The following is a 271,214-nucleotide window of genomic DNA, read 5'->3' on the forward strand; positions in this document are numbered from 1 at the left end:
TTGATCATCCCCTTTTAGATAACATGAATGCATGTGTTATTCAAAGCCTATACCTGCATTACCATTTACTGAATGTACTTATAAACCATTTACAGATGATATCAAATTATCATATCAAACCAAAGTCATTTTGATTTTGATTATAAAGTACCAGTTACGTTTGGACACACCTACTCGTTCAAGGGTTTTTCTTTATTTTTACAATTTTCTACATTGTAGAATAATAGTGAATACATCAAAACTATGAAATGACAGATATGGAATCATGTAGTAACCAAAAAAAGTGTTAAACAAATCAAAATATATTTTATATTTTGAATTCTTCAAAGTAGCCACCCTTTGCCTTGATGACAGCTTTGCACACTCTTGGCATTGTCTCAACCAGCTTAGCTTCATGAGGTAGTCATCTGGAATGCATTTCAATTAACAGGTGTGTCTTGTTAAAAGTTAATTTGTGGAATTTCTTTCCTTTTTAATGTGTTTGAGCCAATCAGTTGTGTCGTGACAAGGTAGGGGTGGTATGCAGAAGATAGCTCTATTTGGTAAAAGACCGAGTCCATATTATGGCAAGAATTAGCTCAAATAAGCAAAAAGAAACAACAGTTAATCATTACTTTAAGACATGAAGGTCAGTGAATCCAGAAAATGTCAAGAACTTTTAAAGTTTCTTCAAGTGCAGTCACAAAAACCATCAAGCGCTATGATGAAACTGGCTCTCATGAGGACCGCCACAGGAAAGGAAGACCCAGAGTTACCTCTGCTGCAGAGGATACGTTCATTAGAGTTACCATCCTCAGAAATAAATGCTTCACATAATTCAAATAACAGACACATCTCAACATCAACTGTTCAGAGGAGACTGCGTGAATCAGGCCTTCATGGTCGAATTGCTGCAAAGAAACCACTACTAAAGGACACCAATAAGAAGAAGAGACTTTCTTGGGCCAAGAACCACGAGCAATGGACATTAGACCGGTGGAAATCTGTCCTTTGGTCTATTGAGTCCAAATTTGAGATTGTTGGTTCCACCCACCGTGTCTTTGTGATAAGCAGAGTAGGTGAACGGATGATCTCCGCATGTGTGGTTCCCACCGTGAAGCATGGAGGAGGAGGTGTGATGGTGTGGGGGTGCTTTGCTGGTGACGCTGTCAGTGATTTATTTTGAATTCAAGGCACTCTTAACCAGCATGGCTACCACAGCATTCTGCAGCAATACGCCATCTCATCTGGTCTGCGCTTAGTGGGGCTATCATTTGTTTTTCAACAGGACAATGACCCAAAACACATCTCCAGACTGTGTAAGGGCTAAGAAGGAGAGTGATGGAGTGCTGCAGCAGATGACCTGACCTCGAAATCACCCGACTTCAAACCAATTGGGATGGTTTGGGATGAGTTGGACCGCAGAGTAAAGGAAAAGCAGCCAACAAGTGCTCAGCATATGTGGGAACTCCTTTAACCTCTTACATCTAAACGTTCCGCTAGCGGAACACCTGCTCCAATATCCAATGATAGGCGTGGCGCGAATTACAAATTCCTCAAAAATACAAAAACTTCAATTTTTCAAACATATGACTATTTCACAGCATTTTAAAGACAAGACTCTCCTTTATCTAACCACACTGTCCGATTTCAAAAAGGCTTTACAGCGAAAGCAAAACATTAGATTATGTCAGCAGAGTACCAAGCCAGAAATAATCAGACACCCATTTTTCAAGCTAGCATATAATGTCACAAAAAACAAAACCACAGCTAAATGCAGCACTAACCTTTGATGATCTTCATCAGATGACAACCCTAGGACATTATGTTATACAATGCATGCATGTTTTGTTCAATCAAGTTCATATTTATATCAAAAAACAGCTTTTTACATTAGCATGTGACGTTCAGAACTAGCATACCCCCCGCAAACATCCGGTGAATTTACTAAATTACTCACGATAAACGTTCACAAAAAACATAACAATTATTTTAGGAATTATAGATACAGAACTCCTCTATGCACTCGATATGTCCGATTTTAAAATAGCTTTTCGGTGAAAGCACATTTTGCAATATTCTCAGTAGATAGCCCAGCCATCACGGCTAGCCATTTAGACACCGACCAAGTTTAGCCCTGATCAAACTCCGATTTACTATTACAAAAGTTTCATTACCTTTGTTGTCTTCGTCAGAATGCACTCCCAGGACTGCTACTTCAATAACAAATGTTGGTTTGGTCCAAAATAATCCATCGTTATATCCGAATAGCGGCGTTTTGTTCGTGCGTTCCAGACACTATCCGAAATCGTAAAGAAGGGTCGTGCGCATGGCGCAATTCGTGACAAAAAAATTCTAAATATTCCATTACCGTACTTCGAAGCATGTCAACCGCTGTTTAAAATCAATTTTTATGCCATTTTTCTCGTAGAAAAGCGATAATATTCCGACCGGGAATCTCCTTTTCGGCAAACAGAGGAAAAAAAATCACAAAGACGGGGGCGGGCAGGTCACGCGCCTAAGCCCAGAGTCCCTTGATCGGCCACTTGAGAAAGGCGATAATGTGTTTCAGCCTGGGGCTGGGATGACGACATTCAGGTTTTTCCCGGGCTCTGAGCGCCTATGGACGACGTAGGAAGTGTCACGTTAGAGCAGAGATCCTTAGTAAAAGATAGAGATGGCAAAGAAGTTCCAGAAATGGTCAGACAGGCCACTTCCTGTAAAGGAATCTCTCAGGTTTTGACCTGCCATTTGAGTTCTGTTATACTCACAGACACCATTCAAACAGTTTTAGAAACTTTAGGGTGTTTTCTATCCATATATAATAAGTATATGCATATTCTAGGTACTGGGTAGGATTAGTAACCAGATTAAATCGGTACGTTTTTTATCCAGCCGTGAAAATACTGCCCCCTAGCCATAAGAGGTTAAGACTGTTGGAAAAGCATTCCTCATGAAGCTGGTTGAGAGAATGCCAAGAGTGTGCAAAGCTTTCATCAAGGCAAAGGGTGGCTACTTTGAAGAATCTAAAATATATTTTGATTTGTTTAACACTTTTTTGGTTACTACATGATTCCATATGTGTTATTTCATCGTTTTTGATGTCTTCACTATTATGTAGAAAATAGTACAACATTAAGAGAAACCCTTGAATGAGTAGGTGTGTCTGAACTTTTGACTGGTACTGTATGTACTGTCGATCCCCTACAGTAAGAATCCACAATCTAGATTTAAACAATTTTATTGAAACAGATACACACACTGTAGGTACAAAGGTCTTCCAAGATTCCCTCTATAAAAACATACAGTATGTTTGTACAATAAAATGCAAAGCAATATAACGTATCGACATTAATGTTGATACCTCGAGGATAAAACAGTGCAATCAAGGCCCCTTAATGGATACAAGTCAGACATGCTTAGTCACTGGCTGATCAGTTCTCACAAAGCTCTTTGGTGTTTCAAAATAATCACATCCTTCATTTCAAATGTAACCTCATAACTCGCGGTGAGGCTCAGAACAAACAATGATAGATCAATCCTGCTGACGTCATTGTTTCATAACTGCATAGAGAGAGGATAGTCTTTTGGAGTGTATGTTTGGGTACTGGCTCAAACAACTTCATTTATCAAAAAATAGGACAACTTTCAATTACATCATTTAGTAGACTTCTTATGCAGCGCTACTAACATGAGCAATTATGAGTTAGGGTGCCTTGCTCAAGGGCACATCGACAGATTTTTCACCTAGTCGGCTCGGGGATTCAAACCAGTGACCTTTTGGTCACTGGCCAAACGGTCTTAACCGCTAGGCTACCTGCTGTCCGAGTGAATTACAAATGAATTTGGGGCAGTTTGGTTATCGTTCGGCAAGCTTCAGGTTGGGCATCATTCATTCAAATGGCATCAGGCGAAGCAACTCTGGAGGAAGTGACTCATGTGGGTATAGACATGCTGATTGGCTGAACCATCAAGACCATGGTCCTTGTCCGTGTACCACTGTAGTAAAGTGATAGAAAGAAGGAATAAGCACAGACCATGTGTTTATTGGAGAAGTGTTTTCATGGAGCAGGTTCATGGAGGTATAAAGCTCTACAACCACTGATTGTGCAGATAACTCATCTATCTAAAATCTAAATATTTACCATAGCCTCAAAGTCCACTTGTTCCTCAACCAGAGCTGCAGAGATCTGAGCAGCTTGCTGAAAATGGACGTTGTCTGAAACAAATAGAGAGATATAAATAACAATTTAACAGTATCCGATGTGCAGTGTTTTCCTATTCTCATATGATATGGGAAAGCCTCAGGAAAAGTATGCACACTGATTAGTTAACACTTTTAGCTTCATCAACTAATGGGTTTACAGAGTCAAATGAATAGTCGAGACTCTAAACATTGTATGGTTGTTAATTGCACAAGTGGTGTGTTTTTAAAGAACATTCCAGAAATACTAGAGGAGGCTTCACCATCTGCTGTCCCATGGACCAGAAGGTATTGCACTGATTTGAAGTTCTTAGCTCTGGCTGTCACTGTGGAGTTCTGTAAAACACATTTACATGTTGTTGTTTCCGTGGAGAGTAACACCAGTTTGGATAATACAGGCCATAGTATAAAATCGTATGTATAAATGGCCATTTAAAATGTTGGCGTTGGTAAACTTACGTTGTAGAATTCAAGATTTTCTGAAGGTTGATTCATGTAACGCTCTGTGTAGATTGTATCTGAAATATTGAACGTAGGGAAAATGTATGGATCATTTCCAATGATTTACAATTATATATTTAACTAACGTGTGTATTATTGTAAACATATTAATAACATATCAATAACAGAATGGCATACCATAATACTCCCACTTGGAAACTGGGGCAACTGCCATTCCACATTTGAAAACTCCACTCCCAGCTCCCAGAACCATTGACGTGACATAACCTCCATAGGACTATAAAACACAATGACAGCTGATCATTTTGGCCTTGAATTCAGATAAGATTAGATTACTCAAGGCACAAAGACAAGATGATTGTACACGTGCTGCATTTCATTATGCTGCACTTGATGGTTCCAACGGATCATATTTTCAAACCCTATGCTTTAACTTACCCAACCCCAAATGGCTATTCTGCCTTTGTCGACAAAGCCCATATTGGTGAATTCCCTGAAAGAGAAAAGTGACTTGCTGTGATTGGGAACCACCAGTACAAACACAAATTCATTTAAACGTGAGGGTCAATTGAAAGGGGTTCTAGTGGACCATGCCCACTGATGGTCTAACTCTAATCTCTACTGTCCTCAGTCTCTCTGACGTGAAATAAGGGAGAGGTAAGTAATGTTGCATTCCAGATGACCCCATGTGACATCTGATCAGTCACATCATTAGCCTGGTGGTCAGATCTGTATGTATTTTAACCAACACCTCTGTCACGTCCGTTGTGCTACCAGACAGGATATATTTAGCATGAAAGTGGAGATGAAGAGGAGTTGGATAAAGATCTGTCAACCAGGCTATTGCATCATAAAACTCAAACCAAAAAAGCCTTGGAATCTCTAAATATCCATGTAGAAATATATTGTGTTATATAATGTTTATTTATTATTTATTTTTTTACCCCTTTTTCTCCCCAATTTTGTGGTATCCAAGTCTTGTCTCCACTGCAACTCCCGTTCCGAAACACAACCCGACCAAGCCGCACTGCTTCTTGACACAACGCCCACTTAACCCGGAAGCCAGCCGCACCAATGTGTCGGAGGAAACACCGTACACCTGGCAACCGTGTCAGCATGCACTACACCCGGCCCACCACAGGAGTCGCTAGTGCGCGATGGGACAAGGACATCCCTGCCGGCCAAACCCTCCCCTAACCTGAACGACGCTGGGCCAATTGTGCACCGTCCCATGGGTTTCCCGGTCGCGGCCGGCTGCGACAGAGCCTAGACTCGAACCCAGTATCTCTATATATCATGTTATCTTAATGTCACTTTTGCAGTGTGACACAGTATAATACAAAGCAACCTGTTTGAGTCAGTTGGGCATAGCTATCGACTTGGCTACTGTTCAACCACAGTTCAACCTTACTTTGCGGCCATTATCTGATCTTCCACCTCATAGGTTCCCAGACGTCGGTAGATGGAGTGCATTAGTTTGTCGCCTTGGTAACCACTTCCCCTACCATCGAAGCTGGCAACGATGACCTTCTCCGTGCTGGCCAGGTATGCGGCCCAGCCTAACCTATAGCGGAAGTCAGCTTTCTGACTGCAAGGCCCTGCATACCTGGAACACAAAAGAGAAAGACAAACGTTATTGTTAGTGCCCAGAGTTTTCCCTGACCACTTGAGTTTACCAGAAAACACTGCAGACTTATAAATTTAACTAGGGCCCAGAGCTTTCCCTGACCACTTGAGCTCACCAGAAAACACTGCAGACTTGTCACGTCCTGGCCTGTATAAGGGTTAGTTGTTATTGTAGTTTGGTCAGGACGTGGCAGAGGGTATTCGTTTTATGTGATTTGGGGTGGTGTGTTTGTTGTAGGGGATTTGATTTGTGCATTCCGGGGTTTTTGGGCACTGTTCCTTGTTATGTATGTCTATGATTGATCTAGCTGTTGTATGTCTATGTGTGGTCAATTGGGGTTGGGACTCTCAATTGAAGGCAGGTGTTGTCCATTTGCCTTTGATTGAGAGTCCCATATATTAGGGTGTGTTTGTATGTGTCTTTTGTGGGAGATTGTTTGTGTGCACTGCGTTTGTTTGAGCCTGCCACACTGTTGCCGGTGTAAGTACTGTTTATTGTTTTTTTTGTTCAAGTGGATGCTTTACATGTTTTCTTTAATAAACATGAGTGTCCACAATCCCGCTGTGCCTTGGTCCTCTTCTCTACCTGACAACTTTTGTGACAAGACTTCTGAATTTAACTAGGGCCCAGAGTTTTCCCTGACCACTTGAGCTCACCAGAAAACACTACAGACTTCTGAATTTAACTAGGGCCCAGAGTTTTCCCTGACCACTTGAGCTCACCAGAAAACACTGCAGATTTCTGAATTTAACTAGGGCCAAGAGTATTTCCTGCTTCAAGTCATGTGGTCAGGATTAAATCCAGGCCCTCCTTATTGCTACAACGATTCATCATAAGACAAAGCAGATCATGTATTCACAGAGGTTAATTAATTCGTACACATCAATAAGTAAGGGGTATTTCTTGGATTTGTCAAATCCAGGAGGCAAGGTCATCTGGTACCAAAGATCTGTCGGGAAAAACAGAAGCATCCATCAATGGATATCAAGTTAGAGATGTCCCATGGTTTTAATATCAGATGAAAGATTCAATTAAAGTCTTTAATAGTTGAAAGCCTTACTAAATTCTCCTTGCTTGATAAAGTCGCGTCGCATGGTGGGCATGTGGATCTCAGACAGAAGGCCTTCCAAAGCCGTGTTGTCCTCAAGAACCTGAATCTCTAAACGATGAGAACTTTGCTTGGCTTATATCATTTATTTCCGTCACACACTAGTAAATGTGACTGGCCTACCTGAACCAGCATCCCTGTTGTCCCTGAGAGTATACAGAGGTAGTCCAGGACCTGTGGAGACAAACACATATTTAGTGTGTGTGTGTCCTCCCAAATGATCTAGAAGCACTACTACTACAGAAACTATTATTTCAAAGTAAATTACCGGCTGGGATTTTGTTTAAGGATGTCACAGCTACAGTATTGTGAATAGTTGACTGCACAAACACTGTTGGAGTAGTGGGTTGTGTGTGTGTGTGTGTGTGTGTGTGTGTGTGTGTGTGTGTGTGTGTGTGTGTGTGTGTGTGTGTGTGTGTGTGTGTGTGTGTGTGTGGCTGACGGACCTGAGCAGTCCATGCGGAAGAAAGAGGCATCATGGCTGAAGTAAGCTGAGTTGTATTGACACCTGACCTCATTCAGGGTACAGGTCAGGCACTGGGTGGTGGAGGGGGTGGCTCCGAGAGTGATCCTGACACACACAAACAACTTACATGACTCTATTGGCTACAACTATAGAGCAATAGTAAGTCATAGGTACTGCATGTTAGAAATGAGTACTGCATGAGCATGACAGAACGAAGGCATGAAAATGAAAGAGTGGTTTTCTTACTTGTAAATGTTTCTCCCTCCTGGCTTGTGACCATATTGGTTGCTTGAATAGTATATGGCATTATTAGTCACTTTTAAAATGTCAATGACCTCCCAAGTCCCCGAGGTGAGAGCTGTTGCTGTGCCCTGCAAAGACCACATACAAATATTACAAATCAAGTGTGTATCATAACCAAGTCTGGGTTACTGAGAAGGTGTATGAAGAGAAGTGTACTACTTAGTACTTACACCTGTTACGTGATGAATATGTTTATAGCCGTTATTGTCACTCATCACAATGTAAAAACTGGCTTTGTCCGCCGATAAAGTAGGATTAGAAGGTGAAAACTAGAAGAAACAAAGATAATGTGTTTATTTACAGGAATAAGCAATGCTTGTTACTTGGTAAAATATGTTTTTATGGCCCAGGGATAATGTAAACATGTTCATATTGTTATGTTTGTATAAAGTACATACCCGTCCAATCCAACCTGTCTTGCTTGTCAAGTCAAGTTTCTGAAAACACAACAAAAAAGTATAGAATTTCATAGTTTATTGTGACATACAGCTGAAGTCGGAAGTTTACATACACTTAGGTTGGAGTCATTAAAACTCGTTTTTCAATCACTCCACAAATTTCTTGTTAACAAACTATAGTTTTGGCAAGTCGGTAAGGGCATCTACTTTGACACAAGTAATTTTTCCAACAGTAGTTACAGACAGATTATTTCACTTATAATTCATTGTATCACAATTCCAGTGGGTCAGAAGTTTTCATACACTAAGTTCACTGTGCCTTTAAAAAGCTTGGAAAATTCCAGAAAATGATGTCATTGCTTTAGAAGCTTCTGATAGGCTAATTGACATCATTTGAGTCAATTGGAGGTGTACCTGTGGATGGCCTACCTTCAAACTCAGCTCCTCTTCGCTTGAAATTATGGGAAAATCAAAAGAAATCAGCCAAGACCTCAGAAAAAAAATTGTAGACCTCCACAAGTCTGGTTCATTCTTGGGAGTAATTTCCAAATGCCTGAAGGTACCACGTTCATCTGTACAAACAATATTACGCAAGTATAAACACCATGGTTGTCACGCCCTGACCATAGAGAGCCCTTGTTTCTCTATGGTGTAGTAGGTCAGGGCGTGACTAGGGGGTAGTCTAGTTTAATATTTCTATGTTGTGTTCTAGTTTATATTTTCTAGGTTGGTGTTTTGTATGATTCCCAATTAGAGGCAGCTGGTAATCGTTGTCTCTAATTGGGGATCATATTTAAGTAGCTATTCTTCCCACCTGTGTTTGTGGGATATTGTTTTGTGTTTTTGCCTGTGCACCATCTAGTCACGTTTAGTTGTTCGTTTATTTGATTTATTTTGCTTGAAGTTTCACTTTGGAATAAAGATGTGGAACTCTACACACGCTGCGCCTTGGTCCCGTTCTTACGACAACCGTGACAATGGGACCACGCAGCCGTCATACCGCTCAGGAAGGAGATGAGTTCTGTCTCCTAGACATGAGCGTACTTTGGTGCGAAAAGTGCAAATCAATCCCAGAACAACAGCAAAGGACCTTGTGAATATGCTGGAGGAAACAGGTACAAGAGTATCTTTATCCAGAGTAAAACGAGTCCTATATCGACATAATCTGTAAGGCAACTCAGCAAGGAAGAAGCCACTGCTTCAAAACTGCCATATAAAAGCCAGACTACGGTTTGCAACAGCACATGGGGAGAAAGATTGTACTTTTTTGTGGAAATGTCCTCTTGTCTGATGAAAGAAAAATAGAACTGTTTGGCCATAATGACCATCGCTATGTTTGGAGGAAAAAGGGGGAGGCTTGCAAGCCGAAGACACCATCCCAACCGTGAAGCACGGGGGTGGCAGCATCATGTTGTGGGGGTGCATTGCTGCGGGAGGGACTGGTGCACTTCACAAAATAGATGGCATCATGAGGCAGGAAAATTATGTGGATATATTGAAGCAACATCTCAAGACATCAGTCAGGACGTTAAAGCTTGGTCGCAAATGGGTCGCAAGATGGCTTAGGGACAACAAATTCAAGGTATTAGAGTGGCCATCACAAAGCCCTGACCACAATCCCATAGAAAATTTGTGGGCAGAACTGTGTGCGAGCAAGGAGGCCTACAAACCTGATTCAGTTACACCAGCTCTGTCAGGAGGAATGGGACAAAATTCACCCAACTCATTGTGGGAAGCTTGTGGAAGGCTACCCGATACGTTTGACCCAAGTTAAACAATTTAAAGTCAATGCTACCAAATACTAATTGAGTGTATGTAAACTTCTGACCCACTGGGAATGTGATGAAAGAAATAAAAGCTGAAATAAATAATTCTCTCTACTATTATTCTGACATTTCACATTCTTAAAATAAAGTGGTGATCCTAACTGATCTAAAACATGGAATTTTTACTAGGATTAAATGTCAAGAATTGTGAAAAACTGAGTTTAGGTGTTTGTAAGCTTCTGACTTCAACTATATTAGGACTCCAACAAGTTGTCTGAGGAGAGGTGTGGAGGGGAGAGGTGTGGAGAGGAGGGGAGGGCGGTGGGAAAGCGGGTGGTGGGGGGGTCGTTGTGACGTACCTCTAACGCATTCTCGATCCAGGTGTTTTCGACTGTGTTGAAGTCGTAGACCTGAAAGCGGAGCTCATTCTGTTTCCTCTTCTGCCACTGGACAGCGATGCGTTCATCAGTTACCCAGGTGACTGTGGCCAAATAGTGATCACTGTAAAAAACACGGAAACAACACCACTTGTCTCACAGCTTACGCCTAAAATTGATTTTAAAATTCCAATGCAATGCGTTTCTCTCCTACTGAATACATTGTATAATGTATTGTGTGCTACAGAGTTTCATTACCCTGCTCCAACTGAAGCTGGCACAACAACTTCTGTGATGTTTGATATGTTTGTAGTATCATACACAAACAGCTTCACCACTGGATTGGGAGTACCAGGCTAGAAGATGAAGAAAAAAATACATTTATGCAAAACAATTACGAATAAATAAAAACAGACTTTGGGTCTTATAGGTTTCTTTCTTACAAGCAACCACGTCTTTAAAATGTATTTTTTTTTACGTCTTGTTTTATAATGACTATAGACACATTATCAATGCATTAATATGTGACAATACAGAGTATATGACTGTATTCAAATACATAGTCGTCAAGAGAGGTTTCCGAATTGGGAAATCATGGACCAATATAATTTTATTGGGACAGCTTAGACCTGAATGTACCCTGAGTTGTGATAAAACAACATGCTTTTAACCCAGAGGCCTTATCGTCCAGAGTCCAGTTCCCTTATCAACTGCCTCAGAACCTCATGCCAGTAAAGACCTACTCCAGCACACTTTTTAGATACACATCAAACATACGTAAAGTGTTATCTTACCTTAGGATAGGGGAAAATGACAGTGTCGGGATACTGTTCCTTCCCATACCATGAATACTCTATGTTTTGGACCAAAGTGTCGTTAAACTCCGCATAGGCCAGATACTTCCCTCCAGGTGACCACCACATTGCCTCGTAAGAAGAGAACATTTCCTCTAACAAAACAACAAACAATCAAAAAACACCGTTAGGCCTACATCAGGATGGCACATCTATTTTGTGTGTTGTGGCTTAAGCTGTTCACAGACTTCTGTGTTATCGAAAGAGAAACTTGTTCATGTATAATCACATGTGACACAATTCACATCACAGTGCTGACTAATATGTACTAGTTATAGTAAGAGGTATGTAAGATTCACAGCTGCCTTCTTGTATGTATTGCTTACCCTCATACACCCAATCTGGGATGCCATTTAAGATTTTGTTGTGTTTTCCGTTGGAGGTCACCTATACGGCCTTAGCAGTAGGGCTGGTCTTCACATAGACATCATTTTCCCACACAAAGGCCTGTATGTGAGAGGAACAGAGATATTGAGATAAATCTTAAAACCTCTCTGGGACCTGCGGGACACACTATTCAAAAGCCAGTGAAATAGCAGGGCGCGAAATACAAAACAGCAAAAATCTCATAATTTCATTTTCTCAAACAATCAACTATTTTACACCATTTTAAAGATAAACTTCTTGTTAATCGAACCACATTGTCCGATTTCAAAAAGGCTTTACAGCGAAAGCATAAAATTAGATTATGTTAGGACATAAACTTCACAAGAAAAACCACACAGCCATTTTCCAAGCAAGGAGATGCATCACAAAAACCAGAAATACAGCTAAAATATCTTCATCAGATGGCACTCATAGGACTTCATGTTACACAATACATGTATGTTTTAATCGATAAAGTTCATATTTATATCCAAAACCCCCATTTTACATTGGCACGTGATGTTCAGAAAATGTTTGCCTCCAAAAACTTCCGGTGAATGAGCACATCAATTTACAAAAATACTCATCATAAACATTGATAAACTTTACAACAGTTATTGAAAGAATTATAGATACACTTCTCCTTAATGCAACCGCTGTGTTAGATTTCAAAGTAGCTTTACAGCGAAAGCACATTTTTCAATATTCTGAGTACAGAGCTCAACCATCAAAGCAAGCTATACAGATACCAGCCAAGTTCTGGAGTCAACTAAACTCAGAATTAGTATTATAAATATTCGCTTACCTTTGCTGATCTTCGTCAGAATGCACTCCCAGGACTCCTCCTTCCACAAGAAAATGTTTGTTTTGTTCGAAATACTCCATATTTATGTCCAAATACCTCCTTTTGTTCGCGCGTTCAGATCACTATTCAAAGGCAAAATGCGCAAGCGTAAATCCAGACACGAAAAGTCAAAATGTTCCATTACCGTTCGTAGAAACATGTCAAACGTTGTTACCAATCAATCCTTAGGGTCTTTTTAACATAAAACGTCGATAATATTCCAACTGGACAATAGCGTATTCATTCCAGAAGAAAAAGAAGGCGCGGCAAGCTCGCGTGCACGCGCAGTAAACAACTGACTGTTTCCAGGCAGTCCACTGATTGACTGAGCTCCTATTCTCTGCCCAGTAATAGGAGAAGGATGAAACAAGTTTCTAAAGGCTGTTGACAACCAATGGAAGCCTTAGGAAGTGCAACGTGACCCCACAGACACTGTAGTTTTGATAGGGATTCAAAAGAAGAACTACAATTTCCCACTTCCTGGTTGGATTTTTCTCAGGTTTTTGCCTGCCATATGAGTTCTGTTATACTCACAGACATCATTCAAACAGTTTTAGAAACTTCAGAGTGTTTTCTATCCAAATATACTAATAATATGCATATCCTACGTTCTGAGCCCGAGTAGTAGGCAGTTTAATTTGGGCACGTCATTCATCCGAATTTCCGAATAGTGCCCCGTCACTAAAAAGTTAATGACTCGAGTTCCTCTTTAAGCATGGTATAACACTGCAATATGCACAATAGTGTGCAATGTCTTTTGGTTGTCCTAGTAACCTGAAATATTATGGTTAGAGTAAGTGTAACCTATTACATATTGTCAATAAGTTATTTATTTGGAGCGTGATGAAAATGCGATCTTTGAGCATTCCAGCTTTGAACTGAAGACAAACAAAAGTGCATGTTGTGTTGTTGGGTCAGTCCTATTGATGATGAGTGTTTGGAAGACATGTAATGGGTCAGCCACCAGAAAAGCATAGTACAGTATATAAACGAATCCAATGGTTTCTCTCAAGTGTCCTTTTAACCTACCATTTTGTTCCCTGTTGGCGCCCATGCAAACAAATGGACTTGGTGAGGAATGTCTGGTGTACTGAGAAATGTCCTAAAATGAGAATAAATAAAAACGAACAGTATTCATGTCTTTGAGTTTGACAAAACACCATATACAGTTAATTCAGAAATTATTCAGACCCCTTGACTTTTTCCACATTTTGTTACGTTACAGCCTTATTCTAAAATGTATGTGCCTGAGCTCAATTCCGAGTCTCAGTTAAGGCTCTGAATACTTATGTAAATAAGATATTTCTGTTTTTTATTTGTAATAAATTTGCTAAGATTTCTAAACCAGTTTTCATTTTGTCATTATGGGATATTGTGTGTAGTTTGATGAGGATTTTTTTTTTTAATCCATTTTGAAATAAGGCTGTATTGTAACATAATGTGGAAAAAGGGAAGGGGTCTGAATACTTTCCGAATGCACTGTAAATGCGTCCCTATAAATAACTTGCAGTAAACATGACAGTATATGGCCCTCTTCAGTTCTTCTATTTGTTGAGTATTGTTGACCATTTCCTGCACTAGTCCCATTAATAAAATAAAATGTCCTATATTCTCTACACTGCATATGTAATTCTCAAAGTCAAAGGGACATTGAAGATGTGTGTATAGTACACATTTGCAGATAAGAAAAATTGAAACAGACTTACGAGCCTGCCAAATCATAGAGAGAATAGGAAGCTGTGAAGGAGTGTCTCCATATCTGTTGAAACAAATTAAGCAAATTATAATTAGGAATTTGATTAGTAGCACAGATCAATTACTTATATTAATTCATTAATGAATACATTAATTCAATTAAATGTATACTTTTTTTTTACTTTAATTATCCCTGCAGGGCAATTATTTTGGGCACATAATTCTGATTCTGCAACAACAACAACCACCAAACCACAATGACATACCACACATAGCTACTTCACAGCAGGATAGTACAACAGCAACAAATCATAAATATCACAAGACATTACCTTAGTCCAATTGCTCTTGAAAGCAACATATTTTTGATCAGCAGACACTACATAGTCATAGGCAGCCACTTTATCCTGGTTTTCAACAAAAAAAGGAGCTGTGTTATACATGACGCAAACACTCCTTCCTTCACCATACTTGCTTCCAAATATGTGTAGACAGACAGACAGACAGACAGACAGACAGACAGACAGACAGACAGACAGACAGACAGACAGACAGACAGACAGACAGACAGACAGACAGACAGACAGACAGACAGACAGACAGACAGACAGACAGACAGACAGATAGTGAGGCGGATGAATCAGAATTAGTTGGGTAACATAGATAATTAAGATGTTTTATTTGCATAATATGCTTATGTGAGATACTTGTCATATGTGAATGTATCTGTTAAACCATGTGAAGGGATGACGTGATTAATGGGGAACCAATTACTTGTCTCCACAATGTCTGTGCGCAAGTCACTTCCTCATTTTGCATTGGGGGAAGGTGTATGGCAGTGTCTGGACCATTGTATGTCCCCTCTGATCTTGCACTTATCTTGGGATAGTGTATGACCTAGAGGCTCACTCCCCTCAGTGAGCTTGTCCAGGAGTGGAGTCAAGAGGGGGTTTACTTGAGATGGGAGTGTCTAGAGTTGTCAATTGATTTATGCAATTGGATGAGATGGTGTTTCTGTTCTATACCGTACCAGGGAGAGACGGTTCCAGTTTGGAGTAGGAGGACCAGACACTGGTCTATACAATGAAAACTGTTGACATAGCAGTTGCTGTCTGCTATGTTTTATAGATATCTTTCATACAAAACTTAACCTTGTGACCCATTCTATGTATCTGTGGTTCGTCATGTACTTTGAGAGGGGTGTATCTTGGCTATAAAAGATCTTTGTACTTTTGTGTAATCCCTTTTCAATGGTTCATTAGAGATAGCGCATCATTGAAAATCAAAGTGCTTTTGCAAAAGCTCTTAATTATTAAAGATGTAGTTTAAGTATAACTCTGACTGGTGTGTAAAGTTTGTAACTCTCCTCATTTGGTAATGCTGAAAGACAGACAGACAGACAGACAGACAGACAGACAGACAGACAGACAGACAGACAGACAGACAGACAGACAGACAGACAGACAGACAGACAGACAGACAGACAGACAGACAGACAGACAGACAGACAGACAGACAGACAGACAGACAGACAGACAGACAGACAGACAGACAGACCCATGAAGGGTATCTTACAAATGTGATGCTGCTCAGGAATTCTGAGTTGTTTCCTGTAATCAGGTTGTGAAGGAAGATGGAGCCGTCTTTATTATGCAGATACTCATGGTTTATCGGGGAGGGGAAAGAAGAGAGGAGTTTAATAATAACGAACTAACTGACGTTTAAGTTGAAATATCAGCACTGTTGCTACTCAGGTCTCTGCCTAGCACTGATGATTTAACAAAAAGCCAAAGTGTGCCATTTAAATAGAGACAGTATATAGGCCTAGTATTGTTTTTGGATTGTTTCTTATCATTTTGTAAAGGGAACATTGTGTTGTTGGCTTACATCTAAACGTGCATCCTTCCAGGGTTAGAGCGTTGTGTAATACATTCCAGGCACACAATTCCTGACTGGATTAAACATAACAGCCATCCACTCATTTAGGCTTCTAGTGTGTTTTACCTGAGATCCAGCGCATGTTGTAGGATCTGTCCCTGATGGAACTATTGAAGACGTCACTGAGCGTGAACGTCCTCTGAGCCGTCACTTTTTCCGCTGAAACATGCAGCTCAAAGTTAGCGTTCACTGATTTCTTTTGCTGTCTATACTAGGAGGAATGTACCAGTGAAAACGACAAGTCATAGGCTACTGTAATGACTCATAAGACTACAATGCATTTACACATGATTAAACAGGTCTTGATAAAAATAGATATGGCTCACAGGAGGACTAGAAGATTGTAACAGATAACAATGTAAGATCAATATACATTTGACTGGGTTTGTAGAGCTGCGATAACTGAGGTAAATGTGCTAGTAGGCTACACAAATATGGTACCTGCATAGAAGATGTGATATTGCAACAATGTGCTGCATTTCTAAAGCATTAAAGCACTAGGCCTACATATTTGTATGTCTCATGGATTATGTAAAAGTGTTTATTTTATGCAGTGTTCTTTTACAATAAAACAATATTATTATCCAGTGTATGCAGTGTTCTATTGTAGTAATAAAATACTTATTCTGAACAGAGTTATTTTTTTTACAGTTATGTTAGGCTACAATTTAATGGGTCATTGAAAGCAACTGAAAGTGGTACCACTCACCGTTCAGATATATTGCTGTGGGCACTGCTATCAAGATGATGACGACAGCAAGCCCCAAAAGTCCCAACACCACCTTACCTATGGAATTCTGTCAAAGGTGAATAGAATGACGGGAAAAAAAAGTTATGAAATAAGTAGTTGTTTGAGGTATCTAGATTTGCGACACTTATTCATCAAAGATTTGCTACGTTGTATTATAAACAAATTCCTATCGTTGAGTTTTGAAGTTTACCATCCTGCCGACTTGAAGGTGGTGAATCCGTTTACATTAAAAAAAATCACGTTGAGCGTAAACACGTTACCTTCTAAACTGTTGAAGTGTAAATGGTGCAAAATAAGGTTCCGCGCAAGATAATTTCTGTTAAATATAACTAGATCAACGTCGGTTATAAAGGTGGGGCAATACAATTCCGAAGTCCAAAGTAAAGCTCGTAAAGTTTGAACGAGTCTTATTTTCCCCGGAGCCTGTTTTAGTGGAGAAGTTTATGCTTACTTACTGTCTAATCTATTGACGGATTGCATCCATACACAACTTTCATACACAATGAAACCATCCACTTTGTAGTTGAACCGTTGTCAGAACAAGAATAGCCTTCACCACGCAAATTCAATAGGCATCCAATTCTTTACTTGGAAATCCAGACACTGCATTTACAGTATTTAATTTATTTTATAATTCCATTCAATCTGAATTAGGCCTAAATGTTTTCTCTCCCTTTTTGAAGGGAATTGTTTGGGCATTTTGTAAGGCATATATATGTCCTTGTGAGGGCAGGGTAGTCACATATGACTCTTGAGTGAATATCAACAATAAGCTGTTTCATGTCTCACTGCTAATGGTAGAAAAACAATGTAGCCTAATTCACAGCTGCATTAGATGACACTGACGTCACAGTTGGGCTCCATCTAATGCACCAGCATCTCCCTGCACATTGGGTCAAAGGTTATCACTACTCTACACTACTCATGGCCATAAATTATATTTACAGACTTCATTAATGAACTTCCTACTTGGGTTTCAGGTCAGGTTCCTCTCTTTAAGCCGTGTGAGATCTCAACAGACGTGTGAAAACAAATACCGGCCTATATTCAGATACAGTATATGTAAGAACCATATGAGTGTACATATTAAGTGTAATGTAGTGACTTTTCTATTGGTTGCTTTCCTATTAGCATTTTTCTTTAGATGAAGTGAATTGTCACAGTAAGCGGTAACTCAACTAAAGGTGGCGGAATGATTCTCAAAGCTCAATTCCAATTTCTGTGGTGATATAATGCCTTTACTTCAAGGTCAACAACAAAGCCCCCTCTATTTTATTCTCAAGGGTTTTATGACATTGTCATCACATCTGCTTTTTTACATGACTCACAATTATCATCATGATGTCAGAGGCCCAAGCTTGTGAACTTATGCTTCTGGTTAACGGTGGATTCTCTGCATAGGACTTACTCCATCTCATGGACTTTGTATAAAAGGCTACAAAAATAGATAGGGAATACATGAACTTTTACAACATGTCAACAGACAAACGATCAATTTGACAAGAAAAATAAAGCAAAAAAAGATTTTGTTTTTCACACTGCAAAAGCTCTTTATTGAGAGAGAGAGAGAGAGAGAGAGACAGGAGAGAGAGAGAGAGAGAGAGAGAGAGAGAGAGAGAGAGAGAGAGAGAGAGAGAGAGGTGTACTTATATAGCTGTCTTGATGAGTAAGGATACAGTAACATGGGCTGAAAAAGTTTCATAACTAGTGGAAGAGGGTCACTGATGAATCCATAAGTGATGCGCATCGGAAGATAAAGACTAAAAGCCAGTTAAAAGCTTAACAAATATCAGTTTCTTTTTTTTTTATTGACCTGAGCACTAGCAGCCTATGCTGCTCTCGTTCTCTCAGACCGGACTTCCTATGCAAACAAATAGATCACTCTCTTTTCGCCTGACGCAGTATAGTTTGAGGAGCATTACACCGTGGATCTTTCTGTTTATCTACTCTCAGATTCACGGTTAAGGCTAATGAAATTGTTTCCAGGTGTCACTTTGAACACGTTTTAGGTTTTATTGGCGTTCCTGGAATGAGAGAGGGGGAGGAGGGGTTATATAGTGGAGTACAGTGAGCAGCACTATGGCGCAACATCATACCATAAAGCCATGGTTGATACTGGTGCTTTTTCCCCTCTCTGGCTGTTCTGTCCTTGGTTTTTACAACACATAGTCCCTGTTTCCTATAGCATTCGAAGGTACACCTTGATCACAGGAGGTTGGTGGCACCTTAATTGGGGAGGACGGGCTCATGGTAATGGCTGGAGCAGTATAAGTGGAAAGGTATGAAATACATCAAACATATGGTTTCCATGTGTTTGATGCCATTCCATTTGTGCCGTTTCAGCCATTATTATGAGTCGTCCTCCCCTCAGCAGCCTTCACTGACTGTGATAGTTTATCAGTAAGCTAGGATTGAAAGAATGAAAAAGTATAGTACGTACTGACAGACAGTTGGAAAATGTCTACTGGTAGTGTCTACTGTCTAATCAATGTCTAATGGTGGTGTCTACTGTCTAATAAATGTTTACTGGTGGTGTCTACTGTCTAATCAATGTCTAATGGTGGTGTCTACTGTCTAATCAATGTCTAATGGTGGTGTCTACTGTCTAATCAATGTCTACTGGTGGTGTCTACTGTCTAATCAATGTCTAATGGTGGTGTCTACTGTCTAATCAATGTCTAATGGTGGTGTCTACTGTCTAATCAATGTTTACTGGTGGTGTCTACTGTCTAATCAATGTCTAATGGTGGTGTCTACTGTCTAATCAATGTCTACTGGTGGTGTCTACTGTCTAATCAATGTCTAATGGTGGTGTCTACTGTCTAATCAATGTCTAATGGTGGTGTCTACTGTCTAATCAATGTCTAATGGTGGTGTCTACTGTCTAATCAATGTTTACTGGTGGTGTCTACTGTCTAATCAATGTCTAATGGTGGTGTCTACTGTCTAATAAATGTTTACTGGTGGTGTCTACTGTCTAATAAATGTTTACTGGTGGTGTCTACTGTCTAATAAATGTTTACTGGTGGTGTCTACTGTCTAATCAATGTCTAATGGTGGTGTCTACTGTTTAATAAATGTTTACTGGTGGTGTCTACTGTCTAATCAATGTCTACTGGTGGTGTCTACTGTCTAATAAATGTCTAATGGTGGTGTCTACTGTCTAATCAATGTCACCTGGTGGTGTCTACTGTCTAATCAATGTCACCTGGTGGTGTCTACTGTCTAATCAATGTCTACTGGTGGTGTCTACTGTCTAATCAATGTCTAATGGTGGTGTCTACTGTCTAATCAATGTCTAATGGTGGTGTCTACTGTCTAATCAATGTCTAATGGTGGTGTCTACTGTCTAATCAATGTCTACTGGTGGTGTCTACTGTCTAATCAATGTCTAATGGTGGTGTCTACTGTCTAATCAATGTCTAATGGTGGTGTCTACTGTCTAATCAATGTTTACTGGTGGTGTCTACTGTCTAATCAATGTCTAATGGTGGTGTCTACTGTCTAATCAATGTCTACTGGTGGTGTCTACTGTCTAATCAATGTCTACTGGTGGTGTCTACTGTCTAATCAATGTCTAATGGTGGTGTCTACTGTCTAATCAATGTCTAATGGTGGTGTCTACTGTCTAATCAATGTTTACTGGTGGTGTCTACTGTCTAATCAATGTCTAATGGTGGTGTCTACTGTCTAATAAATGTTTACTGGTGGTGTCTACTGTCTAATAAATGTTTACTGGTGGTGTCTACTGTCTAATAAATGTTTACTGGTGGTGTCTACTGTCTAATCAATGTCTAATGGTGGTGTCTACTGTCTAATAAATGTTTACTGGTGGTGTCTACTGTCTAATCAATGTCTACTGGTGGTGTCTACTGTCTAATCAATGTCTACTGGTGGTGTCTACTGTCTAATCAATGTCTAATGGTGGTGTCTACTGCCTAATAAATGTATACTGGTAGTGTCTACTGTCTAATCAATGTCTACTGGTGGTGTCTACTGCCTAATAAATGTATACTGGTAGTGTCTACTGTCTAATCAATGTCTACTGGTGGTGTCTACTGTCTAATCAATGTCACCTGGTGGTGTCTACTGTCTAATCAATGTCACCTGGTGGTGTCTATTGTCTAATCAATGTCTACTGGTGGTGTCTACTGTCTAATAAATGTCACCTGGTGGTGTCTACTGTCTAATCAATGTCTTCTGGTGGTGTCTGCTGTCTAGTGCATTCGGAAAGTATTCAGACCCCTTGACTTTTTTCACATCTTGTTATATTACAGCTTTATTTTAAAATTGATTAAATGTTTTTTCCCCTCATCAATCTACACACAATCCCCCTCAATGACAGAGCAAAAACAGGTTTCTATCACATTTACATAAGTATTCAGACCCTTTACTCAGTACTTTGTTAAAGCCCCTTTGGCAGCGATTACAGACTAGTAGTCTTCTTGGGTATGACTTGGCACACCTGTATTTGAGGAGTTTCTCCCATTCTTCTCTGCAGATCCTCTCAAGTTCTGTCAGGCTGGATGGGAAGCGTCGCTACACAGCTATTTTCAGGTCACTCCAGAGATGTTCAAGTCCGGGCTCTGGCTGGGCCACTCAAGGACATTCAGAGACTTGTCCCTTAGCCACTTCTGCGTTGTCTTGGCTGTGTGTTAAGGGTTGTTGTCCTGTTGGAAGGTAAACCTTTGTCCCAGTCTGAGGTCTTGAACGCTCTGGAGCAGGTTTTCATCAAGGATCTCTCTGTACTTTGCTCCATTCATCTTTGCCTCAATCCTGACTAGTCTCCCATTCCCTGCCACTGAAAAATATCTCCACAGCATGATGCTGCCACCACCATGCTTCACCGTAGGGATGGGGCCAGGTTTCCTCCAGACGTGACGCTTGGCATTCAGGCCAAAGAGTTGAATCTTGGTTTCATCAGCCCAGAGAATCTTGTTTCTCATGGTCTGAGAGTCCTTTAGGTGCCTTTTGGCATACTCCAAGCAGGCATTCGTGTGCCTTTTACTGAGGAGTGGCTTCCGTCTGGCCACTCTACCATAAAGGCCTGATTGGTGGAGTGCTGCAGAGATGGTTGTCCTTCTGGAAGGTTCTCCCATCTCCACCAAGGAACTCCGGAGCTCTGTCAGTGACTGTTGGGTTCTTGGTCACCTCCCTGACTAAGGCCCTTCACCCCCGATTGCTCAGTTTGGCCGGGCGGCCAGCTCTAGGAAGAGTCTTGGTGGTTCCAAACTTCTTCCATTTAAGAATGATGGAGGCCACTGTGTTCTTGGGGAACTTCAATGCTATAGAAATGTTTTGGTACCCTTCCCCAGATCTCTGCCTCGACACAATCCTGTCTCGGAGCTCTACGGACAATTCCTTCAACCTCATGGCTTGGTTTTTACTCTGACATGCACTGTCAACTGTGGGACCTTATAGACAGGTGTGTGCCTTTCCAATCATGTGCAATCAATTGAATTTAGCACAGGTAAATTGTAAATCAAGTTGTAGAAACATCTCAAGGATGATCAATGGAAACATGATGCACCTGAGCTCAATTTCTAGTCTCATAGCAAAAGGTTTTTATTTTATTTTTAAAAAGGCTGAAATGTAACAAAAGGTGGAAAAGGTCAATGGGTCTGAATACTTTCTGAATGGACTGTATGGACTGTATATATTCCGAATGGACTGTAGCACGCGCTCCAGCAGGTATATCTCTCTGGTCACCCCCAAAGCCAATTCCTCCGTTGGCCGTCTCTCCTTCCAGTTCTCTGCTGCCAATGACTGGAACGAACTACAAAAATCTCTGAAACTGGAAACACTTATCTCCCTCACTAGCTTTAAGCACAGCTGTCAGAGCAGCTCACAGATCACTGCACCTGTACATAGCCCATCTATAATTTAGCCCTCTTCCCCTACTGTATTTATTTATTTATTTATTTTGCTCCTTTGCACCCCATTATTTCTATATCTACTTTGCAGTTTCTTCCACTACAAATCTACCATACCAGTGATTGTCACGTCCTGACCAGTAGAGGGTGTAGTTGGGTCAGGACGTGGCAGAAGGGAGTTAGTGTTTTATTGTTTCATTTAATTTTGGCCGTGTGACTTCCAATCAAGCACAGCTGTAGAGGGTTGTGGTTGATTGGGAGTCACACATAAGTTGCCTACGTTTCCGTTGTGTGGTGTGGGTAATTGTTCTTGTCACTGTTGTTGCACCTGTCAGGACTGTGTTGGCTGTCAGTTTTGTTGTTTTGTGTATTGCATAGTGTTCGTAACATTAAAAATGACGAACCCTAACTCCGCCGCATTTTGGTCCACTTCTTCCGTAGACAGCTGTTACAGTGATTAACTTGCTATATTGTTTTTACTTCGCCACCATGGCCTTTTTTGCCTTTACCTCCCTTATCTCACCTCATTTGCTCACATTGTATATAGACTTATTTTCTACTGTATTATTGACTGTATGTTTGTTTTACTCCATGTGTAATTCTGTATTGTTGTATGTGTCGAACTGCTTTGCTTTATCTTGGCCAGGTCGCAATTGTAAATGAGAACTTGTTCTCACCTGGCCTACATGGTTAAATAAAGGTGGAAAAAAAAATAAACATTCTTCTCATCATTTGGTCAACTTTTGGTTTTGAAGGAATGCTTATCTTAGTCTAATTGTACACTCATCGTATGTATTGTGTTCTTGCTCATCTGAGACATTGGGATGTTGGATCACTAGGATAAAGACATATTTGGCTAGAGATTTATCTGAGGGTAAATAGAGCTGAATATATTGATGAAAGTCCCCTTGTCGTAGAGAGATTTACACAGTTATAAAAAAGTCACACCAGGTAAGCCTCCATGAAATGGCCATAAAAGATGCATCTTGGGTACCCTCTTGTGGTGACTACTGACTATTGTGTGAAGAAGATAGTGGTATTTTTGAGTCTGTAGTTCTTATAGGGGAATGTAAATGCTTATTCAGTCAGCCCTTGTAAATTGTAGATCAGATTATTGTGCAGGAAAAAAACAAGCATCTGATAGCTTCTCCTATTTTTGCTTGCTGTATTCAAGAACCTCACAATCCACACAATCTTAATTTCACTCATTGGATGTTGAAATAATACAGCATTATTGGCTTCAATAAGAATATGTTTAACTCTATCAAGGTCTATTTCTGAGTGATGGTTGGTTGGAGCAGGTGAACAAGAACATTCCTCTTTGGATGACTTTTATTCTATTCTATTCTATTCTATCAGATTATATTTGAATGGCCAGCAGGCCTATCTTCTGGTCAGCCGAGTGCCAAGAATGCTGTTGAAGCTAATTGAATGCTGTGAGCTTCCTCATTGGCTATCTTCACTATCACTCGATTAGCCAATTCGAACTTCCGCCTTCTCGCAACACTTTCTCGGAAATGATGGTTTCCACTAGATAGCACAGCCACAAAGTCTAAATTGACTATATCGTAACAATGTATAAAAATACAAATTACATTTTTGGTCTTAATTTAAGGTTAGGGTTATGCATAAGGTTATCAATGTTTTTACGATTAGGTTTAAGATAAAGTTTAGGTTTAAAATCACATTTCAAGAAGATCAATTGTAGAAATGGGCGGGGTTTATGACATTGGGGCTGTAGTAACTAGTGACGACACGAAATTATCTACACATACCGTTGTCGCAGTGTATTTCAATTTTGCTTTGCGTTTACTGACTTTTGACATCGAAACATTTATGTACATCGAATCGTTTTGTGGAAATTCTTTATAGTGTACCTATGGCTTATCCAGGATATGGCGGGGTGAGTAAACGCTTGGTGTGTATTTTTGACTGTGATTTTACAGTAGTCTACATAAGTCAGGAGTTTGGCCTATTTCATTTCAGATAAGGGGAGTGCTCAGATAAGACTCCTAAAATGTATCTTTGTTATGATGAAACATTGTAACACGGTCAGTTGTAAGCACAATCGTTTCAAAGTATCGACATTGAAAGGTTTCGCATCTGTCTAGGCAAGAAACTGTTAGGCTATATCTTGGTTATGAAAAAAGTTGATATTGCCCTCAGTTCTAGCTACTTAGTTTAGTCACTAGTTTAAGTTTAAATATAAATAGTTATTGTCCCCTTCGATGAATTCGGAGGGGACTGTGGATCTGTCTCCCCGTACGTTCGTACATTAGTCACACACACGATATGTCAGACAGCATTTGGCCGATTTCGATGATACTTGGTTGAATGAATCGTCTTGTCATTGTGAACCGGAATGTACAAAATTACACTGATTGGCCCAAGGTGGGAGCTAAAGTAATTCACTGAAATGTGTTAGTCACTCGCGATATCTCAGTTGGCCCAAGGGTTGCACTGCATCATTCCTGGTGGACGACATGTTTACTGTTGTCTTGTTTATTTTGGAGTAATGTTAACAATTGAATTTGGCCAGCTGGTATTTTGTCAGTCTTCAAAAGCACTTAATGCTGTAGTTTAAAATCACCCTATGTAAATACACTATGTAGGTGTCTATTTAGGCTGGCTAAGATGGTAACCTAAATGTAGTTAATAGCCTAGTTACATACACTGTTTCAACCCCTCTAGTATGGCCCACAGCACAACCTCTCCCATTTGGGGAAATGGAATGCTTGTTATTCTTCTGCCATGGTCACTGCATTACCCTAGGATATGTCCACACCTAGCTCTCGAGAGCCCAAGTGGGGGTAGGCTTACACCCAGACCTTGAATTCTCAATTGAACATATGGACCTGAGCTTTATCAATTAACTACAATCCCAATGCTCTGTTTTAACAGTTAGAAACATGAATAAACCTTGCTTGCAATATGGTTTTGGAAACCTTTGGAACTTAACTTTCACATCGGGAGAAATAATCTTTAAAATCCAAAATATACACTTAATGTATGCAGTTTAGCAAAGCTTTACCTGGCAGAATTTTCAAAAACACAGCCCTCAGCTGAGGTACAAAACTTCCTCCCCAGTTATGCGCCATTGCAGATGTTTGAAGTGGAAATTGGAGGTGAGGAAGTGTAGTCTTGGTTGGAGGCGGTGTTCTTGAAAATACAGCTGGGTGAAACGTTCCTAAACGGACTACCGTAACTGTATATTTAGTGTTTGAAATTATTTCTCACGTATATGAAAGTGAAGTTCCAAATGTTTACAGAACTCTCACGTGTGAGGCATATTTGCATTTAGATAGAACATTTGGGGAGCGTCTGTCATTTTCCCACAAGGTTAAAGGATGTCCAGTGGCTCAATGTAATGCAATGGAATTGGAGTCATAGGCTAGTCCACACCCTGTTTATATTGTCAGTGAAAATATCCTCACTACATCTAGAAATAGGTCCAAAACCTGCTAATTTTGCTTATATTGGCAGTGAAAATATTTAGAAATAGTAAACTGGAAAGAATGTTTATAATTGAGTCATGTGCAATCACCTGACTACATCATATACGTATGAGTACTCTGAGGAAGACGTGATGTCCAAACGTCAGTAATAGTATACCTGTTTGCTTCCCATCAAGGCATCAAGCCTTAGTGTAAGAACATCTACAGTGCCTTTAGAAAGTATTCATGCCCCTTGACGTATTCCTTATGTTGGTGTTACAGCCTGAATTCAAAATGGGTGAAAAAAAGTATAATTTAATCCATCTACACACAATAACGACTAACTAAAGACCTGTCTATGGACTTATTAGCACATTTATTCAAAATGAAATACAGAAATATCTCATTTGCGTAAGTATTCCCACCCGAGTCAATACTTTGTAGAAGCACATTTGGCAACGACTACAGCTGTGAGTCTTTTTGGGCAAGTCTCTAAGAGCTTTGCACATCTGGATTGTACAATATTTGCCCATTATTCTTGAAAATAATTATTCAAGCTCTGTCAAGTTGATTGTTGATCATTGCTAGACAGCCATTTTCAAGTCTTGCCATAGATTTTCAAAGCAATTTTATGTCTAAACTGTAAGTAGGCCACTCAGGAATATTCAATGTCATCTTGGTAAGAAACTTCAGTGTAGATTTGGCCTTGTGTTTTAGGTTATTGTCCTGCTGAAAGGTGAATTTGCCTGTTGGAAAGCAGATTGATCTAGGTTTTCCTCTAAGATTTACCTGTGCTTATAGATGTTTATTTTTATCCTAAAAAACACCCTTGTCGATGACAAGCATACCCATAACCTGATGCAGCCACCACCATGCTTGAAAATATGAAGAGTGGTACCCGGTGATGTGTTGTGGTTAATTTGCCCTATAACACTTTGTATTCAGGACAAAAGTTAATTGCTTTGCCAATTTTTTTATTTATTTTAAATTTTTTACAGTATTACTTTAGTGTCTTTTTGCAGACAGGATGCATGTTTTAGAATATTTGTATTATGTACAGTCTTCCTTCCTTTCACTCTGTCATTTAGGTTAATATTGTGGAGTAACTACAATGTTGATCCATCCTCAAGTGTTCTCATATCACAACCATTAAACTCTGTAACTGTTTTAAAATCACCATTGTCCTCATGGTGAAATCTGTGATCAGTTTCCTTCATCTCTGGCAATTGAGTTAGGATGGACTAGAGGTCGACCGATTATGATTTTTCAACACCGATACCGATTATTGGTGGGCCAAAAAAAGCCGCTACCGATTAATCGGCCGATTTTTATTATTTGAAGGAAAAAAATCGTATTTATTTATTTTTTCATAAATGTTTTTTTTTTGTAATAATGACAATTACAACAATACTGAATGAACACTTATTTTAACTTAATATAATACATAAATACTATCAATTTAGCCTCAAATAAATAATGAAACATGTTCAATTTGGTTTAAATAATGCAAAAACAAAGTGTTGGAGAAGAAAGTAAAAGTGCAATATGTGCCATGTAAAAAAGCTAACGTTTAAGTTCCTTGCTCAGAACATGAGAACATATGAAAGCTGGTGGTTCCTTTTAACATAAGTCTTCAATATTCCCAGGTAAGAAGTTTTAGGTTGTAGTTATTATAGGACTATTTCTCTCTATACGATTTGTATTTCATATACCTTTGACTATTGGATGTTCTTATAGGCACTTTAATATTGCCAGTGTAACAGTATAGCTTCCATCCCTCTCCTCGCTCCTACCTGGGCTCGAACCAGAAACACATCGACAACAGCCACCCTCGAAGCAGCGTTACCCATGTAGAGCAAGGGGAACAACCACTCCCAAGTCTCAGAGTGAGTGACGTTTGAAACGCTATTAGCACGCACCCCGCTAACTAGATAGCCATTTTACATCGGTTACACCAGCCTAATCTCGGGGGTTGAAGTCATAAACAGTGCAATGCTTGAAGAATTGCGAAGGGCTGTTGGCACAACGCACGAAAGTGCTGTTTGAATGAACGCTTACGAGCCTGCTGGTGCCTACCACCTCTCAGTCAGACTGCTCTATCAAATATCACATCATAGACTTAATTATAATATAATATACACACAGAAATATAATATACAAACAGAAATACGAGCCTTAGGTCATTAATATGGTCGAATCCGGAAACTATCATCTAAAAAAAAATAAACGTTTTGTTTAAGTGAAATACGGAACCGTTCTGTATTTTATCTAACGGGTGGCATCCCTAAGTCTAAATATTCCTGTTACATTGCACAACCTTCAATGTTATGTCATAATTACGTAAAATTCTGGCAAATTAGTTCGCAACAAGTCAGGCGGCCCAAACTGTTGCATATACCCTGACTCGGCGTGCAATGAACGCAAGAGAACTGACACAATTTCACCTGGTTAATATTGCCTGCTAACCTGGATTTCTTTTAGCTATATATGCAGGTTTAAAAATATACTCCTGTGTATTGATTTTAAGAAAGGCATTAATGTTTATGGTTAGGTACAGTCGTGCAACGATTGTGCTTTTTTCGCAAATGCACTTTTGTTAAATCATCCCCCGTTTGGCGAAGTTGGCTGTCTTTGTTAGGAAGAAATAGTCTTCACACAGTTCGCAACGAGCCAGGCGGCCCAAACTGCTGCATATACCCTGACTCTGTTGCAGAGGTGACACATTTTTCGTAGTTAAAAGAAATTCATGTTAGCAGGCAATATTAACTAAATATGCAGGTTTAAAAATATATACTTGTGTATTGATTTTTAAGAAAGAAATTGATGTTTATGGTTAGGTACACGTTGGAGCAACGACAGTCCTTTTTCGCAAATGCGCACCGCATCGAGTATATGCAACGCAGGACAGGCCAGATAAACTAGTAATATCATCAACCATGTGTAGTTATGATTGGTTGATTGTTTTTTTATAACATAAGTTTAATGCTAGCTAGCAACTTACCTTGGCTTTTTACTGCATTCGCGTAACAGGCAGGCTCCTGGTGGAGTGCAATGTAAAGCAGGTGGTTAGAGCGTTGGACTAGTTAACCGTAAGGTTGCAAGATTGAATCCCTAAGCTGACAAGGTAAAAATCTGTTGTTCTGCCCCTGAACAAGGCAGTTAACCCACCGTTCCTAGGCCGTCATTGAAAATAAGAATGTGTTCTTAACTGACTTGCCTTGTTAAAATAATTTTCTTCCAAATCGGCAAATCGGTGGCCAAAAATACCGATTACCGATTGTTATGAAAACTTGAAATCGGCCCTAATTAATCGGCCATTCTGATTAATCGGTCGACCTCTAGGACAGACACCTGTATATTTGTAGCGACTGGGTGTATTGATACACCATCAAAAGCCTAATTAATTACGTCACCATGCTCAAAGGTATATTCAGCGTCTGCTTTGTTTATTTTTACACATCTACCGATCGGTGCCCTTTGTGAGTCATTGAAAAGCCTCCCTGGTCTTTGTTGTTGAATATGTGCTTGAAATTCATTACTTGATTTTGAGGGACCTTACAGATACTTGTATGTGTGGGATACAGATATGGGGTAGTTATTCAGAAATCAAGTTAACCACTATTATTGAACACGGAATGAGTCCATGCAACTTATGTGATTTTTAAGCACGTTTTTACATTTGAACTTATTTAGGCTTGCCATAACAAAGGTGTTGAATACCTATTGACTCAAGACATTTCAGCTTTACATTTTTAATTTCAAACATTTTCAGCAAACAAAATTCCACTGTCATTATGGGGTATTGTGTGTTGTATCAGTGACACAAAATCTCTATTTAATCGATGTTAAATTCAGACTGTAACACATTTGTTGGAAAAAGTCAAGGGGTGTGAATACTTTCTGAAAGCACTGTATATAGCTGCTTGTTTTTTTGAGTGCTCCAATCTGTTTTATATTGAATTAGTCATTTTGGGAAGTTTTCCTTAAGCCCAGTTACTTGATGACTGTACTCTCCTTTTCTTGTCAGTATGGAGGACCAATGCAAGGCATGCAACTCCAGGGTATGCCCATGCAGGGTGGACCCATGGGAGGCCCACCCCAGGCAGGCTACCCCCAGAATGGTGGAGGCTACCCTGGGACCTTTGCTGCTCCTCCTCAGCAGCCTGTTAATGACCCCATGTGGGGGTACTTTACTACCATAGCAGGACAGGTGAGTGATCAATGCTTTTCATTTAAATTCATGATCATGGGTACAGTAAATGTTCCTCTTTGGATAGAATGCAACATTACTGGCTTCCCGAGTGGTGCAGTGGTCTAAGGCACTGCATCCCAGTGCTTGAGGTGTCACTACAGACCCGGGTTCGTTCCCAGGCGGTGTCACAACCGGCTGTGACCGGGAGTCTCATAGGGCGGTGCACAATTTGGCCCTGCATCGTCCGGGTTAGGCCGGGGGGGCTCATCACGCTCTAGCGACTCCTTTTGGCGGGCTGGGCGCCTGCAGGCTGACTTCGATCGTCAGTTGAACGGTGTTTCCTCCAACACATTGGTGCAGCTGGCGTCCAGGTTAAGTGGACGAGTGTTAAGAAGCGCGGTTTGGCGGGTCATGTTTTGGAAGACGCATGACTCAACCTTTGCAACTCCTCTACGGGCTTAGGAGAGGCAGCGACGAGACAAGATCCCAATTGGATATCATGAAATTGGGAAGAAAAAGGGGGTTAAAATACAACAACAAAAAATAATGCTACAGTACTGGTACATGCATGATGTGATGTGTCATGGTTACCCCACAAAGTGATCTCAAGACATTCAAGTCCCTTTTTTAATTTTTTTTAACTAAAAATATTACATTCACTGCACAGTAATAAGTTGTTGTTGGAGAGTAATCTTACAGGGATATTCCTCTGCAGGATGGGGAGATTGATGCAGAGGAGCTTCAGAGGTGTCTTACACAGACTGGTATCAGTGGCACCTATACTCGTAAGTTCACTCCCATGATCCAAGGTTCACTTTGTGGTCATAAATGATCCAATTATATTATGTGTGTTTTATGATTTGAGTATCCCGCATTAATATAGTCTGCAAAGATTTGTCACAGGTTTTCTGATTGGTATTGTTTTTCATTGTGTGATCGTGGTTTCTCTTCTCCAACAGCCTTCAGTTTGGAGACATGTAGAATCATGATTGCAATGCTGGATGTATCCTTTCTATACCAATGAATCTCTTGGACTGGGCCTCTGTCCAGTGTCATTGAAGTTTGTTTGGTATTGCACTTTGCTACTTTGACTTGCTGGTGAAAATGAATAGAAGTCATACATGTTAATTAATTAATAAACCTACTGTGTCAGTGCTGAGTTCATCCTTCTCTTTTAACAGTTGTAGAGGTGGGAAAGCGTTGAGCAGTAGGTGGCCGGCTGCAGTATATTTCACTCTTATACAAGGCCTACTGGGTCTCATTCAGTATGTATTTGCCAATGAATTTGCAAGATGGAACTTCGCTCATGCTCCATTTGCATCATGCCTGTAGCTCCATTTTCAGAGGTAGAGGCGCATTCTAGTCCTGTTTCTCTCTGAACATGTTCAACCTTCTTATGTACAGTAATAGACTTTACGACAAGGATGTTCAACAGTCAGCATTTGCAGTTTGGGATGTTCTATAAAATGTATTTTCTTCAGATTAGTGGGCCATATTGAGATAGATGATTACTTATGGAATTGATTCAGTCGCAGAAAGGTCTGGTTCTCCCACAACATTTACCACAACTCATCATATCCTGTGTGAGACCAGTTCACATGGCCGTTTTTAGTTTCTCTTTATCTAACGAACAGAGTTAACCCTTAACTAACCGCCCACCAGAGAGACATGACCGGAAAGCTGGGCTTCAATGAGTTCAAGGAGCTGTTTGCTGCCTTGAGTGGCTGGAAGCAGAACTTCATGATGTTTGACCAGGACCGGAGTGGCACGGTGGAACCCCATGAGATGACCCAGTCCATCTCTGCTATGGGTGAGTCAGTGCTCTGCCAGGCTAATGATATGGGATAGTCCATTTTGATAGGATGATGACATGGGATAGTCCATTCTGCCATCCAAAGAGGGGCAGCGTTCCAGAGCCTGTTTCAGATGCAGCATCCGAAAGGGGTTGGGATGCTTGACTTCTTTAAATGATTTAAACCATTGATGATAGACTCCTAAAATAATCATAATTTTGGTGTAGCTGAAGATAACTTCAAGGTATTGGTCCGAGAGACCCTTCTTGATACAAAGTAGATGGACAATTAGGCAAAGGCTGGTGTTTATGATCATCGTCAACTAAATGCAGTGGTGTGAATCCTAATACTATGTTGGCTTATGAATAATTTAATACATGTTGTGATGTCTTACTACAGGCTACAGGATCAGCCCGCAAGCTCTGAACGCTGTCATCAAACGCTACAGCAAGGCTGGCCGGATATACTTTGACGACTATGTGGCATGTGCAGTGAAGCTTCGCGCCCTCACAGGTAAGATGCTGACTTGGAGGCTGCACGTGACGATGTTTAACTTCAGTTTTTTTATTTTTTATTCAACAGCATTTCACATTTCCTCACAATCCAGAGCTATGGGTTTCGTTATTATAAAATAACATAAATTCTGTCATTCACTAACATTTTACTCATTCCAATCCATTATCTGTTGTGGTGTAATCTGTCTTGTTTTGTCCTGGTCTCTTTTGTGTATGTACATTAACAGTGTCTCGCTGGGTATTGTAGTCCAATGAATGGCATTCAAATTTCACCTCCGTACACCGCCATCTTTACTATGTGTCTCCACAGAGAGCTTCAGGAGGAGAGACCAGATGCAGCAGGGGGCTGTCAACTTCCAATACGATGATGTAAGTGTGCAATTCAGGGCTGTGTTTAGTAGGCACACAACGGAATAAAACACTGAAAAGGTGGAGGTACTATCTGAACATGCATTTTTTTTTTTCGGTTTCATTTTTAAACAGTGTGTCCTGATGAACACAACCCAGTTTTCCTCTCTCATTCCCCAGCCTGTAATGGGATTCCCAATACCCTGTCCTGACATGCAAGTTATAGTAATTACATCAAAATGAGTTAATTTTCTCTTGATTTTGCTCCTGCAGTTTATCCTGTGTACAATGGCTATCTGAGTGGTGTGGCCTGGCCCGGACCATCCCGTGCTGGAGTCAGAGAGGGGCACTTCAACTGGCAGTCTGGGGCTCGCTGACCACTTTCCCTAAATAATGGGAAGGCACCAATCAATATTAGCCAATAATTCTTAGGTTGATTCCCATGACCAACTTAAAATGGGGAAGGAGGTTACAACAAACTGCTTGTTTGCCATAATGTCTGCCTGCCTTGTACACTATGCAGGAATGTGCAGATTTGGCAGATATCATATAGCGTGTTTCTAAATGTATCTGCTTGTTGTAAATTCTGTTGCTAACTGACAGTGGTAGATTTGAACAAAGAAAGGGATAGCAAAGATGTTAACTGATCTTTAGGAAGGTTACTTTTGTGCCATTACAATCTCGGATCATACGGTTTCCATATTCTTCCCCATCACTGTATATGTTCTGTTTTTATAACCACTATATTGTTTTATAACCACTATATAGGAAGGAATTACTTTTACATTAAACACTCCATACATTTCGAAGTATAGATATATAATAATATTTTTATTACAAATATACAGTTATGCTGGCTTTGCCTTTTTTAAGGTAACTATATGCATCTCTTGATTTGAATGATACACAAATTAAACATTAGGGCATCCACAAATATATGAATAACCTGCACTGTGTTGTAAACATGCACTGTTGTTCCTTTGCAAAGAAAAGCATGCATTAACTACCACTAACAATTACGTCTACAACTTTTTGTTGTTGTTGTGATAACTTGCATTTTCATAGTTCAGGGGGAAATATTTATCAGATGACATGTAGTTAAGTGCTTCGTGACCATTGGGGCATTCATCAGTGATATTGGTGTTATTCACAACACAATAAACTCAGTTTGTACTCAGTATGCATTCTGTTTTATTCATTTATACAATTACACAAATGGTTTTCATCAATATATGTACACAATATATTACATTTCTTTAAATACAGTATATTCAAGGACAAACATTCATATCAGCTGTTAAGTGTTGCATTGTATAAAATACAGTGGCAAACATTTAAAAAAATGCATAAAAACAAATGTGAACAGCACTAGATTTAAAAAGTGAAATTTCTCTAGTAAAGCACACTTTTTTTTGTTTAATTTCTGTGCGAAAGTGTGACCTCTATGAAAAGTTCAGTGGGGCACTCTTCAGGTATTGGACATGTCATGTTTCAGCTACGTTGTATAGCATCTGTGCTCTGGAAAGATTATACTAGAAACACCTTAGCTTGTTTCAGCCCATCTGTGGTGGGTTTTAAAACTGAGATCGAGTAGTCGTGGCCACTCAACTGGCATTACAATGACATGGAGTGAAGGACCTGTGCCCTCCGAAAAGGCTTATAGCTGTGTATGGGCACAACTCATGGGATAGGGCCGGTACGATCTGAAATTAAAGGTAGACTCAGCAATATGTCATATTGCTGAGTCTGCCTTTAATTCAAACCCAACTAAGTACTGCTACAAAACATGCATAGCTATAGTATTCCTAATGAATATGACTTCCCTAGATTCCATTTGCCCTGACTACAAAGTGATTAGTATATCTGTTAATTGCTACATATGGGAGCATGATATGTGTTCTTCATAATGTATCTCACTCACTTCTTGGGCTGATACACAATTGAACCAAAACACATACAACAATTATGGAAAATGAAGTGTTCTCTTATAGAAAACAAATGGGTGTATTTATTACCGTTTATCATTTTATAACACCAACTTTCCCCTTCATGATAAATCACAAACACGTTTTGAAATCTGTTAAAACAAATTGCCAGCTGATGTTGATCCATGCAATAGCACACATCTGACTATGTGTTTGTGTGAAATAAGTCATAAAACTAAAATGACTTCATTTGCGACATGCAGAATCCGTCCATATTCATACATTTACATTGCTGACTGTTGAATGCATATTATTCAGCTGAATAAATGTGTTTAGGACATTTGTGAAGGCTAATGTAGGTTAGAAAAAGCTAAGGCTAACGAGGGCTAAGCTGCTAGCTCGGCCTGAATCTCTACGTTGTCGGTTTCTGACACCGTCTCAGCATTGATTTTGTCACTTGGTTAGAAACAGTAATAAAATCTGTATTCTTGGAATATAAATGGAAGCCCCTAAACATGCATGGAAAGAAGAGTTGAAGCTTATAAAGATTCTGGGGTACAGTACTTATGAAAGGTATTAATTAAAGGTAGACTCAGCGGGTTGACTTCCTGCTTATAGACAACAACAACCGAATCAAACTGCTACTATTGGCTCGTCCTTTGAATAGACAATAGTGGCAGATTACAATGTTGTAGTTGATTTCTGAAACTAGGATGTTTGTATGATGATATACTGCTATGTCTACTGTACCTTTAAATAATTGGTTACATGTAACTACTCAATAACTAGTAAGGAAAATGAAATAGAATTTGGCCTGATTCCTCTTATTACAATTCCAAAAAGATACATCTGAGCAATTCAGCTTTAGAGAGTTGCTATTCATTGTAGTTTTCTACATCTGAACATATAATGTTGCGTTACAACTCCTTTGATACAGTGATATGCATTTCGTTAAGTGCAGGCCCTTTCAAGAGAGAAGTGATCCTGCACATCGATTACATATATGAAAAATAATCGTTAGTCCACCCTGTTCATGCCGCTGTGTGTGTGTAGTTACAGTAATAAATAGTTTTTAATACAATACCAAAAAACATACTTTTGTATAGCTCATCAAAATGCATACACTTCCCATTAAATTATTTTTGGACAATATTTTCAATAGTAAAACATATTCAGTGATTCAGGGAGGAAAGTAGCTATATTAAGTGGATAAGCATCCCTTATGTAAATTCAAATATACAGTAGAGTCCATTTGCATCTATTTATTTTTGTACAAGAATACAGAACTTTTAGTTTCTGTTTTAGTTCATGCCGTACAAGTTTTAAAGACCATTTTGACTTTTGGGCATGTACCCGTGCTAATTTCTAGTCATTAATCAAATATGTATATTATTCATGTGTGTAAATGAACGTTTTAATGTTATCGTTATTGCTTTCATGGCCCCATGAAAGAGACTTGTGGTGCAAAGTGATTACAAATAATCTCTCTCAGGAATACTTCAGCAGTGTAAGGGATACTTTGTAGAAGAGCTTTCCCAACCATTTAAATCATATTCATTTGCATATCTGTGTATTTATAATCTGATAGAAGATGCATTTTACATAGTGGTTCTTTGTCTCATATGATCAAATGACTTTTTGAAAGACAAGTTGACGGTTGGTACTTAGGCACAATATATGATGAAATATTTGTATATATAATGTCAGACGTGGAGATTGTTAATTAGCCAAATACCTTACATGGTGTCTGTCATTAATGCGATGAGTTTAAAACTGCACACTTATTTTCAGATTGAAAATGCCTTTGAAAGAGAGTTTCAAGTGGCTTTGTCCCCATCGATTGGGAATAATTATATAACAGATATTCATTACTCTGAAAGCATGCTGACCTCACACCATGACTGTGCAGTGCATGAAATGTGTTGTGTTTTGAACATGCAACAGAAAACACTTCCAAAACATGCATTTTTCTCTCTTGGAAGAACAAACATGTTAGGTGCCTTTGTGTTGCTGGCAGTATGACATCTGAAATATGTACATGGTAGATAATTACAGATATTAGTAATATACAGTATAAATACCTATGTATAAATGTACTTTATAATACATCTAAATCAGAGATCGGCAGAAAATATTGGAAAAGGAATGGAAGGAAGTCGACAGTATTCCTTGCATATACAGTCTCCTTCTAAGACCCTGAGTCAAACTTTTAGAGAAGCCCTAGTTTTCCGTAGTGAGAAAGAGGGGCGCAGGCAGGCGAAAGGGCCTACTTTCCCAGAAGCCCAGGGTCGGATACCGGCCTGTGGAGTCCTGACATTTCTGAATTTTCAGGTGATGCGTCGGGGAGCGAGGCTTGTCTGGCAGAGGGATAGAGGGCTCTAGGTTGTTGTTTCTCCGGAGAGTCAATTTTGTTTTGTATGTGTCTGGGCTCTGTGTCCTTCTCTAGCAGTCCTGCCCCGAGGTCTTCTTCTAGGGCCATTTCCGTGGGAACCAGGCCTGACATGGATTCTTTGGATTTGTTCAGGGGCTTCTCCATGTCAGGATTCTGTGAAGCAGTAAGCACAACCTGGTCTCAGAGCAAAATGTATTATATATATATATATATTTAAACTGTGCCACTCCATTTAGTATGATATGTTACTTTACGTTACATTACATTGACCGACCAATGTAATATTGGTCGTACAATATAATAAGAATTGTATGACGTCTTGATCGCATTTAACCCGTTTAGTATGATATATTATGTTTAACTGCTTTAGGGTTAGTGAACATGCTAATTAGTGACAAAGTCGCTAAAAAGTAGTAAGTAGTTGCAAAGTTGCTAAAATACTAAAGTTGTCTGTGATGAGATTTGAATACACAATATTTAGGTTGTTAGACGTTCCTATGTGCCCAGCCATCCACCCCGACCAACCACCCTCCTTTCGTTTTTGTCAGTTACTGTCCGTACCAAACGTAACATATCATACTCATTTTAGTGTCCCGGATTTACGTTTACTATGTTATGTCTAGTCAATGTAATGTACCTTGACATAAAGTAACATACCACACTAAATGGAGTTGCACAGATTTTAGTCAAATATAATACGTTTTGCTCTGAGACCAGGCTGGTCAGCAAACTGGGGAACAAACAACTTCAGGCAGGGATATTGACTTCTGTAGTATCCATCACTCACACAGGGAGGATGTAACCATCCGTCAGTATACAGAACAGACAGTGATGATGCACCTATAGACCAGTATATAGACAGGGGAGTGTAATGTGCCTAGCCAGTATATACAGAGCCATTATGTATAACACAGTATATAGCTCTGAGGGCTAGTGTAGACCGTATTCGTTCACCTGGGCTGGTTCAGTATACCTGGGCCAGTGGTGAAGCAGGGTTGAGGCTGTGTTGAGGCTCTGTGATCCTGATGGCAGAAACAGGCTGCACCCTGATGGCAGGCCTCTGGTACTTTGGGCTGGAGGTGACGATGCTGTAGGCCGGGGGAACCACGGTGGTCTGCCTCTGCAGCAGCTGGAGGATGGCCTTGATGTCTGACGTCATCTGGGACTCCAGCCTGGTTGGTGGGTGGGGAGAGCCAGGGAGACAGCGTCAGTGGTGGGTCCTAGCTTGCGATCCACATGCGTCACTCACATTTTTGAAATAAATCCGCCACTGTCGTCAATGCAGGATTTATGTAAAAGTCTGAGCACCTTAAAATAGGTCCTCAGTGTATTAGCTATGTATTAGCTTTAGCTACTGTAGGTTTTGTTTTATGCATGTGTCTTAGGTTGTACTGGAAGAGCGCAGTCAGTAATACTCAATGCAAACACTAGAGGAAGCCCCAACCCATACAATTCAGAGAAGACACTAAGGCGACATACCTGTCCTGTAGCACATCTTTTTATCTGTTTCAGACCTTTCCACCCCAAACAAAATGTAATCACAATTTATTTTTATGTGTGCTTCTCTATTTTGTGAATGATAATTTCTTGATTTTTCTCCAGTTTTGCATACAACACCTTCAAGGTATCGAAAAGCAAATATTGAAAAATATCACTTTAATTGATGTATTTCCAATGACAAACACACAGACCTGTGTACTGTATCTAGACACGACACACCCGTACTGCCTTCAGAGTACTGCGGACAGAGAACAAGCCAGTGTTTGTCACAGTTGCTGTTGAGCTGTAAGACAATCTGAGCCAATCAACACCCCTGGCAGGTGTGCTCCAGCTAGACGAGGCAGGGTAGTGTGGCCAGGCGTCTGCCCATTACCTCCCTAAAGCAGGAGAAATGAGAGCGACGTACGCCTGCAAAGGGCCTGAGGTGGCCAGTCTGTAACCGCCACTTCCAGTGGAAGAAGGGATATGGAGGGAAGATACAGTAGAGAGAGAGAAAAAGCGAAAGAGAGCATAGTCTATATATAGACGGAACACACACACACACACACACACACACACACACACACACACACACACACACACACACACACACACACACACACACACACACACACACACACACACACACACACACACACACACACATATATATATAGAGAGAGAGAGCGAGAGAGAGAGAGAGAGAGAGAGAGAGAGAGAGAGAGAGAAATAAAAAGAGAGGCCTCCTCCCACTTTTTGTCTGAAGTGACCCCTCCCTCAGTCTGCTGTTTCTCTGCACCACCTCCCAACCCTCCCCTCCAAACTTTGCCGTGGCTTCTGCTGTCTTTGTGTTGCGATAGCGTCTCACGGGCGTCAGCTAAAAATAGGCGATGCTGTCTGCTGTCTGTAGCAGCTGGTTCCCTTCCATGCAGAACGTATGCAGAAGTCAACTCTCTGTGTTATATAGTGAGCCTTACTTTACAAAATTCTGATGGATGTTGTACTGGAAAAACCTTGCTGTGTATCTAGTCTATAGTGCAGTGGGATGTAGTGATAGTTGGGCTGGGGTTATTTGAAGATGGTGTAGTCCAGTGGTCACCAACCGGTCGATCGCCACATTTCTGTAAAAGAAAACAACGATAAAGCTTTGTGTTCCAATTTTCTTTTATTAGTCTCTGGCTGTTGGTGGTAGGTGCAGCCAATTCAGCTGCCCTGCGCGTTGGGAAGGCAAACTGTTGCCATTTCATGTGTCTGAAGATATAAACTCTGCCTTCCCGGTGGGCCTGGAGAGGAAATCAAGTGCACTATAGGCATACCGCTGGCCAATCAGATTGCTCTGATGACCGAGTCTGCAGTAATTTAGCAGGCATGAAAGAAAGATACGGAAAAATTGATACAGTGAGATTTCAAAACGTTTAAAACCATGACTAGAGAGAGACTGTCAACGAATATAGCAAAGGGCTGCTGCTTTTATGAGTGAGTTCATGTTTAAGTTCTTACTCCTCACTGTCAACACTTTGTACTGAAGACTTTTATAAGCCATAAAATGCGCGTTCTTCCTATTTCCACTCAGCGCTACAACAAGCAGTGCAGCAGCAATGAATGAGTAGGAAAGTGGATCTATAGGCTTGCGAAGTTGTTATTATTAGCGGCTTGGGTCTTTTTTAATATCGAGGAATATTTCACTTTCTCTGTTCATAGGAGTAACAACATGAATTTGTGCATGAGGCAGAAATAATGCGGTGTGACTCGAGTTTCGCCATCAGCTGGAAGACGGTGTCCCTTTTTGGTCAGTGTCAGTGGAGGAAAGGGAGAGACTGACCATCAGGCACCATCAGCCCAGTAAAATAAAAAGCGAATTATTTACATGTATGCTCACTCAGCTGTGCCTCACAAGTAATACAACAATGGATCTGTTACCGGTGTGATCATATAGCCTACCTCAAATTTGGAAATATTAGTTTTTTAAATGTCCCGAACAACAATGCATTGGCAGGTAAATTCAAGCAAAGCCAATATGCGGTGATAATGTATTGGTCCTATAGCTTACTGCACAGCCTCATTGCTACAGTACTGTTTTTAATTGGTTATTGTTGCATAGGCTTACGTTTTTTAAGTCATGTTAATAAAAAAATCAGAGTGGTAGATCTCAGCATGCATTTTGACTCAGAAAGTGATCTTGACTCAGAAAAGGTTGGTGACCACTGGTGTAGCCAGTTTACCACCAGAACGGCTTGGTTAAAGTTGTGCTTTTTTTATGGCGAATTACGATCAGAATTTCCCCTCGCCCCTTCTACTCACCTGTTTAGGTGCTCTTGCAGCAGGTCCAGACGTTGCTCCACCTCTCCGTAGGTGATGTCCGGCTCACTGTCCTCCTCTACGACCCCACTTCGGGAGTCCTGGGCCTGGGCCGACTCCTCCAGGACCTCTCTGGGCCGCACGCACCCCCACTCCTCCCCACGCAGGTCTAGACACACACATGCAAAAACACATTCATGTACCATTATCAACCTATGAAACAACTAAATCACAGCACCAATCATTTCCCACAGAACATTGAATCCTTTTTAGTTAAGTATGATTCACAGGCTTTTGCCAACAATATTGTCTGCTAACCGTAGTGTTTTGAGAAGGTACAGAGCACTATCCATCCACTAACACTGACTAGATAGCGGTCCCTCATCCACACCGGTCCTGTCAGAGGCTACCATTTTATTGATCAATGGCCACATTTGACCCCACTATATAACCAGCAGTTATAGCATCAGTCAGTCTCTCACTCATATTGTTCCCTGGCTGTTAGAAACTGTAATAGCAGCACTGTGTCCAGAATCATTTCTCCCTCAGGCACAAAAAAGTTGGTCTAGTCTTTTACTGCTACTGAGTGGGTGTCGATAGGAATAGAACACACCTGACAGATGCCTGCCACAGTGTTATATCGCTATAATGCCAACAATGTTCTTCAGTCCTAGTACTGTGGACCCACAGGGGTGTACCGTTTTGTTCTAGCCCAGCACTAGCCAGCCTGATATAGAAATTAAATACCGCATTCATCCAGCCCTTGATTCTTAAATCAGGTGTGTTAGTGCAGGGCTAGAAGTAAAACCTGCACCTTTGTTGGTTCAAATTCCAGTCCTCAGTACCCCAAAAGGTTGCACATGTTTGTTGTAGCCCAGCAGTAAAACAACCAATTCAACTAACCAACGGCTAGATATGTAGATGTGTTACTGCTGGCCTAGAACAAATATGTACTTTAACCTTAACCCAGTGCAAGGCTAGAGAAACACTGGGTTGCCACTAGAAACCTCAGCCACAATGTCAACATTGGCTATGTCGTAACAATTAATGAAAACCAAAATATGCTTTTTGGTCTTAATTTAAGGTTAGGGTTAGGCATTCGGTTTAGCAGTGTGGTTAAGGTTAGATTTAAAATCAGATTTTAAGTAGAGAAATTGTAGAAATAGGTGGGGGTTTATGAATTTGTGGCTGTGGTAACTAGTGACGACCGAAACACTGCACTAGACTCAGTGATTGAGTTGATCATGCTTGGAAGATAGCTTTTGCAGTAATGAAAGACGTCAAGAACAGAAGCCACCATTTATATTGCCTCCATGCTGGGGTGATTACAGGAATCAATATCCAGAGGGCAACACTGCCTGCCTCCTACTCAAACCAGGAATCATCGTCATCCACTTAAGAACTGAATTACAGCATATTACTCTCAAATCACCACATGCCGACAGGAATGTTCATCGCGGAGGGCAATACTCTGGAGACGCGAATAGAAACGTGTAATTTAATTTAGCCTATTGTTACAGTGGCTAAGTGCATATCGAGGCAGTTTTAATAATTTTTACCACATCATTGATGTTAACATGTTAAAAAAGTATTTGAGGATTTTACAATGAAAGTAGTTATGTTAGGGATAATTATTTGTGAAAGTCGTGTTTGGGCAAGTAGAGAAAGAAGCTCTGTGTGTGTGTGTGTGTGTGTGTGTGTGTGTGTGTGTGTGTGTGTGTGTGTGTGTGTGTGTGTGTCGTAGGTGCGTGTGTATCTGTGTGTGTGTGTGTGTGTGTGTGTGTGTGTGTGTGTGTGTGTGTGTGTGTGTGTGTGTGTGTGTGTCGTAGGTGCGTGTGTATCTCTGTGTGTGTGTGTGTATCTGTGTGTGTGTATCTGTGTGTGTGTGTGTGTATCTGTGTGTGTATCGTAGGTGTGTAGGGCTGATCAACAAAGCATAAACAAACATGCTAAGCTCATGATCTCTTTCACAAGCTGGTCACCATAGGCCATGCCATCTCTAATGCCAACCAGGCATCAACAAGATAATGAGCTGGCATCTGCTGGCATATTGGCAAGGGATAAAACAGGATTTTCCAACAAACCTGTAAGAGCGCCAGGTCTTAAATTAACCTATGGCCTGTAAGAAGCCAGCCTCACCAGTCCTTCTGTCTTCTTCTTACTCACTGGAAAAAAATGGTCTGGGATCAGTGCTAGGATTTACCATGTAGGGCCTGAGGTTTTCCTGACCATGTTTCCTAACCAGGTAAAACTCCTGGCCCCAGGCACTTTATTCTATTTTCATAGCTCGTTTACCTCCTGTTTTGCTTGGTTTTAGATGATGCCTTAACACTGTGCTAGAACAGTACAACAATAGCTACTGTGTCAGTCGAGGCACTCTGCCTTAATATTAGCATTGATGCATTTTCTACCATTGAATAACAGCATATACACAGTAAATGAAAACATCTAACAGAGTTTGTTCGAAACCCTGCATTTCCAGACCAATGACCCTGGTTGGTTGTCGGATATAAATAATCCTCTTATAATGGTAGTTGCCGTGGCGATGAGCCCTAATCCTTGTTTGGATTTTTAATATGTGTGACATCCTGCTCCAGTGGCCCAGGGTAATTTCCTTTTTCCAAATTAATTACAGTACAGTTACTCAATATTCTGTAGAAAATGGCTTGAAAGGACATGTCTTGTCGTGTGACCATTGGTTGTTTTGTGCCCTCTAGCTTCCGTGCTGTGCTACCCATACATTGCTATTTTGATATTTGAATGCGTATGGAGCTCATTTGAATTGGTGTGTCAGCTTTGGGTCTAGCCAAAATGGCCTAGTCATTAAAAGCATTGTTGTAGGGATCTTTAGAGGCTTCTAACTGTACCTTTATAAGACTGGTTCCTCTCCACATTGTCTCCTCCTCCCGACGCGTCTGGAACAACATCCCCCAGCCCAAATCCCAAGGTGTGGTCCCTCACCAAGGGGTAACCCTGCCCCCCCGAGCACAGAGGCCTCTGCTCCTCCCCCTCCCCTCCTTCCTCCTCTTCTTCCTCTTCCCTCTCCTCCGCAGAGTCTCTCCTCTCCTCCACCACGGTGGCTACAGCCTGGGAGGAGGGGTATAGCTGCCTCTCCCGCTCACCACCATCGCAGAACACCGACGTCTCTTTGATCTGGGTCCCTGTGGGGAAGGAGGAGGGCAATCAGGGTGGATGTGTCTGTGCGTGCGTGTGGGTATGCATGCATGTGTGTGTAGGATCTTATGTGTGTGTGTGCGTGCGTGGGGGCATCCATGCGTGTCTGTGTGTGTGTGCGTGCATGAGCGTGTGTTGGAGGAACACTGGGTTCTTTGTTACAGACAGCTCCTCTGGGAGGCAGCAGCTCGGCAGATCAAACAATAGGAAGGTGTCGCGCTCTAAATGGTCCCCACCAGATCTGCTGCTGCCTCAGAGCCTTGCTGCCATAAAAATACTTCATACATTTCATTGTGTGCTTGCAACTTTGCCTTTATAGAAGCAGAGGGAAGGTGAGCAGAGAGGGAAACTGTCAGTAAATGTGAAGGAAAATAGTAAGTACAGGTGAGATAACATCCAATGGCAAACTTTGAAGGATATGATATGGCTTAAAATGTATAACATCAATTGCCATACTTTTAATGTGGTACAATCTGTCTGAATTAGACAAAAACACATTTGGACAATCTACAGTACAGGTCAACATGACATGGTGGGAGAGAGGTTTATTTTAGGAGATGGAACTGTATTCTGGAAAACCGTAACCATGGTGACCAATTTAATTAGTTTGAATGGATACCAAACTGTTGAGTGGTGTATTACAACAATCCCTCCCAACTTACAGAGCTCTTAGAAGCCAAATGAAAACTATTCCCTGTGTAGGAATACAGTCTTCTCAACCTTGGAGACACTTCCATGAAGGCAGGTATCCTAGCGGTTAAAAGTATTGGGCCAGTAACTGAAAGGTTGCAGAGCCAACAAGGTTTATTTTTTTATTGATGTGCCCTTGAGCAAGGCACTTACCCTTAACCCTATTCAACCCTAATTGCTCCTGAAAGTCACTCTGGATAAGAGTGTCTCCTAAATAACTAAAATGCATGACATTGTATAAAACATGCTGGCTCCGTTGAAATGAACTGTTTTGAAAAAGAGTAGCCGTAAAAACCACCTCAACTCACCTGCGGAAGATTTCCTCTTGTTAGTGAGCCTTCTTCTGCATTTGATGTCATCCCCATCAGAATCACTGGGGTAGGGGTAGACTGACTCTGCATTCTGAGGCTGCATAGAAGAAAATACACCCCTTACAATTGTATCTGTACTCCCTACCGATCGCATGGTCCATCCATCCATCCGTCCATCCATCCGTCCATCCGTCCATCCGTCCGTCCGTCCGTCCATCCGTCCGTCCGTCCATCCATCCATCCATTCATCCATCCATCTTTCCATATGTGTCTGTCTGTCCGTCTGTCTGTATTTACCTTGCTGCTCTCATCTCGGAGGTTAAAGGTCAGCTCCAAATTGCTGAGGAAGTAGTCGGCGAACTCAGGGTACATGTCAAGCACCTCCAGGATCTCCTCCCTGTGGATGGTGTGCAGGTCACAGTAGCTGAGCGCCCGCACGTCCGCGTTGGCCTTCCCCGGCTTGGCGTACAGGTGGATCATCTCCCCAAAGATGTCATTCTTCCCTGGAAGAGAGAGAGAAGGAGGAGAGAGAGAGAGGGGAGAATGTGGGAGGAAGATAGAGGGAGAAAGGAGGGAGGTAGAGAGATGAAAGGGAGAGGGAGGTAGGGAAGAGATAGGGGGAGTGGGTAGATAGATAAAGGGGGAGAGGGAGATGGAAGGGAGAGAAAGAAAGATAAAGGTTTGATAAACATGCAGAAATATAGCATGCACATAATGACACTCTATGCAATGACACACATATGCCTTGACCCACAAACAGCTAAATCACCTGGTGTATTTCCCCATAATGCAGCTCAGCTGTCTTTTGAGGTCAACTAACAGCGCATTTAGAAAGCATTTAGACACCACTTTTTTTCACATTTTCTTATGTTACAGCCTTATTCTAAAATATATATTTTTTAAATCACATTAATCTACACACAATAGTCCATAATGACAAAGCAAAAACAGTTTTTAAAAATTTTAGCAAATGTATTAAAAATAAAAAACAGATACCTTATTTACATAAATATTCAGACCCTTTGCTATTAGAGTTGAAATTGAGCTCAGTTGCATCCTGTTTCCATTGATCATCCTTGAGATATTTCTACATCTTGATTGGTGGTAAATTAATTTGATTGGACATGATTTGGAAAGGCACACACCTGTCTATACAAGGTCCCACAGTTGACAGTGCATGTCAGAGCAAAAACCAAGCCATGAGGTTGAAGGAATTGTCTGTAGAGCTCCGAGACAGGATTGTGTCCAGGCACAGATCTGGGGAAGGGTACCAAAACATTTCTGCAGCATTGAAGGTGCCCAAGAACACAGTGGCCTCCATCATTCTTAAATGGAAGAAGTTTGGAACCACCAAGACTCTTCCTAGAGCTGGCTGCCCGGCTGAACTGAGCAATCGGGGGAGAAGGGCCTTGGTCAGGGAGGTGATCAAGAACCCGATGGTCACTCTGACACAGCTCCAGAGTTCCTCTGTGGAGATGGGAGAACCTTCCAGAAGGACAACCATCTCTGCAGAACTCCACCAATAAGGGCTTTATGGTAGAGTGGCCAGATGGAAGCCACTCAGTAAAAAGCACATGACAGCCCACTTTGCCAAAAGGCATCTAAAGGACTCTGACAATGAGAAACAAGATTCTCGGGCCTGATGAAATCAAGATTGAACTCTTTGGCCTGAATGCCATGCGTCGCGTCTGGAGGAAACCAGGCACCGCTCATCACCTGGCCAATACCATCCCTATGGTGAGGCATGGTGGTGGCAATATCATATTTTGGGGATGTTTTTCAGCAGCAGGGACTGGGAGACTAGTCAGGATCGAGGGAAATATTAATGGAGCAAAGTACAGAGAGATCCTTGACAAAACCTGCTCCAGAGCATTCAGGACCTCAGACTGGGGCGTAGGTTCACCTTCCAACAGGACAACAAATCTAAGCACACAGCCAAGACAATGCAGGAGTGGCTTCGGGACAAGGCTTTGAATGTCCTTGAGTTACCCGGACTTGCACCCGATCAAACATTTCTGTAAAGACACGAAAATAGCTGTGCAGTAATGCTCCCCATCCAACCTGACAGAGCTTGAGAGGATCTGCAGAGAAGAATGGGAGAAACTCCCCAAATACAGGTGTGCCAAGCGTGTAGCGTCATACACAAGACGACTCGAGGCTGTAATCGCTGCCAAAGGTGCTTCAACAAAGTACTGAGTAAAGGGTCTGAACACTTATGTAAATGTGATGTTTTGTAACTTGTGCGCTGGGAGTCGGGAAGCAAGTTGAGGGAGTTAATCATTTAATCAATAAATGAAACATAATACAAAACAAGAAACACAAACAACGCACAGAAACAAGGAACAACAACACCTGGGGAAGGAACCAAAGGAAGTGACATAAATAGGGCAGGTAATCAAGGAGGTGATGAAGCTCAGGTGATTGTCATTAGGAGCTGATGCGCGTGACAGGTGTACGCAATAGTAAGCAGCCGGGTGACCTAGAGGCCAGAGAGGGAGAACACGGACCTGTTTCAGTTTTTTATTTTAAATACATTAGCAAACATGTCATTATGGGGTATTTTGTAGATTGATGACGTAAAAAACTATTTAATCCATTTTAGACTAAGGTTGTAATGTAACAAAATGCAGAAAAAGTGAAGGCGTCTGAATATTTTCCAAATGCACTGTTAAGGTTATACCTGTCTTTCTGCCACTTCCTTATAGGACAACAGGGAGGTAGTGTGAATGTCTATATGGCTGACTATAGGACAACAGGGAGGTAGTGTGAATGTCTATAGGGCTGACTATAGGACAACAGGGAGGTAGTGTGAATGTCTATAGGGCTGACTATAGGACAACAGGGAGGCAGTGTGAATGTCTATAGGGCTGACTATAGGACAACAGGGAGGTAGTGTGAATGTCTATAGGGCTGACTATAGGACAACAGGGAGGTAGTGTGAATGTCTATAGGGCTGACTATAGGACAACAGGGAGGTAGTGTGAATGTCTATAGGGCTGACTATAGGACAACAGGGAGGTAGTGTGAATGTCTATAGGGCTGACTATAAGACAACAGGGAGGTAGTGTGAATGTCTATAGGGCTGACTATAGGACAACAGGGAGGTAGTGTGAATGTCTATAGGGCTGACTATAGGACAACAGGGAGGTAGTGTGAATGTCTATAGGGCTGACTATAAGACAACAGGGAGGTAGTGTGAATGTCTATAGGGCTGACTATAGGACAACAGGGAGGTAGTGTGAATGTCTATAGGGATGACTATATGACAACAGGGAGGTAGTGTGAATGTCTATAGGGCTGACTATAGGACAACAGGAGGTAGTGTGAATGTCTACAGGGCTGACTATAGGACAACAGGGAGGTAGTGTGAATGTCTATAGGGATGACTATATGACAACAGGGAGGTAGTGTGAATGTCTATAGGGCTGACTATAGGACAACAGGGAGGTAGTGTGAATGTCTACAGGGCTGACTATAGGACAACAGGGAGGTAGTGTGAATGTCTATAGGGCTGACAATATGACAACAGGGAGGTAGTGTGAATGTCTATAGGGCTGACTATAGGACAACAGGGAGGTAGTGTGAATGTTTATAGGGCTGACTATAGGACAACAGGGAGGTAGTGTGAATGTTTATAGGGCTGACTATATGACAACATGGAGGTAGTGTGAATGTCTATAGGGCTGACTATATGACAACAGGGAGGTAGTGTGAATGTCTATAGGGCTGACTATAGGACAACAGGGAGGTAGTGTGAATGTTTATAGGGCTGACTAGGACAACAGGGAGGTAGTGTGAATGTTTATAGGGATGACTATAGGACAACATGGAGGTAGTGTGAATGTTTATAGGGCTGACTATAGGACAACAGGGAGGCAGTGTGAATGTCTATATGGCTGACTATAGGACAACATGGAGGTAGTGTGAATGTCTATAGGGCTGACTATAGGACAACAGGGAGGCAGTGTGAATGTCTATATGGCTGACTATAGGACAACAGGGAGGTAGTGTGAATGTTTATAGGGCTGACTATAGGACAACAGGGAGGTAGTGTGAATGTTTATAGGGCTGACTATAGGACAACAGGGAGGTAGTGTGAATGTCTATAGGGCTGACTATATGACAACAGGGAGGTAGTGTGAATGTCTATAGGGCTGACTATAGGACAACAGGGAGGTAGTGTGAATGTTTATAGGGCTGACTATAGGACAACAGGGAGGTAGTGTGAATGTTTATAGGGATGACTATATGACAACATGGAGGTAGTGTGAATGTTTATAGGGCTGACTATAGGACAACAGGGAGGCAGTGTGAATGTCTATATGGCTGACTATAGGACAACAGGGAGGTAGTGTGAATGTCTATAGGGCTGACTATAGGACAACAGGGAGGCAGTGTGAATGTCTATATGGCTGACTATAGGACAACAGGGAGGTAGTGTGAATGTTTATAGGGCTGACTATAGGACAACAGGGAGGTAGTGTGAATGTTTATAGGGCTGACTATAGGACAACAGGGAGGTAGTGTGAATGTCTATAGGGCTGACTATATGACAAAAGGGAGGTAGTGTGAATGTCTACAGGGCTGACTATATGACAACAGGGAGGTAGTGTGAATGTTTATAGGGCTGACTATAGGACAACAGGGAGGTAGTGTGAATGTTTATAGGGCTGACTATAGGACAACAGGGAGGTAGTGTGAATGTCTATAGGGCTGACTATATGACAACAGGGAGGTAGTGTGAATGTCTATAGGGCTGACTATAGGACAACAGGGAGGTAGTGTGAATGTTTATAGGGCTGACTATATGACAACAGGGAGGTAGTGTGAATGTCTATAGGGCTGACTATAGGACAACAGGGAGGTAGTGTGAATGTCTATAGGGCTGACTATATGACAACAGGGAGGTAGTGTGAATGTCTATAGGGCTGACTATATGACAACAGGGAGGTAGTGTGAATGTCTATAGGGCTGACTATAGGACAACAGGGAGGTAGTGTGAATGTCTATAGGGCTGACTATAGGACAACAGGGAGGTAGTGTGAATGTCTATAGGGCTGACTATAGGACAACAGGGAGGTAGTGTGAATGTCTATAGGGCTGACTATAGGACAACAGGGAGGTAGTGTGAATGTCTATAGGGCTGACTATAGGACAACAGGGAGGTAGTGTGAATGTCTATAGGGCTGACTATATGACAACAGGGAGGTAGTGTGAATGTCTACAGGGCTGACTATAGGACAACAGGGAGGTAGTGTGAATGTTTATAGGGCTGACTATATGACAACATGGAGGTAGTGTGAATGTCTATAGGGCTGACTATATGACAACAGGGAGGTAGTGTGAATGTCTATAGGGCTGACTATAGGACAACAGGGAGGTAGTGTGAATGTTTATAGGGCTGACTAGGACAACAGGGAGGTAGTGTGAATGTTTATAGGGATGACTATAGGACAACATGGAGGTAGTGTGAATGTTTATAGGGCTGACTATAGGACAACAGGGAGGCAGTGTGAATGTCTATATGGCTGACTATAGGACAACATGGAGGTAGTGTGAATGTCTATAGGGCTGACTATAGGACAACAGGGAGGCAGTGTGAATGTCTATATGGCTGACTATAGGACAACAGGGAGGTAGTGTGAATGTTTATAGGGCTGACTATAGGACAACAGGGAGGTAGTGTGAATGTTTATAGGGCTGACTATATGACAACAGGGAGGTAGTGTGAATGTCTATAGGGCTGACTATATGACAAAAGGGAGGTAGTGTGAATGTCTACAGGGCTGACTATATGACAACAGGGAGGTAGTGTGAATGTCTATAGGGCTGACTATATGACAACAGGGAGGTAGTGTGAATGTCTATAGGGCTGACTATAGGACAACAGGGAGGTAGTGTGAATGTCTATAGGGCTGACTATAGGACAACAGGGAGGTAGTGTGAATGTCTATAGGGCTGACTATAGGACAACAGGGAGGTAGTGTGAATGTTTATAGGGCTGACTATAGGACAACAGGGAGGTAGTGTGAATGTTTATAGGGCTGACTATAGGACAACATGGAGGTAGTGTGAATGTCTATAGGGCTGACTATAGGACAACAGGGAGGTAGTGTGAATGTCTATAGGGCTGACTATATGACAACAGGGAGGTAGTGTGTATTTTTACAGGGCTGACTATAGGACAACAGGGAGGTAGTGTGAATGTCTATAGGGCTGACTATAGGACAACAGGGAGGTAGTGTGAATGTCTATAGGGCTGACTATAGGACAACAGGGAGGTAGTGTGAATGTCTATAGGGCTGACTATAGGACAACAGGGAGGTAGTGTGAATGTCTATAGGGCTGACTATATGACAACAGGGAGGTAGTGTGAATGTCTATAGGGCTGACTATAGGACAACAGGGAGGTAGTGTGAATGTCTATAGGGCTGACTATAGGACAACAGGGAGGTAGTGTGAATGTCTATAGGGCAGACTATATGACAACAGGGAGGTAGTGTGAATGTTTATAGGGCTGACTATATGACAACAGGGAGGTAGTGTGAATGTCTATAGGGCTGACTATAGGACAACAGGGAGGTAGTGTGAATGTTTATAGGGCTGACTATAGGACAACAGGGAGGTAGTGTGAATGTTTATAGGGCTGACTATATGACAACAGGGAGGTAGTGTGAATGTCTATATGGCTGACTAGGACAACAGGGAGGTAGTGTGAATGTCTATAGGGCTGACTATAGGACAACAGGGAGGTAGTGTGAATGTCTATAGGGCTGACTATATGACAACAGGGAGGTAGTGTGAATGTTTATAGGGCTGACTATAGGACAACAGGGAGGTAGTGTGAATGTTTATAGGGCTGACTATAGGACAACAGGGAGGTAGTGTGAATGTCTATAGGGCTGACTATATGACAACAGGGAGGTAGTGTGAATGTCTATAGGGCTGACTATAGGACAACAGGGAGGTAGTGTGAATGTCTATAGGGCTGACTATAGGACAACAGGGAGGTAGTGTGAATGTCTATAGGGCTGACTATAGGACAACAGGGAGGTAGTGTGAATGTCTATAGGGATGACTAGGACAACAGGGAGGTAGTGTGAATGTCTATAGGGCTGACTATAGGACAACAGGGAGGTAGTGTGAATGTCTATAGGGCTGACTATAGGACAACAGGGAGGTAGTGTGAATGTTTATAGGGCTGACTATATGACAACAGGGAGGTAGTGTGAATGTCTATAGGGCTGACTATAGGACAACAGGGAGGTAGTGTGAATGTTTATAGGGCTGACTATAGGACAACAGGGAGGTAGTGTGAATGTTTATAGGGCTGACTATAGGACAACAGGGAGGTAGTGTGAATGTCTATAGGGATGACTAGGACAACAGGGAGGTAGTGTGAATGTCTATATGGCTGACTATAGGACAACAGGGAGGTAGTGTGAATGTCTATAGGGCTGACTATAGGACAACAGGGAGGTAGTGTGAATGTTTATAGGGCTGACTAGGACAACAGGGAGGTAGTGTGAATGTTTATAGGGCTGACTATAGGACAACATGGAGGTAGTGTGAATGTTTATAGGGCTGACTATAGGACAACAGGGAGGCAGTGTGAATGTCTATATGGCTGACTATAGGACAACATGGAGGTAGTGTGAATGTCTATAGGGCTGACTATAGGACAACAGGGAGGCAGTGTGAATGTCTATATGGCTGACTATAGGACAACAGGGAGGTAGTGTGAATGTCTATAGGGCTGACTATATGACAACAGGGAGGTAGTGTGAATGTTTATAGGGCTGACTATAGGACAACAGGGAGGTAGTGTGAATGTCTATATGGCTGACTAGGACAACAGGGAGGTAGTGTGAATGTTTATAGGGCTGACTATATGACAACAGGGAGGTAGTGTGAATGTCTACAGGGCTGACTATATGACAACAGGGAGGTAGTGTGAATGTTTATAGGGCTGACTATATGACAACAGGGAGGTAGTGTGAATGTTTATAGGGCTGACTATATGACAACAGGGAGGTAGTGTGAATGTTTATAGGGCTGACTATAGGACAACAGGGAGGTAGTGTGAATGCCTATAGGGCTGACTATAGGACAACAGGGAGGTAGTGTGAATGTCTACAGGGCTGACTATAGGACAACAGGGAGGTAGTGTGAATGTCTATAGGGCTGACTATATGACAACAGGGAGGTAGTGTGAATGTCTATAGGGCTGACTATAGGACAACAGGGAGGTAGTGTGAATGTCTATAGGGCTGACTATAGGACAACAGGGAGGTAGTGTGAATGTCTATAGGGCTGACTATAGGACAACAGGGAGGTAGTGTGAATGTCTATAGGGCTGACTATATGACAACAGGGAGGTAGTGTGAATGTTTATAGGGCTGACTATAGGACAACAGGGAGGTAGTGTGAATGTTTATAGGGCTGACTATAGGACAACAGGGAGGTAGTGTGAATGTCTATAGGGCTGACTATATGACAACAGGGAGGTAGTGTGAATGTTTATAGGGCTGACTATATGACAACAGGGAGGTAGTGTGAATGTTTATAGGGCTGACTATATGACAACAGGGAGGTAGTGTGAATGTCTATAGGGCTGACTATAGGACAACAGGGAGGTAGTGTGAATGTCTATAGGGCTGACTATAGGACAACAGGGAGGTAGTGTGAATGTTTATAGGGCTGACTATAGGACAACAGGGAGGTAGTGTGAATGTCTCTAGGGCTGACTATATGACAACAGGAGGTAGTGTGAATGTCTATAGGGCTGACTATAGGACAACAGGGAGGTAGTGTGAATGTCTACAGGGCTGACTATAGGACAACAGGGAGGTAGTGTGAATGTCTATAGGGCTGACTATATGACAACAGGAGGTAGTGTGAATGTCTATAGGGCTGACTATAGGACAACAGGGAGGTAGTGTGAATGTCTACAGGGCTGACTATAGGACAACAGGGAGGTAGTGTGAATGTCTATAGGGCTGACTATATGACAACAGGGAGGTAGTGTGAATGTCTATAGGGCTGACTATAGGACAACAGGGAGGTAGTGTGAATGTTTATAGGGCTGACTATAGGACAACAGGGAGGTAGTGTGAATGTCTATAGGGCTGACTATATGACAACAGGGAGGTAGTGTGAATGTCTATAGGGCTGACGATATGACAACAGGGAGGTAGTGTGAATGTTTATAGGGCTGACTATAGGACAACAGGGAGGTAGTGTGAATGTTTCTAGGGCTGACTATAGGACAACAGGGAGGTAGTGTGAATGTCTATAGGGCTGACTATAGGACAACAGGGAGGTAGTGTGAATGTTTATAGGGCTGACTATAGGACAACAGGAGGTAGTGTGAATGTCTATAGGGCTGACTATAGGACAACAGGAGGTAGTGTGAATGTCTATAGGGCTGACTATATGACAACAGGGAGGTAGTGTGAATGTTTATAGGGCTGACTATATGACAACAGGGAGGTAGTGTGAATGTGTATATGGCTGACTAGGACAACAGGGAGGTAGTGTGAATGTTTATAGGGCTGACTATATGACAACAGGGAGGTAGTGTGAATGTCTATAGGGCTGACTATAGGACAACAGGGAGGTAGTGTGAATGTTTATAGGGCTGACTAGGACAACAGGGAGGTAGTGTGAATGTTTATAGGGATGACTATAGGACAACATGGAGGTAGTGTGAATGTTTATAGGGCTGACTATAGGACAACAGGGAGGCAGTGTGAATGTCTATATGGCTGACTAGGACAACAGGGAGGTAGTGTGAATGTCTATAGGGCTGACTAAAGGACAACATGGAGGTAGTGTGAATGTCTATAGGGCTGACTATAGGACAACAGGGAGGCAGTGTGAATGTCTATATGGCTGACTATAGGACAACAGGGAGGTAGTGTGAATGTTTATAGGGCTGACTATACGACAACAGGGAGGTAGTGTGAATGTTTATAGGGCTGACTATATGACAACAGGGAGGTAGTGTGAATGTTTATAGGGCTGACTATATGACAACAGGGAGGTAGTGTGAATGTCTATAGGGCTGACTATAGGACAACAGGGAGGTAGTGTGAATGTCTATAGGGCTGACTATATGACAACAGGGAGGTAGTGTGAATGTCTATAGGGCTGACTATAGGACAACAGGGAGGTAGTGTGAATGTCTATAGGGCTGACTATAGGACAACAGGGAGGTAGTGTGAATGTCTATAGGGCTGACTATAGGACAACAGGGAGGTAGTGTGAATGTCTACAGGGCTGACTATAGGACAACAGGGAGGTAGTGTGAATGTCTATAGGGCTGACTATAGGACAACAGGGAGGTAGTGTGAATGTTTATAGGGCTGACTATAGGACAACAGGGAGGTAGTGTGAATGTCTATAGGGCTGACTATAGGACAACAGGGAGGTAGTGTGAATGTCTATAGGGCTGACTATATGACAACAGGGAGGTAGTGTGAATGTCTATAGGGCTGACTATATGACAACAGGGAGGTAGTGTGAATGTCTATAGGGCTGACTATAGGACAACAGGGAGGTAGTGTGAATGTCTATAGGGCTGACTATAGGACAACAGGGAGGTAGTGTGAATGTCTATAGGGCTGACTATATGACAACAGGGAGGTAGTGTGAATGTCTATAGGGCTGACTATAGGACAACAGGGAGGTAGTGTGAATGTTTCTAGGGCTGACTATAGGACAACAGGGAGGTAGTGTGAATGTCTATAGGGCTGACTATAGGACAACAGGGAGGTAGTGTGAATGTTTATAGGGCTGACTATAGGACAACAGGGAGGTAGTGTGAATGTCTATAGGGCTGACTATAGGACAACAGGGAGGTAGTGTGAATGTCTATAGGGCTGACTATAGGACAACAGGAGGTAGTGTGAATGTCTATAGGGCTGACTATATGACAACAGGGAGGTAGTGTGAATGTGTATATGGCTGACTAGGACAACAGGGAGGTAGTGTGAATGTTTATAGGGCTGACTATATGACAACAGGGAGGTAGTGTGAATGTCTATAGGGCTGACTATAGGACAACAGGGAGGTAGTGTGAATGTTTATAGGGCTGACTAGGACAACAGGGAGGTAGTGTGAATGTTTATAGGGATGACTATAGGACAACATGGAGGTAGTGTGAATGTTTATAGGGCTGACTATAGGACAACAGGGAGGCAGTGTGAATGTCTATATGGCTGACTAGGACAACAGGGAGGTAGTGTGAATGTCTATAGGGCTGACTAAAGGACAACATGGAGGTAGTGTGAATGTCTATAGGGCTGACTATAGGACAACAGGGAGGCAGTGTGAATGTCTATATGGCTGACTATAGGACAACAGAGAGGTAGTGTGAATGTTTATAGGGCTGACTATACGACAACAGGGAGGTAGTGTGAATGTTTATAGGGCTGACTATAGGACAACAGGGAGGTAGTGTGAATGTCTATAGGGCTGACTATATGACAAAAGGGAGGTAGTGTGAATGTCTACAGGGCTGACTACATGACAACAGGGAGGTAGTGTGAATGTTTATAGGGCTGACTATATGACAACATGGAGGTAGTGTGAATGTCTATAGGGCTGACTATAGGACAACAGGGAGGTAGTGTGAATGTCTATAGGGCTGACTATAGGACAACAGGGAGGTAGTGTGAATGTCTATAGGGCTGACTATAGGACAACAGGGAGGTAGTGTGAATGTCTATAGGGCTGACTATAGGACAACAGGGAGGTAGTGTGAATGTCTATAGGGCTGACTATAGGACAACAGGGAGGTAGTGTGAATGTCTATAGGGCTGACTATATGACAACAGGGAGGTAGTGTGAATGTCTATAGGGCTGACTATAGGACAACAGGGAGGTAGTGTGAATGTCTATAGGGCTGACTATATGACAACAGGGAGGTAGTGTGAATGTTTATAGGGCTGACTATAGGACAACAGGGAGGTAGTGTGAATGTCTATAGGGCTGACTATAGGACAACAGGGAGGTAGTGTGAATGTCTATAGGGCTGACTATATGACAACAGGGAGGTAGTGTGAATGTCTATAGGGCTGACTATATGACAACAGGGAGGTAGTGTGAATGTCTATAGGGCTGACTATAGGACAACAGGGAGGTAGTGTGAATGTCTATAGGGCTGACTATAGGACAACAGGGAGGTAGTGTGAATGTCTATAGGGCTGACTATATGACAACAGGGAGGTAGTGTGAATGTCTATAGGGCTGACGATATGACAACAGGGAGGTAGTGTGAATGTTTATAGGGCTGACTATAGGACAACAGGGAGGTAGTGTGAATGTTTCTAGGGCTGACTATAGGACAACAGGGAGGTAGTGTGAATGTCTATAGGGCTGACTATAGGACAACAGGGAGGTAGTGTGAATGTCTATAGGGCTGACTATAGGACAACAGGGAGGTAGTGTGAATGTTTATAGGGCTGACTATAGGACAACAGGGAGGTAGTGTGAATGTCTATAGGGCTGACTATATGACAACAGGGAGGTAGTGTGAATGTCTATAGGGCTGACTATAGGACAACAGGGAGGTAGTGTGAATGTGTATAGGGCTGACATAGGACAACAGGGAGGTAGTGTGAATGTTTATAGGGCTGACTATAGGACAACAGGGAGGTAGTGTGAATGTCTATAGGGCTGACTATAGGACAACAGGGAGGTAGTGTGAATGTTTATAGGGCTGACTATAGGACAACAGGGAGGTAGTGTGAATGTTTATAGGGCTGACTATAGGACAACAGGGAGGCAGTGTGAATGTCTATATGGCTGACTAGGACAACAGGGAGGTAGTGTGAATGTCTATAGGGCTGACTATAGGACAACATGGAGGTAGTGTGAATGTCTATAGGGCTGACTATAGGACAACAGGGAGGCAGTGTGAATGTCTATATGGCTGACTATAGGACAACAGGGAGGTAGTGTGAATGTTTATAGGGCTGACTATACGACAACAGGGAGGTAGTGTGAATGTTTATAGGGCTGACTATAGGACAACAGGGAGGTAGTGTGAATGTCTATAGGGCTGACTATATGACAAAAGGGAGGTAGTGTGAATGTCTACAGGGCTGACTACATGACAACAGGGAGGTAGTGTGAATGTTTATAGGGCTGACTATATGACAACATGGAGGTAGTGTGAATGTCTATAGGGCTGACTATAGGACAACAGGGAGGTAGTGTGAATGTCTATAGGGCTGACTATAGGACAACAGGGAGGTAGTGTGAATGTCTATAGGGCTGACTATATGACAACAGGGAGGTAGTGTGAATGTTTATAGGGCTGACTATAGGACAACAGGGAGGTAGTGTGAATGTCTATAGGGCTGACTATAGGACAACAGGGAGGTAGTGTGAATGTCTATAGGGCTGACTATAGGACAACAGGGAGGTAGTGTGAATGTCTATAGGGCTGACTATAGGACAACAGGGAGGTAGTGTGAATGTTTATAGGGCTGACTATACGACAACAGGGAGGTAGTGTGAATGTTTATAGGGCTGACTATAGGACAACAGGGAGGTAGTGTGAATGTCTATAGGGCTGACTATATGACAAAAGGGAGGTAGTGTGAATGTCTACAGGGCTGACTACATGACAACAGGGAGGTAGTGTGAATGTTTATAGGGCTGACTATATGACAACATGGAGGTAGTGTGAATGTCTATAGGGCTGACTATAGGACAACAGGGAGGTAGTGTGAATGTCTATAGGGCTGACTATAGGACAACAGGGAGGTAGTGTGAATGTTTACAGGGCTGACTATATGACAACAGGGAGGTAGTGTGAATGTTTATAGGGCTGACTATAGGACAACAGGGAGGTAGTGTGAATGTCTATAGGGCTGACTATAGGACAACAGGGAGGTAGTGTGAATGTCTATAGGGCTGACTATATGACAACAGGAGGTAGTGTGAATGTCTATAGGGCTGACTATAGGACAACAGGGAGGTAGTGTGAATGTCTACAGGGCTGACTATAGGACAACAGGGAGGTAGTGTGAATGTCTATAGGGCTGACTATATGACAACAGGGAGGTAGTGTGAATGTCTATAGGGCTGACTATAGGACAACAGGGAGGTAGTGTGAATGTTTATAGGGCTGACTATAGGACAACAGGGAGGTAGTGTGAATGTTTCTAGGGCTGACTATAGGACAACAGGGAGGTAGTGTGAATGTCTATAGGGCTGACTATAGGACAACAGGGAGGTAGTGTGAATGTTTATAGGGCTGACTATAGGACAACAGGGAGGTAGTGTGAATGTCTATAGGGCTGACTATAGGACAACAGGGAGGTAGTGTGAATGTCTATAGGGCTGACTATATGACAACAGGGAGGTAGTGTGAATGTTTATAGGGCTGACTATATGACAACAGGGAGGTAGTGTGAATGTGTATAGGGCTGACATAGGACAACAGGGAGGTAGTGTGAATGTCTATAGGGCTGACTATAGGACAACAGGGAGGTAGTGTGAATGTCTATAGGGCTGACTATAGGACAACAGGGAGGTAGTGTGAATGTTTATAGGGCTGACATAGGACAACAGGGAGGTAGTGTGAATGTTTATAGGGATGACTATAGGACAACAGGGAGGTAGTGTGAATGTTTATAGGGCTGACTATAGGACAACAGGGAGGTAGTGTGAATGTCTATAGGGCTGACTATAGGACAACAGGGAGGTAGTGTGAATGTCTATAGGGCTGACTATAGGACAACAGGGAGGTAGTGTGAATGTCTATAGGGCTGACTATAGGACAACAGGGAGGTAGTGTGAATGTTTATAGGGCTGACTATACGACAACAGGGAGGTAGTGTGAATGTCTATAGGGCTGACTATAGGACAACAGGGAGGTAGTGTGAATGTCTATAGGGCTGACTATATGACAACAGGGAGGTAGTGTGAATGTCTATAGGGCTGACTATAGGACAACAGGGAGGTAGTGTGAATGTCTATAGGGCTGACTATAGGACAACAGGGAGGTAGTGTGAATGTCTATAGGGCTGACTATATGACAACAGGGAGGTAGTGTGAATGTCTATAGGGCTGACTATAGGACAACAGGGAGGTAGTGTGAATGTCTATAGGGCTGACTATAGGACAACAGGGAGGTAGTGTGAATGTCTATAGGGCTGACTATAGGACAACAGGGAGGTAGTGTGAATGTCTATAGGGCTGACTATAGGACAACAGGGAGGTAGTGTGAATGTCTACAGGGCTGACTATAGGACAACAGGGAGGTAGTGTGAATGTCTATAGGGCTGACTATAGGACAACAGGGAGGTAGTGTGAATGTCTATAGGGCTGACTATATGACAACAGGGAGGTAGTGTGAATGTTTATAGGGCTGACTATAGGACAACAGGGAGGTAGTGTGAATGTTTCTAGGGCTGACTATAGGACAACAGGGAGGTAGTGTGAATGTCTATAGGGCTGACTATAGGACAACAGGGAGGTAGTGTGAATGTCTATAGGGCTGACTATAGGACAACAGGAGGTAGTGTGAATGTCTATAGGGCTGACTATAGGACAACAGGAGGTAGTGTGAATGTCTATAGGGCTGACTATATGACAACAGGGAGGTAGTGTGAATGTTTATAGGGCTGACTATAGGACAACAGGGAGGTAGTGTGAATGTGTATAGGGCTGACTATAGGACAACAGGGAGGTAGTGTGAATGTCTATAGGGCTGACTATAGGACAACAGGGAGGTAGTGTGAATGTCTATAGGGCTGACTATAGGACAACAGGGAGGTAGTGTGAATGTTTATAGGGCTGACTAGGACAACAGGGAGGTAGTGTGAATGTTTATAGGGATGACTATAGGACAACATGGAGGTAGTGTGAATGTTTATAGGGCTGACTATAGGACAACAGGGAGGCAGTGTGAATGTCTATATGGCTGACTATAGGACAACAGGGAGGTAGTGTGAATGTCTATAGGGCTGACTATAGGACAACAGGGAGGTAGTGTGAATGTCTATAGGGCTGACTATAGGACAACAGGGAGGTAGTGTGAATGTTTATAGGGCAACAGGGAGGTAGTGTGAATGTCTATAGGGCTGACTATAGGACAACAGGGAGGTAGTGTGAATGTCTATAGGGCTGACAATAGGACAACAGGGAGGTAGTGTGAATGTCTATAGGGCTGACTATAGGACAACAGGGAGGTAGTGTGAATGTCTATAGGGCTGACTATAGGACAACAGGGAGGTAGTGTGAATGTCTATAGGGCTGACTAGGACAACAGGGAGGTAGTGTGAATGTCTATAGGGCTGACTATAGGACAACAGGGAGGTAGTGTGAATGTTTATAGGGCTGACTATAGGACAACAGGGAGGTAGTGTGAATGTTTATAGGGCTGACTATAGGACAACAGGGAGGTAGTGTGAATGTTTATAGGGCTGACTATAGGACAACAGGGAGGTAGTGTGAATGTCTATAGGGCTGACTATATGACAACAGGGAGGTAGTGTGAATGTCTATAGGGCTGACTATAGGACAACAGGGAGGTAGTGTGAATGTTTATAGGGCTGACTATAGGACAACAGGGAGGGAGTGTGAATGTCTATATGGCTGACTAGGACAACAGGGAGGTAGTGTGAATGTCTATATGGCTGACTATAGGACAACAGGGAGGTAGTGTGAATGTCTATAGGGCTGACTATAGGACAACAGGGAGGTAGTGTGAATGTCTATATGGCTGACTATAGGACAACAGTGAGGTAGTGTGAATGTTTATAGGGCTGACTAGGACAACAGGGAGGTAGTGTGAATGTTTATAGGGCTGACTATAGGACAACAGGGAGGTAGTGTGAATGTCTATATGGCTGACTAGGACAATTGGGAGGTAGTGTGAATGTTTATAGGGCTGACGATATGACAACAGGGAGGTAGTGTGAATGTCTACATGGCTGACTATATGACAACAGGGAGGTAGTGTGAATGTTTATAGGGCTGACTATATGACAACAGGGAGGTAGTGTGAATGTTTATAGGGATGACTATATGACAACAGGGAGGTAGTGTGAATGTTTATAGGGCTGACTATAGGACAACAGGGAGGTAGTGTGAATGTTTATAGGGCTGACTATAGGACAACAGGGAGGTAGTGTGAATGTCTATAGGGCTGACTATAGGACAACAGGGAGGTAGTGTGAATGTCTATAGGGCTGACTATAGGACAACAGGGAGGTAGTGTGAATGTCTATAGGGCTGACTATAGGACAACAGGGAGGTAGTGTGAATGTCTATAGGGCTGACTATAGGACAACAGGGAGGTAGTGTGAATGTCTATAGGGCTGACTATAGGACAACAGGGAGGTAGTGTGAATGTCTATAGGGCTGACTATAGGACAACAGGGAGGTAGTGTGAATGTCTATAGGGCTGACTATAGGACAACAGGGAGGTAGTGTGAATGTCTATAGGGCTGACTATATGACAACAGGGAGGTAGTGTGAATGTCTATAGGGCTGACTATAGGACAACAGGGAGGTAGTGTGAATGTCTATAGGGCTGACTATAGGACAACAGGGAGGTAGTGTGAATGTCTATAGGGCTGACTATATGACAACAGGGAGGTAGTGTGAATGTTTATAGGGCTGACTATATGACAACAGGGAGGTAGTGTGAATGTCTATAGGGCTGACTATATGACAACAGGGAGGTAGTGTGAATGTCTATAGGGCTGACTATATGACAACAGGGAGGTAGTGTGAATGTCTATAGGGCTGACTATATGACAACAGGGAGGTAGTGTGAATGTTTATAGGGCTGACTATAGGACAACAGGGAGGTAGTGTGAATGTCTATAGGGCTGACTATATGACAACAGGGAGGTAGTGTGAATGTCTATAGGGCTGACTTTAGGACAACAGGGAGGTAGTGTGAATGTCTATAGGGCTGACTAGGACAACAGGGAGGTAGTGTGAATGTTTATAGGGCTGACTATAGGACAACAGGGAGGTAGTGTGAATGTCTATAGGGCTGACTATAGGACAACAGGGAGGTAGTGTGAATGTTTATAGGGCTGACTATAGGACAACAGGGAGGTAGTGTGAATGTCTATAGGGCTGACTATAGGACAACAGGGAGGTAGTGTGAATGTCTATAGGGCTGACTATAGGACAACAGGAGGTAGTGTGAATGTCTATAGGGCTGACTATAGGACAACAGGGAGGTAGTGTGAATGTCTACAGGGCTGACTATAGGACAACAGGGAGGTAGTGTGAATGTCTATAGGGCTGACTATAGGACAACAGGGAGGTAGTGTGAATGTCTATAGGGCTGACTATAGGACAACAGGGAGGTAGTGTGAATGTCTATAGGGCTGACTATAGGACAACAGGGAGGTAGTGTGAATGTCTATAGGGCTGACTATAGGACAACAGGGAGGTAGTGTGAATGTCTTTAGGGCTGACTATAGGACAACAGGGAGGTAGTGTGAATGTTTATAGGGCTGACTATAGGACAACAGGGAGGTAGTGTGAATGTTTATAGGGCTGACTATAGGACAACAGGGAGGTAGTGTGAATGTTTATAGGGCTGACTATAGGACAACAGGGAGGTAGTGTGAATGTCTATAGGGCTGACTATAGGACAACAGGGAGGTAGTGTGAATGTCTATAGGGCTGACTATAGGACAACAGGGAGGTAGTGTGAATGTCTATAGGGCTGACTATAGGACAACAGGGAGGTAGTGTGAATGTCTATAGGGCTGACTATATGACAACAGGGAGGTAGTGTGAATGTCTATAGGGCTGACTATAGGACAACAGGGAGGTAGTGTGAATGTTTATAGGGCTGACTATAGGACAACAGGGAGGTAGTGTGAATGTCTATAGGGCTGACTAGGACAACAGGGAGGTAGTGTGAATTTCTATAGGGCTGACTATAGGACGACAGGGAGGTAGTGTGAATGTTTATAGGGCTGACTATATGACAACAGGGAGGTAGTGTGAATGTCTATAGGGCTGACTATAGGACAACAGGGAGGTAGTGTGAATGTTTATAGGGCTGACTATAGGACAACAGGGAGGTAGTGTGAATGTCTATAGGGCTGACTATAGGACAACAGGGAGGTAGTGTGAATGTCTATAGGGCTGACTATAGGACAACAGGGAGGTAGTGTGAATGTCTATAGGGCTGACTAGGACAACAGGGAGGTAGTGTGAATTTCTATAGGGCTGACTATAGGACAACAGGGAGGTAGTGTGAATGTTTATAGGGCTGACTATATGACAACAGGGAGGTAGTGTGAATGTTTATAGGGCTGACTATAGGACAACAGGGAGGTAGTGTGAATGTCTATAGGGCTGACTATAGGACAACAGGGAGGTAGTGTGAATGTCTATAGGGCTGACTATAGGACAACAGGGAGGTAGTGTGAATGTCTATAGGGCTGACTATAGGACAACAGGGAGGTAGTGTGAATGTCTATAGGGCTGACTATAGGACAACAGGGAGGTAGTGTGAATGTTTATAGGGCTGACTATAGGACAACAGGGAGGTAGTGTGAATGTCTATAGGGCTGACTATAGGACAACAGGGAGGTAGTGTGAATGTCTATAGGGCTGACTATAGGACAACAGGGAGGTAGTGTGAATGTTTATAGGGCTGACTATAGGACAACAGGGAGGTAGTGTGAATGTCTATAGGGCTGACTATATGACAACAGGGAGGTAGTGTGAATGTCTATAGGGCTGACTATAGGACAACAGGGAGGTAGTGTGAATGTTTATAGGGCTGACTATAGGACAACAGGGAGGTAGTGTGAATGTCTATAGGGCTGAATATAGGACAACAGGGAGGTAGTGTGAATGTCTATAGGGCTGACTATAGGACAACAGGGAGGTAGTGTGAATGTCTATAGGGCTGACTATAGGACAACAGGGAGGTAGTGTGAATGTCTATAGGGCTGACTATAGGACAACAGGGAGGTAGTGTGAATGTCTATAGGGCTGACTATAGGACAACAGGGAGGTAGTGTGAATGTCTATAGGGCTGACTATAGGACAACAGGGAGGTAGTGTGAATGTCTATAGGGCTGACTATAGGACAACAGGGAGGTAGTGTGAATGTTTATAGGGCTGACTATAGGACAACAGGGAGGTAGTGTGAATGTCTATAGGGCTGACTAGGACAACAGGGAGGTAGTGTGAATGTCTATAGGGCTGACTATAGGACAACAGGGAGGTAGTGTGAATGTCTATAGGGCTGACTATAGGACAACAGGGAGGTAGTGTGAATGTTTATAGGGCTGACTATAGGACAACAGGGAGGTAGTGTGAATGTTTATAGGGCTGACTATAGGACAACAGGGAGGTAGTGTGAATGTCTATAGGGCTGACTATATGACAACAGGAGGTAGTGTGAATGTCTATAGGGCTGACTAGGACAACAGGGAGGTAGTGTGAATTTCTATAGGGCTGACTATAGGACAACAGGGAGGTAGTGTGAATGTCTATAGGGCTGACTATATGACAACAGGGAGGTAGTGTGAATGTCTATAGGGCTGACTATAGGACAACAGGGAGGTAGTGTGAATGTCTATAGGGCTGACTATATGACAACAGGGAGGTAGTGTGAATGTCTATAGGGCTGACTATATGACAACATGGGAGGTAGTGTGAATGTCTATAGGGCTGACTATAGGACAACAGGGAGGTAGTGTGAATGTCTATAGGGCTGACTATAGGACAACAGGGAGGTAGTGTGAATGTCTATAGGGCTGACTATAGGACAACAGGGAGGTAGTGTGAATGTCTATAGGGCTGACTATAGGACAACAGGGAGGTAGTGTGAATGTTTATAGGGCTGACTATATGACAACAGGGAGGTAGTGTGAATGTCTATAGGGCTGACTATATGACAACAGGGAGGTAGTGTGAATGTCTATAGGGCTGACTATAGGACAACAGGGAGGTAGTGTGAATGTTTATAGGGCTGACTATAGGACAACAGGGAGGTAGTGTGAATGTCTATAGGGCTGACTATAGGACAACAGGGAGGTAGTGTGAATGTTTATAGGGCTGACTATAGGACAACAGGGAGGTAGTGTGAATGTCTATAGGGCTGACTAGGACAACAGGGAGGTAGTGTGAATGTCTATAGGGCTGACTATAGGACAACAGGGAGGTAGTGTGAATGTTTATAGGGCTGACTATATGACAACAGGGAGGTAGTGTGAATGTGTATAGGGCTGACTATAGGACAACAGGGAGGTAGTGTGAATGTCTATAGGGCTGACTATAGGACAACAGGGAGGTAGTGTGAATGTCTATAGGGCTGACTATAGGACAACAGGGAGGTAGTGTGAATGTTTATAGGGCTGACTATAGGACAACAGGGAGGTAGTGTGAATGTTTATAGGGCTGACTATAGGACAACAGGGAGGTAGTGTGAATGTCTATAGGGCTGACTATAGGACAACAGGGAGGTAGTGTGAATGTCTATAGGGCTGACTATAGGACAACATGGAGGTAGTGTGAATGTCTATAGGGCTGACTATAGGACAACAGGGAGGCAGTGTGAATGTCTATATGGCTGACTATAGGACAACAGGGAGGTAGTGTGAATGTTTATAGGGCTGACTATACGACAACAGGGAGGTAGTGTGAATGTTTATAGGGCTGACTATAGGACAACAGGGAGGTAGTGTGAATGTCTATAGGGCTGACTATATGACAAAAGGGAGGTAGTGTGAATGTCTACAGGGCTGACTACATGACAACAGGGAGGTAGTGTGAATGTTTATAGGGCTGACTATATGACAACATGGAGGTAGTGTGAATGTCTATAGGGCTGACTATAGGACAACAGGGAGGTAGTGTGAATGTCTATAGGGCTGACTATAGGACAACAGGGAGGTAGTGTGAATGTCTATAGGGCTGACTATATGACAACAGGGAGGTAGTGTGAATGTTTATAGGGCTGACTATAGGACAACATGGAGGTAGTGTGAATGTCTATAGGGCTGACTATAGGACAACAGGGAGGTAGTGTGAATGTCTATAGGGCTGACTATATGACAACAGGAGGTAGTGTGAATGTCTATAGGGCTGACTATAGGACAACAGGGAGGTAGTGTGAATGTTTATAGGGCTGACTATACGACAACAGGGAGGTAGTGTGAATGTTTATAGGGCTGACTATAGGACAACAGGGAGGTAGTGTGAATGTCTATAGGGCTGACTATATGACAAAAGGGAGGTAGTGTGAATGTCTACAGGGCTGACTACATGACAACAGGGAGGTAGTGTGAATGTTTATAGGGCTGACTATAGGACAACATGGAGGTAGTGTGAATGTCTATAGGGCTGACTATAGGACAACAGGGAGGTAGTGTGAATGTCTATAGGGCTGACTATAGGACAACAGGGAGGTAGTGTGAATGTTTATAGGGCTGACTATATGACAACAGGGAGGTAGTGTGAATGTCTATAGGGCTGACTATAGGACAACAGGGAGGTAGTGTGAATGTCTATAGGGCTGACTATAGGACAACAGGGAGGTAGTGTGAATGTCTATAGGGCTGACTATATGACAACAGGAGGTAGTGTGAATGTCTATAGGGCTGACTATAGGACAACAGGGAGGTAGTGTGAATGTCTACAGGGCTGACTATAGGACAACAGGAGGTAGTGTGAATGTCTATAGGGCTGACTATAGGACAACAGGGAGGTAGTGTGAATGTCTATAGGGCTGACTATATGACAACAGGGAGGTAGTGTGAATGTTTATAGGGCTGACAATAGGACAACAGGGAGGTAGTGTGAATGTTTATAGGGCTGACTATAGGACAACAGGGAGGTAGTGTGAATGTCTATAGGGCTGACTATAGGACAACAGGGAGGTAGTGTGAATGTCTATAGGGCTGACTATAGGACAACAGGGAGGTAGTGTGAATGTCTATAGGGCTGACTATAGGACAACAGGGAGGTAGTGTGAATGTCTATAGGGCTGACTATAGGACAACAGGGAGGTAGTGTGAATGTCTATAGGGCTGACTATATGACAACAGGGAGGTAGTGTGAATGTCTATATGGCTGACTTAGGACAACAGGGAGGTAGTGTGAATGTTTATAGGGCTGACTATAGGACAACAGGGAGGTAGTGTGAATGTCTATAGGGCTGACTATAGGACAACAGGGAGGTAGTGTGAATGTTTATAGGGCTGACTATAGGACAACAGGGAGGTAGTGTGAATGTTTATAGGGATGACTATAGGACAACAGGGAGGTAGTGTGAATGTCTATAGGGCTGACTATAGGACAACAGGGAGGCAGTGTGAATGTCTATAGGGCTGACTATAGGACAACAGGGAGGTAGTGTGAATGTCTATAGGGCTGACTATAGGACAACAGGGAGGTAGTGTGAATGTCTATAGGGCTGACTAGGACAACAGGGAGGTAGTGTGAATGTCTATAGGGCTGACTATAGGACAACAGGGAGGTAGTGTGAATGTTTATAGGGCTGACTATAGGACAACAGGGAGGTAGTGTGAATGTTTATAGGGCTGACTATAGGACAACAGGGAGGTAGTGTGAATGTCTATAGGGCTGACTATAGGACAACAGGGAGGTAGTGTGAATGTCTATAGGGCTGACTATAGGACAACAGGGAGGTAGTGTGAATGTCTATAGGGCTGACTATATGACAACAGGGAGGTAGTGTGAATGTCTATAGGGCTGACTATAGGACAACAGGGAGGTAGTGTGAATGTTTATAGGGCTGACTATAGGACAACAGGGAGGTAGTGTGAATGTCTATAGGGCTGACTATATGACAACAGGAGGTAGTGTGAATGTCTATAGGGCTGACTATAGGACAACAGGGAGGTAGTGTGAATGTCTACAGGGCTGACTATAGGACAACAGGGAGGTAGTGTGAATGTCTATAGGGCTGACTATATGACAACAGGGAGGTAGTGTGAATGTCTATAGGGCTGACTATATGACAACAGGGAGGTAGTGTGAATGTCTATAGGGCTGACAATAGGACAACAGGGAGGTAGTGTGAATGTTTCTAGGGCTGACTATAGGACAACAGGGAGGTAGTGTGAATGTCTATAGGGCTGACTATAGGACAACAGGGAGGTAGTGTGAATGTTTATAGGGCTGACTATAGGACAACAGGGAGGTAGTGTGAATGTCTATAGGGCTGACTATAGGACAACAGGGAGGTAGTGTGAATGTCTATAGGGCTGACTATATGACAACAGGGAGGTAGTGTGAATGTCTATAGGGCTGACTATATGACAACAGGGAGGTAGTGTGAATGTGTATAGGGCTGACATAGGACAACAGGGAGGTAGTGTGAATGTTTATAGGGCTGACTATAGGACAACAGGGAGGTAGTGTGAATGTCTATAGGGCTGACTATAGGACAACAGGGAGGTAGTGTGAATGTTTATAGGGCTGACTAGGACAACAGGGAGGTAGTGTGAATGTTTATAGGGATGACTATAGGACAACATGGAGGTAGTGTGAATGTTTATAGGGCTGACTATAGGACAACAGGGAGGCAGTGTGAATGTCTATATGGCTGACTATAGGACAACATGGAGGTAGTGTGAATGTCTATAGGGCTGACTATAGGACAACAGGGAGGTAGTGTGAATGTTTATAGGGCTGACTATAGGACAACAGGGAGGTAGTGTGAATGTTTATAGGGCAACAGGGAGGTAGTGTGAATGTCTATAGGGCTGACTATATGACAACAGGGAGGTAGTGTGAATGTCTATAGGGCTGACAATATGACAACAGGGAGGTAGTGTGAATGTTTATAGGGCTGACTATAGGACAACAGGGAGGTAGTGTGAATGTTTATAGGGCTGACTATATGACAACAGGGAGGTAGTGTGAATGTCTATAGGGCTGACTATAGGACAACAGGGAGGTAGTGTGAATGTCTATAGGGCTGACTATATGACAACAGGGAGGTAGTGTGAATGTTTATAGGGCTGACTATATGACAACAGGGAGGTAGTGTGAATGTTTATAGGGCTGACTATAGGACAACAGGGAGGTAGTGTGAATGTCTATAGGGCTGACTATAGGACAACAGGGAGGTAGTGTGAATGTCTATAGGGCTGACTATAGGACAACAGGGAGGTAGTGTGAATGTCTATAGGGCTGACTATAGGACAACAGGGAGGTAGTGTGAATGTCTATAGGGCTGACTATATGACAACAGGGAGGTAGTGTGAATGTCTATAGGGCTGACTATAGGACAACAGGGAGGTAGTGTGAATGTTTATAGGGCTGACTATAGGACAACAGGGAGGTAGTGTGAATGTCTATAGGGCTGACTATAGGACAACAGGGAGGTAGTGTGAATGTCTATAGGGCTGACTATAGGACAACAGGGAGGTAGTGTGAATGTCTATATGGCTGACTATAGGACAACAGGGAGGTAGTGTGAATGTCTATATGGCTGACTATAGGACAACAGGGAGGTAGTGTGAATGTCTATAGGGCTGACTATAGGACAACAGGGAGGTAGTGTGAATGTTTATAGGGCTGACTATAGGACAACAGGGAGGTAGTGTGAATGTTTATAGGGCTGACTATAGGACAACAGGGAGGTAGTGTGAATGTCTATAGGGCTGACTATAGGACAACAGGGAGGTAGTGTGAATGTCTATAGGGCTGACTATATGACAACAGGGAGGTAGTGTGAATGTCTATAGGGCTGACTATATGACAACAGGGAGGTAGTGTGAATGTTTATAGGGCTGACTATAGGACAACAGGGAGGTAGTGTGAATGTCTATAGGGCTGACTATAGGACAACAGGGAGGTAGTGTGAATGTCTATAGGGCTGACTATAGGACAACAGGGAGGTAGTGTGAATGTCTATAGGGCTGACTATAGGACAACAGGGAGGTAGTGTGAATGTCTATAGGGCTGACTATAGGACAACAGGGAGGTAGTGTGAATGTTTATAGGGCTGACTATAGGACAACAGGGAGGTAGTGTGAATGTCTATAGGGCTGACTAGGACAACAGGGAGGTAGTGTGAATGTCTATAGGGCTGACTATAGGACAACAGGGAGGTAGTGTGAATGTTTATAGGGCTGACTATAGGACAACAGGGAGGTAGTGTGAATGTCTATAGGGCTGACTATAGGACAACAGGGAGGTAGTGTGAATGTCTATAGGGCTGACTATAGGACAACAGGGAGGTAGTGTGAATGTTTATAGGGCTGACTATATGACAACAGGGAGGTAGTGTGAATGTTTATAGGGCTGACTATAGGACAACATGGAGGTAGTGTGAATGTCTATAGGGCTGACTATAGGACAACAGGGAGGTAGTGTGAATGTCTATAGGGCTGACTATATGACAACAGGAGGTAGTGTGAATGTCTATAGGGCTGACTATAGGACAACAGGGAGGTAGTGTGAATGTCTACAGGGCTGACTATAGGACAACAGGGAGGTAGTGTGAATGTCTATAGGGCTGACTATATGACAACAGGGAGGTAGTGTGAATGTCTATAGGGCTGACGATATGACAACAGGGAGGTAGTGTGAATGTTTATAGGGCTGACAATAGGACAACAGGGAGGTAGTGTGAATGTCTCATAGGGCTGACTATAGGACAACAGGGAGGTAGTGTGAATGTCTATAGGGCTGACTATAGGACAACAGGGAGGTAGTGTGAATGTTTATAGGGCTGACTATAGGACAACAGGGAGGTAGTGTGAATGTCTATAGGGCTGACTATAGGACAACAGGGAGGTAGTGTGAATGTCTATAGGGCTGACTATATGACAACAGGGAGGTAGTGTGAATGTTTATAGGGCTGACTATAGGACAACAGGGAGGTAGTGTGAATGTGTATAGGGCTGACTATAGGACAACAGGGAGGTAGTGTGAATGTCTATAGGGCTGACTATAGGACAACAGGGAGGTAGTGTGAATGTCTATAGGGCTGACTATAGGACAACAGGGAGGTAGTGTGAATGTTTATAGGGCTGACATAGGACAACAGGGAGGTAGTGTGAATGTCTATAGGGCTGACTATAGGACAACAGGGAGGTAGTGTGAATGTTTATAGGGCTGACTATAGGACAACAGGGAGGCAGTGTGAATGTCTATATGGCTGACTATAGGACAACAGGGAGGTAGTGTGAATGTCTATAGGGCTGACTATAGGACAACAGGGAGGTAGTGTGAATGTCTATAGGGCTGACTATAGGACAACAGGGAGGTAGTGTGAATGTTTAGGGCTGACTATAGGACAACAGGGAGGTAGTGTGAATGTTTATAGGGCTGACTATAGGACAACAGGGAGGTAGTGTGAATGTCTATAGGGCTGACTATATGACAACAGGGAGGTAGTGTGAATGTCTATAGGGCTGACTATAGGACAACAGGGAGGTAGTGTGAATGTCTATAGGGCTGACTATAGGACAACAGGGAGGTAGTGTGAATGTCTATAGGGCTGACTATAGGACAACAGGGAGGTAGTGTGAATGTCTATAGGGCTGACTATAGGACAACAGGGAGGTAGTGTGAATGTCTATAGGGCTGACTATATGACAACAGGGAGGTAGTGTGAATGTTTATAGGGCTGACTATAGGACAACAGGGAGGTAGTGTGAATGTTTATAGGGCTGACTATAGGACAACAGGGAGGTAGTGTGAATGTCTATAGGGCTGACTATAGGACAACAGGGAGGTAGTGTGAATGTCTATAGGGCTGACTATAGGACAACAGGGAGGTAGTGTGAATGTCTATAGGGCTGACTATAGGACAACAGGGAGGTAGTGTGAATGTTTATAGGGCTGACTATAGGACAACAGGGAGGTAGTGTGAATGTCTATAGGGCTGACTATAGGACAACAGGGAGGTAGTGTGAATGTCTATAGGGCTGACTATAGGACAACAGGGAGGTAGTGTGAATGTCTATAGGGCTGACTATAGGACAACAGGGAGGTAGTGTGAATGTCTATAGGGCTGACTATAGGACAACAGGGAGGTAGTGTGAATGTTTATAGGGCTGACTATAGGACAACAGGGAGGTAGTGTGAATGTCTATAGGGCTGACTATAGGACAACAGGGAGGTAGTGTGAATGTCTATAGGGCTGACTATATGACAACAGGGAGGTAGTGTGAATGTCTATAGGGCTGACTATATGACAACAGGGAGGTAGTGTGAATGTCTATAGGGCTGACTATAGGACAACAGGGAGGTAGTGTGAATGTCTATAGGGCTGACTAGGACAACAGGGAGGTAGTGTGAATGTCTATAGGGCTGACTATAGGACAACAGGGAGGTAGTGTGAATGTTTATAGGGCTGACTATAGGACAACAGGGAGGTAGTGTGAATGTTTATAGGGCTGACTATAGGACAACAGGGAGGTAGTGTGAATGTCTATAGGGCTGACTATAGGACAACAGGGAGGTAGTGTGAATGTCTATAGGGCTGACTATAGGACAACAGGGAGGTAGTGTGAATGTCTATAGGGCTGACTATAGGACAACAGGGAGGTAGTGTGAATGTCTATAGGGCTGACTATAGGACAACAGGGAGGTAGTGTGAATGTTTATAGGGCTGACTATATGACAACAGGGAGGTAGTGTGAATGTCTATAGGGCTGACTATAGGACAACAGGGAGGTAGTGTGAATGTCTATAGGGCTGACTATAGGACAACAGGGAGGTAGTGTGAATGTCTATAGGGCTGACTATAGGACAACAGGGAGGTAGTGTGAATGTTTATAGGGCTGACTATAGGACAACAGGGAGGTAGTGTGAATGTCTATAGGGCTGACTATATGACAACAGGGAGGTAGTGTGAATGTTTATAGGGCTGACTATAGGACAACAGGGAGGTAGTGTGAATGTCTATAGGGCTGACTATAGGACAACAGGGAGGTAGTGTGAATGTCTATAGGGCTGACTATAGGACAACAGGGAGGTAGTGTGAATGTCTATAGGGCTGACTATAGGACAACAGGGAGGTAGTGTGAATGTCTATAGGGCTGACTATATGACAACAGGGAGGTAGTGTGAATGTCTATAGGGCTGACTATAGGACAACAGGGAGGTAGTGTGAATGTCTATAGGGCTGACTATAGGACAACAGGGAGGTAGTGTGAATGTCTATAGGGCTGACTATATGACAACAGGGAGGTAGTGTGAATGTTTATAGGGCTGACTATAGGACAACAGGGAGGTAGTGTGAATGTCTATAGGGCTGACTATATGACAACAGGGAGGTAGTGTGAATGTCTATAGGGCTGACTATAGGACAACAGGGAGGTAGTGTGAATGTCTATAGGGCTGACTATATGACAACAGGGAGGTAGTGTGAATGTCTATAGGGCTGACTATAGGACAACAGGGAGGTAGTGTGAATGTCTATAGGGCTGACTATAGGACAACAGGGAGGTAGTGTGAATGTCTATAGGGCTGACTATAGGACAACAGGGAGGTAGTGTGAATGTCTATAGGGCTGACTATAGGACAACAGGGAGGTAGTGTGAATGTCTATAGGGCTGACTATAGGACAACAGGGAGGTAGTGTGAATGTCTATAGGGCTGACTATAGGACAACAGGGAGGTAGTGTGAATGTCTATAGGGCTGACTATAGGACAACAGGGAGGTAGTGTGAATGTCTATAGGGCTGACTATAGGACAACAGGGAGGTAGTGTGAATGTCTATAGGGCTGACTATATGACAACAGGGAGGTAGTGTGAATGTCTATAGGGCTGACTATAGGACAACAGGGAGGTAGTGTGAATGTTTATAGGGCTGACTATAGGACAACAGGGAGGTAGTGTGAATGTCTATAGGGCTGACTATAGGACAACAGGGAGGTAGTGTGAATGTCTATAGGGCTGACTATAGGACAACAGGGAGGTAGTGTGAATGTCTATAGGGCTGACTATAGGACAACAGGGAGGTAGTGTGAATGTTTATAGGGCTGACTATAGGACAACAGGGAGGTAGTGTGAATGTCTATAGGGCTGACTATAGGACAACAGGGAGGTAGTGTGAATGTCTATAGGGCTGACTATAGGACAACAGGGAGGTAGTGTGAATGTCTATAGGGCTGACTATAGGACAACAGGGAGGTAGTGTGAATGTTTATAGGGCTGACTATAGGACAACAGGGAGGTAGTGTGAATGTCTATAGGGCTGACTATAGGACAACAGGGAGGTAGTGTGAATGTCTATAGGGCTGACTATAGGACAACAGGGAGGTAGTGTGAATGTCTATAGGGCTGACTATAGGACAACAGGGAGGTAGTGTGAATGTTTATAGGGCTGACTATAGGACAACAGGGAGGTAGTGTGAATGTCTATAGGGCTGACTATATGACAACAGGGAGGTAGTGTGAATGTCTATAGGGCTGACTATAGGACAACAGGGAGGTAGTGTGAATGTCTATAGGGCTGACTATATGACAACAGGGAGGTAGTGTGAATGTCTATAGGGCTGACTATAGGACAACAGGGAGGTAGTGTGAATGTCTATAGGGCTGACTATAGGACAACAGGGAGGTAGTGTGAATGTTTATAGGGCTGACTATAGGACAACAGGGAGGTAGTGTGAATGTCTATAGGGCTGACTATAGGACAACAGGGAGGTAGTGTGAATGTCTATAGGGCTGACTATAGGACAACAGGGAGGTAGTGTGAATGTCTATAGGGCTGACTATAGGACAACAGGGAGGTAGTGTGAATGTCTATAGGGCTGACTATAGGACAACAGGGAGGTAGTGTGAATGTCTATAGGGCTGACTATAGGACAACAGGGAGGTAGTGTGAATGTCTATAGGGCTGACTATAGGACAACAGGGAGGTAGTGTGAATGTCTATAGGGCTGACTATAGGACAACAGGGAGGTAGTGTGAATGTCTATAGGGCTGACTATAGGACAACAGGGAGGTAGTGTGAATGTCTATAGGGCTGACTATAGGACAACAGGGAGGTAGTGTGAATGTCTATAGGGCTGACTATAGGACAACAGGGAGGTAGTGTGAATGTCTATAGGGCTGACTATATGACAACAGGGAGGTAGTGTGAATGTTTATAGGGCTGACTATAGGACAACAGGGAGGTAGTGTGAATGTCTATAGGGCTGACTATAGGACAACAGGGAGGTAGTGTGAATGTCTATAGGGCTGACTATAGGACAACAGGGAGGTAGTGTGAATGTCTATAGGGCTGACTATAGGACAACAGGGAGGTAGTGTGAATGTCTATAGGGCTGACTATAGGACAACAGGGAGGTAGTGTGAATGTCTATAGGGCTGACTATATGACAACAGGGAGGTAGTGTGAATGTCTATAGGGCTGACTATAGGACAACAGGGAGGTAGTGTGAATGTTTATAGGGCTGACTATAGGACAACAGGGAGGTAGTGTGAATGTCTATAGGGCTGACTATAGGACAACAGGGAGGTAGTGTGAATGTCTATAGGGCTGACTATAGGACAACAGGGAGGTAGTGTGAATGTCTATAGGGCTGACTATAGGACAACAGGGAGGTAGTGTGAATGTCTATAGGGCTGACTATAGGACAACAGGGAGGTAGTGTGAATGTCTATAGGGCTGACTATATGACAACAGGGAGGTAGTGTGAATGTCTATAGGGCTGACTATATGACAACAGGGAGGTAGTGTGAATGTCTATAGGGCTGACTATAGGACAACAGGGAGGTAGTGTGAATGTCTATAGGGCTGACTATAGGACAACAGGGAGGTAGTGTGAATGTCTATAGGGCTGACTATAGGACAACAGGGAGGTAGTGTGAATGTCTATAGGGCTGACTATAGGACAACAGGGAGGTAGTGTGAATGTCTATAGGGCTGACTATAGGACAACAGGGAGGTAGTGTGAATGTCTATAGGGCTGACTATAGGACAACAGGGAGGTAGTGTGAATGTCTATAGGGCTGACTATAGGACAACAGGGAGGTAGTGTGAATGTCTATAGGGCTGACTATAGGACAACAGGGAGGTAGTGTGAATGTCTATAGGGCTGACTATAGGACAACAGGGAGGTAGTGTGAATGTCTATAGGGCTGACTATAGGACAACAGGGAGGTAGTGTGAATGTCTATAGGGCTGACTATAGGACAACAGGGAGGTAGTGTGAATGTCTATAGGGCTGACTATAGGACAACAGGGAGGTAGTGTGAATGTTTATAGGGCTGACTATATGACAACAGGGAGGTAGTGTGAATGTCTATAGGGCTGACTATAGGACAACAGGGAGGTAGTGTGAATGTCTATAGGGCTGACTATAGGACAACAGGGAGGTAGTGTGAATGTCTATAGGGCTGACTATAGGACAACAGGGAGGTAGTGTGAATGTCTATAGGGCTGACTATAGGACAACAGGGAGGTAGTGTGAATGTCTATAGGGCTGACTATATGACAACAGGGAGGTAGTGTGAATGTCTATAGGGCTGACTATATGACAACAGGGAGGTAGTGTGAATGTCTATAGGGCTGACTATATGACAACAGGGAGGTAGTGTGAATGTCTATAGGGCTGACTATAGGACAACAGGGAGGTAGTGTGAATGTCTATAGGGCTGACTATAGGACAACAGGGAGGTAGTGTGAATGTCTATAGGGCTGACTATAGGACAACAGGGAGGTAGTGTGAATGTTTATAGGGCTGACTATAGGACAACAGGGAGGTAGTGTGAATGTCTATAGGGCTGACTATAGGACAACAGGGAGGTAGTGTGAATGTCTATAGGGCTGACTATAGGACAACAGGGAGGTAGTGTGAATGTCTATAGGGCTGACTATAGGACAACAGGGAGGTAGTGTGAATGTCTATAGGGCTGACTATAGGACAACAGGGAGGTAGTGTGAATGTTTATAGGGCTGACTATAGGACAACAGGGAGGTAGTGTGAATGTCTATAGGGCTGACTATAGGACAACAGGGAGGTAGTGTGAATGTCTATAGGGCTGACTATAGGACAACAGGGAGGTAGTGTGAATGTCTATAGGGCTGACTATAGGACAACAGGGAGGTAGTGTGAATGTCTATAGGGCTGACTATAGGACAACAGGGAGGTAGTGTGAATGTCTATAGGGCTGACTATAGGACAACAGGGAGGTAGTGTGAATGTCTATAGGGCTGACTATAGGACAACAGGGAGGTAGTGTGAATGTCTATAGGGCTGACTATAGGACAACAGGGAGGTAGTGTGAATGTCTATAGGGCTGACTATAGGACAACAGGGAGGTAGTGTGAATGTCTATAGGGCTGACTATAGGACAACAGGGAGGTAGTGTGAATGTTTATAGGGCTGACTATAGGACAACAGGGAGGTAGTGTGAATGTCTATAGGGCTGACTATAGGACAACAGGGAGGTAGTGTGAATGTCTATAGGGCTGACTATAGGACAACAGGGAGGTAGTGTGAATGTTTATAGGGCTGACTATAGGACAACAGGGAGGTAGTGTGAATGTTTATAGGGCTGACTATAGGACAACAGGGAGGTAGTGTGAATGTCTATAGGGCTGACTATAGGACAACAGGGAGGTAGTGTGAATGTCTATAGGGCTGACTATAGGACAACAGGGAGGTAGTGTGAATGTCTATAGGGCTGACTATAGGACAACAGGGAGGTAGTGTGAATGTTTATAGGGCTGACTATAGGACAACAGGGAGGTAGTGTGAATGTCTATAGGGCTGACTATAGGACAACAGGGAGGTAGTGTGAATGTTTATAGGGCTGACTATAGGACAACAGGGAGGTAGTGTGAATGTCTATAGGGCTGACTATAGGACAACAGGGAGGTAGTGTGAATGTCTATAGGGCTGACTATAGGACAACAGGGAGGTAGTGTGAATGTCTATAGGGCTGACTATAGGACAACAGGGAGGTAGTGTGAATGTCTATAGGGCTGACTATAGGACAACAGGGAGGTAGTGTGAATGTCTATAGGGCTGACTATAGGACAACAGGGAGGTAGTGTGAATGTCTATAGGGCTGACTATAGGACAACAGGGAGGTAGTGTGAATGTCTATAGGGCTGACTATAGGACAACAGGGAGGTAGTGTGAATGTCTATAGGGCTGACTATAGGACAACAGGGAGGTAGTGTGAATGTCTATAGGGCTGACTATAGGACAACAGGGAGGTAGTGTGAATGTCTATAGGGCTGACTATAGGACAACAGGGAGGTAGTGTGAATGTCTATAGGGCTGACTATAGGACAACAGGGAGGTAGTGTGAATGTCTATAGGGCTGACTATAGGACAACAGGGAGGTAGTGTGAATGTCTATAGGGCTGACTATATGACAACAGGGAGGTAGTGTGAATGTCTATAGGGCTGACTATAGGACAACAGGGAGGTAGTGTGAATGTCTATAGGGCTGACTATAGGACAACAGGGAGGTAGTGTGAATGTCTATAGGGCTGACTATAGGACAACAGGGAGGTAGTGTGAATGTCTATAGGGCTGACTATAGGACAACAGGGAGGTAGTGTGAATGTCTATAGGGCTGACTATAGGACAACAGGGAGGTAGTGTGAATGTTTATAGGGCTGACTATAGGACAACAGGGAGGTAGTGTGAATGTCTATAGGGCTGACTATAGGACAACAGGGAGGTAGTGTGAATGTCTATAGGGCTGACTATAGGACAACAGGGAGGTAGTGTGAATGTCTATAGGGCTGACTATAGGACAACAGGGAGGTAGTGTGAATGTCTATAGGGCTGACTATAGGACAACAGGGAGGTAGTGTGAATGTCTATAGGGCTGACTATAGGACAACAGGGAGGTAGTGTGAATGTTTATAGGGCTGACTATAGGACAACAGGGAGGTAGTGTGAATGTCTATAGGGCTGACTAGGACAACAGGGAGGTAGTGTGAATGTCTATAGGGCTGACTATAGGACAACAGGGAGGTAGTGTGAATGTTTATAGGGCTGACTATAGGACAACAGGGAGGTAGTGTGAATGTCTATAGGGCTGACTAGGACAACAGGGAGGTAGTGTGAATGTCTATAGGGCTGACTATAGGACAACAGGGAGGTAGTGTGAATGTTTATAGGGCTGACTATAGGACAACAGGGAGGTAGTGTGAATGTTTATAGGGCTGACTATAGGACAACAGGGAGGTAGTGTGAATGTCTATAGGGCTGACTATAGGACAACAGGGAGGTAGTGTGAATGTTTATAGGGCTGACTATAGGACAACAGGGAGGTAGTGTGAATGTTTATAGGGCTGACTATAGGACAACAGGGAGGTAGTGTGAATGTCTATAGGGCTGACTAGGACAACAGGGAGGTAGTGTGAATGTCTATAGGGCTGACTATAGGACAACAGGGAGGTAGTGTGAATGTTTATAGGGCTGACTATAGGACAACAGGGAGGTAGTGTGAATGTTTATAGGGCTGACTATAGGACAACAGGGAGGTAGTGTGAATGTCTATAGGGCTGACTAGGACAACAGGGAGGTAGTGTGAATGTCTATAGGGCTGACTATAGGACAACAGGGAGGTAGTGTGAATGTCTATAGGGCTGACTATAGGACAACAGGGAGGTAGTGTGAATGTCTATATGGCTGACTATAGGACAACAGGGAGGTAGTGTGAATGTCTATAGGGCTGACTATAGGACAACAGGGAGGTAGTGTGAATGTTTATAGGGCTGACTATAGGACAACAGGGAGGTAGTGTGAATGTCTATAGGGCTGACTATAGGACAACAGGGAGGTAGTGTGAATGTCTATAGGGCTGACTATATGACAACAGGGAGGTAGTGTGAATGTCTATAGGGCTGACTATAGGACAACAGGGAGGTAGTGTGAATGTTTATAGGGCTGACTATAGGACAACAGGGAGGTAGTGTGAATGTCTATAGGGCTGACTATATGACAACAGGGAGGTAGTGTGAATGTCTATAGGGCTGACTATAGGACAACAGGGAGGTAGTGTGAATGTCTATAGGGCTGACTATAGGACAACAGGGAGGTAGTGTGAATGTCTATAGGGCTGACTATAGGACAACAGGGAGGTAGTGTGAATGTTTATAGGGCTGACTATAGGACAACAGGGAGGTAGTGTGAATGTCTATAGGGCTGACTATAGGACAACAGGGAGGTAGTGTGAATGTCTATAGGGCTGACTATAGGACAACAGGGAGGTAGTGTGAATGTTTATAGGGCTGACTATAGGACAACAGGGAGGTAGTGTGAATGTCTATAGGGCTGACTATAGGACAACAGGGAGGTAGTGTGAATGTCTATAGGGCTGACTATAGGACAACAGGGAGGTAGTGTGAATGTCTATAGGGCTGACTATAGGACAACAGGGAGGTAGTGTGAATGTTTATAGGGCTGACTATAGGACAACAGGGAGGTAGTGTGAATGTTTATAGGGCTGACTATATGACAACAGGGAGGTAGTGTGAATGTCTATAGGGCTGACTATATGACAACAGGGAGGTAGTGTGAATGTCTATAGGGCTGACTATAGGACAACAGGGAGGTAGTGTGAATGTCTATAGGGCTGACTATAGGACAACAGGGAGGTAGTGTGAATGTTTATAGGGCTGACTATAGGACAACAGGGAGGTAGTGTGAATGTCTATAGGGCTGACTATAGGACAACAGGGAGGTAGTGTGAATGTTTATAGGGCTGACTATATGACAACAGGGAGGTAGTGTGAATGTCTATAGGGCTGACTATAGGACAACAGGGAGGTAGTGTGAATGTTTATAGGGCTGACTATAGGACAACAGGGAGGTAGTGTGAATGTTTATAGGGCTGACTATATGACAACAGGGAGGTAGTGTGAATGTCTATAGGGCTGACTATAGGACAACAGGGAGGTAGTGTGAATGTCTATAGGGCTGACTATAGGACAACAGGGAGGTAGTGTGAATGTCTATAGGGCTGACTATAGGACAACAGGGAGGTAGTGTGAATGTCTATAGGGCTGACTATAGGACAACAGGGAGGTAGTGTGAATGTCTATAGGGCTGACTATAGGACAACAGGGAGGTAGTGTGAATGTCTATAGGGCTGACTATATGACAACAGGGAGGTAGTGTGAATGTTTATAGGGCTGACTATATGACAACAGGGAGGTAGTGTGAATGTTTATAGGGCTGACTATAGGACAACAGGGAGGTAGTGTGAATGTCTATAGGGCTGACTATAGGACAACAGGGAGGTAGTGTGAATGTCTATAGGGCTGACTATAGGACAACAGGGAGGTAGTGTGAATGTCTATAGGGCTGACTATAGGACAACAGGGAGGTAGTGTGAATGTCTATAGGGCTGACTAGGACAACAGGGAGGTAGTGTGAATGTCTATAGGGCTGACTATAGGACAACAGGGAGGTAGTGTGAATGTTTATAGGGCTGACTATAGGACAACAGGGAGGTAGTGTGAATGTTTATAGGGCTGACTATAGGACAACAGGGAGGTAGTGTGAATGTTTATAGGGCTGACTATAGGACAACAGGGAGGTAGTGTGAATGTCTATAGGGCTGACTATAGGACAACAGGGAGGTAGTGTGAATGTCTATAGGGCTGACTATAGGACAACAGGGAGGTAGTGTGAATGTTTATAGGGCTGACTATAGGACAACAGGGAGGTAGTGTGAATGTTTATAGGGCTGACTATATGACAACAGGGAGGTAGTGTGAATGTCTATAGGGCTGACTATAGGACAACAGGGAGGTAGTGTGAATGTCTATAGGGCTGACTATAGGACAACAGGGAGGTAGTGTGAATGTCTATAGGGCTGACTATAGGACAACAGGGAGGTAGTGTGAATGTCTATAGGGCTGACTATAGGACAACAGGGAGGTAGTGTGAATGTCTATAGGGCTGACTATAGGACAACAGGGAGGTAGTGTGAATGTTTATAGGGCTGACTATAGGACAACAGGGAGGTAGTGTGAATGTCTATAGGGCTGACTATATGACAACAGGGAGGTAGTGTGAATGTCTATAGGGCTGACTATAGGACAACAGGGAGGTAGTGTGAATGTTTATAGGGCTGACTATAGGACAACAGGGAGGTAGTGTGAATGTCTATAGGGCTGACTATATGACAACAGGGAGGTAGTGTGAATGTCTATAGGGCTGACTATAGGACAACAGGGAGGTAGTGTGAATGTCTATAGGGCTGACTATAGGACAACAGGGAGGTAGTGTGAATGTTTATAGGGCTGACTATAGGACAACAGGGAGGTAGTGTGAATGTCTATAGGGCTGACTATAGGACAACAGGGAGGTAGTGTGAATGTCTATAGGGCTGACTATAGGACAACAGGGAGGTAGTGTGAATGTTTATAGGGCTGACTATAGGACAACAGGGAGGTAGTGTGAATGTTTATAGGGCTGACTATAGGACAACAGGGAGGTAGTGTGAATGTCTATAGGGCTGACTATAGGACAACAGGGAGGTAGTGTGAATGTCTATAGGGCTGACTATATGACAACAGGGAGGTAGTGTGAATGTCTATAGGGCTGACTATAGGACAACAGGGAGGTAGTGTGAATGTCTATAGGGCTGACTATAGGACAACAGGGAGGTAGTGTGAATGTCTATAGGGCTGACTATAGGACAACAGGGAGGTAGTGTGAATGTTTATAGGGCTGACTATAGGACAACAGGGAGGTAGTGTGAATGTCTATAGGGCTGACTATAGGACAACAGGGAGGTAGTGTGAATGTTTATAGGGCTGACTATAGGACAACAGGGAGGTAGTGTGAATGTTTATAGGGCTGACTATAGGACAACAGGGAGGTAGTGTGAATGTCTATAGGGCTGACTATAGGACAACAGGGAGGTAGTGTGAATGTCTATAGGGCTGACTATAGGACAACAGGGAGGTAGTGTGAATGTTTATAGGGCTGACTATAGGACAACAGGGAGGTAGTGTGAATGTCTATAGGGCTGACTATATGACAACAGGGAGGTAGTGTGAATGTCTATAGGGCTGACTATATGACAACAGGGAGGTAGTGTGAATGTCTATAGGGCTGACTATAGGACAACAGGGAGGTAGTGTGAATGTCTATAGGGCTGACTATAGGACAACAGGGAGGTAGTGTGAATGTTTATAGGGCTGACTATAGGACAACAGGGAGGTAGTGTGAATGTTTATAGGGCTGACTATAGGACAACAGGGAGGTAGTGTGAATGTCTATAGGGCTGACTAGGACAACAGGGAGGTAGTGTGAATGTCTATAGGGCTGACTATAGGACAACAGGGAGGTAGTGTGAATGTTTATAGGGCTGACTATAGGACAACAGGGAGGTAGTGTGAATGTTTATAGGGCTGACTATAGGACAACAGGGAGGTAGTGTGAATGTTTATAGGGCTGACTATAGGACAACAGGGAGGTAGTGTGAATGTTTATAGGGCTGACTATATGACAACAGGGAGGTAGTGTGAATGTTTATAGGGCTGACTATAGGACAACAGGGAGGTAGTGTGAATGTCTATAGGGCTGACTATAGGACAACAGGGAGGTAGTGTGAATGTCTATAGGGCTGACTATAGGACAACAGGGAGGTAGTGTGAATGTCTATAGGGCTGACTATAGGACAACAGGGAGGTAGTGTGAATGTTTATAGGGCTGACTATAGGACAACAGGGAGGTAGTGTGAATGTCTATAGGGCTGACTATAGGACAACAGGGAGGTAGTGTGAATGTTTATAGGGCTGACTATAGGACAACAGGGAGGTAGTGTGAATGTCTATAGGGCTGACTATATGACAACAGGGAGGTAGTGTGAATGTTTATAGGGCTGACTATAGGACAACAGGGAGGTAGTGTGAATGTTTATAGGGCTGACTATATGACAACAGGGAGGTAGTGTGAATGTTTATAGGGCTGACTATAGGACAACAGGGAGGTAGTGTGAATGTCTATAGGGCTGACTATAGGACAACAGGGAGGTAGTGTGAATGTCTATAGGGCTGACTATAGGACAACAGGGAGGTAGTGTGAATGTCTATAGGGCTGACTATATGACAACAGGGAGGTAGTGTGAATGTCTATAGGGCTGACTATAGGACAACAGGGAGGTAGTGTGAATGTTTATAGGGCTGACTATAGGACAACAGGGAGGTAGTGTGAATGTTTATAGGGCTGACTATAGGACAACAGGGAGGTAGTGTGAATGTTTATAGGGCTGACTATAGGACAACAGGGAGGTAGTGTGAATGTCTATAGGGCTGACTAGGACAACAGGGAGGTAGTGTGAATGTCTATAGGGCTGACTATAGGACAACAGGGAGGTAGTGTGAATGTCTATAGGGCTGACTAGGACAACAGGGAGGTAGTGTGAATGTCTATAGGGCTGACTATAGGACAACAGGGAGGTAGTGTGAATGTTTATAGGGCTGACTATAGGACAACAGGGAGGTAGTGTGAATGTTTATAGGGCTGACTATAGGACAACAGGGAGGTAGTGTGAATGTTTATAGGGCTGACTATAGGACAACAGGGAGGTAGTGTGAATGTCTATAGGGCTGACTAGGACAACAGGGAGGTAGTGTGAATGTCTATAGGGCTGACTATAGGACAACAGGGAGGTAGTGTGAATGTTTATAGGGCTGACTATAGGACAACAGGGAGGTAGTGTGAATGTCTATAGGGCTGACTATAGGACAACAGGGAGGTAGTGTGAATGTCTATAGGGCTGACTATAGGACAACAGGGAGGTAGTGTGAATGTTTATAGGGCTGACTATAGGACAACAGGGAGGTAGTGTGAATGTTTATAGGGCTGACTATAGGACAACAGGGAGGTAGTGTGAATGTCTATAGGGCTGACTATAGGACAACAGGGAGGTAGTGTGAATGTCTATAGGGCTGACTATAGGACAACAGGGAGGTAGTGTGAATGTCTATAGGGCTGACTATAGGACAACAGGGAGGTAGTGTGAATGTCTATAGGGCTGACTATAGGACAACAGGGAGGTAGTGTGAATGTCTATAGGGCTGACTATAGGACAACAGGGAGGTAGTGTGAATGTCTATAGGGCTGACTATAGGACAACAGGGAGGTAGTGTGAATGTCTATAGGGCTGACTATAGGACAACAGGGAGGTAGTGTGAATGTTTATAGGGCTGACTATAGGACAACAGGGAGGTAGTGTGAATGTTTATAGGGCTGACTATAGGACAACAGGGAGGTAGTGTGAATGTCTATAGGGCTGACTATAGGACAACAGGGAGGTAGTGTGAATGTTTATAGGGCTGACTATATGACAACAGGGAGGTAGTGTGAATGTCTATAGGGCTGACTATAGGACAACAGGGAGGTAGTGTGAATGTCTATAGGGCTGACTATAGGACAACAGGGAGGTAGTGTGAATGTCTATAGGGCTGACTATAGGACAACAGGGAGGTAGTGTGAATGTTTATAGGGCTGACTATAGGACAACAGGGAGGTAGTGTGAATGTCTATAGGGCTGACTATAGGACAACAGGGAGGTAGTGTGAATGTTTATAGGGCTGACTATAGGACAACAGGGAGGTAGTGTGAATGTCTATAGGGCTGACTATAGGACAACAGGGAGGTAGTGTGAATGTTTATAGGGCTGACTATAGGACAACAGGGAGGTAGTGTGAATGTTTATAGGGCTGACTATAGGACAACAGGGAGGTAGTGTGAATGTCTATAGGGCTGACTATAGGACAACAGGGAGGTAGTGTGAATGTCTATAGGGCTGACTATAGGACAACAGGGAGGTAGTGTGAATGTCTATAGGGCTGACTATAGGACAACATGGAGGTAGTGTGAATGTCTATAGGGCTGACTATAGGACAACAGGGAGGTAGTGTGAATGTCTATAGGGCTGACTATAGGACAACAGGGAGGTAGTGTGAATGTCTATAGGGCTGACTATATGACAACAGGGAGGTAGTGTGAATGTCTATAGGGCTGACTATAGGACAACAGGGAGGTAGTGTGAATGTTTATAGGGCTGACTATAGGACAACAGGGAGGTAGTGTGAATGTTTATAGGGCTGACTATAGGACAACAGGGAGGTAGTGTGAATGTTTATAGGGCTGACTATAGGACAACAGGGAGGTAGTGTGAATGTCTATAGGGCTGACTATATGACAACAGGGAGGTAGTGTGAATGTCTATAGGGCTGACTATAGGACAACAGGGAGGTAGTGTGAATGTCTATAGGGCTGACTATAGGACAACAGGGAGGTAGTGTGAATGTCTATAGGGCTGACTATAGGACAACAGGGAGGTAGTGTGAATGTCTATAGGGCTGACTATAGGACAACAGGGAGGTAGTGTGAATGTTTATAGGGCTGACTATAGGACAACAGGGAGGTAGTGTGAATGTTTATAGGGCTGACTATAGGACAACAGGGAGGTAGTGTGAATGTCTATAGGGCTGACTATAGGACAACAGGGAGGTAGTGTGAATGTTTATAGGGCTGACTATAGGACAACAGGGAGGTAGTGTGAATGTTTATAGGGCTGACTATATGACAACAGGGAGGTAGTGTGAATGTTTATAGGGCTGACTATAGGACAACAGGGAGGTAGTGTGAATGTCTATAGGGCTGACTATAGGACAACAGGGAGGTAGTGTGAATGTTTATAGGGCTGACTATAGGACAACAGGGAGGTAGTGTGAATGTCTATAGGGCTGACTATAGGACAACAGGGAGGTAGTGTGAATGTTTATAGGGCTGACTATAGGACAACAGGGAGGTAGTGTGAATGTTTATAGGGCTGACTATAGGACAACAGGGAGGTAGTGTGAATGTTTATAGGGCTGACTATAGGACAACAGGGAGGTAGTGTGAATGTCTATAGGGCTGACTATAGGACAACAGGGAGGTAGTGTGAATGTTTATAGGGCTGACTATAGGACAACAGGGAGGTAGTGTGAATGTTTATAGGGCTGACTATAGGACAACAGGGAGGTAGTGTGAATGTCTATAGGGCTGACTAGGACAACAGGGAGGTAGTGTGAATGTCTATAGGGCTGACTATAGGACAACAGGGAGGTAGTGTGAATGTTTATAGGGCTGACTATAGGACAACAGGGAGGTAGTGTGAATGTTTATAGGGCTGACTATAGGACAACAGGGAGGTAGTGTGAATGTTTATAGGGCTGACTATAGGACAACAGGGAGGTAGTGTGAATGTTTATAGGGCTGACTATAGGACAACAGGGAGGTAGTGTGAATGTCTATAGGGCTGACTATAGGACAACAGGGAGGTAGTGTGAATGTCTATAGGGCTGACTATAGGACAACAGGGAGGTAGTGTGAATGTCTATAGGGCTGACTATATGACAACAGGGAGGTAGTGTGAATGTTTATAGGGCTGACTATAGGACAACAGGGAGGTAGTGTGAATGTTTATAGGGCTGACTATATGACAACAGGGAGGTAGTGTGAATGTTTATAGGGCTGACTATAGGACAACAGGGAGGTAGTGTGAATGTTTATAGGGCTGACTATAGGACAACAGGGAGGTAGTGTGAATGTTTATAGGGCTGACTATAGGACAACAGGGAGGTAGTGTGAATGTTTATAGGGCTGACTATAGGACAACAGGGAGGTAGTGTGAATGTCTATAGGGCTGACTATATGACAACAGGGAGGTAGTGTGAATGTTTATAGGGCTGACTATAGGACAACAGGGAGGTAGTGTGAATGTTTATAGGGCTGACTATAGGACAACAGGGAGGTAGTGTGAATGTTTATAGGGCTGACTATAGGACAACAGGGAGGTAGTGTGAATGTCTATAGGGCTGACTATAGGACAACAGGGAGGTAGTGTGAATGTTTATAGGGCTGACTATAGGACAACAGGGAGGTAGTGTGAATGTCTATAGGGCTGACTATAGGACAACAGGGAGGTAGTGTGAATGTTTATAGGGCTGACTATAGGACAACAGGGAGGTAGTGTGAATGTCTATAGGGCTGACTATAGGACAACAGGGAGGTAGTGTGAATGTTTATAGGGCTGACTATAGGACAACAGGGAGGTAGTGTGAATGTCTATAGGGCTGACTAGGACAACAGGGAGGTAGTGTGAATGTCTATAGGGCTGACTATAGGACAACAGGGAGGTAGTGTGAATGTTTATAGGGCTGACTATAGGACAACAGGGAGGTAGTGTGAATGTCTATAGGGCTGACTATAGGACAACAGGGAGGTAGTGTGAATGTTTATAGGGCTGACTATATGACAACAGGGAGGTAGTGTGAATGTTTATAGGGCTGACTATATGACAACAGGGAGGTAGTGTGAATGTCTATAGGGCTGACTATAGGACAACAGGGAGGTAGTGTGAATGTCTATAGGGCTGACTATAGGACAACAGGGAGGTAGTGTGAATGTTTATAGGGCTGACTATATGACAACAGGGAGGTAGTGTGAATGTTTATAGGGCTGACTATAGGACAACAGGGAGGTAGTGTGAATGTTTATAGGGCTGACTATAGGACAACAGGGAGGTAGTGTGAATGTTTATAGGGCTGACTATAGGACAACAGGGAGGTAGTGTGAATGTCTATAGGGCTGACTAGGACAACAGGGAGGTAGTGTGAATGTCTATAGGGCTGACTATAGGACAACAGGGAGGTAGTGTGAATTTCTATAGGGCTGACTATAGGACAACAGGGAGGTAGTGTGAATGTTTATAGGGCTGACTATATGACAACAGGGAGGTAGTGTGAATGTCTATAGGGCTGACTATAGGACAACAGGGAGGTAGTGTGAATGTTTATAGGGCTGACTATAGGACAACAGGGAGGTAGTGTGAATGTTTATAGGGCTGACTATAGGACAACAGGGAGGTAGTGTGAATGTTTATAGGGCTGACTATAGGACAACAGGGAGGTAGTGTGAATGTCTATAGGGCTGACTATAGGACAACAGGGAGGTAGTGTGAATGTTTATAGGGCTGACTATAGGACAACAGGGAGGTAGTGTGAATGTTTATAGGGCTGACTATAGGACAACAGGGAGGTAGTGTGAATGTCTATAGGGCTGACTATAGGACAACAGGGAGGTAGTGTGAATGTTTATAGGGCTGACTATAGGACAACAGGGAGGTAGTGTGAATGTTTATAGGGCTGACTATAGGACAACAGGGAGGTAGTGTGAATGTTTATAGGGCTGACTATATGACAACAGGGAGGTAGTGTGAATGTCTATAGGGCTGACTATAGGACAACAGGGAGGTAGTGTGAATGTTTATAGGGCTGACTATAGGACAACAGGGAGGTAGTGTGAATGTTTATAGGGCTGACTATAGGACAACAGGGAGGTAGTGTGAATGTCTATAGGGCTGACTATAGGACAACAGGGAGGTAGTGTGAATGTTTATAGGGCTGACTATAGGACAACAGGGAGGTAGTGTGAATGTTTATAGGGCTGACTATAGGACAACAGGGAGGTAGTGTGAATGTTTATAGGGCTGACTATAGGACAACAGGGAGGTAGTGTGAATGTTTATAGGGCTGACTATATGACAACAGGGAGGTAGTGTGAATGTTTATAGGGCTGACTATAGGACAACAGGGAGGTAGTGTGAATGTTTATAGGGCTGACTATAGGACAACAGGGAGGTAGTGTGAATGTCTATAGGGCTGACTAGGACAACAGGGAGGTAGTGTGAATGTCTATAGGGCTGACTAGGACAACAGGGAGGTAGTGTGAATGTCTATAGGGCTGACTATAGGACAACAGGGAGGTAGTGTGAATGTTTATAGGGCTGACTATATGACAACAGGGAGGTAGTGTGAATGTTTATAGGGCTGACTATAGGACAACAGGGAGGTAGTGTGAATGTCTATAGGGCTGACTATAGGACAACAGGGAGGTAGTGTGAATGTTTATAGGGCTGACTATAGGACAACAGGGAGGTAGTGTGAATGTCTATAGGGCTGACTATAGGACAACAGGGAGGTAGTGTGAATGTTTATAGGGCTGACTATATGACAACAGGGAGGTAGTGTGAATGTCTATAGGGCTGACTATAGGACAACAGGGAGGTAGTGTGAATGTCTATAGGGCTGACTATAGGACAACAGGGAGGTAGTGTGAATGTTTATAGGGCTGACTATAGGACAACAGGGAGGTAGTGTGAATGTTTATAGGGCTGACTATAGGACAACAGGGAGGTAGTGTGAATGTCTATAGGGCTGACTATAGGACAACAGGGAGGTAGTGTGAATGTCTATAGGGCTGACTATAGGACAACAGGGAGGTAGTGTGAATGTCTATAGGGCTGACTATAGGACAACAGGGAGGTAGTGTGAATGTTTATAGGGCTGACTATAGGACAACAGGGAGGTAGTGTGAATGTTTATAGGGCTGACTATATGACAACAGGGAGGTAGTGTGAATGTCTATAGGGCTGACTATAGGACAACAGGGAGGTAGTGTGAATGTCTATAGGGCTGACTATAGGACAACAGGGAGGTAGTGTGAATGTTTATAGGGCTGACTATAGGACAACAGGGAGGTAGTGTGAATGTCTATAGGGCTGACTAGGACAACAGGGAGGTAGTGTGAATGTCTATAGGGCTGACTATAGGACAACAGGGAGGTAGTGTGAATGTTTATAGGGCTGACTATATGACAACAGGGAGGTAGTGTGAATGTCTATAGGGCTGACTATAGGACAACAGGGAGGTAGTGTGAATGTCTATAGGGCTGACTATAGGACAACAGGGAGGTAGTGTGAATGTTTATAGGGCTGACTATAGGACAACAGGGAGGTAGTGTGAATGTTTATAGGGCTGACTATAGGACAACAGGGAGGTAGTGTGAATGTTTATAGGGCTGACTATAGGACAACAGGGAGGTAGTGTGAATGTTTATAGGGCTGACTATAGGACAACAGGGAGGTAGTGTGAATGTTTATAGGGCTGACTATATGACAACAGGGAGGTAGTGTGAATGTTTATAGGGCTGACTATATGACAACAGGGAGGTAGTGTGAATGTCTATAGGGCTGACTATAGGACAACAGGGAGGTAGTGTGAATGTTTATAGGGCTGACTATAGGACAACAGGGAGGTAGTGTGAATGTTTATAGGGCTGACTATAGGACAACAGGGAGGTAGTGTGAATGTCTATAGGGCTGACTAGGACAACAGGGAGGTAGTGTGAATGTCTATAGGGCTGACTATAGGACAACAGGGAGGTAGTGTGAATGTCTATAGGGCTGACTATAGGACAACAGGGAGGTAGTGTGAATGTTTATAGGGCTGACTATAGGACAACAGGGAGGTAGTGTGAATGTTTATAGGGCTGACTATAGGACAACAGGGAGGTAGTGTGAATGTTTATAGGGCTGACTATAGGACAACAGGGAGGTAGTGTGAATGTCTATAGGGCTGACTATAGGACAACAGGGAGGTAGTGTGAATGTTTATAGGGCTGACTATATGACAACAGGGAGGTAGTGTGAATGTCTATAGGGCTGACTATAGGACAACAGGGAGGTAGTGTGAATGTCTATAGGGCTGACTATAGGACAACAGGGAGGTAGTGTGAATGTTTATAGGGCTGACTATATGACAACAGGGAGGTAGTGTGAATGTTTATAGGGCTGACTATAGGACAACAGGGAGGTAGTGTGAATGTCTATAGGGCTGACTATAGGACAACAGGGAGGTAGTGTGAATGTCTATAGGGCTGACTATAGGACAACAGGGAGGTAGTGTGAATGTCTATAGGGCTGACTATAGGACAACAGGGAGGTAGTGTGAATGTCTATAGGGCTGACTATAGGACAACAGGGAGGTAGTGTGAATGTTTATAGGGCTGACTATATGACAACAGGGAGGTAGTGTGAATGTCTATAGGGCTGACTATAGGACAACAGGGAGGTAGTGTGAATTTCTATAGGGCTGACTATAGGACAACAGGGAGGTAGTGTGAATGTCTATAGGGCTGACTATAGGACAACAGGGAGGTAGTGTGAATGTCTATAGGGCTGACTAGGACAACAGGGAGGTAGTGTGAATGTCTATAGGGCTGACTATAGGACAACAGGGAGGTAGTGTGAATGTTTATAGGGCTGACTATAGGACAACAGGGAGGTAGTGTGAATGTTTATAGGGCTGACTATAGGACAACAGGGAGGTAGTGTGAATGTCTATAGGGCTGACTAGGACAACAGGGAGGTAGTGTGAATGTCTATAGGGCTGACTATAGGACAACAGGGAGGTAGTGTGAATGTCTATAGGGCTGACTATAGGACAACAGGGAGGTAGTGTGAATGTTTATAGGGCTGACTATAGGACAACAGGGAGGTAGTGTGAATGTTTATAGGGCTGACTATAGGACAACAGGGAGGTAGTGTGAATGTTTATAGGGCTGACTATATGACAACAGGGAGGTAGTGTGAATGTTTATAGGGCTGACTATATGACAACAGGGAGGTAGTGTGAATGTCTATAGGGCTGACTAGGACAACAGGGAGGTAGTGTGAATTTCTATAGGGCTGACTATAGGACAACAGGGAGGTAGTGTGAATGTTTATAGGGCTGACTATAGGACAACAGGGAGGTAGTGTGAATGTCTATAGGGCTGACTATAGGACAACAGGGAGGTAGTGTGAATGTCTATAGGGCTGACTATATGACAACAGGGAGGTAGTGTGAATGTTTATAGGGCTGACTATAGGACAACAGGGAGGTAGTGTGAATGTTTATAGGGCTGACTATAGGACAACAGGGAGGTAGTGTGAATGTCTATAGGGCTGACTATAGGACAACAGGGAGGTAGTGTGAATGTTTATAGGGCTGACTATAGGACAACAGGGAGGTAGTGTGAATGTTTATAGGGCTGACTATAGGACAACAGGGAGGTAGTGTGAATGTTTATAGGGCTGACTATAGGACAACAGGGAGGTAGTGTGAATGTCTATAGGGCTGACTATAGGACAACAGGGAGGTAGTGTGAATGTTTATAGGGCTGACTATAGGACAACAGGGAGGTAGTGTGAATGTCTATAGGGCTGACTAGGACAACAGGGAGGTAGTGTGAATGTCTATAGGGCTGACTATAGGACAACAGGGAGGTAGTGTGAATGTTTATAGGGCTGACTATAGGACAACAGGGAGGTAGTGTGAATGTTTATAGGGCTGACTATAGGACAACAGGGAGGTAGTGTGAATGTCTATAGGGCTGACTAGGACAACAGGGAGGTAGTGTGAATGTCTATAGGGCTGACTATAGGACAACAGGGAGGTAGTGTGAATGTCTATAGGGCTGACTATAGGACAACAGGGAGGTAGTGTGAATGTTTATAGGGCTGACTATAGGACAACAGGGAGGTAGTGTGAATGTCTATAGGGCTGACTAGGACAACAGGGAGGTAGTGTGAATGTCTATAGGGCTGACTATAGGACAACAGGGAGGTAGTGTGAATGTTTATAGGGCTGACTATAGGACAACAGGGAGGTAGTGTGAATGTTTATAGGGCTGACTATAGGACAACAGGGAGGTAGTGTGAATGTCTATAGGGCTGACTATAGGACAACAGGGAGGTAGTGTGAATGTCTATAGGGCTGACTATAGGACAACAGGGAGGTAGTGTGAATGTCTATAGGGCTGACTATAGGACAACAGGGAGGTAGTGTGAATGTCTATAGGGCTGACTATATGACAACAGGGAGGTAGTGTGAATGTCTATAGGGCTGACTATATGACAACAGGGAGGTAGTGTGAATGTCTATAGGGCTGACTATATGACAACAGGGAGGTAGTGTGAATGTCTATAGGGCTGACTATAGGACAACAGGGAGGTAGTGTGAATGTTTATAGGGCTGACTATAGGACAACAGGGAGGTAGTGTGAATGTCTATAGGGCTGACTATAGGACAACAGGGAGGTAGTGTGAATGTCTATAGGGCTGACTATAGGACAACAGGGAGGTAGTGTGAATGTCTATAGGGCTGACTATATGACAACAGGGAGGTAGTGTGAATGTCTATAGGGCTGACTATAGGACAACAGGGAGGTAGTGTGAATGTTTATAGGGCTGACTATAGGACAACAGGGAGGTAGTGTGAATGTTTATAGGGCTGACTATATGACAACAGGGAGGTAGTGTGAATGTCTATAGGGCTGACTAGGACAACAGGGAGGTAGTGTGAATGTCTATAGGGCTGACTATAGGACAACAGGGAGGTAGTGTGAATGTCTATAGGGCTGACTATAGGACAACAGGGAGGTAGTGTGAATGTCTATAGGGCTGACTATAGGACAACAGGGAGGTAGTGTGAATGTCTATAGGGCTGACTATAGGACAACAGGGAGGTAGTGTGAATGTTTATAGGGCTGACTATAGGACAACAGGGAGGTAGTGTGAATGTTTATAGGGCTGACTATAGGACAACAGGGAGGTAGTGTGAATGTCTATAGGGCTGACTATAGGACAACAGGGAGGTAGTGTGAATGTTTATAGGGCTGACTATAGGACAACAGGGAGGTAGTGTGAATGTTTATAGGGCTGACTATAGGACAACAGGGAGGTAGTGTGAATGTTTATAGGGCTGACTATAGGACAACAGGGAGGTAGTGTGAATGTCTATAGGGCTGACTATAGGACAACAGGGAGGTAGTGTGAATGTTTATAGGGCTGACTATAGGACAACAGGGAGGTAGTGTGAATGTTTATAGGGCTGACTATAGGACAACAGGGAGGTAGTGTGAATGTCTATAGGGCTGACTATAGGACAACAGGGAGGTAGTGTGAATGTCTATAGGGCTGACTATAGGACAACAGGGAGGTAGTGTGAATGTTTATAGGGCTGACTATAGGACAACAGGGAGGTAGTGTGAATGTTTATAGGGCTGACTATAGGACAACAGGGAGGTAGTGTGAATGTCTATAGGGCTGACTATAGGACAACAGGGAGGTAGTGTGAATGTCTATAGGGCTGACTATAGGACAACAGGGAGGTAGTGTGAATGTCTATAGGGCTGACTATAGGACAACAGGGAGGTAGTGTGAATGTCTATAGGGCTGACTATAGGACAACAGGGAGGTAGTGTGAATGTCTATAGGGCTGACTATAGGACAACAGGGAGGTAGTGTGAATGTTTATAGGGCTGACTATAGGACAACAGGGAGGTAGTGTGAATGTCTATAGGGCTGACTATAGGACAACAGGGAGGTAGTGTGAATGTCTATAGGGCTGACTATAGGACAACAGGGAGGTAGTGTGAATGTCTATAGGGCTGACTATAGGACAACAGGGAGGTAGTGTGAATGTCTATAGGGCTGACTATAGGACAACAGGGAGGTAGTGTGAATGTCTATAGGGCTGACTATAGGACAACAGGGAGGTAGTGTGAATGTCTATAGGGCTGACTATAGGACAACAGGGAGGTAGTGTGAATGTTTATAGGGCTGACTATAGGACAACAGGGAGGTAGTGTGAATGTCTATAGGGCTGACTATATGACAACAGGGAGGTAGTGTGAATGTCTATAGGGCTGACTATAGGACAACAGGGAGGTAGTGTGAATGTCTATAGGGCTGACTATAGGACAACAGGGAGGTAGTGTGAATGTCTATAGGGCTGACTATAGGACAACAGGGAGGTAGTGTGAATGTCTATAGGGCTGACTATAGGACAACAGGGAGGTAGTGTGAATGTCTATAGGGCTGACTATAGGACAACAGGGAGGTAGTGTGAATGTCTATAGGGCTGACTATAGGACAACAGGGAGGTAGTGTGAATGTCTATAGGGCTGACTATAGGACAACAGGGAGGTAGTGTGAATGTCTATAGGGCTGACTATAGGACAACAGGGAGGTAGTGTGAATGTCTATAGGGCTGACTATAGGACAACAGGGAGGTAGTGTGAATGTCTATAGGGCTGACTATATGACAACAGGGAGGTAGTGTGAATGTCTATAGGGCTGACTATAGGACAACAGGGAGGTAGTGTGAATGTTTATAGGGCTGACTATAGGACAACAGGGAGGTAGTGTGAATGTCTATAGGGCTGACTATAGGACAACAGGGAGGTAGTGTGAATGTCTATAGGGCTGACTATAGGACAACAGGGAGGTAGTGTGAATGTTTATAGGGCTGACTATAGGACAACAGGGAGGTAGTGTGAATGTCTATAGGGCTGACTATAGGACAACAGGGAGGTAGTGTGAATGTCTATAGGGCTGACTATAGGACAACAGGGAGGTAGTGTGAATGTCTATAGGGCTGACTATAGGACAACAGGGAGGTAGTGTGAATGTCTATAGGGCTGACTATAGGACAACAGGGAGGTAGTGTGAATGTCTATAGGGCTGACTATAGGACAACAGGGAGGTAGTGTGAATGTCTATAGGGCTGACTATAGGACAACAGGGAGGTAGTGTGAATGTCTATAGGGCTGACTATAGGACAACAGGGAGGTAGTGTGAATGTTTATAGGGCTGACTATATGACAACAGGGAGGTAGTGTGAATGTCTATAGGGCTGACTATAGGACAACAGGGAGGTAGTGTGAATGTCTATAGGGCTGACTATAGGACAACAGGGAGGTAGTGTGAATGTCTATAGGGCTGACTATAGGACAACAGGGAGGTAGTGTGAATGTCTATAGGGCTGACTATAGGACAACAGGGAGGTAGTGTGAATGTCTATAGGGCTGACTATAGGACAACAGGGAGGTAGTGTGAATGTCTATAGGGCTGACTATAGGACAACAGGGAGGTAGTGTGAATGTTTATAGGGCTGACTATAGGACAACAGGGAGGTAGTGTGAATGTCTATAGGGCTGACTATAGGACAACAGGGAGGTAGTGTGAATGTCTATAGGGCTGACTATAGGACAACAGGGAGGTAGTGTGAATGTCTATAGGGCTGACTATAGGACAACAGGGAGGTAGTGTGAATGTTTATAGGGCTGACTATAGGACAACAGGGAGGTAGTGTGAATGTCTATAGGGCTGACTATAGGACAACAGGGAGGTAGTGTGAATGTCTATAGGGCTGACTATAGGACAACAGGGAGGTAGTGTGAATGTTTATAGGGCTGACTATAGGACAACAGGGAGGTAGTGTGAATGTCTATAGGGCTGACTATAGGACAACAGGGAGGTAGTGTGAATGTCTATAGGGCTGACTATAGGACAACAGGGAGGTAGTGTGAATGTCTATAGGGCTGACTATAGGACAACAGGGAGGTAGTGTGAATGTCTATAGGGCTGACTATAGGACAACAGGGAGGTAGTGTGAATGTCTATAGGGCTGACTATAGGACAACAGGGAGGTAGTGTGAATGTCTATAGGGCTGACTATAGGACAACAGGGAGGTAGTGTGAATGTCTATAGGGCTGACTATAGGACAACAGGGAGGTAGTGTGAATGTCTATAGGGCTGACTATAGGACAACAGGGAGGTAGTGTGAATGTCTATAGGGCTGACTATAGGACAACAGGGAGGTAGTGTGAATGTCTATAGGGCTGACTATAGGACAACAGGGAGGTAGTGTGAATGTCTATAGGGCTGACTATAGGACAACAGGGAGGTAGTGTGAATGTCTATAGGGCTGACTATAGGACAACAGGGAGGTAGTGTGAATGTCTATAGGGCTGACTATATGACAACAGGGAGGTAGTGTGAATGTCTATAGGGCTGACTATAGGACAACAGGGAGGTAGTGTGAATGTCTATAGGGCTGACTATAGGACAACAGGGAGGTAGTGTGAATGTCTATAGGGCTGACTATAGGACAACAGGGAGGTAGTGTGAATGTCTATAGGGCTGACTATAGGACAACAGGGAGGTAGTGTGAATGTCTATAGGGCTGACTATAGGACAACAGGGAGGTAGTGTGAATGTCTATAGGGCTGACTATAGGACAACAGGGAGGTAGTGTGAATGTCTATAGGGCTGACTATAGGACAACAGGGAGGTAGTGTGAATGTCTATAGGGCTGACTATAGGACAACAGGGAGGTAGTGTGAATGTCTATAGGGCTGACTATATGACAACAGGGAGGTAGTGTGAATGTCTATAGGGCTGACTATAGGACAACAGGGAGGTAGTGTGAATGTCTATAGGGCTGACTATATGACAACAGGGAGGTAGTGTGAATGTCTATAGGGCTGACTATATGACAACAGGGAGGTAGTGTGAATGTCTATAGGGCTGACTATAGGACAACAGGGAGGTAGTGTGAATGTCTATAGGGCTGACTATAGGACAACAGGGAGGTAGTGTGAATGTCTATAGGGCTGACTATAGGACAACAGGGAGGTAGTGTGAATGTCTATAGGGCTGACTATATGACAACAGGGAGGTAGTGTGAATGTCTATAGGGCTGACTATAGGACAACAGGGAGGTAGTGTGAATGTCTATAGGGCTGACTATATGACAACAGGGAGGTAGTGTGAATGTCTATAGGGCTGACTATAGGACAACAGGGAGGTAGTGTGAATGTCTATAGGGCTGACTATAGGACAACAGGGAGGTAGTGTGAATGTCTATAGGGCTGACTATAGGACAACAGGGAGGTAGTGTGAATGTCTATAGGGCTGACTATAGGACAACAGGGAGGTAGTGTGAATGTCTATAGGGCTGACTATAGGACAACAGGGAGGTAGTGTGAATGTCTATAGGGCTGACTATAGGACAACAGGGAGGTAGTGTGAATGTCTATAGGGCTGACTATAGGACAACAGGGAGGTAGTGTGAATGTCTATAGGGCTGACTATAGGACAACAGGGAGGTAGTGTGAATGTCTATAGGGCTGACTATAGGACAACAGGGAGGTAGTGTGAATGTCTATAGGGCTGACTATATGACAACAGGGAGGTAGTGTGAATGTCTATAGGGCTGACTATAGGACAACAGGGAGGTAGTGTGAATGTCTATAGGGCTGACTATAGGACAACAGGGAGGTAGTGTGAATGTTTATAGGGCTGACTATATGACAACAGGGAGGTAGTGTGAATGTCTATAGGGCTGACTATAGGACAACAGGGAGGTAGTGTGAATTTCTATAGGGCTGACTATAGGACAACAGGGAGGTAGTGTGAATGTCTATAGGGCTGACTATAGGACAACAGGGAGGTAGTGTGAATGTCTATAGGGCTGACTATAGGACAACAGGGAGGTAGTGTGAATGTCTATAGGGCTGACTATAGGACAACAGGGAGGTAGTGTGAATGTCTATAGGGCTGACTATATGACAACAGGGAGGTAGTGTGAATGTCTATAGGGCTGACTATAGGACAACAGGGAGGTAGTGTGAATGTCTATAGGGCTGACTATATGACAACAGGGAGGTAGTGTGAATGTCTATAGGGCTGACTATAGGACAACAGGGAGGTAGTGTGAATGTCTATAGGGCTGACTATAGGACAACAGGGAGGTAGTGTGAATGTCTATAGGGCTGACTATAGGACAACAGGGAGGTAGTGTGAATGTTTATAGGGCTGACTATAGGACAACAGGGAGGTAGTGTGAATGTCTATAGGGCTGACTATATGACAACAGGAGGTAGTGTGAATGTCTATAGGGCTGACTATAGGACAACAGGGAGGTAGTGTGAATGTCTATAGGGCTGACTATAGGACAACAGGGAGGTAGTGTGAATGTCTATAGGGCTGACTATATGACAACAGGGAGGTAGTGTGAATGTCTATAGGGCTGACTATATGACAACAGGGAGGTAGTGTGAATGTCTATAGGGCTGACTATAGGACAACAGGGAGGTAGTGTGAATGTCTATAGGGCTGACTATAGGACAACAGGGAGGTAGTGTGAATGTCTATAGGGCTGACTATATGACAACAGGGAGGTAGTGTGAATGTCTATAGGGCTGACTATATGACAACAGGGAGGTAGTGTGAATGTCTATAGGGCTGACTATATGACAACAGGGAGGTAGTGTGAATGTCTATAGGGCTGACTATAGGACAACAGGGAGGTAGTGTGAATGTCTATAGGGCTGACTATAGGACAACAGGGAGGTAGTGTGAATGTCTATAGGGCTGACTATAGGACAACAGGGAGGTAGTGTGAATGTCTATAGGGCTGACTATAGGACAACAGGGAGGTAGTGTGAATGTCTATAGGGCTGACTATAGGACAACAGGGAGGTAGTGTGAATGTCTATAGGGCTGACTATAGGACAACAGGGAGGTAGTGTGAATGTCTATAGGGCTGACTATAGGACAACAGGGAGGTAGTGTGAATGTCTATAGGGCTGACTATAGGACAACAGGGAGGTAGTGTGAATGTCTATAGGGCTGACTATATGACAACAGGGAGGTAGTGTGAATGTCTATAGGGCTGACTATAGGACAACAGGGAGGTAGTGTGAATGTCTATAGGGCTGACTATAGGACAACAGGGAGGTAGTGTGAATGTCTATAGGGCTGACTATAGGACAACAGGGAGGTAGTGTGAATGTCTATAGGGCTGACTATAGGACAACAGGGAGGTAGTGTGAATGTCTATAGGGCTGACTATAGGACAACAGGGAGGTAGTGTGAATGTCTATAGGGCTGACTATATGACAACAGGGAGGTAGTGTGAATGTTTATAGGGCTGACTATATGACAACAGGGAGGTAGTGTGAATGTCTATAGGGCTGACTATATGACAACAGGGAGGTAGTGTGAATGTCTATAGGGCTGACTATATGACAACAGGGAGGTAGTGTGAATGTCTATAGGGCTGACTATAGGACAACAGGGAGGTAGTGTGAATGTCTATAGGGCTGACTATAGGACAACAGGGAGGTAGTGTGAATGTCTATAGGGCTGACTATAGGACAACAGGGAGGTAGTGTGAATGTCTATAGGGCTGACTATATGACAACAGGGAGGTAGTGTGAATGTCTATAGGGCTGACTATATGACAACAGGGAGGTAGTGTGAATGTCTATAGGGCTGACTATAGGACAACAGGGAGGTAGTGTGAATGTCTATAGGGCTGACTATAGGACAACAGGGAGGTAGTGTGAATGTCTATAGGGCTGACTATAGGACAACAGGGAGGTAGTGTGAATGTCTATAGGGCTGACTATAGGACAACAGGGAGGTAGTGTGAATGTCTATAGGGCTGACTATAGGACAACAGGGAGGTAGTGTGAATGTCTATAGGGCTGACTATAGGACAACAGGGAGGTAGTGTGAATGTCTATAGGGCTGACTATAGGACAACAGGGAGGTAGTGTGAATGTCTATAGGGCTGACTATAGGACAACAGGGAGGTAGTGTGAATGTCTATAGGGCTGACTATATGACAACAGGGAGGTAGTGTGAATGTCTATAGGGCTGACTATATGACAACAGGGAGGTAGTGTGAATGTCTATAGGGCTGACTATAGGACAACAGGGAGGTAGTGTGAATGTCTATAGGGCTGACTATAGGACAACAGGGAGGTAGTGTGAATGTCTATAGGGCTGACTATATGACAACAGGGAGGTAGTGTGAATGTCTATAGGGCTGACTATATGACAACAGGGAGGTAGTGTGAATGTCTATAGGGCTGACTATAGGACAACAGGGAGGTAGTGTGAATGTCTATAGGGCTGACTATAGGACAACAGGGAGGTAGTGTGAATGTCTATAGGGCTGACTATATGACAACAGGGAGGTAGTGTGAATGTCTATAGGGCTGACTATATGACAACAGGGAGGTAGTGTGAATGTCTATAGGGCTGACTATAGGACAACAGGGAGGTAGTGTGAATGTCTATAGGGCTGACTATAGGACAACAGGGAGGTAGTGTGAATGTCTATAGGGCTGACTATATGACAACAGGGAGGTAGTGTGAATGTCTATAGGGCTGACTATAGGACAACAGGGAGGTAGTGTGAATGTCTATAGGGCTGACTATAGGACAACAGGGAGGTAGTGTGAATGTCTATAGGGCTGACTATAGGACAACAGGGAGGTAGTGTGAATGTCTATAGGGCTGACTATAGGACAACAGGGAGGTAGTGTGAATGTCTATAGGGCTGACTATATGACAACAGGGAGGTAGTGTGAATGTCTATAGGGCTGACTATAGGACAACAGGGAGGTAGTGTGAATGTCTATAGGGCTGACTATATGACAACAGGGAGGTAGTGTGAATGTCTATAGGGCTGACTATAGGACAACAGGGAGGTAGTGTGAATGTTTATAGGGCTGACTATAGGACAACAGGGAGGTAGTGTGAATGTCTATAGGGCTGACTATAGGACAACAGGGAGGTAGTGTGAATGTCTATAGGGCTGACTATAGGACAACAGGGAGGTAGTGTGAATGTCTATAGGGCTGACTATAGGACAACAGGGAGGTAGTGTGAATGTCTATAGGGCTGACTATAGGACAACAGGGAGGTAGTGTGAATGTTTATAGGGCTGACTATATGACAACAGGGAGGTAGTGTGAATGTCTATAGGGCTGACTATAGGACAACAGGGAGGTAGTGTGAATGTCTATAGGGCTGACTATAGGACAACAGGGAGGTAGTGTGAATGTCTATAGGGCTGACTATAGGACAACAGGGAGGTAGTGTGAATGTCTATAGGGCTGACTATAGGACAACAGGGAGGTAGTGTGAATGTCTATAGGGCTGACTATATGACAACAGGGAGGTAGTGTGAATGTCTATAGGGCTGACTATAGGACAACAGGGAGGTAGTGTGAATGTCTATAGGGCTGACTATATGACAACAGGGAGGTAGTGTGAATGTCTATAGGGCTGACTATAGGACAACAGGGAGGTAGTGTGAATGTCTATAGGGCTGACTATAGGACAACAGGGAGGTAGTGTGAATGTCTATAGGGCTGACTATATGACAACAGGGAGGTAGTGTGAATGTCTATAGGGCTGACTATAGGACAACAGGGAGGTAGTGTGAATGTCTATAGGGCTGACTATAGGACAACAGGGAGGTAGTGTGAATGTCTATAGGGCTGACTATAGGACAACAGGGAGGTAGTGTGAATGTCTATAGGGCTGACTATAGGACAACAGGGAGGTAGTGTGAATGTCTATAGGGCTGACTATATGACAACAGGGAGGTAGTGTGAATGTCTATAGGGCTGACTATAGGACAACAGGGAGGTAGTGTGAATGTCTATAGGGCTGACTATAGGACAACAGGGAGGTAGTGTGAATGTCTATAGGGCTGACTATAGGACAACAGGGAGGTAGTGTGAATGTCTATAGGGCTGACTATAGGACAACAGGGAGGTAGTGTGAATGTCTATAGGGCTGACTATATGACAACAGGGAGGTAGTGTGAATGTTTATAGGGCTGACTATAGGACAACAGGGAGGTAGTGTGAATGTCTATAGGGCTGACTATAGGACAACAGGGAGGTAGTGTGAATGTCTATAGGGCTGACTATAGGACAACAGGGAGGTAGTGTGAATGTCTATAGGGCTGACTATAGGACAACAGGGAGGTAGTGTGAATGTCTATAGGGCTGACTATATGACAACAGGGAGGTAGTGTGAATGTCTATAGGGCTGACTATATGACAACAGGGAGGTAGTGTGAATGTCTATAGGGCTGACTATAGGACAACAGGGAGGTAGTGTGAATGTCTATAGGGCTGACTATATGACAACAGGGAGGTAGTGTGAATGTCTATAGGGCTGACTATAGGACAACAGGGAGGTAGTGTGAATGTCTATAGGGCTGACTATAGGACAACAGGGAGGTAGTGTGAATGTCTATAGGGCTGACTATAGGACAACAGGGAGGTAGTGTGAATGTCTATAGGGCTGACTATAGGACAACAGGGAGGTAGTGTGAATGTCTATAGGGCTGACTATATGACAACAGGGAGGTAGTGTGAATGTCTATAGGGCTGACTATATGACAACAGGGAGGTAGTGTGAATGTCTATAGGGCTGACTATAGGACAACAGGGAGGTAGTGTGAATGTCTATAGGGCTGACTATAGGACAACAGGGAGGTAGTGTGAATGTCTATAGGGCTGACTATAGGACAACAGGGAGGTAGTGTGAATGTCTATAGGGCTGACTATAGGACAACAGGGAGGTAGTGTGAATGTCTATAGGGCTGACTATAGGACAACAGGGAGGTAGTGTGAATGTCTATAGGGCTGACTATAGGACAACAGGGAGGTAGTGTGAATGTCTATAGGGCTGACTATAGGACAACAGGGAGGTAGTGTGAATGTCTATAGGGCTGACTATAGGACAACAGGGAGGTAGTGTGAATGTCTATAGGGCTGACTATAGGACAACAGGGAGGTAGTGTGAATGTCTATAGGGCTGACTATAGGACAACAGGGAGGTAGTGTGAATGTCTATAGGGCTGACTATATGACAACAGGGAGGTAGTGTGAATGTCTATAGGGCTGACTATAGGACAACAGGGAGGTAGTGTGAATGTCTATAGGGCTGACTATATGACAACAGGGAGGTAGTGTGAATGTCTATAGGGCTGACTATAGGACAACAGGGAGGTAGTGTGAATGTCTATAGGGCTGACTATATGACAACAGGGAGGTAGTGTGAATGTCTATAGGGCTGACTATAGGACAACAGGGAGGTAGTGTGAATGTCTATAGGGCTGACTATAGGACAACAGGGAGGTAGTGTGAATGTCTATAGGGCTGACTATAGGACAACAGGGAGGTAGTGTGAATGTCTATAGGGCTGACTATAGGACAACAGGGAGGTAGTGTGAATGTCTATAGGGCTGACTATATGACAACAGGGAGGTAGTGTGAATGTCTATAGGGCTGACTATAGGACAACAGGGAGGTAGTGTGAATGTTTATAGGGCTGACTATATGACAACAGGGAGGTAGTGTGAATGTCTATAGGGCTGACTATATGACAACAGGGAGGTAGTGTGAATGTCTATAGGGCTGACTATAGGACAACAGGGAGGTAGTGTGAATGTCTATAGGGCTGACTATAGGACAACAGGGAGGTAGTGTGAATGTCTATAGGGCTGACTATAGGACAACAGGGAGGTAGTGTGAATGTCTATAGGGCTGACTATAGGACAACAGGGAGGTAGTGTGAATGTCTATAGGGCTGACTATATGACAACAGGGAGGTAGTGTGAATGTCTATAGGGCTGACTATAGGACAACAGGGAGGTAGTGTGAATGTCTATAGGGCTGACTATAGGACAACAGGGAGGTAGTGTGAATGTCTATAGGGCTGACTATAGGACAACAGGGAGGTAGTGTGAATGTCTATAGGGCTGACTATAGGACAACAGGGAGGTAGTGTGAATGTCTATAGGGCTGACTATAGGACAACAGGGAGGTAGTGTGAATGTCTATAGGGCTGACTATAGGACAACAGGGAGGTAGTGTGAATGTCTATAGGGCTGACTATAGGACAACAGGGAGGTAGTGTGAATGTCTATAGGGCTGACTATAGGACAACAGGGAGGTAGTGTGAATGTCTATAGGGCTGACTATAGGACAACAGGGAGGTAGTGTGAATGTCTATAGGGCTGACTATAGGACAACAGGGAGGTAGTGTGAATGTCTATAGGGCTGACTATAGGACAACAGGGAGGTAGTGTGAATGTCTATAGGGCTGACTATAGGACAACAGGGAGGTAGTGTGAATGTCTATAGGGCTGACTATATGACAACAGGGAGGTAGTGTGAATGTCTATAGGGCTGACTATAGGACAACAGGGAGGTAGTGTGAATGTCTATAGGGCTGACTATAGGACAACAGGGAGGTAGTGTGAATGTCTATAGGGCTGACTATATGACAACAGGGAGGTAGTGTGAATGTCTATAGGGCTGACTATAGGACAACAGGGAGGTAGTGTGAATGTTTATAGGGCTGACTATATGACAACAGGGAGGTAGTGTGAATGTCTATAGGGCTGACTATAGGACAACAGGGAGGTAGTGTGAATGTCTATAGGGCTGACTATAGGACAACAGGGAGGTAGTGTGAATGTCTATAGGGCTGACTATATGACAACAGGGAGGTAGTGTGAATGTCTATAGGGCTGACTATAGGACAACAGGGAGGTAGTGTGAATGTCTATATGGCTGACTATAGGACAACAGGGAGGTAGTGTGAATGTCTATAGGGCTGACTATATGACAACAGGGAGGTAGTGTGAATGTCTATAGGGCTGACTATATGACAACAGGGAGGTAGTGTGAATGTCTATAGGGCTGACTATATGACAACAGGGAGGTAGTGTGAATGTCTATAGGGCTGACTATAGGACAACAGGGAGGTAGTGTGAATGTCTATAGGGCTGACTATAGGACAACAGGGAGGTAGTGTGAATGTCTATAGGGCTGACTATAGGACAACAGGGAGGTAGTGTGAATGTCTATAGGGCTGACTATAGGACAACAGGGAGGTAGTGTGAATGTCTATAGGGCTGACTATAGGACAACAGGGAGGTAGTGTGAATGTCTATAGGGCTGACTATAGGACAACAGGGAGGTAGTGTGAATGTCTATAGGGCTGACTATAGGACAACAGGGAGGTAGTGTGAATGTCTATAGGGCTGACTATAGGACAACAGGGAGGTAGTGTGAATGTCTATAGGGCTGACTATAGGACAACAGGGAGGTAGTGTGAATGTCTATAGGGCTGACTATAGGACAACAGGGAGGTAGTGTGAATGTCTATAGGGCTGACTATAGGACAACAGGGAGGTAGTGTGAATGTCTATAGGGCTGACTATAGGACAACAGGGAGGTAGTGTGAATGTCTATAGGGCTGACTATAGGACAACAGGGAGGTAGTGTGAATGTCTATAGGGCTGACTATAGGACAACAGGGAGGTAGTGTGAATGTCTATAGGGCTGACTATAGGACAACAGGGAGGTAGTGTGAATGTCTATAGGGCTGACTATAGGACAACAGGGAGGTAGTGTGAATGTCTATAGGGCTGACTATAGGACAACAGGGAGGTAGTGTGAATGTCTATAGGGCTGACTATAGGACAACAGGGAGGTAGTGTGAATGTCTATAGGGCTGACTATAGGACAACAGGGAGGTAGTGTGAATGTCTATAGGGCTGACTATAGGACAACAGGGAGGTAGTGTGAATGTCTATAGGGCTGACTATAGGACAACAGGGAGGTAGTGTGAATGTCTATAGGGCTGACTATAGGACAACAGGGAGGTAGTGTGAATGTCTATAGGGCTGACTATATGACAACAGGGAGGTAGTGTGAATGTCTATAGGGCTGACTATAGGACAACAGGGAGGTAGTGTGAATGTCTATAGGGCTGACTATATGACAACAGGGAGGTAGTGTGAATGTCTATAGGGCTGACTATATGACAACAGGGAGGTAGTGTGAATGTCTACAGGGCTGACTATATGACAACAGGGAGGTAGTGTGAATGTCTATAGGGCTGACTATATGACAACAGGGAGGTAGTGTGAATGTCTATAGGGCTGACTATATGACAACAGGGAGGTAGTGTGAATGTCTATAGGGCTGACTATATGACAACAGGGAGGTAGTGTGAATGTCTATAGGGCTGACTATAGGACAACAGGGAGGTAGTGTGAATGTTTATAGGGCTGACTATAGGACAACAGGGAGGTAGTGTGAATGTCTATAGGGCTGACTATAGGACAACAGGGAGGTAGTGTGAATGTCTATAGGGCTGACTATATGACAACAGGGAGGTAGTGTGAATGTCTACAGGGCTGACTATATGACAACAGGGAGGTAGTGTGAATGTCTATAGGGCTGACTATAGGACAACAGGGAGGTAGTGTGAATGTCTATAGGGCTGACTATAGGACAACAGGGAGGTAGTGTGAATGTCTATAGGGCTGACTATAGGACAACAGGGAGGTAGTGTGAATGTCTATAGGGCTGACTATATGACAACAGGGAGGTAGTGTGAATGTCTATAGGGCTGACTATATGACAACAGGGAGGTAGTGTGAATGTCTATAGGGCTGACTATAGGACAACAGGGAGGTAGTGTGAATGTCTATAGGGCTGACTATAGGACAACAGGGAGGTAGTGTGAATGTCTATAGGGCTGACTATAGGACAACAGGGAGGTAGTGTGAATGTCTATAGGGCTGACTATAGGACAACAGGGAGGTAGTGTGAATGTCTATAGGGCTGACTATATGACAACAGGGAGGTAGTGTGAATGTCTATAGGGCTGACTATAGGACAACAGGGAGGTAGTGTGAATGTCTATAGGGCTGACTATAGGACAACAGGGAGGTAGTGTGAATGTCTATAGGGCTGACTATAGGACAACAGGGAGGTAGTGTGAATGTCTATAGGGCTGACTATAGGACAACAGGGAGGTAGTGTGAATGTCTATAGGGCTGACTATAGGACAACAGGGAGGTAGTGTGAATGTCTATAGGGCTGACTATATGACAACAGGGAGGTAGTGTGAATGTTTATAGGGCTGACTATAGGACAACAGGGAGGTAGTGTGAATGTCTATAGGGCTGACTATAGGACAACAGGGAGGTAGTGTGAATGTCTATAGGGCTGACTATAGGACAACAGGGAGGTAGTGTGAATGTTTATAGGGCTGACTATAGGACAACAGGGAGGTAGTGTGAATGTTTATAGGGCTGACTATAGGACAACAGGGAGGTAGTGTGAATGTCTATAGGGCTGACTATAGGACAACATGGAGGTAGTCTGAATGTCTATAGGGCTGACTATAGGACAACAGGGAGGCAGTGTGAATGTCTATATGGCTGACTATAGGACAACATTGAGGTAGTGTGAATGTCTATAGGGCTGACTATATGACAACAGGGAGGTAGTGTGAATGTCTATAGGGCTGACTATAGGACAACAGGGAGGTAGTGTGAATGTCTATAGGGCTGACTATAGGACAACAGGGAGGTAGTGTGAATGTCTACAGGGCTGACTATATGACAACAGGGAGGTAGTGTGAATGTCTATAGGGCTGACTATAGGACAACAGGGAGGTAGTGTGAATGTCTATAGGGCTGACTATAGGACAACAGGGAGGTAGTGTGAATGTCTATAGGGCTGACTATAGGACAACAGGGAGGTAGTGTGAATGTCTATAGGGCTGACTATAGGACAACAGGGAGGTAGTGTGAATGTCTATAGGGCTGACTATAGGACAACAGGGAGGTAGTGTGAATGTCTATAGGGCTGACTATAGGACAACATGGAGGTAGTGTGAATGTCTATAGGGCTGACTATAGGACAACAGGTAGGTAGTGTGAATGTCTATAGGGCTGACTATATGACAACAGGGAGGTAGTGTGAATGTTTATAGGGCTGACTATAGGACAACAGGGAGGTAGTGTGAATGTTTATAGGGCTGACTAGGACAACAGGGAGGTAGTGTGAATGTCTATATGGCTGACTATAGGACAACAGGGAGGTAGTGTGAATGTCTATAGGGCTGACTATAGGACAACAGGGAGGAAGTGTGAATGTTTATAGGGCTGACTATAGGACAACAGGGAGGAAGTGTGAATGTCTATAGGGCTGACTATATGACAACAGGAGGTAGTGTGAATGTCTATATGGCTGACTAGGACAACAGGGAGGTAGTGTGAATGTCTACAGGGCTGACTATAGGACAACAGGGAGGTAGTGTGAATGTCTATAGGGCTGACTATATGACAACAGGGAGGTAGTGTGAATGTCTATAGGGCTGACTATAGGACAAAAGGGAGGCAGTGTGAATGTTTATAGGGCTGACTATAGGACAACAGGGAGGTAGTGTGAATGTCTATAGGGCTGACTATATGACAACAGGGAGGTAGTGTGAATGTCTATAGGGCTGACTATATGACAACAGGGAGGTAGTGTGAATGTCTATAGGGCTGACTATAGGACAACAGGAGGTAGTGTGAATGTCTATAGGGCTGACTATAGGACAACAGGGAGGTAGTGTGAATGTTTATAGGGCTGACCTGGAACGACCAAGAGGCTCAGTCATATCATTATTTTACGCCTGACTTCCCTATGCGCAGACCTGTCAGTTTACGATGTTGGTATGGCAGTGATAGCCTGTCCTGTCACTTCCAGAGATACCAACGTGTGTGTGTGTGTGTGTGTGTGTGTGTGTGTGTGTGTGTGTGTGTGTGTGTGTGTGTGTGTGTGTGTGTGTGTGTGTGTGTGTGTGTGTGTGTGTGTGTGTGTGTACACACGTGCCCCACAGCATGCCCTGTCTCTTGGCCTAGATCTCTATGGTCACATGATGTAAATACGGCTTTGTCCAAACCTGGGCAGGACAAGCGCTTTGTCTTTCCTCTTTCCTTTTCTTGATGCAACATTTTATTTTACAGATATTACAGATATGCAGATATTCCTTGTTCATTGCTCTCTGTTGATTGCACACTAATTGCAATTACTAATTCACAATAGAATTTGCATAGAAATACGTGACTGCGATAAGTAGAGGAATAAGTGTTTGTGTAACTTTACCGTTGGTGAACGTGCTGAGTCTTTATTAACCCATCTCTTTCAACACACCTGTGCTTTTCCCTTGCTCAGGCGTTGCATGCATCAACCAATGGTTGCCTGCCATGTCATCAACTGTAACGTCCGGCATCAGATTGCTATAACATACTGTATGATGTGGCTAGCTGATGCGCAAAATACTTATCCAGGCGTTGTAAGATCTGGCATGCATCAGCAATGTCTGAGCAGGGGAACACGACCGCCGTCTTCCCATGACCCTATTGTGTCGCTGCGTTTTGCTGAAGCTCATTGGCTGAGTGAAAAATGAGCAGTTTATACAATGCTTAGCCTGTAACAATTGCTTGGCGCTGGGCTGACGCCGAGAGAGAGAGAGAGAGAGAGAGAGAGAGAGAGAGAGAGAGAGAGAGAGAGAGAGAGAGAGAGAGAGAGAGAGAGAGAGAGAGAGAGAGAGAGAGAGAGAGAGAGTTTTACTCTGATTACATCCCAGGGACGTCAATATCTCCTGCGAGCAGCGACTGCTAACACCACAAACACTCCATCACCCTCAGCTGGCAATTAGATACCATAATAAATGATCCAATAAACCACCCTCCGTTCCCCTCTCTCCATCTCTCCCTCCACCCACTCTCTACTCTCTCTCTCTCCTCATCTCTCCCCCCACTCTTTATCTTCCCCTCTATCACTCTCTCCTTCATCCTCTACCTCTCTCTCTCTCTCTTCTCCCAGCCATAAAACCTTCCACTGCGCTACTGTCTATCACAGTGTGTTCTTGGAGGGAGCCATGAAAATCTGTGCTCATTAGAGATGTCAGCTTCCCACCCAGGCATTGCAGAATAGCAAGACCAGCCTCTTATAAACAGTACACAGAGGATATACAGACACACACAGAGAGGCAAGAGACACACACACACACACACACACACACACACACACACACACTTTGATGAGAAATGCAGCACTGGGACACCTGAACTGTACTGTGTTACTATTCATTTCCAGTACCGCTTGAACTGTTTAGAGACAAAAACAGTCTTTGAACGTGTGCCTGCAGTGCTGCTGTTCTAAGATGATGTTTCTCTTCCAAACAGCCTGATTAAGCTGACCTTCAGGCAGAGGGAAATCATTAAAGGTGTTTGAGTAGTGTGAACATCCTGTAATGAAGTATTCACACAGCCGTAGGTAACCAATTCTTCAGGATGCCAATTTACTGGAGAACAGCACACCTTCCACAGCCCGACATGAATAAAAAGACGAGTCATTGTTGCAATGACTACTGTCTAGCGTATATTTTTGTTCGGGACTTTTTTCGCAAAGCACAAAATACCTCTGAAGTGTCAAATGAAGTTTACAATGAAACTCGGTTTTAATTGCAACCTTTCACCAGGTTGTTATTGTAAAATAGTGTATTAAATAACCTACTAGGTTAAATAAGGATAATATTAATAGACAATGTGAAACAATAAACCACATCAACATTTGAGTAGCGCATACCCAAAATGGCCACCACGATGTCATCCTTGAGGATTTCGATGGACCCTCGTGACAAGAAGTAGAGGGCAGTAAGCACGTCTCCACAGTGGACCAGTGTGTCGCCCGGTGGGGAGTGCGTGGTCTTGAACCTCATGGCCAGGGCCCTCAGGCAGCCCTTAGTAGCCCCTTGGAATGCCTTGCAGCCCTGGAGCAGACTCGCGTTGAGGTGGAGGCAGATATCAGCCTGGAGACACTCTGGGAAACCCTTTAGGACCTGGGGGCGTGAAAAGACAGGCCACAGCAATAGGAGAATGGTCAGATAGGACCGGGATGGATTTGTCTGTGGTGTTATCAGAGATGTGCTGTCAAACTAAGTCGAGACGTCTTTGGGTGTGGGTCTGGTTTGAGTTTGCGAGTCAGATATGGTTTGGAATCCAGAGTGGGTTGATACAATTGCCAATTGTGTTTTGGTCTTCTTCTCAAAATCGAAATACTGCATTGTCATATGTGACTGTTTGAGGGGGGTATTTTTATGGCATCTTTCCATAGCCTTTAATCAGAGTACTAGCAGGTGGGGGTAAACAGATGGATATCCAACACTACTATACAAGACACAACAAACTAGGAAAACATGGAAACAAACATGGAAACACATCTTCCCTTTGATTAAAAAATAATTAGCACAAGTGTGCTCATGAGGGAGCTTTCTATCTTAGTGGGGTATCATTAGTGTCTGTGATTCAGATTTATTATAAAAATGAATAAATAAAAGACTTACCTCAACTGAATTAACCTGTCATGTCATTTAGAGTTTAAGGATCAGAGTAACAGAAGTATTTCAACTACTTAAACTACCACATGCTTAAATGCAAATAGTTTCAATGGAAAAAAATGTCACCTAAATTATTCAGTATCATGACATTAATGCCCACAATTGGAAAACAAGTAATTTGCCTGGGACTGAGCACCACACTTGGTTACAGGTCAAAGGTCATGAGATGACTGCAAATCGAGGAGAAAATCTTGAACTGTGACATCACAGGGGACCAAAAGGGCAAGGGAAGGCTTCAAACACACAAAAGGGGAAAATGAAACAATGAAACATTCTTACTCTATATCACATACAAAATCTACATTTCTTGAAAAAGAGAGGCTATTTTTCATTAGTTGGGGAAAAAATCATAGCAGAAGATTTTGGAAAGGAGAGTTTGAACAACATTTGGCAAGTGCAGGTGCAATATCGTTGGACATGTGTGTCAAGCCTCCCACAATGAGGGAAACCTGGCAGTGCCAAGCTGTCTATGCCTCTCCCATTGGCAGTATTCACAGCTTGGTAACTACCATATAAAATTGTGTGATTGTGTTCGAATACACAGATTTCATGCAAACGGCGACCTTGTGGCAAGCCACATGCAAGTCAGTCTGTGATGGACAATATGGGCTGCTAGAAGCACTAAGGATTATACTACTGGCTGGCATGCAATGGGGAAGTCAGTATATACACTGAGTGTACAAAACATTAAGAACATCGGTTCTTTCCATGACACCTACTCTTTCCAGGTGAAAGCTATGATCCCTTATTGATGTCACTTGTTAAATCCACTTCAGTCAGTGTAGATGAAGGGGAGGAGACAGATTAAAGAAGGATTTTTAAGCCTTGAGACAATTGAGACATGGATTGTGTATGTGTGCCATTCAGAGGGTGAATGGGCAAGACAAAACATTTAAGTGCCTTTGAACAGGGTATGGTAGTAGGTGCCAGGCACACCGGTTTGAGTGTGACAAGAACTGCAACACTGCTGGGTTTTTCACGCTCAACAGTTTCTCATGTGAACCAAGAAAAGTCCACCACGCAAAGGACATCCAGCCAACTTGACACAACTATGGGAAGCACTGGAATCAACATGGGCCAGCATCCCTGTGGAAAGCTTTCGACACCTTATAGTCCATGTCCCAATGAATTGAGGCTGTTCTGAGGGCCAAAGGGGGTTGCAACTCAATATTAGGAAGGTGTTCTTAATGTTTTCTATACTCAGTGTACATGACATGATCTAGAGAGGGCTACAGTATTTAAAAGTAACTGGGGAGCATGCCTTCAAATGAACATGCTTTTTTCCCTAGACTATAAAGACGAAGTTATGGATTTTAATAAATGTATTCTTTGATTTACATCTTGGTCTACGATTTACTACACTCTGCCATTTTTGAAAACAACACGTTTCAGAGGGAAATAAGTGAACACTATTATCTATGAACATAGTACCTCCTGCTCTTACCAGAGTGGTGAAGTCATTCCATTTGACATGATGCAGAAATGGAAAAGACACATTTCTATAAGTACAGTTAACATCACCAGGGGAAACGCCGGTTTACATACAGTATCCATGGCTTTCATTCTAGAGTTCAGAATCCTAATCAAGATCATAATAATGTCATATAACCATGTCGCTAAGGGAACACACTAGGCTTTATGTTAATGGTAAGAACCGTCTTGGAGACAAAGTTGTTTAAGGTCAGAAAAAAACATTGAACAGCTTCACAGAGAAGCTAAGTACTGTAGGAGAAACTAAGCAACGCCGTAACATAACCACGTCGTCAAACTGTGGGGCTGAACATTTAAAAACCTATTGAAGGACAACAGCAATCTGAATCATCAATCTGAGACTTAACCATTATGCATACCCTTATCCCACCATAAGAATAACGCTATGTCCCAATATAAGCATTTTTTGTTTGTTAAAGTCTCACTTGGAAGACTTATTAGCCCCAAACACACACACTCACAGACACAAACGCGCACACTCACAGCTTCCCAACCAATTACACCCACACCCACCCGCACCCTCCTACCCACACAACCCCCACACACTCCCCCTATTCGCACCATATTCATGTCGATGCCGTTGGTGTAGTTCCAGGCGTGTTGGAAGTACTCCTCCAGGCGTTGCCTCAGTGGGTTGGGGATCTGGTGGAAGCGGATGAATTCTTTGACCCGGAGCATCTGCAGGTGGTACCGCGCCGTACCGGAGTACAACCGTTGGATGATGGCCGACACATTACCAAAGATACTGGCGTACATCAGGGCTGCGAGAGGGAGAATCACACCAGACAGGAGATCATCATGTCGTCATCACTGTTAGCAATATTCTAATTTCCCTTAATTAATCAGTAGCTAGGAATATAGTAGTACAATAACTTATAGAGTAGTACTACTTGGCTTTACAGTAATAGTGATTCATTGTAGAAATATGAATAATGTATTCATTTGTTTGTTCGTTCATTCATTCCATCTGTTTTCAGTCCTAGCACAGTCTACACACTCACAGCCAATCAGCATGACACAGATGGAGAAGATCTTCTCGGAGTTGGTGTTGGGGGAGACGTTGCCAAAGCCCACGCTGGTCAGACTACTGAAGGTAAAATAGAGGGCCGTGACGTATTTGTCCTTGATGGACGGGCCAGAGCTGGGGTCACTGTAGTTGTACCTAGGTGGTGAGACGGTACACTCAGTTCCTGGTTCCATACATTTCATGGTATTTTTCCTACAGTATTATCTCAACATAATTTTGGGGAAAGTATCATTTTTTCATTTAACCTTTATTTAACTAGGCAAGTCAGATTAAGAACAAATTCTTATTTACAAGGATGGCCTACAACGGCCAAACCCAGACGACACTGGGCCAATTGTGCGCCGCCCTATGGGACTCCCTATCATGGCCGGTTGTGATACAGCCTGGAATTGAACCAAGGTGTCTGTAGTGACTCCTCAAGCACTGAGATGCAGTGCCTTAGACTGCTGCGCCATTTGGTTTTACCAATATTTCTTAGTTGAATTAACAAATCATGACGTTCTTTCCTATCGTTCAACTGCATCGTTATTAAAGAGTCACGTGATACAGTAAATAGTATTGGGGTACATTGAGGCACAAGTCCCTGGTATATATTGTTACGATATTCAGTAATTCAGTATATTTTATCTTGCCTAGTACCTCTTTCCAATGGACACGCCCAGGTTATCCAGCCAGCCAATCTTGTGCTCCAGATAGGGCTTCTCCACATTGCCGATGGCGTACCAGATGCAGGCCAGCCAATGGGCAATGAGGGCGAAGATGCACATGAGGAGCATAAGGACGGCGGCGCCGTACTCTGAATATCGGTCCAGCTTACGGGCCACGCGAACTAGTCGGAGCAACCGGGCGGTCTTCAGCAGGCCAATCAGAGTGGTGGTCTGAGGGGACATAGAAGTAAACAGAGCTGTGATTGTCTGGGGGTTTGAGTGTTGCAGTATAGTGCAGACACGTTATTTGTTAATTGGATGCACCACAACAGGAAGCAATTTGTTGTTATTAGGGGTACCAGATCAAAGGTTAGGAGTTAGGGTTAAGATAGTACTGTTACAATCAAGCTTGGCTGAATAACCACAATCCAGTTTCTTATTCCAGTTTCTAAATCACTGAACATGACAGTGTCAATGGAAGTGACCTCTGCAAAAAATAGACTGCTGTCTACACCAGCAGAGAGCAGTGGCAATGATATAAATGATAATATAACATATTTCCGTCATTCTAAAATGTTGTTATAAGGAGTGAGGAGGATTTATCAAGGCTACATACTGACACTAAGATGACTGCAGAAAAAAAACTTTTTTTTTTAAAGAACAATAAAGAAAATGACAGAGAACGTCCAAGTCTTCCAGCCAGGCAGCATGAAGCAAACACCACGCCTCTCCTGCCCTCCTGTTCAGTTTCATTTAAACAGCCTTAATCCTGGCATCTCTCCATCTCTGTTCCTGCCCAGCTAAATTAACACGGTGACCCCAAAAAAATAACCGACCACAGCCTGCCATGAGATAAGAGCTGATTTATTAGCGTCGCACAGTCTGCAAACAGCATAAGTGAGTCTTAGGGAAACGCTAATAGTTTGTTCCCCGTCTCATCAGGACCGACGATTATAGTAATATCCTGAGGGAAGTCATTACTACTACTGTTTCTCGTCCTCCACAGTCACCCAGCTCTCTGCGCCTGTATACATTTATTTACAGGGGGCTTCTCCCGTTTACACACGAGACTCAATTTGACAGTGACTATGGTTCCTTGTTTCATAGAAAGGGGTCTGATTTATGGCGCAACACTGACTTGACTCTGTCACAGGTGAAGGTCCTCTGCTGAGGGACACAGATGTTGAGGCTCTGAAAGCTCCATTACAAACTGCCCGGTCCATCCACCCAAATCTTCCCCCTAAATCGCTGCAATCATTTACAGCAGCTTTTGTCTCCTATACTCTTAGAAAAAAAGGTGTTACCTAGAACATAAAAGGGTTTTTTGGTTGTCCCCTAAGGAGAACGCTTTGAAGAACCCTTTTGGTTCCAGGTAGAACCCTTTTGGGTTCCATGTAGAACCCTGGAACCAAAAAGGTTTCTCTTATGGGGACAGCCAAAGAACCCTTTTTTTCTAAGAGTGTACTTCTCAACCGGGAAGAGAAATCAGACTCAGACAGACAGGGCATATCCTAAATCAATCAGAAATTCTTTCTATGTTTTTAGAATTTATCGTAACTGTTGATCTTGACTGGAATGTCGGATGTGCAGAGTGACTGAGGGGTTTGTGTGCAAAAAGGGGTGCTTTAGTAGGGTATATCAGTTGATGGTTGATTAAACTACTTGCTCAAGTCTGCAGTGCTTGTCAGTTGAAGAGTCGAGAGCTAAAGCTTCTCCCTAACAACCCTGGTGGTAAATGAAATGTGTCCGGGATGGGGTTGGCTAGTCATCTGTGTTGGCCTGTCCACTCTACACAACCCTTGATAGGCAGACAGCACATGATGGTTTATGTTCAACCACTGTCTGAAATAGAAGACATAGTCCCATAGGCTACTGGCTACAACAGGGTTTTCTAACTACGCTCATGGTCCCCGATCCCGATTTAGGAATTAATGCCTTTCCTACGCACGCCTTTCCTATGCACACATCAGTATTTGGTATACAGACTTACCTTATTTAGTTGCCTAACACACCCTGCAGGTGTGGCTACCGTGCAAGGTAGCCACACTCCTTATACATGTAATTCAACCGCTGAAAACCCTCCCACTTGCTGGCAAACAGGTTTTCTCATGGAGTTTTCATTCTATGGGGTTTTCAGTACATATTATCTTTACATAAGTTTTTAATTACAATTTTGTCGACAGACTCAACAGAAAACATTAAGAGAACGAGTTCAGAATATGGGGATCAATGAAAGAAAGCCATCTATGCATATGGTTCTCCGTTTCAGTACCAACTAGATTTAAAAATACTATTGTAGATTATTTAGGCAAATTTTAGGGTTAGGAAAGTATGTATGAATCACAAAAAAATGTTTGGAGAGTCTTCACGCTCTAAATACTGTATATTGATGAATGGAAATACAGTGGTTTGATTCATCCTGAAAGCTGTCATACTCAAGTTCAATCCATGAGATATTGGAAGAAATATCACCTAGAAGTATAACCTGTATAAATATAACCTAATTCTCACTAATCATGGAAGTGTATGACAACGGTCCAGTCGCCGTGAACCATGCGCCAGGCTCCAGGTTTAACCTGCTACGTGTGTTCTGAGTTACATAATGATTCAAATAGGTAACATGTCCCAAATTATTGCACAACGTTAGCCAGATATGATCCACTAATGCTAGCAACCCTCAAGAAAATGAATGATGCAAAAATAAATGCATGTGGGTATTTACTGACTGTGGCTCCTGATAGTGGCTAATATTTAACATGATACCAATTGTAAAATAAATCAGAGAAAAGCCTGGGCATATAATCAAAACATTATAAAGCGCATGCATCAACTCGGCAGGTCCAGCCCTACAGAAGCCTATGGCTTGGGTCTCCACACTTCATCCATGCAAATTATGAAGGCACACAATAAAAAAATCTGAATAACGCCACAGCTATTTATATCCTATTTCACTGTGAACAATAAAATACATTCCATGTTGATATGATTCAGTTTGCTTCCATATGGCTGGTTTCACATTCGCCTCCAGGGACCATAAGGAAAAATCATCTAAAACAATTGCTGTGTATTTACAATCTCCTTCTCCAAATGGATTACTCATTTACCTACCTAGCTCTTATCGATAGATCCTATGAAGTTGTAAATTACAGTGCACGGAAATTGCATTATTTCTATCAGAAAAAACAAAGTAGATGTCACAAGGTGGGTGTAGCTGGTGCATGAAGTCAGACGCAGGAGAGCAGAATGCTTGAGCAATGTACTTTACTCAAAATAATGGCACAAGGTAAACATACACTTGACCAACAATAAACGGTAATCAATTACGCACGGGTGAAAACAGCACCCGTCGAAAACAGGCCATAACGTACCGAATGAACATAGAAACAATCATGCACAAAAACATGGGGGAAACAGAGGGTTAAATACATGAACATGTAATTGGGGAATGAAACCAGGGGTGTAGAAAACAAAGACAAAACAAATGGAAAATGAAAGGTGGATCGGCGATGGCTAGAAGACCGGTGACGTCGACTGTTTCCGGTCACAACTTGCAGACTTGTTTACGTGCTGCTGTGCGTTTTGTTGCCGATCTTACTTTGCTACCTGACTACCTCACGGTTTTTACTTTTTCATTACCGTATATTTTTTGTTTTTCCCTCACTCAACTTTTTTCATTCAACTTTTTCACCCCGGAGGTTTTATCTGGACATGGTTCGTCAGGACTTCAAACAGCCGAAGCTATGTAACATTAACATGATGCCTTCTAATTGCAGTCGTTGTACTTATAATATACAGGAGAACGATCGCCTTACGGCAAGGATAGCTGTGCTGCAAGCCCAGCTTCAGACGCGATCGTTAGGCAAGGGTAATTTCAGTGTAGGAAAGGATGAAACAGCATCTGTGCCACCAGTAAGTACAGATAGTAACGCTAGTATAAACCCCCTCGCACGGTCCCCGCGGCCGGACAACTTTCTCATGGCTTTTGGAGGGAAATGCTGTAGGAATGCTCAACCGGTGTCGCTTATTCAGCCGACAGAAGCTTTCAACCGGTTCTCCCCATTAAGCGAGTCGGAATCGGAGGCCGAAACTTCTCTGGTCTCTACTCCTCCCGTTGTGGGGTCTGAGACGCCGAAGGCACCCACCATTAGCTCTGACAAATTGAAAACCCTAGTCATTGGCGACTCCATTACCCGCAGTATTAGACTAAAAACGAATCATCCAGCGATCATACACTGTTTACCAGGGGGCAGGGCTACCGACGTTAAGGCTAATCTAAAGACGGTGCTGGCTAAAGCTAAAACTGGCGAGTGTAGAGAGTATAGAGATATTGTTATCCACATCGGCACCAACGATGTTTGGATGAAACAGTCAGAGGTCACCAAGCGCAACATAGCTTCAGCGTGTAAATCAGCTAGAAAGATGTGTCGGCATCGATTAATTGTCTCTGGCCCCCTCCCAGTTAGGGGGAGTGATGAGCTCTACAGCAGAGTCTCACAACTCAATCGCTGGTTGAAAACTGTGTTCTGCCACTCCCAAAAGATAGAATTTGTAGAAAATTGGCCCTCTTTCTGGGACTCACCCACAAACAGGACCAAGCCTGGCCTGTTGAGGAGTGACGGACTCCATCCTAGCTGGAGGGGTGCTCTCATCTTATCTACGAACATAGACAGGGCTCTAACTCCCCTAGCTTCACAATGAAATAGGGTGCAGGCCAGGCAGCAGGCTGTTAGCCAGTCTGCTAGTTTAGTGGAGTCTGCCACTAGCACAGTCAGCGTAGTCAGCTCAGCTTTCCCCATTGAGACCGTGTCTGTGCCTCGATTTAGGTTGGGCAAAATTAAAGATGGCGGTGTTCGCTTTAGCAATCTCACTAGTATAAAGACCTCCTCCATTCCTGCCATTATTGAAAGAGATTGTGATACCTCACATCTCAAAATTGGGTTACTTAATGTTAGATCCCTCACTTCCAAGGCAGTTATAGTCAATGAACTAATCACTGATCATAATCTTGATGTGATTGGCCTGACTGAAACATGGCTTAAGCCTGATGAATTTACTGTGTTAAATGAGGCCTCACCCCCTGGTTACACTAGTGGCCATACCCACCATGCATCCGACAAAGGCGGAGGTGTTGCTAACATTTACCATAGCAAATTTCAATTTCCCCCCCCAAAAAACAATGACGTTTTCGTCTTTTGAGCTTCTAGTCATGAAATCTATGCAGCCTACTCACTCACTTTTTATAGCTACTGTTTACAGGCCTCCTGGGCCATATGCAGTGTTCCTCACTGAGTTCCCTGAATTCCTATCGGATCTTGTAGTCATAGCAGATAATATTCAAATTTTTGGTGACTTTAACATTCACATGGAAAAGTCCACAGACCCACTCCAAAAGGCTTTCGGAGCCATCATCGACTCAGTGGGTTTTGTCCAACATGTCTCTGGACCTACTCACTGCCACAGTCATACTCTGGACCTAGTTTTGTCCCATGGAATAAATGTTGTGGATCTTAATGTTTTTCCTCATAATCCTGGATTATCGGACCACCATTTTATTGCGTTTGCAATTGCAACAAATAATCTGCTCAGACCCCAACCAAGGAGCATTAAAAGTCGTGCTATAAATTCTCAGACAACCCAAAGATTCCTTGATGCCCTTCCAGACTCCCTCTGCCTACCCAAGGACGTCAGAGGACAAAAATCAGTTAACCACCTAACCGAGGAACTCAATTTAACCTTGCGCAATACCCTAGATGCAGTTGCACCCCTAAAAACTAAAAACATCTGTCATAAGAAACTAGCTCCCTGGTATACAGAAAATACACGAGCTCTGAAGCAAGCTTCCAGAAAATTGGAACGGAAATGGAGCCACACCAAACTGGAAGTCTTCCGACTAGCTTGGAAAGACAGTACCGTGCAGTATCGAAGAGCCCTCACTGCTGCTCGAGCACCTATTTTTCCAACTTAATTGAGGAAAATAAGAACAATCCAAAATTTATTTTTGATACTGTCGCAAAGCTAACTAAAAAGCAGCATTCGCAAATGGAGGATGGCTTTCACTTCAGCAGTAATACATCTATGAACTTCTTTGAGGAAAAGATCATGATCATTAGAAAGCAAATTACGGACTCCTCTTTAAATCTGCGTATTCCTCCAAAGCTCCATTGTCCTGAGTCTGCACAACTCTGCCAGGACCTAGGATCAAGGGAGATACTAAAGTGTTTTAGTACTATATCTCTTGACACAATGATGAAAATAATCATGGCCTCTAAAGCCTCAAGCTGCATACTGGACCCTATTCCAACTAAACTACTGAAAGAGCTGCTTCCTGTGCTTGGCCCTCCTATGTTGAACATAATAAACGGCTCTCTATCCACCGGATGTGTACCAAGCTCACTAAAAGTGGCAGTAATAAAGCCTCTCTTGAAAAAGCCGAATCTTGACCCAGAAATTATAAAAAACTATCGGCCTATATCCAATCTTCCATTCCTCTCAAACATTTTAGAAAAAGCTGTTGCGCAGCAACTCACTGCCTTCCTGAAGACACACAATGTATACGAAACGCTTCAGTCTGGTTTTAGACCCCATCATAGCACTGAGACTGCACTTGTGAAGATGGTAAATGACCTTTTAATGACGTCAGACCGAGGCTCTGCATCTGACCTCGTGCTCCTAGATCTTAGTGCCGCTTTTGATACCATCGATCACCACATTATTTTGGAGAGATTGGAAACCCAAATTGGTCTACATGGACAAGTTCTGGCCTGGTTTAGATCTTATCTGTCGGAAAGATATCAGTTTATCTCTGTGAATGGTTTGTCCTCTGACAAATCAATTGTAAATTTCGGTGTTCCTCAAGGTTCCGTTTTAGGACCACTATTGTTTTCACTATATATTTTACCTCTTGGGGATGTCATTCGAAAACATAATGTTAAATTTCACTGCTATGCGGACGACACACAGCTGTACATTTCAATGAAACATGGTGAAGCCCAAAAATTGCCCTCGATAGAAGCCTGTGTTTCAGATATAAAGAAGTGGATGGCTGCAAACTTTCTACTTTTAAACTCGGACAAAACAGAGATGCTTGTTCTAGGTCCCAAGAAACAAAGAGAACTTCTGTTGAATCTGACAATTAATCTGGATGGTTGTACAGTCGTCTCAAATAAAACTGTGAAGGACCTCGGCGTTACTCTGGACCCTGATCTCTCTTTTGAAGAACATATCAAGACTGTTTCAAGGACAGCTTTTTTCCATCTACGTAACATTGCAAAAATCAGAAACTTTCTGTCCAAAAATGATGCAGAAAAATTAATCCATGCTTTTGTTACTTCTAGGCTGGACTACTGCAATGCTCTACTTTCCGGCTACCCGGATAAAGCACTAAACAAACTTCAGTTAGTGCTAAATACGGCTGCTAGAATCCTGACTAGAACCAAACAATTTGATCATATTACTCCAGTGCTGGCCTCCCTACACTGGCTTCCTGTTAAGGCAAGGGCTGATTTCAAGGTTTTACTGCTAACCAACAAAGCATTACATGGGCTTGCTCCTACCTATCTTTCCGATTTGGTCCTGCCGTACGTACCTACACGTACGCTACGGTCACAAGACGCAGGCCTCCCAATTGTCCCTAGAATTTCTAAGCAAACGACTGGAGGTAGGGCTTTCTCCTATAGAGCTCAATTTTTATGGAATGGTCTGCCTACCCATGTGAGAGACGCAGACTCAGTCTCAACCTTTAAGTCTTTACTGAAGACTTATCTCTTCAGTAGGTCCTATGATTAAGTATAGTCTGGCCCAGGAGTGTGAAGGTGAACGGAAAGGCTGGAGCAACGAACCGCCCTTGCTGTCTCTGCCTTGCCGGTTCCCCTCTCTCCACTGGGATTCTCTGCCTCTAACCCTATTACAGGGGCTGAGTCACTGGCTTACTGGTGTTCTTCCATGCCGTCCATGGGAGGGGTGCGTCACTTGAGTGGGTTGAGTCACTGACGTGGTCTTCCTGTCTGGGTTGGCGCCCCCCCTTGGGTTGTGCCGTGGCGGAGATCTTTGTGGGCTATACTCGGCCTTGTCTTAGGACGGTAAGTTGGTGGTTGGAGACATCCCTCTAGTGGTGTGGGGGCTGTGCTTTGGCAAAGTGGGCAGGGTTATATCCTGCCTGTTTGGCCCTGTCCGGGGGTATCATCGGATGGGGCCACAGTGTCTTCTGATCCCTCCTGTCTCAGCCTCCAGTATTTATGCTGCAGTAGTTTATGTGTCGGGGGGCTAGGGTCAGTCTGTTACATCTGGAGTATTTCTCTTGTCTTATCCGGTGTCCTGTGTGAATTTAAATATGCTCTCTCTAATTCTCTCTTTCTCTCTTTCTGTCTTTCTCTCGGAGGACCTGAGCCCTAGGACCATGCCTCAGGACTACCTGGCATGATGACTCCTTGCTGTCCCCAGTCTACCTGGCCGTGCTGCTGCTCCAGTTTCAACTGTTCTGCCTGCGGCTATGGAACCCTGACCTGTTCACCGGACGTGCTTGTTGCACCCTCGACAACTACTATGATTATTATTATTTGACCATGCTGGTCATTTATGAACATTTTAACATCTTGACCATGTTCTGTTATAATATCTACCCGGCACAGCCAGAAGAGGACTGGCCACCCCTCATAGCCTGGTTCCTCTCTAGGTTTCTTCCTAGGTTTTGGCCTTTCTAGGGAGTTTTTCCTAGGGAGTTTTTCCTAGCCACCGTGCTTCTTTCATGCATTGCTTGCTGTTTGGGGTTTTAGGCTGGGTTTCTGTACAGCACTTTGAGATATCAGCTGATGTACGAAGGGCTATATAAATCAATTTGATTTGATTTGATTTGACTGCCGAATGCCGCCCGAACAAGGAGAGGGACCGACTTCGGCGGAAGTTGTGACAGTACCCCCCTTGACGCGCGGCTCCAGCAGCACGCCAACACCGGCTTCGGGGACGACGAGGCGCAGGGCGATCCGGATGGAGACGGTGGAACTCCCGCAGCATCGACGGGTCTAACACGTCCTCCACCGGCACCCAGCATCTCTCCTCCGGACAGTACCCCTCCCACTCCACGAGGTACTGAAGGTCCCTCGCCCGACGATCGAACTGCATACACCGGGGCCCCATCGATGTCCAGAAGGGGCGGAGGAACCTCCCGCACCTCAGACTCCTGAGGTGCGGGAGGTTCCTTCAATTCGGACCTCAATTGGCTTAATTGGTTGTTGCTGCAGGACTTACACAAAAACCTGTACATGTTATCATAAAATGTAGCCTCTGCTGCTTATTTCCTGAAAAGTGAGAGACGCTATATTACATGGACACACGCTGTGGCATGGCACCACTCGTCTGTCTGTTCCGCTTCCTCTTCCTGCCATTCACTGACAACCCCAGACTGAGGGCAACTCTCCAGTACAAGACACCTGATGGTAAATAATGACTCGACAAATCACTGCTCTGACACACCACTGCTCCCAACACATGCTCACTTGTCATAATTTTGCAGGAGACATCTTTTTTTTTCTGGAACATCATGTACCCTGTCCTGTCCCACTCTGTGATGTGCCAGCAAGGGACACACTTAGCAGTCGCTGCTCGGCTGAGATATTGACATCCTGTGGGTGTAATCAGAGTAGATAAATCTTCCCTCTCTCTTCCTCTGTCCCTCTCATACGCAGGAACACATCTCTCCCTCTCACTGCAATCCAATAATCGTTTTTTTTTACCTGCATCTTTCTTGCTCTGTCTTTCCCTCCCTCCTTTTCTAGAGTTGAGAACATGGAAAGCTACTGTTCCACCTGATGGGCCAACACAGCACAGTACAGCTCGGTTTGACTCAGATTCAGCTCGGCTTAGCAGTGTAAAAAGGGTCTAAGCCTTTTCCCTTACTTCATCCGATCCCGAGCCGAAGATGAGCAGATCAAAGGGGATGGCTGCCACCATGTCAATGAGGAACCAGCCCTTGAAATAGTGGATGGCTATCTTCGCCGGGTGGCTGACCACCTCCTCGTTGAGATTCACATAGGTTGTCCTGAAGTTGATCAATATGTCCACGATGAACATGATGTCCACCATGAGGTCGACCACGTTGAGCGGCGAGCACGAGTAGCCGCACTCCCTCCTCTTCTGCTCCTCTAGGTCGTTGAGGAGGAAGGCGGCGGAGTAGGGCGTGAAGATGGCCGTGTAGATGACCAGCAGCAGGATGAGCCAGTCCCACACCGCTTTGAAGGGGCTGTAGTGGAGGATGGTTAACTTGTCCATGCGCGGCACCTGGAGCTTGTACTCGGGAAGCACATCTGCGCCCAGGGATAGCACCTGAGGAGGAAGGAGGGAGGAGTTAAGAGGAAGTAAAGTGAAGACATGAAGAAAATGGTGGCTTGGATCAATGTATTATAAGAACGAATGAATCCTATAGAATCCTAAGGAAATACTTTGAAATTCAAGCTGAAGTCAGTGGGATGTAAATATTGTATAGGGGCCTACTGCAAAAGCCACGATGCTAATGTTGCATACAAATATTATATAACACTATTTAAAACTAACGTATATAACAGCCTATATGTAGGCTATTATGGATGCATCCTGTACATGTATATGGTCCACACTGTATACTGTATATAACCTTAAGTAAATTCTATGGAGGAAAATACACAAAGGTTAACATCATCAGCTTGCCCCTTGTGCTTGGCTGTAGGGAGGATAAATATACATTTATACATTCATATACAGGTCGCTTAACCTAAGCAGGCATACTATACATTCTTTATGAGTTGATCACTGGACACTAAACACAGCTGAACTCCAAGAGGAAATCAGTCACGTGGAAATATTGATGGAAGAACAGTGTCTTAACCATCCTTCCAGAACTACAATACCCATTAGCCACATATACATACTTAAAGAAGTACATGTTAGTTTAGTATCTTACTGTATTAGCCAGCAAATTGCAAACAAGTAATATGACGGGAATGTCCTTGTAGATGCTTCTACATAGGAAAAAAGTTGCCAGTAAATTGCAAACAAGTCATATGACGGGAATGTCCTTGTAGGGGCTTCTACATAGGAAAACCCCTATTTAAGGAATGTTTAATTGCACCAATATCCCAACTATTCCTGTTAGAGTATGGCCTGTCCCTGGATAACTTTTAAAATCAATATCACAGAGCAGATAATAGTCTCAATGACACTAAGGTGATTATCGAGGTAGGAGGTGGTGGGATATAGTCATTCATTCTGCAGCTTGACACTTCAATGCCAGGGAAGACATTTCTGCTCTGTTTCTCATGGCTGATTATCACTGTGGCGAGAGGGAGGGAGAGGAGGAGAGAGAGAAAGGTAAAGTGCTTCACCCAAGGGCAGAGAAGTAATTATTGTAGATGGAGAGAAGAGCAAGCTGAAATAGAGCCTTGGAAATGGAATTAGGGCTCCATTTCGGTCGCCTTCGCCATAGAAATAGAATTACTAGAATGGCGATCCCCATTCAAGTCAATGTTCCATGATGGTCCATTCAAGTCATTATTTCCACTATTTCCAATTATTTCCTCCACCATCTAGGCCTACTCCTAGTCGCACCCTGGCAGGGATCGCCTCGGCGACCCTGTGATTGAGTGGGATGAAGGGCGGCGGGCTTAAGTGATTATAATGAAATTGGTTATTAGACATCTTCTGTCCCCTCCCCTGTGTGATTACAGGTCAATAGAACAACCCTCCACTATATCACACCCTTTAAAGCAAATCACCAAATAAAGGACAGAGAGAGAAAAAGCTTTTTCATTATTCATGTCCAGCTACATTAGTTATCTTCATTGAAAGTTTTGGTAATTAGGCTACAGGCAGTTTTATTTCTTTCATCAAACTGCCCTTTGCTCAAAGTGGAAAAGAAGCACAAGGCAGTGATTGTCGTGAGAAACCTCTTTTTGAATGAACGTGTTGTTTTGTCTCTTGATGACATACCACCTAAATCAGGCAGAATCACATACCATGTGGATAGATTAGTCGATGTGGCCTAGTGGGCTGCTGCACTTGTAAGGAGTTGGTAAAAGGAGTACCTAATCTATGATCCAGGGTCAGATGTTTCTAGGCTTATATGATCCGGTTAATCAATTTTGGGTCGGTAAATCTGACCCTATATCTGTGGTTAGTGGCAACATCTAATTTGAGCCATATGGTTACATTGGTAAACTGTCTCTGAGCCTGCTGGCAAGCCCAGGGAGGAGTCAATTTGCAGAATGAGAGCTCAGTTGAGCACGTTGCTCCCCCTGATCTGTTACTAAATAAATTATTCAGACATAATAATTTAATGTACCTAGTGTGGATTCATTTGCTATTGTGCCAATTAACTCTCTCATCTGGAATAACTGTATGCAAATGAGTGGACTGTTCATTTCACCCTCTCACGTTATTTGTTGGTATTGTTGGAGGATTTAGAATACCAGAGTGTAATTTCCTGTCTTGGCCAGTGCTGCTTTGTCACGTGACCCACAACATGTATTGTTGACAATAAAGAAAAAATTGGCAAAACTGAAGCAAAGCCATGACATAACGACTGGTAAAACTGAAGCAAACCCATCCAAAGCCGGAAAAATAATACCTCATGGATCGAACATTAAGCATCAAACAAGTTGTTTTATATGGAGCATCAACATGCACTGACGCCGCTTATCAATCTACGGCACAGACTCAGATCTCCTGTCAATCATCCATCTGTTTAGAGTGGTTGAGTTCTGTGTCGAACCAGCAGACTACAGTACGTGTTTATTCTGCAGCCTAGAGCACGTCTCTCTAAACAAACTCTGGAGAGACCTGGTCTCCAGACATCGGCTGGAACAGTGTGAGCCTCACAGCCAGATAACAATGGAGGAACAGGGAACAGGAGCTCAGGGTATCACATTCAGACAACAGGGGACGAACAGGGAGCAGGAGCTCAGGGCGTCACATTCAGACAACAGGGGACGAACAGGGAACAGGAGCTCAGGGCGCCACAGTCAGAGAAATATATCAAATACCAAAGAAACAAGCAAATACAATCCAACTGTCTAGTTTGATCAAACGACTGAGAATGAGCTGGTGAAAGGAAAAAACATGTTCAATGTAATCTGTTCAGTAGTAAGCAGCAGATGGTTGCTAACCAAACGTACAACCAGGAAAGAAAAACAAGAGGCTGTTATGAGTCTAGATAATCAACTATAACTCTATCTGACATAGGCCTGCTGTATAACAACAATGTTCCACTGCAGTAGGTATATCCAATATGAACTATATCAGGGATAGGCAACTCCATTCCTTGGGGGCCTAATTGGTGTAACACTTTTGCCCCAGCCTCAGCTAACACACCTGACTCCAATAATCAACTAATCATGATCTTCAGTTTAGAACGCAATTAGTTTAATCAGCTGTGTTTGCTAGGGATGGGGAAAAAGTGTGACACCACTCCGACCCCCCGAGGACTGGAGTTGCCCACCCCTGAACTACATAAATAATCACAACAAATACTAAGATCAGGTTGGAAAATACAAGCTGCAACCCACTATTGAGATGTATGACTCACACACACACCAGCATATGTCCTCTAAACTAGAAGATGCCCTTACTGCCAATGACAAACTAAGATCTGCTTTTAAGGAAAACCCAGTCCCAGATACTGTATAGTATATACTGTATACACCAGTGAAGGCTCCTCGGAGGAGGAAGGGGAGGACCATCCTCCTCAGTGAATTTCATAAAAATCTATATAGCGAAATTTAAAAATGTATCCTTTTTAGATATAACTATACTAAATATATTCACGTCACCAAATAATTGATTAAAACACACTGTTTTGCAATGAAGGTCTACAGTAGCCTCAGCAGCACTCTGTAGGGTAGCACCATGGTGTAGCCAGAGGACAGCTAGCTTCTGTCCTCCTCTGGGTACACTGACTTCAATACAAAACCTAGGAGGCTCTTGGTTCTCACCCCCTTCCATAGACTTGCACAGTAATTATGACAACTTCCCGAGGATGTCCTCCAACCTATCAGAGCTCTTGCAGCATGAACTGACATGCTGTCCACCCAATCAAAGGATCAGAGAATAAATCTAGTACTGAAAGCATAAGCTACAGCTAGCTAGCACTGCAATGTATAAAATGTGGCGAGTAGTTGTCTTAAAAAGAAAGACAATAGTTGAACAGTTTTGAACAAATTTATTCCAAAATTAAGGAGAAGCAAGAGAGAGGAGCGAGAGAGATAGCTATATTTGGTTGTATTTTTTTTAAACGTTCACTTTCACTTAGCTAGCAAATGCAGCTAGCTAGTTTAGCCTACTCAAACACCCGGCTCAAACAGAGAGGGATGCTATGTTAGCTAGCTGGCTATAGCTATCCAACACTGGAACTCTTCCAAGTCAAGGTAAGCTTTGGTTTTATTAATGTATTGCCACCGGGGCCCGCCAGTGTAACTGCTAAACTGCTTTCTGACTGTACATTGCACTGCATGATTGTAGCGAGTTTACTAACTCGTTCGTTCAAGTTGACTATGATGTGACAACAATGTAGGCTGTGTGTAGAGGTAAGCGGTCATCATATGAAGGTTTGGCTTGGAAAGGTTTTTTGCCTGGTCACAGACAGCTGATGTGTTGTGCACGAAAGTCCACAAGTGACGGGAAAAGGTAAGAGAGGGAGAGAGCGTAGATTGTTGCGAGAAGGAATTATAAACTCAGCAAAAAAAGAAACATCCTTTTTTCAGGACCCTATCTTTAAAAGAGAATTCGTAAAAATCAAAATAACTTAACAGATCTTCATTTTAAAGGATTGAAACACTGTTTCCCATGCTTGTTCAATGAACCATCAACAACTAATGAACATGCACCTGTGGAACGGTCGTTAAGACACTAACAGCTTACAGACGGTAGGCAATTAAGATCACAGTTATGAAAACTTAGGACACTAAAGAGGCCTTTCTACTGATTCTGAAAAACACCAAAAGAAAGATGACCAGGGTCCCTGCTCATCTGCGTGAATGTGCCTTAGACATGCTGCAAGGAGGCATGAGGACTGCAGATGTGGCCAGGGCAATAAATTGCAATGTCCGTACTGTGAGATGCCTAAGACAGCGCTACAGGGAGACAGGACGGACAGCGGATCGTCCTCGCAGTGGCAGACCACGTGTAACAACACCTGCACAGGATCGGTACATCCGAACATCACACCTGCGGGACAGGTACAGGATGGCAACAACAACTGCCCGAGTTTCACCAGGAATGCACAATCCCTCCATCAGTGCTCAGACTGTCCGCAATAGGCTGAGAGAGGCTGGACTGAGGGCTTGTAGGCCTGTTGTAAGGCAGGTCCTCACCAGACATCACCGGCAACAACGTCGCCTATGGGCACAAACCCACCGTCGCTGGATCAGACAGGACTGGCAAAAAGTGCACTTCACTGACGAGTCGCAATTTTGTCTCACCAGGGCTGAAGGTCGGATTCGCGTTTATTGTCGAAGGAATGAACGTTACACCGAGGCCTGTACTCTGGAGCGGGATTGATTTGGAGGTGGAGGGTCCGTCATGGTCTGGGGCGGTGTGTCACAGCATCATCAGACTGAGGTTGTTGTCATTGCAGGCAATCTCAACGCTGTGCGTCACAGGGAAGACATCCTCCTCCCTCATGTGGTACCCTTCCTGCAGGCTCATCCTGACATGACCCTCCAGCATGACAATGCCACCAGCCATACTACTCGTTCGGTGTGTGATTTCCTGCAAGACAGGAATGTCAGTGTTCTGCCATGGCCAGTGAAGAGCCCGGATCTCAATCCCATTGAGCACGTCTGGGACCTGTTGGATCGGAGGGTGAGGGCTAGGGCCATTCCCCCAAGAAATGTCTGCGAACTTGCAGGAGCCTTGGTGGAAGAGTGGGGTAACATCTCACAGCAAGAACTGGCAAATCTGGTGCAGTCAATGAGGAGGAGATGCACTGCAGTACTTAATGCAGCTGGTGGCCACACCAGATACTGACTGTTATTTTTGATTTTGACCCCCCTTTGTTCAGGGACACATTATTCCATTTCTGTTAGTCACATGTCTGTGGAACTTGTTCAGTTTATATCTAAGTTGTTGAATCTTGTTATTTTCATACAAATATTGACACATGTTAAGTTGTCTCAAAATAAATACAGTTGACAGTGAGAGGACATTTCTTTTTTTGCTGAGTTTATATACAACGAGCAAAGTGATCATGATGTTTTTATGTGGCTGCTACGAAAGTGAACTGTTTGCGTGTGATCAGGTGTGTATTCATTCCACCGATTCTGTTAAAAAACGTCTTATAAACAGAACAAAATGGGGATAAACATACCTGAATTTGTCCAACAGAAACTCTCATTTTCATTTGCTGGACTAATGATTAGCTAGCTGTAGGCAAGAGTGTACAAGGCGGTATTGAATGTGTCACTGTCTGTCACCTTGATTACTCAAAATTCTCTCGGCCTATGCACCTACGTTGTGAACTTGAATTCATCGTCTAGGTTGTAGCAACCTCATGATGGGTACAGTATCATGTAGTAGCCTAAACTTATCGATGTTACATTGAACTGGGTGAATGGACTATGAATGACAGTCATCCAATATGCTGTTATAGAAATAAGGCCATGCTCATTAAAAAAAATAATCATCCTCCCCCATCTTAAACGGTACCAACCGTCACTGGTATACACATTATCAGTAGAACAGCAACATCCTCGTCTGTTCTGGACAAAGTGGCCCTGACAGATCTTAAAGGTCAACCAGCTCTGCCATAGCGACACAGACGCACGCGCACACAGACAGGCAAGCACGCAGGCAGGAGTACACACAGGCATCCTGGTTTCCCTCCACCCCTATAGGGACCGACACAAGGAGGCGTTGCTGTACTGCGGCAGACAGGATGAGGACAGACAGACAGGCAGACAGACAGGATGGTGAGGATGACCTCTAACCTGTGTGTAACTAGAGTGTATCCCTGAGCCCTGGTAAGAGAATCTGTCCTCATCGGGGATAATTACCGCTCTCTACTGTATAACATTGGGGCAGATGACTATTCATGTGATTATTTAATGAGGTAATAGTACATCCAGCTACAGCACACTATACATCTGTAACTGTCTGTACAGAACAAACACACAGAAAAGACATGTCCTCTGTATGGAACAGATTCTATAGAATGGATTCTAACTCCAACATTATACTTGATTGAGTGAAGCTCCAACATCTTGGCTTATGTCAGTGAGCCCCAAATCTACTGAGCACAAGGCACAGGGCCTTTCATGACCTCTTACCTGTGTGACCTTATCGGTGACGTTGTGTGTTCGGTCCTTGACCATTGGGGCTATGATGGTTTTCTCGGAGGATGGAGGGGAGGGGCACTTTTTGTCGTTGTTGGCCTCTGAGAAGTTGAGCGTGATGAGAGGGATCTTGTTGATGGTGCTGTATCTGTTGAGGTGGGAGTCAGACGTGGAGCCCAGAAGACTGGATTTGATCTGGTTGAAGGATCCTGGAGGAGAATTTAATGGAGAGAGAGGTTTGGAAATGGCTAGCGCTGTGATGCTAAGCTAGGCTAGAGCGGCGATGCTATACTAGGCTAGCGCGGTGATGCTATACTAGGCTATGTTAGCACGTGTGGCCTGATACAGCTTGACGGTTTGACGGTATGCTAATGGATAAAAGGAGACCTCAAGTGTGGTTTATGTGGTAGGTGTGTCAATAGGCTGCCGTGTCTATTTGTTACGTGTGGGAGCGTGAGTATGGAACTGTTTTTTGCTCTTGAGTGAACTCAATTGCTGTCACAAGACAAGTGAACAACCACAGGACAACAGTAGAAATACAAGAGTCAAACAGATCCACCCTAACCCTCTGCTTGATCCTGTTACCTTCCATTCAACAGCTGTAGAAATGACCGACTTGGTGTAATGAACACTTTTAGTGAAATAATGATGTCCACAAACAAAGGAAATGTATACTTACATCTCAGTCATCAGGTTTTGACTCAATGATACCATATGGATATGGCTTTCATGATTCATACATCCACAAATACTCTATGGTACTACGCGAAAATACAGTACAACACTGCCATAAAACCTCACCACGTTGAACAACACTCACACTGTCACACGTATAACTACTGTGGGCAATATGGAAAAGAGAGGGAACGTGTCAACTGTTGATCCAAAAGGAGAAGATGGAGGGATGACTCATTCTGCCTTTTTCACAAACGAGTGTTGAGAATACAGTGAGTGATACTTACACCTAACACACACAAAAGACATGCGCAGCTTGAAGACATAGTGATACTTACACATACAAAAGACATGCGCGGCTTGAATACATAGTGATACTTACACATACAAAAGACATGCGCAGCTTGAATACATGCTACAGCAGCATTGTACGGTACAGTATGTGTGCATTACAGACATATAGGAAAAGCTCAAGCCATACCCCCAGCCATCCAGGACCGAGACACTAGCGAATCAGGAGAGAGAGAGGGAGGGAGGTAGAGAGCAGCGTAAAGAGGAAGTGACCTCAGAGAGAGGGGAGGGGTCAAAGGTCAGGATAATTCTGCAGGCACTTCCTGAGTGTCATGTGACATTTATTTGAGCAACATCAGAGTGATTTTTTTTTTAGTAGAGGTAAAAAAAATCTGGCCACTATGTTACGGTAATTAAAAATATCCCGGAAACTGGAGACATAAGGTCTAAAGTTAAAAATACAAACAATAGTTGATAACATTTAACAGATGCTCCTCCAAATCTTTCCATATTCAATGGAGTATCAGTGGAGGCTGGTGTGAGGAGCTATAGGAGGACGGGCTCATTGTAAATGGAATGTTGGAACAGTATCAAACACATCAAAGATATGGAAACCACATGCCTGACTCCATTTCATTAATAACATTCCAGCCATTACAATGAGCCCGTCCTTCTACAACTCCTCCCAACAGCCTCCTCTGGTAGGTATTGATCCAGAATGCACTTTTAGGCTAGTAAAGAGATTGATTTCAGAGGAAAGTACAGTCATTTAATTCATTTCTGGAGGTTAAAAGGCTCTCAGACATTTGATAACATTCCAGTGACGTAGAATTCAGTGGAGGCTGCTGAAGGGAGGATGGCTCATAATAATGGCTGGAACGGCGGAAATGGAATGGTATCAAACACATGGTTTCACTAATTCCACTCGAGCCATTAAAACGAGCCCGTCCTCCTCAATTAAGGTGCCATCAATCTCCTGTGGTAGAATTAATTACTGTATCATTACGTTTTTGATCTATAATAGTAGTATTCCATAACTAGTGAAGTAGTCATGGATTGGAATACTTTTTTGGTAAAGCGGAGACAAAATGGAGGACGTTATTCAAGCAAACAGACAAACCATCACTCTATTCCCTTCGACTGTCTGACACAGGTCAAAGGAAATAGCCTACCAGTTGTCTTTGGTAAAAGGAACTATTGGCAGCAGGCGAAGGCAACTATTATTATGATTCATTGATTATTATAGATTTCCTGTTCTATGGAAATGAGAGGCAAGATTTGTTTTCATGCAGGCGTGTGGCAGGTCAAAAGTCAGCCTGATTTTTCCGAACTATCAGAAGGGATCTGCAAGCTTGCAGGGCACTCACAGGTCACTTCTTACTACAGCATGAATAATGCTACTACTATGCCGCGAATTCTCAGAGGAATTCACAAATGTATCAATCAGGCACTAGCATTCATCACAGACTTATGTTGTTGAGTTGAAAAATCCATGCAGCAAGCAGTTCAGGCCATATATTCTATATCCGTGCTATGATCAAGGAACGAGTGGTTGTTACCTTTGATATTACGACCATTGTCTGCGATTGCATAGTGTGGAGCGAGAGAGAGGGGGATGGGAGGAAGGTGGAGGAGTGAGAGGAGATTCCAGATCTGTACGTAGCTAGCTAGTGATGGAAGACGACCCACATAAAAGCCCTATCGCCGTCGCACCATTCATTATCATTATCATTATCAAGTAGACATATTACAGTGTCAACCGCAGGGGCCCTTTGAATGAGAAATGCATATTCAATGGTGTAGGGAAGGATAGAAATATTAGCTTGGTACAGAGACAGGGAGAGTCTGGGGCTGTACTGTACCCCCCATGTTGACTGTGGGTGGAAAGGTGATCTGTGATTCAGGAGTCAGGATAGATGTGGTAATTCAGGAGTCAGGATAGATGTGGCGCTGCCTGATGACTAAGAGTAGGTACAGTTGAGGTGGGGGAGTTACCCCCATTCACTGATCCAGGGTCAGATTTGATTTGTACCACATGATGACAATGGTTGGGATTGGGACCAAATCCACTGCGTAAGAACAGCAAGGCCAAATTGATTTAATATAGCATAACATCTCAGGGTGAGGCGGATGGAGACAAGCATTTCCGACCATGGAGATGGTGTTGACTTACACACCTTCACTTGCGTGTCGGTCCCTGAAGGCCATCTTGGAGTTGGAGCCAAAACCCTCCATGTCCTGTGCGGAGGAGGCCCTCCGGATACTACACACACTCTCCCTGGACGCGGTGGGGGTCAGGCCTGAGATGGAGGGGGCCAGAGTGCCCACAGTCTGAGGCTGGGCCTGGGGAACCGCTTGGGGAACCAGCCTGTCCCAGACGGGCCCCTTGGGGGACGAGTGGTCCAGGGGTCCCGACACAGGGGTGGAGCAGTGGCTGGGGCCGATGAGGGTCCGCGTGTCGTTGGTGTAGGAGGGGCTGCAGCTCTCCCGGGTGGGCAGTGACCGGAAGTCGCGAGTGGCCACCGACTCTTCACTGCGGCGGGGCGAGTCGATCATGACGGCGTCAGGGTCCTCCTGAGGGAGGGACTGCTTACTGATGCCCAGGAGGTGTAAGGCTGGGAGCCGGAAACAAAAGAATCTACCTTTCCCTGGAGAGAGTAAAAAGAGAGGGAGAGATAGAGAGAGTACAATTGTTCAACAGCAATGCTTGGAATATTTTCAACAATAAGAGAAATAGTTTTTGCAAAACTCTGCCCTTTTCAGAGTGGTTCATCATGACTTCATTCATTGTGGAGGAATTCTTAATTTGATCATGACTAGGTAGAAACCAGTAGGAGAAGATGGCGCACTGGATAGATGCTCTGTAGCTCATGCTAATCCTTGGAGTGAAAACCTTACCCTCAGTTTCCAGCTCACTCCCCAGATATCAAGCAGTGGGTGCCAATATTGTTCAAAAGGAGCTAGCCAACAGTTATTTCAAAAAGAGCAGCAAGATCAAAACAAATGCCTCTCATCCCAACGGCCTAGCTTCCATCTTCAGCTTCCTTCAATTATTCAGACGCTTGATGAAATAAAGCAACCACCATTAATATATTAGAGTCCCATAAAATATCAAATTACAACAGGTTTCCTATGATTGATTAATACCCTTGGAGAGAGAAGAAAGAGATCATCTTTGTCCAAATGATGTTACTAATGAATCTGTCAATGCATTATGAGGGCGACTTTAAACCTTGTGGTTACCGTTCCGTTTCTAGGAAGTCTGAAGTGGAGGCATCTTGTATTCAAGGACTTTGGGTGCCTTGTCAGAGGATCTCATTTCAAATGTATAACATGTTCCGGGTGACCTAACAAACACACAGATATACAGTGGCATAACACACGTGTTTGAAACTGCAATCCCAGTCAGAACTATGAGGCATGCGTGTTTTCTCCTCCTAGTCTGTAGAAACATGCCATCATTAGTCTGTGCACACAGTCAACATGTTACAGTACATGTGTCGTATGTGAACACAACACCGCACCATGGCAACAGAACATACAGTACATACATTGATGATGCCAGATAGCGCCAGCTAAGGGCCATTGACTCTACTGAAGCATTCTTTCCTGGAACAGAAATCACGTGTTATTCCCAGTGGGCTACGTCTTCTCAGCCTCATCCAGGCACCCTTACAGAAGCTTACCTAACACTGAGTAACGGAAAAGGGGAAAAAGGACAACCTATATACTGCTGGAGACATTGACGTCTTTATTTCTGTAATTAAAACAGTACATTTGAAGTAAAAACGGAAAACATAAGTGAAGAATTCAATAAAATAACACAATTTCCAAAAGTCATTTTCCTGATGCAGTATTACTTTATTCTATAAATCTAAAAGCTAATAAAAAAAACAAGCATAAACTTGTTTAAAAAAAACACTCTCCACTCCATATCCCTCTGGATGTTTGTGCTTTAGGGAGCTAACGTGCCTGCTACATCACATTACACACGCCTTTGTCTTGTTCCAGGTTGAATTGTTAAAGGCAGTGTGGGGAATAGCAGAGAGATGATTGACAATGTTCAGCAATGTTCTTTTGCTGTGCTCATAGCTCTTTTTTCTTTCGTTGAAACTCACGACGAGGAATAGGAGACCAATTTTAGACGCTGTCACGTGTACACTTACTTTGAAGGTGTTACTTTTACACACAAGCTAGATTCCAATAAAAAAATAACACATATTTCAGTGGGAATGCATCTGGTTCTTGGTATTTTAATTAGTCAATGATTTAATTGTATCCATCCCTATCATATAAATGAATGAAGAAGTGCATAATCAATATATTAATGGAAATATAGGAAAGGCAACACGTCTACCTCGCCATAAGCATATCCCCTTATGCCCCCCTCCCCACACACAGAAAACATAAATTGCTTTTAAGCAATCAATTTCTTAATTGTATAGCAAATTAAGCATGCCGTCTGACAATATCCTATAGTATTTGCGGTAAAAAAAAATGTACATTGGCCTGTTACTATTTTTAAAGGTGACATTAGCGCTGAGTGGAACTCATGCAACTCTGAGTTCCAATGTAGGCCTTTCCTGCAGTCAAATGACCAAATGGCCCTTTAGTGGCTTCATGGGTGAAATGTTATTCATATTCTTCATAATTTCATAAATTGTAAACTTTATTTTTTTTAAACTTGCCAAAAATCTGGTGTTTCTATGTCAAACAGTTTTGTTATATTTCAGTCTTCTGTGATGTGTAATATTGGGATGCAAGCTCAAAATGTAATACATTTCAACTCTATATGTGACATGGTACAGGTGCAAGAAAGCAAAGGTAACTGAACTAAATGACTATCGCCCCGTAGTACTCATTTCTGTCATCATGAAGTGCTTTGAGAGACTAGTCAAGGATCATATCCCCTCTACCTTACCTGACACCCTAGACCCACTTCAATTTGCTTACCGCCCCAATAGATCCACAGACGATGCAATCGCCATCGCACTGCACACTGCACTATCACATTTGGACAAGAGGAATACCTATGTAAGAATGCTGTTAATTGACTATAGCTCAGCATTCAACACCATATACCCTCCAAGGTCATCATTAAGCTTGAGGGCCTGGGTCTGAACCACGCCCTGTGTAACTGGGTCATGGACTTCCTGATGGGCCACCCCCAGGTGGTGAAGGTAGGAAACAACACCTCCACTTCGCTGATCCTCAACACTGTGGCCCCACAAGGGTGCATGCTCAGCCCCCTTCTGTACTCCCTGTTCACCCATGACTGTTTGGCCATGCACACCTCCAAACCAATCGTCAAGTTTGCAGATTACACAACAGTAGTAGGCCTGATTACCAATAATGACGAGACAGCCTACAGGGAGGAGGTGAGGGCCCTGGGAGTGTGGTGCCAGGAAAATAACCTCTCACTCAACATCAACAAAACAAAGGAGCTGATCGTGGACTTCAGGAAACAGCTGAGGGAGCACCCCCCTATCCACATCGACAGGACTGCAGTGGAGAAGGTGGTAAGCTTCAAGTTCCTCGGCATACACATCACTGACAGACAGTGTGGTGAAGAAGGCACAACAGCTGAAGAAATTTGGCTTGGCACCTAAAACCCTCACAAACTTTTGCAGATGCACAATTGAGAACATCCTGTCGGGCTGTATCACCGCCTGGTATGGCAACTGCACCGCCCGCAACCGCAGGGCTCTCCAGAGGGTGGTGCAGTCTGCCCAACGCATCACCGGGGGCAAACTACCTGCCCTCCAAGACACCTACAGCACCCAATGTCACAGGAAGGCCAAAAAGATCATCAAGAACAACAACCACTCGAGCCACTGCCTGTTCACCTCGCTATTATCCAGATGGCGAGGTCAGTACAGGTGCATCGAAGCTGGGACCGAGAGACTGACAAACAGCTTCTATCTTAAGGCCATCAGACTGTTAAATAGCCATCACTATGCTCTCATCTTATCTACGAACATAGACAGGGCTCTAACTCCTCTAGCTCCAAAAATGAAATAGGGTGCAGGCCAGGCAGCAGGCTGTTAGCCAGCCTGCCAGCTTAGTGGAGTCTGCCACTAGCACAGTCAGCGTAGTCAGCTCAGCTTTCCCCATTGAGACCGTGTCTGTGCCTCGATCTAGGTTGGGCAAAATTAAAAATGGCGGTGTTCGCTTTAGCAATCTCACTAGTATAAAGACCTCCTCCATTCCTGCTATTATTGAAAGAGATTGTGATACCTCACATCTCAAAATTGGGTTACTTAATGCTAGATCCCTCACTTCCAAGGCAGTTATAGTCAATGAACTAATCACTGATCATAATCTTGATGTGATTGGCCTGACTGAAACATGGCTTAAGCCTGATGAATTTACTGTGTTAAATGAGGCCTCACCCCCTGGTTACACTAGTGACCATACCCCCCGTGCATCCGGAAAAGGCGGAAGTGTTGCTAACATTTACGATAGGAAATTTCAATTTACATCAAAAAAACAATGACGTTTTCGTCTTTTGAGCTTCTAGTCATGAAATCTATGCAGCCTACTCACTCACTTTTTATAGCTACTGTTTACAGGCCTCCTGGGCCATATGCAGTGTTCCTCACTGAGTTTCCTGAATTCCTATCGGATCTTGTAGTCATAGCAGATAATATTCAAATTTTTGGTGACTTTAACATTCACATGGAAAAGTCCACAGACCCACTCCAAAAGGCTTTTGGAGCCATCATCGACTCAGTGGGTTTTGTCCAACATGTCTCTGGACCTACTCACTGCCACAGTCATACTCTGGACCTAGTTTTGTCCCATGGAATAAATGTTGTGGATCTTAATGTTTTTCCTCATAATCCTGGACCACCATTTTATTACGTTTGCAATCGCAACAAATAATCTGCTCAGACCCCAACCAAGGAGCATTAAAAGTCGTGCTATAAATTCTCAGACAACCCAAAGATTCCTTGATGCCCTTCCAGACTCCCTCTGCCTACCCAAGGACGTCAGAGGAGAAAAATCAGTTAACCACCTAACCGAGGAACTCAATTTAACCTTGCGCAATACCCTAGATGCAGTTGCACCCCTAAAAACTAAAAACATCTGTCATAAGAAACTAGCTCCCTGGTATACAGAAAATACACGAGCTCTGAAGCAAGCTTCCAGAAAATTGGAACGGAAATGGCGCCACACCAAACTGGAAGTCGTCCGACTAGCTTGGAAAGACAGTCCCGTGCAGTATCGAAGAGCCCTCACTGCTGCTCGATCATCCTATTTTCCAACTTAATTGAGGAAAATAAGAACAATCCGAAATTTCTTTTTGATACTGTCGCAAAGCCAACTAAAAAGCAGCCTTCGCAAATGGAGGATGGCTTTCACTTCAGCAGTAATAAATATATGAACTTCTTTGAGGAAAAGATCATGATCATTAGAAAGCAAATTACAGACTCCTCTTTAAATCTGGGTATTCCTCCAAAGCTCCATTGTCCTGAGTCTACACAACTCTGCCAGGACCTAGGATCAAGGGAGATACTAAAGTGTTTTAGTACTATATCTCTTGACACAATGATGAAAATAATCATGGCCTCCAAACCCTCAAGCTGCATACTGGGCCCTATTCCAACTAAACTACTGAAAGAGCTGCTTCCTGTGCTTGGCCCTCCTATGTTGAACATAATAAACGGCTCTCTATCTACCGGATGTGTACCAAGCTCACTAAAAGTGGCAGTAATAAAGCCTCTCTTGAAAAAGCCGAATCTTGATCCAGAAATTATAAAAAACTATCGGCCTATATCGAATCTTCCATTCCTCTCAAAAAAATTTGAAAAAGCTGTTGCACAGCAACTCACTGCCTTCCTGAAGACAAACAATGTATACGAAACGCTTCAGTCTGGTTTTAGACCCCATCATAGCACTGAGACTGCACTTGTGAAGGTGGTAAATGACCTTTTAATGACGTCAGACCGAGGCTCTGCATCTGTCCTCGTGCTCCTAGATCTTAGTGCCGCTTTTGATACCATCGATCACCACATTCTTTTGGAGAGATTGGAAACCCAAAATTGGTCTACATGGACAAGTTCTGGCCTGGTTTAGATCTTATCTGTCGGAGAGATATCAGTTTGTCTCTGTGAATGGTTTGTCCTCTGACAAATCAATTGTACATTTTGGTGTTCCTCAAGGTTCCGTTTTAGGACCACTATTGTTTTCACTATATATTTTACCTCTTGGGGATGTCATTCGAAAACATAATGTTAAATTTCACTGCTATGCGGACGACACACAGCGGTACATTTCAATGAAACATGGTGAAGCCCCAAAATTGCCCTCGCTAGAAGCCTGTGTTTCAGACATAAAGAAGTGGATGGCTGCAAACTTTCTACTTTTAAACTCGGACAAAACAGAGATGCTTGTTCTAGGTCCCAAGAAACAAAGAGATCTTCTGTTGAATCTGACAATTAATCTGGATGGTTGTACAGTCGTCTCAAATAAAACTGTGAAGGACCTCGGTGTTACTCTGGACCCTGATCTCTCTTTTGAAGAACATATCAAGACTGTTTCAAGGACAGCTTTTTTCCATCTACGTAACATTGCAAAAATCAGAAACTTTCTGTCCAAAAATGACGCAGAAAAATTAATCCATGCTTTTGTTACTTCTAGGCTGGACTACTGCAATGCTCTACTTTCCGGCTACCCGGATCAAACACTAAACAAACTTCAGTTAGTGCTAAATACGGCTGCTAGAATCCTGACTAGAACCAAAACATTTGATCATATTACTCCAGTGCTAGCCTCCCTACACTGGCTTCCTGTTAAGGCAAGGGCTGATTTCAAGGTTTTACTGCTAACCTACAAAGCATTACATGGGCTTGCTCCTACCTATCTTTCCGATTTGGTCCTGCCGTACATACCTACACGTACGCTACGGTTACAAGACGCAGGCCTCCTAATTGTCCCTAGAATTTCTAAACAAACGGCTGGAGGTAGGGCTTTCTCCTATAGAGCTCCATTTTTATGGAATGGTCTGCCTACCAATGTGAGAGACGCAGACTCAGTCTCAACCTTTAAGTCTTTACTGAAGACTTATCTCTTCAGTAGGTCCTATGATTAAGTATAGTTTGGCCCAGGAGTGTGAAGGTGAACGGAAAGGCTGGAGCAACGAACCGCCCTTGCTGTCTCTGCCTTGCCGGTTCCCCTCTTTCCACTGGGATTCTCTGCCTCTAACCCTTTTACAGGGGCTGAGTCACTGGCTTACTGGTGTTCTTCCATGCCGTCCATGGGAGGGGTGCGTCACTTGAGTGGGTTGAGTCACTGACGTGGTCTTCCTGTCTGGGTTGGCGCCCCCCTTGGGTTGTGCCATGGCGGAGATCGTTGTGGGCTATACTCGGCCTTGTCTTAGGACGGTAAGTTGGTGGTTGGAGACATCCCTCTAGTGGTGTGGGGCTGTGCTTTGGCAAAGTGGGTGGGGTTATATCCTGCCTGTTTGGCCCTGTCCGGGGTATCATCGGATGGGGCCACAGTGTCTTCTGATCCCTCCTGTCTCAGCCTCCAGTATTTATGCTGCAGTAGTTTATGTGTCGGGGGCTAGGGTCAGTCTGTTACATCTGGAGTATTTCTCTTGTCTTATCCGGTGTCCTGTGTGAATTTAAATATGCTCTCTCTAATTCTCTCTTTCTCTCTTTCTGTCTTTCTCTCGGAGGACCTGAGCCCTAGGACCATGCCTCAGGACTACCTGGTATGATGACTCCTTGCTGTCCCCAGTCCACCTGGCCGTGCTGCTGCTCCAGTTTCAACTGTTCTGCCTGCGGCTATGGAACCCTGACCTGTTCACCGGACGTGCTTGTTGCACCCTCGACAACTACTATGATTATTATTATTTGACCATGCTGGTCATTTATGAACATTTTAACATCTTGACCATGTTCTGTTATAATATCCACCCTGCACAGCCAGAAGAGGACTGGCCACCCCTCATAGCCTGGTTCCTCTCTAGGTTTCTTCCTAGGTTTTTGGCCTTTCTAGGGAGTTTTTCCTAGGGAGTTTTTCCTAGCCACCGTGCTTCTTTCACATGCATTGCTTGCTGTTTGGGGTTTTAGGCTGGGTTTCTGTACAGCACTTTGAGATATCAGCTGATGTACGAAGGGCTATATAAATACATTTGATTTGATTTGATTTGACTAGCACATTAGAGGTTGCTGCCCTACATACATAGACTTCTACTCTATAGTATTTACATATTTTGCTTTACTCATCTCATATGTATATACTGTATGTTGTTCTATTCTACTGTATCTTAGTTTATGCCGCTCTGACATTGGTCGTCCAAATATTTATATATTCTTAATTCCATTCCTTTACTTAGATTTGTGTGAATTGTGTGTATTGTTGTGAAATTGTTAGATATTACTTGTTAGATAATACTGCACTGATGGAGCTGGAAACACAAGCATTTCGCTACACCCGCAATATCATCTGCTAAACACGTGTATGTGACCAAGAAAATTTGATTTGATTTGAAGCCCATAACCATGTGTGTGAGGTGTATACTTTTGTTTCAAAGTAGATTTGTTTAAGACTACCAAGAAACACTCTGTGTGACCCTGATTTAGCCCACTGCAGTAAAAGTACACGCAGGGAGCATGACACTCTCTCTGCAAACACACACAGATAACACTGCACAGCAGCCAGTGCATGCACAAACACCATCCCCCGTTGCTATGATACCAGACAGTAGTAATATTTGCATTGCATATTAAATGGAACTCGGATCCTCCAGTCCTGAAGTGAAATGGTGACTTTATAATGAAATAATAATTTGGATGAAGTAAAAAGAGAGACGGATTTCTAGAGATATGGTTCCAATCCTCACTAAGGCAGAATAGAAAGCATTAAAAAAAATCTTCTCCCTCAAGCTGTGATTCTGCTGAAGATGGATGGTTTAAAGTGAATATGCAGTCGTGCAGTTTAGGTGCTTAGAACACTCATTCTGATTTTCATACAGTCTCTCCTTTTGGAGGATGTACACTGCCCCTTGGATTTCAGACCCCTAGATTTCTTCACATTATATTGTGTTACAAAGTGGGATTAAAATTTATTATATACCTGGCCAACAATCTACACAAAATACTCTGTAATGTCAAAGTGGAATCCAAATTCATATTTTTTTTATAGAGTAATAAAAATAAAATAAATAAAATATAGTCATTGCATAAGTAATCAGAGTCCATACATGTTAGAAAGACCTTTGGCAGCGATTACAGCTGTGAGTCTTATTTGGTAAGTCTCTAAGAGCTTTACACACCTGGATTGTACAATATTTGCCTATTATTCTTTTCAAAATTCTTCAAGCTCTGTCAACATGTTGAGGATCATGGCTAGGCAGCTATCTCTTTAAGTCTTGCCATACTATTTCAAGCAGATTTAAGTCAAAACTGTAACTTTGCCACTTGGGAACATTCATTGTCTTCTTGGTAAGCAACTCCAGTGTAGATTTGGCCTTGTGTTGTAGGTTATTGTCCTGCTGAAAGATGCTTAGCCCTATCCATTTATTTTTATCCTGAAAAACTCCCCAGTATTTGCCGATGTCAAGCATACCCATACCATGATGCTTCCACCACCATGCTTGAAAATTAGGAGGGAGTTACGCAGTGATGTGTTGTGTTGGATTTGCCACAAACATAAGCGTTGTATTTTAGCCTAAAAGTGTATTCCTTTGCCATGTTTTATTACTTTAGTGGCCTGTTGCATACAAGATGCATGTTTTGGAATATTTTAATTTTGGATATTTGTGTTCTTCTTTTCACTCTGTCATTTAAGTCATTATTGTGGAGTCACTACAATGTTGATCCATCTTCAGTTTTCTCCCATCACAGCCATTGAACTCTGTATCTGTTTTAAAATCACCAATGGCCTCATGGTAACATCCCTGAGCAGTTTCATTCCTGTCATGCAGCTCAGTCTTTGTAGTTGAATCTGTGATTGAAATGCAATACTTGACTGAGGGATCTTACAGATAATGTATGTACAGTATGTGGGACAGAGGAAGGGTTAGTCATTTCAAAATCATGTCAACCATTATTATTTCACACAGAGTGAGTCCATGTAACTTTTTATGTGATTTATAAGGCCAAATTTTACTCCTGAACTAATTTAGGCTTGCCTAAACAAAGGGGCTGAATACTTATGTGTCAATAATATTTTATATTTTGTTTCCAGGGTAGAGCTGCTGCTTTCAAGGAGCGGGACTCTTATAAGGAATCCCACGATGCCCCCAGACAAATCATCAAACAGGTAAAGCGTCCATACAGGACTAAGATTGAATCCTACTACACCGGCTCCGACGCTTGTCAGACTACAAAGGGAAGCACAGCCGCAAGCTGCCCAGTGACACAAGCCTACTAGACGAGCTAAATGACTTCTATGTGCGCTTCGAGGCAAGAAACACAGAAGCATGCATGAGAGCACCAGCTGTTCCCGGCGACTGTGTGATCACGTTCTCTGCAGCCGATGTGAGTAAAACCTTTAAACAGGTCAACATTCACAAGGCCACAGGGCCAGATGGATTACCAGGACGTGTACTCTGAGCATGTGCTGACCAACTGGCAAGTGTCTTCACTGACATTTTCAACCTGTCCATGACCGAGTCTGTTTCAAGCAGACCACCATAGTCCCTGTGACCAAGAACACCAAGGTAACCTGCCTAAATGACTACCGACCCGTAGCACTCACGTCTGTAGCCATGTGCTTTGAAAGGCTGGTAATGGCTCACATCAACACCATTATCCCAGAAACCCTAGACCCATTCCAATTTGCATACCTCCCCAACAGATCATTGGATGACGCAATCTCTATTGCACTCCACACTGTCCTTTCCCACCTGGAAAAAAGGAACACCTAGGTGAGAATGCTATTCATTGACTACAGCTCAGTGTTCAACACCATAGAGCCCTATAAGCTCATCACTAAGCTAAGGACCCTGGGACTGAACACCTCCCTCTGCAACTGGATCCTGGACTTCCTGATGGGCCGCCCCCAGGTGGTGAGGGTAGGTAACAACACATCTGCCACGCTGATCCTCAACACAGGTGCTTCCCAGGGGTGCATGCTCAGTCCCCTCCTGTACTCCCTGTTCACCCATGACCACATGGCCAAGCACGATTCCAACCGGCTGGATTTCTGTATAGCACTTTGTGACATCTGCTGATGTATAAAGAACTTTATAAATACATTTGATTGAACACCATCATTAAGTTTGCCAACGACATAACAGTGGTAGGCCTGATCACTGACAACGATGAGACAGCCTATAGAGAGGTGAGAGACCTGGCAGTGTGGTGCCAGGACAACAACCTCTCCCTCAACGTGACCAAGACAAAGAAGATGATCGTGGACTACAAGAAAAAGAGGGCCGAGCACGCCCACATTCCTATTCTCATCGACGGGGCTGTAGTGGAGCAAGTTGAGAGCTTCAAGTTCCTTGGTGTCCACATCACCAACAAACTATCACGGTCCAAACACACCAAGACAGTCGTGTAGAGGGCAAGACAACGCCTATTCCCCCTCAGGAGACTGTAAAGATTTGGCATGGGTCCTCAGATGCACCATCGAGAGCATCCTGACTGGTTGCATCACTGCCTGGTATGGTAACTGCTCAGCATCCGACCGCAAGACGCTACAGAGGGTAATGCGTACGGCCCAGTACATCACTGGGGCCAAGCTTCCTGCCATCCAGGACCTCTATAACAGGCGGTGTCAGAGGAAGGCCCTAAAAATTGCCAAAGGCTCCAGCCACCCTAGTCATAGACTGTTCTCTCTGCTACCGCATGGCAAGTGGTACCAGATCGCCAAGTCTAGGTCACCAAAGCTTCTTAACAGCTTCTACAACCAAGCCATAAGACTCCTGAACAGCTAATCAAATGGCTACACAGACTATTTGCATTGACCCCCCCACCCCCCTATTTTTACGCTGCTGCTACTCTCTGTTTATTATTTATGTATAGTCACTTTACCTCTACCTACATGTACATATTACCTCAATTACCTCTGTATATAGCCTCGTTACTGTTATTTTATTGTTGCTCTTTTATATATATTTTTTTAATAATTTGTTTTTGTCTTTTTGCCTCCATTTATTTAGTAAATACTTTCTTAATACTTATTTTTCTTAAAACTGCATTGTTGGTTAAGAGCTTGTAAGTAAGAATTTCACTGTAAGGTGTTGTATTCGGCGCATGTGACAAATAACATTTGAAATATATATACAATTTCTTCGGCTTTGACATTACAGAGTATTTTGTGTGTATTGTTGAAGAAAAATTGAAATGAAATCAATTTTAATCCCACTTTGTAACACAATACAATTTGAAGAAATCCAAGGTGTCTGAATACTTTTGCTAATAGCCAGGTCCCTTTTCTCCCACTAATCACCAATCACACCTGTTCAGCAGGTTCACAGTGCAATAATAACGTTGTTACTATCGACACCAGTCTACTGTTATTTATCAATTATGGCTGGTACACTCTTAGAAAAAAGGTTGTACGTAGAACCGTATAGGGTTTTTCAGCTTGCTTCCACAGGGGAACCCCTTTTGGTGTGGTGTCTTCATAGAACCCTCTGTATATGGTTCTACCTAGAACCCTCTATGAATTGCTCAACCAAGAACACTTTCATCATCTGAATGTTCTTCCGAGAACTCTTTTATCTGTGAAGGTTTCTTCCTAGAACCCTCTATGAACAGTTCTACCAATAATAATTGTATATTTGAAGACTTATTAGCCTTTAAAATTAAACTATTTATGATACATATCCGCCTGAGACCAAGCAATTCATTTTTGTCTTCTCTAGTGGGCATTTGTTTTTGGTCTGTATTACTAAGGCCATACATGCCACTTTGTTAGGTCCTGTTGTACCATTGAGAGGACATTCTGGGTTTTCACATGTGTGGGGGTGTCACCGTGATAATATTTCTTTCTGGTTCTTCAAAATGGCTACCATCAGATTGATGGTAAGTGTATGTAATTGTGTAATTATCATTTTTGTGAGTTTGATATTCAAATTATTTCTAATAGGTAAATATCTTAGGGAAAATGTTTTGCACATGAAATAAAAACTAAATAAGAGCTTGTTAAGAAATGTCCTCTGTGGTGGACATCAGGACACGCTAACTATGTTTTCTTACCTTCTGTCCCTGTTTACTGTAATGTTAACTGTTTTCATGTTTATTATTAGCCGAATCCTAATGGCCAATACATAGCACATACAATAAAAAAATCTTTTTTTTTGTAACACCCACCCAAAATAAATAAACAACCCAAAAACTTTGTTTTGCTGGTCTCAGGAGGATATATCAAAAACAGTGGTGTTAGGAAACTCCTGGTTTACAGGTCACATCAGGCCTGCAAGTCACATTATGCTGGCTTGAAAGGTGGTATGTAATTCTAATTTGAATCCAGTCAGAGTGAGGATATCCAACAAATCACCAACAACATGCATTCAGAATGACTGCAAGGGTAGGCTAGATTGATTGATGAGACTTCGAAATCATCAAAACCGGAACAACCATCTCAGTAACAGGTGCAATAAATCCAACTACAAACAGATTGGATTAGTTTAGAAAAATATACTGTATGTTATTGATCTTTGTGTAGCATAAGATTAATCAACCATTCATTGTACATGCAAAACCACAGATATTTAAACAAACAATTCTGAAAATTAACCTGTAATAGAGCATGCTGGGAAATATGCTAATGATGGGTGTTGTTTTGAGTTCTTTGCTCTACACGGAGTAAAATTCACATAACTAATCACACTCAACTCTAGTTATTAACATTCATTATTTTACACCACTGAGTGTTAAGTTCATTTAACTCCTCAATCAACACTATAAATTTTACACTGAAAAATCTGCACTTGGTAAAACTGGCCAATTTGCTGTACCATACAATATACTGCTGGTTCACTCATACTCCCTTCTATTCTCCTACTCTCTGCTCAGTAAAATCACAGAAAATACTAATTTGAAAGACAAAAGTCATGGAAAAGATATCAACTATGTCAGTACTGTATATGTAAAATGATTAAGGGAATACCAGATACATGCACAAATATTCCCATTATAGGTACAGTTTAAAACATTCTCAGACCTATCTTTTTAAACCTATAAGATTACTCAAACTCCTGATGTTAAAGTGTAAACACTGAGGTAAACACTCATGCGCAGAAATAAAGAAACATATATTACAATGAAAAAGCTGATTCAGATTCAGAAGGGTTTTTATGTAGAATCCGTCTTGCCTTCCAAAGAATCCTTCTTGCACTTCAAATAATCATCAAATACCCCTTTCTTCCAAAAATGGTTCTTAGTATGAAAAAGGTTCTTGGTAGAACCCTTTGTCTTACAAAGAACCCTCATCTTCCAAGAAGAGTTCTTCAGATGAAAACGGTTATTAGAACTGTTAGTAGAACTGTTAGTAGAACTGCTCCCGAGTGGCGCAGCGGTCTAAGGCACTGCATTTCAGTCCAATAGGTGTCACTACAGTCCCTGGTTTGAATCCAGGCTGAATCACATCCGGCTGTGATTAGGAGTGGCATAGGGCGGCGGACAATTGGCCCAGCGTCGTCCGGGTTTGGCTGGGGTAGGCCGTCATTGTGGAGCGTTGGGGTCGTTTTTATACGACCCCACAGAGGGTGATGCAATTCAGAATTCTGTATTGGACCAGGTCTAATTGTGGTCTTTAATTATGCAGAGACCGCTATGAGTCATGACCATCATCTATCTGCTAACAGAGGAACAGGAACAATTCCTCTGGAAGAATGAGGGAAAAATGATGTCCTGAAATGTACAAGGGCTAAATGTTCCAACGTAAATCGCCAAAGTGCGAAACGATAATTTCCCTGTACCAGTTTAAAAGAGGCTTTGAGAGAAGGAGAGAGCCAAGGTAGGTGAGCAGAGCAAGACTCCACCTTGTAAATTAATCAGTCTGACAGCAGAATTCACACTGCCAGGCTGTTTAGAAATTCAGATAGGCCTGAATCGTTTTTTATTCATGCGCCATTCAATTATGGGACCGCCCGCCCCACACTTTCGGCAGAGGTGCTTTTGAGGAACTGGGAGTGAGACCCTTATAAGCATAGCCGCTATAAATATATTGTTTAGACAAAATTATATTTCTCCTGTCTGAACCGACATACAGTTGAAGTCGGAAGTTAACATACACCTCAGCCAAATACATTTAAACTCAGTTTTACAGTTTTTACAATTCTTGACATTTAATCCAAGTAAAAATTCCCTGCCTTAGGTCAGTTAGGATCAACACTTTATTTTAAGAATCTGAAATGTCAGAATAATAATTGAGAGAATGATTTATTTCAGCTTTTATTTCTTTCATCACATTCCCAGTGGGTCAGAAGTTAACATACACTCAATTAGTATTTAGTAGCATTGCCTTTAAATTGTTTAACTTGGGTCAAACGTTTCGGGTAGCCTTCCACAAGCTTCCCACAATAAGTTGGGTGAATGTTGGCCCATTCCTCCTGACAGAGCTGGTGTAACTGAGTCAGGTTTGTAGGCCTCCTTGCTCGCACACGTTTTTTTCAGTTCTGCCCACACATTTTCTATAGGATTGAGGTCAGGGCTTTGGGATGGCCACTCCAATACCTTGACTTTGTTGTCCTTAAGCCATTTTGCCACAACTTTGGAAGTATGCTTGGGGTCATTGTCCATTTGGAAGACCCATTTGCGACCAAGCTTTAACTTCCTGACTGATGTCTTGAGATGTTGCTTCAATAAATCCACATAATTTCCCTCCATCATAATGCCATCTATTTTGTGAAGTGCACCAGTCCCTCCTGCAGCAAAGCACCCCCACAACATGATGCTGCCACCCCCGTGCGTGCTTCACGGTTGGGATGGTGTTCTTCGGCTTGCAAGCTTCAGCCTTTTTCCTCCAAACACAACGATGGTCATTATGGCCAAACAGTTCAATTTTTGTTTCATCAGACTAGAGGACATTTCTCCAAAAAGTACGATCTTTGTCCCCATGTGCAGTTGCAAACCATAGTCTGTCTTTTTTATGGCGGTTTTGGAGCAGTGGCTTCTTCCTTGCTGTCGATATAGGACTCGTTTTACTGTGGATATTGATACTTTTGTACCTGTTTCCTCCAGCATCTTCACAAGGTCCTTTGTTGTTGTTCTGGGATTGATTTGCACTTTTCGCACGAAAGTACATTCATCTCTAGGAGACAGAACACGTCTCCTTCCTGAGCGGTATGATGGCTGCGTAGTCCCATGGTGTTTATACTTGCATACTATTGTTTGTACAGATGAACGTGGTACCTTCAGGCATTTGGAAATTGCTCCCAAGGATGAATCAGACTTCTGGAGGTCTACAATTTTCTTTCTGAGGTCTTGGCTGATTTCTTTTGATTTTCCCATGATGTCAAGCAAAGAGGCACTGAGTTTGAAGCTAGGCCTTGGAATACATCAACAGGTACACCTACAATTGACTCAAATGATGTCAATTAGTCTATCAGAAGCTTCTAAAGCCATGACATCATTTTCTGGAAATTTCCAAGCTGTTTAATGGCACAGTCAACTTAGTGTATGTAAACTTCTGACCCACTGGAATTATGATACAGTGAATTATAAGTGAAATAATCTGTCTGTAAACAATTGTTGGAAAAATTACTGGTGTCATGCACAAAGTAGATGTCCTAACCGACTTGCCCAAACTATAGTTTGTTATCAAGAAATTTGTGGAGTGATTGAAAAATGAGTTTTAAATGACTGCAACCTAAGTGAATGTAAACTTCCGACTTCAACTGTACATAAAATAAATCAAAATACTAGAGAGCATAACATAGCTACAGAGGATCAACAGCATCTAAAAAATAGCTGGGGATTACATTTTATCACAAGCACTTACAGCTGGGAAGGCTGAAATTTGGGCTGCACGCACGCCAAATAAAGAACAGCTTGTTGCGTTGTGGCCATAAATATAATCCTTTGAAGGATTTTGGAACCTCTAATCCTGGCACTTGACTGTTAAACTCATGAGTACACAAGCTATGGCTGCCAGACCTGACTTGAATGGGAACTGCCATCTATGGATTTGATTTTTATGATTGGTTGCGGCTGTCAGTTTGCCTTTTGCAAATTTCAAAATACAAACACGAGAAAAATGCAAGCCTACCATTTCCAAATCAAATGCCTACTGCTGAAAAGAGAAGACTAATCTAAAGCTAACAAAATTTTCAACAACTTTTAAGCGATTCTGAGCAAACAGCCCTGTATGTAGCTTAACTGATATATTGGTACGAGCACATTGGCCATCACAGATGAGTAGCCAATGCTTAATCTTCATCATTGGACGAGTCAGTGTCACTGGAAAGTTGATTTTGTAGCCTACTGTAGCCTATACTATATATATATATATATATACTGCTCAAAAAAATAAAGGGAACACTTAAACAACACATCCTAGATCTGAAAGAAAAAAATAATCTTATTAAATTCTTTTTTCTTTACAAATTGAATGTGCTGACAACAAAATCACACAAAAATAATCAATGGAAATCCAATTTATCAACCCATGGAGGTCTGGATTTGGAGTCACACTCAAAATGAAAGTGGAAAACCACACTACAGGCTGATCCAACTTTGATGTAATGTCCTTAAAACAAGTCAAAATGAGGCTCAGTAGTGTGTGTGTGGCCTCCACGTGCCTGTATGACCTCCCTACAACGCCTGGGCATGCTCCTGATGAGGTGACGGATGGTCTCCTGAGGGATCTCCTCCCAGACCTGGAATAAAGCATCCGCCAACTCCTGGACAGTCTGTGGTGCAACGTGGCGTTGGTGGATGGAGCGAGACATGATGTCCCAGATGTGCTCAATTGGATTCAGGTCTGGGGAACGTGCGGGCCAGTCCATAGCATCAATGCCTTCCTCTTGCAGGAACTGCTGACACACTCCAGCCACATGAGGTCTAGCATTGTCTTGCATTAGGAGGAACCCAGGGCCAACCGCACCAGCATATGGTCTCACAAGGGGTCTGAGGATCTCATCTCGGTACCTAATGGCAGTCAGGCTACCTCTGGCGAGCACATGGAGGGCTGTGCGGCCCCCCAAAGAAATGCCACCCCACACCATGACTGACCCACCGCCAAACCGGTCATGCTGGAGGATGTTGCAGGCAGCAGAACGTTCTCCACGGCGTCTCCAGACTCTGTCACGTCTGTCATGTGCTCAGTGTGAACCTGCTTTCATCCGTGAAGAGCACAGGGTGCCTGTGGCGAATTTGCCAATCTTGGTGTTCCCTGGCAAATGCCAAACGTCCTGCACGGTGTTGGGCTGTAAGCACAACCCCCACCTGTGGACGTCGGGCCCTCATGGAGTCTGTTTCTGACCGTTTGAGCAGACACATGCACATTTGTGGCCTGCTGGAGGTCATTTTGCAGGGCTCTGGCAGTGCTTCTCCTGCTCCTCCTTGCACAAAGGCGGAGGTAGCGGTCCTGCTGCTGGGTTGTTGCCCTCCTACGGCCTCCTCCACATCTCCTGATGTACTGGCCTGTCTCCTGGTAGCGCCTCCATGCTCTGGACACTACGCTGACAGACACAGCAAACCTTCTTGCCACAACTCGCATTGATGTGCCATCCTGGATGAGCTGCACTACCTGAGCCACTTGTGTGGGTTGTAGACTCCGTCTCATGCTACCACTAGAGTGAAAGCACCGCCAGCATTCAAAAGTGACCAAAACATCAGCCAGGAAGCATAGGAACTGAGAAGTGGTCTGTGGTCCCCACCTGCAGAATCACTCCTTTATTGGGGGTGTCTTGCTAATTGCCTATAATTTCCACCTGTTGTCTATTCCATTTGCACAACAGCATGTGAAATGTTTTGTCAATCAGTGTTGCTTTCTAAGTGGACAGTTTGATTTCACAGAAGTGTGATTGACTTGGAGTTACATTGTGTTGTTTAAGTGTTCCCTGTATTTTTTTGAGCAGTGTATATATATATATGTGTGTGTGTGTGTGTGTGTGTGTGTGTGTGTGTGTGTGTGTGTGTGTGTGTGTGTGTGTGTGTGTGTGTGTGTGTGTGTGTGTGTGTGTGTGTGTGTGTGTGTGTGTGTGTGTGTGTGTGTGTGTGTGTGTGTGTGTGTGTGTGTGTGTGTGTGTGTGTGTGTGTGTGTGTGTGTGTGTGTGTGTGTGCCTTCCCTGTGGCTCAGTTGGTAGAGCATGGTGTTTGCAACGCCAGGGTTGTGGGTTTGATTCCCACGGGGGGCCAGTACAAAAAAAAGAAATGTATGAAATGTATGCATTCACTACTGTAAGTCGCTCTGGATAAGAGCGTCTGCTAAATGACTAAAATGTAAAATATACACTATACAGTACCTTTGGAAAGTATTCAGACCCCTTATTCTAAAATGGATTAAACAAAAAAAATCCTCAGAAATCTACACACAATACCCTATAATGACAAAGCAAAAAAAGGGTTTTAGAAATTTTAGCAAATGTATTAAATATAAAAAAGAGATACCTTTACATAAGCATTCAAATCCTTTTCTATGAGACTCAAAATTGAGCTCAGGTGAATCCTCTTTCCATTGATCATCCTTGAGATGTTGCTACAACTTGATTGGAGTGCATCTGTGGTAAAAACAATTGATTGGACATTGTTTGGAAAGGCACACACCTGTCTATATAAGGTCCAACAGTTGACAGTGCATGTCAGAGCAAAAACCAAGCCATGAGGTCTATGAAATTGTTCGTAGAGCTCCAAGACAGCATTGTGTCCAGGAACAGATCTGGGGAAGGGTACCAAAAAAATGTCAGCATTGATGGTCCCCAAGAACACAGTGGCCTCCATCATTCTTAAATGGAAGAAGTTTGGAACCACCAAGACTCTTCCTAGAGCTGGCCTCCAAACTGAGCAATCGGGGGAGAAGGGCCTTGGTCAGGTTGACCAAGAACCCGATGGTCACTCTGACAGAGCTTTAGAGTTCCTCTGTGGAGATGATATAACCTTCCATATGGACAACCATCTCTGCAGCACTCCACCAATTAGGCCTTTACGGTAGAGTGGCCAGATGGAAGCCACTCCTCAGTAAAAGGCTCATGACAGCTCGCTTGGAGTTTGCCAAAAGGCACCTAAAGACTCTCATACCATGAGAAACACGATTCTCTGGTCTGATGAAACCAAGATTGAACTCTTTGGCCTGAATGACAAGCTTTCCATATGGGGGAAACCTGGCAACATCCCTACGTTGAAGCATGGTGGTGGGGATGTTTTTCAGCAGCAGGGACTGGGAGACTAGTCAGGATCGAGGCAAAGATGAACAGAGCAAAGTACAGAGAGAGCCTTAATGCTCCAGAGTGCTCAGGACCTCAGACTGGGACAAAGTTTCACCTTCCAACAGGACAATGACCATAAGCCCACAACCAAGACAACGCAGGAGTGGCTTCGGGACAAGTCTCTGAATGTCCTTGAGTGGCCCAGCCAGAGCCCAGAATTGAACCCAATCTAACATCTCTGGAGAGACCTGGAAATAGCTGGGTAGCAACGCTCCCCATCCAACCTGACAGAGCTCGAGAGGATCTGCAGAGAAGAATGGGAGAAACTCCCCAAATACAGGTGTGCCAAGCTTGTAGCATCATACCCAAGAAGACTTGAGGCTGTTATCACTGCCAAAGGTGCTTCAACAAAGTACTGAGTAAAGGGTCTGAATACTTATGTAAATGTGATATTTCTGTTTTTTATTTTTAATAAATTAGCATTAATTTGTTTTTAGAATAAGGCTGTAACCTTACAAAATGTGGAAAAAGTCAAGGTGTCTGAATACTTTCCGAAGGCCCTGTATATCAGGGTCTCCATTAGGAAAATCTGGCGCTGGACAAGTGACTGGGAAGATTTGAACTTATTGGACATTTGATATATTTATTGGTCAATCACTTGCATTGGGTGCATAACTGATTAAGGCGTCCACCCACTCAGCCAGCACCATCAATAAACAAGGGATATTGGTCAAATGAGCTACATTTACATGTCCCTAAAAACAGCCTATAACATATTACAAAAACACTATTCCTTGTGTTTCGATGTGTAGCATATGCAAAACTTTATAGCCTATTGTTTTATTGGTTTTTACTTTCCTAAATACAATAATTGTCCACAGATTTGAGGACTAATGCATCAGGGCATTGAATGCATAGGCCTATTGGCTTAGGTGTCCAAGGTTTGATATTAATATTACACAAACAAATATAAAGGAAGAGAATCTTTGGCCAGAGAGAAAGAGAGAGAGAGAGAGAGAGAGAGAGAGAGAGAGAGAGAGAGAGAGAGAGAGAGATGCAATTCTTTATATTTGTCAGATAGGCTACTGCATCTGCTATACAGATACAGGCATATAGAAGAAGGCTAATTCGTTCTGTTTTATTATAAAGATCAGCATTATATTGTTTGATTATAAGAGTAATTTTGGTAGGCCTAAAATATTCTTCATAACCTCATGTTCAACTGTCGGAGTCAGTTGGAGAGCCGGAGGGCACTGCCTTCATATCTTAGGCCTGCAGTATATTAAGCTAATAGCCACACCACACCAAACCTTCACAAAAGTTTTAACTTTATTAGGGTAATATCAAAAGTACAGTAAGTCGGGCCATCGTTTATAGGGATAATACGAGCAGGATATTATATCGCGGCAAGCACATCATACAGTTCAAACTTCATTTGGCCAACGAAAATGGCTCAACGGAATTAACCAAAAACCTTATGAACTGGTTTAAACCACAAAAGTTGTTGAACAGGCTATATTGCAGCATTTACAAAGAAAACCTAGTGCCTACCGTAACCAACAAATGAAAGCAATAGACCAATGAAATGTATTTAAAAAAAGGCTTATTTATAGCCTATCATAAACTAAATATGGAGCACACATTTAAAAAGACAGATCGAACTTCATTTAGCCAATGAAAATGTCTCAATAAAATAAAACAAAACACGTTTTGCATATTTAAAGAACTGGTACAGATGAATAGATAGGCCTACAATAATGACAATGATGTAGAATAATAATAATGATAAACAAATAACTATAAATATGAAAAAATAAGTAAAGTTCCAAAATTGCATCCTACCTGCATAGTGAGGTGTGTGAGAAAAAAAGTATTCTGCTAATATCGTCTATCATGTAAATTACATAAAATGTGTTTATAAAAGGCTGATAAAACAAATTCCTTATGTGTGGAAATCCTAAAAAAGTGTCTGCTCAACTGAATGCCACTACACAAATACGATTATAGATAACAAACCTCATCGGACATTTGATTTTGTCAATATACACCAGACGCGATCACGACATGCAAGGTAAAATATCAAAACCAACTGTGAACCAACTATATTCAATTGGGGCCATGTCAAAACCTTTAGCTATTGCTAGCTAATTGCTATTGCTAGCTAATTTGTCATGGGAGATGAACATTGGGTTGTTATTTTACCTGACAAGTATATGGTCTTCTAATTAGCTGGTTCTTTGAAGAATTTTGACCCGGAGACATAAAGAATCTTGTGTTTCTCTACTCCAACGATTAATCCATAGATAAAAAGGGAAAGGTAGTTAGTTAGTTAGTTATCTATTCAAGCACCCACGTGGGTTTGTATCTACCTAATATCCAATGAGGAACGGACTTGCAGCACGCAGAGCATCTCAAATATAAATATATATATATATATATATATATATATTGTTGAAGTCGGAAGTTTACATACACTTAGGTTGGAGTCATTAAAACTCGTTTTTCAACCACTCCACAAATTTCTTGTTAACAAACTATAGTTATGGCAAGTCAGTTAGGACATCTACTTTGTGCATGAAACAAGTAATTTTTCCCAAAATTGTTAACAGACAGATTATTTCAGTTATAATTCACTATATCACAATTCCAGTGGGTCAGAAGTTTACATACACTAAGTGCCTTTAAACAGCTTGGAAAATTCCAGAAAATTATGTTATGGCTTTAGAAGCTTCTGATAGGCTAATTGACATCATGTGAGTCAATTGGAGGTGTACCTGTGGATTCAAGGCCTACCTTCAAACTCAGTGCCTCTTTGCTTGACATCATGGGGAAATCAAAAGAAATCAGCCAAGACCTAAGAAAAAAAATGGTAGACCTCCACAAGTCTGGTTCATCCTTGGGAGCAATTTCCAAACGCCTGAAGGTACCACGTTCATCTGTACAAACAATAGTACGCAAGTATAAACATCACGGGACCACGCAGCCATCATACCGCTCAGGAAGGAGACGCGTTCTGTCTCCTAGAGATGAACGCACATTGGTGCGAAAAGTGCAAATCAATCCCAGAACAACAGCAAAGGACCTTGTGAAGATGCTGGAGGAAACAGGTACAAAAGTATCTATATCCACAGTAAAACGAGTCCTATATCGACATAACCTGAAATGCCGCTCAGCAAGGAAGAAGCCACTGCTCCAAAACCGCCATAAAAAAAGACAGACTACGGTTTGCAACTGCACATGGGGACAAAGATCATACTTTTTGGAGAAATGTTCTCTGGTCTGATTAAACAAAAATTGAACTGTTTGGCCATAATGGCCATCGTTATTTTTAGAAGAAAAAGGGGGACGCTTGCAAGCCGAAGAACACCATCCCAACCGTGAAGCACAGGGGTGGCAGCATCATGTTGTGGGGGTGCTTTGCTGCAGGAGGGACTGGTGCACTTCACAAAATAAATGGCATCATGAGGAAGGACAATTATGTGGATATATTGAAGCAACATCTCAAGACATCAGTCAGGAAGTTAAAGCTTGGTCGCAAATGGGTCTTCCAAATGGATAATGACCCCAAGCATACTTCCAAAGTTGTGGCAAAATGGCTTCAGGACAACAAAGTCAAGGTATTGGAGTGGCCATCACAAAGCCCTGACTTCAATCCCATAGAAAATTTGTGGGCAGAACTGAAAAGGCATGTGCGAGCAAGGAGGCCTACAAAGCTGACTCAGTTACACCAGCTCTGTCAGGAGGAATGGGCCAAAATCACCAAAAATCACCCCAACTTCAACTGTATATATAGGACAAAACACACATCACGACAAGAGAGACAACACAACACTACATAGAGACCTAAGACAACAACACAGCATGGTAGCAACACAACATGACAACAACATGGTAGAAACACAACATGGCAGCAGAACATCATGGTAGCAGCACACAACATGGTACAAACATTATTGGGCACAGACAACAACTCAAAGGGCAAGAAGGTAGAGATAACAATACATCACGCAAAGCAGCCACAACTGTCAGTAAGAGTATCCATGATTGAGTGTTTGAATGAAGAAATGTAGATACAACTGTCCAGTTTGAGAGTTTGTTGCAGCTCGTTCCAGTTGCTAGCTGCAGCGAACTGAAAAAAACAAGCGACCCAGGGATGTGTGTGCTTTGGGGACCTTTAACAGAATGTGACTGGCAGAACAGGTGTTGTATGTGGAGAATGAGGGCTGCAGTAGATATCTCAGATAGGGGGGAGTGAGGCCTAAGAGGGTTTTATAAATAAGCATCAACCAGTGGGTCTTGCGACGGGTTAACAGAGATGACCAGTTTACAGAGGAGAATAGAGTGCAGTGATGTGTCCTGTAAGGAGCATTGGTGGTAATCTCATGGCCAAATGGTGAAGAACATCAAGCCGCTCGAGAGCACCCTTACGTCTCCGTAATCTAGCATGGGTAGGATGGTCATCTGAATCAGGGTTAGTTTTCATAATGACTTTTAGCATGCTCGCGTACCGGCTTCAGCACCTTGGCTTTAAAATGGCCAAGGGGAAACTGTATGAAGCTATACTCATTAAGAGAACTTGAAAGACTTGAAAGACTAAGGTTCCATTCCATTGTTTAGTTTTCCTGAGGATATACTATTGTGCTACTACTGTGTGTAGAGTGACAGAGACATTCAGTCCCTTTTCTGTAAAGTTTAATTTGAATGTAGGGTTTTAGCCGACTGAGCTTAAGCCTAGGCGTTGATAGGTTACTCACTTGGTTCAGCTTTGGCAGGAGACGTGTGGTTGAGTCCCTCCAGAGAGTCACTGCTGTCCTCCTCTAGGATGTAGTCAAAGTTGAGGATGAACATCATGACCATGCCCTCCTCGTTCTTCACTGGGATGATGTGGGTGTTACACAGGAAGTCAGAGCCTGTGGGACAGGAAACAGGAAAAAGAGACACAGGTTTCAAACTAGAGTTGATGCTCATTGACATTTAGGTATCTTTGTCCAAATAGGATGGTTTGGATAAAGGAAGGTGGGGGAAAAAAGAGAACAGATGGGAAAAGTCAAGAGAGAAATGCTTCTGCTGTATGATCTTCTCAAATATTTCTTTACATCTTTTAAAAAATGTCCTCATTTGGGAAACATTGTGTTTTTCCAAACTAAAGGTATTTAGTAAGAGGCCCTATATGAATTCAATCCATTATTATCAGCAGTATGCTGAGGCTGGTAAAACATTCTTACTGTTAACATTGTACTATCCTAAGAGATTCTCATTGTCAAATGCATTCAGTCTTCCGCCCTAATTCTTAGTCCCTTCCTGTGGCTAAGCGATAACTAAAACCCCCAAAATGGATTGCGTTAATACCAATTATGGTTCACTGCAATCAGCCTAATCCCTGTCTCATTAATGACATTCAAGTCATCGACGGGACTCAAATAAACGAGACGACGTCACCCCTTAAAGTGTAATTAACATGTGTTAATGTTCCACATTCATCACAAGGCCGGTGGGCAGTATATGGCCGGCGCATCCCGTATGAAAAAGGAAAACGATGCACTTCAAACACTCGGGGTTATATCGAGATTGAAATAACAGACAACAACACTAAAATAGTCCCACAGGTGTATTTCAAGCACACTGAAAACCCTGAATGTGCATTACAAATGATAAGCCATGTAGGACTTGTACGCTTGCATTGGTCACTGTGTCAAAATGAATGAGGGACACTGAGAGATGAGAGCGAAGACAAATAGATGATGTTTAACGTACCCTCTGCCTACAATGGAGGTGAATCGCTGTCATTACTGTGATGGCCTCTGTCACAGGCTTATGTTTTATATATAGATCACATGGCATCTCTTCTCTTAAAGCGCTTCTCTCTCAAGCACATGCAGATCAAAGTCCTGCTGTCACCGCCAGCCTATTAATAGCTCAGCATGGTCCCACGAGACAACCAGCCCTGCCAGTTTTACACCATGAAAAACACACATTACCACCAGGAAACACACACATTTACATTTCAGCAGACACTCAGAGCGACTTACAGTAGTGAGTGCATACGTTTTAATACTTTTTAAGTACTGGTCCCCCATGGGAATCGAACCCACAACCCTGGTGCTGCAAGCGCCATGCTCTACCAACTGAGCTACAAAACAAACACAAACACACACACAACACCAACAAACACACACTTACAACACACACACACAAACAAGCAAGCGCACACATACACGTACACACTACCATGAAACACCCACACACACACACACATCGCCACCAGTCCCTGTGCCCTCCTGTCTGTATCACCAAACAACACCAACAACACCAGCGACCAACCAACCATCCATTTGTTCTCCCCTCACTGGGGCTTCATGATTCTATTTGGGGCCCCAGAATTCTCCAGGCCCTAATAATATATCAGTGCCAGCAATATTGGACAGAGCCATAAATTAAAGGGGAAACACATGCAGGGCTGCACTATATCCACATTAGAATAAATCACTGGAGCAGGGAGACAGAAAGCAAGAGAAGCATTTTGCAATTTAAGCTTAAGGGAAGGATTTACTATACAGCCTTTGTGTTATATCGGCGGGTAGCGTTTGTACAGTATAAATTAATCCAGATGGCCAAATCCTGGGGTGTGGGGTGTGTATGGAGACTGGGGTGTGTATGGAGGCTGGTAGGGGATAGAGACTAGGGTGTGTGTGGAGGCTGGGGTGTGTGTGGAGGCCGGGGTGTTATGGAGGCTGGGGTGTGTGTGGAGGATGGGGTGTTATGGAGGCTGGGGTGTGTGTGGAGCCTGGGGTATGTGTGGAGACTGGGGGGTGTGTGGAGGCTGGGATGTGTGTGGAGACTGGGGTGGGTGTGGAGGCTTGGGTGTTATGGAGGATGGGGTGTTATGGAGGCTGGGGTGTGTGTGGAGCCTGGGGTGTGTGTGGAGGCTGGGATGTGTGTGGAGGCTGGGATGTGTGTGGAGACTGGGGTGGGTGTGGAGGCTGGGGTGTGTATGGAGTATGGGGTGTGTGTGGAGGCTGGGGTGTGTATGGAGGATGGGGTGTGTGTGGAGGCTGGGGTGTGTGTGGAGGCTGGGATGTGTGTGGAGACTGGGGTGGGTGTGGAGGCTGGGGTGTTATGGAGGATGGGGTGTTATGGAGGCTGGGGTGTGTGTGGAGGCTGGGATGTGTGTGGAGGCTGGGATGTGTGTGGAGCCTGGGGTGGGTGTGGAGGCTGGGGTGTGTATGGAGTATGGGGTGTGTGTGGAGGCTGGGATGTGTGTGGAGGCTGGGATGTGTGTGGAGGCTGGGATGTGTGTGGAGACTGGGGTGGGTGTGGAGGCTGGGGTGTGTATGGAATATGGGGTGTGTGTGGAGGCTGGGGAGTGTATGGAGGATGGGGTGTGTGTGGAGGCTGGGGTGTGTGTGGAGGCTGGGGTGTATATGGAAGATGGGGTGTGTGTGGAGGCTGGGGTGTGTGTGGAGGCTGGGGTGTTATGGAGGCTGGGATGTATGTGGAGGCTGGGGTGTGTGTGGAGGCTGGGATGTATGTGGAGGCTGGGGTGTGTGTGTTGTGAGGGTGGAGGGATGGTGGAGTTGTGTGTGATGATAATGATGGTGCTTTATAAACATTACATCGTGTAATCTGGACTGACCTTGGTGACACTAGATTTGCATGTCTGCCTTTGCAGGTGGGAGTGCTTCTGTGTGTGTCTGAGTGTGGTTCTGTGTTGTGGCATGTGTGGGTTGAATCAATCTCTCTCAAATTCAAATTATTCAAATGAGAGTTATTATCACGAAGGAGTCATGAATGGAGCAATCCCACATGTAGCACTGCAGAAATCCCATATCAATCACGGGGTACAAATCTATTTATCTATCTATCTATCTATCTATCTATCTATCTATCTATCTATCTATCTATCTATCTATCTATCTATCTATCTATCTATCTATCTATCTATCTATCTATCTATCTGTCTGTCTGTCTGTCTGTCTGTCTGTCTGTCTGTCTGTCTGTCTGTCTGTCTGTCTGTCTGTCTGTCTGTCTGTCTGTCTGTCTGTCTGTCTGTCTGTCTGTCTGTCTGTCTGTCTGTCTGTCTGTCTGTCTGTCTGTCTGTCTCTGTCTCTGTCTCTGTCTCTGTCTCTGTCTCTCTCTGTCTCTCTTCCTTTCCCAGCCCTATCTTCATCTACCTCCCTCTCTCCCTCTCACTCTCTCTGTGATGTGAGAAATGAGATGACTACCTACCCAGCCTCTCTTCAGCAGGACACCTGATGTATTATAAACAGACTGATCAAAAGATCCCCGCAGGTGCTGATGCTAATTTCTGCCTGTCCGCCTGCATATTCAGTCTCAACAGCAGATCTGACACACACACACACACACACACACACACACACACACACACACACACACACACACACACACACACACACACACACACACACAGCCTACCAGTGGCATTAATTAGGCGGATGTTCCCTGTCCAGCTAAACGTAATAGGCCATGATGAAGCTGATTTACATGGTGCTATGTAATGGGAGAACACACCTGTAAATACAATACATCACTGAGGAAGACCTGGGCCTGTATTCATGAAGCGTCTCAGAGTAGGAGTGCTGATCTACGATCAGGTCCTCTCTGTCTGTCCAATCTTGTTGTGAAAATGGGTGCTGGTCTTTACAGTGTTGTATCTAGTGGGTATTTCTCTGTACAGCAACATAAAACCGCGGTATTGGAAACTTACTATAGTAGAATTTAGTCGATCTTGTTTACTTAAAAAAGAACATCAACATATTTTTGGGGATTCAAGCAATAATTTAGCATTTGAATGACTTCACGTTCTTCCTCCCCCTACAATCTCTCTCCTCTACTGAGTCAGAGAAGGGGGCTGAAAGCCTAATAGACGTCCTTTGTTATTTCCTCTCCAAGGTTAGTGATGGCCAAACGCACCGGAACAAGCTGACTTACAGTTAGTGATGGCCAAACGCACCGGAACAAGCTGACTTACAGTTAGTGATGGCCAAACGCACCGGAACAAGCTGACTTACAGTTAGTGATGGCCAAACGCACCGGAACACGCCGACTTACAGTTAGTGATGGCCAAACGCACCGGAACAAGCTGACTTACAGTTAGTGATGGCCAAACGCACCGGAACAAGCTGACTTACAGTTAGTGATGGACAAACGCACCGGAACAAGCTGACTTACAGTTAGTGATGGACAAACGCACCGGAACAAGCTGACTTACAGTTAGTGATGGCCAAACGCACCGGAACACGCCGACTTACAGTTAGTGATGGCCAAACGCACCGGAACAAGCTGACTTACAGTTAGTGATGGCCAAACGCACCGGAACACGCCGACTTACAGTTAGTGATGGCCAAACGCACCGGAACACGCCGACTTACAGTTAGTGATGGACAAACGCACCGGAATAAGCTGACTTACAGTTAGTGATGGCCAAACGCACCGGAACACGCCGACTTACAGTTAGTGATGGCCAAACGCACCGGAACACGCTGACTTACAGTTAGTGATGGACAAACGCACCGGAATAAGCTGACTTACAGTTAGTGATGGACAAACGCACCGGAACAAGCTGACTTACAGTTAGTGATGGCCAAACACACCGGAACACGCCGACTTACAGTTAGTGATGGACAAACGCACCGGAACAAGCTGACTTACAGTTAGTGATGGCCAAACGCACCGGAACACGCTGACTTACAGTTAGTGATGGACAAACGCACCGGAACAAGCTGACTTACAGTTAGTGATGGACAAACGCACCGGAACAAGCTGACTTACAGTTAGTGATGGCCAAACGCACCGGAACACGCTGACTTAAAGTTAGTGATGGCCAAACGCACCGGAACAAGCTGACTTACAGTTAGTGATGGCCAAACGCACCGGAACACGCCGACTTACAGTTAGTGATGGACAAACGCACCGGAACAAGCTGACTTACATTTAGTGATGGCCAAACGCACCGGAACACGCCGACTTACAGTTAGTGATGGCCAAACGCACCGGAACAAGCTGACTTACAGTTAGTGATGGCCAAACACACCGGAACAAGCTGACTTACAGTTAGTGATGGCCAAACACACCGGAACACGCTGACTTACAGTTAGTGATGCACATTCAAGACCCACATTGGCTACCTGACACTGGTGATAAAAGCATAGCACTCTGGCATACTAACAAATGAGCATAACTGATCTAATCAAATGTACAGTACCATCTCGAATTACTACTGCATTATTAAATCTGACCTGTGAATAGTTCCATATGACTTATTACTGGCCATAGCTTATTAGGACTAGCCATAGCTTATTTAGAGAGGGAATTCCCATTAAGCTGAACTGTTTATGTGTTGCCACAGTCACGACTTCCACCGAAGGTGGTTCCTCTCCTTGTTCGGGCGGTGCTCGGCGGTCGGCGTCGCTGGCCTACTAGCCATCACCGATCCATTTTTCTTTTTCCATTTGTTTTGTCTTTGGTTCATGCACACCTGGTTTTCATTTGCTTTAATTCCTGTGTGTGTATTTACCCCTGTTTCCCCGCTTAGGTTTGTGCGGGATTATCTTCATGTTGCTTGTGGAGGCTTTCCTCAGTTTATTCACGTGTGTTTATAATAGTAAGGAGCGTTGGTTTATTCTCCTTCCGTGAGTAACTGTGAGTTCTCAATGTCTTGGCCGTTTTTTTGGTGATTGTGCCTGTACCGTTTTTTTTGGACTTGCCTATTACAGTTTTTCTCCATTGGTTTGGCTCATTTCTTGAAACAGAAATTACATTCTCAAAACTCTAAGATCATTTGGCAAAACAGTCTTACAGTTCAGCACAACACTATAGCTCACTTGCAAAAGCTCATATCTCTCCTAAAACTGTTCACTCATGCATCAAAACTAAATTCCTTTCCCATATAAAGAGTCAGTGCCACGAAAATGGCAAAGATCCTTCTCAATTGCTTTGGCTCATTTCTTGAAACAAACCGGATGTTCTCAACAATCTTGGTGCTTTAACCAAAACTACATTTCCTTCTCATTTAAACAGTCAGTGCCCCCAAAATGCTTCGTCCCTTTGGCATTGTGTAAGCACTGCAAGTCAAAATGTTTAGATGTTTTGTCACTATGGCAGAGGACCATTGAAATATCCCTCATGTCCACCTTTCAGTCTTAGCCCAGTCCTTCATTGACAATGGTTACTGTACTGTTTTTTGTCCAGCTAACAGAATACAATTGTGTATAAAACTGAAAAAAAGAAATTGGATTTTAGGGTAAGAGTAGCCTCCAAGGTTTGACATCACACATTGCACTCATACTGCCAAGGAAATTGTAACCATTATCATTCACACACATAAAGTAACTTCCATACATCAGAGTAAAAAGAAAATGTATACAGCATAATATACTGTAATATAAACACACAAACAAAAAACAATGAAAATGATATGCAGCCTACAGTGCTGTAAATAAAGCTGGAGTTTCACAACTAACAGTTCTTCACTGGTCGCTGTCCTCACCCTCCCTCTCCTGGCCACCATCCTCACCCTCCTGGCCATCCACACGCTGCTGTCTGTCTGGCCACAGATTCTCGTCCACATAACAGCGTATATTCTCCCTTGCGATGCAACGAGGGAAGAAACGGCGTGCATGTCGCAACCATCCCCTACACTGATCTCTTGTAATATCCTCACACGCAGCATCCATTGCATGGAGCAGGGACCTCTGATCTTGAGCCCGATGCTCATACACTCTCCACCTCCAAGCGGAGAAATACTCCTCAATAGGATTGAGGAAAGGAGAGAAAGGTGGTAGGAACACCATGACCATCCTTGGATGAGTAGTGAACCAGGCCCTGATGAGCGGGCCACGGTGGAAATTCACATTGTCCCATACAATGACATATTGTGGTAGGTGAGGCCCTACGAGACCTCTCTCATTTTCAGGGATCAAATCAAAATGAAGGCGGTCCAAGAAGATGAGGAGCTTCTGTGTATTGTATGGGCCAAGACTGGGGATGTGAGTGGCCACACCATTCTCAGATATGGCAGCACACAGTTATATTGCCCCCTCGCTGGCCTGGGACATCCGCCGTGGCCTGGTGGCCAATAATATTACGGCCACGTCTTCGGCCCTTGGCCAGGTTGAAGCCAGCTTCATCCACAAACACGAGGATGTGATGGGTCTCGTTTCCTTCCAATGCCATTATTCTCTACAATAGCGTAAAAAAAGAAAACATCAAATCAGTCATAAAGAAGAGTCATACACTACAGTTACAGACAATTACATAGGAATGTTCAATGTTCTCCATAAGTTCAATATACTACTGGCCACTACTGCAGTGGTTCCAAACCTGGGGTACATGTACCCCTATGCAGAGGTACTACAGGGGGTATTTGACAGAAAGGGGAGGGGGGAAATCATCAATGACTAGACTTACTGAAATGTTACAGTAAAACCCACAGTATTAGATAGATTTACATGGGAGGCACTAATTGCAGCTCTTTGACCCCTTTTCTTATTGTATGTTATATTCTTCAAAATAAGGATTATAATGATAATTGCATCATACAGTAAGCTGCAGTTTTTAGGCGAAATGTTGAAGTCAGATAAATCAAATACTTCCATACCTGGATTACCTGGATACACAAATCAGGTAAAGTGGGTACTGAAGCCAAAAAAGTTTGGGAACCACTGCTTAATTGTAAAAAGGTTATAATGATGGACAACCAGTAACTGACTTACATGTACATACTGGTACCGCAGCTCTTTCACTCTATCAGAGTTCCTCTCAAATGGTACCCTGTAAATTTGCTTCATTGTCATCTGATGCTTCTTCAATATCCGGTCTATTGTGGAGTTGCTTATAGAGTTGACATTTTGGAATATGGCATTGTCTTGTAGGATTGCAGCGCGGATCTGTCTCAATGTGATGGCATAATTTGCCATCACCATGTTACAGATCTCTTGTTCTTGTTGTTCATTGAGAAGTTTTCCTCTGCCACCCGTGCAAGGTTGTCGTCCAATCCTAGATATAGAAGTCAAAGGACAACACTCCATTCGTAATGTATACCTTATGTATTCCTTACAGAATGAGTTACCTATGTAATTGTATTGTTGTTTTACTTACAGTAACTTTACCACAATTCTAATGCATCACTGCACAGTGACTGGAATACTACTGTAAACTGTATCATCAATACTGTAGAAAATAAACTATTCCATAGTTTATTTTCTCCAATGTTTTTCTTGTCATTTTTAGTATCATAACATCCCATTGAGGTAAGATATTACTGTAGGCCTATCACACACACACACACACACACACACACACACACACACACACACACACACACACACACACACACACACACACACACACACACACACACACACACACACACACACACACACACACACACACTAAATGAATAGGTAAATGTGTAAATAAATATATTTCTTGCTCTATGCACAGTGTCCTGTCCTATACAACATATAATTCCATCATTGACTGACTACATACCTGTTTTCCCTGCGAAAGGTTTGGATGATGGAGGAGACTGTTGAGCGAGGCACATTAGGCTGCACTCGGCGACCTGCCTCCGCCATTGTGAGGCCATGGTTGATGACATGGTCTATAATTGTGGCCCGAATTTCATCCGGGACAGCATGGTGTCTTCGTGCTCCTCGGCCTCTTCCCCCTATTCCACCACCACGCACCCTTACTCCTCCTCCTCCTCCTCTTCTTCTTCCTCTTCCTCTTCCTCGAGCAGGCAGTTGCCCTTGTTCATTTACTTGGCCAGGTGCCTCCATGTTCAGGAATTGTACTGGTCCTGCATGGTCAAGCTCTTTACATACATGTTTGGCAGCATTCACAGTCATGGACAGCACCTGTCAGGTAACTAAACATACTGTTTGATTGGTCATCTGAGATGTGTGAAACTCCTCCTTCGTTAGTCTAGTTTCACCTGACTGTCAATTGCTGTAATAAATGTATCAAATGTTCCAAGGGATTCATATATGGTATTCATGGTATTATGTTCTTGACTAATTTTGACAATTGAACAGACTATTGTGCATGTGATGACTTATACAATGAAATGACGCTGACACGTTTTGGAGCGAACAACCATTAGACTGAGAATCAACCATCAGTTTAGATCGATAAGATCTATTCACTTGGAAATTGTGCTAAATGTAGGCTACATGTACTTAATCATTTGCAAAGATGTACTGAGACATTGAGACATGTACTTAGACATTTGCAATTTGATGAAATGAATGAGAAATTAAATTCTGTTGTGAACAATTGCCAAGTGGTTTGGAGGTTTGTCCATGTAGTTTTGAGAATGTAATTTCTGTTTCAAGAAATGAGCCAAACCAATGGAGAAAAACTGTAAAAGAAATGCTACATTGACATCTCTGCTCTCCTGCGCTTGACTCCTTACCTACCTTCAGAACGAAGCCTTAACAGCCACATGCCAACAACTCTCTATGTTGGAAACAACTAAGTCGGTTTAAAGAAAAATGCATTAGAATATACAAGTTTATAAGAAACAAAAAGAGAAACTATTCATTTGTAGATGCAGTTGCACCCCTAAAAACTAAAAACATTTGTCATAAGAAACTAGATCCCTGGTATAGAGAAAATACACGAGCTCTGAAGCAAGCTTCCAGAAAATTGGAACGGAAATGGCGCCACACCAAACTGGAAGTCTTCCGACTAGCTTGGAAAGACAGTACCGTGCAGTATCGAAGAGCCCTCACTGCTGCTCGATCATCCTATTTTTCCAACTTAATTGAGGAAAATAAGAACAATCCAAAATGTATTTTTGATACTGTCGCAAAGCTAACTAAAAAGCAGCATTCCCCAAGAGAGGATGGCTTTCACTTCAGCAGTAATAAATTCATGAACTTCTTTGAGGAAAAGATCATGATCATTAGAAAGCAAATTACAGACTCCTCTTTAAATCTGCGAATTCCTCCAAAGCTCCGTTGTCCTGAGTCTGCACAACTCTGCCAGGACTTAGGATCAAGGGAGATACTAAAGTGTTTTAGTACTATATCTCTTGACACAATGATGAAAATAATCATGGCCTCTAAACCCTCAAGCTGCATACTGGACCCTGCATACTGGACCCTATCTTGATGGTTGTACAGTCGTTTCAAATAAAACTGTGAAGGACCTTGGCGTTACTCTGGACCCTGATCTCTCTTTTGAAGAACATATCAAGACTGTTTCAAGGACAGCTTTTTTCCATCTACGTAACATTGCAAAGATCAGAACCTTTCTGTCCAAAAATGATGCAGAAAAATTAATCCATGCTTTTGTTACTTCTAGGTTGAACTACTGCAATGCTCTACTTTCCGGCTACCCGGAAAAAGCACTAAATAAACTTCAGTTACTGCTAAATATGGCTGCTAGAATCCTGACTAGAACCAAAACATTTGATCATATTACTCCAGTGCTAGCCTCCCTACACTGACTTCCTGTTAAGGCAAGGGCTGATTTCAAGGTTTTACTGCTAACCTACAAAGCATTACATGGGCTTGCTCCTACCTATCTTTCCGATTTGGTCCTGCCATACATACCTACACGTACGCTACGGTCACAAGACGCAGGCCTCCTAATTGTCCCTAGAATTTCTAAGCAAACAGCTGGAGGCAGGACTTTCTCCTATAGAGCTCCATTTTTATGGAATGGTCTGCCTACCCATGTGAGAGAAGTAGATTCGGTCTCAACCTTTAAGATTTGCTGAAGACTCATCTCTTCAGTAGGTCCTATGATTGAGTGTAGTCTGGCCCAGGAGTGTGAAGGTGAACGGAAAGGCTCTGGAGCAACGAACCGCCCTTGCTGTCTCTGCCTGGCTGGTTCCCCCCTCTCCACTGGGATTCTCTGCCTCTAACCCTATTACAGGGGCTGAGTCACTGGCTTACTGGTGTTCTTCCATGCCGTCCCTAGGAGGGGTGCGTCACTTGAGTGGGTTGAGTCACTGACGTGGTCTTCCTGTCTGGGTTGGCGCCCCCCCTTGGGTTGTGCCATGGCGGAGATCTTTGTGGGCTATACTCGGCCTTGTCTCAGGATGGTAAGTTGGTGGTTGAAGATTTCCCTCTAGTGGTGTGGAGGCTGTGCTTTGGCAAAGTGGGTGGGGTTATATCCTGCCTGTTTGGCCCTGTCCGGGGCTATCATCGGATGGGGCCACAGTGTTTCCTGACCCCTCCTGTCTCAGCCTCCAGTATTTATGCTGCAGTAGTTTATGTGTCAGGGGGCTAGGGTCAGTCTGTTATATCTGGAGTATTTCTCCTGTCTTATCCGGTGTCCTGTGTGAATTTAAGTATGCTCTCTCTAATTCTCTCTTTCTCTCTTTCTTTCTTTCTCTCTCTCGGAGGACCTGAGCCCTAGGACCATGCCTCACATGATGACTCCTTGCTGTCCCCAGTCCACCTGGCCGTGCTGCTGCTCCAGTTTCAACTGTTCTGCCTGCGGCTATGGAACCCTGACCTGTTCACCGGACGTGCTACCTGTCCCAGACCTGCTGTTTTCAACTCTCTAGAGACAGCAGAAGCGGTAGAGATACTCTCAATGATCGGCTATGAAAAGCGAACTGACATTTACTCTTGAGGTGCTGACTTGTTGCACCCTCGACAACTACTGTGATTATTATTATTTGACCATGCTGGTCATTTATGAACATTTGAACATCTTGGCCATGTTCTGTTATAATCTCCACCCGGCACAGCCAGAAGAGGACTGGCCACCCCTCATAGCCTGGTTCCTCTCTAGGTTTCTTCCTAGGTTTTGGCCTTTCTAGGGAGTTTTTCCTAGCCACCATGCTTCTACACCTGCATTACTTGCTGTTTGGGGTTTTAGGCTGTGTTTCTGTACAGCACTTATAGATATCAGCTGATGTAAGAAGGGCTATATAAATACATTTGATTTGATTTGGGTCAATACAGGCTCATCCAAACATACACACACACAAATCATACTGTATAAAACCCACACGTAAACAGCAAATACATTCTCACACTTTAGTCAGAGCAGAACACAAACAGGCCAATACGTCACCCACATTGCAACCTGTTTGTGTGTGTGTGTGTGTGAGTGAGAGAGAGAGAGAGAGAGCGAGAGAGAGAGAGAGAGAAAGTCTGACCCTAAGCCCCAGGAGGATATGGTGGGTCTGAACGATTTAAACATGTTCCACTCGGCTTCATTTCCTTGCCAGACTAGCTACCTAGATTATCAAGACTACCTGGAAATCCTGAAAATATGTAATCTCACAGAAAGCAGGGAAGGATTCAGCTGCCTGCTGGCTGGTGGCATGGCATATGTTATGGCTATACATGCCACAGCAGGTGTAAATGACAGGAAGAGAGAAAAGACAATGTGTGTGTGTTTTTATTCAAATTGAATTGACGGTAGTTAATTGAAAAGCAACAATGATCTCACAAATTCAAGATACATTTAGATGTTTGTCCAACTGTAGATACCAGCATTCGTCACATCGAGAAAAGTTAAGGAAAAGGACGACTCCTAATACTTTACGTTATTTCTCCTGTCCCAGTCAAGTTTTCCACGTCTAGTTGAAATGAGTCAGAAACATTTTCAACTGCTACTGTAGTGACTGATGCCTTGAAATCCATTTGATGAACAACAGGGGGTTTGGGAGTGTGTTCCATCATTCTGAGTTGAAAGGTGTGTGTGTGTGTGTGTGTGTGTGAAAACACAACAAAGTGTCCTATGTGTGCTTACTGCTCATAAATAAATATAGCATTTGGGGAAATTTCCGTTTCAAGATGCTGGAAAATGTCATTAGATTCTATTTCCACTATCAATAATTAAAAGAATGGTGTTCATCAAGAGGCTCCATCTCAGCAGCTGAAGCACACAGGCAGTCAGTCCCTGTTCCCTTTAAGAGAGAATCATCAACCCTTTCAAGTCATCTTCTCTCTCTGTCTCTCTCTCTCTCTCTCTCTCTCGCTCTCTCTCTCTGTCTGTCTGTTTCTCTCGCTCTCTCTCAGTCTCTCTGGCTCTTTGTCTCTCTCTCTGCCCCCCCCTCCTCACTCCCTCTCCCCCTCCATCTCTGCCAGTTCCACAGCTTCTACCATCTACACTACAGTACAACAACCCACCTAGGAGATAATTGCGTATGGATAGTTCTTGACAGATGGTTCCATAGATTGGTATATACTGTGAACGTCTCTGCAGTGGGAGTCATTTTAGACTGTGCTCTCAGAGGACAGTGGACGGTGGTGGGAAGTTAGAGTAGAGGGACGTTGGGAAGTGACACTGATGAGAGCTGAGGCATGCAGCGATGGGGGAGCTAGCTGATGGTTGGTACCGTATTGGCCTGAGGGCATAAACCACAGTAGAAGCTAATTCCTGACAGCTGTCAGTGCAGCGGAGAGGGAGAGAGCTGTTTCAGGAGCTACTCGGGACGAGATTATTTCACCTCCGGAGTGAAAATTGCAGTCCCACTTCTAGTTACAGTACCGCACTTCAATTCCAAGTGGTCGTCGGGTTTAGACGTTTTTAATTCAATTGACAAGGAAAGGAGGAAGGAGAATCCACATGCTTCTTGGTCCTTTTTAATTTGTGTTATAATTTCCTACTCCAGCACCCGCGTGTTGGATCTGCATGTTCTTCCTTTCTCTCTTTCAAATTGTCAAAGCTTCCTTAATGGTCCATTAGACGCTTTCCGCCCACCTTCAGAGAGAGAGACACTCAAGCAGCCCAGTCTTTTTCTAACAGGCAGCATGGAGGCTCCAGAAATGTAATCCTCCCTCCAGGGGACATTTAAAAACACAAAGAGAGGAGAGCAACTGATCCTGGAGGGAAGGGAAAGAGCTACTCTACCCCATGGTTTCCCATGTCCTAACTCCATTAGGCGGGCCCCTTCCATGCAGCTCTGTGTCCTTGCTCTGGTTTGTTAATGCACAACGTAGCAAAACGCTTCTCAACGAAAAACAAGCATTTGTTATTGGACCGGTTCAAGTAGTTGCTCCCTGTTTCAGTCCATTTTTCTTTCGTTTGGTGCCTGGTGAATACGACCCTGTCCATGTCCTGAATGGATTGATGAGGTGATGCTACTTTTGTTTTTGTTCGTCTGTTGGATGCATTCAGCACCATACAGTGTCCCTGCGATTGCAAATGGCCGACTCGTTAAGAAAACAATGGAGAGTGATTGAAGGCTCAGTGGGTTCTAGAAAGAGCCAAGCTCTGAGTGGAGCTAGAAATACACAGAGTGTACAAAACATTAAGAACATGACATAGACTGACCAGGTGAACACAGGTGAAAGCTATGATCCCTCATTGATGTCACTTGTTAAATCCACTTCAATCAGTGTAGATGAAGAGAAGACAGGTTAAAGAAGGAGTTTTAAGCCTTGAGACAATTAAGACGTGGACTGTGTGTGTGTGCCATTCAGTAGGTGAATAGGTAAGACAAAAGATTGAAGTTCCTTTGAATGGGGTATGGTAGTAGGTAGCTAGGCACACCGTTTTTTGTCAAGAACTGCAACGCTGCTGTGTTTTTCACACTCAACAGTTTCCTGTGTGTATCAAGAATGGTCCACCACCCAAAGGACATCCAGCCAACTTGACACAATTGTGGGAAGCATTGGAGTCAAAATGGGCCAGCAACTCAATATTAGGAAGGTGTTCCCAATGTCTGGGTATGCTCAGTGTATACATATCATGACACTCCAGACAAAATCAGACTAGACATATGCTAGCGCTACATAGGCGTTGCATAAGCTACCATCGTCTTTCCAAAGAGACTGATTTACACTTGAGTAGGCTTCAACATACTACATGCTCATTTCAGTATTTACCGATGTTGAAATGCAGAGGACACCTGCTGAAATGTGTTGGCAGCTAGCTGTTTGTGCGTAACACATACAGTATCTTTTTCATTCAATGTCACTTCTTCACCGTTTGTCCAAGTCCAAACTTTCAAGTAGGAAAAGTCTATGGCAGTGTCCAAATATCCATACTTGTCCATGTCTTTAGTCCACGTTTTGAGTCTCGAGCTAGAGCACTGAAACACGGTTATCATACAGCCCATAGTCTTCCTTTGGAGAATAAACACTTGATGCCGATTCAAATGGACAGAAATTAGGAGAAATAGCAAGCAGTAAATGTCAGCGTTTTGCCAATGCAAATGTGCTTTGATAATCTGGGCGTCAACTCTAATTGAGAAGAATGGCAGAAATGATGAAGTGATGAAATAGGTCGGTGTGCCCGGAGCGTTCTCTTATGGCATTGGAGGGTTGGCTGATTCAGTCTCCATCAAAGGCAGTCCTTGGGCTGGGCTAAAGTGTGGATGCCAGCTTGGCATTTAGCATTAGTAATAGGCTGGTGAGTTCCTGGGAGGCGAGCCCAGGGTTGGGTAGGTTACCTTCTAAATGTAATCCGTTCCAGTTACCTGTCCAAAATTTTAATCAGCAATGTAACTTTTGGATTACCCAAACTCAGTAACGTAGTCTGATTACATTCAGTTACTTTTAGATTACTTTCCCCTTAAGAGGCATCAGAAGAAGACACAAATGTATGTTACCAATTGAACCACATCTATTGCAGGATAAATTAATATTAAAGTTTACACAGCTGGCCATATATGGATGTTACATTTTACATTATGGGTTGTTTATGAAGGCTTCTTTTCCAGTCATTCCAATAAATGCTATACCCCTTGATCTTCAAGAATAGGACTTGGAAATATGCCAGTATAGATTAGCCAAATGTTTTTCCTGAGCATAACTCCAAAACTAAGGACTAATTAGCAAAGCCTTACTTGGTTTATGATTTTGTTTTCATGGAGGACTAATTGTGCTCATTGATTCGAGTTGAAGAATAAATGCTGCGCCCATGGAATGGAATGCTTTGAGCACTACTGAGAAGGGCTATTTACATGTGAAAAATGAATGCCATATGCTGCGTTTGCTTTAGGCCTGTTGCTTACCTTTTTGTTGGTGACACCTTGATATCTTGATAACATGCAGCTATTTAAAGGGCAAATCCACAGATGAAACAATAACCAAATGGCTCCCCACCTCTGTTTTGGTAAAAAAAAACGCAGGGATGGGCCTGGAGAAATGTAACCACTCTCAGGTTAATAGACCGAACTATGGGTGCAAGGACTGACCATCCATGATATCAAAAGTATTGTTTTAACCATGTTATGAGGCTATACAGTGTTTGTTAACATTTACAATGTTTACAAACGTAGAAAAACAAGCTTATATTTTGGTTTCTCATGGGAGTGTGACAGTTGAACTAAGCTCATGAGGCATTTCTAAGTTATATTCTTCAAGAATCCATGGATATATATATATATACAGTTGAAGTTGTAAGTTTACATACACTTAGGTTGGAGTCATTAAAACTCGTTTTTCAACCACTCCACAAATTTCTTGCTAAAATACTATAGTTTTGGCAATTCGGTTAGGACATCTTCTTTGTGCGTGACACAATTGTTTACAGACAGATTATTTCACTTATAATTCACTGTATCACAATTCCAGTGGGTCAGAAGTTTACATACACTAGGTTGACTGTGTCTTTAAACAGCTTGGAAAATTCCAGAAAATGATGTCATGGCTTTAGAAGCTTCTGATAGGATAATTGACATCATGTGAGTCAATTGGAGGTGTACCTGTGGATGTATTTCAAGGCCTACCTTCAAACTCAGCGCCTCTTTGCTCGAAATTATGGGAAAATCAAAAAAAATCAGCCAAGACCTCAGAAAAAGAATTGTAGACCTCCACAAGTCTGGTTCATCCTTGAGAGCAATTTCCAAACGCCTGAAGGTACCACGTTCATCTGTACAAACAATAGTACGCAAGTATAAACACCATGGGACCACGCAGCCGTCATACCGCTCAGGAAGGAGACTCGTTCTGTCTCCCAGAGATGAACGTACTTTCGTGCGAAAAGTGCAAATCAATCCCAGAACACCAGCAAAGGACCTTGTGAAGATACTGGAGGAAACAGGTACAAAACTGTCTATATCCACTGTAAAACGAGTCCTATATCGACATAACCTGAAACAAGGAAGAAGCCACTGCTCCAAAACCGACATAAAAAAGCCAGACTACGGTTTGCAACTGCACATGGGGACAAAGATCGTACTTCTTGGAGAAATGTCCTCTGGTCTGATGAAACAAAAACAGAACTGTTTGGCCATAATGACCATCGTTATGTTTGGAGGAAAAAGGGGGAGGCTTGCAAGCCGAAGAACACCATCCCAAACTTGAAGCACGGGGGTGGCAGCATGTGGGGGTGCTTTGCTGCAGGAGGGACTGGTGTACTTCACAAAGTAGATGGCATCATGAGGCAGGACAATTATGTGGATATATTGAAGCAACATCTCAAGACATCAGTCAGGAAGTTAAAGCTTGGTCACGAATTGGTCTTCCAAATGGACAATGACCTCAAGCATACTTCCAAAGTTGTGGCAAATGGCTTAAGGACAACAGAAGTCAAGGTATTGGAGTGGCCATCACAAGGCCCTGACCTCAATCCCATAGGAAATTTGTGGGCAGTACTGAAAAAGTGTGTGCGAGCAAGGAGGCCTACAAACTTGACTCAGTTACACCAGCTCTATCAGGAGGAATGGGCCAAAATTCACCCAACTTATTGTGGGAAGCTTGTGGAAGTCTACCTGAAACGTTTGACTCAAGTTAAACAATTTAAAGTCAATGCTACCAAATACTAATTGAGTGTATGTAAACTTCTGACCCACTGGGAATGTGATGAAAGAAATAAAAGCTGAAATAAATAATTCTCTCTACTATTATTCTGACATTTCACATTCTTAAAATTAAGTGGTGATCCTAACTGACCTAAGACTGGGAAATGTTACTAGGATTAAATGTCAGGAATTGTGAAAAACTGAGTTTAAATGTATTTGGCTAAGGTGTATGTAAACCTGCGACTTCAGCTGTATATATGTATATATATATATATATATATATAGATATATACACTACATTCAAAAGTTTTGAATCACTTAGACATTTCCTTGTTTTTGAAAGAAAAGCACATTTTTTGTCAATTAAAATAACATAAAATTGACCAGAAATACATTGTTAATGCTGTAAATGACTCTTGTAGCTGGAAACGGCTGATTTTTTATGGAATATCTACATAGGCGTACAGAGGCTCATTATCAGTAACCGTCACTCCTGTGTTCCAATGGCACGTTGTGTTAGCTAATCATTTTTAGTTTAGTTTATCATTTTAAAAGGCTAATTGATCATTATAAAACCCTTTTGCAATTATGTTAGCACAGCTGAAAACTGTTGTTCTGATTAAAGAAGCAATTAAACTGGCCTTCATTAGACTAGTTGAGTATCTGGAGCATCACTTTCATCCAAGATGGCGTAACAGTTCAGACGTCCTCTACCCTCCTCTTGTCGTGTCCCGTGTATATATATATTTACATATTTTTTTCTTCACTTATCTTTTAATATATATATTTTTTTTTTATTCTAAACTCAACCTCAAAGCACTCTCCTGCAACCCGCCTCACCAATTTAAAAAATAAAGTATTATTTACCTCATCTGAATTCCACAACAGAAGCTAGCAAGAGGTTAGCCATTTTCACTGGCTAACGTTGAAGTTCAGCTAGCCACGGTTAGCTGTCCTCAGCTATCCATTAGCTCGAAAAGCTATCGCCAGTTTTTGTACAGCGCGACTCAGACCAGAGCATACCGGACCTATTCTCTCTCCTTTCCCCGATTTCAACCAACGGGCTCTGGACATTTACACCTGGATCTTGCAGCTAACTAGCTGCTACCTGAGTGACTATTGGCAACGTCGGTCACGGAATTAACACACATTATTACGGAGCTAGCCAGCTAGCCAGCTGAAGAGTTCCGTCAGCCACTCCTGGGCTATTCCTGAGCTAGCCAGCTGAAGTGTCTCCTGGGCTACAACTCACCTATCCTGACCCGTTTTACTGCCGATGCGGAGCCCCATCGGGTCTTCACGACTGGACCACCGACGTTATCTGCCCGAGGGAGTTATCCAACTGGCCCCTCCGTTGCGACGTAACCTGATCGCCCATCTGCGGCCCGCTAATCGTTAGCTGTCTTTTCGGCTGCGATCTGAATAGGTCTATCGGACACTTTTCTTGGGCCACTATAACTAACTATTTTGCCAACTTGGACTGGTCCCCCTTCCACACGGAACCCCACTAACCCACAGACGGAAACGCACGAGGTGGCTAAAAACAGACCTCCCTCCCATCTTCCACCGGCTTGCTACCTATGGCCCGGCTAGCTGTCTGAATCTCACTGGACCCTTTGATCACTCGGCTAAGCATGCCTCTCCTTAATGTCAATATGCCTTCTCCATTGCTGTTCTGGTTAGTGTTTATTGGCTTATTTCACTGTAGAGCCTCTAGCCCTGCTCATTATACCTTATCCAACCTCTCAGTTCCTCCACCCACACATGCTATGACATCTTCTGGTTTCAATGATGTTTCTAGAGACAATATCTCTCTCATAATCACTAAATGCCTAGGTTTACCTCCTCTGTACTCACATCCCACCATAACTTTGTCTGTACATTATACCTTGAAGCTATTTTATCGCCCCCAGAAACCTGCTCCTTTTTCTCTCTATTCTGGACGTCACAGACGACCAATTCTTATAGCTTTTAGCCGTACCCTCATACTTATTCTTCTCTGCTCCTCTGGGGATGTAGAGGTGAATCCAGGCCCTGCAGTGCCTGGCTCCACTCCTACTCCCCAGGCGCTCTCTTTTGATGACTTCTGTAACCGTAATAACCTTGGTTTCATGCATGTTAACATTAGAAGCCTCCTCCCTAAGTTTGTTTTATTCACTGCTTTAGCACACTCTGTCCTAGCTGTGTCTGAATCTTGGCTTAGGAAGTCCACCAAAAACTCTGAAATCTTCATCCCTAACTACAACGTTTTCAGACAAGATAGAACGACCAAAGGGGGCGGTGTTGCAATCTACTGCAGAGATAGCCTGCAGAGTTCTGTCCTGCTATCCAGGTCTGTACCCAAACAATTTGAACTTCTACTTTTAAAAATCCACCTCTCCAAAAACAAGTCTCTCACCGTTGCCGCCTGCTATAGACCCCCTCGGCCCCTAGTTGTGCTCTGGACACCATATGTGAACTGATTGCCCCCCATCTATCTTCAGAGCTCGTGCTACTAGGTGACCTAAACTGGGACATGCTTAACACCCCAGCCATCCTACAATCCAAGCTTGATGCCCTCAATCTCACACAAATTATTAATGAACCCACCAGGTACAACCCCAAAGCCGCAAACACTGGCACCCTCATAGATATCATCCTAACCAACGTGCCCTCTAAATACACCTCTGCTGTTTTCAACCAAGATCTCAGCGATCACTGCCTCATTGCCTGCACCCGTAATGGGTCAGCGGTCAAACGACCTCCACTCATCACTGTCAAACGCTCCCTGAAACATTTCAACGAGCAAGCCTTTCTAATCGACCTGGCCCTGGTATCCTGGAAGGATATTGACCTCATCCCGTCAGTAGAGGATGCCTGGTTATTTTTTTTAAATGCCTTCCTCTCCATCTTAAATAAGCATGCCCCTTTCAAGAAATGTAGAACCAGGAACAGATATAGCCCTTGGTTCTCCCCAGACCTGACTGCCCTTAACCAACACAAAAATATCCTGTGGTGTTCAGGCATTAGCATCGAACTGCCCCCGCGATATGCAACTTTTTAGGGAAGTTAGAAAGCAATACACACAGGCAGTTAGAAACGCCAAGGCTAGCTTTTTCAAACAGAAATTCGCTTCGTGCAACTCCAACTCTAAAAAGTTCTGGGACATTGTAAAGTCCATGGAGAATAAGAACACCTCCTCCCAACTGCCCACTGCACTGAGGATAGGAAACTCTGTCACCACCGATAAGCCCACTATAATTGAGAATTTCAACAAGCATTTTTCTACGGCTGGCCATGCTTTCCACCTAACTACCCCTACTGCATTCAACAGCACTGCACCCCCCACAGCTACTCGCCCAAGCCTCCCCCATTTCTCCTTCTCCCAAATCCATTCAGCTGATGTTCTGAAAGAGCTGCAAAATCTGGACCCCTACAAATCAGCTGGGCTTGACAATCTGGACCCTTTCTTTCTAAAATTATCTGCCGAAATTATTGCAACCCCTATTACTAGCCTGTTCAACCTCTCTTTCGTGTCGTCTGAGATTCCCATAGATTGGAAAGCAGCAGCTGTCATCCCCCTCTTCAAAGGAGGTGACACTCTTGACCCAAACTGCTACAGACCTATATCCATCCTACCCTGCCTTTCTAAGGTCTTCGAAAGCCAAGTTAACAAACAGATTACCGACCATTTTCGAATCCCACCGCACCCTCTCCGCTATGCAATCTGGTTTCAGAGCTGGTCATGGGTGCACCTCAGCCACGCTCAAGGTCCTAAACGACATCGTAACCGCCATCGATAAGAAACAATACTGTGCTGCCGTATTCATTGACCTGGCCAAAGCTTTTGACTCTGTTAATCACCACATCCTCATCGGCAGACTCAGTAGCCTTGGTTTTTCAAACGATTGCGTCGCCTGGTTCACCAACTACTTCTCTGACAGAGTTCAGTGTGTCAAATCGGAGGGCCTACTGTCTGGACCTCTGGCAGTCTCTATGGGGGTACCACAGGGTTCAATTCTTGGGCCAACTCTTTTCTCTGTATACATAAATGACGTCGCTCTTGCTGCTGGTGAATCTCTGATCCACCTCTACGCAGACGACACCATTCTGTACACTTCTGGCCCTTCTTTGGACACTGTGTTAACAACCCTCCAGACGAGCTTCAATGCCATTCAACTCTCCTTCCGTGGTCTCCAACTGCTCCTAAATACAAGTAAAACTAAATGCATGCTCTTCAACCGATCGCTGCCTGCACCTGCCCGCCTGTCCAGCATCACTTCTCTGGACGGTTCTAACTTAGAATTTGTGGACAACTACAAATACCTAGGTGTCTGGTTAGACTGTAAACTCTCCTTCCAGACTCACATCAATCATCTCCAATCCAAAGTGAAATCTCGAATCGGCTTCCTATTTCGCAACAAAGCATCCTTCACTCATGCTGCCAAACATACCCTCGTAAAACTGACCATCCTACCAATCCTCGACTTCGGCGATGTCATTTACAAAATAGCTTCCAATACCCTACTCAACAAGCTGGATGCAGTCTATCACAGTGCCATCCATTTTGTCACCAAAGCCCCATATACTACCCACCACTGCGACCTGTACGCTCTCGTTGGCTGGCCTTCGCTTCATAATCGTCGCCAAACACATTGGCTCCAGGTCATCTACAAGACCCTGCTAGGTAAAGTCCCCCTTATCTCCGCTCACTGGTCACCATAGCAGCACCCACCTGTAGCACGCGCTCCAGCAGGTATATCTCTCGGGTCACCCCTAAAGCCAACTCCTCCTTTGGTCGTCTCTCCTTCCAGTTCTCTGCTGCCAATGACTGGAACGAACTACAAAAATCTCTGAAACTGGAAACACTTATCTCCCTCACTAGCTTTAAGCACCAGCTGTCAGAGCAGCTCACAGATCACTGCATCTGTACATAGCCCATCTATAATTTAGCCCAAACTACTACCTCTTCCCCTACTGTATTTATTTATTTTATTTATTTTGCTCCTTTGCACCATATTATTTATATTTTATCTCTGAACTTTCTTCAAACTACAAATCTACCATTCCAGTGTTTTTCTTGCTATACTTTATTTACTTTGCCACCATGGCATTTTTTTGCCTTTACCTCCCTTATCTCACATAATTTGCTCACATTGTATATAATCTTATTTATTTTTTATTATTTTTATTTTGTATTTTTATTATTTTTTTTTATATATTTTTTTCTACTGCATCATTGATTGTATGTTGTTTTACTCCATATGTAACTCTGTGTTTTTGTATGTTGTCGAACTGCTTTGCTTTATCTTGGCCAGGTCGCAATTGTAAATGAGAACTTGTTCTCAACTTGCCTACCTGGTTAAATAAAGGTGAAATAAATAAATAAATAAATAAATAAATCAGCATTTGTGGGTTTGATTACAGGCTCAAAATGACCAGAAACAAAGACTTTCTTCTGAGACTCATCAGTCTATTCTTGTTCTGAGAAATGAAGACTATTCCATGTCAGAAATTGCCAAGAAACTGAAGATCCTATACAACAATACTCCCTTCACAGAACAGCGCAAACTGGCTCTAACCAGAATAGAAAGAGGAGTGGGAGGCCCCCGTTCGCAACTGAGCAAGAGGACAAGTACATTAGAGTGTCTAGTTTGAGAAACAGACACCTCACAAGTCCTCAACTGGCAACTTCATTAAATAGTACCCGCAAAAAACACCAGTCTCAACGTCAACAGTGAAGAGGCAACTCCGGTATACTGGCCTTCTAGGCAGAGTTCCTCTGTCCAGTGTCTGTGTTCTTTTGCCCATCTTAATCTTTTCTTTTTATTGGCCAGTCTGAGATATGGCTTTTTCTTTGCAACTCTGCCTGACTGCCCCGAAGGCCATTTTTATTTGTAATCCCAGCCCCCGTCCCCGCAGGAGGCCTTTTTCCTTTTGGTAGGCTGTCATTGTAAATAAGAATTTGTTCTTAACTGACTTGCCTAGTTTAATAAAGGTTACATAAAATACAGTAAAATGTGTTTTTCATTAATAAGTCTATTATCTCTTGAACCATATGGTCTATCTACTGGAAACTCATGGACAATATAGACACAGATATAACAAATGAATGCTATATGAATACACTTTCAAGTATAAATTACCAAAGTTACAATAGATTGCCATAGATTTTCTGTTAATTACCAAAATTACTGAAGATTCCAGTAACTTTGGTAAATTACCGGTAGAGAGAGGGAGTAACCAAAACTAGCTCTGACTCATCCACTATCTTCAATCTTTAAATGCATTGAAAATAACTTTCATATCAAACAATCTCAGGAAACATTTTGTGATGAAATGTTTTTTTTTTCTCACTTTAATTCAATAAATGTCCCGAAAACTTGAAACCCATCAAAGGATCCCATCAATATATCAGGAAACTGTAGAAGTATCAGCCTCATTGAATACACAATACACAAACAACCATGATTGGACCAACACAGTCAACAGTCAACAGCAGTAGCGAAAGAAATCGTGAATGACTGTTCATTCACAGATAGACTGTTCACACATGTAAATCCATGAATGATACAAGTGAAGGGATCCGGGGTGAAATTCCATTATGCCAGATAATAATGGCCACAGAATCCCAATTGTATCAATAAAGTGTACACATACGCCTATATGCATTGCATTGACAACCCAAAGAGGAGATTTCTAAGCTCATTTGGAAATATTGACTTCCATATGTAGAATATATATCCAAATGGAGAGTGTATAACCTATAAAATATGTTTCTTATCCCTGCCAATTTGTCGTTTGGCTGATCTTCTTTGACGGTAGCTAGCTGGGCTGGATGTTGTTTTGCAGGGATCTGGTGCACTGCTAGGAACTGGATATGCTAGCCTCTAGGACTGTAGCCATATGGGGAGAGGATGGAGGGAAAATAGGAGGAGAGAAAAGATTGGGGAGGGTGGGATGAGAGAGGAGGAGAGGGAAGGATGAAGAATACCGCCTGCCTGGCTGGCTACTTTGTTTGCTGTTTGGAGGCCGCTGTAATGCCATCAAGTCAGTCAATCAGTCAGTTAATCTGTCAGTCAGTCAGTCAGTCAGTCAGTCAAAGCAATACATAGATTTTGTTCCTGTTCAGAAGTACATACCTGTTTCAAAAATACAACAAATCAACAAGGATCTCATTCGTTGATTCAGGTGTTTCAAAGACTGAACACCCTGCTCTACATTCATCCATACTCAACCAGGCATGGCATCCCCTAGGGTAGATTTCTGGCATCAGGTCGGATACCCATGGTTCCCCACGGGTGACATTTGTGGAGATAAAATATAGGAGTGTCTACAGATGTAAGATCTTAATTTGATCACCCTGTTGCAGGATAACTTTCTTCTGGTGTATTTTTGGTTAAAAAAGGCTTCTAAAGTTTGTCATTTCCACTTCGAAAACAACATTTTTTATCAACCCCTACAAAAATGTCCATTAATTAGAATCCACATAATAATTCACATTTCACGTTGCAGCTGGATTATTTTCCTGCTCTAGCAAACAGGCCCAAATTAAGATCCTACATCTGTATATAGTGTCTTATATGGGCATGGCCCTACAGTATGTAGGCTACCCTATGGCTAAGTCTTAGGCATATCCAGTATCACAACTAGGGCGCTAATGACAATCAACAGAATGAACTTCTTTTGACAAAACATCTCATTGAACATCCCATAATCCCTTGAACTGCACGAACAGCAAGACTCAGCAATCTGCCCATCTCATGAGAATGGAATTGACAATCGTCATGGCTACAGTGAGCTCCAGTGCTTCAGGTGCTGGTGGAGACATGCCATGATAGATTAGAGAAGAGAACAAGATAATACATGTTGGCTGGTTCCATCCTCCATCTGTTGCTATGACAACACTATGCGGTAACTCTGTGACTAAAACAATCTCTGTTTTAGGGGTACATGAGTAGGGGGAGGGGCACAATAGGCAAGAGAGGAATAAATTGTGAACTGAAACTGATTTCCAAATGGTCATGCTAAGACGCCACGTAAAATCTGTACCAAAGGAAGTAGCCTGAAATAAATTATTTTACTGTTTCAATGTAGGGAGTGCTTATATTTGCCCTGCTTCACACAATGTATTGTCATACATAACCAACCAATGCAAGAGTTTGCTTATTGCTTCAACATGCAAGCTGCCGTCTCTCTGACACACCTACCAACAGGCTAGGACGTCATGAACTTTGACAGTAGTGCAAATCGAATGGGTGCACAATGAAAACCTATCCACAACAACACAGCTATTCCTCCCTGTCATATTGTACACAATATATACAAAAGTACGTGGACACCCCTTCAAATTAGTGGAGTTGGCTATTATAGCCACACCCGTTGCTCACAGGTGTATAAAATTGAGCACACTGCCATGCAATCTCCATAGACAAACATTGGCAGTAGAATGGCCTTACTGAAGAGCTCAGTGACTTTCAACGTGGCACCATCATGGGATGTCACCTTTCCAAAAAGTCAGTTCATCAAATTTCTGCCCTGCTAGAGCTGCCCCAGTCAACTGTAAGTGCTGTTATTGTGAAGTGGAAACGTCGAGGAGCAACAACGGCTCAGCCGCAAAGTGGTAGGCCACACAAGCTCACAGAACAGGACCGCCGAATGCTGAAGCGCACAGCGCGTAAAAATCATCTGTCCTCGGTTGCAACACTCACTACCGAGTTCTAACTGCCTCTGGAAGCAACGTCAGCACAATAACTGTTCGTGGGGAGCTTCACCATGTGCAATGCCAAGCGTCGGCTGGAGTGGTGTAAAGCTCATCAGCATTGGACTCTGGAGCAGTGGAAACGCGTTCTCTGGAGTGATGAATCACGCTTCACCATCTGGTAGTCTGACAGACAAATCTTGGTTTGGTGGATGCCAGGAGAACGCTCCCTGACCAAATGCATATATGTCAACTGTAAAGTTTGGTGGAGGATGAATAATGGTATGGGGCTCTTTTTTATGGTTCAGGTTAGGCCCCTTAGTTCCAGTGAAGGGCAATCTTAACGCTACAGCATACAATGACATTCTAGACGATTCTGTGCTTCCAACTTTGTGGAAACAGTTTGGCGAAGGCCCTTTTCTGTTTCAGCATGACAATACCCCTGTTCACAAAGTGAGCTCCATACAGAAATGATTTGTCAAGATTGGTGCAGAAGAACTTGACTGGTCTGTACAGAGCCCTGACCACAACCCCATCGAACACCTTTGGGATGAATTGGAATGCCGACTGCAAGCAAGGCCTAATCGCCCAACATCAGTGCCCGACCTCACTAATGCTCTGGTGGCTGAATGGAATCAAGTCCCCACAGCAATGTTCCAACATCTACTGCAAAGCCTTCCCAGAAGAGTGGAGGCTGTTATAGCAGCAAAGGGGTGACCAACTCCATATTAATGCCCATGATTTTGGAATGAGATGTTCGACAAGCAGGTGTCCACATACTATTGATCATGTATTGTATCTATTACCTTTAGAGTTGCAGCGGGGCCCTGTCGTCATCGATACACATATACTGTACTAATGTGAGACTGAGTCCCACTGTGAACACACTGAAGTAGAAGAGGATACCTGCAGGACTTGGCTGGACTCGTGGGAGGGGGGGGGGAGATAGAGAGTGGGAGAGAAAGCTAGAGAGAGAGGGAGAGATGGGGAAAAGAGATGGAGAGAAAGATGGGGGAAAAGAGAGCGAGAGAAAGAGAGAGAGAGAGAGAGAGAGCTGGTGCCAGGCTCATCTATAATTGAGACAGTCTGCTCAGATGAGCTTGAATTAAATTCAGGAGGGTGTCCCCGTGAAGGAAATATCCAGCACCTGAATTCTCCTCCCTCCCACTGACTGTATCTCTCTCTCCCTCTCTCCCTCTCTCCCTCTCTATTTTGATCCCTCCCTCCCTCCCTCTTTCCTTTCTCCATCTCTCCATCTCCTTCTCCCTCCCTTTCTCCTTCTCTGTCCCTCTTTCTGCCTCCTCTTTCTTCCCCCTCTTTCTTCCTCTTTCAATCTCTGTTGCTTCAGTAGCATATGCACTGTTGGTGACATTACCTCAGTCTTCTCTCCTGATTCCATGAGACTGTGGAACCTGATATAGCAGATTTGACTACAGGCCATACTGCAGAGAGATTATCTTGTTTGCACAGCAAATCCACATAAAAATGACATTCCACTCTCTGCTCTCGAAAGTCATTCAGTTCAATAGATGGCTTTATGCACATATCATCACTTTGCATACTACTGCAGGTTGGTACTTTGTCATTCCAATGGTGACAGAGAGCGTCGCATCATGCTAGTTAAATGTGTTCAGTGCCTATGGCGGAAACCTAGAGTGAATCATAGGGACTTTAATGTAGCCAATGAATGCAAATGATTGTCTCACTGATATTATAAGTACCAAACAAAACTGAAGAAAGACAATAACTAAACAGATTGGACGTTAAAACGCACACACACACACGCACACATGCATGCACGCACGCAAGCAAGCACGCACGCACGCACACACACACACACACAGGGATAGAGGGACAGAGCTATATTTCTCAAGTGTGAAGGATGAGACTAATGGCAGATGTACTCAGAAATACAAAAATACTATGTTTCATATGGTAGTCAATGTAATGTTTTGTTTTTAAAATGCCACTGATTGGAACGAGTCATTATTGTGGCACCGACATGTCTAGACAGACAACGCAACAGAGAGAGATAGAGAGCGAAAACCAACCCGATTTTGATTAACTCCCATATCTACTGGGTGAAATACCACAGTGTGCCATCACTGCAGCAAGATTTGTGACCTGTTGCCACAAGAAAAGGTCAACCAGTGAAGAACAAACACCATTGTAAATACAACCCATATTTATGCTTATTTATTTTCCCTTTTGTACTTTAACCATTCGTACATTGTTACAACACTGTATATATAAATAATATAACATTTGTAATGTCTTTATTATTTTGGAACTTCTGTGAGTGTAATGTTTACTGTTCATTTTTATGGTTTATTTCACTTTTGTATATTATCTGCTTCACTTGCTTTGGCAATGTTAACATATGTGTCACGTCCTGACCAGTAAAAGGGGTTATTTATTATTGTAGTTTGGTCAGGGCGTGGCAGGGGGTGTTTTGTTTTGTGTGTTTCGGGGTTTTTGATTTATGTTCTATATTTTCTATTTCTATGTTTATTCTAGTTTTCTAGTTCTATGTTGTGTTTTTTCAATGACCTCCAATTAGAGGCAGCTGGTTGTCGTTGTATCTAATTGGAGGCCATATTTAAGTGTGTTCGTTTTTCACTTGTGTTTGTGGGTGGTTGTTCCTAGTATAGTCTGTGCACCTTACTGGACTGTTTTAGTCGTTTGTTTTGTTTAAGTGTCTTCTCTTTAATAAAGTAAAGAAGATGATCAATATACCCGCTGCATTTTGGTCCACTTCTTACGACGACCGTGACAATATGTTTCCCATGCCCATTGAATTGAATTGAGAGAGAAAGTGAGCGAGATAGAGGGGGAGAGAGCAAGCAGAGAGAAAGAGAGAAAGAGAGCAGAAAGAGAGAGCATGGAGAGAGAGAGAGACAGAGAGAGAGAGAGCATGGTGTGAGAGAGAGAGAGAGTAAAAGTGAGAGTGTGTGTTGAATCAGGTATGCAAAACCCTGAAATTCTACAGTCACCAACTCGTTGGTCCTCTCCCTCTCTGTTACCTAATGTGTTTGTGTTTGGGCATGTCTGACCCTCTGGTCTAGATGGAATTTTGACTTACCCTCGTGTGTGTCACCCTCGTGACCTGCCCAGCACACAATAAAAATATGGGCCCAATAAACTCTATGGGCCCTCGTCAAAAGCAGTGCACTAAATGAGGAATAAAGAGTAATTTGGGATGCAGACCATGCCATGATGTTTATGCATGAGAGATGGTGATTGGCCACACAGAATGTATGGGTTTCTCTACTCACCCAATCCCCACAGTCTGCTCTGTGTAATAGAGGTTAAGGCTGTTTGATTATTCCATTTGAATATATGAATACGTTGAGAAATTCAAATTTAGAAATTATGTGTTATAGTGGTGCCTTCACACAGACCACACACACACACACACACACACACACACACACACACACACACACACACACACACACACACACACACACACACACACACACACACACACACACACACACACACAGAATACCGACTACATTCAATTGAACTGGCATTTGATTCAATAGAACAGTCTGCGTGTAATAGGATAGGTTTAGACGAGGCATTTGTAAAACATGATGTTGTTGTGTGACAGAATTTCACGACTGTCATTGCACTACTTCAGCAGAGTGCGAGACAGAGAAGGAAAACAGAAAGGAACTCTGCAGTGAGCGTTCATCAGACCAGTCTGAAACACGGATGAATGTGAAGACTGTAAATGGATCCCATCGCAGCACAGAGGCATCAAGCTCTGGTTTCCTCTTGATTCAATTAAAAAAGAAAGGGACCGAATCGGAACGAATGACGTCACCACAGACACGCACGCAACGCACTACATGATGTATAGTGATTACAATAAGATTGTCTTGTTCCATCTCCAAAAGAACAAGCCACCTGCATGGCCTTCAGCGTTCCTGTTGTTGTAATATTCAGGACACGCAGAGAGACAGCAGGGAACAGAAAGATACAACTGAAATAGCCACAAAGAAGTCAAGGTTGATAGTACAATACAGATGGTGTTAAGATCATTACAACATTGCATCACACTCGGCACCTCTATATTGTATGACGCGAGGTAAGCAGCCATTTTTGTTCCTTGAATGCACAGCAGTTCCGAGCGAGAGGCATAATTCACTTATTAAAGGACTATGCAATACCTACTGTCTGTTGTAAGCACAGGAAATGGTTCGAGGAGGACTTTGTGCTGTAACTTTATAATAGAACCAAGCTAGAAAAAGAACACCAAAGGTTCACCAAAAGGACAAGATGTCAACTCATAATAGATTCATCTGCTTGACAAAATTCTGCTGAGGCAAGAAAATCCTTCACAGTTTGTAAAGGACAGAGACTGGTTGTCAGGACCACGGGTCAGGGGATTACTGTAAATTGGAGGAGATTGGCCTGCAGGCTCCAAGTGGTCCATCGGAGAATCCAACCAAATGACCAATCACCCACGCCACAATCACATCTCCCTCTGCAACACAATATCAGAGAGAAATCGGATTTCCACCCAGGCCCAACCATGCCTATGCCCCTGATGTGCATACCAATGTCATGTCGTTTTACCATACTTATACCCACAAGATGAGTATTTTATAATGTAACGCCTATGATCAAATCAATTGTTATAAGGAGGTGAAAATCCTGTCTGTGTTATGAGAGGTTTGTGACCCTCCCTAGACGGCACATGGTCTGAGTCTCAAATAGCACCATATACTTGTGTACTACTTTTGACCTGGTCAAAAGGAGTGCACTATATAGGGAAAATGGTGCCATTTGTAACGCAACTTATGGAGTCAGGAAGTTTAGACACTGAGGTAATTAAAGCCTTACAGCTCCAGCAACGATAATGAGGACCTCTCTCTCTACCCCTCCAATCTTTCTTTTCATCCCTTCATCCCATCTCTAGGGGCCGGCCTGGCCAGCGAAAGATAGCAGGACAGACACTATTGATTCATTCTCCCAACACGGCAGGTTTGAAGATCAATGCAACATGAAGGTATTTGTGTCCTCATTAAGCGATCGATGCCTGTGAGGCCTCTCCTCTGTTGGAAAAACACACTGCAGAGAAGGTCCATTCGGAGGCTTTGGAGCACTGATATGAGTTTGTGGTAATGAGGTGTTTATCGCCATGGCCACTTCACAACCCATGTATTCATCCACACCTCTATACCTAGCTAAATCACTTTATCAGACCCCAAGACTTCGACAAGCCAACTACGTCCTGGCTTAGTAACCGTACAAGCCCCTAGTTCCCTCAAACATTCTCCCACGTCGTCCTCTCTTTCTTCACCTTTATACCTCCGTCATCCATCTCTCCAGTACTGTCCTCCACCCTACCTGTCTACATCCCCCTATCCACATGCAGGGTTCTCCCCGGGATTTCTTTAACAAGGTGTAAATGTCGTGTCAGCACACAGCAACCCATGTTTCATGACCAGTCACCAACTTTAACCCCCGCTTCAACCAGCTCTTATAAAACTGTTCAGCCCTTGTAGGTGGAAATGTCAGCTAGGCCAGCGATTACATACACCTTGACCATTACGCAACCGCTACAAGCTTAGTCATCTGGATAGGAAGGAACATCATCGTTAGAGGGCACAGCATGCACCCTGGGTGACCCTGGTTATTGGATATGGGAGAGGCGGTTTAAACTTTCACTCTGCCACTCGCTAAGCATGTGACCCATCAAAACAATAGCAGCTGTCATGCCAACTCATAATCTCCATGGAAAATTCAGAAGTGGCTTAAACTACATGACTCATTCAATTATATGTCACCTTTTTATGTATTTAGCCAAGAGGCAATGGAATTGACCAATTTATTTTGGTTTCTAGGTTTGTGCAATATTCAATTTCCTATTCAGTAAATGGAGATGCAATTGTCTTCACAAATAGATACTGTGTTTTTCGACTTCAAAAGCTTTAGACAGAACCCCCCCGATCTGAGCGCGACTAAATGAGATGTCATACATACACCTCTGTCAGTGTTTTTGTTCAACACAAATGACCTACTGAAGTGTTTACTTGAGGAAAGTTCCTTGTCATGCCAAGCCCATTCCATTTCCTGTCTCTCCTGCATTATTCTGTCACTATTCACTGACCCTTATTTTGCTTAAATTTTCTCATATAAATGCAAAAGCATGAGCAACAAGCCCAGTGGGGAGGACTCCGTAGTCTGTACTCACCATCCTTGCGGTGGTAGGTGATCTCCACCTTGCGCTCCTCAGACCCCATCAGAGCCTGGGCTACCTGGGCGATGGCATGCCTGTTGGTGAACTCCCCATGGAGGAAGTCACAGGTGCACGGCCTCTGCATCACGTCCGGCCGCGAGAAGCCGGTCATCTCACAGAAGCCATCGTTGCAGTAGATGATGGCGCAGTTCTGAACCCGGGCATTGGCTATAATGAATTTCTTATCTGTGAAGGTATAGAAGAGTGTATGATCATAGTGGGGAAGAATGGGTAGGTTAACACATTCATGGTAGCATCAGAGGTATGTGATATAATACCACTCTGCATGATGCTTAATATACAGAATAAAATATACACTGTATTATAAATCACAAAAAAATATACAGATGATCAATTAAACATTTGTCTTTCAGTCCTATCATGGCTAAGGGTGCATTGCTTCAGTATTTGTTAATGAAGGTGTGTGCTCCATTCTGCTTGATTCATGTTCATGCCATAGCCATACTATAAAACACAGAGATCCACATTTAATAACTGGCACATAACCACCTGACCATAACCATTTCAAATGTGGGAGCGTTTGAAAAAGGTTATATGTATGTTGTTTGGATACTATTTATTGCCATGCAATCTTGTGGAGAAACACAAGTTGTTGCTTCTTCGAAGTACCTTAAATAATGCTCAATGATATACCATATTTAAATTATGTTAACCTCAACTGTCCCACTTCTAAAGTATCACAAGCGCAACAATATTAGCTCTAGTCTTACTGATTGCTAAAAAACGTATTGTCGAAATACCAATATTCAGGTAAAAAATATTAACTTCATTTATTTTGTACGTGTGCAAGCAAGGCAAATACATTTTCCCACCATTATGAATATTATGAATTTAAAGATACATTATTGTGAAAACACAAAGATAATACTCACTTTGTCCCTCAAATTTCTTTATAATTATCCCCAAAAAGGTGTTTTGTGGCGCAACATGACCTCTCCGAACAGGCATGATTATTCCAAAAAATAAGAAAGATTCCGCTGTCCAAGTAGGAACGCACCTTTCTCCTGACACTCAAGTTGTAGTGGTTCCAACCGCTAAAGCCTGAATGTCTCCCCGTTGTCTACACTCATCCTTAGGAAATCTCCGCCTCTTAGCTCTTCCAACCTTTTCCTTATTTCAACATAAATATGGTCCGGCTAGGGCTCATTTTGAAGCCTTCAAAGAGCACTTCGCCAGCATTGACTATGGAGTAAAAGCTTGTTGTACAGCGTAGTTTCTCCAACATTTCAAATTGATCATGTGAGGGACCCTGCCGCCGCTCAATAGCGTTGCGCTCGCTGCTACAGCTGCTGTTGTGGAGAATGGACTGATGCCCGCGGTGCCACCGACAGTGACGTTACCCCGCTCAGGCAGCGCTCAGCTCGTGCACCTCGCGCTCAGCTCGATCAAGGCTGTGGAGGAAATCATATATCCATGCGTTGAGAAGGAGCTATGGGTGACGCCAGGCCAGGGCAATAAAGCTGTATCGTCTATTTTTACATTGACCCATGGAAAACACGTGGGTTTATGTCTCACGTTGACTACGGCATGCCTGTATCTGCCAATGTACATAATGAATTTTAGACATACTATAGTTGTTTATCAGATACAGAGAAAGATACAGTTCCACAAATGAATCAATGGAAACAGGCTACAGCACTAATCATTCTTTGAAACACAGTCTACTGCACTAATGATTCTATCATTAAGGGGGAAAACGTTGTAGATGTGGTTCCCTGTCCATGGTGCTGAAGTTGTAACAAAACTCCCTTTAGAAGGACACACGCACAAGCTCCCTCTTAAAACATCTGTCTCAGAATCTCTGCACAACCTCACCATCCATCTGGTCTACTGAGAAAACAATACAATAGCCAGGCTGCAGGGGAAGATACTAAGGCGCACAAGCAGGCAAAGTCAGGATTTAGAACCTTTGCGTCCCCCAATGATTACCATACAGAGCAGTCATTCCGATGTGTCTCTCTACACTGTAAGACTTGTCTGTCATTTCAACAGTAAAACACTGTAGAATGCACAGTGAAATGCTGCACGTGTGTTTTACAGCGTTAATGCTGTAGATTGCACTGGATTACGGATAAAATGCAGAAAAATACTGTTATTTACTGTTATTTGAAGACTCCTGTAAAAATTACCCTAACATACTGTATTTCTTCACAGTAAAAGCTTATAGCTACTGTAGATTCAAAGTTTCAGTTTCAGATGCAAACCTCATACTGTAGGGTGAGACAAGTGAAGCTCAGACTATTTTAGTAAATATCTTCTTAGCAGTGAAGTGGAAGAATATTTGTATCACATCCTGGTTTGGTACTGCACCTTGACTTGTTTATAAGTATCTTTATTGATAGCCAACTTTGAAAACTGCATGTTTTCTTAGCTAACCATATGTGTTAACTTTGGCACTGTCGGTTAGAGCCTGTGAGTAAGCATTTCACTGTTGTATTCGGCGCACGTGACAAATAAACGTTGATTTGATTTGATTTGTTACTTCTATTGTCAATAATATTGTTCATTGGTTTTAATGTTGTTACTAATTTGAATAAATATATTTTATGTGCAAATGTATTGGTTTTTTTACATTTAGATTTCAGAGAGAATTTCACTGTAAATCTACAGCATTATACTGGCACCAGAGTTGCCAGCTTAAATACGGTAATTTTGCTTTATAGAAACGATGCTGTAATATATTTGTCAGAACAATTTTCCCAACTGTAAAACATATTACAGCATCCCTGCTGTACATTTAATATTTATTTGTAAAAGTATAAATTACTAAAGTTACAATAGATTACCTGTTAATTACCAAAAAGAAGTACAATTCCTGTAATGTTGGTAAATTACGGGTAGATTTGCAAACCTACGTTTACTTAACTGAAGTTAATATGAAAAAGTAGTTCACTACATCCAAACTACTTAGTCATAGGTTACTCTATCACACACACACGCACGCACGCACGCACACACACACACACACACACACACACACACACACACACACACACACACACACACACACACACACACACACACACACACACACACACACACACACACACACACACACACACACACACAAATTGCTGAAAAGGGCATGACTGCCCTACAGTCTGCATCACATTAAGGGCCGGTGTGACAGCCTTTTATGAACTGTGCTTATTTCACACACCCAACTCACTGATTAGACTGGCACTGTTTTGGCACCGCCGCGCAATCTGTCACAGCATTCACTGGATGAAACAGGAGACAAAGAACAAGATTTGAGTGTGGATAAGAACAAATTGTCCTTTCCAACAACAATCTGAATGAAACCCCATAACATCTGAGCTTCCTGCTATCAGACGCATGCCAAAAACATTGTAAGAAACAGCAAAAACAGACAAAAGGTGTCTGAATTCCAGCGTTCTATTTCAATGAAATGGCAGTTTGCATACTGTATGTTGTTGAGTATTTTTGCTATCTGTTCAGACACGTGGATGTGGCAAATATAGTTCACATCGAGAGGTTATTTCCATGTATTGAAAGCTGCAGTGATCCCTACGACTATACATGAAGTGGACCAACAGGAATGTGTTGTACTGTCACCTACCCTATATCACCAGCAAGACAATAAGCCTGGGAACAGTTTCTCTCCATCTTATCTGGATGCAAGAGACCCGTAGGCTGCAGCTGTGACGGCAGATAGTGCTTACTGAAATTACCCACAAAATGATTTCTCTGGGCAAAAGTTAAAGACGTGTAGCTAGCTACAGTTCTGAGAGACATTTCCCCCTGACTCTTGTCCATGACAGCTGTTACAGTATTTATTAAAAATAAACACAGCTTGGTGTAATCCTTCTCTCAGGAGTCACGTTCGACTCATTCATGAGTGAAATGCAGAGAGAGAGGGCAGTGGCTGAAAATGTTCGAATGAGATAGGGAGGGAGGGAGGGAGGTAGGGAGGGAGGGAGGGAGGGAGGGAGGGGGATTAAAAGGAGAGATAGAGGCTGTGTTCCATTCACCCAAATACCCACAGTGCATTATTTAGGTGGAGAAAGAGAAAGGGCGATGGAAAGGAAAAAAGGGAGAGAGCGGTTAAAAAGAGATGAGGAGAGATAATCTTTTGTAATTCTAAGTTTTTCATGATGCAGTCTGGCTTGTTTTACACAATGTTACAAAATATTTGTTCAATATTTACGACATACTAATCATGAGAAGAAAATGCTTACGCTGCATATACAGATGTAGGATCTTAATATGACCAGCAAATAATCCTGCAGCAACACGATTTGAACGTTTAGTTCATAATGTTGCTTGATCGGTGGTTAGGTTATTAGTTGGCAGTGGTGTAAAGTACTTAAGTAAAAATACTTGAAAGTACTACTTAAGTCGTTTTTTGGGGTGTCTGTACTTTACTTTTTATATTTTAGAAAACTTGTACTTTTACTTCACTACATTCCTAAAGAAAATAATGAATTTTCTACACCATACATTTTCCCTGACACCCAAAAGTACTTCCTACATTTTGAATGCTTAGCAGGACAGAAATATTGTCCAATTCACGCTCTTAACCGTTGTGTGGTGTTTGTGTCTGTGGGACCCATTTTCAATGTTTACTAAAATAAAAATTATACAATGAATTATTTTTTTCAACCTGAGACTTGGTTCATTCAGCCAGCCCCAGGACCAGCCCGTCAGCAACCAGCTCATCAGCAGCCTGCAGTAGGAAAAATATGGATGTCAAAAAATGCTTAAATTGAATGGTCTTCTTGCCCAAGGAATGAGCCACCCCGCATGACTGCCAATGTGATGAGGATGCAACCAGGGTCGACGCAGACGGCGGTTACTCATGTGCAGGACATAAAGTCTTATTTTGAACTGTTCATCACAGACACCATCCAGAAAATAATTATGGACTGCTCTAATTTGGAGGGAAGGCGTGTTTTTGGAGAAGAGATGGAAGGAGATGGACCAAACATGCATACTTTGGGGTTCTTATCCTTACTGGTGTTTTCAGATCCAATGGGGAATCCACAGAATCACTGTGGGATGCAGAAACTGGCAGAGAACTTTTCCCGTGCAACAATGTCTCTGATAAACTTCCACATTATTTCCAGGATTATCCGCTTTGATAACAGAGACACCAGACCAGCTCAGCGACAGAGACAAGCTAGCTGTAATCAGGTCAGTGTGGGAAAAGTGGGTGGACCGCTTTCCCCTGTTTTACAAACCTGGGCCCAAAGTTATTGCTGATGACCAGCTTATGCCTTTTAGGAGCCGCTGCCCCTTCAGGCAGTACATACCATCTAAACCCACAAAATATAGAATCAAGATCTGGTCTGCTTCATCATATATTTTTTTCTTCCAAGATGGCGTAGCAGTCAGACGTCTTTGTCCTGTCGTGTCCCTTGTATATATCGTTTTACATCTTTTTCTTCGCATATCTTTTAAAAATATTTTCCTAAACCTCAACATCTAAATACTCTCCTGCAACCCGCCTCACCCAATGTTGCGTGGATCAGTTTTTTTTTCCTAAAGTATTTCTATTTACTTCGGATCTGGAATCCCTCAACTGAAGCTAGCCAGCTAACTACCTACCAGCTATCAGTCAGCAAACCATTGCTAGCGGTCATCAGCTAACCTTTAGCTCAGAAAGCTCTCGCCAGTTCGAACAACGTGACTCAAACCAGAGCATAACGGACCTATTATTATTTTATATATTTTTTTCCCCTATATCCCCGGATTCCTATCGCAAACTCTGAACATTTTCATCTGGATCTTCGCAACTAGCTAACCGCAATCCCGGGTGACTACTCCTGGCTAGCGTTTCCATCACGGAGCAAGTACCAATTAGCCTGAAGCTAGCTCGGCCAGGGCTCCTGTGTTACCACCGAAGCCCACTCATGGGCTACAATATCCGGACCCCTTCTACTGCCGGTACGGGGCACGGAACCCCACCGATCCTCTACGACTGGAATACCGACATAATCTGCCCGAGGATTCCAACAGGCCCCTCAGGCGCGACGTCCGCTGAAAGCCCATTCTGCTAACCGGCCTCCTAGCTATCTAGAGCTACTTGGAACCCTAGCCCGGGTCTGCCAACTGCTTGCTTGCTAACCCTGACTGCTAGCTTGCCAGCCCCGGTCTGCTAACTGTCTGAATCGCCATGTCCCCAGTCAGCCCAACCAATCACTGGACCCATATGTTCACTTGGCTACGCATGCCTCTCTCTAATATCAATATGCCTCGACCATTACTGTCCTGGTTAGTGATTACTGTCTTATTTCACTGTAGAGCCTCTAGCCCTGCTCAATATGCCTTAACCAACCATGTTGTTCCACATCCTACATATACAATGACATCACCTGGTTTAAACGTCTCTAGAGACTATATCTCTCTCATCATTACTCAATGCCTAGGTTTACCTCCAATGTACTCACATCCTACCTTACATTTGTCTGTACACTATGCCTTGAATCTATGCTATCGTGCCCAGAAACCTGCTCCTTTTACTCTCTGTTCCAAACGTGCTAGACGGCCAGTTCGTATAGCCTTTAGCCGTACCCTTATCCTACTTCTCCTCTGTTCCTCTGGTGATGAGGAGGTTAATCCAGGTCCTGCAGTGCCTAGCTCCACTCCCACTCCCCAGGTGCTCTCATTTGTTGACTTCTGTAACCGTAAAAGCCTTGGTTTCATGCATGTTAACATTAGAAGCCTACTCCCTAAGTTTGTTTTACTCACTGCTTTAGCACACTCTGCCAACCCGGATGTCTTAGCCGTGTCTGAATCCTGGCTTAGGAAAACCACCAAAAACCCTGAAATCTCCATCGCTAAATATAACATTTTCCGGCAAGATAGAACTGCCAAAGGGGGCGGTGTTGCAATCTACTGCAAAGATAGAGAACTCTGCAGGCTATTACTATCCAAGTCTGTACCCAAACAATTCGAGCTTCTACATCTAAAAATTCAACTTTCCAGAAACAAGTCTCTCACCGTTGCCGCTTGCTATAGACCTCCCTCTGCCCCAGCTGTGCCCTCAATACCATATGTGAATTGATTGCCCCCATCTATCTTCTGAGCTCGTGCTACTAGGTGACCTAAACTGGGACATGCTTAACACTCCGGCCATCCTACAATCTAAGCTTGATGCCCTCAATCTCACACAAATTATCAATGAACCTATCAGGTACAACCCCAAATCCGTAAACACGGGCACCCTCATTGATGTCATCCAAACTCCACCTCTGCTGTTCTCAATCAAGATCTCAGCGATCACTGCCTCATTGCCTGCATCCGTAATGGGTCTGCGACCAAACGACCACCCCTCATCACTGTCAAACGCTCCCTAAAACACTTATGCGAGCAGGCCTTTCTAATCGACCTGGCCGGGGTATCCTGGAATGACATTGACCTCATCCCGTCAGTAGATGATGCCTGGCTATTCTTTAAAAGTGCCTTCGTCACCATCTTAAATAAGCATGCCCCATTCCAAAAATGTAGAACTAGGAATAGATATAGTCCTTGGTTCACTCCAGACCTGTCTGCGCTTGACCAGCACAAAAGCATCCTGTGGCGTTCTGCATTAGCATCGAATAGCCCCCGTGATATGCAACTTTTCAGGGAAGTTAGGAACAAATATACACAGACAGTTAGAAAAGCTAAGGCTAGCTTTTTCAAACAGAAATTTGCATCCTGTAGTACTAACTCAAAAAAGTTCTTGGACACTGTAAAGTCCATGGAGAATAAGAGCACTTCCTCAGAGCTGCCCACTGCTCTGAGGCTAGGAAACACTGTTACCACCGATAAATCCACCATAATTGAGAATTTCAATAAGCATTTCTCTACGGCTGGCCAAGCTTTCCACCTGGCTACCCCTACCCCGGTCAACTGCCCGGCACCCTCCACAGCAACCCGCCAAAGCCCCCACCATTTCTCCTTCACCCAAATCCAGATAGCTGATGTCCTGAAAGAGCTGCAAAATCTGGACCCATACAAATCAGCCGGGCTAGACAATCTGGACACGCTCTTTCTAAAATTATCTGCCGAAATTGTTGCAACCCCTATTACTAGCCTGTTCAACCTCTCTTTCGTATCGTCTGAGATCCCAAAGATTGGAAAGCTGCCGCGGTCATCCCTCTCTTCAAAGGGGGTAACACTCTAGACCCAAACTGCTACAGACCTATATCTATCCTACCCTGTCTTTCTAAGGTCTTCGAAAGCCAAGTTAACAAACAGATTACCGACCATTTTGAATCCCACCGTACTTTCTCCGCTATGCAATCTGGTTTCAGAGCTGGTCATGGGTGCACCTCAGCCACCCTCAAGGTCCTAAACAACATCATAACCACCATCGATAAGAGACATTACTGTGCAGCCGTATTCATCAACCTGGCCAAGGCTTTCGACTTTGTCAATCACCACATTCTTATTGGTAGACTCGACAGCCTTGGTTTCTCAAATGATTACTTCTCTGATAGAGTTCAGTGTGTCAAATCGGAGGGCCTGTTGTCCGGACCTCTGGCAGTCTCTATGGGTGTGCCACAGGGTTCAATTCTCGGGCCAACTCTCTTCTCTGTATACATCAATGATGTTGCTCTTGCTGCTGGTGATTCTCTAATCCACCTCTACGCAGACGACACCATTCTGTATACTTCTGGCCCCTCTTTGGACACTGTGTTAACTAACCTCCAGACGAGCTTCAATGCCATACAACTCTCCTTCCGTGGCCTCCAACTGCTCTTAAACGCAGGTAAAACTAAATGCATGCTATTCAATCGATCACTGCCCGCACCTGCTCGCCCGTCCAGCATCACTACTCTGGACGGCTCTGACTTAGAATACGTGGACAACTACAAATACCTGGGTGTCTGGTTAGACTGTAAACTCTCCTTCCAGACTCTCATTAAGCATCTCCAATCCAAAATTAAATGTAGAATCGGCTTCCTATATCGCAACAAAACATCCTTCACTCATGCTGCCAAACACACCCTCGTAAAAGTGATCGTCCTACCGATCCTCGACTTCGGTGATGTCATCTATAAAATAGCCTCCAACACTTTACTCAACAAACTGGATGCAGTCTATCACAGTGCCATCCGTTTTGTCCCTATAGCCCCATACGCTACCCACCATTGCGACCTGTACGCTCTCGTTGGTTGGCCCTCGCTTCATACTCGTCGCCAAACCCACTGGCTACAGGTTATCTACAAGTCTCTGCTAGGTAAAGCCCTGCCTTATCTCAGCTCACTGGTCACCATAGCAGCACCCACTCATAGCATGCGCTCCAGCAGGTATATCTCACTGGTCACCCCCAATGCCAATTCCTCCTTTGGCCGCCTTTCCTTCTAGTTCTCTGCTGCCAATGACTGGAACGAACTGCAAAAATCTCTGAAGCTGAAGACTCATATCTCCCTCACTAGCTTTAAGCACCAGCTGTCAGAGCAGCTCACAGATCACTGCACGAGCTCCTGTACGTAGCGTATCTGTAAACAGCCCATCTATCTACCTACCTCATCCCCATACTGTATTTATTTATTTATCTTGCTCCTTTGCACCCCAGTATCTCTACTTGCACATTCATATTCTGCACATCTACCATTCCAGTGTTTAATTGACTGTATGTTTTGTTTACTCCATGTGTAACTCTGTGTTGTTGTATGTGTCGAATTACTACGCTTTATCTTGGCCATGTCGCAGTTGCAAATGAGAACTTGTTCTGAACTAGCCTACCTGGTTAAATAAAGGTGAAATAAAAAATAAAAATAAATATGCGTGGAACTTGCAAGTGTATACAGGGAAGCCAGATGAAGAAGCCCTTGAGAAGAACCAAGGGATGCGGGTTGTCCTGGAAGTGACACAGGGACTCCGTGGCCACAACATCATATGCAATAACTTTTTTACTTTGCACAAGCGGTGACAGGAGCTCTTCAAGAGGAAGCTGATGATGGTAGGAACAGTACGAAAAAATAAGCCAGAGCTCCCACCTCAGCTGTTGAATGCACAGAACAGGCCTATCAATTCCTCTAAGTTTGTGTTCAAGGCCGACACGTCCCTAGTGTCCTACATGCTAAAGAAAGGCAAACATTTGGTACACATGAGTACACTGCATAGGGATGGGAGAATCTGTGGCCAGGAATATCAAAAAACAGAAATCATAATGGATTACAATGCCACAAATGGAGGGGTGGACAATTTAGGCAAGCTGGTGACTGGCTACAGCTGCAAAAGAAGAACCCTACGCTGACCACTTGTGATATTCTTCAACATCTTGGACATCTTGGCATTCAACGCGTTTGTCATCTGGATGGCGTTGAACCCAGATTGGAACAGAGGGAAGCTCCAGAGGAGATTGCTCTTTCTCGAGGAGCTGGGCAAGGCATTGGTAAAACCTAAAATCCAGAGTAGGCAACATATCCCAAGGACCCCAGCTTCTGCAGCCATCATGAGGAGGATTCAGGAGGAGGATGCTGGTGCGGTGCCCCATCCACCCATCTGTCCGACCCACAGAACCAACAACTCCAATACCGGGAGTAAGTGTGAGTGCATGCTGTTGCATGTGTGTTTGACTGACTCTCCTACCTTGGCCTGCTGTAACTATATGAGTGAGTGAGTGAGTGAGTGAGTGAGTGAGTGAGTGAGTGAGTGAGTGAGTGAGTGAGTGAGTGAGTGAGTGAGTGAGTGAGTGAGTGAGTGAGTGAGTGAGTGAGATGTTAGTAAAATTCCTGAAATAAGTGTTTTCATCATTCTAGATTGCAGCCAGTAGCAACAAGAAGAAGAGCTGCGATGTGTTTGACCCAAGAAGGACAGGAAGACACAGTGCACATGCATCAAGTGCAATAAATACATTTGCAACACACACACAGTAAAACTCTGTCCCTTATGTGATGTGTAGACCGGCCTTAACTTGTGTTCAATGGGGCTTATTTATCATTTCCTTAAAATACTGTATGTATAGTTTGTCCTTCCAGCTTGTTCAGTTAAAAGCAATTAACATCAATAGTGATGAAAACCTTGTTTCATTTATATTTGTTCAAGATAAACATGATTTATTCCACCCATGTCTTGATTATAATTTTATCCCAAACAACAAATAGCGGTTTTATTGATAAATGTGATCTAGCAGAGGTAAAGGGCAAATATTAACCATGTATGCTGTTTATTTTGCTTGTAATTGATATAAGTCAACATCTAAGTATTACAGTTTTTTCCAACTGCTTACACACGTTTTCAAAACGGCAGTCCAGGAATTGGTAGGGGGGTGGGCAGTCACCAGTGCTATGCTACGCTTCATCTCTTCTCCGGGCTGGGTCTGGCCACAATACTTCGTCCACATCACGAGATACGTTTTCTCTTGCCAAACATAGAGGGAAGTATCTCCTAGCATGGTGTACCCAACCTTGGACAGAGGCAACCTCTATGTCCCCACATGCGTCCTCCATTGCCTGGAGAAGCGGCATGCGGGCATAGGGTTGGCGATCATACACTTTCCAGCGCTAGGCTGAGAAGAATTCCTCTATGGGATTTAGAAAAGGTGAATATGGGGGTAGGTACAAAACTACAAATTGTGGATGGGTGGCAAACCAGTTTTGGACCAGAACAGCCTGGTGAAAACTAACACTGTCCCATAAAACCACAAATCTAGCAGGCTCCTGATCTGGATCAGGGACAAGCATTGTGTAAATTGCATCCAGAAAAGTGAGCATATGGCCGGTGTTGTACGGACCCAGTGTGGCATTGTGATGGAGGACCCCGTTTCGAGTGATGGCAGCACACATAGTTATATTACCCCCACGCTGTCCAGGGACATTGGTAATTGCCCTCTGTCCTAGTGTGTGTGTGACCTGGTGAATAAGTGTAGCATTTTGATTGGTTGTGTTTGGAAAAGGAAAGCAAGTCACTTCCTGTTAGATTTTCGTGTTTTAGGTAGAGAATTGGGTGTAGTGTTTTGAAAAAAGTGTTTTATGCAATTGACAACTGAGTCAAAGGCTGAGAAATAGCTTATGGTTTTGGATATTTGGTGTGTAGTTTTGCACTTTGAGTGAGAGGTTTCAAAAATGGTGTGACATGAAAAGATTTTGTGTGTAAGCAGTTGGAAAAAACTGTAAGTATTACGTTTTTTTATGTAAATTGATATGGCTGTATTGCTTTAAAAACCCTATAATGTTGTTGGTCCATCAGACCAGCAGACATTGGGTGGATAACAAAAACATGAACGCCACACAAGGTTTAACGAGAAAATCCCTATTCATCCCTACTGCATCTGATCTGGCAGACTCACTAAACACAAATGCTTAATTTGTAAATTATGTCTGAGTGTTGGAGTGTGCCCCTGGCTATCCGTAAATAAATAAAAAAACAAGAAAATTGTTCCACCTGGTTTGCTTAATATAAGAAATTTGAAATGATTTATACTTTTACTACTTATACTTAAGTATATTTACCAATTACATTTACTTTGATACTTAAGTATATTTAAAACCAAACACTTTCAGACTTTAACTCAATAAATCTTTTACTGTGTGACTTTCACTTGAGTCATTTTCCAGTACTGTATCTTTACTTTTTCTCAAGTATGACAATTGGGTACTTTTCCCACCACTGTTAGTTGGATATAGGCTATATTAAAAGTGCAATACTGTTAATTTAACTGTGTGTAAGTGTGGTTTTTCAGTGAATTTATTTAAATCATGAAAGCTCATCTGCATTTCCTGCAGTCGTAGGAAAATTCTCAGCAACAGAAGTGTGATCAAATTAAGATCCTAAATCTGTAGAGCATCATGGAAATGTAAACTTTTTTTCTTGATTTATAATATGCATTTAGACATACTGCACTCTAAAGGCCCATGCATTTAACTTCCAGGTGTCGGACGGTTTGTTTTCTGAAAGGAGAATATCCAATCATAAGCTTGCATCTGTCTCTCTGTCAGTCCATTCATTTTTAGTGAATCTGTTGTCAGTATGTGGAGCAATTTAGAAACAGCAGCCAAGGCCTTTAATCCACAGATCACACCAGGGCAAATGCCTCGCTGCTCCCAGGAATTACCCATTCCTCCTCTTTTTCTCACTCAATCTATTGCTCTATCTCTCTCTCTCCTTCCCTCTCTCTATCTCTCTGTGGATATTAAACACATGTGCACATGTTTAGGTTTTGGCACATCTTTATATTGGGCTCCCGAGTGGCAAAGGGGTCTAAGGCACTGCATCTCAGTGCTAGAGGCGTCACTACAGACCCTGGTTAGATTCCAGGCTGTATCACAACCGGCCGTGATTAGGAGTCACATAGGGCGGCGCACAATTGGCCCAGCATCGTCCGGGTTTGGCCGGGGTAGGCCGTCATTGCAAATAAGAATTTGTTCTTAACTGACTTGCCTAGTTAATTAAAGGTCAAATAAATAACATAAATATTAATGCTCATATTTAGCCTAGTAAAGATCTTTTAAAGGTCAAATCTACAGGTAACTGCTAAAATAAAGGAAGAACCAACATAAAGTGTCTTAATAGGTCGTTGGCCCAACACAAGCCAGAACAGCTTTAATGAGCATTGGCATGGATTCTACAAGTGTCTGGAACAAGCTGTTGTAACCTCTTTGTGCCCCACACATTTTCTACCGCTTTCTCCACTTTGGGTACAGGGTTGATGGGAAAGGATTGCTGCAGCCCAGGGGCCAAGGTGTTGGAATGGCAGTGATAGCCTGTCCTGTCACCTCCAGAGATACCAATGTGTGTGTGTGTGTGTGTGTGTGTGTGTGTGTGTGTGTGTGTGTGTGTGTGTGTGTGTGTGTGTGTGTGTATCTGAATCCTTGTCTTCTGTCACTATCACCATCCAGGCTAACAGGCCTTCCACGGGTCATCACCAGAGCAAGAAGTGTCACCCCCCCCATTCCTCAGATGTATCACCCGGAACACTGCACCTTGTACCTTGTTTCAATCACCACACACCCAACACTCTGGGCCAAACGCTGTGGGTGTCTGGCAGGGTGAGAGTGAGGGGAATGTGGAGACATAGGATGTTCTCCTTGTGTAAAAATGTGTCGCCTCATAAGATGTTGAAAGGTACATGAAAAGTACACTGTAGAATTGAATGAACAGGACACGTTTAGGACAATGTGTTAAGTGGGTTTATTAGTTTCCTATTATAAGTATCAGGCAGTTTGGGCCTGCCTAATTTCTCAGTAAAAAGCTGTACAAAGTGTTGAGAGGAGGCATGGCTTAGAACCCTAATCATGAACATGTCCTCTAGAGGTGAAAACATATGTAAGCACTTGGGAAGCCTGCTGCTGGTAGAATACTAAACGACTGATACGCCTTACCTTATCTACTAGATGTGGACTCACAAAGAACTATCTAATGAATGGGTTTATTATGCGACACACACAGCTGGTGATGACTTAATCTGTCAAATGAAATAGCTGGAGAATGTTCTAAAACGACATAATAATGATTTGAAGATTGTCTTGTAATCCACTGAAACATAATCCTGATCTCAGTTCTTTTGAGCTTGCTGCTTAATTCCATGGCCTTCGCCTAAATCGTTTAGGTCTATGTTTAATACAAACGTGAACAATATTCACGAATGTCTCTCAAAGACATTCTATCATCTCACTCTGACCTCGTACATTTGCTGCTATTCTGCAGGTATAGCATACTGCAAAAGTGCATCTTTGGAACTTCTTTTCAGATCACACAGAAAACTCATAACAGAGTGGATGAAGGAATTCAAAGAAATGAAACAGTAATACCAAATGTATTACATACTGTGGACAACATCATCCCTAGCCTATGGGCCTTTATGCTGTATCTATAATGGATGTCTCGGACACTCAAATAATGAAAGAGGATACAGATATGTCCCATTCCGACCACATCAATAAATGGATGAACCACAGGCTAGATTTGACAATACTACCGGATTAGTGTAGTCATAAAGCACACTCACATGGGCAAGGTATTTTTTAGATGTTGTTTACATGGCAAATGATTCCATTCCTTGTAATCCCCTGTCTTTTGTCGGTAGCTAGAGAGAGTACCCAGACAATTAGACAAAGGTACCGTTTATACTGACTTTGTAGAAGATTTATAAGATCCTTCTTAATCATTTAATAATTGCTTGTTTTGTTCAATGCTACAGTAGATACGGTGTTTAGAATGCTCATATGTATTTACGTCATCATACATGCTAACTACGGTCCAGTGAGTCGACTGTGGCTATGTTAGTCATCAAGTATGGAGACGATGCACCTGTCCCAAATGGAACCCTATTCCCTTCATAGTGCACTTCTTTTGACCAGGGCCCATAAAAGTAGTGCACCAGAAAGGGAATAGGGTGCCATTTGGGACACAGAATATATTACTGCTGCTGTGCAAAAGCTAAACATCTGAAACATTTGCGGCTCCTTCACATTTATCTAAAAATACACTGTTACTTCTATCTCTTCTGCATCCTTAAGAGTGCCAAAGGTAAAAACAATTGTCTAGTGGTCATTCCAGAAGATTTTTGCTCATTTCAGTGATATGCAAATAAGCCAAAATCTGTGTGGAATTAGTTTTTCTGTTGACAATGATTGCTGATGACAGGGGAGCTGGGAGCAGCTTGAGAGCTGCGTTCAAGGACATGGGTAGTCCCAATACACAGGGGTGTATAGTGTGTGTGTGTGTGTGTGTGTGTGTGTGTGTGTGTGTGTGTGTGTGTGTGTATGTGTATGTATGTGTGTGTGTGTGTGTGTGTGTGTGTACAATCATCCTTGTCATCACATACAGTTTCGGTTGCCTTGTCTTTTGGAGGGTCTCTATGGAGACAGACTCATCACCCCCACCCATACCCCAAAACTCCCCTTACTCTCCCCCTCAACCCCACTAGTGTTCATTAGACCCTGTTTTCTTGTCAAACCTCTGGCAGCGCTCCAACCCACCGAGTCAACCCACTATCTTGTCTCCCTCTGCCTGCTCCAGCCAGTCTGGGTGATCAGAGGTTGCCGTGGCAACTCTTCCTGTCCCTGTCTGGATCATCCCTAGATCCCCTCCTCCTTACTCTCATCCCGCCCTACCTCCCTCCCTCCCTCCCTCTATTATAATAAGAATGTTCCTCTAAGAGACTAATGCTTTCTGATCTCTCTCCCTCTCCCTCCTCCTATCTTGTATGTTTTCTCTCTCTTTCTTTCCCTTTCTCTCCCTTTCTCTCTCTCACTCTCTCTCACGCTCTCTGTCTCGCCCCTCCACTCTCTCTTTCACCCCGTCAGTCAGAGTAGGAGCCAGGCCAGATCTGGGATCAGTGTTAAGACAGCTGCTGCTGGCCTCTAGGTGGTTTGTTTGGTCTGTCTGTAGCAGACAGGGAGGGAACCCAAGCCTTTATCAATGGCAGTTAAGACTGGAGCTTTAGAATCAGCCATAATGCAGCATGGGATTTCCCATCATATGTCCTTTGTACAGACATTAGTTTGAATCCATTCCCTGGCACTAGGTCGGATGGATGGTTGAAGAGGGATTGCCGGTTCTAAACGATGAAGACTGATAGAAAATCTCCTCTCTCCTGGTTTGCCTGGTAGTCATAGCTCTCTCTTCAGTATTTCAAGCTTTCATGCACACACGCACACGCACACACAAGCCCACGCACACAAAAGACAACCGTCATCAACCATCGTTAAACAAAGGACTTCAGAATGACAGTGCGGTTGGAATGATTTCTAAAAACGATCAATTCAGAGCTTGACAAGGTTTCATTCATTTGGAGACAGAGGAGGCTATTGACCTAGGCCCAACTTGATTTATATCTGTGGACACAGAGGGATGAACACAAATGGCTACTATATAGTTAGCGCTATCAAATGATAAATGGAGGGGGAAATTGGACATCTCTCTCACTCATCTCTTTTATTAACATATTAGAATTGATACGGAAGTAAAATTGAGGATTATATTCATTTTTTAATTGATTATTTATATTAACTATATAGATGGAATCTGGATGTAAAATGTTACCCGATATTCTGTCTGAGGGTGAATCATGATTACACAATCACTGTACTGGAGAGAGTAAGCTTGCCTGCTGGCTGTATAGTTTAGTTTGTTAGGATCCCCATTAGCTATTGAAAATGCAGCAGCTACTCTTCCTGGAGTCCACATGAAATGTACAAATACATGACAATGTAGAGAACAGTGACACACAATAACAACATGAGACATTAAATTAAAATTTAAATTAAATAACAGTTATATATTGGAAAGACACCAATAGACAACAAAAATACTATTTACACATTCATATTCCTATATACAGCACCAGTCAAAAGTTTGGACACACCTACTCATTCAAGGGTTTTTGTTTATTTTTTCTATTTTCTACATTGTAATAACACATATGGAATCATGTAGTAACCAAAAAAGTGTTAAACAAATATAAAAAGTGTTAAACAGATACATATATTTGTGATTCATTAAAGTTGACACCCTTTGTCTCGATGACAGCTTTGCACACTCTTGGCATTCTCTCAACCAGCTTCACCTGGAATGCTTTTCCAACAGTCTTGAGGGGGTTCCCACATATGCTGAGTATTTTTTGGATGCTTTTCCTTCACTCTGTGGTCCAACTCATCCCAGACCATCTCAATTGGGTTGAGGTCGGGTGATTGTGGAGGCAAGGTCACCTGATGCAGCACTCCATCACTCTCCTTCTTGGTCAAATAGCCCTTACACAGCCCGGAGGTGTTTTGGGTCATTGTCCTGTTGAAAAACAAATTATAGTCCCACTAAGTGCAAACCAGATGGGATGCTGTGGTAGTCATGCTGGTTAAGTGTGCCTTGAATTCTAAGTAAATCCCTGACAGTGTCACCAACAAAGCCCCCCCACACTATCACACATCCTCCTCCATGCTTCTATAAGGGCACAAGGCGAGACCCAGATGCAGACATGGGAGGCAGATGGTTTGAGTCTTGATATTTATTAAACAATCCAAAAGGGGTAGGCAAGAGAATGGTCATGGACAGGCAAAAGGTCAAAACCAGTTCAGAGTCCAGGAGGTACAGAGTGGAAGGCAGGCTCGAGGTCAGGTCAGGCAAAATGGTCAGGCAGGCAGGTACGGAGTCCAGAAAACAGACAAGGGTCAAAAACCGTAAGGACTAGCAAAAGAGAATAGAAGCAGGAGTACGGGAAAAAATGCTGGTTGACTTGAAAAACTTACCAGACGAACTGGCACAGAGAGACAGGAAACACAGGGATATATCCACCTGGGATAATAAGCGACACCTGGAGGGGGTGGAGACAATCACAAGACAGTAGAAACAGATCAGGGTGTGACAGCTTCACAGTGGGAACCACACATGCAGAGATCATCTGTTCACCTACTCTGCGTCTCTACTCCGTGGAACCAAACATCTCAGATTTGGACTCATCAGACTAAAGGACAGATTTTCACCGGTCTATTGTCCATTGCTCGTGTTTCTTGGCCCAAGCAAGTCTCTTCTTATTATTGGTGTCCTTTAGTAGTGTTTTTTTGCAGACCATGAAGGCCATGAAGGCCTGATTCACGCAGTCTCCTCTGAACAGTTGATGTTGAGATGTGTCTCTTACTTGAACTCTGTGAAGCATTTATTTGGGCTGCAATTTCTGAGGCTGTTAACTCTAATGAACTTGTCCTCTGCAGCGGAGGTTACTCTGGGTCTTCCTTTCCTGTGGCGGTCTTCATGAGAGCCAGTTTCATCATAGCGCTTCATAGTTTTTGTGATTGCACTTGAAGAAACTTTAAAAGTTCTTGACGTTTTCAGCATTGACTGACCTTCATGTCTTAAAGTATTGATGGACTGTCATTTCTCTTTGCTTATTTGAGCTGGTCTTGCCATAATATGGACTTGGTCTTTCACCAAATAGGACTATCTTCTGTATACCACCCCTACCTTGTCACAACACAACTGATTGGCTCAAAAAAGAAAGAAATTCCACAAATTAACTTTTAACAAGGCACACCTGTTAATTGAAATGCATTCCAGATGACTACCTCATGAAGCTGGTTGAGAGAATGCCAAGAGTGTGCCAAGCTGTCATCAAGGCAAAGGGTCACTACTTTGAAGAATCTGAAATATAAAATATATTTTGATTTGTTTAACACTTTTTTGGTTACTACATGATTCCATATGTGTTATTTCATAGTTTTGATGTCTTCACTGTTATTCTACAATCTAGAAAATAGTCAAGATAAAGAAAAACCCTGAAATTAGTAGGCGTGTCCAAACTTTTTACTGGTACTGTACATTATGGTTAAATTAGGCATTTTGAAAGAGCAGAGGCGCTGTGATACAAGTTATGAAGCTAAACATGCTTTTTGCCTGAGTAACCTCTGGTGACAGAGCATTCCACGATGACATGGCTCTATACATAACTGAGTGACTCATTAAATCTGTTTTTGTTTTGGGTACCGTGAAGAAACCCACAGTGGCGTGCCTAGTGGGGTATGTATGTCTGTTTGAAGTGTATGCAAATAGGTTATACAAGTGGTAAGGCATTTTCAACACATAAGTGTTTCTTAAAAAGACTAGAAGAGCAATAGTACATTTCTCCTCAACCCACAACCAAGAAATACTATCATGCATGTTGTTGATGTTAGTTCTGTATGTGCAGTTAAGGTCAAGTTTTGCTGCTTTGTTTTAAGCCAGCTTCAACTTTGATTGGTGTTCTTTGCTGCACTTGAACATATTACCAGACAGTAATCAAGATGGGACAAGATCAGAGCCTGAGCATCTAGTACTGTCATTTTGTGTCAAAAACGCGGAATATCTTTTTATAACAGACATACATCTCCCCATCTTCACAACAACAACTTTGTCAATATGACTTGACCATGATAACTGATCATCCAATGTTACTTCTAGGAGCTCAACTTCTTCAACTTCTTCAATGGTCACACTCCAGTTGAGGTTAAGGTCTAAGAGAATGCATTGAACCAGATGCAATGCTTTTGGCTTTAGATGTACAGTTGAAGTTGGAAGATTACATACACCTTAGCCAAATACATTTAAACTCAGTTTTTCACAATTCCTGACATTTACTCTTTGTAAAAAATCCCTGTTTTAGGGCAATTAGGATCACCACTTTATTTTAAGATTGTGAAATGTCAGAATAATAGTAGCGAGAATGATTTATTTCAGCTTTTATTTCTTTCATCACATTCCCAGTGGGACAGAAGTTTACATACAGTCAATTAGTATTTGGTAGCATTGCCTTTAAATTGTTTAACTAGGTCAAACATTTTGGGTAGCCTTCCACAAGATTTCCACAATAAGTTGGGTGAATTTTGGCCCATTCCTCCCGACAGAGCTGGTGTAACTGAGTCAGGATTGTAGGCCTCCTTGCTTGCACACACTTTTTCAGTTCTGCCCACAAATTTTCTATAGGAATGAGGTCAGGGCTTTGTGATGGCCACTCCAATACCTTGACTTTGTTGTTCTCAAGCCATTTTGCCACAACTTTGGAAGTATGCTTGGGGTCATTGTCCATTTGAAAGACCATTTTGCGACCAAGCTTTAACTTCCTGACTAATGTCTTGAGATGTTGCTTCAATATATCCACATAATTTTCCTCCCTCATGATGCCATCTATTTTGTGAAGTGCACCAGTCCCTCCTGCAGCCAAGCACCCCCACAACATGATGATGCCACCCCCGTGCTTCAAGTTTGGGATGGGGTTCTTCGGCTTGCAAGCCTCCACTTTTTCCTCCAAACATAACGATGGTCATTATGGCCAAACAGTTCTATTTCTGTTTCATCAGACCAGTGAACATTTCTCCAAAAAGTATGATATTTGTCCCCATGTGCAGTTGCAAACCGTAGTCTGGCTTTTTTTTATGGCGGTTCACAAGGTCGTTTGCTGTTGTTCTGGGATTGATTTGCACTTTTCGCACCAAAGTACGTTCATCCCTAGGAGACAGAACGCGTCTCCTTCCTGAGCGGTATGACGGCTGCATGGTCCCATGGTGTTTATACTTGAGTACTATTGTTTGTACAGATGAACTTGGTACCTTCAGGCGTTTATAAATTGCTCCCAAGGATGAACCAGACTTGTGGAGGTCTTAGCTGATTTCTATTGACTTTCCCATGATGTCAAGCAAAGAGGCACTGAGTTTGAAGGTTGGCCTTAAAATACATCCACAGGTACACCTCCAATTGACTCAAATTATGTCAATTAGCCTATCAGAAGCTTCTAAAGCCATGAAATCACTTTCTGGAATTTTCCAAGTTGTTTAATGGCACAGTCAACTTAGTGTATGTAAACTTCTGACCCACTGGAATTGTGATACAGTGAATTATAAGTGAAATAATCTGTCTGTAAACAATTGTTGGAAAAATGACTTGTGTCATGCACAAAGTAGATGTCCTAACCAACTTGCCAAAACTATAGTTTGTTAACAAGAAATTTGTGGAGTGGTTGAAAAACGAGTTTTACAGTTTTTTCCAACTGCTTACACACAAAATCTTTTCATGTCACACGATTTTTGAAACCTCTCACTCAAAGTGCAAAACTACACACCAAATATCCAAAACCATAAGCTATTTCTTAGCCTTTGACTCAGTTGTCAATTGCATAAAACACTTTTTTCAAAACACTACACCCAATTCTCTACCTAAAACACAAAAATCTAACAGGAAGTGACTTGCTTTCCTTTTCCAAACACAACCAATCAAAATGCTACACTTATTCACCAGGTCACACACACACTAGGACAGAGGGCAATTACCAATGTCCCTGGACAGCGTGGGGGTAATATAACTATGTGTGCTGCCATCACTCAAAACGGGGTCCTCCATCACAATGCCACACTGGGTCCGTACAACACCGGCCATATGCTCACTTTTCTGGATGCAATTTACACAATGCTTGTCCCTGATCCAGATCAGGAGCCTGCTAGATTTGTGGTTTTATGGGACAGTGTTAGTTTTCACCGGGCTGTTCTGGTCCAAAACTGGTTTGCCACCCATCCACAATTTGTAGTTTTGTACCTACCCCCATATTCACCTTTTCTAAATCCCATAGAGGAATTCTTCTCAGCCTGGCACTGGAAAGTGTATGATCGCCAACCCTATGCCCGCATGCCGCTTCTCCATTCAATGGAGGACGCATGTGGGGACATAGAGGTTGCCTCTGTCCAAGGTTGGATACGCCATGCTAGGAGATACTTCCCTCGATGTTTGGCAAGAGAAAACGTATCTCGTGATGTGGACGAAGTATTGTGGCCAGACCCAGCCCGGAGAAGAGATGAAGCGTAGCTTAGCACTAGTGACTGCCCCCCCCCCCCACCAATTCCTGGACTGCCCCCCCGGGACCCCACACACACACAATTGTGTTCTTTACTGTATTCTAAAGAATATACTTTTGGTTTACATATGTTTATGGTTTTGTTGTATGCTACTGTATACAACAGTAATGTTTGGCCTAATAAATATTTTCTGTTTCTAAATTGCATTGGTGTTCACAGTGTACTTGTTACCCCTCTCAGCAGATTACTTTCACTGTAGAACATTGTATTGAAATGTAGATATAAGCCTATGAAAGACCAAAGAGCTTTAGATTTAGAACAACAGTGTTTACATGGTATATCCAAAAATGTACTATTATGAAAGCAGTGTTTGCCATTTGATGCAAATGCTTCATTCTGACATGTGTTTATGGCATTTTGAATGCAGTGTTACATTTTGAAGGAGATGTGAGGCATTTTGCATTTTGTTTGTGCAGTTTAGGAAATTGTGTGTAGAGTTTTGAAAAAAGGAGTGACAGTTTTGAAAACGTGTGTAAGCAGTTGGAAAAAATTGTAATGACTCCAACCTAAGTGTATGTAAACTTCCGTCTTCAACTATATTCAAGACCAGTTTATTGTTAATTACCCATTCTGATTCTGACTGTTACTCCTTGCTAAGAGTCTCAGTGAGCTCACTCGCTGTAGGTGCTGATGTGTAGTGTGCAATCATCAGCATACTATACTTAGTCATTTTAGCTTCTTGTAAGAAACGTTGGAAATCTTTTTTTAAATAGAGATGATTAACAGCCCAAGGCAACTGCCCTGAGGTATATCGCACCATACCTTCTCTTGACGATGCACATTTGAGGCTCATTCTTAGCCTACAAAACAAGGAATACAGAAGAAAAACTAAAGTGTTGCTGGTGGGAGTAGCTATAGGGGAACTGGCGCATAGTAATGGAAGGAATTAAATAAATAGAACGGTATCAAATACATTAAACATATGGAGACCACATGTTTGACTCTGTCCGATTTATTCCCTTCCAGCCATTACGATGAGCCTGTTTTCCTGTAGCTTTTCCCACTAGCTTCCTCTGCATCGTATTGACTGAGCAGGACTGATTGGTAGGGACATTGTGAGTGCACATTTATTGACTCAAATAGATCTATCTATGCCTTTCTATGTGTCTTTTAATTGAGACTCATTTGGTTATACATTTTGTCCCCTACCCTCAAGGGACAAATATATTGCAAACTGCTCCTTTACCCTTTGTAGGGGGTTCTTCTGTGCTTCTATGGTACAGCAATGCTACAGGCAAACTCTCTATGGGGATGTCATTAAACAGAATCAATTGGAACATTCGAACAGGGTACTCCTTAGTTAGTCAAGACGAGAGAGCCATGCTAGTGAAACCGGAGCCCAGGCCTGTTGGGTATTGAGGGCAGAGGAAATAGAAGTGCCCGATAATCTTACACAATGACTGGTACTGGTGAGAGGGATTCAGTTTCCCTTATAGGGCACTCAGCCAAAGCATGGCCCCATTCTAAGACCGTAGGGTAATGTGATATCTTGCCCAGGTGGCAACATGAAAAGCATTGAAAAGACCTGTACTATACTGAGATTTTTAACTTGTTTGACTTGTGGAGCAACTTATTGTATGGCGTACATTGTCCTCACCATAACTAAATTATTTATTCACTCGTTGCTGTACAAGGAAAGGGAGGGAGAAGCGCTGTGGGAACATATGGCACGATAAGTATCTGGACAACTCAGCAGTCTTCATATATGAGCTGCAGAAATTTGTGAATGATCATCGATGAATTCTCGTTGTGGCCTTGACTTGGTTTCAATTACTATTTTGGAATAATTCAGTTCCAATAGATTGAGTGATGTCCTAATGCTATCTGACATAAACATATGAAAGTTAGTATCACCCTCTAGTGGGGATTGTGTATAAACACACTTCAACCATGCTACTGTATATATAGAGAGAACTTTCTCCTTTCTCCCTTTGGACTCATATTGCTCTCAGCGTGATCCAGTAAACAGACTGGCATAAGGACATACGAGGATCATTAGAGGAACATGTTGTCATCTTATAGCAGTCAACTCTCTTCCTCTACCAATCACATCGACTCTCCCTCTGGATCCACAATAAACAAATGGCGTTGGCCCAATACCCAATTTGCATGTCACTTGTTGCATCCCAAACAAGTTCGTTATATAGTAGCCCTATAGACTCTGGTCAAAATATATATGGAATAGGGTGTCATTTGGGACCAATGCCACTGTCTCTTTGTCCCCCCTTCCCTTCCTAAATCTTTAATCTGGGTGTCACTTGATCAATGTTGGCATGGTTACTTTGTCAAAAGCTTTGTGACACCACAACTCATTCGTGTCATAATCATGGCATCTGGAGCGGCCATTCATTTTTAATTAATTCGGACATCTCACAGAATGATTTGACCCGGAAGTAATCCTAAAGAAAGACGGGCCAATAATGTGTTAGTCGTCAGTCTGTATTATTACCCAGAGAGCCATTCCAAAAAGACACCTGATATCACCAGAAAGGGGGGTTTAAAACAGTGAAATAAAGCCATGGCTTGGACGTTAATTAAGCTAAAGGCTCTCATTTAAAGTTAATTGCGATCATTTACCTGGTTTTGTGTTCAAGAGGAAACACAATAAGCAATTCTACAAGTCATTTAAAAGTAAAGCTCCAGCTTGTCCTTTAAATGTCCTTGTTGACTGGTTGAATAAAGATATGGTATGCTAATTGCTAAAAGACAGAGATAAGGAAAGCTGAAGTTGACCATGGCCTTTCCCTCGCTGTAGCCACTTGAGAGTTGATATTCAAATGGACATTACAACCATCTATCAATCATGTATCATATCAAATTAAACTTGGGATACTGTTTTGTTGACATTCCGTTGTACCTGAGCAGACTCTTGGTAAGCATAGATGTCCACCACAAAACCACAAAATGACATGCAACATAAATCAGCTATGCAAGTGCTGGGCTATAACAAAAACATGCACCTTATGGATTGCTCATGCGAATCACTGTTGAGAATCAATTCTATAGATAATATACTAAAAAACTCCACTCTCTGTTAGAAGCCCTAGGTCGTGTCAGATTCTCGACCGTTGGATTGGCAACTAAACCGCTTAGAGGATGAACACGAGGCTGAACTCCTCAGACACCCAGCCACAGCATTTTGCTGAGCATATAAGAGCCCAGATTCCTCTGTTTGGGTGGAGATAGCAGGTAAGTGGCCTGTTAGTTCATCCTATCTCAAACCCCTTCAAGCATGGTTCCTATGAGCCTCTTACAGAGGATCCCTTCCTCAAAAGCAGCTGAGCTAAGAGAAACACATTTGTCATGCGGCTAAGCTTTACGTATAATACCGTATCAACGCTGTTACAACGACATATAGTCCATCCACCACTATGTACAGTAAAAGGTCCATGGAAGGAGCTAGAGTAAGAAGCTGTACCACAGCTTTTAAGCAAGAATACCTGTCTGTCATTTCTCCAAACCATCATGGAAATAAGTTCACCATAGACTGAGTGAACCCATTATCCTAACATACTGTTGTACACTTGTAACTCACTGTAAGTCATTAAATGCAGTCCTGCAATTCAAAGGTCAAATCTTTTTAGCAGGTCAATGAACAGCTTTCACTTGGAAAAGTGGCGTCCCTCTTGCTCCAGTTGGAAGGTGCTTTAGATCCCCGTATCATGTGTGAGGAGAGCTCAGCTTTAGACAGGGCTCTAGGCCTATATAGTAGGGACACTGATACCACAAGGTCGCCCCAATGTGGCCAAGGGTAAAAGATCTCACAGGGTTGAGGTGCAATATGCATGGAAAAGGACTCTGTAGTCTGTAGACTGGACAGTGTTCAGTGCGAGAATAGCCATGTTCCCCTGTCAATTAAACACAGTGATGCTGGTGGAATGGAGCTGGGTGCTGGAATAATTGGGATAAGACAGAGATGAAAGGCAACTCAAGATGCCTATTTGTGCCTTGGTTGTTTGGCCTCTCAAACAGACACAGACTGTTGGTGTCATCTCAGCTTCCAGATTGAGTAAAAGACATGTCGTCCATATTAGGACTTTCCGCTTTCCGTTTCCGCTGAGACTGAAGATGTGGACACCGTACAGTGTGAGAAATAAATAATAGAATTAGAGAAAAGCCCAATGTACATTACCAATACTTTAATGACAAATCCTCCCGGCCATTGTTTTTATTAGGTAAAGTAAACATTAATATACAACCCCATGTTTTACTGTGGGCTATACCTAGAAAGCATATTTGAATGTTTTTCCTCTTACTTGGTTCCATTCCATTGCTTTTTAAATATTGATGCAGTCCACAGATCTTTAGAGACATTATACAGGGAGAAAATGCAATAGTAACTTTCTATCAGTCACCCATTATCAATTAAACACTCTATTGATCAAATGACAACATTACTTAAACAGAGTGTACAATGTAAGCAATTATACGTTTAATCAAACCAAGGTTGGAGTGTCTCGGTAACATCAATTCATTTAGCCTATATTGCATGTCACCGCTGTCTACCTTGGAAAGGTGGATCAAGTATTTGCCACATGTGACAAATATAGCATTTGATTTGATTTGAAATCATTTTTTTCATTCATGCATCATCACAACTCACACTAAGCTCATAGTATTTCCTGGTCAGATTGCATACTGAGGAAAAACCTCAAGGCATTATGTAACAGGAGTGACAATGGGGGCAGGCATACAGTCATCATTCATGTTGCTCTTTGTGCACTGTACACTATGATATTCTGTGGATGTGATTATGAACTTCAGGTTTGGCGTTACAGTGGTCCTAATTATTAGGATTTAGGATCCCCGTTAGCTCTATGATTACGTATGATTTGACTAATCATACATAATGCTAATCATACTGTATTACTTATCCTACCAGTGATAGGACAGTCCACTATAGATCCAGCAGAGGGCAGTCGTTTAGCATAATACCACCAGGACAGTCTAGTATAGTACACTGTTAGAAAAAAATGGTTGTAAAAGGGTTCTTTGACTGTCCCAAAAGGACAACCCATTTTGGTTCCCTGTAGAACCCTTTTGGGTTCCATGTAGAACCCTCCGTGGAAAGGGGTCTACATGGAACCGAAAAGGGTTCTGCCTGGAACCAGAAAGGTATTTTGAAATGATTCTCCTATGGGGACAGCCAAAGAACCCTTTTGCGTTCTAGATAGCACCTTTTTTTCTAAGAGTGTAGTCCACCAACCTGACCACCCACACCAGAACACTACCCATGATAATACTGATGTTTTGATGTCATGTCATATATGTAAAATATGTCACATTTCATAAGTAAAATGTATGCACGCATGACTGTAAGTCACTTTGGATATAAGTGTCTGCTAAATGGCAATATATATATATATATATATATATATATATATATATATTATTATCATCATTATAATTATTATATATTATGTCATCATACTCTCATTCAGCTGGTATGAATTTGTTATTCGTGCATGGAGTTGTACATAATTATGGAAGAACAATGCATGAGCAACTTTAAATATTTTTTTATTTGGACTAATATAATATATTATAAATATTTCACAGGTTTACTGCAGTTAAGATTGGGTTATGATATCTACCAGGCCATAGACATGGATTTTGGAATGCATGTAGCACTATGTATACAGTATGTCACAGAACTCTAAAATAGTCCTCACTGTATGATCCAGCTGAGAAGTCTTTCTTCACAGACTTGAGGTAGAAGTAGCAGATCTAGAACCACCCTCAACCCTAACCTTAACCATTAGGAGGATGAAGAAAGGTCTGATCCTGGACCAGTCGTTTTTAAACTCACTCACTCGCTTATCACAGGTTCTGAAACGTCACAAATCTCCAATAGTTTCCACTAGATGGCGATACACTTAGAGGGAAAAACCAACACACTCAACCTCTGTGAGGCCCAGTTCCTCTCCTGAGGAACATCTTTCTCCCTCTATTGCAATTAACCGGAGGATGAATTAAAGCTCTCTTAATGCTTCCAGTAAATTATACCTTTTTAAAATGTCCTTAAACCACCCTCACTGGCGTGAGTGATAGAGGCGTCTTTAGGAGGGAAATGTCACCAAATCCAACCGTCCCATCATTTGAATTATACATCTGAGGAGAGTACCAGACAATTTTTTTTAGAAGAAGCTAATGAATATTTAAAGAGCAGAGTTTACGGACCAGCGTTTTGACAATAGAGGAATACTAATTCTCCTCTTGGCTCTCTGATAAGAGGTTGAGCAGAAGAACAGCAACGTTAGGCCAGACACTCATTACCATTTAATCTTCCTCACTCTGTGAGCCGTTTGGCTTTACCTCCAAAGTGACGTGATTAAATGGAAGCAAAAATGTACATTTTGACAAATCGTCATTGTCATTATCATCATCAAGTTTTGAAACTAGTCAGTACCTATACGGTCCTTTTTAGATTTTTGTCAGTTTTTACTCATTACTAATACCAGTGTTCAAACATGTTATCAGGCCGAGGCAATGATTACATATTACCCGATTGCAGTGTACAGGTGATGTGAGAACCAGCTCATCTCTCTGACATGCTGCTGTCCTCCATCAGTGTTCATGTGAAGCCATACAGGTGGATATTCTCTCTCTCTCTCTCTCTCTCTCTCTCTCTCCTTCTGGCTCTCTCTCAGGGCGTTGGAGGAGTGCGCTCTAAGGTAGCTAAATCAATATGATGTGAATTATTAAGAGAGTGAACTACTGTCATGCACCAAGGATTGGTTCTCAGAGTCTGGAGGCTATAGCAAGGTACTGTAGATACTGTACTCAGCTGCCTCTCTCTCTCTCTCTCTCTCTCTCTCTCTCTCTCTCCTTCTGGCTCTCTCTCTCTCTGTCTCTGTCTCTGTCTCTCTCTCTCTCTCTCTCTCTCCTTCTGGCTCTCTCTCTCTCTCTCTGTCTCTGTCTCTGTCTCTGTTTCTCTCTCTCTCTCTCTCTCCTTCTGGCTCTCTCTCTCTGTCTCTCTCTCTCTACCTCTCTCTCTCTACCTCTCTCTCTCTACCTCTCTCTCTCTCTCTCTCTCTCTCAGTAAATCACACTTCATCTCAGCACACCACATTTTTGAGTGAACACACACCTCATGCACTCTCTTACTCTTTCTCTCTAACACACGCACACACGTGCAAGCACACACACACACACGCACGCACGCACGCACACACACACTGACCGGTCCTACAGCTCACCATTGTCAGAGAGCTCATTAGTCAGTGCAGTGATGCAGAGTAGCCTGTCATTAGCTGAGGGGTTTCTGTCCTCTGTTCTCATCCATCTTTACCACATATCCCCCTTTCTCCAACTCTTTCTCTAGCTTCTCATCCTGCTGTCCAGAGGCATCATAAAGGTCTACATGACAGTGGAGGTCTCACTTCTCTGTAAGGTTTCTTAAGACCTCGTATTGCTTATCTTATCAACTGATTTGGGATGAGTTTTTCACTACAATTCCCACAATGCACCCGTAACAGAGGATGCCGGTTGGTGTTGACATAATATGTGCGGCTGAGCGCCATTCCGCTCAACACACAACCCCAGGGAGTCCCCTCCCCCACGCACCTCCTCCCATTCAGACAGAAAATAGCATCTCTGTCTCACAAATCAATCCAACAGGGTTGACTTGTACCACTTCCTACCCACTACCACCAGCTTCTCCCCTCTCTCGTAACAGGAATAACGTGACACTGATACATGTTAGTCCTGTTTAACCCAGCCCATTGATGAATCCTTCAGCTGGGGGAGAGAGATCCGTTTACTCGTCCAGACTCCTCCTCAGGCCTTCATTTGTCTGCTGGGAGAAGAGGCTGACACACTGAGACTGATGGGATAGCCTGTCGTACTCCGCCTCGACCTATCAGTCTTCCGGCTACCCGCCTTGTTGTGTTGTCTCTCATCTATTCTAGCTTGTCGAGGCGTCCGCCGTTGGCGAAGCAATCAGTAATGCACATCCCTGAGCCGGGGTAGAGAGACGCCTAATGAAAGTGTGTGTTGTTGCGCTATCAATCTGCATGGTTTGAGAGAAAAGGAAGTATCAGTCCACATCGGTTTGAGAGAAAGGGAAGTATCAGTCCACGTCGGTTTGAGAGAAAGGGAAGTATCAGTCCACATCGGTTTGAGAGAAAGGGAAGTATCAGTCCACATCGGTTTGAGAGAAAGGGAAGTATCAGTCCACATCGGTTTGAGAGAAAGGGAAGTATCAGTCCACATCGGTTTGAGAGAAAGGGAAGTATCAGTCCACATCGGTTTGAGAGAAAGGGAAGTATCAGTCCACATCGGTTTGAGAGAAAGGGAAGTATCAGTCCACATCGGTTTGAGAGAAAGGGAAGTATCAGTCCACATCGGTTTGAGAGAAAGGGAAGTATCAGTCCACATCGGTTTGAGAGAAAGGGAAGGATCAGTCCACATCGGTTTGAGAGAAAGGGAAGTATCAGTCCACATCGGTTTGAGAGAAAGGGAAGGATCAGTCCACATCGGTTTGAGAGAAAGGGAAGTATCAGTCCACATCGGTTTGAGAGAAAGGGAAGTATCAGTCCACATCGGTTTGAGAGAAAGTATGTGGAGTACAGTAGGTGTGTTGGCCAATGTGTCTGTAAGGCTGGTGTGAGAGTTTTCATGAAAGATTTTGTGTCAACTTGTATGTCTGAGCCGGTGTGTGTCTCCCTTGTTTCAATTAATGCTGCAGATCTCCTGATTGTCGCCTGACTTTTTTACTCACATTTCGTTTCACTTGAGCTAATTTATTGATGTTCTGATGATAACATTTAAATATGCCCATGCCGGCATTACTGAGTCGAACATCACCCACACAGCACATCATTTAGCTAATGTCTCTCTTGCCGCTTTGCACATCCTCCAAATTTACCGCCATAATCTCGGTGACAGACGACATTAATTACAGCTCTCTCCTCACATCATCTCTGATTACAATTTCACACGTTTCAATGGAGCGCTCACTGTGTTGCTATACGGAGCGGCTCCGAGACGTCACCACAGCCCGCCGTCGACCAATGACTTGGGGATTTTGTAATTCCTCAGAGACTCGCAGAAGCAGAAAATGTCGACATGTGATGTGCGACAGCCGAGTCAAAGCCCAAAGTGCTCAAGCAAAATGCTTTAATTGCGGCGCATAATGGCAATAAATCTCAACGGCATCTTCATTAGGACAGTGTCGTTGGTCCTAAATGAAGGGACAATGAAGTGCTAACTCCTCGCTGGATACACGCATTCACATTTCACATTTGTCAAGTTTAATTAAGCAATAGATGATGTTTTAAAGGGGGCGTTCGATGTGATGAAATCCCTTGAGTGGTCGGATAAACACTAGAATAGGCTCAGTACTTGCACGTCGAATCGGTTTGGAAATAACTTTAAACGGTCTAGACTAGCTTATATTGCCATCAGTCTTTGGCACATCATCAAGTTGATAACGATGTTGAGGCAGTTGGGAAGTTGTCTGACTCATTTGTGCTCTTCCTCACACTATTCACGTTATGATCCTTGTATGTTAGCGTTAGCAGAGTTTTCTTTTATGAACAATTATATTTGAACAAGTCTTATAAATGAATATTTATCTCTACAGCTTATCAGCGTACACACAATATGTTCCCCCTGTTGATGATGCTTATTATGCATTATGGTTGAACCAAAAGATTATGTGTAACAAATATTTAATGAAATTGTAAGCAATTAAATATACTGTGCCAGGCAAAAGTTTGGACACACCTGCTCATTCAAGGGTTTTTCTTAATTTTTTACCATTTTCTACATTGAAGAATAATAGTGGAGACATCAAAACTATGAAATAATACATATGGAATCATGTAGTAACCAAACAAAGTGTTAACAAATCAATATATATATTAGATTTTTCAAAGTAGCCACCCTTTGCCTTGATGACAGCTTTGCACACTCTTGGCATTCTCTCAACCAGCTTCACCTGGAATGCTTTTCCAACAGTCTTGAAGGAGTTTCAACATAGGCTGAGCACTTGTTGGCTGTTTTTCCTTCACTCTGCAATCCAACTCATCCCAAACCATCTCAATTGGGTTGAGGTTGGGTGATTGTGGAAGCCAGTTCATCTGATGCATCTCACTCTCCTTCTTGGTCATATAGCCCTTACACAGCCTGGAGCTGTGTTAGGTCATTGTCCTGTTGAAAAACAAATTAAAATCCCACTAAGCGCAAACCAGATGGGAAGGCGTATCGCTGCAGCATGCTTTGGTAGCCATGCTGGTTAAGTGTGCCTTGAATTTTAAATCAATCACAGACAGTGTCAGCAGCAAAGCACCCACGCACTATCACACCTCCTCCTCCATGCTTCACAGTGGGAACCACACATGCGGAGATCATCCGTTCACCTACTCTGAGTCTCACAAAGACATAGAAGATGGAACCAAAAATCTCAAGTTCGATGGAATTTTCCAAGCTGTTTAAAGGCACAGTCAACTTAGTGTATGTAAACTTCTGACCCACTGGAATTGTGATACACCAAATTATAAGTGAAATAATCTGTCTGTAAACAATTGTTGGAAAAATTACTTGTGCCCTAACCGACTTGCCAAAAGTATAGTTTGTTAACAAGAAATTTGTGGAGTGGTTGAAAAACGAGTTTTAATGACTCCAACCTAAGTGCATGTAAACTTCCGACTTCAACTCCATTTCCACAGGTCTAATGTCCCTTGCTCGTGTTTCTTGGCACAAGCAAGTCTCTTCTTCTTGTTGGTGTTCTTTAGTAGTGGTTTCTTTTTGACCATGAAGGCCTGATTCATGCAGTCTCCTCTGAACAGTTGATGTTGAGATGTGTCTGTTACTTGAACTCTGTGAAGCATTTATTTGGGCTGCATTTCTGTGTATGGTTACTCTAATGAACTTATCCTCTGCAGCAGAGGTAACTCTGGGTCGTACTTTCCTGTAGCGGTCCTCATGAGAGCCAGTTTCATCATAGGGCTTGATGGTTTTTGCGCATGCGCTTTACATTTTCTGTATTGACTGACCTTCATGTCTTAAAAGTAATGATGAACTTTCGTTTCTCTTTGCTTATTTGAGCTGGTCTTGCCATAATATGGACTTGGTCTTTCACCAAATAGGGCTTCTGTAGACCACCCTTGCCTTGTCACAACAAAACTGATTGGCTCAAACACATTAAGAAGTTCCATAAATTAACTTTTAACAAGGCACACCTGTTAATTGAAATGCATTCCAGGTGACTACCTCATGAAGCTGGTTGAGAGAATGCCAAGAGTGTGCAAAGCTGCCATCAAGGCAAAGGGTGGCTACTTTGAAGAATCTCAAATATAAAATATATTTTGATTTGTTTAACACTTTTGTAGTTACTACATAATTCCATATCTTCACTAATTATTCTACAATGTTGAAAATAGTAAAAATTAAGAAAACCCCTGGAATGAGTAGGCGTGTCCAAACTTTTGACTGGTACTGTACAGTATATGTGAAATTAAATTAAACAATAATGTATGTTGATGCTAATCTTATGCTAATGCTAATGATAACAAAAGCCTAATATAATAATTTGCTGTAAACTATTGTCTTTTAACAGTTTCACTCAACTAATTCTATTCAACCTAATAATTATGACACACACCTCACTATTTTAAATGGTTGCACTAATTGCACTGTTATGTCTACATAACCTGGTTCAAGCATTCATGACATTACCCTGAAGGAGGCACAATGATGCCGAAACATTGGTGGTTTACCCAATTAATTACTGGGAGTTTATACATAGAGTGTGCTACTCTCTTTGTTTTCATAGAGTTAGCAGTGTTAGCGGGGTTAGCAGAGTTAGCAGCGTTAGCAGGGTTAGCAGAGTTAGCAGGGTTAGCAGGGTTAGCAGAGTTAACAGGGTTAGCAGAGTTAGCAGGGTTAGCGGGGTTAGCAGAGTTAGCAGCGTTAGCAGGGTTAGCAGAGTTAGGAAAGTTAGCAGGGTTGGCAGAGTTAGCAGAGTTAGCAGGGTTAGCAGGGTAAACAGGGTTAGCAGGGTTAGCAAAAATCCCAAGGCAAACTTCCACTTCCTGATGCAGCTTTATTCAAGTGAACATTAACTCTTTACTGTTTCCTTTTACTTAAGGATAGCCCCCTTTTTTCAATTTTCAACCTAAATGACATACCCAAATCTAACTGCCTGTAGCTCAGGCCCTGAAGCAAGGATATGCATATTCTTGGTACCATTTGAAAGGAAACACTTTGAAGTTTGTGGAAATGTGAATTGAATGTAGGAGAATATAACACAATAGATCTGGTAGAAGAAAATACAAATAAAAAAAACAACCGGTCTTTTTCTACCACCATCTTTGAAATGCAAGAGAAAGGTCACCGTTCTAGCCATAACCCTGGTTGTAATTCTGATAGTGTCCACGGGATAGCAGCAGTGCGTGTGCAAAGTTTCAGATGAATAACTGTAAGTATGAGTCAACTACAAGACTTTTAGTGTGACGTCCCCAGGTACATTTGGCAAATCGTGAAGGAGCCATTTGCATTCATATTACGTTTTTCTGCAAGGATATCGTCAAATCTGTATACTTGGACTTTGATTTAGCTTTTCAAGTATTAGTAGCCATATTATAAGTTCAACATTTGCAAAACAACCAGTTTTCATAACATCATAATGAGGAATATCCTTATAATTTTTGTCCAAAATGAAAAGGCATGCTGTCGTACAAGGTTATTAGCTACATTTTACGACATGGTTTCCAGATACTCCCGAAAAGCCCAGGTCACTGGCTATCTAGCTAGCTTTGTTTGACCCCGATTGGTGCTTATTTGACAAAGAGATAGTCGTTCAAGTGATGGCCGCCCGCATCATCGGCGTGCCGTAAAGGTGTCGCTCTCTGACCAAATACGGTGTCCTATAGGATATACTACAGCCCTAATGATATAGTCTTGTTACCTTCTAGGATCTCTGAGGAAGACATACAATTTTGATTTGACTCGTTGAAACAACGTTTACGATGAGATTTTTACAGATTCCTTTCTTTGCAAATTGAACGAGTGGAAATAACAAAAATCGATCGTGCCTTTTTGGACCTTTTTAGAATATGAAAAAGGATTTTATCTAACAAAACTACACTTCATGTTATCTCTAGGACCCTTTGGATGATAAATCAGAGCAACATTTTAGAATTCAGAGGTGAATTTTTCAAACCTATCGCGATGAAAAAAGTGTTTTGTTGTTAGGAGCTCTCCTCAAACAATAGCATGGCCCTTTTTTCGCAGTAATAGCTACTGTAAATTGGACAGTGCAGTTATATTAACAAGAATTTAATCTTTCAGCCGATATAAGACACTTTTATGTACCGACATTTGTTGTTTCTCTAAAATCTGCAATCTTGACATAACACGCTGCATGATTTACAACGATCCTTAAGAAGTTTTTTTAATAGTGCATTTGTGCTAAAGACCACAGGTTCTGTATACCCCCCTTCCCTCTTTAAAAGGTCCCTTTAACAACCCTATAAGGACTCCGGATGAATTGCGAGAGACAGCTGTTGTGAATCAAATATTGAACAGTATCTGTCTATCAACTCATTATCAGTATAATTTCATTTGTAAATCATATCCCTGAACAAATTTGGCGTAGGAAAAAGCATGAAGTAACACCATTTGGGCTTAATTGAAATCCTTACCACAAAACCACAATACCACAATACCACAATTTCAAAGTTATCCTTCATTGCGGATTTGACCTTTGTTTTGATTCTATTTCTGAGCATAATCAGACACAGCTTTAGTGTTTATAAACAAATGAACTGTAAATGAATGCTTCTCTCTCTCTAAAAAGGGTTTACAGATTTCCGGCATCGTTTTTTGATGTTGTGTCTGGAATCCTCTTTGACCTTTTCACCCTTATTATGGGATGCCCGTTGCTAGCCCGTTGCGCAGTTACACCAGGTTGAATGGAGTCCTGGCCCGCCTATTTGCACTAATGCCCTTGTCTGACATTCAGACAAATTCAGGGAGATTGCAGGGAGTATGTGTGCTTTGTTTCATGGTTTTAGGGGTAAATATCCACCGCTATTGGGTAGTATGAGGGCAATGCGTATAGCGATTACCAGGCAGCTAAATGCAGTTAAATCAACTAATTAGCCATTACAATATTTCCAATTAAAATATTGTAGACCGTAAAGCAATATGTGATAACATCAAACTACACATGTGAAAACATGTGATCACATGTAAAGTGTTCCTAAACATGTTTTCATGTGATTTCACATGTGAAATCATGTGTTTTTTCTCTAAAGGTACAAGTCTGCAACATTTGCCTATCAAGGGCCAACACAAAAATAATGATTAGTCTCTTGCCCCTTTGTTTTGAAATGATACCTTCTTTATCTTGAAGAACGACTGAAACAACCTCAGAAACACTAATCATCAGAGACAAACGGTGCTATGCGAGACATTTGGCACTCCACCACTCCTCCACTCCACCACTCTACCACTCCTCCTCTCCTCCACTCCACCATTCCTCCTCTCCTCTCCACCACTCCACCACTGTAGCTCTCTTCACGACAACAGACACAGGTTGGTTCTTTGAAACGGGCGTTTATTGCATTGCACGTATTTTTCTCCGATGCATCCACGTCACGCCGTGAGAACTATATGTTTGAATGAACACAGTAACGTTGATAAATTATACAGTACTGAAACAAAGAAATACAAATGGCGCTCGGCGCAACAATACAAATGGCGCTTGGCGCGACAATACAAATGGAACTTGGCGCAACTATAAACAAAGTTCTATAGGTTGAACAAAATACCTCGTTGGCTGCTTGTCCTGAAAAGAGGTTCTTGAATTCTTAAAGTCCCTTGAAAGTCCCTTTACTGTCTTTCTTAGCCTCTGCCATCAACAATTATGACTCAGACTAAGATCTGCTTAAGTTAGATTGCACACAGTCAATTAACAAATTCCGTAGCAGTAACACAGAGAACGTTAGTTCCGGGATGGAACATAAAAACACAATCAATGGCCTAACGTTAATTTACCTGTTACATCACATTTAAATTCTTATCTATACATCAATAAATCATTTATTTATTTACTACATCAAATAAACCTTGAATTATGTATTAATCATGCATAGTGAACACAGCATCTACGTAACAACACTTACAACCACTCTACCACTCCTCCTCTCCTCCACTACTCCTCCTCTCCTCTCCACCACTCCTCCACTCCTCCTCTCCTCTCCACCACTCCTCCTCTCCTCTACTCCTCCACTCCACCACTCCTCCTCTCCTCCACTCCACCACTCCTCCTCTCCTCCACTCCTCCTCTCCTCTCCACCACTCCTCCACTCCTCCTCTCCTCTCTACCACTCCTCCTCCACTCCACTCCACCACTCCTCCACTCCACCACTCCTCCTCTCATCCACTCGACCACTCATCTACTCCACCACTCCTCCACTCCTCCACTCCATCACTCCACCTCTCCACCACTCCACCTCTCCACCACTCCTCCTCTCCTCCACTCCTCCCCTCCACCACTCCTCCTCTCCACCACTCCACCACTCCTCCTCTCCACCACTCCACCACTCCTCCACTCCACCACTCCTCCTCTCCTCCTCTCCTCTCCACCACTCCTCCACTCCTCCTCTCCACCACTCCTCCTCTCCTCTACTCCTCCACTCCACCACTCCTCCTCTCCACCACTCCACCACTCTACCACTCCTCCACTCCACCACTCCTTCTCTCCTCCTCTCCTCTCCACCACTCCTCCACTCCTCCTCTCCTCTCTACCACTCCTCCTCTCCTCCACTCCTCCACTCCACCACTCCTCCTCTCCTCCACTCCACCACTCCTCCTCTCCACCACTCCTCCTCTCCTCCACTCCACCACTCCTCCACTCCTCCACTCCACCACTCCTCCTCTCATCTACTCGACCACTCATCCACTCCACCACTCCTCCACTCCTCCACTCCACCACTCCTCCACTCCACCACTCCTCCTCTCCACCACTCCACCACTCCTCCTCTCCACCACTCCACCACTCTACCACTCCTCCACTCCACCACTCCTCCTCTCCTCCTCTCCTCTCCACCACTCCTCCACTCCTCCTCTCCTCTCCACCACTCCTCCTCTCCTCTACTCCTCCACTCCACCACTCCTCCTCTCCTCCACTCCTCCTCTCCTCCACTCCACCACTCCACCACTCCTCCTCTCCTCTCCACCACTCCTCCACTCCTCCTCTCCTCTCTACCACTCCTCCTCTCCTCCACTCCTCCACTCCACCACTCCTCCTCTCCTCCACTCCACCACTCCTCCACTCCTCCACTCCACCACTCCTCCTCTCATCTACTCGACCACTCATCCACTCCACCACTCCTCCACTCCACCACTCCTCCACTCCACCACTCCTCCTCTCCACCAGTCCACCACTCCTCCTCTCCTCCACTCCTCCCCTCCACCACTCCTCCTCTCCACCACTCCACCACTCCTCCTCTCCTCCACTCCACCACTCCTCCTCTCATCCACTCATCCACTCGACCACTCATCCACTCCACCACTCCTCCACACAACCACTCCTCCTCTCCACCACTCCACCACTCCTCCTCTCCTCCACTCCTCCCCTCCACCACTCCTCCTCTCCACCACTCCACCACTCCTCCTCTCCTCCTCTCCTCCACTCCACCACTCCTCCTCTCCTCCACTCCTCCACTCATCCACTCCACTACTCCTCCACTCCACCACTCCTCCTCTCCACCACTCCACCACTCCTCCTCTCCTCCACTCCTCCCCTCCACCACTCCTCCTCTCCACCACTCCACCACTCCTCCACTCCACCACTCCTCCTCTCCTCCACTCCACCACTCCACCACTCCTCCTCTCATCCACTCGACCACTCCTCCACTCATCCACTCATCCACCACCACTCCTCCTCTCCTCCACTGCTCCACTCCACCACTCCTCCTCTCCACCACTCCTCCTCTCCTCCACTCCTCCACTCCTCCACTCCACCACTCCTCCTCTCCTCCACTCAACCACTCATCCACCACCACTCCTTCTCTCCTCCTCTGTGGTCTCTCTCTGTCTGTTGGATTCACATCAGGAACTTTTCTTTCCGAGTTTCACCTGTGAACCCGGCTGCGTTGAGCAGTTAGATTTTTCTACTGTGTGCCTCGGAGCTACATTGTGAACCTTCAAAGGGCTGGCTCACTTCGTAAAGCCTCTGTGAGACTCAGAGCGGGATCGGGATCTAAGCCCCCGGCCGTCGAGTGCTCCGGAGCGTTCCGAGGAACTGGAGGATTCAGGAAGCTGATGGGGATTGACAAGGCCACTTGGACGAGGAGGGAGAGAGGGAGAGGAGGGGAAGAGAGACGCTACCCAGATGAGGAGGGAGAGAGGGAGAGGAGGGCAAGAGAGACCCCAAACAGGTGGGAGGGGGGTGAACGGGTTGATGAAGATGACAGTGAGGAGCAGGAGCTGGGACACACACCATTTATTAGCCAACACTATCACTATGGTCTATGGTAACCATGTACAAGATACAAATAGCATAGACTGGATAGTGTGTCTCTCCCATTCCCATCAGGGGATAAATGATTCTGTACCCCTTAGAAATAGAAGCCCAAGAACAGACACGACAATTTCATTGTTACACTTGACTAGGAGTGTCCATTTTAGTAATTATATTTCTATGCTGTACCCTGTCTTTACTAACCTGGATCCTGAAATTAAGTGACAGTTCAGGGAGACTCCTCTGCAGAGACACCACATGGCAGAGCCTGTGTGTGTGTGTGTGTGTGTGTGTGTGTGTGTGTGTGTGTGTGTGCGTGCGTGCGTGCGTGCGTGCGTGCGTGCGTGCGTGCGTGCGTGTGTTTGTGTGTGACAGGAGCTGTCGATAAAGGGGAGGCCGTAGTGATGGAGTGCTCATGGGAAGAAGTGCTGTTGAATCCTCTTTTTAATCTGTCCATCAAGGTTATTGAAAGTGCTGTCTTCCTTATTACCAGCAAGCCTTGGTACGTACACGGACTCACACGTGTACAAGAACACATACAACCACATGTAGCCTATGCACACACAGGCACACACACACACGCGTACAAACACACACTATAAATATTTTTTAAGAAAGCATGTTAAAAGGTCCAATGCAGCCGTTTTTATATCAAATAATTTATGGGTAATAAGTACGGTCAGTACATAAAAACATAATCGAATGTTCAATTGAACGGAAACGGTGCTGTACTGAATGACCAGTTGAAAAAACAGGGAGGGGTTGAGTACTGGGTTCAGAATGTACAGCTGCCTTTTAAATACGTCACTTAAATAAATACTGCTTCAAACCACTTCCCAAGACACCCACAGAACGCAGCAAACATACCTCAAAGTCAGTTCAAGAACATAAAAGAACATTTTGGGAAAATGTTGTCTTTCAGTACAAACCGTTCCGCAACGTAGCAAACGTTCAAGTGATCTGAATGCACAAATAAAATAAAATCTAACTTTATTTCTACAACACATTTCAGACATGGAAGACAACGCAATGTTTTTCACAGGAAAAAAACAATGAAAAAACAATGAACATACGGTAAAATATTTACTACTAAACAAACATAAGAAAAATGACTAAAGAATGGCAAAAACTGAAAGACTGAAAAGCACCCTAAGCACCCGTTCTGATAAGAAGATCCTGTGTAGATTGTATTTTCTCCCAGCAACTATCAGGAAATAACACTGATCACATTTTAAAAAAATAATAATAATTGTGTTCATCAGCTGTTGTACAATATGATATAAAACACAGGAACATGTTTTATTTTGACTACACTTTATTTATCAAAAGGAAGAACTAGGGGGTTGATGGTTGATCAGATTTCATGAGACAGTCCTGTCCTTGGAGAAAAACCCCTTCCTCTTGACATTTGAATCCCCTATTTTTCAAAGTGAACACATCACCGTCTGAAAAACAAATGTAATAAAGATTGGATAGTGAAGGGGAGGGGGAGGTAAAGGGGAAGAATAATGATAGCAAGTGGTATGATCTAGATCAAATCTGTAAATGTTACGGGTGAAAGGCCCATTGATCTTATCAACTCATTGTTCCTGCACCGTAAGGATTTATGACGAGGTGTATCAGTGTATTGATGGCCATTCTCCTCGGACCCACTGCTCTCTCTCTCTCCCTCTCTTTTCTCCTCCCATAGCTTAGACTTAGACTGTAGAGATCCAAAGCTCCACACGCATACAGTACAGCAGATCTGAGTTCAAATACTATTTAGAATCATTTGAAATAGCGTAGCTGGGATTGATTGAGCATGCCTGGCGCAATTGAACCAATAGAATAGTCACAAAACTGCAAACCCCGCCCGTCTGCCACTCGGGGCAGGCCAACACTAAAAGTATTTGAAAGATTTCAAATACTATTTGAACCTAGGTCTGCAGTACAAGGACTAGTTTAAATTGAGACCCAACAATAAGTTGTCAATTGAATTCTCATTAGAATTCAGACTCTCGTTTGAATAATGTCGTACAGCTCAACGTAGACGGATGAAAGACGGACAGTTGACAGCTTGTCGGAGTATGATTTTGAATCAAACGAGAGGAAAATGTCACAGGGATATTGATGTTATGGTCTTTAGCTCCCTCACTGCGTCTGTTTTGTCGTGGTTATTCTACAACATTTGGTTAACAGCCATCTTGTTATGGATGTGCACGTTTCCTTTTGGCTAATGTCGTACTTGTAAAATATGTTCTCAGCTTATCATTCATTTATTATTAATAACCCACATTCATGTCCATTGCGCTTTGGTAAAAACGTAACCTATCCCTTTAAGTGTGAAATAATGGAGCACTTCCCTAGCAAGCTGCAAGAGCTACACAAACTCTATAAAAGCATTGCGTTTTAAGCTTGTCCATTTGTACCATCCTCCTCTATCTAAATTGCATGATCAACCAAATGGAACTAAACGTAATTAAGCCCAGTACAAGGTTAATTTGGTCAGTAATGGTATTAAATAAGTATATGGAGATAGTTCTCTTTCTAAATACCAATTCATTAAATCCCTGTTATTAAAATATGAAACTGGGAAATTACACAGAGCATATACACATTAACGGTCATTAGTAATAGATTCATGTATTTGTCTTAGCAAAAGCCTCGCCAGAGAGTCTCAAGGTGAATTTTTATGTTCAATATCATTAATCATCACTTCAGTAACTTTTTATTCCAAATCTAAAATTGTCATTACTTGTACACACACTCATGTATTCACATCTTTCTATGGTTACGCTTGGTCAAGGTCCACGCATCAGGAGAGCTATTCAAATATACAAAATAAACTGGGAGTTATAAGAATCTTTATAAGTGTAATAATTGGTAAGTGATTCAAGTTGAAGTAGCTGTGATATAAAGGGAAATAGCTTTTTATATTCACATTTAACAGTAATTCAAATTCTGATGTTATAGTCTTGCATTCGCCGTGGTCTTTTGTGTTTGGCCCAAGGCTGTTTCCTGCAATGACCTTATTCTCACCTTAGTATTCAAACTATACATTTACCTTCACTACCATTTGTTCAAGTTTACATTGTCAACTTTATGGACCTTGTATTTCTTTACGAGTGCAAAGGCACAGAAATAACTAGTTTATACTAATATATTCATGTTTCCTCAAGAAAACAAATATACATAGAAATTCTACGTGTCCAAAGAAAATATTTGTCCTTGAAACATCTAATGTTGATCACAAAGTACCTCAATGACTGTACACAGACTTTCTGTCTTTACCATTAAGTATAGAACCCTGTCATTTAAATATCTGTCTTTCATTCCCAAGTTCTCTCCCGTATTAAATAGTTGAACCCTTGATGAAATGAATTGGTATAGGTTATACCATGTTAACTGGGGGTTGGGAGAGATCACCACTGTCCATGATCCTCTATACCCCAGGGACCAGTAGAGTTACTGTAGTGTGGGTGTGTGTGGCAGTACGAACCATTTCCCCCTAAGACGACTCCACGTGACCCTCCCAAATAGCCGTCTCAAATTAGCCAGGCCCAATGTGCTCTACTGGCACTTTAACTGTTATGAGAGCTCACATATGCGAGCTGTGGGGAATGGGGGGCTGTGTCCCAAATGGAACCCTATTCCCTATCTAGTGCACTACGTTTGACCAGGGCCCATGGGGTTATATAGGGAATAAAAGGGGACCACTTGGCCATGGTGGGGCGGCTATGGAAAGGACCAGGAGACAATAGCCTCCAACTGATAGGCTAATTAATGGGTCTCCATTGTGAAATTGTCTTTACACAGGTCACCTGAGAACTATAATTAAAAACGCGCTATAGATTCTTATTTTTTATTGAGGCAATTAAATAAAGCAACTGTAAATATAACCGTCCGAGAGGGTGAAGGTGAGGATGTTGGTCAACAATGTGTATTTGAGAAAAAAGGTGGGGGTGTTTCGGTGAGATTTGTAATGCACGTTCATGCAGGCCCGTGTACATAGGCTCATACACGGGGTTTAGACACATGCACCATACACGTTCCCACACACGCACAGGCGCGCGCGCACGCACACGCAGGCCTGTGAGTTTTGATAGATGTGTCACATCGGAGCTTTGAATGAAAGCCAATTACATTTATAATGTCAAACGTTGAACAGAAATTAGCTACAGCGTTATTATGGGCAAGCTAATTGCAAGGAAATGCTCAAGTGATTCAAATCACCGGGGCTATTTCAAGACATTAGGCATTTGAAGATAGCTACAACACTAACAATTTGTACCACCCATTTTATAATTACATTTAATAGGTTGTCTTATCAGAGCTCCAAATGTGGATTTGGATTATCACTCCCCTGACTAGATGGACGGGGCCAAATTGTATTTTTCTCCCCGTGACGACTGCTCACATCCATCGCATAAGAGAAGGGGAAAGAGATAATATTCGGAGGTTAAACTCTGGAATTGCCTCTTGAAAAGGTAAAAAAAAATGAAGCAGAACACTATTGGCCCACCTGCTTTGTATTTTAAAGCAGGCAACCTGAAAGGTCTACCATTGGCATTCAGGGCCACTTGACTTCCAATGCAATAGATTTCCTACTGTATGCAAAGACGTACAGTTCATGGAGAGGCCCCATCTTCAGCATTGACCCCATCCATGCTATTGACCCCCTGTATTGTGAAGCCTCTCGGAACTCAAATGGGATACTAATATGCAGCAGGAGAATAGTCTAGGATTTTAAGCATATGTAGCACTTGTGTTACTAAGGCTGCCTTATTAGTCTTTTCACGAGGCCCCACATTTCAAAACATTACAATAACAACACAATTGGTTTCGCCGAGACGCGAATCGCCCTCTCCAACCAAGGTCAAATACTGTGGAAGGTATCTTGGGAATGACGTTAACCTCTTTTTCATGAAGCTTGACGTTTCCGCTTCATCGGCATAAACCAAGCGCATTATCGGTGCGTCGTGGGTCAGTAAATCGCTTTTTTTTTTCATGAGACGTCAGTACGAAGATACGAGCCCTCAGCGCTACACATCCAACACCGTCTGTGATTTGCTGTAGTCGCGTTGTCTGACGATACCTAAAGAACGCCTGAGTCGATCTCTGTGTAGTCACGCCCTCACATCTCACGTCGAAGGTGTAGATCGTGTGTGTGTGTATTCTGTGAGCGCAGGCCGTCGGCGGCTTAGGTTTCTGCTGCTACACCTGGAAGCCGTATCCACGGGTGTACAATCAGCAACATAAGCAATAGGCCCTTTATCCCTAAGTCAACGTCATCCTACAGATTGGCATGGAGACATGGAGCTCCACTCCGGGGTTAAGGAGAGATTACTGGCAGTGTATCTGCTGAGTTTTCTCTCTGCGATGGAAGAGAGCTATTCTTCATAGGGCGCATTTCATGAGTTCATCGGGGGTGTCTGATGCTTTCTGATTGAATGGGATGTTTGTTAGGTGTTTGTATAGAGACATGGAATGGTCTGGAAGCCTATGTAACGTGTCTCCTTAGAAGGAGGTCAAAAGGAATGGGAATCACTCGGGGTTTATCTATGGGATGACCGTTGTTTTCAGAGCAAGGATGATTCAAACGCATTCAGGCTCTATGGCGTCTGTCTGCAGTTGATGATATTCTGATCTATGACGTTCACACACACACACACACACACACACACACACACACACACACACACAAACACGCATGCACACACACACCTCATCCATCCCTCCCCAACATCTTGTCGCTTCCCAACATGGGCATGGTGGGGTCTGTGGAGGTCTCTGTGCCTGGCTCTGCCTGACTGTGAGTCATTAGCCATTCCAGACGTAGCGGGGCGATCAGCAGAGCCAGCCTGGCCTGAGACAATTAGAGAGCCCAGAGGTGGCTGCACATCACAATGAGCCCAGCAGTCATGATTAAAACATCAACCGCACTGAATATGCTCTGCCTACCGGGGAAGGGGGGGAGGAGGTAGGAGCTAAGGCATTAGAGGCTACAGCGATGTTATTCTATTACGTGTCGGGTTAACCAGCTTCAAGGGTTTTTGATGTTCTGATGGAGAACTGAGTAAATGATCGATGCTGGATCAATAGTAATAATCGCAGACTGTTTTGCTGAAAAATGTATGTATCAGCTTCCATGAGGAAAATGTTGTTGAGTGTAATGCTATTCTCTTTTTTTGCCTTAAAATACGCTATTTGCATAAAATGTAAACGGTTGAATTAAGCTTTAAGTGTCGCCGTTGTTCTGACATCACTGGAGAATTCTACTGGCTTTCTTCTATTCCCCATGGTGGAATGCCCTCCTTCTCCTCCCTCTCCTCCTTCTCCTCCCGCTCCTCCTTCTCCTCCCTCTCCTCCCCCAACCTCCCTCCTGAGTCTCTCTGTCCCATAATCACCACTGACTCCCTGTCTCCCCCAAGACAGCAAACCTCCCAGAGGAGCCTCCCTTCCTCTACTCCTCCCCCTATCCCAGTCCCTCATCCCCCCAGTATGGGGCCCTCTGCGCCCAGCCTCTGGTCCCTCTGTCCCAGTCCAGTCTGGCTCTATGATTCAGCCACCATGGAGGAGTATAGCCCCAGGGAGCTCCTCTGCTGTGCCAATAGGACTCCCAGGCAGCCAGGGGGTCTGGACAGTGATCAAGAGTCGCTCTGTCCCTCTGCCTCCCTGTGCCCCAGAGAAATCCCCCCCTGTGGCTGTAGTCATTTACTGTGAGCTGTGGAGTGCACTGAACTAGCAGCCCTAGTGCAATGTGGGTGCATGGTGAACACAAACACTACATTAACCATGATGCTTTTGGGCTGAAGGTGTGACAACCTCAAGGCATTTAGACCTTGGTAGGTGGAATTATTTGCTGTTAGTTGCATTCATATCATGATGCTATGGATTCCGATGACAGATATATTGGTATTGAATCAATTCTTATTAATTGGAAATAAGAAATCGCTGGTGACATTGTAGGATGATATAGATATAACTAGAGAGCTTAACGTAGATACAAGATAATTAAGAATAAAGAGAATAGTAATTGTCTAACATGTAATAATCTGCCTTGATGAAGATGTGGCTGTCAACGTTGTCTCATTGAATTTGAAGCATCGCAGCACACGCTCCTGCACTGACAAACGCTATAACACCTAATTAAATGTGACGGTTTGCATTATTCAAATTCAGAAACAGTTGTACCTCAAAGAGCAAAGAAAATTATCAAATTGATTTGATGATGGTTACATTGCGAGAGAAGACATGGTCTAACCAGCCCATGCAAATGAGTCCAATTTAGAATCTTGTGTTTGGGCTGGGAAGCGGCGTTGCAAAAATGATCAGGCCAGCCAGTCACAGATATTAAAATGAATTATATCAAATCGGAATTTTAGTCACGCTACATTAACTAATATAACGTTATTAACATTTCAAGAGGGGAAAAAAGCTTTTGCCTGCAAAATTAACAGTGACTGGAATGACCTGCAGGCATGCTAGTCTGATCAGTCTAATGACAGCATAATGGCATATTTACATTAAAACCTCGCCAGCTAATATGGGATTCAGAATTAGACGTTAAATCAAGGATTATTTATTCTGGCCTACTTGGCCTCTTCTGCGACTATTTCTTCTTTCACTTCAATAGAAACCCCCAAACTTTTTCATTCAGGTTCTCTTCCCCTCTCTATTCTCATTCTCATTCTCATTCTCGCTCTCTCTCTCTCTCTCATTTCTCTCTCTCTCTCTCTCTCTCTCTCTCTCTCTCTCTCTCTCTCTCTCTCTCTCATTCTACATCCTAATGGCTCTTTAGTTACTGCTCCCTTTGTCTTTCATCTACTCCTCTCTTTCTCTCGGTGTGTCTTTCTTTCTCTCTCTCTTTTTCTCAGGGGATGAATTCAGTCCTTCACCAGGGTAGAGGGCCACACTCACCGTTTATTTCTTCTCTGGAAACAGAGAGTGAATTTTCTATTTTAATTGTTTCACTTTCATTTCGTTTTGCTTTGGTCTTCCCACATCCCTTTTCCCGTCTTTTTACCTCATCAGTTGCAGTCATTTTAAGTTCAAGGACTGGGAAAAAAAGGATATACAGACTAACACTTAAAGACAAGCTTTTAAGATAATCATATCTGATGTGCTCTTCTGGTTTCAAAGTACCATCGCCATTTACACGGAACAGCATAAGCCTTTACTTTAACCACAAAAATGGGATAAAAAAAACAACAATTCTGGACAAATTTGCACAATATCCATAGCCATGAACCCAGTACATGTAGTTTCACAGGTCTTCATTTATATACCCATCAGGGCTAGCAAATGCTTAAAGGGGTGGTCCACTCAAAATAAAACATAATTTTTTCCACTTCCCTGGCTGTTGTTGATTTCTTAAGACGGTCAGGGTAGGTAGAAAAATAATTTTGGTTGTATTTTCAGTGGAACGTTCCTTTAAATATTTTCTCCGTTTGTTTTTCTTACCCTGGCCAGCCAGGTTTGTTTTGGTTCCATTGTTTTTTAGAGGGGGGAACAATATACAAGCTGCACAGGCTAAGTTATTGTGTCTGGTTCGTGGAGACCTCATGCCCGCCACATCTAACAATGGACAGTGCCGCTTCTCCCCTCTGCTCTCCTTCTCTCATTTCCACTCCTCTGCCCACGTGTCTGCGACCACTCTGCTCACCTGCAGCCAGCAATTTGTATTTTATTTTACAAATGACAGTCTTCTCCTTTATTTTTCAAGGAGAGGAAGCTATCCTTAGGGAGAAACAGGAGTATGATTATGGCAGCAGCAGCACCTTGTGTCATTATACATTTGTATTTAGGGTTCATTAAAAAGGGCCTTCTGGTATCCCGTGTACGTGTTTCTTTAGGCTTGAAATCTCTGTAGTTCGCAGTGAGAGTGGACAGCCAGGGCAGTGTGTGTGCATTACCTACGTTCCTGGGTGAGTAAGTTACTTGTTCATTAGGGACCTGGTTTATTAGAGTGTAGAGAAGGATTGCTTTTCCGACCACCATTATTCAACAGCACTTTAAACCCATGCATGTTGACAATATATTCAGTCAAGGTTGAATCTTTAATTGGGCAATCTGCAATTGCTACATCCATTTTTGTTGGACTTCTAAATTAATAGTATATACCCATTGATTCTTGAAAAATATAACTTAAGCGCTTCATGCGCTTAGTTCAACTGTCATACCTCATGAGAACCAAAAATATAAGATGGTTTTACGCCAATGTTTGTAAATTAAATAGCAGTTAATGTAAACACACTGTATAGTATCAAAACCTGGTATCATGGATGGTCAGTCATTGCATCCAGAGCTCTGTTTATGAATTTGAGAGTGGTTACATTTCTCCTGCCCCATCCCTCAGTGTTTTATCAAAACAGTGGCAGGGTCACCGCTTCGTTATTGTTTCAAAAGCAGATTTGTCCTTTAAATGCTATCGTTGCACAATGGCATTTTTGAGAGGAAAGTGCTTGGAGTTGTGTCCCTCTATGTATCTACAGGTTGCCAGCCTCTGCTTTTGACATTCTCTATATAGGTGAAGGCGCTGCATGTGTATTTAGGAATGCAAAGTGACAACGTGACTGTGCTCGCCCAACGGACCCTGTACACAGTTAGCCATCTGGTCCAGCAGGTCACATGCTCCGCTCATACTAGCAGATGAGCTCAGCTCTAAAGTCTGTGGAGATATTTGGCATATTCAGATTGGGCGCAGAATTACATGAAATTGAAGACTGCGTCATTCTAGAAACTTTCAGAAACATTGTGTATAATTTGAAAGTACATTTAGCATTATAACATATTAATACATAGCAGCAGGTATAATTTTAAAGTACAGTTAGCATTATAATGTATTAACACATAGCAGCAGGTATAATTTTAAAGTACAGTTAGCATTATAATGTATTAACACATAGCAGCAGGTATAATTTTAAAGTACAGTTAGTATTATAATGTATTAATACATAGCAGCAGGTATAATTTTAAAGTACAGTTAGCATTATAACGTATTAATACATAGCAGCAGGTATAATTTTAAAGTACATTTAGCATTATAACGTATTAATACATAGCAGCAGGTATAATTTTAAAGTACATTTAGCATTATAACGTATTAATACATAGCAGCAGGTATAATTTTAAAGTACAGTTAGCATTATAGCGTATTAATACATAGCAGCAGATTTCATTTCATAAAGCGGATATGTTTTCAGAGCTTTTCAAGTAGTACCGACAATGTACATGAAATATTACACTTTTGAAGAGCTTTTTTCAATAAAGGACAGTAAGGTGGACCATACTTTCAGGAATGTGGGTCCATTGTTCACTTTTCTAATGGCCAAAAAAATCTGCTTGTTTTAACAACAATTGAAAAGTGGATGGGTTTTAATTTTTCCAACACACACGAATACATTTCTTTGCAAAGTATGAAATAATGATCAGCAACCTTGTCTTGCCTGAGTCAAGCGCAGTATTTGGCATGTGTTTAGGGAGGGTAAAGGCTTGGGGATTGTACCAATTCTACATCTCAACTGATCTGAGTGGCTGTATGAATAGAACACCAGAAATCCATTCGTTTATTGCAGTGCCAGAATATATGCAAAACAAGTTCCTTTCTCTGTCCTGCATTTCAGGCAATATGGTGAAGTATCTGGAAGCATACTGTTTAATTTAACAGGGGTAAGATAAAACTTGAAAATGAATTTGTTCTGTTTCGTTTTGAAACAAAACAGAGAGAACAACAGAAAGACCAACATGATGGTGGATGGTGTAATGGACAGAAACTAAAAGACATCAGATGGGGTTGGAGGGTAGGAGCCTAGGGGAGGGAGAGAGGTGGGGGTGGAGGTAGGGGGGTAAGGGGGGGGGTTAGTGTAGGCTGCTGAAAAAACAGTTTGTCTCCCCCAACGGCGAGCCTCTGCCACTTAACAAATGAAATCACAGTGGAAACGTGGCGTATTAATATCATAATGAAGGCGAGAGTGGCCATTAGAGGGGTGTAATGTGCCTCCAGGGGTCTGTGATGGATGTTCACCGGCGCTCGGGCCTTATTTGCACACAGTCACCTCTGTGGTGGACAACCATTAGGCCCCGACATAGGAGGTAAGGGATGGGGCGGCTCTGGACAGCACCACAGAGATGGGATTTTATTAGACAAACTGACAGCAGTTTGTGTAGGGGAGAATGTGTGCGGAGGGATGGTAGGGTGAGTGGGGGGGCAGCGTGTGTGTGTGTGTAGCTACTCTTTCTAACAGACAGAGACTGTGCTCTCATTCCCTCCTCTGTCTAACGTCTCTCTCTGTGGTGTGATTATGTATACTGCAGTAATTAAGACAAATTGGCCTCGAATGCGGTATTATGTTTACAGCAACATATATGTCTGCAAATATTTCTACTGTAGGATAGAGACATTACCATCATACAGTAGCTTATGATGTATCAAAGTCATTTTAAAAAATGTGATTAGAAAATGTGTCACTTTAGTATTTTCTATTTCTCCAGTTCTCACAATCTATCACCCTCCCACTTCCTTCCCCCTCCCTCCCTCCCTCCCTCCCTCCCTCCCTCCCTCCCTCCCTCCCTCCCTCCTCCCTCCCTCCCTCCCTCCCTCCCTCCCAGTCTCTCTCTCTCTGCCATATCTCTCTCTCTCCCACTCCCCCCTCTCTCTCTTCCTCCCGCTCTCTCACACACACACACACACACACACACACACACACACACACACACACACACACACACACACACACACACACACACACACACACACACACACACACACACATGCTCACTTCTCTCTCAGCACATTTCAAAAGAATGAAATACTATCTGCTGTCACTAGGCCCAGGCCAAGAATTTATTTTTGTGGGTCAAGTGTTTCAGAATGTCATCTTTGACAGGAACCATCTCATACAATAAATACAGGGACAGACCTTGACTGTTTTTCCCTTTTATATGCATACTGAGGGGATCCGCTGCCATTGTTAGAATACAACCAGCCTTCAGAGAAAGAGTGGGAGAAAAAGAAGGAGAAGAGAGAGAGGGGGAAAGAGCGAGAGGTGTAGAGAAATCAATATTGAATTAAAACAACCAAACCACATGTAAAGCTATGTGTGGAGGGAGGGAGGGAGGGAGGGAGGGAGGGAGGGAGGGAGGGAGGGAGGGAGGGAGGGAGGGAGGGAGGGAGGGAGGGAGGGAGGGAGGGAGGGAGGGAGGGAGGGAGGGAGGGAGGGAGGGATTGGTGTTTCTGCAATGGTTCACTGTAATTACGACTAAAGAACATACACAAAAACAACACGTTTTTAAACACCAACCAGAGCATGTAACACTGCAAAGTCCAATCAATACACCTCCTAAATGAACCAATGAGCTAATGAAGCTAATGAAAGCCTATCTAACACCGCCCTGCCATTCAATACATAGAGCAAAGGGGACCACAGCTACTATAGGGTCTGTCTTCTACTGTGTTTATTTTAACAAGGGACAAGGCTGGGGGGATGCATTGTGTGTGTGTTTGTTGGGGCTGCGGTGTGATGGAGAGACCAAGAGATGGGAGGGGGGGGGTTCAACGGCGTCGGCGTTCTAAGAGACAATCTATTTAAGGGGTGCTCAGGGGAGCTTCTAAACAAATGTTGAGTAATTCCAGCCAGCAGTAATTACCCTTGTCTCTGACAAGGAGAGTGTGGTAGCGTCTCCTTCACCCTCGGCCCTGGCCAGAAGGCAGCGAGACACAGGCAGCGTTCAGGCTTCCATATCTGGATGCCGCGCTTGTGTACGTGTGGCTGTGGTCCAGCAGTCAATACTACAGTGTACACCAAAAACCTCACCCTCTCCTCCCTCTCTATTTCCCGTTCTCTCTCTTTCTCTCTCTCTCTCTCTCTCTCTCTCTCTCTCTCTCTCTCTATCTCTCTCTCGTTTGCTCTCTCTCTCACCCTTGCATCTGAAAGAAGGGGGACTCTGAACATTCCTGGCCCGGCTACAGATTTTATTTGCTACGTTGGCCAAGGAGAAAATGTGTTATATAAATTTATGAGTATGGGGCAATATGACTTCTTAAATGTTATGCCTGAGCTTTCTTGGAATAAACAGAAACTGCTTGGGTTTTAAACAACATTGATTTATGAGTGAATTCGATCACGGTCCTATCAGTAGTGAAATTCAGTCGGCGTATGGAAATGCATTGTTTCCAAGAGATGTACTTTAATGTTTAGGGTGGAACCCAAGAGAAAGTAAGAAGCTCCCAGCAAACACTCAACAACACAAACATCATGTTCTGGCAAGTCTTTGAGTGTAGCCATTTCAATACTAGAAACGACAGATACCATTGCTGATACCGTAAGCCAGTGAGGGGAAAAAGTAGATGGACTATGGTAGATGGACTATGGTAGGCCTGCTCTACTGAGTTATGGTAATGCTGTGTATCCCCATTGATTCACATTAGCATTAATTCTGCAATGTTCTTCTATCAGATAATGAAGTCGAAACAAACTAACAAGTCATATCACATTGCTTTGTACCTTGTGAATTTGTATCATTCATTTTACATTTTAGTCATTTAGCAGACACTCTTATCCAGAGCGACTTACAGTAGTGAATACATTTCATAAATTTTTTCCCCCGTACTGGTCCCCCGTGGGAATCGAACCCACAACCCTGGCGTTGCAAACACCATGCTCTACCAACTGAGCCACACAGGCCTCATTCATTAGAGCAATTCTTGTGTAAAGTGTATCAAACAAACAAATACATCTTCACCTCAACCTCTGAAAGCCAAGGAGTCCAGAGACGACTTTACTTTATCCCGGCTGATCGATTAGGATTTCTAAGCTGATCTCCATGCAAATGCACCTCAATCAATCCCTCCGCTCGGTCAATCGATACAACAGCTTTGTTTGACATTGGCGGTGTGATTTTATAATTACACGACCAGAGAATAATTCTAGGAGAAATGGGAAACGGATCACAGGGGTTATCTGGATGGAAGGATGGAAGAAAGACAGTAGGGTTAAAAACAAAAGAAACAGAGTGAAGGCTGGTCTGGTGTGAGTGGAGTGGAGTGAAGGTGGGGGAGAGGGGAGTGAGCGGGATGTGACAGCCCAGCGTGGGCAGGGGACAGACGGGTACAGCTCTGGACGTCAACCCCCCCCCCCCATTCCCCCCTCTCCCCTGCCTCCTCTTCTCCCCCACTGATGGACAGATGCAGAACTGACAATGACCTCCCTCACCTACCTCTCACTCTGTATGTTGACACTGGCCACTGGGGTGGGTGGGTGGAGAGTGAGAGAGAGATAGAGAGAGAAAGAGAGAGAGAGATTTCACAGCATGTATTTTTCAACCTGCTGTAAAGTCCAACTGGCCACAGTGCAAGACCAGTACCTGTTCACTTCCAATGAGAACGTCCCTCAATCCTGACTCCACCCCATACTTTTGGCATCCACTTCTCCCAAACAAGTCACTCTGAAACTCATTCTGATTCGAGTGGTGGTGAAAGTCACTGACAAAGACAGTGATGGGAGTGAGAGGGAGGTTGAGAGAGAGAGAGAAGATTCACCCTACCTGAGGATTCCAAATCAAATACCACAGCTTAAATGCCACAGCAGAGGCTCTTCTACTCTGTTCCCATTCTATCATTCTCCCTCTCTCTCTCTCTCTCTCTTTCTCTCTCTCTCGCTCTCTCTTTCTCTCTCTCTCTCTCTCTCTCTCTCTCTCTCTCTCTTTCTCTCTCTATGCTCTTTGATTGGGGGAGATATGACAGAGGAGTGGGGGAGAGATGAGAGAGTAGTGGGGGAGAGTTGAGAGAGCTGCTTAGCCCCGGATCACTGGTGGCTTGGTGTTACTGTGGCAACACTGTAATTAATCGTCAGTGAGGGATGTAGGGAAGGGGAAGGGGAGGGGAAGGGGGAGGGGGAGGGGGAGAGGGCGGAGGAGAGGCAGGATTTGGGAGGAGGGTTTCGTGCCTCATGGTCCCATGGAAAACTGTTTCCCACGTGGCCACACCTGCGGTCGGAAAGCAACGGGCTACATCGAGTGGCCCCGTTTCCACGGTTGCAGCAGTCGCGGCCTGCAGGGAGCCCGGCTTGACTTGGGGCCCGGAGAAGACATGGACACATGCACATGGACTCAACACAGACACACACACACACAGAGACACACACACTTGACACACACATACAGCCTTGTCTCTGTACACCTTTCATCTGGGTTGAGATTTGGAGAGGCTTCGCACCGCAAAGGCTTCTTAATTCTCCCTTAATTCACGAGCGTTCCAGATTCACTGAGCTGGGAATAACCTGAGAATGATAATGAAGAGGCCTCAGAGAGGGGGAGAGGTGAAAGATAGAAGACAGAGAGAAAGAGAGAGAGAGAGAGAGAGAGGCGTAGGGTCCCCATGCCTTTGAATGTGCTCGGAATGGATTGAGGGCTTTTCTGGGAGTCTTTCAAGGGAAGACGTATCTTATTAGTGCTGATTGCTAGTCATGCCGTATCCTCCGCCGAGGGTTTACCTGGGTTCACCCTTTCACTGACACGTTGAGAATGAAGGGTTTAGCCATGGTTTGATTAAGTGATAGAAATGCTTACATAGTGATAGAATTTGTACCTAGATATGTTTGTGTGGTGCATAAGTGTTAGTTCTAATAGGTAAGATAGAACGTTACTGTATGTCATTGAATGTATAGGGAATCAATTCTACATCAATAGTCCCAGTCACTATTAGATAGAATAGGGGAAAACGTCTGTGGGGAAAACAACCTGTGGTTACCAAGGTTACCCCATTGGCTCACAACAAAAACGTTACATTTTTCAAACACAATTTGCTTGTCTGTGTTTTAGTCAATTACAAAACTACATTTAAGGAAGGTACAACATGTCTAAAAATTACTTTTCAACATTGCCTGCTCCCGGGCATTCTCCCTACTTAGAAAAATGTTATATTGTAGGGCTTCCCTCATGCTCCTTTTCATGGCGGTGCTAGCAGCCACGTGAGTGAGCGTTAGCTAGCTATCGAACAGAATATTATGCTATCCAAAACCAACACAAACATTTGGACTATACAGCTTCAAGTAGTGAGTGGAGTTCCAGTACAAACAAACTATGCTAAACAAGTTAAATATCTTACCGGTGATTAAATGTTTTACACACACATTGCTATGTGTAGCCTAGCGTAGGCCTGAAGCCACAGGGCTCTTCTCGCAAGCTCTATTTCCGTATGCGGGGTCCATTGCGAATCGTAGGTCGGGATTTCTGACCTAGTTACATGTACATTGAACAATACAGCAGCTTTTTGGCATGTGTTGTTATTTTATGTATAATAAAAAATTGACTACGATGTTGCCTCTACACTGGGAATGAATGCTTGTTTTCCCCAATTTGTGGGCGTGGACGAGGGGAATTCCTTATTATTACGCGAATATCGACTCGGACCTTAGTAATAACGCTCGAAAGAAGAGAAGAACAACATATCCTGTGGAATATCATAACATACAATCTCATCAGGTGTTTCCATATAATAATCCCTTAATCATACAGCATGTAAGACAGGATACTAGAATCCACCGGATGTCACGCCGACTCATCGTTGGGAAAAAGCCAAAATGCAACTGAAATCTGTTCTTGTGGTTGTTTTCGATACTATAAAATAAAAATATTCCATGATTACTCAAGGAAAATTGTTAATGTCCATGTTGTTGTTTTATTTAGCTATCATGCCCAATTTGAAAACGTTAGCTCAAACCTCCTTGACCTGAGAGAGTCGCATCTGACTTGGCCCATTTAAGATAACATGCTACAGATAAATGAAATCATGCTGGTTTAGACACAGAATAATTAGCTAGCTAGTTAGTAATGCAGTAGTAGAAAGTTAGCATTTGCAATCAACAATGTAGTTATGAATACAAGTGGGTCAGATTTAGATTTTGTCTACAAGTAGCCGTACGCTAGAGCTAACGAGTAATGTTCATAAAAGAGGTTCACTTGTTGCTTGATCAGTGGGTAGGCCTATTATCCGGCCAAAATGACATGAAAAGTGATCAAAATACATGAAAAGTATCGCAGTCATTTCAGCAGTTCAGAATTTTGATTTTAGAAAGTAAAGCAATTGATATCCTATCCCAAACTTGTTGGAAGCGAGAGACATCTTGCTGTCATTGGTTAGCTATGTCATTTTGAGCCTCATCCCATTTCTTGTAAGCCGCCTAGCCCTGGCCACTCGCCTTCACTCCCCTCAAAGATGTACAAGCATTGGCTAAGTGTAGATGACTTGTCTACCAATACAGTTACACCAGTCCACTGCTTTTAATCTTCGAGAGGCAGTGAATGAGTGCACAGGCGAGAAAGGGTGCATGCACACTTATGCTGTCTTCCCGTTTTCTAGTTAGTCATCAATCATTGTTGAAGCTGACAGCTGACTTCTCAGATAAATAGCCATGTTGCTTGTTGTATGATTTAGCTAGTTAGTCGTCTTTACTTTGAGCAAAGCTGCCACTGTGCTCTGAATTACCGGTAATCAAGGATTATTTGCGGGCAGCGTAGCCTAGTGGTTAGAGTGTTGGACTAGTAACCGTAAGGTTGCAAGATCGAATCCCAGAGCTGCCAAGGTACAACTTGCCTCGTAAAATAAGTGACTGTCTGTCTGTCACCTCAGATCATGGATGGAGAGATGAGAGAGCATCTTCAATGGGAGCAAGCAAAGTATTTAAGGCCAAGCACCACACTCTAATAGCAGGGGTTGGAATCTAAATTATATTCCAATCCTTTTGTTCTGTTTTTTATTTTGTTCCACTGTTCCGACCAGCAAAATAAAGTTCTGAACTGGTTAGAACCCAACAAAAAGTATAGGTTTATATCGTTCCTTTCTGTCCCTTTTTTAACCTGTGAATTCAACAGTTTTTTACATTTATTCATTTAATTACTTCACCAATCAGTGTGGATAGAGCAGGCAAGCTAGTTGTTTACATGCGTGATGGACAGAAAAGTGTAACCTATGGCGCAAGATGCGGTGGAAACTTGAAGCGCTGGGGATCTTGTTATGACATGCATTATATGAATTAGGTCCTCAGAATTATACCTAGGAGGAGAAGCTTCTATGGGGGAACTTTTAATGTCCTTTGAGCTAGCTAGCCAACAATCTTGAGCTAGCTAGCTAGCAAGCTTGTGTGTGCAGAGCGGCACCAGAATTAAAAACACGTCTTACGCTTTTGTAGTTAATAAATCCAACATGGGACATGATAACTAGTCCTATAGTATCCTTAACTAGCATTGACAAAGTTGATACATTTTTTTCTCTAGCTAATTAAAAATCTCTCTCCCTATCTTCAGAATCACGATTGTAACGTCAGTAGAGTAACCTATGCTTTGGAGGGGGGAGGGGCAGTGGTGGAAAAAGTGCCCAACCTTCATACTTGAGTAAAAGTAAAGATACCTTAATAATAGAAAATGACTCAAGTAAAAGTAAAAGTCACCCAGTAAAATTCTACTTGAGTAAAAGTATAAAAGTGTCTGGTTTAAAATATGCTTAAGTATCAAAAGTAAAAGTATAAATAATTTCAAATTCCTAATATTAAGCAAATCCGATGGCACCATTTTCACCACGGGCACACTCCAACATTCAGACATAATTTATAAATGAAGCATGTGTGTTTAGTGAGTCCGCAAGATCAGAGGCTGTAGGGATGACCAGGGATGTTCGGTTGATAAGTGTGTGAATGTGACTATTTTCCTGTCCTGCTAAGCATTCAAAATGCAATGAGTACTTTTGGGTGTCAAGGAAAATGTGTGGAGTAAAAAGTACAATATTTTCTTAAGGAATGTAGTGAAGTAACAGATAAAGTAGTCAAAAATATAAATAGTAAAGTAAAGTACAGATACCAAAGTAGTACTTTAAAGTATTTATACTTATGTACTTTACACTACTGGGGAGGGGCAGGTAGCCTAAACACAGACAGGCGATATGCAAAGATTTTCAGCTTACAGGCAGACACTGGAATATGTTTCTGAGTGGCAGAATGAGGGCTTTGCATATGCGCTGTGTTGCATCTTGTTGTGCCTGGAATAAAATAAAATAATGTTATTAACCGGTTCCCATGCTTTTAAAACAACGAATCTGTTCCGGAATAGTATGGATCACTTTTGATCCATGTTCTGTTTCTGTTCCTTAAAAAATAACATAATTTTCTGTTTTTCGGAAACTGTTCTCTGAACCGGTTCCAACCCCTTCTCTTAATAATGTCACAGTCAACTTTTACCAGTTGTCGTGTCTTTGGGCACCATTAACTGAAGACATGTTTATCAAAATAACTCCCTGTAATTATTATCACGCGATTAAACTGATTAATCGTTTAACTGTAATTAACTAGGAGATTGGGGCACCAAGGAAAATATTCAGATTACAAAGTTATAATTTTCCTAATATAACTTTCCTATATTATAACATTATATATTATATTATAGTAGCGGCTGATTATCTTCTGGTTTAAATGGTTTATTTTACCTCGCGTCCAGTCTCATTCCAAACGTCGTAAATTGTTGTATCTGCACGAACCCAGCCTTTACTAAGTCATCCATACATCAACTGTCTTAAAATCATTTATTTACTAAACAAAGTAATTCACAGAAAGTATACAAACAGCAGTTATCGTTACAGAGAAATGGTAGAGGAATGTGCCCTAGTGGGCTAAACCGGCATGGCAGCTTTTTAAACAAAGGGTCATAAAGGGCAGCTGAGGAGGCACACATAGTTCATTAATATTAACAATTGATATGCTAATCCTTTGCACAATAACGCTCACTCATTCGGGAACAATAGAATGGATGTTTCGTCGGTCTTCGCATTCAATGATACCGAATTCTAGCTGCAGACTAGTACTTAATATCAAAGACTTGTTCTTATTCTGTATCGATAGTTTAACCACATGGTATGGTTAAAGTTCAGTAGAGGAATACATGGTCAAACCTATTGGCCAACTCGTAATGGAGTGGAGGCCTGGTCTCAAGAAAGTAACCCTGGGTGGGGGTTTTATTCGGAATGACAGAAAAAGGCTGTCTTATGACGCCAGGTCTTGTCTGTGTCCCTGGGGGCGTGCCGATGACTGAGTTAAGCTTTGAATAGAAATACAATTCTATCACATTAACATCAGAACATAGCCTCTCAACATATTCCAAATAGCTTTAATCTTATTAAATCATTGTATACAACCATTTAGATGCAAGTCCCATAGCTGATGCTATTATATAAACCTTAGTATGGTAATATGGTACTATTGTCTCCAATGGGTATCACAAAATTGTACCAAGCGGACCAGTTCGTAGCTGGATTCTTCACCGATCTTTTATACCTTCTCCAGAACATAAATGTCGTTCGGTTCCCCAATTCTGTGAGTTGGAAGAATTTCCTTTGTCTCTCTATGAAACCCCTCTCTGTCTCAACTGGGCCATGCGGCAGGACATTATCCTTTAGAATTTTACGACCGCCTTCACAGGGCCTGGGTAGGGAGAGGTAGGTAGGGGGATGGTGCAAGGGGGAGGGGGTCAACTGTGCTCCCTGTTCCCAGAGAGAGGGCAACGTCATGACACAGTTAACATACTAGGATTTCACTACCCGCATCTTCTTTGTATTGTTCAAGGTAGGCTATAGCCAGTGTTGTTGGAGTGACAGTACTATCGAAGACAGGTTTGAAGACAAGCTGCTATAGCTAACGTTAGCCTAAATGTTCACAGACTATTTCACCAGCCATGATATTCCTCATCCCTGTATCCCACATAACAAGTTAGGTAGCTAATACGTTCGTGTTAATTAATCCCAGGTGTCTTTTATACAGGTAACGAGCTGAGATTAGGAGCACACTCTTAAAGGCAGTGCTCCTAATCTCAGTTTGTTACCTGTATAAAAGACACCTGTCCACAGAAGCAATCAATCAATCAGATTCCAAACTCTCCACAATGGCCAAGACCAAAGAGCTCTCCAAGGATGTCAGGGACAAAATTGTAGACCTACACAAGGCTGGAATGGGCTACAAGACCATCGCCAAGCAGCTTGGTCAGAAGGTGACAACAGTTGATGCGATTATTCACAAATGGAAGAAACACAAAAGAACTGTCAGTCTCCCTCGGGCTGGGGCTCCATGCAAAATCTCTCCTCGTGGAGTTGCAATGATCATGAGAACGGTGAGGAATCAGCCCAGAACTACACGGGAGGATCTTGTCAATGATCTCAAGGCAGCTGGGACCATAGTCACCAAGAAAACAATTGGTAACACACTACGCCGTGAAGGACTGAAATCCTGCAGCGCCGGCAAGGTCCCCCTGCTCAAGAAAGCACATATACATGCCGGTCTGAGTTTGCCAATGAACATCTGAATGATTCAGAGTACAACTGGGTGAAAGTGTTGTGGTCAGATGAGACCAAAATGGAGCACTTTGGCATCAACTCAACTCACCGTGTTTGGAGGAGGAGGAATGCTGCCTATGACCCCAAGAACACCATCCCCACCGTCAAACATGGAGGTGGAAACATTATGCTTTGGGGGTGTTTTTCTGCTAAGGGGACAGGACAACTTCACCGCATCAAAGGGACGATGGACGGGGCCATGTACCGTCAAATCTTGGGTGAGAACCTCCTTCCCTCAGCCAGGGCATTGAAAATGGGTCGTGGATGGGTATTCCAGCATGACAATGACCCAAAACACACGGCCAAGGCAACAAAGGAGTGGCTCAAGAAGAAGCACATTAAGGTCCTGGAGTGGCCTAGCCAGTCTCCAGACCTTAATCCCATAGAAAATCTGTGGAGGGAACTTAAGGTTTGAGTTGCCAAACGTCAGCCTCGAAACCTTAATGACTTGGAGAAGATCTGCAAAGAGGAGTGGGACAAAATCCCTCCTGAGATGTGTGCAAACCTGGTGGCCAACTACAAGAAACGTCTGACCTCTGTGATTGCCAACAAGGGTTTTGCCACCAAGTACTAAGTCATGTTTTGCAGAGGGGTCAAATACTTATTTCCCTCATTAAAATGCAAATCATTTTATAACATTTTTAACATGCGTTTTTCAGGATTGTTTGTTGTTATTCTGTCTCTCACTGTTCAAATAAACCTACCATTAAAATTATAGACTGGTCATTTTTTGTCAGTGGGCAAACGTACAAAATCAGCAGGGGATCAAATACTTTTTTCCCTCACTGTAGTAGTTTGTGTTTGTGTGTCTTAGGGATCTCTTTGTGTATGTTTGTCAGAGATAGAGATAATAATCATGACTCTCAATATGAATGATTATTATCAATATGAATTAAATACTTCTTGCCCACTGCCATCTGGCCTTCAACAATACCAGGTCGCAGTCAACACACGACACTACACTGTCACTTTATTGGCTTTTGCACACTAGTACTGTAGTGTTTTACTTACTTCTCGACAGTTATATTTATTTATATTGTGGATGATTGTCTTGTAGTGTTGTGAGTATTGTATTTTTTTTTTACTTTGCCTGTGTGACAAACTAATTTAATCTCATCTCTCAGCAAATGAGATTGTCCGTCCTGGCCATGGAGATGTTGGCAACTAGTTCCAAATCTGACGATGTGAAGGTTTTTCTCTCGGGCCGCTACACATATTTTTGCCAATTCAATGTTCAAACAAATCATGTAAAGTACTATGCTACTCTAGCCCACACTGTATCCTTACAGAGCATGCAGCTCAGCCTAGAAGAGTCTACTGTACACCAGCCTCTCTTAGTCTGCATCTCTTGATCTGCCACTGGAGTGTCTTGACAAGCACCCAAAATATAAAACAGCATTTCATCCTGTGGAGAACAACTCACCAGAAGCCCTCAAAATAAAAGAGTGGAAGCGGCGCGGTGTCGATCGATAAACGGAGCTGGAGACGCCGTGACTTATTTACTGCCATTGTATTACGTAGAGAGAAGAAGAGCCGGCGATATCGCTACAGGCAGCTAGCGAACATAATGGGGCCCCGCTCAATCTTCCCAGGAGTGGTGTTGGATTGGCTGCGTCGGTTTTCACAAACACTATCCGATCAAGCACCCGGAGACATTGGCAACTAGACAGATGATTAGTCACTGTAAACGGTAGGGGGAAAAAACAGCGAGAGAGCGGATATTGATGATTCAATACAGTTGGGTGACAGACGATTCTGTTACTGCGTAGATAAAGTGTCAGCGGCCTTGTATCAATCCTAATAGGCTTCTTATTGAGCATCAAGAAACATGTTTAATATCATTAAATCTAGATCTGTATCCCCCCTCCTATTTCTCCTTCCTTCCCTCCATTTCACATCTGGCAGTCATCCACGTTTGTTAGAGAGAGAGAGAGAGGAGATGGGTGGGGTGGTGAGACAGGAAGAAGGTAGGAGGACGAGAGAGAGCGAGGATGAGAGAGAGGAGAGGAAAAACTCCAGGGGCAATCATTCTTGGCAGTGCTCTGGCAGCTTGTGCATTTTTGTAATTTCAGACTGTTTCACAGCGGCACCTGCAGCAAGGTGCAATAACGCTTTACGGACTGCCGCTGATGTCATCACATTTTGACAAAATTCTCAATCTGAAATTACCTTGGTCTGTTGACGCTCGCCGGCCTCTGTATGCCTCTCCTCTGCTGTTCGTCACTGTCCTCGGAGGGCGTTGACAAAGACGCCTGTGTGAGGTTGTCTTTGAACACAGACCACTATTGTATTTCTACTTTTGTCCTATTGAAACAGCACTACTCAGTCTGTTTCCATCTTCTATACCCGGTTTGTACATTTTGGGCTGGGTCTTGGTAAATGGAAATGGAAGGCTATTAAACTACAGAGGCAGACAGACAGGCAGGCAGACGTCGATTTGGAACTCTCCATCACACAGAGGATAAAACAGGGATTCACATCTCATTCCTCTTCTGCCTATCCCTCCATCCCTCCCTCACTCCCTACTGACCCCCCATTCCCAGCCACTCGCAATTCCAGGGTCTGCTCTGGAATCCTACTGGTCGTAATGAAGTCATTCTGTCCACACCTGATTGGGTGACATTGCCATTCCCTCTCTCCCTTCTTTGTCCATTGCGGTCCTCCATCCACCCATCCCCACTACCCACTGGACTAACACGGGTGAACTCATGTGGAAAATGTAAGATAAGTGGGTGGTGGTGGTGTGGACTCTAAGTTTTCTTAACTCACATAAAACAACCAGACCAGCTACTAATTGGATGTAACCATTGGTCGTCATACATGGTGTGATTTTGTAGCCGAGAGAGTAGTCACACTGTCTAACCTTTATGAACCAGTGGAGGCTCCTCAGAGGAGGAAGGGGAGGACCATCCTCCTCAGTGAAATTTCATAAAAATAAAAATTGAGAAACATTAAAAACATTTTTGTTTAAAACATACAGTGCCTTGCAAAAGTATTCATCCCCCTGGGTGTTTTTCTACTTTGTTGCATTACAACCTTTAATTTAAATAGATTTTTATTTTGGATTTCATGTAATGGACATACACAAAATAGTCCAAATTAGTGAAGTGAAATGAAAAAAATAACTTGTTGCAAACAATTATAAAAAAAAAAAAACGGAAAAGTGATGTGTGCATCCCTTTGCTATGAAGCCCCTAAATAAGATCTGGTGCTACCAATTACTTTTAGAAGTCATATAATTAGTTAAATAAATCCATCTGTGTGCAATCTAAGTGTCACATGATCTGTCACATGATCTCAGTATGTATATATACCTGTTCTGAAAGGCCCCAGAGTCTGCAACACCACTAAGCAAGGGGCACCACCAAGCAAGTGGCACCATGAAGACCAAGGAGCTCTCCAAACAGGTCAGGGACAAAGTTGTGGAGAAGTACAGATCAGGGTTGGGTTATAAAAAAATATCAGAAACTTTGAACATCCCAAGCAGCACCATTAAATACATTATTAAAAAATGGGAAGAACATGGCACCCCAACAAACCTGCCAAGGGAGGGCCGCCCACCAAAACTCACGGACCAGGCAAGGAGGGCATTATACAGAGAGACAACAAAGAGACCAAAGATAACCCTGAAGGAGCTGCAAAGTTCCACAGCGGAGATTGGAGTATCTGTCCATAGGACCACTTTAAGCCGTACACTCCACAGAGCTGGGCTTTATGGAAGAGTGACCCAAAAAAAGCCATTGCTTAAAGAAAAAAATAAGCAAACTCGTTTGGTGTTCGCCAAAAGGCATGTGGGAGATGAGACTAAAATGTTGCTTTTTGGCCATCAAGGAAACCGCTATGTCTTGCGCAAACCCAACTCCTCTCATCACCCCGAGAACACCATCCCCACAGTGAAGCATGGTGGTGGCAGCATCATGCTGTGGGAATGTTTTTTCATCAGCAGGGACTGGGAAACTGGTCAGAATTGAAGGAATGATGGATGGTGCTAAATATAGGGATATTCTTGAGGGAAACCTGTTTCCGTCTTCCAGAGATTTGAAACTGGGACGGAGGTTCACCTTCCAGCAGGACAATGACCCTAAGCATACTGCTAAAGCAACACTCGAGTGGTTTAAGGGGAAACATTTAAATGTCTTGGAATGGCCTAATCAAATCCCAGACCTCAATCCAATTGAGAATCTGTGGTATGACTTAAAGATTGCTGTACACCAGCAGAACCCATCCAACTTGAAGGAGCTGGAGCAGTTTTGCCTTGAAGAATGGGCAAAAATCCCAGTGGCTAGATTTGCCAAGCTTATAGAGACATACCTCAAGAGACTTGCAGCTGTAATTGCTGCAAAAGGTGGCTCTACAAAGTATTGACTTTTGGGGGGTGAATAGTTATGCACGCTTAGGTTTTCAGTATTTTGGTCTTATTTATTGTTTGTTTCGCAATCAAAAATATTTTGCATTTTCAAAGTGATAGGCATGTTGTGTAAATCAAATGAAACAAACCCCCCAAAAATCTATTTTAATTCCAGGTTGTAAGGTAACATAATAAGAAAAATGCCAAAGGGGGTGAATACTTTCGCAAGCCACTGTACTAAATATATTCATATGTCACCAAATAATTGATTAAAATACGTTGTTTTGCAATGGTCTACAGCAACTTCAACAGCACTGTCTAGGGTAGCACCATGGTGTAGCTGAAGGACAGATAGCGTCCGTCCTCCTCTGGCTACATTGACTTCAATACAAAACCTAGGAGGCTCGTAGGCCTCACACCCTTCCGTAGACATACATGTACATTGTAATTACGTCCTCCAACCAATCAAAGATTTTGCAGTATAAACTGAAATGTTGTCCATCCAATCATAGAATTAGGATCAGAGAAGGAACCTGGTGTATTGTATTGGGATTGTGCCACAGAACATTATGGGGATTCTATGTATTGAGAAGCTTGGTGACATTGTTGGATAGAGATTAAGAGTGAAGAGGGATAGTTTAGCATTTGGGGGATATCATTCAATTCAAATTTGTTTTTCAAACTACAGGAGATGGAGGAGGTATATTATAAATCGCTTTCTTGGTTTTAGAACTTTATTTTTGTGTCCAGATAGTGCAATTTATTTAAATCTGCCTTACTAACTTCAGTATCTAGCTAGCTACCGGCGCGAGTGTGCAGTTTTCTCTGCCAGAATGGTAGAATGGCCAACGCTGTTAAAAATGTTGTGGACTTTTTGTTGAAGAATTAAAAGCAGGGGTTGACCTCTGCCTGAGATCAGTTTCATGGAGAAGGATGAAAAGGTGAGGGTGTTCAAAAGCAACTGGTATCAAAAGTATAGCTGGTTAACAGGGAGCCTTTGATCAAGCTGCCTGTATTGCTGGCCTTGCCTGCTTTTTGGAAAGTCAGAGAACATTGATCATTCAGCTAAATGGCAAAACAAAAGCAAGGAGCATATAAATGCCCACATCAGATTCAAGCTTCTGGGAAAAAGCTGCATCGATTAGGACGAAGGTCTGCGTATTTAAACTGCGGAACACAATGAGAAAGTCAGAAGAAACAGTTAGATTAAAGAGAGTGGTTGACGCAGCGCATTTCTTCTTGCGCGCTCAAGTAGACTTTCCACTTTCTTCCGGTATTTATTTAGCAAAGATGATAACACATAATCACTCCAGACAGACACAAGGAAAAACTCATGACATAAATGTTGCAGCAGCCTTGGCTACACCTAAACATTGGAAATCTGACATGCTATATGGCAGTAGTTCCCAAACCTTTTATAGTCCCGTACTTGTTCAAACATTCAACCTCCAGCTGGGTACCCCCTATAGCACCAGGGTCAGCAAACTCTCAAATGTTGTTTTTTGACGTCGTCGTAAGCCTGCCACACACACACTATACAATACATTTATTGAACATACTGTAAGAATGAGTGTGATTTTTTTGTCACAACCTGGCTTGTGGGAAGTGACAAAGAGCTCTTATAGGACCAGGGCACAAATAATAATATAATAATAATCTTGCTCTTTATTTAACCATCTTAAATATAAAATTTGTTCATCAGAAATTGTGAATAACTCACCACAGGTTAATGAGAAGGGTATGCTTGAAAGGATGCACATAGCTCTGCAATGTTGGGCTGTATTGGAGAAAGTCTCAGTCTTAAATCATTTTCCATACTCAGTCTGTGTCTGCATTTAGTTTTCATGCTAGTGAGGGCAGAGAATCCACTCTCTCATAGGTACGTGGTTGCAAAGGGCATCAGTGTCTTAGCAGCGCGATTTGCCAAGGCAAGAAACTCTGAGCGCAGCCCTATCCAGAAATCTGGCAGTGGCTTCTGATTAAATTCAATTTTCACAGAACCGCTTGTTGCAATTTCAATGAGGCTCTCTTGTTCAGATATCGGTAAGTGGACTGGAGGCAGGGCATGAAAGGGATAATGAATCCATTTGTTTGTGTCGTCCGTTTTGGGAAAGTACCTGCGTATTTGCGCACCCAGCTCACTCAGGTGCTTCGCTATATCACATTTGACATTGTCCGTAAGCTTGAGTTCATTTGCACACAAGAAATCATACAATGATGGAAAGACCTGTGTGTTGTCCTTGTTAATGCAGACAGAAAAGAGCTCCAACTTCTTAATCATAGCCTAAATTTTGTCCCGCACATTGAATATAGTTGTGGAGAGTCCCTGTAATCCTAGATTCAGATCATTCAGGCAAGAAAAAACATCAACCAGATAGGCCAGTAATGTGAGAAACTTATCATCATGCATGCGGTCAGACAAGTGTAAATCAGTAAAGAGAACTTTAAGCTTGTCTCTCAATTTAAAAAAATGTGTCAATACTTTGCCCCTTGATAACCAGCGCACTTCTGTAGGTTGTAAAAGGGTTACATGGTCGCTGCACATATCATTGCATAATGCAGAAAATACACGAGAGTTCAGGTGCCTTGCTTTAACAAAGTTAACCATTTTCACTGTAGTGTCCAAAACGTCTTTCAAGCTGTCAGGCATTCCCTTGGCAGCAAGAGCCTCTCGGTGGATACTGCAGTGTACCCAAGTGGCGTCGTGAGCAACTGCTTGCACGCGCGTTACCACTCCACTATGTCTCCTTGTCATGACTTTTGCACCATCAGTACAAATACCAACACATCTTGACCACCAAAATCCATTTGATGTCACAAAGCTGTCCAGTACTTTAAAAATATCCTCTCATTTTGTCTTGGTTTCCAGTGGTTTGCAGAAGAGGATGTCTTCCTTAATTGACCCCCCATAAACGTAACAGACATATACTAGGAGCTGTGCCAGGCCTGCCACATCTGTTGACTCATCCAGCTGTAACACATATAATTCACTGGCTTGTATGCGAAGCAGTAATTGTTTCAAAACATCTCCTGCCATGTCACTGATGCGTTGTGAAGCAGTGTTGTTTGATGAAGACATTGTCTGTATAGTTTTTTGGGCCATTTCCCCCAGCATTGTCCCAGCCATATTAAGTCCTCCACAATAGTATGGGGCTTGCCTGTCTAGCCACTCGGTAGCTCACCTAGCCCCTTCTTATTAATGGTATCTGTTGCTTTAATACATGTCTTACTACTCGAAAGTCGTCTCTATTCTCGCTCAAAAAACTCCTGTGGCTTATTTTTCAAACTGTCATGTTCCATTTCTAAATGTCTGCGCAAGAGTTAAGGTTTCCCGCGAGAGAGTAACGGTTAATGTGATTGGATGTTAATTATTTTACTAGGCTATCTGTATTTGACATTGTGTTGTTATTTCGCTGAACACTAGATGGTTTAACTATACTCAGGCGAGAAAAAAACTCACCCAAATGTACAGCCCCATTGGAAAATATAAATGTACTGTTAATTAAAAGGAAAAAAAATGCATAATGTGAATCGTATTTTTATTTGGCGTACCTCAGTTTGGGATTACCAGCTATATGGGATGAAAACGAGACTATGTTTCAGTCTGATCAACTGTAGGCCCCTAATAAGAGCAGCCGCATACAGCCTATGCTCCCTGTCCATCTGGTCAGGGTAAACTAATTGGTAACGTTATGTATTTATAGTCCATTTGTGTGTCAGGAGAAAATGTGAATGTGATCAAATTTAGTTTATATTCAAAATTGGGTTGGCTAGGCTGCCTATATGTTTTTAATCAAAAATGATTAACTGGAATTAATTAATCAACATAAAAGTGATGACAGATGTGAGAATTTGTTTTATTAGGCCTACAGTTGCATAGGCTTGCATGATGCAAGCATGCATAAAGCCAGCTCAGCCCTGTGAGTTCTATTGTCTATCAATTGTTGTCTATGTGTCTGGGTAGAGGAAATCCCCCTCCTAATCTAGTCTACTGATAATGAATATGAACAAATATAAGGTAGCTACAGTTTGACAGGGTTTTCATCCCCCACGGTGTCAGCAGTTTTTTAAAACCATGTGACTGGTCACATCATAGCCCATATAAAACCTTTTTACAACTGATTAATCACTGTCACACACTGTCATAGAGTTGTCCTAATTATATAAGGGAAAACTCCAGGCCCCAGTGGGTAAGAATTGCCCCACCGCTCTGGGACCGATGGTGCCACCAGTCTGCTTGCAGTTGTCAGTTATCATTTGGTATGTGGATGATCAGGGCTTTGTTCAGGAACATTTCTTGTGCTGCTTTGATGTGTCAAGTGGGCGAAATGCGTAGCCCGTGTATGACTTTATGAATTTTGAGACTTCATAGAGCAACTCGTTGTCCAAGCCTACGATGGCACAGCTGTAATGGAATGTATCTGCTATTTCTATTTACAGCTAATTCCCCTCCTGTTCCCTGATTAAGAGGTGGTGACTACTCCACTCCACTACCATTGTCAACTTTCTCCTGACATTAACTGAAGGCCCTTCTCATGTGCCCGCTCATACAATGGCACATTGAATACTTCCCCTCCAAGCACTGTGAGTACCCATATCAATTTTCTCCCACTACTGTATGTAGACTCAATCCCATACACTAACACAATCACATTATTACACATCACTGATTTTACTCCTTGCTTGGACAAACTCATTCTTAGCTCTTTTGTCTAACTGTGTAGTGTGTTGTGTTATTGTTTTTTGTCTTCCCAGTCAAATCCTGTCCTGCACTGAAGTCAAGCTTCAACTCATGCCTCATACCCTCATTCAATCACTGCCGTGATCCCTTTCCAACACTGTGTAAGTAGCCCTCTCATTCCCATTCCCCATAATATTGTACTAGAAATGTCTTTATTAAAGGCTTTAAGTTACAATAATTAGTCTTTTCACTCATTTTTAAACACATTTTGTCGTCTCTGTGCATTCCGTGCCTGTACCATGGGTCTCCCATCCTCCTCAATTATTCAAGTCACCAGCCTCCACTGCTATGAACAGAGGTCCTCATAGAAAGTGACACCAAACCGCCTATGTTGACAGCCTGATCTCACGTAACATTGTAAAAGTAAATCCGGGATTTACATACAAAATAATACGAAATGCTCTGAGACCAGGTTGATGGTGAAGGATAAGGAATGTCCTTTGCTTCGGCTTCAATTCCATGTGATAGGTTTTTTTTGTCTTTCTCCCAACAATGTTTTACTCCACTGTCTACAGAAAGGAGCAAACGATGGAAAGACTATTGTTAAATGATCTTAACAAAAAGCAGTCAAGCAGTCAATCTGACAAACACACACACACACACACACACACACACACACACACACACACACACACACACACACACACACACACACACACACACACACACACACACACACACACACACACACACACACACACACACACACACACACACACACACGCCAGAAGATATCTTTGAGGAGAAAACCACAGAAAAATCCCTTCAGAACTTCACAGTCTGTCTTTTGTCAGGCTATCTAGCACTGTTATCACACTATGTGAACGCACGCTGATGCCCCTCAGTAGGCCTCTGCTGCATATCTGTCTGCCTGTCCATCTGTCAGCCTCTGCCTGTGTGTTTGAGAGCGTTAAAGCACAGTGGAATCTGACAACACAAAGCAGTAAGGGCTCTAAAAAAAACAATGAACGCTCTACTCTATAACCATTGTTTTAATAAAGCTCTACTCTATAACCATTGTTTTAATAAAGCTCTACTCTATAACCATTGTTTTAATAAAGCTCTACTCTAAAACCATTGTTTTTAATAAAGCTCTACTCTATAACCATTGTTTTTAATAAAGCTCTACTCTGTAACCATTGTTTTTAATAAAGCTCTACTCTGTAACCGTTGTTTTAATAAAGCTCTACTCTCCTGTGACGACCGACTCAACTGAGAGTTCCTTTTAAACTCTAAAGGTGGGTTATTGAGGGGGACAAAACGGATCTCCGCTCATTTGAGTCATTAGCGGACGTTTGGGGCTCAGTAACAGACGGAGCGCCGCACTGATAAGGGACGTCAAACCCGCCATATTTTCTATTAGCTCTATACACTCTAATCTAAAATGTATGGGCAGGGATATGGATAGGCTACATCTCCGATGACTTGTGATGATAGTCGATGAAGATACTGTACATCTATGAATAGCAATGCTATAGTGAAGAGAGAGAACATTTGATCTTGTCTCTATCGGATATGATAAGGCATCATGAATGAAACTGAATAAGTGAATGGTGTATTGGCTTGAATTATAAGGGTATCTTCAGTATAACAAATGGCGGTTATCTCCATGTATTTATTGACAACCTGAAGTAAGTGTCAATTAGGCTTACTCCATAAGTTCCAGACATACAATTTGCATGACAAAATGCAACGTGTTATCAATATCTCAATGTCAATGTCATGCATTAAAGATGTCTCTCATTATCATAATCATGTATTATCATAAAAATAATACTTTATTAATAATTTATCATTTGCATAGGGAAACGACTAATAAACCAGAGTTACATATTAAGCATCAGCAAAAAATATCCAGTCATTACAACCTTAAAGGGATTGTTCACTCAAATGACAAAAAAAGCAAATTGTCATTTTGCAATTTGGGTGAACTATCCCTTTAAAAACATTGTAAGATATATATTTTTTTTGCGGTGTCTCTCTGAAACCTCCAAGCACGTTGTTTTGAAAGGGCACAAATGAATGTCATGTCTTCTGAGAGGCAGGCAGGGAGGCATGAAGGCTGACTAGCTGCCTGAGGAGTGACAGTGTTCGGAAGAGACCAGCACTAGGAAAACAGACATTGTTGAGAAAACAAAGTCTGTGCATTGTTCAAGATTATACTTAAGAATTTGTCTTAAGTTTTGTTCTAAAAACCTACATCCCAAAGAATTTGCTTCAAAATATTACCTGTTTGAATACAGACACACGGATGATAGACTAAGTAGTAGAATGTATTTTCTTTGCAAAAATTGTATTCTAAAATACTGAAATTGATTCAAATAGGAACTTTGAAACACTCAGTAAGGACCACTTTCAACAACACTTTGCTAAATGAAACACTTTGCTAATAAAACAAATGATAATTAAAAAAAAATATAGTACCTTGTGTTCTTTGCTATCAGTCCCTCTCAACATTAATATATTGTTTTTGTGCGTCTGAGGGAGTAGCAGGTCACGAATTAGAACAATGCATGTTGATTCCAATTATGGTAAAAAGCAATGAACAAGATGTGCTAATGATGAAAAAAGAAGGTGTTTGTGTGCACTATCAAGAGCCAGTGTGGAATATTTAATATCAGATTTATTTCCATGATGTGTGTTGTGATGAGACTTCAAATGATTCCCTTCCACAGAGTGTCTGCATCAACACAACAAAACATTGTGGGTATTTATCTCTCTCTTAGCACGGTGAAACAATCAAGGCTTGGATTATAGCGACTCTTCAAGACGGCACTGATAATGAGATCGTCCCCCACTTCATCGTCAAGGAGTGGCGGGAATAAAACAGACAAAATGCTTAATAAATGGCCAAGGTGTTTTATTTTATTCACATCCCCCCCAAAAAGGAAAAAGCCACAATTTTCAATTAATGAAGCTGGAAATTGTGTGCTGGGTCCCTCCAGACTCGCATTAACTATGACTGGAGGGGCCAATCATACTTAGATCCGTGCTGTGGTCTACATTTCCTATGCAGGACATGCCCACTACTCTCCTCCTCTCCTCTTCTCTCCATCCCCCTCTCACACCCTCCACCACCCATGCTGAGGGTTGTCGGTGCAGGGCCACTATTAGTGCTGGAGAGATAAAACTGTAAGTGTTGCTCCCAATTAGCGCATCACTGACCAAGCTGTGGGTTCTCTTCAACCGTTAACGCTGGCTGAGAGAGGGAGGGAGGGGGATGAGCAGGGAGGGAGAGATAGGGGAGAGAAAGAGGAGAGAAAGGGAGAAGCGATGGACAGTGAGAGAGAAAAAAAGAGAGAGAGGGAGAGAAAGGATAGAGTGGGATAAAAGAGTGAGGGAGTGAAATGGGGCTTAAGCATTCATTTTGAGTGGAGAGACAGGTCCCATTGACATTTAACAGCGTTTGTGCAACTTGGTGCGGAGGTTATGATGCAAATGAGGAGGAATTAAAAGTGGATAGAGGTTTGTCATTGATGGATTGCAGTCTGGCAGTGCTCACCACTTCCTAGTGTCCATCAGAGGCGATTACTGTGTAATTAAACCTTATTTCTGGACTCTCCGGCGCATAATTACTTGTGGGGGGGTAGAATATGGAACCATCACCTAAAAGCTGTGACGGCGGAATGCGTTAGCATCAAGGTCTGTCCGTGGTCTCAGTCCAATGTCAGATCCAGCCGGCTGACAGTGCAGAAGAACAGTCTCTCTTAATAAGAGGTGAAAACATATTAAACGACACAGTATGCTGATTATAGAGGAATTAGGCTTTCAAGTGCTCCAGTCCTTTGTGTTATTTGCATAATGTATTCTTTCCATCCACCTCTTCTAGAGCTTTGGGCAATTTCCTCTCACAATTTGAATCGATTGCACATTGAAGGCTACTTAAAGGGAATTATCACTTTGCATATTTGAATTGTTGTGTGGGGAGAAGTATGTCAGGTGTATCCTGTGGAGTCTGGCTCTGGCCAGGTGATTCTAGGTGTGCAGTGGTGACCAGAGTAACCCTCCAAGTTCACACATACACGTACACAAACACACGCACGCAGACACCAATATTTGCAATTCAAATGAAGAGCACAGGAGTAAGTGCCTCTTTGATATCAACAAAATGACAACACATTGATTTAACAGCACTCCGCTAATGATCTACCGCTACTCATAAGATTACCATAACAATACATACATATGTAACTGTTTCAATGAAACCTGAATTGACTAACATTATGTAGTGTATCTATAAACCCATCCAAGGTTTGTATTGTAATGCGAAGACCTTGGACCTGCAACATATTGTTGCTATGTAGACTCTCAGGGCCAAACTGTAATAGAATGTACATGCACGCAGTAAGGATGGGACTGGTTGTAGCTTTTCAAATCAACTTAATATTTCATGTTTTGTTTTAAAAAACAAGGTAAGAAAAAAGAACAGCGGATGAACCTCAAATCTCACAGACCTCATAAAGCAAAGTACAATGGACGAAGACCAAGCAGAAACTCCATTGCTCAGCAACCTGAAATCTCAGTCTGCTTTGCACAGCTAATTACACTGTAGCTAGCTTCCTACGCTTACCATCAACCATATAATGATGCTTTCAAAAATGGTAGGGATAAAAGCACCTAATTTACATTCATAGTAGTCACTTTATGTGAATTCTTTGTGTGAGGTAAGGTTTTAGTGTTTTTACTTGACACTTTTCCCCCCCAAATAAATGAATTGTTACATTTTAATGAGAGAAATGTATGACTAAACTTTTGGTGCACTGCAACATACAGAGATATATTTTAATTGCACACGTTGTAGGTTGAGGTGGCACAAGGTTTGCTAAAAAATGTGCATTATCTACTGTATATTGCATACACAGTGCATCTTGCTGTGAAGATATTCCATATTATCTGTGTTTGATATCAAATAATTTGCACTACAGGAAATGTACATTGTGTAAAAACAACACATTTAACATTAAAGTACATTTAAACAATTCAATTACCCCCCCCCCCCCCAACAAAACAAAAAATATTACAAAGATCTCGCAGAGCACTTTATGTTTTTTCGAAAGTACGGCCTTGATTTAAATCTAAACTACACCCTTACAAAAAAGGGTTCCAAAAGGGTTCTTTGCGGAGGGATAGGGTTCTACCAAGAACTGTTTTGATCTGAAGAACCCCTTCTGGAAGACAACGTTTCTTTGTAAGGCAAAGAGTTGTACCTAGAATTTTAAAATCCTAAGAACCGTTTTTTGAAGAAAGGTTCTTTGATGATTCTTCGGAAGGCAAGAAGGGATCTTTGGAAGGCAAGAGGGATTTAACATAGAACCATATATCATATTTCCCAGCATGCTCTATTGCAGGGTGAATTTTTAGAATTGTTTTAAAATTAAGCATTGATTGGTTGATACATT

The 271,214-nt window shown here is 43.2% G+C and overlaps 2 protein-coding genes and 1 pseudogene across 8 annotated transcripts; 1 reads left to right on the top strand and 2 right to left on the bottom strand.

The window, feature by feature from the left end:
- Positions 1-3,204: 3,204 nt before the first annotated feature.
- On the bottom strand, positions 3,205-17,609 carry LOC106574398 (dipeptidyl peptidase 4-like; annotated as a pseudogene).
- Positions 17,610-24,744: 7,135 nt separating this feature from the next.
- Positions 24,745-34,471, top strand: gran (Grancalcin). 2 transcript variants are annotated; one of them, XM_045696634.1, is made up of 8 exons: positions 24,745-24,929; positions 30,473-30,655; positions 31,353-31,422; positions 31,597-31,640; positions 32,300-32,447; positions 32,830-32,943; positions 33,256-33,314; positions 33,567-34,470. In XM_045696634.1, the coding sequence occupies exons 1-8, from the start codon at positions 24,891-24,893 to the stop codon at positions 33,591-33,593; spliced, it is 684 nt and encodes a 227-aa protein (XP_045552590.1). In that variant the 5' UTR covers positions 24,745-24,890; the 3' UTR covers positions 33,594-34,470.
- On the bottom strand, positions 34,461-197,010 carry LOC106590765 (potassium voltage-gated channel subfamily H member 7). 6 transcript variants are annotated; one of them, XM_045697655.1, is made up of 18 exons: positions 196,506-197,010; positions 195,568-195,798; positions 162,753-162,908; positions 137,900-138,370; positions 137,282-137,302; positions 135,913-135,936; positions 134,751-134,965; positions 127,357-127,782; positions 117,458-117,696; positions 116,793-116,953; positions 116,353-116,552; positions 113,490-113,733; positions 45,860-46,065; positions 45,560-45,659; positions 44,255-44,548; positions 41,391-41,556; positions 38,584-38,782; positions 34,461-37,763 (listed from the first exon to the last, which is right to left on the bottom strand). In XM_045697655.1, the coding sequence occupies exons 1-18, from the start codon at positions 196,579-196,581 to the stop codon at positions 37,485-37,487; spliced, it is 3,708 nt and encodes a 1,235-aa protein (XP_045553611.1). In that variant the 5' UTR covers positions 196,582-197,010; the 3' UTR covers positions 34,461-37,484. The 6 variants fall into 6 exon arrangements, with proteins under 6 accessions (XP_045553611.1, XP_045553610.1, XP_045553612.1 ...); XM_045697654.1 differs by having other exon boundaries at positions 113,490-113,742; XM_045697656.1 differs by lacking the exon at positions 137,282-137,302 and having other exon boundaries at positions 113,490-113,742.
- Between the last annotated feature and the right edge of the window lie 74,204 nt (positions 197,011-271,214).

The sequence above is a fragment of the Salmo salar genome, chromosome ssa16 (assembly GCF_905237065.1).
Source record: "Salmo salar chromosome ssa16, Ssal_v3.1, whole genome shotgun sequence".
Taxonomy (NCBI): domain Eukaryota; kingdom Metazoa; phylum Chordata; class Actinopteri; order Salmoniformes; family Salmonidae; genus Salmo; species Salmo salar.

What these genes read in the sequence shown, in the direction of transcription:
- gran (XM_045696634.1), top strand. Translation starts at nt 24,891, where the DNA reads ATGGCTTATCCAGGATATGGCGGGGTGAGTAAACGCTTG. An exon ending in TTACTACCATAGCAGGACAG is followed by an intron (nt 30,656 to 31,352) that starts GTGAGTGATCAA and finishes ATTCCTCTGCAG; the next exon opens with GATGGGGAGATTGATGCAGA. An exon ending in GAAGCTTCGCGCCCTCACAG is followed by an intron (nt 32,944 to 33,255) that starts GTAAGATGCTGA and finishes GTGTCTCCACAG; the next exon opens with AGAGCTTCAGGAGGAGAGAC.
- LOC106590765 (XM_045697654.1), bottom strand. Translation starts at nt 196,581, where the DNA reads ATGCCTGTTCGGAGAGGTCATGTTGCGCCACAAAACACCTTTTTGGGG. An exon ending in CTGTGTCATGCTGATTGGCT is followed by an intron (nt 116,553 to 116,792) that starts GTGAGTGTGTAG and finishes TCCCTCTCGCAG; the next exon opens with CCCTGATGTACGCCAGTATC. An exon ending in CAAGAGGAAATCTTCCGCAG is followed by an intron (nt 44,549 to 45,559) that starts GTGAGTTGAGGT and finishes CCTTCCCCACAG; the next exon opens with GGACCCAGATCAAAGAGACG.